This window comes from Mesoplodon mirus (assembly GCF_964341445.2).
Source record: "Mesoplodon mirus genome assembly, chromosome: 4".
Taxonomy (NCBI): Eukaryota; Metazoa; Chordata; class Mammalia; order Artiodactyla; family Ziphiidae; genus Mesoplodon; species Mesoplodon mirus.
This window is the reverse complement of record NC_138979.1, coordinates 56,632,940-56,893,390: the sequence shown is the minus strand read 5'-3', so window position 1 is coordinate 56,893,390 and position 260,451 is coordinate 56,632,940. Positions and strand designations below refer to the sequence as shown.

The window sequence follows — 260,451 nt, the reverse complement described above, 5'->3', positions numbered from 1 at the left end:
AACAGCTAGAAAGTGGTGTGGGTCTGTGTTGCCAGAGCACACCCTTCAGGACAGTGCTTTCCAAAATGTGGTCCATTGGACCTGCTGAATCAAAGTGTTGTGGGGTGAGGCCCCAGACTCCATATAACAACACTTTGGGGGTAGGCATGGTTATTCACCACTACTTTACATTAAAGGACACTGAGGCACAAAGACCTTAAGTAACTTGCACAAGCTTGTAGTTAGTGGCAGAGGTTGGATTTGAACCCAGCCAATTTGGCTGGGGGAAGAGGTATGTGTGTGTGAGGGGAAGCAAAAGGAAAAGGATAGCAGGTGGATGGATTACCTCTCAGGGCTTCCACAAATGCTCAGCACCCCTGGATGCAAATCTGTGAACTGTGACTCCTTCCCCCTCCATTCCCCCATACCTCCCTAAGGTACCAGGGCATCCCTTTCTGCAGGGTTCCTGGTGCAGCACCCTGAGGGATGTCAGGCCTGTGCTTGGGGCCTCAGGCTGAGGAGAGACTGAAGTAGGAACCTTCCTGAGGAGGGCTGCCTTCTTCCCTGGGCAGTAATTTGGACAAAGTTTGCCTTCTGCTCCTGCTCACCCAGAGATGTGGCATTGAGCGTGGGGTGCCATTAGGTGCCAGCTGGATGACACCTGAAGAGCATGGAAACCAGAGTCTAGTACGCCTGAGTTCAGTACTGACCCTACTTAACCTCCCTCGCCTCTATAAGCCTCGGGGTTCTCATCTGTAAAATGGGAATAGGAATCATGCTACAGGTGGTTACCAAAGTTAAATGACATGAGGTCCCGGAGTCATCCCTCATTCCAGGAAGACCAAGTCTCAATGGAGATAGTATCAGGAAGAGAAGGATGGTGACAGTCCCACTCTCCTTGGATTCCAGGGCCCATCCAGCCTAGCGCCTGCCTGTGTTGTGACCACTAGAGGGTGTGTGTGGCAGTGCCCAGAGGGCAGGGCCTCAGAGCTTCAGCCTAGGGCACCCTCCTAAACTGCCCCTCTGGAGAACAAGCTCAAATTCCCTGAGGGTGCAGGAAAGGAGAAAGGTAGGGTCCCAGCTGCTGCTCCTCAGGTCTCTGCAGCCAGGTTATTCACAAAGTAACTCACAAAGAAATAACTCTAACCCCTGAGATTTAAATCTGCCCCCTCCCCATTATTCTAATATTCCCCAAAGTACCTTGTGTTTTCTCACAGTTCATAAACCCATGCAACCCCGTGTCCATTCTCCTCTGCCTCTGGAATGTAAGCCCCACGTGGTTAGAGATGGTGAAACTGTCAGGCACAGGCCACCCACAGACCCACTGAGCGAGTCAGAAACAGGCCATTTGATGCCACTCTGTCTGTACCATCAAAGAAGCTAATTCACACAAGACAGCACCTGCCCCATTTCTTCTCCCCAGTCCCTAGCATAACACCTGTCACATAGCAGGCACTTAATATTTGTGACATGATTGGACTAAAACCCCTCACTTCACCAAGCTCCATGCTCATCATCATCCCATACCAAACACTTATATGCACTATCTCATCAAATCGCCCCAACAGCATAATGAGGAAGTTCTTATTCTTAAAAAATCCCTTTTTTTAGATAAGGAAACAGAGAGGTTAAGTAATTTGTCTTTGGTCACACAGCCAACAAGTGGCAGAGATGGGACTTTAACCCCGGGCTGCTTGAGTTGAATGTTCATCTTCTGAATATCTGGCCCTAGAAAAGAAAACATGGTCTTTTGCCCTTGGGATGTTTCCACATTAGCTGGGAATTCACAAGGCATGAAACAGCAGAAATAATACAAGGCAGAACTTGCTTCTTGGTGGTGGGAAGAGGCAGGCTCTAGGGGCCACTGCTTATGAACAGAGGCTTTACAGAGGGAGTCTGGGCCACCTCTTGCTATGGTGAGATGAACTGGCAGGGAGACTGACTCATCCTAGCCCACTTCACAGAAAACTAATGGATAAACCATTATCACTTATTAACTCTCAGGAGAAAAACTATAGGCCCAACTGGCTAAGTGGTATTGTCTGCCCCTTTAGAAAGTAAATCTAATTGGCCAACATGGTCCCAAATGGGGGAGCTGGGGTACCCTTTGGTGGTAGACAACCCTTCTGAGACTTTGATGAATGCTTTGGACCCTTTCTCTCTTGAAAAATGCACATGTGCACGAATGGAACTTTGAATTCACCCACATGACATGTACTCATCGAGCTCCTACTGGGTGCCAAGCCATGTTCTAGGTGCTAGGGATCCTGCAGTAATCAAAACACAAAAATTCCCGAACTCAAGGAGTCTAGTGGGAGGACAGACAAACCATAAGCAAAATAATCAGGTATCCAGCATCTTGGAAGATAAAGATGCCAAGGTTAGAAATGGAACAGAGAAGAGGAGACAGAAATGCCAGGAGAGGGTAGATGTGGTTCAGAAAAAGTGGTCAGGGAATGCTTCTCTGGGAAGGTGACATTTGAGCAAGGTCTTGATGGTGAAGGGAACCTCTCTGACACTATCTGGGGGAAGAATGTTCCAGGCTCAGAGAACAGCAAGTGCAAGGGTCCTGAGGTGGTAGCGTGCTTGGCATGTCCCAGGACCATCAAAGAGGTGATGAGATGGGAGAAATACTAGGGGGAGGGGGCGTGCAGATTATAGGGTCACACAGGCCATTGGTGGGTCTTTGGCTTGTTCTCTGAGCTGGGAGGCCCTGGAGGTTCTGAGAGCGGGAGGGACATATCCGCCTTCTGTTTTAACTGGCTCCCCCTAGTTGCCATATGGAAAACGGACTGTAGGGGCAGGGCGGGGAGCGGGGTCTGGTGGGAGACTGTTGCAGTGGCCCAGGAGCGGCCATGCTGGCGTGGGGAGAAGAGGTCAGATCCTGGACATATTGAAGATAGAATCAGCATGACTAGCATTACATATTTGAGAGTGCGAAAGAACATCTGAACAGTGTAGACATGTTATTGACGCTTATTTGCTTAATTTTTAAAATCAGTTCACCACTTTTATTTAGCCTTGTCATAACCAGTAATAGCCATGGAGTCACAGATGTGCTAGTTATATTTATCACTTTTAAATAAATACATAAAATAGGAAGTTTTTCTGTGTATCGCCTGAAATTATCCTAATATCCACCTGGATACATGCAATATTGGGAACACCAGTTTAACCAATACCTACCCTCACCCACTTTTAGGCTTTTTTGTTTGTTTGCTTTTTCCTACACTCTCTCAGAGACAAGGATTTTTCCTGGTCCTGTCTATAATTATGGGCCGTATTACCATAGCCCCTATGAATCAAATGCCGATTTTTACTATTGCCACTCCAGGCAGCCTGTGCTTGGGTAGCACAGAGTAATGGTTCTTAACCATCACTTTATTGAACCAAACAGACCTTTGGTGCAAATCCTGTTCAGCTACCTCTTAGCTGTGTGACCTTGGGCAACTTCCTTAATTTCCTACAACAACCCCCAATAGGGGCCTATTATTATTCCCAGGTTATGGGGAGCCTGAGACTTAACTGGTAATAATAATATTGGGAGACTGTTCTGAAGATTCAAATGCTTAGCCCAGTGTCTGGCACCTAATAAGTGCTCAGTAAATGGGAGCTATTATTGGTGAAATAAGCAAGGAGTTAGTTGTTACCAGGTTAAGCCACTCAAACAACAACCAACTATTTAACCTCAGGGAGACTCAGTTTCCTCATCAATAAAATGGACCTGCTTGGGGACTTGCCTGGCGGTCCGGTGGTTAAGACTCTGCGCTTCCAAGGCAGGGGGTGTGAGTTCAATCCCTGGCTTGGGAACTAAGATCCCACATGCTGCACAGCCAAAGTTTTTAAAATAAATAAATAATTTAAAAATTAAAAATAAAAAAGGACCTGCTCGACCCTGGTGGGAGTTAAATGAGTAAGGTCCTGGCACACTGTAGGACTCAGCAGCTCCAGAGAATCGAGAGAAATTTCCCTTCTCAATGCTATTGGTCACACCCCTTGGGCTGCACTTAACCCTCCACTATCTAAATAGCCTAAATAGCTCAAAGCAGAATAGGGCAGGGAGGGGGGCCAGGGCAGATTCTAGAACCAGGAAAGGAGGGTGATTTGCCCAAGATCACAGTGCCGCTTGGAGGGAGCCGGAAGCTGATCTGAGGTTTTCCAGCTCCCAGGGCTCTTTGCCTCTTATCCCAGTGCTTAAGGCTTCTCAGCCCAACTGCGCAGTGTACACAGTACAGGAGGTAAAAGGGCAGCCTTGGGGTCAGACTGCCTAGTCTTAATCCTGGCTCTGCTGCTTCTAGGGTGGCCTCTGTCACTTTACCTTTAACTCCTCTCTGAGTTTCAGTTTCCCCGTCTGTAAAATGGGTTTAATAACAATAGTACGTGCCTCAAAGGGTCATTGTATTGATTTAGATCATATATGCAAAGCATTTAGAGCTGCTACTGTTATTCTGCTCCTTGTGGATGTCATAGGAGAGGGCAACGCCCTGCACATTATCAGGTTTCAGAAATACCAGGTGAATGAATGAACAGAGGCGTGAACGAGTGAAGTGCAGCAAGTCTTCTGGTTGTTAAGAGGGCCGAAGGCAGTTACACAGAGACCAGGGTGAGGACTGTAGCTTTGCTGCAGTGAAACTGGATTGCCTGCATCCATCCTTCTCAAACTGGGCAGACCCCTCGAAATCAAAGGATTTTTCTGGAGGGCTAATTTGACTCAAAGATGTTAGAAAAACTTACTTTAAAAAAAAACATTATTTATTTATTTATTTATTTATTTTTGGCTGCGTTGGGTCTTCGTTGCTGCGTGCGGGCTTTCTCTAGTTGCGGCGAGTGGGGGCTACTCTTCGTTGCGGTGCACGGGCTTCTCATTGCAGTGGCTTCTCTTTGTTGCAGAGCACAGGCCCTAGAGCACATGGGCTTCAGTAGTTGTGGCACACGGGCTCAGTGGCTCCGCAGCGTGTGGGATCTTCCCGTGTCCCCTGCATTGGCGGGCGGATTCTTTTTTTTTTTTTTTTTTGCGGTACGCGGGCCTCTGTTGTGGCTTCTTCCGTTTCGGAGCACAGGATCCGGACGCGCAGACTCAGCAGCCATGGCTCACAGGCCCAGCCACTCCGCAGCATGTGGGATCTTCCCGGACCGGGGCACGAACCCGTGTCCCCTGCATCGGCAGGCGGATTCTTAACCACTGTGCCACCAGGGAAGTCCCGAGAAACTTACTTTATATTATATTTGTAATACATCCCATTTTAATGTTAAAGCTAACCTAGATATATCAGGGAATAGTATGCAAAATGGAGGCTTTTTTTTTTTTTTTTTGCGGTACGGGGCCTCTCACTTTTGTGGCCTCTCCCGTTGCGGAGCACAGCCTCCGGACGCGCAGGCTCAGCGGCCATGGCTCACGGGCCCAGCCACTCCGTGGCATGGGGGATCTTCCCGGACTGGGGCACGAACCCACGTCCCCTGCATCGGCAGGCGGACTCTCAACCACTGCGCCACCAGGGAAGCCCGGAGGCATTTTTTTGAACACAGATGAGAAGCTTCTAAAGAATGTCACAGTCATTGTGAGCAGCATCAGATCATGAGCCCAGACCTGAGCCCCGGCCTGAGCCCAGGCCTCCTGGAGGAAGCTCACAACCCTCAGCCTTCAGGGGAATACAGGAGCCCTCACTTCAGAGACAATGCCAGGGAATATGGCTCAGTTTGGTTCTTGGCTATAATTCAACTGCCTGTTTCTACACTTGCTATGGGCTAAAGGCTTTTAGTGCAGGGAGCCTGTCCTTCAGGGACTGGGAGTTTACTGGAAGAAACATTGGCATTCAATCATTCTTCCACACCACAGCCAGAGAGAGGCTTCTAGCATTTCTCTCACCATGAGGCTACCAGATTGAGAACCCTTCAATGGAGCCCCATGACCAACAGATTAAAGGGTCACTTCCCAGCCCTGTTAGGTGCAGGTTCCATCTCATTTCCCCTCCCACCACATGGACCCTGAACAAGAAAAGTCCTGCTCCCCAGAACACCCCCAAAGTTCCCCTGTGATACCTGGCCTTTGCACATGCTGGTTCACCTACCTTCAGTGCCCTTCCTTCTTTTCTTCCCAGCAAACATTTTTTTCCTCTCTCCTGAGTGACAGGCTCATGGCTGTCTTCCTTGCACTGCCCTGGCATCTTAACAGCACTCCTTCCCAGGGCTGCAAGTGATCCGTCCCAATCTGAGAGCCCCCGAAGAGCAAAGCCTGAGTGCTCCTCACCTCTGTACCCCTAGCCCAGCACCCAGGAGGTGGTCCAGAAATTGTTTGGGGAGGAGGGATTTAATTTAGATAAATATGGCCACATTGGCCTCCCCATGGAGGTTGTACCAACTTCCCCTCCCTGCACAATGCCCACATCTCTTGACGCTGTGATTCCATTCTAAACAGACATACAGATATGCTTGCACATAGTGAAAAAAGTATATATACAGTTACTTAATGCACAACTGGAGGAGTGGGGAGTTATGCTCCATAAGGTTACTTTATAACAGAGATTGGAAACAAACTTATCAATAGAGGATCTAGTTAAATAAATTATGGTATATCATCCAGCTGTTGAAAAAGAATGAGGCAGCCCTCAGTATGAAAAGATCAAAATATTAAGTGACTAAAAACAACTCAGTGAAAAAATGGGCAGAAGACCTAAATACACATTTCTCCAAAGAAGACATCCAGATGGCCAACAGGCACACGAAAAGATGCTCAACGTCGCAAATTATTAGAGAAATGCAAATCAAAACCACAAAGAGGCTATCATCAAATGGCCATCATCAAAAAATCTACAAATAATAAATGCTGGAGAGGGTCTGGAGAAAAGGGAGCCCTCCTACACTGTTGGTGGGAATGTAAATTGGTACAGACACTATGGAGGACAGTATGGAGGTTCCTCAAAAAACTATAAATAGAACTACCATATGATCCAACAATCCCACTCCTGGGCATATATTTGGAAAAGATGAAAACTCTAATTCAAAAAGATACATGCACCCCAATGTTCATAGCAGCACTATTTACGATAGCCAAGACATGGGAACAACCCAAGTGCCCATCAACAGATGACTGGTTTAAGATGTGATGTATGTATACACACACACACACACACACACACACACACACACACACAATGGAATATTACTCAGCCATAAAAAAGAAAGAAATATTGCCATTTATATCAACATGTATAGACCTAGAGAATATCATACTAAGTGCGGTCAGACAGAGAAAGACAAATTTTATATGATATCACTTATATGTGGAGTCTAAAAAATAACACAAATGAATCTATATACAAAACAGAAACAGACTCACAGACATAGAAAACAAACATGGTTACCAAAGGGGAAAGGGAGAGGAGAGGGATAAATTAGGAGTATGGGATTAACAGATACAAACTACTGTACATAAAATAGATAAGCAACAGGATTTACTGTATAGCACAGGGAACTATCAATATATTAAATATCTTATAATAAAGGGAAATAATCTCAAAAACATATATATATGTTATATATATATAAAACTGGAAAAAACGACCTTAAGTGACTAACAACGTGTACAGTGTGCTACAATTTGGGTAAATGTTTTAAAAAACATATATGCTTGTATATGCATAAAATGTCTTTGGAAAGATACATGGTAAGCTGGGAAAGTTGGTTGTCTCTGGGGTGGTGGGAGTGACAGGGAAGCTGGAAACTGGGTAAGAGGGAGATTAACTTTTCAACACATACCTGTTTGGAGTTTTGTTTGCTTGTTTGTTTTCAGCCGTTCTATTAGATAGGTAATGCTTGCACATGGCACAAACTAAACAGGACCAAAGGTTCAGCACAAAAGAAACCTCCCTCTCTCCCCTGCCTTCAGCCTTCTTCAGTACTTTCTGAATTTCTGCACCATGGGCTGAATTACCCATTCAATTAAATTGGACAATTAAATCCAATATTTTAAAATAAGAAATATATTATTAAAATAGTAATTTTTTGTTGAAGAAAGGAAACAAATCCACAAAAGAATAGTTGACTGAAGCATTAAATAGATGAAACAGTTCAATAACCTGCAAAGCAGGACATAACTAAGTGACGGATAAAATGACAAAAATAAGAGATAGAAGGGACTTCCCTGGTGGCGCAGTGGTTGGGAGTCCGCCTGCCAATGTAGGGGACACAGGTTCGAGCCCTGGTCCGAGAGGATCCCACATGCTGCGGAGCAGCTAAGCCCGTGCGCCACAACTACTGAGCCTGCACTCTAGAGCTCGCGAGCCACAACTACTGAGCCCACGTGCTGCAACTACAAAAGCCCACGTGCCTAGAGCCCGTGCTCCGCAACAAGAGAAGCCACCGCAATGAGAAGCCCGAGCACTGCAATGAAGAGGAGCCCCCACTCGCCACGACTAGAGAAAGCCCACGTGCAGCAACCAAGACCCAACGCAGCCAAAAAGAATAAGAAGAAGAGATAGAAGTAAGAACTGGCCACACTGGGAAAAAGCATGCTGTCTTGTCCTGCTTTTGGTTTCCTGTGTGTACATCGTCTCTTCCCAGCCAGACCAGGACACACCTGTTGCTCGTTTACTCCCCAGAGCTCTCAGCATGCAGAGGTGTGTAATAAACAGTTCTTGCCTCAGTCCCCACTAGCACTGGCTGCGCTCTGGGAAGGGCTGGGGGACACAATGGTCAGTGCCTTCCAGGGCCCAGGACTGTGTGCAGGGCTGCATTGCGAATTCCATAGTCCCTAGACACTTTCGTCTTCATGGGTCCCTTCTTCCATTAAAAAAAATATTAAATAATATATTTTACAAGTATATTGGCATAAAGACAAGTGTAATCCAGGCTGGATTCATTGTTGTATGTTTATCATTATTATTTCTTTTCTTCTGATTTCAAACAAAATGAAAATTAAAGCATTTTGTAGGCCCCCTAAAATTACCGTGGGCCCTAGACACTGTGTCTGCTGTGCCTAATGGATAAATGGGCCCCAGGCCTGTGCCCTGGGCATGGCTGGTGCTCAGTAAAAAGGCAGTGCTTCCAGGAGAAGCCTGGCCAGGGAAATGCATGTGAACTTTGGAGCCCTAAAGGCCTGGGTGTGATCCCAGCTCCAGCACTTACCCACTGAGGCTCTGAAGGCAATCACTAAGGCTTCCTGAGTTCTGTTTCCCTCCCTCCTGCTAAAATGCAGTGTTGCCATGAGGATTGGAAATAACATTAGATGCTTAATAAATGCCCAATATTATTAGTTGATTTGTCCCCGGGATGGAGCGGGTGCTGTGAAGGTGGACCAGGGACATGGTTGGCATGGATGCCACCAACCCCAGCCAGGAGTCCTGGCCCCTTCAGAAGAAAAGGCAGAAGGAAGGCAGTGGGACGAGGTGCAGCCACCTGACCTTATATATACTCTTAGTATATATGTACTCTTAGTATAAGTCTGGAGCAGATAAAGAAAGATTAAAATTCAGAGCCAGGCCTCTGCTCAGGTATTCTCGGCCTTGACTGTGCATTAGAATCACCTGGGAGCTTAAAAAAATACTAAATCTCAATCCCTACCCCAGATCAATTAAATCAGAATATCTGATGTGGGGCTGGGTATTTTTTTTTTTAAGCATCCCCAGGTGATTCTAATCCGGAGCAGGGCTGAGCATCCCCGTGGCCATTTCTGCGGAATGAAGGAGTGAGCTGGCGAATGATCTGTCCCGTCCCGCAGACGACTTCTCACCCTGACAACATCTAAGGCCATGAACTCTTAGTGGTTGCCAGAGGTGGATTGAAAGTAGGGTAAAATTCACTTGTAGGAGGTCCTTCCAAGGCCCCTCACCCAACAGAGTGTTCTTTTTCTCTGGGACAGCCTCCCAAATCGCCTAGCTTCAGGCTGCACCAGCCTGGATCCACCCCTGTGGATGCCACTCTCGGCCCAGAACCTTGCTGGGTACTGAGACGAAGGGAGCAGAGTGTGCCCCCATCTGACAGGGGGATAACACAGAAGACAGGGGACCTACCCCAGCAAGCACTGAGTGCATTTCTCCAAGGGTGGGCTGCAGACCTCCTCCACCTGAAGACCTGAGTGCTGTTCATCTGCCATCCTGGGCCACCCAAGACCCACTGAATCAGCATCTCTGGGTTAGGCCAGAGGCTGCATTTTTCACATTCTCCAGAGGGGATTCTCATGCACAGGAACACTTCTGAGTTAAGAGAGGACCTATATTCCATATCTTGATTTGGGAGAGGGTTACACAGTGCACACATAGGTAAAAAATCACCAAGTTTGGGCTTTCCTGGTGGCGCAGTGGTTGAGAGTCCGCCTGCCGATGCAGGGGACACGGGTTCGTGCCCCGGTCCAGGAAGATCCCACATGCCGCGGAGCGGCTGGGCCCGTGAGCCGTGGCAGCTGAGCCTGTGCATCCGGAGCCTGTGCTCCGCAACGAGAGAGGCCACAACAGTGAGAGGCCCGCATACAACAACAACAAATCACCAAGTTTTACACTTAAGATGTGTACTTTATGTGCCCAACTCAAGAACAAAAACAAAAGAGAACTAACCTACCATGTGCCTGGAGCTTTAGGAAGAAAAATCAGGGGAGGCTGCCTGGAAGAGGGCCTCTTTGAGGTAGGCCTAGACAGGGAGAAGAACAGGGAACAGGGCAGAGGGAGTTGGGAGGCCCACTGGGGAAGAGACTCTTGTAGCCACAGCAGTGGGGGAGGCAGGTAGGAATGGGAAAAGGGTTGTTTCTGAGGCCTTTTCAGGCAGCTGCCTCATCCCCACCCAGCAACAGGGTGTCCTTAGAGGCCCACAGGCTGCTGTGGTCAGCATAGGTAGCCCATGTAAACTCCCAACTTGCCTCCAAGTGCATCCAGGTCTTTCTCCCCAACAAGACGGCATTGTTTGGGGTTCCAATGGAGGGCAAGGAAAACAGAGAGCCCAACTGTCCCTGTCATAATGGTATATAATTTATAATAATGTCAGCTATTAAAGGATTTTTAGTAATTAACTGACAGTGGTGTGCTATTTCACTGCATTTTTGCCTGTCATAATGATCTTGAACTTTGCAAGACGGTTTTGAACTTGCTCAAAATAAGTCCTGAATACAAATAAGGGCGAGATCATTCCAAATAAGGGGTAAGAGACATTGGACAAAATGGGGCTGTTCTCTCCCCAGGAAGAGGGGTGAGCTGTACAGAACCAGGAAGATCTCAGGCCCACTGTCTTCCCAGGGAGCTATACAACCAGTAAAACGCCTGCCAGGCCACAGTGGTGAGTAAAGCAAGTCAGCTGTTTCAAAAGAGTGTATTAAGTTGCATTTTTTTCAATATACCTTGTTTGCATGATACACAGCTAAGAATATTTTCCTCTTCCCCAGAGAAATGTGCTTCCACTCTCATTTTTCTTGAAGCGCATGATTCTCTTGGTGTATTTTTTACTCTTTTGATTTTTAACAGAGACATAGTATAGGAAATATTTCTTTCTCCTCTTAATTCCACTAAGAAAAATAAAAAAGTCAACACAAGCCCAGTGATAATTGACATGGAGTGCTGGAGAGGCATCAGGGAGTGGTGGGGTCTGTGGGAAACTCATGAGCTCAGGCCCAGTGTGAGTGAGGCATCTGCTACTCCACTCCAGACAATCAGGACTGCAGGCCCCTGGCAGAGGCTGTTAAGTGCCAATGGCAACCTCGATTCTTCCCCTTTCTCTTTAACAGCAGAAAGATGATTTAATTTTAGCTGGGCAAATTTCATCCTGGGGAAAAAGGCTACTTTGGCTTGAGCATAGTCACATGACTATGTCTATCCTCCCTTGCTCTTGGTATAGCCATGTGACTATCTAGACAATAAGTTGTAAGTAGAAGCTTTGTGCAGGAATTCTGGGAAGGCTGCATAAAGAGAGCTGACTCCCTTTTTGCCTTCAACTTTTCCTTCTCTGGCCTAGAGTGTGAATGTGATGGCTGGAGCCCTGGAAGCCACCATGGGCCACGAAACAACCTTTGCAAATGAGAGCTATACACTGAAAACAACAGAGCCAAGAGAGAAGCCTAAGCCCCTGATGGCTTTTTGAACCTATCTACCCAGTCCTGGGCTGCCTATTTACCTCCTGGCTCCTTTTATATGAGAAAGAAACATGTATCTTATTTAAGCTACTGTTATTTTGACATTTTCTGTTATAATCTGCCCAACTTAATCCTAATTAATACACCTGGGCTCACTGTCACCAGATAGTTCAACCTTTCAAATTTAGCCAGATTATACAGATTTGTATATGGCATAGATTGATGTCATACCTGTTGGAAACCTTATAAAATTATTTAAAATACTGAACAGGCTAAACAAATCATGTCTGAGCTGCATTCAGCCCAAGCCCTGCTCTGGCCTATACCATTGATGGTAGGTACTAACATGGAGCTTCCTACACAGCTGGATGGTTGAGTGACTTTGAAGAACAGACCACCCTGATAACTCACCATGTAGTACCTAAACATGGTTGTTGTAAAGCCACTGGAATTTGGGGGATGTTTGTTACCACAGCATTATTTAGCTTATCCTGACTGATCTGCCATCTGCACCATAGATATTGATCAGTTGAATTTTACGAAGCCCTCCTTCAACTTTTTTTCTCTGTGGCTGAAATTTCCCCATTTTTTTAGCCCTCTTACTCATTCTTTTTCTTTCATTTATTCTTTCATTCATTCATACATTTATACATCAAACACTGGGGGTGGGGTGGGGGGATGCCCTCTATGTGGCAAGTCAAGTCACTGCTATCTGGGAGCTCACATTCTTCCTTTGATTGGGTTGCTCCTCTTGCCAATATCCCTTTGGACCCTTCCCAACCTCCCTCATACACAATCCAGAGGTGGAAAGGGATAGGAAGGGAGAGAGATGAAGTCCTTTGAGGGCAGCCTCTCAGGTCTAGGATATGCATTAGTGTTTTCTGTTTTCCTTTTATCTAATTCAAACCTTAACACATCCAGTGAGAAAACCAAGTCTCAGAGAGGTTAATTAACTTGCCCAAAGTCACACAGTTAGAAAGCAGCAGACCTAGACCTGAAGCCAGTTCTGACAACCTGCAAGGCCTATGCCATCCAGCTACCCTATACCACCTGCCTCCATGGAAGTCTCTCTACTGTGGTCATTGCTACCACCAGGAGCCATCTGTAGCTACAGGGCAGCATAGCAGATAACAGCCCATTCCCCACTTCTGACTCTTTCTTTCATCACAGACTGAAAAGCATTTGAGGGCTTCCCTAGTGGCGCAGTGGTTAAGAATCCGCCTGCCAATGTAGGGGACACAGGTTTGAGCCCTGGTCCGGGAAGATCCCACATGCCACGGAGCAACTAAGCCTGTGCACCACGACTACTGAGCCTGCACTCTAGAGCCTGCAAGCCACAACTACTGAGCCCATGTGCCACAACTACTGAAGCCCACACCTAAAGCCCGTGCTCCACAACAAGAGAAGACACCGCAATGAGAAGCCCGTGCACCACAACAAAGAGTAGCCCCTGCTTGCCACAACTAGAGAAAGCCTGTGCGCAGCAATGAAGACCCAATGCAGCCAAAAATAAATAAATAAATAAGATTTATTTAACAAAAAAAGAAAAGCATTTGAAACTCTACTGAATCTGATGCACACAGTATAAGCCTGTGGTCAGCAGAGGAAAACAGGAGGGTTTGGCCTGCAGTCTGTGGGAGCCAAGAATGCTTGCACACAGGCTTGGAGATAGTAGATGGCAGCTGTGTCTATTAGGAAGCCTTGGGCTGCAAGTAACTGGAAAGCCAACTAAAAGTGGTTCAAACAATAAGAATCCTTATTATTTCATTAAAAAAAAAAACAGAGATAGAACAGATTCTCACAGCAGCTCTGCAATGTCATCAAGGACCCACTTCTTTCCATCTCTTTTCTCTTCTACCCTCTGTAGGTCAGTTTTGCCTTAGACTGGTTTCCCTCACAGTTGCAAGATAGCTGCTGCAGTTCCAGGCATCATGTCAGACACAGTGAGAAACAGCTCTCTTCTTGTCTTCTTCCTAAAAGTAAGGAACCTTTCTCCAGAAATTCCCTAGCAGATTCCCCTCAAATTTCATTTGCCAGAACGGAGTCACTGATTGACTTGAAGTAGAGAAATTTCATTTGCTATACTTCAACAAATTTTTTTTAAAAAGAAAGAAATTTCAACTGATAGGTGGCTGGATATCTTCCATTCATCCTTCCCCTTCTCCACCTGCTCTGTGTCCTGGGAGGTTGATGTGTCTGGGCTGCATCGACAGGCAACCTTGCTCTCTGACTTCAGGTTGGACCCAGCCAATAATGGACACCAGAAAGTGCTCCCAGAACAGGAAGAGGGAGTAGTCAGGGTATTTAATCCCGTGTCCTCCTTTCTCGGTCATCTGCATCTTCTACCAAAGCCCACAGCTCCTGCAATGCAGCCCTCTCCATACCACACACTCTCCTGGTTCTGGTTCCTGCTCCCTCCCTTGGGGTCTTCTCAGTCCTAGGGGGTGATAACAGCTCCCCACCATTGCTAGCCTCAGGCTACTTCACTACTCCTCTCACAATACCAAACCCTTCATGCACCTTTGTAAATAGTCCTTTATCCATCTCTCTTGATTGCCCAGTCTGAATGTGCTATCCTCTACCTTTCCCTAGAGCTGATGATACACTGGGCTGGGGATAAATCTCCCTTTGCAGTATTGAATCACTGTCTCTGGGCCTCTTACCAGAAGGTCTTTTTAGCACTTGACCCTCTGTTCATTCCAAAAAGCATGCATCTCCTTACCCCCCATGCTGACTTCCCCATCTCTGTCAATAGCACCACCAACCATTCAGTCACCCAGGATCAAAACCTGGGTGTTGACTCCCACTTTCCCATTGCCCAGCCCCCAACCTAATCCAGAACAGGTTCCATTGATTCTACCTCTGCTGTCTCCCAATCCTCACCCCTACCCAATTTCAGGCCTATCGCTGCTCATCTGCTCACTGACAGCAGCCTCCTAATGACCCCCTGCCTCCGATTCATGCCATTCCCTGCTGCCACAGGAAACTTCCTTAACCACAGCTCTGATCGTCTTAATCTTCTGCTCAGAAACCTGCTCCTGTTGCCTGCAAATTAACATCAAATCCCTCCTCATTCAGGCCCCTACCCAGCTTCTCAGCCTCAGTTCCTACTACATCCATAACCCACTGGCAATACAGGTTACATCAGTCAGCTATTGCTGGGTAAAAAAAAAAAAAAAAAAAAAAAAATCACCCCAAGACTCAGTAGCTTAAAACAACAATGTCTATTATTGCTAACAAGTCTAAGGTCAGCAGAACTTCTGCTGATCGGGACCAGGGTCGGCTGATCTTGGCTTGGCTCACTCACATGTCTGCAAGCAGCAAACAGGTTGGCTGGGGGCTAGCTGATCTGGGACAGCCTCGCTCACATGCCTGGTGGTTGTATGGCTGTTGGCTGGGTGAAAGGAGGTGACTGGGCCTGATGTCACTCAATCCAGCAGACTAGCCTAGTGGTATATTAGTTATCTGTTGCGGCATAACAAATTACACAGCTAAACCAACAAACCTTTATTTTCTCAGTTTCTGTGGGTCAGGAATCCAAGTGCCACTTAGCTGGGTGTCTTTGACCCAGGGCCTCTCACAAGGCTACAGGCAAGGTATCAACTAGGACTTCAGTCATCTCAAGGCTCAAATAGGGGAGGATCTGCTTCTCAGCTCACTCACGTGACTTTGGCTGGTCTCGGGTCCTCGCTGGCTATTGACCAGAGACATCATATCCATGCCGTGTGGGCTCCTCCACAGGGCACTCACAGCATGGTGACTGGATTCCCTCAAAGCAAGCCAGCAGGAGAGTAAGAAAAGGAGAGCAAGATGGAAGTCACACAGTCTTTTCATAACCTAATAGCAGAAGTGCCAACCCGTCTCTTTTGCTGTATTCTACTCATTAGAAGCAAGGCACTAGGCCCAGCCAACACTGTGGGATTACACAGGGCATTAATCCCGGGAGGTGGAGATTCTTGGGAGCCATTTTAGGGGCTGCCTGTCACACCTGGGCTTGGTCATAAACTGGTGGCAGGGTTCCAAGGACAGCAAGGTGAGTCCAGAAGTGTGCAAGGCTTCTTGAGGCCCAGGCTTGGAACCTGCATATGTTTGATCAAAGCAAGTCATAAGGCCAAGCGCAGACTCAAGGGATGGAGAAGTATACTCCATCTCTTGATGGGGAGAGCTGCCTAGTTACACTTCCAAGGGGATATGGGCTAGGATGGAGAATTGTGTCTGTTTTTGCAAAGAACCACACAGGTTTTCCCACTGAACACAAAAATGCCTTGTGCTTTCTAGCCTAAAGGCCACTGGGTGTACAGTTTCCTCTTCCTGTGTGTCCTAGCCCCACCTCTGCCTATTACATCCTGCCAGTCTTCAAGGACCAACTCACATCCTGTATCAGTTTCCTTTTGCTGCTATAACAAATTACGACAAACTTAGTGGCTTAAAACAACTCAAATTTTATTACCTTATAGTTCAGGACGTCTGAACCAGAACGGGTGTCACTGGGCTAAAATCAGAGCACTGGCAGGGCTGCATACCTTCTGGAAGCTCTAAGGGAGAATCCATTTTCTTGCCTTTTCCAGCTTCTAGAGGCAGCCCACATTCCTTGGTTCATGGCCCCTTCATCCATCTTCAAAGCCAAGAATGGCTGGTGGAGTCTTTGTCACTCACATCACTCTGACAATGACTCTCTCTCCCTCCTTCCTCCACTTATAAGGACTCTTGCGATGACATTGGCCCTACTGTGATAATCCAGGATAATCTCCCCATCTCAAGGTCAGCTGATTAGCAACCTTAATTCCACCAGCAACCTGAATTCCCCTGTGTCACGTAACCTAACACAGTCACAGGTTGCAGGGATTAGGACATGGACATCTTTGGTCCGGGGGAGGGGGAGCATTATTCTGTCTACCACTCCCTCTCCCACCCCCAGGAGCAATAATGGCAGCAGTATTTATTGAGCACTTACCATGTACCTGTCAGTGCACCCACCGCTTCTTTTCCTGAACAATCTCATCCACTCTTTACAACCCTATAAGGAAGGTTCTATTAGTGGTCTCATTTTACAGACTCAAAGAAGTTAAGCAATTCCACAAGTCTACCCAGCAAGTAAGGGCTGGATACTGGAATTTGAACTCAAGTCTGTCCAACTCTGAAGCCAGAGTCCCAACCATATATGCGTCCTATGAAGCCACCCAATCCCCTCCTCTGTGTTCCCATAGCTGAGTGGTCGGGCCTCTCTTTTTAAATTATACTCCGCTAAAGTTTCAACTTTGGGCAGGCCACCTCCCCACCTCAGCTGTTCACAGTAATAAGAGTAGTTATTTAACGAAAATCTACCAGGTCTCAGACCCTTCACATACAACATCTCTGACACCCACTGCTAAGGCCGGTCCTGTTTCCACTTTCCACAGAAGGAAGCTGAGACTCAGAGAACCGAGGGTCAGCCTCAGGGGTCATTAATGTCTGTTCTGGAAGTTGAACACAGGCCTAATTCCAAAGCCAGTTCCTGCCTCAGCCAGGCCACCTTTGCAGTTGTAAACGCCTGCTGCCTTTGTAAGCAGGGTAGAGACATATACATATCATTAGCTGGCTTTAAGCTGGCAGTGTAGTCCAGTGGTTAAATTGGAGATGCTGGAGTCATACTGCTGGGGTTCCCAGCCCTCCCACTTTCTGCCTGTGTGACTTATGCAAGTCACTTAACCTGTGTCTGCCTCAATTTCCTCATCTGTAAAATGTATAATGATAGTACCTACCTCATAAGGGCTGTTGTGAAGATTAAATGAGTTAACATATCTCAAGTGCTTTTGAGAGTCACTGCCACACAGCAAGCGCTATGTAAGTGGTGGCTTTTACTGTGGGGTGATCTGGTCAGCTGAGGGTCATGCAGAGCCCCTGCCCCGATGTCTGGTCATGTCATTGGCCCTCTGCTCCAGTCTTGTTAGGCATCTTTCTTCTGTGAAAGTTTATGACCCCAAACTACCTAAATGGAAGGTTATCTGGAAGACCAAAAAAGATAAATGTTGAGAAAATACTTTATAAACTGTAGAGAGAAATGCCCATGTTGGCTATCATTGACCTTTATGAAGTGCTTAACAATCAGACCAGGAAACCATAGACCCACCGGAAGACCCAGTGTCAGCCTTCTCAGCGTGGGCCCCAGGGGAACAGAGGGCCGGCAGCTGTCATATGTCCTCCTCCCTCCCATCTCCACACCCCATCCCGCCCTCATCCATCCTGGGGCTGTAGGAATGCGATGGTATCTCAGCAAACAGACAGTCTGTTCCCAGAGGAGATGGGGCCGCCCCCAGGAGGCCCCACTCTCCCAGCCACTGTAAACACAAGGGTCTGTCCTCTTTATCAGCTTGGCTCAGCAGCAGCGGAGACAGTCTGCCCGCTGGAGAGTCACTGCGCAGCGATAAGCCGCCGGGCCCCTTGTTGGCTGCCCTCCTGGGGCTGCAGCCGAGCTGTGCCAGAATAGGAATCTTGGGGCTGTCCTGGCTTGGGGCCTAAACACCTCGTCCAGGGCTGGGGGCTAAGGATGGGGGGCTGGATGCCTGTGCTCTGAGGATGTTAGCCACTCAGAGGAAGGAAGCAAAGGCCCAGAGTTGCCAAGGGGCCAGGGCACACAGTCTGCAAAGCCCCCAGGAGCTCCAAGACTGCTGACTCTGTTAATTACATTGCTTTGCAAGATATCTTTATCCTCCTCCTCCCTCATCACTGTCATCTTTACAGACCATACATATTGATGATAGTTTTCCCCATGTTTTCCAATCCACACTCCAGTCAAAGAATTAATGCACATGAAGCACTTAGCACTGGGCTTGGTAAGGGCTCAGAGAAAGTCACCTTGCATAGGCACAGTGTAGTAGCGTTCTTGTGGTTCAGGCAACCCCCGGTCCCTTAAAATAATAACAGCTAATTTTTTTTTTGCAGTACACGGGCCTCTCACTGTCGTGGCCTTTCCCGTTGCGGAGCACAGGCTCCGGACGCGCAGGCTCAGTGGCCATGGCTCACGGGCCCAGCTGCTCCGTGGCATGTGGGATCTTCCCGGACCGGGGCACGAACCCGTGTCCCCTGCATCAGCAGGCAGACTCTCAACCACTGCGCCACCAGGGAAGCCCATAACAGCTAATTTTATCCGGGACAGTCATACCCATTATTACTCAGTTTCTCCACTGACTGGATGTGGGGAATACTGGTATGAACATCATTCCCATATGACAAAGGAGGGAACTGAAGGGCCCAGAGAGGTGAAGTGATTTGCCTAAGCTGCACAGTCAGGACATGGCACAGCTGGGACCAGCCCCAAGCCCAGTCCAAGGAGTCAGGGTAGAATCCTGGGAGCCCCAGGGGCTGGGGGCTGGGGGCTAAGGCCGCTCTCACTGAGTCTACAATCCAGCCACCACCATCACCATCACAGGGACTTCTGCTGCCTTCTCCCTTCTAAAGGCACCCCCTGCACCCCGACAGGTACCCTCTCCTAGCCAAGGGACCTCCAGGTGGCCTTTGATTCTCATGAATGGGTCCACCATCACCTTCCCCACAAACCAGCTGGGCCCTCGAACCTCCCCTCCCCCACATCAACAGGCTCTGATTCTCAGGGTGACAGAGGAAAGGGATGGACACTGAGCTGGAAGTTGGGACATACAGAATGGCCCCCCATGGGCTTCCCTGGTGGCGCAGTGGTTGAGAGTCCTCCTGCCGATGCAGGGGACACGGGTTCGTGCCCTGGTCTGGGAGGATCCCACATGCCGCGTGGAGTGGCTGGGCCCGTGAGCCATGGCCGCTGGGCCTGCGCGTCTGGAGCCGGTGCTCCGCAACAGGAGAGGCCACAGCAGTGAGAGGCCCATGTATGGCAAAAAAAAAAAACCACACACACACAATACCAGAATGGCTCCCCAGATGTCTCAAGTTTCCTCCAGGCCATGTCTTCTCCCTGTGCCCGCCGGAGTGTCCCGCCTCCACCACCGACATGTCCACCAGATCCCACATCACAAGGTGGCCCTTTAGTCCACTGCTGTAGCCTCAGACATCCGGCTACTGCCCCAGGCAAGGCCATGGCCCCTCTGCCACCTCCCCCAAACACCCAGCCTATCACCACCTTACTCACGGATACTTACTGAGTGTCTTCTCTGCACCAAGTACTCTTCCAGGCACTGGGGGGACAGCAGTGAACAAAACAGACAGGGTCCCTTCCCTCACAGAGCTTTCACTCTAATGAAGGAAGCGAGGGAAACAGACAGTTAAACAAAACAAATGAGTAAACTATAGGACATTTTAAGTAAGTTTTATTATAGATAACTTTACTATCATTGAAAATAAGGGCTTTGGTTAAAGAAAAAAAGAGATGGGTTTGGGGAGTGTGGGGTGGAGTTGCTGTTTAAATGGGGTGGTCATGTAGGCCCCCTTGAGAAGGTGACATTTGCTCAAAAAGTTGAAGGAGGTAAGGGGGTCGACCTTAAGGATTCCGAGGAAGAGCATTCCAAGCAAAGGGAACAGCCAGGGTGAAGGCCCCTGTTTGAATTCATGTTGCCTTTTCTGTGCACCCACATTTTTCATCCCTTTATTTAGCCCTGAGCAGAGTTCAGGAGCATCAGAGGAAGTTGTTCACTTGGCCACCTGTCCTGCTGTACCAGGAGCTCCTTGGGGCAGGGACCCTGTAACAGTCAAGTTCACAGTTACCTCAGACCCCACCCTGATATGTCCAGACACACACACACACCCAGACCCAGACCCTCATGCCCAGACATACACACCCGAATTTGTATACAGAGATCCACACACTATGCCAATAGAGAAGGCCTCAGTGATTGTCTATTGAGATGAAATGAGTGAAGAGGAAATCATAATTAAGTACACCCAGCCCCATCTAGTTTACAAAGGTCTCCCTTGTGCCTACTCTTTGAGCTTGAGAACTGGGTGGTTAAATAAAGTGAGGCTCAGAGAGACCAAGGTGAACGGGCTTCTCACTGGTATTTGCAATACTGGAACCCAGCTCTTCTGATTACCATCTAATATATTTTCATTAAAAAAACAAAAAACAGGGCTTCCCTGGTGGCGCAGTGGTTGAGAGTCCGCCTGCCGATGCAGGGGAAACGGGTTCGTGCCCCGGTCCGGGAAGATCCCACATGCCGCGGAGCGGCTGGGCCCGTGAGCCATGGCCGCTGAGCCTGCGCATACGGAGCCTGTGCTCTGCAACGGGAGGGGCCACAACAGTGAGAGGCCCGCATACAGCAAAAAAAAACCCCAAAAAACAAAAAACAAAAAAATAGGTCAGATGTGAACATAGTACAAAATTCAAAATGTCCATAGAGGCAAGTGTCCCTCTTCTCCCTGCCATCCCCACACCCCCGCTTGGCACACAGCTTCCTCCCTATAGAGTCAGAGTGCACTTACCAATTTACTTCCAAGGGAGACTTCGGCTCTCCTCTCTCTGTGAAGAGAATCTGCTTTGCACATACATCTGACATTATGAAAACAGGCCAGGAGTCCCCACTCTGGAAGCATCTCCTCTTTGCTCCTAGAACTTAGGTTGTCTGGAGCCAGGCTTGGCATCCACTTGGTTTCCCCAAACCCACAAGCCTCTTGGATCCATGACATGGTCACTGAATAGTTCACATCTTCGTCCCTGGGGATGATCCACTCATCATGAGGAACGCTTTGTCCGCAGAGAGAGGAAACAGGGACTGAGGGAGAAGAGGGAAGGAGTAGGAAGGGGCTTGGGAGGGGGAAGTTGGGCACTGCAGGAAATCACACTGTGCTGCAGTTTCTTTAAAACCAGGCCCCCATTTAAGGACCTCTGGATTCTTCCCCAGAGGTTTCAAAGCTGATGGACCGTAAGTTCCCCATGAAAAGCATGGGGCTGGAGTCACTGGATGACCACCCCAACCGAACCCTAGCACAGTGCCCCAAACACGCTCAACTACAACTGTGGTGTCCAGTGCATGCCTTGCCTTTACTAGGAGCAGATGAAAATGCATCAGCCGTGGGCCTGCTGCTAGGAGCTTATGGCCTAGGGGAGACACACACGTACATCCCAGTGGGACAGTGCTCAGCGAGCCTTGGGGGACCAAAGGATGCTGCTTCTCCTGGAATGAGTGAAGGAGAGAGAAGAAGGAATACACAGGAACCCCAGCAGAGGGGCCGACATATACAAAGATCAGGGACACTTAAGAAATGCTAAGGGGAATTCTGGTTTTGGGTGGCAGAGTTCAAACAGGAAGGGTCAGTGGGGGCGGGTCAGAAGCAAAGGGCCTGGATGTCAAGCGGATGTGTTTGATTTTATTTTCTTAAGTGGAGGTTTTCAAGCAGGGTTATGACAGGATCTGACTTGTGTATTATCTGGATCTCTCACAAACTGTGAGCAGTGTAGAGGATGGGGTGGAGGCTTCCAGGGCATGGGATATGAAGGTATGATTAAAGTTGAGCAGAGAAAATGTATTTATAATGCTTTATTTCTTAAATAGGGTGATGGAGACACTGTTTCTACTTTTTTATATGTCTAAAATAGTTCATAATGAAAAGGAAATTTTAAATAAAAAAGTGAATTAAAAAAGTCAGTGAGGGCTTCCCTGGTGGCGCAGTGGTTGAGAGTCCGCCTGCCGATGCAGGGGACACGGGTTCGTGCCCCGGTCTGGGAAGAGCCCACATGCCGCGGAGCAGCTAGGCCCGTGAGCCATTGCCGCTGAGCCTGCACGTCCGGAGCCTGTGCTCCGCAACAGGAGAGGCCACAACAGTGAGAGGCCCGCATACTGCAAAAACAAAAACAAAAATGAAAACAAAAACAAACAAACAAAAAAAAAAGTCAGTGAATAAGCTCCAAGAGGGTGCAGATAACAACAGCTAATAATGAAGCTTGTTATGCTCTTAATAAGAGTGCTTAATAGGCACAATTTCCAGGACTTTCTAAGTATACAGTCATTTAACCCTCACAACCCTAGGAGGTGGGTATTTTACTCCCCAGTTACAGATGAGGATAGGGAAATATAAAGAAGCTGAGTATCTTGTCCAAAGTCACCCAGTCAGTAGGATGGAAAGCAGCAATTCAGGGATCCATCACACTCTTCACCAAGGCTTGTATTACCACATGGCTCCTGGTCACTACCACATCCCCAGCACCTGGCACCTGGTCTGTAGTAAATTTTCGTTGAATGCATGCAGCCCAGAGAGGTTCAGCAAGTTGCCTTAGACCACACAGCAGAGCCCTTCAAGATTATGCCCCCATGGGGAGCCCGGTTGTCCGGCTTCCGGTCCGGCGCTCCTTCCCCGACCTGACCTTTCTCCCTCTCGTGTTCCTCCTCGCAGTCTCCAGCCCCAGCCATCCTGGGTCTGTATACCGGCGGCAGCCTAAGCCTGACTCAGCCAGACCAGCGGAGCGGGAGCCGTATAGGACGAAGCTGCGGGGAGGCGGGACCAGAAGTGGGCGGGGCTACGTGGGGGCAGGACCTGGGTGGGCGGGTTAGGAGGGCTGTGCCGACGCCGGGCAGGGGCAGAACAGTCCTGAGCAGACAGGAAAGCGCGGCCTTCTTATTCTGTCGGCAGTGCCTAGCTGTCACTTGCTCGCTCTAAGAGACCCCATTATGTGGAGCCTGTCTTCCAACCCCAAATGGCTGTGCTCTCTCAAGGTTCTAGGCCGGGTGGACCGGGAGGAGGTACCCAAGGAACCTTTAGGTGCAGAGCGCTGGGTGCCATGGAAATGGAGGGCCAACTGGGGAGCCATGTAAGGCTTCTGAGCAGTAAGGGGGTCGACAGACTTGAACCTGGACGATGACCGGCCGTGGAGGGACGGCAGGAAGCTGCCTCAGCCTACCCATACCCCTGCCTTCATAACTCCATCCCTTGCCACACTTCCCTTGTTTACTCCTGACCTTCTTGCTCTTCTTGGAATATTACAAGCCCTTTCCCACCTCACGGCCTTTACCCTTGCTGTTCTCTTTGCTGGAAAAGTAGAAGGAGAAGAAGCAAACACTTGCAGCCCTTACTAACGTGCCAGGCACTTTCTAGGCACTTCACATGTATTAACTCATTTAATCCTCTCCACAACCCTATAGGTAGATACTATTCTTATCCCTATTGTGCAGGTGAGCAAACTGAGGCATAGCGAGAAGTGGCTTGTTCAAGGCCTCATGGTAGTGGCAGAGCTAGGACATGAAACTCTGGGATTCAACTCTTACTCCATTCGAATGGTTTGCCTGTCCCTTCACCATCCAGTATAAAAAAGCTTTCTGTGCAAACCTCCCACCAATGCTTACCCTCTGTGGTTTTCATCATGGCATTTGTGTCCCCTTGACATTCTGCATTTCTTTCTTGGTCTCTGTTATCTGAGTTGTCCATCAGATTGTGAGGTCTGCTGTGTGAAGGCAGGACTTTGTCTCATTCACAGCTGTAACCCTCACTCCCAGCACAGTGCCTGGGACATAGAGGAATTCATTAAAGGTTTGTTGAATGACTGAAGGAACAGGAGTGTGGATGTGAGATGGAGAAACTCAGCTCAAGCCTCCATGGACCTCTATTCTTTCCTGAACCCCCGATCCCAAGAGAAAGGATCCCTCCTTCCTGCTTTGTGTTCCCCATCCCATCCTTGCACTTGTTAGCTCACACAAGTGTGTCTTCCCACTGGATTGTTCACCACCTAAAGACAGCAACTATGTCATAGTCATCTGAACAAAAATAATACTAATAATAACTCGCGTTTTCTTTTTTTTTTTGGTTGCACCGGGTCTTAGTTGTGGCAGGCGGGCTCCTTAGTTGTGGCATGCATGTGGGATCTAGTTCCCTGACCAGGGATCCAACCCAGGCCCCCTGCATTGGGAGGGCAGAGTCCTATCCACTGCGCTACAAGGAAAGTCCCAATAACTCACATTTTTTTGAGCTTTTATTGGGTGTCAGGCACTGTTCTAAGCATTTTACCTGTGTGAACTCATTTAATCTTTCTAATAATCTTATAAGGCATGTACCACTCTCCCCATTTTACAGATAAGGAAACTGAAGCAGCAGAAGGTTACGTGTCTTGCCCACAGTCACACACTTAGTAAAAGGCAAATTCAGGATTTGGATTCAGGTCCTCCAGACTCCAAAGCCAGTGCTCTTTTCCCCATGCAGCAGCTGGCAGGCCTGCTCCCCACTAGGCCCTGAGTAGAACTCTGGCCTCCCCATGGGCTGGCCAGAAATCTCTTCCCAATTACCCACAGGCCTACAGGGCCTCAGAGTGAGCACACGGAGCACTAGTGGACTTGAAGCCTGGCATATGGAGCCCGTGCCTCTGAATCCGCTGGGGTTTCCAGTACAGGGGAGAGAACTGGCAGGGCAGGAGCTTCTGGGATATATTAGTTTCCTGTTGCTGCCATGACAAATTGCTGCAAACTTAGTGGCTTTAAATAACACAAATTATTATCTTACAGTAGGTCAGGAGTCTGACACGGGTCTCTAAAATCAAGGTGTTCCTTCTGGGCACACTGGGGGAGAAGTCACTTCCATACCTTTCCTAGCTTCTAGAGGCCTCCTGTATTCCTTGGCTGATGTCCTCTTCCTCCATCTTCAAAGCCAGCAACAGCAGACCCAGTCCTCCTGGCATTGCACCACCCTGACTCTGCTTCCTTCTTCGCATCTCTTTCTCTGACTCTCTTCTGCCTCCCTCCTCCCCTTGTAAGGACTCTTGTGACGACACTGGGCCCATCCAGATAATTGAGAATAATCTTCCCATCTTAAAGTTAGCTGCTAGTAACCATAATTCCATCTGCAACCTTAATTCCCCATTTCCTTGTAACCCAACAAATTAATAGGTCCTGGGGATCAGGACATGGACATTTTGTGGGAGAGGGGGTTTTATTCTGCCTACCTCACAGGTGTTTCTCAGATTGTTCCTCAAAATTTCTCATCCCTGAAGCCCGTGCACCGCAACGAAGAGCAGCCCCCGCTCGCCGCAACTAGAGAAAAGCCCACCCGCAGCAATGAAGACCCAACGCAGCCAAATAAATAAATAAACAAATAATTAACAAAACAAAACAAAACATGTTGTAAACCGATGTGCTCTCATGGCTTTCTTTTTCCATTTATAAAGCAAAGACAGGGTAGGAAAAAAGAAAAAAACTTCTCATCCCTAAATATCTGTAAAATTATTGGAGCAGCCCCCAAAGTCTGCACAGCGGAACAGCCTGAGCCCCAGTTCCTTCAAAGTCTCCAGTGATGGGGCGGGGGGCGTGGGCCTCCCTCAGAGAAGCCCCTCACAACCCACAAAGAGGAGACACATGGGGGTCAGCTGAGGGCTTGCTAGTGGACCACGTGACAGGAAGAGAGCCGCCCCTCAGAGCATTTCCACCTGTTATCAATCGCTCACTAATCCCCAGTGGGAGGCCATGAAGAGATTCACATCCCCATTTTAAAGTGCAGGAAAGTGAGGCTTGAAAATTAAGGTGGCTGGCCCAGCATCTCACATGCAACCTACATGCACATGCTCTGAGTCTGTGCTCATTCTCCTGCAACCTTGCTTCTCACAGTGGGGTATCTGCCTCATCCAGGTGGCCACAGTTCTGGAAATCAGATAAATATGACCCTTCTCCCCCACTATAATGCTTTGTTGAGCATAAGTTACCTAAAATATGCCTTCTTTATTAAAATAGCACAAATATTATTAGGTAAAATCAATAAAATAAAATAAATAAAATTAAGGAAAAGCCATTTGAATTATTTTTAAAAAGATAGACCAAGAGAGACTGCGGGGTTTGCATGGGTCAAGTCTGCCAAATCTTGGTGTTCGCTTTTCGGCTCCCCAGTCTTGAGGGGTATTTCAGAGCAGCAAGGTGCTACATGTGCCAACACAACACTGCTTGCACATATATGTACACACACACACACACACACACACACACACACACACACACATATTGCCACCCTCCCAAGAGACACGGAAAAGTCTGTGGTCCACTGCAGCCAACTGGATTCTTCCTTTCCAATATGGATGCTTTTTATTTCTTTTTCTTGCGTGACAACACTAGCTAGAACCTCTAGTACAATAGTGAATAGAAGTGGCGACAGCAGACAGCCTCATCCTGACTTAGGGATCTTAGGGAGAAAGCATTCAGTCTTTCACTATTAAGATATTAGCTGTGGATTTTTCATAGATGCCCTTTATCAGGATGAGAAGTTCCCATCTATTCCTAACTTATTTAGAGTTTTTATCAGGAGTGGATGTCGGATTTTGTCCAATGCTTTTTCTGCACTTATTAAAATGATCACATGATTTTTTACTTTTAGTCTGTTAATATGGTGAATTACATTGATTTCTTAATAGTACACCAACGTTGCATTCCTGGGATTAAACTGCCCTTGATATAATGTATTATCATTTCCATATATTGATACATTCAATTGCTAAAATTTTGCTATTAATTTTTACATCTATGTTCATGAGGAATATTGGTCTGTAGTGTTTTTTTTCTTGTAATGTCTTGGGTTTTTGTAAGACAGTAATACTGGCCCAATAGAATGGGTTAGGAAGTAAGCCCTCCTCTTCAGTTTCCTAGGAGACTTTGTGTATAATTATATGCTTTCTTCCTTAAATGTCTGGTAGAATTCATCAGTGAAGCCACCTGGGCCTAGAGTTTTCTTTGTGAGAAGGTTTTTCACTACAAATTCAATGTCTTTAATACATACTGGGCTATTAAGATTATCTATTTTTTCTTGAATGAGTTTTGGAAGTTTGTGTCTCTCAAAAAAATTTGTCCATTTTATCTAAGTTGTCAAGTGTATTGTCACATATTGTACATAACATTCCCTTATTATCCTTTTAATATCTGTAGAATTTGTGATGCTCATTTCTAGTACTGATCATTTTTAATCTATTGTTTTTCTGTTTATTTCATTGGTTTTTGTTCCAATCCTTATTATTTTCCTTCTTCTACTTTGAGTTTCATTTGTTCTTCTCTTCTAGTTCTTTAAGGTAAACACTGAGGTAATAGATTGAGGGCATTTTCTTCCTAATAGAGGCATTTTAGTGCTATAAAATTTCCTCTGTATACTGCCTTAGATACATCCCACAAATTTGGATATGTTGTGTTTTCATTTACGTTCAGTTCAAAATACTTTTTAATTTCCCTTTGCTTTCTTCTTTGACCCATGGTTCATTTAGAAGTATGTTACTTAGTTTCTAATAATTGGATTTTCCAGAGATCTTTCTGTTGTTGATTTCTAATTACAGTTAACCCTTGAACAATGCAGGGGTAAGGGGTGACAATCCTCTACATAGTCAAAAATCTACATGTAACTATACAGTCAGCTCTCTGTATCCACAATTCTGCATCCACAGATTCAACCGACCACAGATCATGTAGTACTTTAGCATTTACAATTGAAAAACATCCATTTATAAGTGGACTTGCACAATTCAAATCCCTGCGGTCCAAGGGTCAACTGTACTTCCACTGTGATCAGAGAACATACTTGGTATGACTTGAGTCATTTTAAATTCATTGAGTCTTGTTTAATGGCTAAGAGTGTGGTGTGTCTGGATAAATGTCCTCTATGTACTTGAAACGAATGTGTATTCTGTAGTTGTTGGATATATTGCTTTAGAAATTTCAATTAGGTCAAGTTAGTTGGTAGTGCTGTTAAAAACTTCTGTATCATTCTATATCACTGATTTTCTGTCAACTTGTTCTATGAATTATTGAAAGAGGAGTGTTGGCATCTGTCTATAACTGTGGATTTGTCTTTATCTTCTTGCAGTTCTACTATTTCTTTCATGTATTTTGAAATGTGGTTATTAGATGCCTAAACATTTAAGACTGTTATGTTACTGTGATGAATTGACCTCTTTATCATTATGAAGTGAACTTCCTTATCCCTGGTATTTGTTTTGCTCTGATATCTACTTTGTTTGATATTAACATAGCCACTTCAGTTTTCTTTGGATTAGAATTAGCATGGTGTGTGTGTGTGTGTGTGTGTGTGTGTGTGTGTGTGTGTGTGTGTGTGTGTGTGTTTTGGCCACACAGCATGTGGGATCTTAGTTCCCCAACCAGGGATCAAACCCATGCTCTTGCAGTGGAAGCGCAGAGTCTTAACCACTGGACCGCAAGGGAAGTTCCAGTATATATTTTTCTATCCTTTTACTTTTTAAAAAAAAAAAATTTATTTATTTATTTGGTTGTGCTGGTCTTAGTTGCAGCAGGCAGGCTCCTTAGTTGCAGCTCACAGGCAGGCTTCTTAGTTGTGGTTTGTCAGCTCCTTAGTTGTGGCATGCAAACTCTTAGTTGCAGCATGCATGTGGGATCTAGTTCCCTGATTAGGGATTGAAACCGGGCCCCCTGCATTGGGAGTGCAGAGTCTTAACCACTGCACCACCAGGGAAGTTTCTACCCTTTTACTTTTAAGCTATTTTTTTCTTTATATTTAAAGTGGGTTTCTTGTAGGCAGCAGATGGTTGGGTCTTGCTCTTTCTTTTCTTATTTTTAAAAAATTTAAACAGTGATATTTTATGTTAAAATTAAATAATAAAAGTAGTTGGGGTAACAAACATAGTTTGGGGGGGTCTTTCTCTTTTATCCAATCTCTAGTTTTATTTGAGGTGTTCACATTTAATCACATTCAATGTGACTATTGATAGGGTTGGGTTTAAACCTGTCATTTTGCTATTTGTTTTCTAATTGTCCCAATTCTTACTTCTTCCCCTTTTTCCCCTTTTCTGTTTGTTTGCTTTTTTTTTTTTTGTATTAACTAAGTAGTTTTTTATGGTTCTATTTTATCTCCTTTGCTAGCTTATTAGATGTAACTCTTTCTGTGCGACGTTTCAGTGGTTTCTTTGGTGTACCTCTTATTTATCACAGTCTACCTTCAAATAATACTGTACCACTTTAGAGTACACAAACCTTATAATAGTATAATTACATTTGTCCAAGCCTTTGTGCTATTGTTGTCAGATATTTTGTTTAAATTTGTTACAAATTCAACAATACGTTGTAATTATTTTTCCTCTTAGTATTCAATTATATTTTAAATATATTAAGCAGTAATAATTGTAGTTACCAGTTACAGTGTTCTTTATCCTTTGTGTAGATCTAGGTATCCGTCAGGCATCATTTTCCGTCTCTTGAAAAATTCTTGTAGGACAGATATAACTGGTGATGAATTCTTTTTACTTTTATATGTCATAAAAAGTCTTTCCTTCATTTTTATTTTTGAAAGATGTTTCTGCTGGGTAGAGTTTTTTTTTTCTTTTTTCTTTTGATACTTTGAGGATGCTCCTCTGTTTTCTATCTTGCACCATTCATAATTTAATATCTGCTGTAATCCTTAGCTTTGTTTCTCTGTATGTAATATGTCTTTTTTTCCTCTGGCTGCTTATAAATTTTTCCCTAATCACTGGTTTTAAGCAATTTGATTCTGATGTGCTTTGGTTCCGTTTTCTCTATGTTTCTTTTGCTGGACTTTCTTGAACTTCTTGGATCTCTAGGTTTAGAGTTTTCATCATATTTGGAAATTTTTCAGACTTTTTTTTTTTTGCGGTACACGAGCCTCTCACTGTTGTGGCCTCTCCCGTTGTGGAGCACAGGCTCCGGACACACAGACTCAGCGGCCATGGCTCACGGGCCCAGCCGCTCCACGACATGTGGGATCTTCCTGGACCGGGGCACGAACCCATGTCCCCTGCATTGGCAGGCGGACTCTCAACCACTGCGCCACCAGGGAGGCCCTCAGACATTACTTTTAAAAATCAGTTATCAGTCTCCTTCTCTATTCTCCTTCAGAAATTTCAGTTGCATGTATATCTGGCTACTTGAAATCACCCCCATGGTTCACTGATGCTCCATTTATTGTTCTTAATTCTTTTTTTGTGTGTGTGTTTTTTTTTTTTTTTTTTTTTGCGGTTATGCAGGCCCCTCACTGTTGCGGCCTCTCCCGTTGTGGAGCACAGGCTCTGGACGCGCAGGCCCAGCGGCCATGGCTCACAGGCCCAGCTGCTCCACGGCATGTGGGATCTTCCCGGACCAGGGCATGAACCCGTGTCCCCTGCATCGGCAGGCGGCCTCTCAACCACTGCGCCACCAGGGAAGCCCGTTCTTAATTCTTTTTCTTGCTGTGTTTCATTTTGGATAGTTTCCTTAACTATGTCTTCAAATTCACTATTCTTCTATAACATCCATCTAATCTATCCTTAATCTTACGCAGTACTTTTCTCATCTCACACATTGTGGTTTTCATCTTTAGAAATTTGATTTGGATTTTTTTTGTCCTATATGTCTCTAATTAACATGTTCAATCGTTAGCTTCTTGAACTTATGGTATACCAGTATAATACCTGTTTTTATATGCTTTCTTCATTATACATTAATGACCCTCTCTTTGTTTTTGTTTTTTTGTGGTTTTGTTTTGTTTGGGGTTTTTTTTTGTTTGTTTCATTGGTTTTTTTGCCACACCGTGCAGCATGCAGGATCTTAGATCATGCATGGATCAAACCCATGCCCCCTGCATTGGGAGTGTGCAGTCTTAACCACTGGACTTCCAGGGAAGTCCCGTGACCCTCCCTTCGTTGTGTGTTGGATTTTCCTTCTTTGTATGCCTGGTAATTTTGATGAGATGCTAAGCATTGTGACTTTTACCTTTTGGGGTAAAATCCTTTTGTATTTCTAAAATTATTCTTGAGATTAGTTCTGGGACATGGTTAAGTTACTTGGAAAGTTACTTGTGGCATGAGGGCTTAGTTGCCCCACGGCATGTGGGATCTTAGTTCCCCGGCCAAGGATCAAACCCATGTCCCCTGCATTGGAAGGTGGATTCTTTACCACTGGACCACCAGGGAAGTCCCTGGTAAAAGTCTGAATAGTTTTTAGGTTTTGATTTTAAGCTTCATTAGGCAGGACAGAAGTAGCATTTAGTCCAGGGTTAAGTGTCCCCACTACTGAGATAACACCTTCCACAGCACTCTAACTGATGTCCGGTTATGGGCATCTCATGATCTTTTATACTCTGGATTTTGGAAACAGGCACTATTCTGAGCCCTGTAGAGCTCCAGGTACTGCTCTCTCTAACCTTTTGGGGTTCTTTTCTGGCCTTGGGTAGCTTTCTCACACTGAATACTACAGGGAACTCTGACTTCTCTCCCTATGTAGCTTTCTCCTCTCTAGTATTTTTCCCTGCGAATTCTAGCTACCTTGGCTTTTTTGGACTCTCAGCTCCATCTTCTCAAGATGACTTCTGGGCTCTACATGAGTCACTCTCCCTTTGCTGTGGATGGAAATGCTCTCCAGGAAGTAAGCTAGGGCAATCATAGCTCATCTCATTTGTTTTCCATCACTGTTCTCTATTGCCTTACATCCAACATCTTGAGAGTCATTGTTTTCTATACTTTGTCTGGTTTTTCGGTTGTTTCAGATGGCAGGGTAAATTCAGTTCCAGGATTTTTTTTTTTTTAAGTGAAAGTGTCAATAATTGGAATTTAAAATTGAAAACAAAAACAGTACTACTTAAAATAGCGTTTAAGGGAATTCCCTGGCAGTCCAGTGGTTAGGACTCTTTGCTCTCACTGCTGAGGGCCCAGGTTCAATCCCTAGTTGGGGAACTAACGATAAAATCCCACAAGCTGCGCAGCGCGGCCAAGAAAGAAAGAAAGAAATATAAATAAAATAAAATAGTGTTTAAACATTCTCTGACATAAATCGTGCCAATGTTTTCTTGGGTCAGTCTCCCAAGGCAACAGAAATAAAAACAAAAATAAACAAATAGGACCTAATCAAACTTACAAGCTTTTGCACAGCAAAGGAAACCATAAAAAAATGAAAAGACAACCTATGGAATGGGAGAAAATATTTGCAAATGATGAGACAGGCAAGGGCTTAATCTCCAAAATATCCAAACAGCTCATACAACTTAACAACAAAAAAAAACAAAAAACCCAATCGAAAAATGGTCAGAAGACCTAAATAGACATTTCTCCAAAGAAGACATACAGATGGACAGTAGGCACATGAAAAGAGGCTCAACATCACTAACTATTAGAGAAATACAAATCAAAACTACAATGAGGTGTCACCTCACGCCAGTCAGAATGGCCATCATTAAAAAGTCTACAAATAACAAATGCTGGAGAGGGTGTGGAGAAAAGGGAACCCTCCTACATTGTTGGTGGGAATGTAAGTTGGTGCAGCCACTGTGGAAAACAGTATGGAGGTTCCTCAGAAAACTAAAAATAGAATTACCATATGATCCAGCAATCCCACTCCTGGGCACACACCTGGACAAAACTATAATTCAAAAAGATACGTGCACCCCAATGTTCATAGCAGCATTATTCACAATAGCCAAGATATGTAAACAACCGAAACGTCCATCAACTGATGAATGGATAAAGAAGTTGTGGTACATATATACAATGGAATACTACTCAGCCATAAAAAACAACAAAATAATGGCATTTGCAGCAACATGGATGCAACTAGAAGCTATCATACTAAGTGAAGTAAGTCAGAAAGAGAAAGACAAATACCATATGACATTACTTATATGTGGAATCTAAAATATGGTACAAATGAACCTATCTACAAAACAGAAACAGACTCACAGACATAGAGAACAGACTTGTGGTTGTCAAGGGGGAAGGGAGTAGGGGAGGGAAGGACTGGGAGTTTGGGATTAGCAGATGTAAACTATTATATACATAGGATGGATAAACAACAAGGTCCTACTGTATAGCACAGGGAACTATATTCAGTATCCTGAGATAAACCATAATGGAAAGAATATAAAAAAAAGAACGTCTGTATGTGTATAACTGAGTTGCTTTGCTGTAGGGCAGAGACTGGCACAACACTATAAATCAGTTAAACTTCAATTAAAAAAATTTTTAATTAAACATAAAACAGCATTTAAAAATATGAAATACAGATAAATCTGACAAAATCTGTGCAAGATCCGTAGAGTGAAAAATGCAAAACATTGCTAAGAGGAAATTAAAGCATATATAAACAAATGGAGAGCTATACCATCTTCATGTATCAGAAGACTCAACATTTCTAAGATGTCAATTCTATCCAAATTGACATATATTCAATGCAATCCCAATCAAAATTCTAGCAGGCATTTTTTTGTTGAAATTGACAAGCTGATTCTAAAATTCATACGGAAATGCAAAGGATCCAAAATAGCCAAGACAATTTTGAAAAAGAAAACAAAGTTGGAGGATTTACACTGCCTTCCCTCAAGACTTATTGCACAGTAATCAATACAGTGTAGCATTGCCCTCGAGAGAGATCAATGAAACAGAATAGAATCCAGAAATAGACCTCATGTAAACAATCAACTGATCTTTTGACAAATGTTCCAAGATAATTCAATGGGGAAACAAGAGTCTTTTCAACAAATGGTACCGGAATAAATGGATATCTATATGCCAAAATAAAAACAGAACTTTAATCCATACCTTGCACCATATATAAAAACTAACTCAAAATGGATCATAGACCTAAATGTAAAACTTAATACTATAAAACTTTAGAAGAAAACATACGAGAAAATCTTTGCGACCTTAGATTAGGCATAGATTTCTTAGATACTCATTAAAAACACAATTGATACAAGAAAAAATAATAAGTGGAACTTCATCAATGTAAGAACTTCCGCCCTTTGAAAGGCACTGGTAAGAGAATGAAAAGATTAGCCACAGTCTGGGAGAAAACACTTGCAAATCAGATATTTGATAAAAGACTTATACCCAGAACATATATAGAACACTCAAAACTCAATAATGAGAACATAAACAACCCAATTTAAAAATTGGCAAATGATCTTAACAGACAGTTCACCAAAGAAGATATGCAGATAGCAAATAAGCAAGTGAAAAGATGCTCAATATCATTAGTCACTAGGGAAATGTAAATTAAAACCACAATGAGATATCACTACACACCTATTAGAAAGTCTAAAACAAAAAAGACCAATCATACCAAGTGTTGGCAAGGATGTGGAACAACTGGGATTCTCTTTAACACTGCTGGTTGGAATGAAAATTGTACAACCTCAGTGGAAAATAGTTTAGCAGTTTCTTTAAAAAGTTGAACATACATCTACTATATGACTTAGCCTTCCATTCCTTGGGTATTTACCCAAGAGTAATGAAAACTTATGTTCATACAAAGACTTGAACACAAATGTTCACAGAAGTTTTATTTATAAGAGTAAAAACGTGGAAACATCCCAAATGCCCATCAGCAGATGGATTAACAAATTGTGGGAATGGAACACTCAACAATAAAAAGGAATGAACGACTGGTATACACACAATATAGATGAGTCTCAAAATACTTGTGCTGAGTGGAAGAAGCCTTACACACAAGAATACATACTGTCTGACTCCATTTATATACAATTCTTGAAAATGCAAACTAATGTAAGTGACTTGAAGCAGATCAGTGGTTGCCTGGGGACTGAGGTAGGGGGTGGGGAGAGAGGGAGAGTGGGAAGGATTACAAAGTGGCAGGAGGAAACATTTGGCAGTGATGGACATGTTCATTTTCTTGATTATGGTGATGGTTTCATGACTGTAAACATATGTCAAAACTTATCACGTTGTACACTGTAAGTACATGCAATTTCTTGCATGTGAACCACATCTCAACAGAGCTGTTTTTAAAACATGAAAGAAAGAAACACAGAGATAAGTCTGACCTGGACTCTGCTTCTAGCACCCTGATGGGGAGGGGGAGGAGGGCTGTGCATTGTAACCTAATCAAAGCCTGAGGCTGGAGGGTGAAGCTGGAAGGGCGGAGTTTAAGCACAGAGCAAGGGCGGGAATCTGAGCTGGAGACACAGAGCCTTCTGAGTTCCTGAAGTCACCCTCCCACGTGAGAGGCTGGCTCTGCCTTATCTCGAATGCCTTCTCCTCCAACATTCTTTCATCCTAAGATGTTTCCAGCCAAAAAAGACTTCCTGAAATTGGGCAGGGCAGCCTGAGGAGGCAAAAACAATAGCAGAGCCCCAACTATGTGGCCAGGCTCTCTTGCACACTTTATCGTGTTTAGCCCTCCCATCACCCCAGTATGAGCTAGTTATCGCAGGCCTATTTTACTAATAAAGAAACTGGGGCGGGGTGGGGATGGGAAGCAGAGGCTGAGAAAGGTGAAATGACTACTGCTCTGAGGATAAGAGCTGACATCATCCCCCTCCCCCGAGGCACAGCACTCTCGCTTGTGGGTGTTACACACACACACATACACACACGAGGACCAGTGGTTGAGGGGCTCTTTGAAGCCTTTTCTCAACCCCAGGCACTCTTATTTTGGAAATCCCACCCCACTCCATATAAGGCATAGTAAATCAATAGACCCTATAGTGATTATGATTTTTAGTGTGCTTATTTATTTTATTTGCAGTGTTTTGTTGCATTTGAGAGCCAAGATATGTTCTTTTCCCCAGTTTCTAACATTTTCTTAAGCTCTAAGTTCTAAGGGTAAAGTGGCCCTATTTGTTGGGGGCGTGATGAGGGTAGTAGCTTTGTGGAGGTGAAGACCCAGGAAGAGGCCCTGGGCTCCAGTACAGGCGTGCCTGGCTCCTGGGGACAGCGGGGGCAGTGGGGGCAGTGCTGCCAGGAAGCCTGGCTTGGCACGCAAGCTCTGGAGTCAGTTGTCTGGTGCACATCCTGGCTCCACTGCCACTCCTGTGTGACCTGGGCAATGTCATCTTACCTCTCTGAGCCTCACTTTCTTCTTCTGTGAAGTTGGGATCCTAATACCTACCCGACAGGGTCAATGACTGTAACATGTCTGGTTGGATGGTATTCAAGGTCCTTTGCTGTGTGGAGACATGTGAGGACTCAAGAACTAATGTCTGAACAGGTGCCAGAAATCTTGTTCTCTCGACCATTTAGGCACCCCCTGGACTCCGGCTGATTTCCTTTGGAGTCATCTTACCTTATCAAGTCACAAGTCCCTGAGTCACCCCCAGCCCTGTGGCCAGCTCCCCGGCTGTCCCTGCCTTGCTTCCTGTGGCCCTCCTCCGCCCGCCCCATATTGTTCCTTGCCCCACCACATTCAGGGACGTTTTGTCTCCCTGGGCCTGGCGACTGTGAGCCGCTGGGAACAGGAACTGCTTAGAGGCCCCTGGTCATTCCCAGGAAGTCCACGTGGAATGCAAGTGGACGTGTCCAGCGGCAGGCCTGTCTGCTCAGCCTGGCCTCCAGCTTCTAGCCACTGCCTCCCCACCCCTGGCCCCCATGCCAGAGGGTGGTAACAAGATCAGAACAAGGGACACCAGCCTGGCCTTGGGCCCCCCTCTGAGCCTTTAGAGTCACAATGTCACCCACCATTCTATCAGGGTCCTGGATGTGCCATTAAGGTTTCTGGATCTGAGAGGTCTAAGGGCTGGGGGAGGGGCCAGGCAGCCTGAGCACTGGAGGGAAGGGGACCATATGTATTTGCAACACATATATAAGTGCATCAATATTTTAACCACTGGTATGGCCATGCCCACACAAGGCAGCTGAAGGTCAGCCCTGCAGGTTCAATCCCCTCTGCCTACTCAAGGTGACACCCCTTCCAGGAAGTCCTCTCTGACTACACCAGCCAGTATTAGGGGCCCTTTCCAGTGGCCGTGCTTACCCCTATTGTGGCACTTGTCACATCATGACCCCCAACACCTATTCCCTTATCTGTCTGTCCCTTGAGATATCCTGGGGAGAGGGGTTCAGTCTGTCTTTCCCATCTTTACCTCAATGAAAAGGGCTGCACTTTTATGTTAAATGAATAAAAGGCATTATATATGTCTAGAACCCGTCAGGGCTGGGTTTACATCCCTGCCGCCCCCTCATAGTTATGTGCTCTTTGGTCTCTGTAAACCACCTTGTGCCTCAGTTTCCCCTCTGACAAATGGGGTTACCAGTGGCTGCCTAAAGCATCAGTTGGAACCATTTGGGTAAAGTGTCCATCTTTCTCTTTTTACTAACCCTTAGATGAAGCTTGAGCGGCCACCTGTCACAGGCCCAGACAGAGAGGTAGCTTTGGCTTTCTGGTTAGAGGTCTCCTGAGAGACCTCACCTGAACTTGGCTGCTGCCCAACCCCCTCTCCCTCTGCTAAATGCAAGACCCATGCCCCCTTTGTGAACTCCCAGGCCTTGAATTGTGCCACTGATGTATGTGCTACACTGTCATCATCATGGGAACAACTTACATTTACAAGAGCTTTGGGAGTCACAAATCCGATGTTTATCTCCACAAGCACCTTGTAACATCAATCATAGGAGTCTCCCATTGTACAGATGAGAAAACTGAGGTTCCAAGAGTCCCACAGCACGAACTACGTGTAGATAACTAAGAGTGCTCAAAGACCCTGCTCACATGCCTTTGCATTTTGACCTGAAGGAAAGCCCAAAGTAAATGGAATGATTCGCTAATGGTGGGATTTCAGGCCAAAAAGGTGGGAGAGGAAATTGAGGGATGGCAAGGGGGTTTTCCCAGGCTTTTGAAACCCTATCCCACAGGTGATCCCACCCCCTCTACCTGTAGTTAGACCTGGAAAAGCAAACAAACATCCCTCCCTTGCTGCCTCCCTGGCCACGGGAGGATGCAGGGAGAAACTTGGCCCTGGGTCTGTACGGAGCTGGCTCTCCACCCTTCGTTTTTATAAGTTCAGGCAGAAGAAGGGGCTGGGAGAAAAATCTGCTACTAATAAGGAAATCAATTAGTTGGTGTGCGTGTCACGAAATGCTTCAATAAAAATCTGCCTTTCGGGGATTTTTTCCTCCCCCTTTAGTTTTTTCCCCCAAAGAGACCTGGCTGGGGCCAGAATGTGTTTCCAGCGCCCTCCCATCAGAGGGCGGTGACGCTGCTGCGTCTGGAGCTGATTACAAGAGGGATATGCTCTGGTGCCATGCTGGCATCATGGGTGCCTATGGGGTCCCCTCCTCTACCTGGCCCAACTACACCCATGGGTGGTCAAGGAGGAGGGGTCGTACCCACCCCGCATGCTGATCAACCAGGCTTAGTAGAGGCTTCATGGCCCTCCAATACACACAATGACACACACACAGTCATTCCAGATCTCTCACACATACACACACACACACACACGTCCACATACACACATAAATCTCTCACAGTAACACACTCACAGACACACAAATTGCACCCAGACCCACGTATCACAACCCACATACATGCACACACACAATTACACACATCCACTCACCCCCGAATACACATATACACATACATAATCCCACACAGACACACACACTCCAATCACACACACCCACAGACACAATCATGCACACATAATCCATCTACTCTCACACATGCAGTTATACCCACATACTCACCATCCCCCACATCCAGTCACACACCTAACCACACACAGCCACTCACATAATCACACACACACACCTAATTGCCTACAGTCATGCACACAATCACATGCATATACTTGACGTGAGAATCCAAGAATATCTGAGCTAGGATGGAACGTCCAAGTCCTCATTTCCAACCTCCCCTCACATTACCAGTGGGGAAACTGAGGCCCAGAGAGAAAGCATGAATTGCACAAATGTGCCTCTCTATGCTTTCCCACCTGGTGAAAGATGTCTTGGGATGAGAAATATTGACCAGGGGATCCAAGGCTGAGAGAAGGCAGGAAAGAGAAACTCATAGGGAGCCCAGCCCCCAAAGAACATCAGCCAAATCTTCTAATAAGGAAATGTAAGAATAATAATCAGGAAGGAATCCACACAGCCCCATCATTCCCCTGAGCCCTGCCCAGCCTGGAGAATAGCAAGTGCTAAGATCGCGGGCTTACTGGGGAGACAGATCAGGCTTCCTGAAACAGTCTCTAAATGGCTGTGCCATTCATTTGCTAGGTGACCTAGGGCAAGATAATTCACCTCTCTGAGCCTCAGTTTTCTCAATTATAAAATGGGAATAAAACTGACCTCAAAGAGTTGGAGGAAGGAATAATAAGTTAATGTCTCCAGAGCATCGAGCACTGTGCCTGGCAGGTAGCAGGTACTCAATCCATCCTACTTCCTTTACTCAGACCACATTACTGCCATGTGATCTGTGTGAGTCCCTTCCCTTTCTAGCCTCCCCATCTAAAGGGATCTCTAAGGCCAAATAGTAATGAGCTTCTTGGCTGAGCAGAGCAGGCCTAGGTGGTAACCCAGGCGATGGTCTGGAACTTGCCCCTGAGACCCCCGGCCTCCAGGTTCGAGGGGAGCAGGACTATTGCCCTTCAGACAGAAGGCTCTGAGGGGAACTCAGCCTTTGTCAGACCCTGCCTGGGGAGGCTGGTATTTGAAATAGGCTGGTATTTGAAATATTCTTCTGAACAGTTGAGAGACGCTGGGAGGTCTCAGGGTAAGCTGGGAGGAGGGATGCAGTTGCCTAGGAAACCATGTGTTTTCACTTTTCTGAGAGAGGGGGCGCCGAAGAGGAAGGGCCTGGGGTGCACACAAGTGGAGGGGAATGGGGGGTAAGCTGAGGGGGAAGGGAGGAAGCCAGTCAACAAGGGGCTCAGTGAGAGGCTTGAGGGAAACATTTATGGGCCCCAAATGCCTGTGGGCAAACGGCAGACCCAGAACCACCAAAATGATCACCAAAAATACAGATTCCTAGGCCCTGCCTAGGACTCACTAAGTAGGAGGGCAGGAAGTTGGACAGGGAGATGAAAGTCTGCCTTATTAACCAGCTCCTAGATTGGGAACATCAGGAGGATATCAGGGGTGTCAAATTAGGAAGAAGGACCACGGGGCTAAGCCTGGCCCCTCTAGGACCTGGGTGTTCTCATTCATAAAAATAGGGCGGGAGGAGGGCAGGACAAACAGAATCAAAGGCCTCTCCATAACTCCAATCCCTGGAGGCTCTGGCAGGAAGGCAGCAGCCTAGGCTTTTGCAACGGATGGTCTGGGTTCAAATTCCGGTTCTCCCAGTTACTGATGCGGTCTTGCCCCAGTCATTTGCCTGAGCTGCTGTTTGCTTGACTATAAGATGGGTATAAACCTACTATTATTATTTATCTTTTTTGTGTGTGGTAATGTAACAGTCATGTAATATGAAACCTGTTCTTCTGTCCTTGCCTTGGGGTGTAAGAACTTCCTCAATCTGGCTCCTTTCATCTCTACCTCCCCCAGCCCCCCTCCATCTTTCCACTGCTGGGCCTCCAGGTCTTTGCCTGTGCTGGGCCCTCTGCCTTCCTCCTCTCTACTGTCTTCCTTTTAACCACCCCAGGTGTTCCCTAGCTTCTCTCCCCACCACCCACCCACCCCCGGACTCCACAATGCCTGCTCCATCCCTGCTCGAATTCTTCACCACTGCCTCTCAGCTCTGCATGCCCCTGGTTGACATATGGCATTGGCAGTGGGCAGGGGGTCCGTTGTTGGCTGCATGGAATCTGTACTCAGACTCTCCTTCAGGTGTCCCCTGCAGGGCTGACCTCACTTACAGCCCCAGAGAGCAGGTTAGACCACCTGCCCCCATCCCAAGTGTCTTTACCTGCAACCTCCTGGGTTACTTCGGATGCCTGCAGCAGGGAGGGGGCAGAGAGGTGCCTTCTTGTTCTGCTTTCATGTGTAAGGTTCCAGTCCCCCCATCACCTAGGGACCAAAGGTGGTCTTGGGTGGCACCTTAGAGAGACAGGAGGATTTCTGTAAGCTAAGATGAAGAGGGCATTCTAAGCAGAGGAAGCAACCGGAGCAAGGGGGTGGGTGTGTTGAGAACAGAAAGACCTGCTAGGAGAGGGGACCCAGCTGTCTCCATCCCCACTGCTGAAAGAACCCAGCCATTTGTGCTATGTCAGGGCCTGGGCCCCCGCAGACGTCACTGGCGGTTGGCACACTGCGGGGCTCAGCTGGCCCTGCCTCTTTGCCATTGGCACCCAGCCACTGGGAGAGGAATGACTTTCTAGACCCGGTATGGGGAAGATCGTGATGGGGGTCGTGGGAGTGGCTTTGGCCAGTTGTGTTCTCTGGGCCCCAAGTATCTCTTCTATAAAATGGGGATGGGGCAATCTCCCAAAAAGCCCCTCCCGGCTCCAAGTTGGCCAGTTCCTCCCACATCCGCTGCCAAGGGGGCGTTTAGGGCCTCCCTGCCCGCTCAGAGGCCCCTCCACCCAGCAGCAGCCCCATCTCCCATACCCTCCCCAGGCCCAAGGGGCTGGGGGCAGGCCGGGCCCCCTGCTCTGCTCTGCGGGACACCGCCACCCCAGCTTTGCCCTCGGGGAGCCCAAAGGGACCGGCCCGCCAGCGTGGAGCCGGGAGAGCGGGAGCCGGTGGGGGGAGAGGCCGGCCAGCCCGGGGCCGACGGCGGGAGACAGCGCGGAGACAGGGCGCGATAAAGCGGCGGCTCCGCGGGCGGCCCCTCCCCGGCCCCGCCGGGTCAAGAAAACCGAACTCCAGCGTCCGGCGGCGGCGGCGGGCAGGCGGGCAGGCGGGCGCGGGGAGGGCCGGCAGGGCGGGAGGCTGGGCGGGTGCGGTGCACAGGACTCCCTCAGTGGTCTCACCCTGTTAGGACCCTGCCCCTGCCTCTGAGGCTGGGGGGTCCACCCTACAGCATCCCACTGGGACAGGCCGGGGACAGGGGTCTCACTCTTGCGGAGGGTGGGGTCCAGGAACTAGGGCGGGCAGGGGTCGCAGGGAACTTTGAATGGAGGGGCCGGAAGCCAGGAGGCCCTAGCACCCCACGGCCAGCAGGCTGTCCTCAACTGGGGGAAGGAGGGACTGGGGTCGAGAGAGCAGTCAGATTGGGGCGGGAGTCGGGAGTGGACTCCTTCTGCCCTGGGGGACTCCCCATCCTGAAATGATGCTCGATGGGACCTCCCCCAACCCAGTAGGGGTGCACTTTAAGACTGTGGAGGTTGGCAAATGTCTGGTTATCAGCACTGACTGACCACACACTGTGGCCAGCAGTTATTATCATCATTATCCTTTGAAACAGACTGAGATACATGGCTTGACGAAGGCCCCTGTCCCCTCCAAGGATCACGCTCCATCCTTGTACAAGTTCTTGATCAATAGGCTGCCCTTGCTTCATATCTTTCTTTTCATCCTTTTGTATGTATTTTCATTCATTAATACACATTCATTCAAATTTACCAGGCACTTACTCCATGCCAGGCACTGTGCCTGGTGTCACAATTTATGGAGGACACAGCAGAACTGGCCTCTGCCCCCCACAGTACTTCACATTCTAAAGAGAAAGACAGATAAAGAGCACAATTAAAAACGTATTTGGAGCTGTGAGGAGTATTTCACAGTGGGGTACAGTGTATACAAAAAAGGAGAACTGCCCTACTTTGGAGCGGGGCGAGGGGGTCAGGGACACTTCCTTTAGAAGGCAGTTTGCCCAGAGATCCGACGACTGGGCAGACCCAGGAGAAGAGGGCAAGGGTGTGGGCCATGGGGGTCTCCCGTGTGGAGGTGCTGAAGCTGGGGTGGGGGACCTCAAAGGTCGGAGAAACTTGAAACATGCCCCCTTTTCAGAGCAGGGGCCCCAAACATGAATGGGAAGGGGGCAGAGGCCAAAAGGCATCAAAGACTGGTGGTCCGTGGTCAGGACGGTGATGGGACGGCAGAGAGCATTAGAAACCTGGGAGCGCCATGACTTGGGTGTGTTTTTAAGAGTGCTTTGGCCACCGTGTGGTGAATGAACTCGAGGGGCGAGGACGGAGTAGGGAGACCAGACAGGAGGCTGCGGTAGGTGCCCATGAAAGAGATGCCAGGGGTTTGGCCTCAGCTGGTCCATCCAGCTTCTGCCTCATCTCTCCACTGAATTGCTTTTGACAGGTTCATAGGTGACCTCCACATAGCCAAACCCTACATGGTCCTCTGTGCTGGCCACTCCCTCCCTGAATGCTTCCCCTGGGCACCCTGACACGCTGGCTTCAGGCTCACCTCCCTCTCCCCGCTCTGTCAGGGTCACCGCACCCATGCTCACGGACTCAACCACCCCCTGGACACAAATGACTTTCATACATTTTCCCCCTCAGCTCCAAATACCTTAGTCTGCTGCACAGTAGACACCCCACCTGGCTTTCCTTGGTCTCCCTGAAGGCATCCTGCCCCCAGAGGACCTGTTTCGACTCTCCTGCATCCGCCCCAGACAGACAGCCAGAAACTTAGAGTCCTCCTTGACCTCTCTCTCTCTCTCTCTCTCACTCACACACACACACACACACACACACACACACACACACACGACCCCACCCATCCCCCTCCTATCTCAAATTCATCCACTCATCTCCTTCTCCGTAGTAACTGCTTTTGTAAAACACAGATCTGTCCCCAGCTCTCCTCTCTGTGCTGGTTCTCTGGTTCCCCATCAGCCTCAGAACAAGCCCATGTTTCCTGGCACAGCTTCCATGGTCTCCAAGGTCCAGAACTTACAGTCCCATCTCCAGCTAGCCCTCCACATCCCTCACACTGACATTCTCTAGACACACATTTGCACAAGCTCTTTCTTCTGCGTGGTGATTGGCAGACTTTGCTCAGAGACCCCCTCCTCCAGGAAGCTTCCCCTGACTCCTGGCTCTGCTTGCTCCCTGTATTTCTCCAACTTGGTGTTGGTGGTGGATGGGAAAGACAGAACTTTGCCCTTCCTATATGGTCAGGACTACCATGAGGAAGAGGGAGTCATGGCCACAGAAAGATGGGACATCAGGGACAGACAGAGAATAAGTAGCATAGCCCTAGGCTAGACCAGCAGGATGATTGCAATGGGAGCCTGTTTAAAGATGGAGACATCCCCATTGGCCCAGACCCCTTCATGCCAGCTGGACTGGCTTACACGGAGGTGCTGTGGGAAACACAAGAAGACATCCTGCATTGCCTGTCCTTCATCCCGAAAATCCCCTTAGATCTCCACTTCTTTCTGATAAGCATTGTCCTCCTATCTTCCCTGATCAACTGCAAACCATCCAAGAAGGGATATATACATGGAACAGCCACTTCATGCTAGATCCCCCTTAGAGATCAACCCCCCAAGACATAGCATAGAAATCCGATAAGCTGGTGAGCAGTCTAGGGCTGTATTGTAGGAGGGTATTCATGTTTCAATCTTCTATGTACACAAAGGAGGACCCTGAGGAACTCTGCATTCACAAACACACATTGAAGGGATTACCTAGTGGGCTGTTACCCAGAGCAAGTGGCCTGCTTTGCTCTGCGTGTAGCTTGGCGGAGAAAGTTATTTGAAATTCCTACTGTTAGAGAGACTGGGAAAACTCAGGGTGCCTGAGTCTCTGCCTTGGCTCTGGGGTTGACAGGACACTCCTCCAACAGGGCTGTAGGGGCGTGAAGGTCCTCAGAGCTCACTTGGCACTTTGACAATTGGAGAAACTGAGGCCCAGAACTGGATAAGGGCTTGCTCAGGGCTACAGAGCAGGGTGATGGACCAGAGCTCAGGATCCCGGGTTCCCAGGCCAGGGTTCTCCCTATTGCCTCGGCACCCGGGTGTGAAAACTTTCAGAATTAAGTGGGAGCTGTGTTTTCAAAAGGCACCAGTGACTTTACAGTTGGTTAAGTTGTGGGGAGGGAAGACTGAAGGGCCTCTCTCTAATAACTTTTGGAGGGGGCTGCTACTTAAAGGATGATACATCTGGCCTGGAGGAGGGTGTACAGAGATGCCCAGAGACACTCAGAACTGCAGAAATTCCCTGTTATTAGTTTAAAATCACTAAAACACACTTAAACACACACACATACACAACTGCTGTTTTCATTTAGCTGATTATTATACAAGTATTTCATAGTCATTAAAGCAAAATTAGAAAATACATATCAACAAAAATCAAGCAATGTAATTCAGCCACAAGTTCACCTTGAGCAACAAAGAGGCAGTATTGCCAAGTGGTCAGGGGTGCAAGCACATGAGTCTACCTAGATCTGAATTCAGTCCTGGTTGTACTGCTTAGCAGCTGTGTGACCTTCAGCAGGTTTCTGAACTTCTCTGAGCCAGTTTCCTCACTTATAAAATAGACTCTATTCTAGAAGTGGGGCACTTAGCCTCATGTCTGACATGTAACAACCACAAGACAAAAGGCAGTTATGGTGATACTCTCCTGATGTGCAGTTTTCCAGACACCATCCTCATTTTTTGAGACAAATGTTGAGAAAAAGAATTCATAGAATTGGACCAAGTAACCTTTGAGATCCTGTGCCTTTCAGCTTCTATGATTCCAACATGTCAATGGGTTCTGGGGCAGGGGCCTTCTTGCCTCCAGGCCTCAGTTTCCATGTCTGTGTTCTAAGCTCAGGGCTGAAGCAGTTGCTCTCAGAGTCATTTTTGTCTGCAGGTGAGGCCTGGTGGCCTCCAGCATCAGCTAGACCATCTCTGTGCCCTGGCCCCCAGAGACATGCTGGATGGCCAGGAGGCCAGCCCAGGTTGCTGGTGACCCGGGCAGCTGAGTGCAGTCAGAATCTCTAGACCATGGTAAGCCTTTCCCATCCCACTTCCCCAGGCCCCCATGAGCTTTTCTAGACTAAGGCAGCATTGTGCACCGCAGCAGGCTAGCCAAGCCAAATAAACGGGTGCACCCAGCCCTCCCAGCTGAGCCACATCAAATACCAACTATAGGCCAATTACACCAAGATGCTGAGACACAGGCAGTGGGGGAGGCTTTCCAGGCCACAGACCCTTAGGGGCTGGGGAAGGAGGTACATAGGGATTCATCCACTTACTGAGTCACTCACTCATTCACTGCTTCACTCATTCAGTAAACTCACAGAGCATTGTCTAAATGTCAGGCATTGTGCTAGTGCTGGAGACTCAGACTGAGCAAAACAGCCCCTGCTTTCAGTTTGCTCCTGGGTTGGCAAGGGCATAAATCCCAGAGGTGCTGTCAAGATTCCAGCACTGCAAGGTGAGATCCAGAATAAAGCATGAACCCTTCTAGCTTGGGAGATCAGGGAAGACTTCCCCAAAGCAGTGGACTTTGAAGAAGGCTATGAAGGGTGGGTAGGAGCCGGTCAGACAGAAAAGACAGGTGGGGCATCCCTGGCAGAGGGTACAGCATGAACAAAAGCTGTGATTGGTGAGTTGACCACTGAAATCACAGAGTGAGCACTGGAAAAAGACAAAGAGATAAATTAGTCCCATCCCCTCATGTTACAGGGGGAGATTGAGGCCTGGGCAGAGCCCAAGTGCAGCTGGCAATGCTTTGCAGGGGGAGGGACCTGAAACCTTTGCTATGGATGATGTGAATCATCAGGCTTAGCTGTCCAGAGGTTTGAGGTTCAGGGGCAACTGAAGATAGGTGTCCCAGGCAAAGCCTGGCTCTTCACAAGGGACCTGCAAGGAATCATTGGTGTGTCTGGTTTTTTTATGCCCCCTTTATTTGGTTAGTTAGTTATCTTTACTAATATAATAAGTACCCAGGAACCTGGAGCTCTATTCTACTTTTAAGTGGCACAGAGGGCAGGAGAAAAATATGCTCGAGCTTCCACAAGAGAGCTTTAGGGCAGATGTGAGGAAGAACTTCCTGAGGGTGGACTAAGTCAGGCAGTGGAACTAAGACCAGAGAAGAGGCCCCCACAGGACCCAATTCTCTCCCCACCCTGAGCTCCCTCTGCAGGCCCACCATGGTGCCCACCCTGCTACCCCTAAGGGAGCTCTGTGTCCGTGTCAATCATGAGAAGGGCTCTGACCTCTGGGGGCTCTTCTGGGGCCCACAGTGGTACAGATTTGGGACATGGACCTGTTTGGGAGTCTAATAAAGGCTGTCGACCCTGTCCCAGAAAAACTCTCCACCTGTCCAGATTTCATCTGCAGTGTCAGCGGTTCCTGGAACCCCGAGACCTGTCTGTGGACCCCCGTGCAGAGGGAGGAAGCTCAGAGGCCTGAGTTCCAACAAGGGGCCCCACCACTCACCAGCTGTGTGACCTTGAGTCACTTGACAGCTCTGGGCCTCAGTTTCCCCGTTGTGAAAAGGGGAAGTAAGACCACCCTCCCCACAGTGTGTGGCAGGAAATTGATTAATGCATGGAAAGCACTGGACACAGAGAGGCAGAGGGTGCCTGTGTGTGTCCTCCCCTCCCTACTGAAGGGCAGGCTCTTCAGAGATAGCAAGAGACATAAAGAAAGAAGAAACACCTGCAAAAATTCCCTCCAAAGTGGAAGACCGGGGCTTCTGTTCACTCTTCAAGGCTTTCCAACCTTTCTAAAAGAACACATGTCACTTGTATATAGAAAGGATATTGCAGGGGAGAAGAAGAACCAAACAGGAATTATGAATAAGGTTGCCGCATGAAGCCACACTAGGTGTGGTGGTTCCCCAACCCCTGACACCTCTTTGTGATGGCTCCTGTCCCACGCACAGCCCTCACTCTCACTTTTGTAACTTTGTTCAGGTTGTTTCCTCTACCTGGCACTTCCTTCTGCTCTTTTCCACTTGAGAAACTCCTACACATCCATCAAAGCCCACCCCAAATGCCCCCTCTTCTCTCAGTTGGACAAGTTTGCCACCCTAGCTAGCCTGCTCACAGGGCTTTGGTCTCCCTTCAGTCTAGGCTATACATTGCCCTGCCATTTGCCCTGTTTGATGAGAGCCGAAACCAGGGTCATTGCCACCTTGCACCCTGCTCTGAGGTGCAGCTTTGTGACCTCGGGCAAATGTCAAATGGATGAATGAATGGGCAAATGAGTGAGTTTTCAGTGTCAAAACTTGGGTGATCCCACTGCTCATTCTCAGGAGTTTTTGAGAAGATGAGCATAACCTGATTCCTTATCTTACTGTAAAGCCTGTGCTGGGCAGCACCAGTGAAAGAAGAGAGGAAGAGGCTGAGCAGAGGGACAAACTAACTAACTCAATTCTAACTGGCAGTGGCAGTGCTTCTGAACCTTTATTTCATTATCGCTCCCACCCTCCAGGATCCTTTATAGACAGTTTTTCCCAATCCCTTCCCAGGAAAACATTGTAATACCCCAGATATACTGTATGTCTGTTTAAGTACTGCACGTATATCCATAATTCAAGATTTTTTCATATGTTCTCCCTGAGCCAGTTTTTACCCCCTGGAGGGCAATATGGCCCCTATGGGAATGCCTGCTCTAGGGTGGGCAGTTATCTGTATTATCGCCTCTAGCCTTTAAAACAGCCTGTGGGGCCGGCACCACTATCCCCATTGTACAGACTTGTAAACTGAGGCACAGGTGTTAGTTGTGAGTGGCGGGGCTGGGATGCCCAGCCAGGACTTTCAGGACACAGATTCCTTGACTTGCCTGTTGCCTTGAGGGAGATGACCTGCAGCTGCATGCTGGTTGGAGCCCTAAGCTGGGAGTCAGATCCTCCAGGCACTTCCTGCTTCTGGGCCTCAGTTTCCTCCTTCTAAAGTAAGGAGGAGGGGCCTCAGTGTATCCTAAGCACCCCTGAGGCTTCAAGCCTCTGAAAGGGAGGCTTTGGAAGCCAGGGACACTGGGTGGCCTCCCCCATGCTGGGAGAGGTCCTATCTGCCAGGTGGGAGCTGCTGGGGTCAGGCAGAGGGAGGGGATGGCTGAGCTGCCGGCCCCAGAGACGGAGCCGTCTGCTGTGCTCCCGGCTGGCGGCTTCCCAGGGGGTGCACGGCTGGGAGCCTGGCTGGCCCCAGCTTTCCCCAGGGCCTGATAAACCAGAAAAAAGAAAGCATGCTGTGAAGGGAAGGAAGCACCAGCAGACAAAGGAGGGAAGGGCACGCTGATTCCATCGGCTCCAAACCCTCAGCCACCCTGGCGGGCTGGGCAGGGCAGGACGTGCAGACAGGGGGCCTGGGGAGCTGGCGGCAGGATGCTGGGAGCCGGCTGCCCGGTGATCACTGTGCCTGCCTCTCCTAGTGTCCAAACTGGCTGGGGTGGGGACTGGGGCCAGGCCAGTGGGGACAGGCCCCAGCACACTGGCCCTTCCGTCTCACTGGAGCCTCCCCACAATTATCCCCTTGCACGAGTGGTATCTTGAAGCCTCTGACAGGGGCCAAAGCCAGTCAGTGGAAAGCCAGGCTGCGATCTGGTTCTCTGGCTCTGAGCTCCAGACCCTCTTCCACCCCATTCCTCACCCAAGTCTGCCAAAACCTGATGCTGTTTTCTGAGGAGGGAGGGAACCACTCAGAACACAGAAATCCAATAGACCCAGCTCACGATGTACCAGGCATTTTCTCTGTTATCTGAGAATCTTCGCAGGGCCCTCTGAGGTTGACTGGGTTATCATTCCTCCTTTACCGATGAGGAAACTGAAACCTAGGGAGGTTAAGTAACAAGTCCATGCTTGTAACAGCTGGGCCTCTGCAAGGTCCTCTAGGGAGCCAGCTGTCCCCTTGTCCATGGGCTCCAGGGCTGAGAGGTGGAGGCCCCTGCCCCTGAGCTAGGCAGCCTTCCCTGACGGTTCAAAGGGGAAGGGCTGAGAGGTGGAGAAGAATAGCTAGCCTTTTTTTTTCTAAAATCAGTAACCAGAAAAGATATCCTAAAACCTGCCAACAGGAGGAGAAAAGGAGTGCAGCCTGGCCTGGCTCTGGCCCTTCCTCAGGGACCCAGGGGGATGAATGACACCTGGATGGACTGGGAATCTGCAGGTAGGGGCACGGCGCCCCCCTCTGCCACTTACATGCAGTTGCTCCATCCACAAGGCAGGGCAACGCACCCAAGCTCGTCTGGCCCGGGAGAGGAGGAGCGGAGAGAATCTGGCCGGAGGCTCTGGGCAGGACTGGTCTCGGGCTGGGTTCAGTGTGAAGTTTCAGCCTGAGGCTATGCCGGCTGCAGCTCACATACCCACCAACCTTGATCCCTGGGGACCTTCCTCAAGGCCTCTGGCCTCTCCCAGATGCCTCCCAAAGTCAGAAACGTTTCACTCACTGGGATGAGTGAAACAGGGGAGGAAGGAGAGTCAACCTAAGGGGCATTAACAAGCTAGTCAAGTTGTTGGCAACTGGGCTCTACCCTGCTGGGGCCCTCAGAGGGAAGAAGGTAGCTCAGGTTGGAAGGGGAATATTATCCATTTATTCTCATCACCTGGGGACAAAGGCAAGTGCTCAGTGGGCTGCAAGGCAAGGGGCCGTCACTTGACACCGGTGCAGAGCTAGTTTCCCTGGCAGGAGCTGGAATACAGAGGTAAGCCGAGGGGATGTGAGGTTGGGCTCGAGAGGTGCCTGACACCATGTACCCTGAGGAACTCCCTTTCTCAGTCAGTGGTCCCTGGGCCAGGGGGACCCAAGGACAGGTCAGATCTGACGCCTCCCCTCTAGGAACTCATAGCTCCTCACCTACATTCTCCTCAGACCCCTCATTCACACAGCATCTCCTGTGTGCTGGGAGCCATCAGCAGCCCAAGAAGACAGACATCATCTCCATTGGACGGAGGGACACACTGAGGCTCAGGGAGGTTACGAACCTTCCCGCAGTCTCACTGCAAGCCTGAAGCCTTCCCGAGGTTTCTGGTGGGGGCAGGAAGTACTGGAGAGCCTTAGAGAAGGGAGGCTGCTTGGAGGTGGTGCTGGGTCTGCTCCTTGGAGGCCATGCACACCTCACCCCCGACTGCCGTCTGTGCCCCGTTTCTTCCCACAGTCATGCCACATGGAGTCCCTAGGAGCATCTCATGAAGCCCTAAAATCACAGCTCATCAGGCTGGAAGACCTTCAGGGGCCAGCTGACTCAAGTCATCAGCCACCTTCCTGTGACAAAGCTGAGGTCCAGAGAAGAACTTGATGTGCCCAAGCTCACACAGCATGAGGTGGAAAGCAAGGGTAGGAACCCAGGGCTCCTGACTCCTGGTTCGGTGCTCCCTCCCATACAGCTAGCACGGGCCAGGTTCCCCAGGGCCCTGTCTCCACTCTCAGGAGTAGAGCTCATCAGGGCACCTCACATCTGTACGTTTTTCTCTTGTTCTATGGCTGAATCTCCTTCCTGGAGTGTGCTGGACTCAAAGCAGAATGTTGCAGGGAGCCCAGAGACCCTCAGCATGGTTTGGGGTACAGGAGGGGCCGTGGGTGAGAAGGGGGCAGCAAGGCAGGGCTGTCGGACCCTGCATATTACAGATGGGGAAAAAGTGACAGGTTCCTCCCTCCTCCCCTGCCAACCAAATGCCCCCAGTCAGGGCACTGAGTAGAAGACCCCCATTCACTGGGACCCTGGGATACTGAAAAAGGGGTTGGTGACCTAAAATGCCAGAGATAGGGGCTGGGGGAGAATCCAAAACACAGAACAAACACACAACCACCCCCAAAGGAAAAGTCCAGGGTCTGAATTTTAAACAGGAAGAACTAGGCGTCAGACTCAGAGGAAGATAACAGGGCCCGGCTGAGCAAAGAAACAACAGAAACAGACTGAGCAAAGCTGGGGGAGGGCATTCCTGCCTGGAGCCTGGGACCTTCCCAGCTCTCCCTTGTCCCCAGGGTGCAGGGATGCTGGGGTCCCAGCTGCCATACAGTGACAGGGGCACAGGCCCACCGAGAGCACTGTGGGAGGCCTTCTTGGAGAAGTGCTAGGGTATGCAGGAAAGATCATGGATTGGGGGCCAGGCAGACCAAGACGGGAATCCTGCGGTAGGTGACTTTCTGAGTCTCGGGGATTCTCCTTTTGGAAAATGTGACTAAGAATACATACCCTGACGACATAGACTAAGGGAGACAGGAATGGCCAGGGCTGGCCACACAGTAGGGCTATTTTTTAATCATTGCAGAGATCCCAGGGCCCACTGGCCCAACAATGAAATACTCTTTCCTCTTTTGGAAGCAACAAAGCTCCCAGGTCCTTGCCCTCTATGAGTCCTGGCAGCCTGGTGAATCAAAGACAGTCCTTATGGGGCCAGACAGACAACCTCTAACCTATTCGTTTGCTAGAACTACCATAATAAAGAACAAAAGACTGGGTGACTTAAACAACAAAAATTTAAACCTCTCACAGTTCTGGAGGCTAGAAGTCCAAGATCAAGGTGTCAACAGGGCTGATTTCTTCTGAGACCTCCCTCCTTGCCTTGGAGGTCGCTGTCTTCTCCCTCTGTTTTCCTGTGGCCTTCAATGTGTGTCTGTCCTACCGAATCTCTTCTCATAAGGACACCAGTCATATTGGATTAGGGCCCACCCTAATGACCTCCTTTTAACCCAATTGCCTCTTTAGAGACCCTCTCCCCAAATACAGTCTCATTCAGAGACACTAGGTGTTAGGACTTCAACATATGAATGGGGGCGGGGGGGACACAATTCAGCCCATAACACCCACCAACTTCCCATCTGCCACGCCACCCCACTCTGCTCCGGGCTCCATCCCAGAGCCCTCCGCGCTGGCACTGGATGGGGCTGTAACCGTCCTGAAGTCCAACTCCTCTTTCTCCAGAGAGGGTAAGTGATTATCCCAGGTGACACAGCAAAGGAAAACATCCAGGTCCCTGGAGGAGGGCACATCCAGAGAGAAGGCGATCGAAAGAGGACAGTCTCCAGTCCCTCAGCTGAGGGCACCCACAGTTGAGGCTGTCACATTGATGTGTTCTGCCGGCTCAGAAAACTGTGGGATGGAAGACTTTGGTGAGGGCAGGGAGGGGACATACGTCAGCCTACCCCTTCTCTGTGGAGCCAGAAATCAAACAGCTTGTGCTGATGTGCGCCTCCTGCATGCGGGCGATTCTCAAAGCGCTTCACGTGGGTTGACTTGTTGAAGTCTCACAGCAGTCCTATGGAGTATGTGACAAGTCTTATAAGCATTTGCAGGAAGAGAAAACTGAGGCCCAGAGAAGTTAAGTAACGGGCCCATTGTCACACAGGCTGACAGTGAGTGTGCGTGGACTCAAGCCCAGGCACTCTGCCTCCAGGGATTGTGATCTCGGTGGCAAAGCTTTACGGCGGGGGAGGTGGCATGGGACAACCCCTAGGCTGGTCATCTGGCCTGGCACTTCCATCATTTGCTGGGGGGCCTTGGGCCTCAGTGTCCCCAACCGTCATAGAACAGGTAAGATCAGATGCCTTGCGTCCAATGCAAACTACCCCCTTCCCTCTTCCCTGCCCCTTTGAGGCCCTCCTCAGATCCAGAAGAGTAGTCTTGAGCCTCACTGCCATGGAACAAAGTTGCCTCTTGGGGACTCGGGGTCTAGAGGGCAGAGCAGGAATGAGGCCAGCCCTAGCCACAGGTGCCTCTGTGCACCCTCCCCCACTGCATGGCCCACACTGAGGTGGCCCCGGCAGGAGGAGCAGCACTCTACAGACGCAGCAAAGTGGTAGTCTTTTTTGGGGAAAGCCATCCCCAGATCACGGGGCAGGAGGCCTCATGAGCTGGCAGAGGAGGGCTTGGATGCAGCTTCTCCCCCAAGGCCCTGCCCCGAGTTTCCCCCTAGCTGGCGTTTTCAGGGGACAGACTTCACCTCCGGAAGGCCTCCTACGCGTCTGGCTCCATTCCCAGCCTCCCACCCGGGGAAGAGGCCTGGAGGTAGGAGCCTCGGGGTGTTACACTGTCACTTAAACTGCTCGGACCTATAGTGGCTGCCTCACTAAACCACAGTATCCTCCAGATTCTCCACAGCCGTGAGGGGTGAAAGGGTGCTGCACATAAACCTTTGGTGACAAGGTGAAATGTTACTGAAATATTGGCAAATGAAGAAAAGAGAAAACTGTATAAAACAATATATAGGGGCTTCCCTGGTGGCGCAGTGGTTAAGAATCCGCCTGCCAATGCAGGGGACATGGGTTCGAACTCTGGTGCAGGAAGACCCCACATGCCACGGAGCAACTAAGCCCGTGCGCTACAACTACTGAGCCTGCGCTCTAGAGCCCACATGCCACAACTACTGAGACCGTGTGCCACAACTACTGAAGCCCACGCGCCTAGAGCCCGTGCTCCGCAGCAAGAGAAGCCACGACAATGAGAAGCCCGTGCACCGCAACGAAGAGTAATCCCCGCTTGCCTCAACTAGAGAAAGCCCATGCGCAGCAACGAAGACCCAACACAGCCAAAACTAAATAAATACAAAACAAACAAAAAACAATATATAAAATATTATTCTATAGTCTTCAGCACACGTGTACATGTAGATATTTTGATACACATGCATAGAAAAAAGGAGCTCCACCAAAATGTTAACTATGAATTCCTTCCCTCCCTCCCTCCCTCCCTCCATCCCTCCCTCCCTTCCTTCCTTCCTTCCTTCTTTCTTCTCTTACTCCTTCTCACTTTCTCTTTCTTTCTTCCTTTTTTTTTTCTGCTTCTATTTCCTTACACTTGTGGTAAAGTCTGCGGGGGGCAATAAAAAGATAAATTAATTTTATAAGAAAATATGAACAATAGAGTGATGTTAAAAATATACAGAGTTTGGACACCTCCCATAATAACTTTTCTCCTTAGATGATTGTAACCACCCTCCACCCTCTAGTTTTTTTGAGTTTTCCTCATGAACCTCACACATGCCCTTCACTTTATAATTTTCAAAGAAAAGTCACACACGTTATGTTGGTCCTCATGTGATGGGTGAGGCCAACGATGACCACTGATACATTGTGCAGATGAGGAAACTGAGGCCCAGAGAAGGGCTGTGGCTTTTTCCAAAGTCACCCTGCAAGTGAGAGGCAGAGTGGGCTTCACCCCCTTCTTCTAGATCCCTCTGGTCTGGGGGTGCCCTAGGGTACCTGGGTGCCTGGGCTGGAGCTTTGGAAGTCAGGGGGCTGAGAGCAGAAGGCACAGCTGTGGACTCTTCTGGACCTGATGAATCTCTATCTTGCTCTGAAGCTCTCTGCCTCAGTTTCCCTGACTGCAAAAGAACAAGGAGTTCTCAACTGCAGAAGCACAAGCCTGGCCTTCTCCACCATCCTCCACCCCTCCATCCTAAGGTGGAAGGAGGGACCCGCTCCTGGAATACGGTCTGGGCCTGAGGCATGTCCTGTTCTCCATCCTTGCTTCAGGCCTGGCCCCTCTTCTTGGTGCCCACACACTCCCCACAGGGCCCTGGCTTCTTTGTGGACATGCTTAGCCAGTGCACTGACTGGACGGAAGAGTGGGGCTGGGAAGAAGGCACAGCACTGGCTCAGGCTCCGGGAGCCTTGAGCTCTGGCGGCCCCCCATCCCGGCTCACTGTGTGATCCAGAGCCGTCAACCAATCTCCCTCTGAGCCTCAGTTTCCTCCTCTGTAGCACAAGAGGGTGAGAGATGCACCTCCACAGTCCTGCAGAGCAAGTATTAGCTGAGCACAGAGCTGCTTTAACAGAGATTCAAGCTAAGTTCAGACAGCGTCATGACTGCCTTGTGGACACAGAGAGGAGTCTGGACAGATTACCACCCAGGGCCTGGAAAAGAGCTCCTAGTCTGCACTTGGAGGCTCGCTCACCACTGAACAGCGGGTGACAGTACTTCACTTCTCTGGGCCTCGGGTTTCCTCTATGTGAAATGGGAGTTCACTGAGAGGGCCCCAGATGGCCAGTTTTTATAAAACAACCACCACAAGAACAACAGTTTCTCTGGCTCTGCTTCTGGCCTAGGGGATGGAAAGTCAGAGGTAGCCAAGAACAACAGTGGGCTTACTTGCGCCCAAATACCCAATGTGATCGCTGCCCCCCCAAACCTTGCTAAAGGCTGGGAGCTCTCAGTGAATGAGATCCAGAGAGGGCAAGTTTCAAGGAGGGAGGGCAGGGCCATTTGGGAGCCTAGAGCAACTGGCCCGAGGCCAGTGTGGCCCCCGGGAGGGCCGGAGCTGCCTGCTGGCTCCACAGACTGAGAAATGTGGCCATAGAATAATAAGGGTGACATTAATAACAACCACCACTTATGAATCATTCACCTGTGCCAGCAATGTTAAGTGCTTTATTTGAATTAACTCATTTAAACTTCAGGCAACCCTATAAGGGAGGTTCTATTATGATCCCCTGGTTTGCAAATGAGGAAACTGAGGCACAGGGAGGTCAAGGAACATGCCCAAGTTCAGGCAGCCAGCAAGGACAAAGCTGGGATGTGAACCCAGGCAGCCTGGTGCCAGTATTAACTTTTTTTTTTTTTTTTTAGATGTTGGGGGTAGGAGTTTATTAATTTATTTATTTTTGCTGTGTTGGGTCTTCGTTTCTGTGTGAGGGCTTTCTCTAGTTGTGGCAAGCGGGGGCCACTCTTCATCACGGTGCGCGGGCCTCTCACTATCGCGGCCTCTCGTTGCGGAGCACAGGCTCCAGATGCGCAGGCTCAGTAGTTGTGGCTCACGGGCCTAGTTGCTCCGTGGCATGTGGGATCCTCCCAGACCAAGGCTCGAACCCGTGTCCCCTGCATTAGCAGGCAGATTCTCAACCACTGCGCCACCAGGGAAGCCCCAGCATTAACTCTTCAACCATTGTGCTGCACTGGATCCCTAGAGAATGGTCCAGGATACATGAGACCCTTGATCCCTGTCCCAGCTGGCAAGCCTTCCTGCTGCTCCTCTCCCTGTACATATGAAGTACTTCCCAGCCCCTGACTGGGACACAACAGATCAAGGAACACATTAAAAATACAAGGTCAGGGAATTCCCTGGAGGTCCAGTGGTGAGGACTCTGTGCTTTCACTGCTGTGGCCTGGGTTCAATCCCTGGTCCGGGAACTAAGATTCCGCAAGCCATGCAGCATGGTCAGAAAAAAAAAAAAAAAAAGGAATACAAGGTCAGCATCCCGTTGTTAAGACCCACATCGGGCCCCATGATGCAGCGGTGCCGTCTGTCTCCTCTCTACCCTTCTACGGGTGGCTGAATTAGGCAGTTGCCACAACACACCGTGCAAACAGCATCCATCATTTGACCCTGCTTATGGGAAATCGAATAAATGCATACAACTATCTATATAGAGACAGGACAGGAAGGATGCTCCCCAGGGAGTTAACTGTGGCTACCTCTGGGTGGTAGAGTTGGTACTTTTCTCCTTAGACTTTTCTATACTTAAAAAAATTTTTTTGACAATCACTTGTACCATTTCTTCAAAATGTTTTTTAAAATAATTTTTATAGGGACTTCCCTGGTGGCGCAGTGGTTAGGACTCTGCACTCCTGATGCAGGGGGCCTGGGTTCGATCACTGGTCAGGGAACTAGATCCCTCCCACATGCCTGCTGCAACTAAGAATTCGCATGCCACAACTAAGGAGCCCACCTGCCACAACTAAGACCCGGTGCAACCAAATAAAAATAAATATATATTAAAAAAAAGAAAGAAAGAAATCTGCAAGCATCTCAACAGAAAGAAAGCTTTAAAAAACTTTTTTTATAAAGCATCTTAGGGCCAAAGCCAGGTTGGAACCCAGGTCTGTGGGGCTCCAAACCCTTAATTCTTTGCCCTTTTCAGTCACACATCACTGACATGCTGCTGGGAGGTGGCCTGGGTAGGCCACTCCTTCAGGCTGAGCCTGGTGTCCTCCCAGGGCAGAGTCAGCTTCCGACATCACCAAAGCAAGGGTCAGCCACCCCCGGCTACCTTCCTTTGGGGGAGGGTGGCAGCTTGTACATTCAGCCTAAGCAGAATAATGTGAGACATGCTGAGATTATTTAGGCCATCAGCCCACCTCTGATACCTTAAATCCCACCATTAACACTTAATAGCAATAAATAACAATTATAAATAATAAGTGGTGAAGGGATTACCAGTGGCTTTTTTTTCTTATCACTATATACTAATATTTTGACAATGATCATATATTGTGCTTTTTCTGTTTGTTTGTTTTTTGCGGTACGCGGGCCTCTCACTGTTGTGGCCTCTCCCGTTGCGGAGCACAGGCTCCGGACACGCAGGCTCAGCGGCCATGGCTCACGGGCCCATCCGCTCCACGACATGTGGGATCCTCCCGGACCGGGGCACAAACCTGTGTCCCCTGCATCAGCAGGCGGCCTCTCAACCACTGAGCCACCAGGGAAGCCCCATATTGTTTTATAGTAAGAAAAATAGTTTTTCAAAATTATAAAATTCACAGAAGTCCAAGCTTTCATTCTTACCCTGGGACATAAAGAGTTTCTTTCTTTACACCTCCCGTGTAAAGGCTCCATGCTAAACACTATACACATTATCTATAGTCTTCATGATATCCTTGCAAGAAAGAGACTATTGTCTCCCTTTTGGAGGTGAGGAGCTGAAACTCTGGGAGGCGACAAACTTAAGTGACTTGCCCAAGGTCACATAGCTGGGAAGTCACCAGCCTAGATTCAAACTCAGGCCTGTCTGCCTCCCAAAGCAGGGCTCTGTCCCCCTTCTCCTCCATATCACGTCACTCCTCACTGCTCTTTGAGAAGGTCTTGCCCCTCCTCCCCGACTTCCCTTTCAATCTGTGAATCCATCTCCCCCACCCCCCGACCAACCACCATGGGAGGAATTGGTTAGCATCCTTTCACTAGGATCCTGTGAAATATTTGGGTCCTGCTGACCACATTCATCCTGTAATTAGAAACACACTTCCGTGGCTCGGTGGTGGCCGCACCAGACCTAGGACTAGCATCACGCTCCCCTGTGCCTGCCAGGAATACCCACCATGTAATTCCTGCCCTATTGACAAAAGGCGTTCTTTGTCCTTCCCAAATCACACAAAAACCCCTTCTAGGGGGCAAGAGTCCAGAGTTCAAGGTCAGCCTCCTGCAAATGGGAGGGATGGGACCGTGGGAAAGAGGCAGAGGCTGGTGACCCAGGACTGGGCTCAGAACCTGGAACAGAGTACATGGGAGCGGAGCTGGCACCCAGACCCTTCCTCAACTGGAAGCCAGAGAGGCCAAGGGAGGCCAGGGTAGGCCAAGGCCACATACCCTTCAGGGCCATGTGGGTCCCCAGCTCCCCTGACCCCAGGACAGGCCCTCTGTCCCAGCCCACCTGATATGATATGGAGTCTTGGAGCCAACTCTGCCACTCCCCTGCCCTGGGTTCGAGGACAAACCTTCACCAGCTGGGCCTCAGTTTGCTCATCTGTAAAATGAGCACGAGGTGCCCACCTCCCCAAAGGCCATGAGGACTGAATGAGGGCGTGGACCTTACAGGTACAGCCCAGACCCGGTACCCAACAGGTCCATTTCCAGAGAGGGGGAACTTGTACTTCATACACTGAAGAACTGTGTGATTATTTTATAAGGAGAATGCATTTTTCTGGATGACCTGTATAATTTTAAGAAAACACCAAAACTTAATTCTTTTTTTTTTTTTTTTTTTTTTTTTTTGCGGTACGCGGGCCTCTCACTGCTGTGGCCTCTCCCGTTGTGGGGCACAGGCTCCAGACGCGCAGGCTCAGCGGCCGTGGATCACGGGCCCAGCGGCTCCGCGGCATGTGGGATCTTACCGGACCGGGGCACGAACCCGTGTCGCCTGCATCGCCAGGCAGACTCTCAACCACTGCACCACCAGGGAAGCCTCAAAACTTAATTCTTTAACACCCCAGAGTGAGTCTCCAGCAGACCGACTCCTGGGCCCCAGGCCTGTCTCTGCACACTCACGAGATAGCCCCACCACAGACCGACCCCTGGGAAAACATCCCTGCTGGCTCCCCACACTGAGCCAGTGCTGTCCCACACTGGGCAGTGCTGTCCCTGGCAAAGGGCTGGGGGCCACTTTCCCAGCAATGAGCCCAGCTCAACTGGGTGGGACACAGTGGCAACAACTGATAAGCTGTCTGTCTGCAGCAGGCCTGGGGGAGGCCCGGGCGGCAGACAGCGTGGCTGCGGCCTCTTCCCCTTCCTGGGCCGGCTTGGTGGCCCTGGGACTGGGACAGCCCTTGTCAGGGGGTCCTGCAGCCCTGGTGGCTGGGATGAGCTGGGCCTGGGGATGGGGTGAGCACAGGCACGCATGTGTTGGTTTAGATTATTTTATCTTTTGGTGTAGGTATTACATTCTCGCAGTTCAAAAAGCTCTAGAGGGCTTCTAACCCTTATCTCCAGCGCCCCCTCCCCCAGTGCTCTCCCTAGATGTGACCACGTATACAAGCAAACGTATGTGCGTATACCCCTGCCACACTGTCCCTCGCAGCCTCCCCCAGCTCCCATGCAGGGTTGTCTTGAGGGCCTGTGCCCGTGTCTCTGGGCACGTCTTGGTCCACACGAGCCACAATCTCACTGGCCTCCAGCTCTGCCCGCACGCATTCCTCTGCCTGGCACACTCTCCTCCACTGCCCACTCCAGCCCACTCCCGCACCCCTCCTTCCTTCTTCACTCAGCTCATTCTTTCTCATCCTCCAGGTCTCAGCTTAAATGTCCTCCCCTTGGAAGCTCTCCCTGATCCCAGGCTTCACTCCTCCCTGGCTCAGTGCTTCCGTGACACCTGAACTTCTCTGCCAGGCCAACCTGGATGGCCTGTTAATTATTTGTGCCCCACTAAACAGTAGGGTGCCCAACCAGTCCAGCTCACCACTGACTTTCCCAGTTTGTGCACTAATAATCCCTTTTGCCAGGAAAGGCCTCAAGCAAACAGGACAGCTGGTCACCCTAGTAGACATTGAGCTCCATGAGGGCCAGGGAGAGCTCAGCCTTGTCCACCCCCGTCTCCCCAACACCCAGAGGCTCCATAGTATTTGTGGCATTATAAGAATGATAGCCCAGGGACTTCCCTGGTGGCACAGTGGTTAATAATCTGACTGCCAGTGCAGGGGACACGGGTTCGAGCCCTGGTCCAGGAAGATCCTGCATGCTGCGGAGCAACTAAGTCTGTGCATCACAACTACTGAGCCTGAGCTCTAGAGCCCACATGCCACAACTACTGAAGCCCACACGCCTAGCGCCCATGCTCCACAACAAGAGAAGCCACCGCAACGAGAAGCCCGTGCACCGCAACAAAGAGTTACCCCTGCTCACCGCAACTACAGAAAGCCCATGCAGCAACGAAGACCCAATGCAGCCAAAAATAAATAAATAAATAAATTTATGTTTAAAAATAAAAATAATAGCCCACTTATGTAGCAATTACTCTGTGCCGGGCGCTGTTCTGAGCACCCTACACGTATAAACTCATTTAATCTCATAACAACCCAGTGAAGCCAACAAAGGTTCCAGGAGGTTAAGACACTTGCCCAAGGTCACATGGCGAGTGAGGGGTGGAGCCAGGGATTCAAGGGTCTTTACCTCGGCTGCTCTGGGTATATGGCTATTCTTGGGTCTCCCGGTCTGACCTGCACAGGCTCCTGCAGAGGGAGAGCTGCAGTGGGCAGCACTGCCAGAGACACACGCTAGCAGGGCCTAAGGGGAGGACTCATTTTAGGCCTGCGCTGCTGGAGTGGGGGTCCTCCTGGGAACAGTACTCCTCATGCCCCAGAGCTTTGCTGCAAAGTTGAGAATTCTCTCTGTTGTCAGAAAAGGGAGAGGCTTGGAAAGGGAAATTAGGGGAGCAATAATCATTGTCCCCGTTTTACAGGAGGGCTTACAGAGGATTAGCAAAGGCCTAAGAGCTCTGCACAGCTGCCCCTTCCACAAAGGACCCGCTCTTTCTTTAAAGAAGAAAAAAAGAAAAGAAAAAAAGCCTTTCCCACACACACAGCCTCTTCTCTAACATGGAGTCCTGGGGCCTCAGCCCTGGCTCAGTGCCCTCCTCACTCTAGCTGTGTATACTTGGTCAGGTTCCTAAGCTGCTCTGAGCCTCCTTCCTTATCTGTAAAGTAAGACTAATAATAGTACCTACCTCATAGAATGGTTTGTGGATTAAATGAATTAATATATACAGAGCACTTAGAATAGTCATGGGTACAGAGTATATACACAGAGTAAATGCTGGGTAGGTGTTGATTGATGGTATTATTTCATGTTCATGTTCTTCTATCTTCCTAAAATGCCCTTGCCCACAACTTGGTAAAACACTCTTCAGGGCTTTCCTGCCCCTGTGACTCACACCTGCCCCTATGTGTCTGAGATTAGGGGATACTCTGCACCTTAGAAGCTGTAGCCTCAACTATCATTCATAGTGAAAGGACAACGAGAACACAATCAACCCTTAACCTAATCAGTTATAATAAAATGGCTGTTGGGAACACAATGACAACGATTGTGGAGACCTGGCTGAGTGGCTTCTGTCAGGAGGTGGGGGGAGGGTGCACCTGAGCGGAGTCCGGAGCAGTGTATGGTGATGAGAAGAATGGGGTCAAGGGTCTGACTCTGGGTTTGTGAACTTTGTGAACTTCCTGGGTGACCCTGGGCTCAGAGCCACCTGTTCCTCATCTGGAAAATAGGGAAACAAGCACCGTCCTCAGAGTGCTGTTAGGAAGACATATTTAGGTGATCCACATGAAGGGCAATGAAACTATAGCTGTGAAACCTCAGGCAGAGTACTAGCCAGCTAAGCATCAGGTTCCTCATCTGCAGATCTACAGATGAAGAAATGGACCCAATAAACCTACCTCACACTGTGCTTTAGAGCAAAGTATCTAGCATGAAGCCCAGACAATGGTAGGTGTTACAGACATGGTACTTCCCTTCCTCTCTTCCCTGAGGAGAGCGACAAAGGTCAGAAGGATTGGGCCTTGTGTACTCCTGAGTTGCTTTAAGCAAGTCACCCAATGCAGCTGGGCTAAGAAAAGGAAGGAAGGAGAGGGAAAGAAATAAGGAAATGAGGAAGAGGAAAGAGAGAAGGAAGGAAGAGGGGAAGGGAGACAGGAAGAACAGGAGGAAATAAAAGAAGAAAAAGAAAGTAACGTTCCCCCCACCAGCCAATCAATGTGGGCTGGCACAGGCTGAGCAGACCAAGAGAGATAGTGGCAGATGGCTGGGTGGGCAAACAATCAGTGGTCATCCACTCTGTGCATACAGGAGTTTCCTCAGATGAGAATCCAATCCCATGTCCTCCCCTGGATCTTCCCAGCCTGCCTCCCAGGGAAAATAGTTCAAAATTTACTTGATGGAAATCTGCCACATTAAAATACAGGGGCAAAGAAGAACAAAGCTGGAGGTCTCATACTTCCTGATTTCAAAACATATTACAAAGCTACAGTAACCAAAACAATATGGTAATGGGGCATACAGACAGACGTATAGACCAATGGAACAGAATAGAGAACCCAGAAATAAACCCTTGTGTACATGGTCAAATGATCTTCGACAAAGATGCCAAGACTACCTAATGGGGAAAGGATAGTCTCCTCAACAACTGGTGTTGGGAAAACTGGGTATCTGGCTGCAAAAGAATGAAGTTAGACCCTTATCTTACACTATATACAAAAGTCAAAATAGATCAAAAACCTAAATGTAAGACCTGAAACTATAAAACTACTAGTAGAAAACAGGGAAGAAACTTTATAACATTGGATTTGGCAACAATTTCTTGGCTATGACACCAAAAGCACAGGCAACCTAAGCAAAAATAGACATGTGGAATGGCACCAAACTTTAAAACTTCCACACAGCAAAGGAAACAGAGTGGAAACAATCAACAGAGTGAAAAGGCAATGTATAGAATGGCAGAAAATATTTGCAAATCATATATCTGATAAGGGGTTAATATCCATAACAAATCAATGGCAAATAAATAAATAAATAACCCAGTTAAAAAATGGGCAAAGGACTTGAATAGACATTTCTCCAAATAAGATATACAAATGGCCGATAAGCATAAGAAAAGATGCTCAGTATCACTAACCATGAGAGAAATGCAAATCAAAACACAATGAATATCATCTCAGACCCATTAGGATGGTCACTATCAAAAAACAAACAAACAGAAAATAACAAGTGCTGGCAAAGATGTGGAGAAATTGGAATTCTGGCACACTGTTGGAGGGAATGTAAAATGGTGCAGCTGCTGTGAAAAACAGTATGGCAATTCCTGAAAAAATTAAAAATAGAATTACCATATGATCCAGCAATTCCACTTCTTAGTATATGTCTTAGTCCACTCAGGCTTCTATAACAAAATATCATAAACTGGGTGGCTCATAAACCACAGAAAATTATTTCTCACACTTCTGGAGGCTGGAGGGTCCAAGATCAAGCTGTCAGCATGGTCAGGTTCTGGTGAGAGCCCTCTTCTGGGTTGCAGATTGCTGATTTCTCATTGTGTCCTCACACGGCAGAGAGCAGGGAGCTAGTTAGCTCCCTGGCCTCTTTTTATAAGGACACTAATCCTATTCATGAGGGCTCCACCCTCATGGCCTAATTACCACCCAAAGGCCCCATCTCCAAATACCATCACATTAGGATTAGAGTTTCAACATACGAATTTGGAAGGACACAAACATTCAGCCCATAAGAGTATGTATCCAAAAGAATTGAAAACAGGATTTTGAAGAGATATTTGCATGTCCATGTTGATTGTAGCATTATTCACAATAGTGAAGAGGTGGAAGCAGCCTAAGTTTCCTTTGAAGGACAAAACAAAATGTAGTTTTATATTTTGGGTTGACCAAAAAGTTCATTCGTTTTTTTCTGTAAGGTGGCTCTAGTAGCGCTTAGTTGCCTTTAACTTCTTTCGAGACAATTTTGTTGGATTGTATAGTAGCAGCTGTCATATCAGGGTGCATTTAAGAAAAAACTTATCGAAATTGGTGAGTTTTTGTGTAGCCATTTTAATATTGAAGATGGAAGAAAAAAGCAACATTTTCAGCATATTATGCTTTATTATTTCAAGAAAGGTAAAAACACAGCTGAAATGCAAAAAAAGATTTGCGCAGAGTATGGAGAAGGTTCTGTGACTGATTGAATGTGTCAAAAGTGGTTTGCAAGTCTCGTGCTAGAGATTTCTCACTGAACGTTGCTCCACGGTCAGGTAGACCAGTTGAAGTTGAAAGTGATCAAATTGAGACATTAGTTGAGAACAATTAACGTTATACCATGTGGGTGATAGCCAACATACTCAAAATATCCAAATCAAGTCTTGAAAATCATTTGCACCAGCTTGGTTATATTAAAGCTTTTGATGTTTGGGTTCCACATAAGTTAAGCCAAAAAAACCTTCTTGACCGTATTTCCGCATGCTATTCTCTACTTAAATGTAATGAAAACGTTTCGTTTTTAAAACAAATTGTGACGGGCGATGAAAAGTGGATACTGTACAACAATGTGGAACGGAAGAGGTCGTGAGGCAAGCGAAATGAACCACCACCAACCACACCAAAGGCTGGTCTTCATCCAAAGAAGGTGATGTTGTGTATATGGTGGGACTGGAAGGGAGTCCTCTATTATGAGCTCCTTCTGGAAAACCAAAAGATTAATTCCAACAAGAACTTCTCCCATTTAGACCAACTGAAAGCAGTACTCAAAGAAAAGCGTCAGGAATGAGTCAACAGAAGACGCATAATCTTCCATCAGGATACTGCAAGACCGCATGTTTCTTTGATGACCAGGCAAAAACTGTTACAGCTTGGCTGGGAAGTTCTGATTCATCCACCATATTCACTAGACATTGCACCTTTGGATTTCCATTTATTTCAGTCTTTACAAAATTCTCTTAATGGAAAGAATTTCAATTCCTTGGAAGACTGTAAAAGACACCTGTAACAGTTCTTTGCTCAAAAAGATAAAAAGTTTTGGGAAGATAGAATTGTGAAGTTGACTGAAAAACGGCAGAAGGTAGTGGAACAAAACGATGAATATGCTGTTCAATAAAGTTCTTGGTGAAAATGAAAAATGTGTCTTTTATTTTTACTTTAAACCCGAAGGAACTTTTTGGCCAACCAAATACACAATGAAGAAAATCTTGTCACACGTTACAACATAGACGAACCCTGAGGACATTATGTTAAGTGAAATAGGTCAGTCACAAAAAGACAAATATTGCATGATTCCACTTATATGAGGTTTCTAAAGTAGTCAAATTCATAGAAACAGAAAGTAGAATGTGGTTTCCAGGGGCCGAGGGCCGGGGGAGATGGGGAGATGTTCAATTGGTATACAGCCTCAGTTATGCAAGATGAAAAAGTTCTGGAGATCTGGAGAAAATAGTTAACACTACTGCACTGTACACTTAAAAATGGTTAAGATGGTAATTTTATATTATAAGTTTCTTACCACAATAAAAAAATAAAAGGTACAAATCTAAAGGAAAAAATTCTGGTGGGGGCGGGGGTGTCCCACCATCCTAACCCAATTTCTGGTGCTTGTCCACATTTCCTCCCTGCAGTCACAGTACACAAATACCACTGTCCAGTTCAGGGGAAAAAATACTCCATTGTTTTATCCTTGCAAAAGCAATAATGCTCATTGTAAAAAATGCAAACAAGAGACGTGCAAAAATAAAACCCCCTTCAGCACAGCCCACTGCTCAGAAGTGACCTCCAACAGTCAGCCAGACCCTCTCTCAGCTCTTCCTCTACATATTTACAAACACAGGCTGTTCCTTCTCACAGAAACTGAACTGGGGGTACATATTGCTTTGCAAACTCTCTTCGTTTGTTGTATGTGATCAAATCTATTTAATTGCCATTTTTCCAGACTACAACAGCATAGGCTGCTGCAGCAGTCCAAAGGTCACAGAGAGATGGGGACCTGAGAACAACGCCCCTCTCTCCTCCCACCACCAGGAAATGCAGAACAGGCTGGCAGGAGCCTCTCCACAGGCTCACATGCAGGGAAGGAAGGATTCATATCCCTCATGTCCAGAATTCCTACAAACGAAAAGGAAAATGTCAGTCTAGACAAATGGGCAAACAGAATGGTGGTTGCCAGAGGCGGAGGATGGGCAGAATGGGTGAGGGTGGTCAAAAGGTACAAACTTACAGTTCTAAGTTCTGGGAATGTACAGCATGGTGACTATAGTTAACAATGCTGTGTTGTATATTTGAAAGTGCTTAGAGAGTAGATCTTAAAAGTTCTCATCACAAGAAAAAAAATTGTCATTATGTGAGGTGATGGATGTTAACTAAATTTATTATGGTGATCATATATATATATGTATATATATGTGTGTATATGTGTATATATAAAGTATATATACATAATCATTATGCTGTGCCCCTTAAATGTGTATAATGTTATATGTCAATTATATCTCAATAAAACTGGAAAAAAAGAAAACTAGTGAAAACCACTTGCCCCTTTCTTTCAATATATACACCTACTTTTCTATAGGTTTATGCAAACAGAACCAACATTTTACCCTGGTGAAGGCTTGAAAGCTTCCCTGTCTCGCTCTCTCTCACACACAGACACACACACTTTTTTTAAACACAAAATGGGATCATACTTTACACACTGCTGCACAATTGCCTTTTTTTGCCTTGACAGAATAACACAGACAACCCTGCAAGTCACTGCATACAGATTCAAGAAGCTCCTTCTTAGCAGTCTACAGTATCCATTAGCATGGCTGTAACCAAATTCATCCACCCATGCCCCAGACGTGGACACTGGAATTGTCACTATGAAGAATGAAGAACACTACAGTAAACAAAATGTATTTTTTATGGATAGTTCTGAAAATGGGATTGGTGGGGCAAAGGGCATGGCTATTTCTATTTTAATCGTTAGTGCTTGGTAGAAAATGGTATTTTGTTTATGCTTTTATTTGCATTTCCCCAGCAAATGGGGAGGTGGTCTGCCTTTCTCATGATTGCATTTCCTCTTCTGTGAAGTGGTTTTGTCCATTTTTCTATTGTTTGACTTTTCCAATTAGATTGTAGGAATTCCATATGAGAGGTCTTGAGGGGTATGTAGGACATGAAGCTTTTATCTATCTGTATGTAACAAATATGTCTCCTCTCTACGATTGTCTCTAGACTTGTTTATGGGGTCTCCTACCATGTAGACATTTAAATATCTGATATGGTCTAATCTGTCTTTTCCTTTATGGTCTGTCTTTTCCTTATGGTTCCTGGCTTGCTTGAGAAGATCCTCATTACCCGCCCCCCCCCAACCAAGATTATATAAGACTTTCCTTAAACTTATATTCTTACTTCTAATTTTTCATATTTAGGTCACTTATTCTGATGGAGGCAACCATCTTTTTTCACTTATCATGTTCATCCTTCCTCATTAGTTTATGTTGACTACCTCACTCTTTTTAAATGCCGCATTCTATTCCACAAAAGATACCCTAACTTATTTAACTTGGAGTACTTTGGGGTATTGAAGTTACTTCCACTTTTAAATGCTATTTAATAATAATATTAACTACCAGTTTTTGAGTGCTTATTACATGCCAGGCACAGACCTAAACACATTCCACATAGTACCTCATTTAACCCTCACCACAGTTACAGGGTAAGTTCTATGATCATTTTTTAATAAGTGAGGAGATACATCTTGTCAAGATTGCACAGCTAGGAAGTAAGTGGTGCTAGGATTCTGACCCAATCCATGTTTGAAGGACTCAAAAGTCCCAAGCTCTTAACCACCACATGCACTTTCTCTAGTATTTACAAATTTAACTTAAAATACTCCATATTTTCATTTCTGTAAGGATGAAGAAAGGGGGGAAATAAACATTTCTTACGTTCTTCCTCTACCCTCAAACACTTTACTAGATGCTTTCACAAGCTGTCTCCTGGAATTCTTACAAAAGTCCTCTGAGTGGTGGGGTTATCCATTTCCCAGAAACAAAAAGGGAAATTCGGCAAGGTTAAGACACTTATTCAAGGTTTGTAGGCGGGTTCATGGTGGGACCATGGTGAGTTCGAACCCAGTACCATGCGACTCCTGTATTCCAACTTTTCACTCAGAAAGATGTGCTCACTAGCTTTACAAATAACACATTGATGAACCCATACTTTTCTGTTTTTGTCTTTTTCTTTCGCTGCTGTTGAACTATTTCCTTGGGATACATTCCCAGAGTGAGATTACTGAGTCAAAGGGTATAAATACTTTTATGGCTTTCCATCTATACTGCCAAATTGTTATTACAAAGGGCTGCACCCATGTTTTCTGCCACCAGCACTGTGGGGAGCTTCATGGCCTACAGATGCCCATACTCAGGTGGGGAAACTTCGTTTCCAAGGGGTGTCACACCTAACACAGTAAGCCCTGAGGAGCATAATGTTAGAGCGATCTGATGGATAAGTACTCTGTCCCACCCCGCCCCCGCCCAGCCCTGATGTATAGTGGGTTTTGCTTTTTGTTTTGTTTTGCATAACTTTGCCTCTCTTATGAAATCCTTTAAAACGTGACTAAAATGGGATTAAGCATAGTTAGGCTTGTCTTTTAAGAAGAGGACAAATCTGACACCCTTTTCTGACGCAGTGCCCTTTGGGGAAAGCGCTCCCTGCAGCTTGGCCCCGGAGGGGGCAGCTCTGAGAGGGGCATCAGGGGAGGGGGCTACCCTGGGAGGAGGCATCTTGGGGAGTGGGCGTGTCGGGGAGGGGGCCGCCCGGGGAGGGGCGGGGGTGAGACGCGGGCCACAGCTAGCCGGCCGGGCAGCCGATGATAAGGCGGGAGCGGCCCGTCGCCACGGCGGCCACGGCCGGGCGGGAAGGCGGGAAGGGGCCCGGCCGGGCGAGAGCAGATAACGCCCGGCGCTCGGGCCGCCGAGACTCGGAGACGCCGCGGCCGCGGGAGATAGAGGCGCCCGGGCTCGGGCGCGGCTCCCGGCTCCCGGCCCCCCGGCGCCCACAGCGGGCAGGTCCGGGGACGGCGGGCGCGCCCACGGCCCAGAGGGTTTAGGGCCGCGCAAGGTCCGGGACCGCCCCGCGACCTCAGCGCTCCCGCAGCGCCGGGCCCACAGCGGGCCCCCATCAGCGCTGGGACCCTGGCTTCGGCCCAGATCGGCCCCGTGACCCCAGACAACAGTCTCCCCTTGGACTTCGGTTCCCTCCTCTGTAAAACGAGGGCACTGGGGAATCGTTAATAACCTCTCAACACAGGGCGTGTGACAGGCTCTTTACAGTGTACAAGGGCCACTCTCTTGTTACCGAGCTTGGCTCTCCAACAGCTCCAGAGGAGAGTTCTGGTGACACTGCCTGCTTCTCACAGATGGGGGTTAAGGAACTGGCCCTGGCCACCTGGCCCCTGAGCATCCCAACAGGGTCCAGGACCCAGAGCTCCACACTTCCTTACCCCACAAAGAGGGGCCTTCCCCCTGCTCCGAGGCTGACAAGGAAATCTCCAACAGTGGCATTTGCATTCTGCCTTTTCAAATTCCTCAGATTCCCCACATAAAATTCAGTTGGCTGCCAGACAGCCAGGGAGGAGGAGGGCTGGGAGAGGCCTCACAGGGGCAGCCAGGAGCCATAAACTGGCCCCAGCTCTCCAGCAGAGAAACAACTTTGGGAGTGGGTGGAAATTCACACACACACACACACAGGGAACCTCCCTTTAATCACCCCACTGCCAAAATTAAACATCTCCTGACAGCAGCAAGCCGGCGCTGACTTCTCCCCCTGGCATTCAAAGCCCTGCCCATCCTGGCACGGACCCTCCTGTACCTGCCAGGCCTCCACGGCACACTTTCCACTGTATGCAGTTTGCCTGCCTCAATGTCTCACTCACCCTCTTGGCTCCTTGGCAATCCTAAAGCCTTCCTCTTTCTCCCCCACTCACCCCCAACAAGGATTTAACTCTTCATGGTGCCTTCCTAAAGGATTTTCAAGGGTTTGGTTTTTATTTTTTGTTTCGTTTTGTGCTTTGCATTAAATAACCTTCAGAACCGTGCCCCGAGTAAGATTTGACTCCTCTGTAATACAGCCGCCGCTGATTGCATGCCGACTGTGTGCCAGGTCGTTTCATACAGTATCAAATGCTGTCAACAACCCCAGGAGATAAGAGATATCGCTCCCATTTTACAGATGAGGAAAACTGAGCTTGGAGTGGTCCAAGAGGTCACAGGGCCAGGAACTGGTTTGGCCTAACTCCAGATTCAGGCAGAACATGAGTAAAAAGCAACTGACTAGGAGACCTTGGTTCTTCTAGGCATTTTGTCACTAACTCAGCGCTTGGGCAAGCCCCTCTCTTTTTCTGGGCCTCAGTCTACTGGGTTACAATGGAGATGGCAGCTCCTGCTTCTCAGGGCAGTTGAGGGGCTCTGCAGAGAGCTGGACATGAGGCTGGACCTGCAGGCCAGCCCCTCCTCCAGAGGAAACTGCAGGTTACAGGTATCCCCCCTTTCTCCCCCAGGAGAAAGCACCGCCTCATGGAAACTGAATTATCTGTGCCCCGCCCCCACCCAGGTGGGCCTCTCCTGAAAGTCAGTGTTCCATTTCCCTCTGGCACGTGGGCAATACTGTCAGTCTCTGGGGCCCGAAGCCTCTCTGCACTTGCCCCCAACCTTCTGCCCCGTTCCTCATCATCCCACTCCCAGGCTCTCATGACCCATCTCTCCTCCCTCATTCAAACTTGCTGAAGAAAAAGCCACTCCATCAGTCTCTTACAGTTGAATATGAATGAGGTCAAGTTGGTAGCATGTTCTTCCCAAAATATGCATGTTATCAGCCTGGGATTCTGGACGGTTACTAATTTGGGGTAATACGTCGCTCCCTCTCCGCAGGCAGGAAGGCTGGTCCTGCCCAGTGCATCTGGAGTTCCATATTTTTATATTTTTATTGGTTTTTTTCCCCCTGCCCTCCACATCCTGAGCTGGGGGAGAGAGTTTATAGGAGCCCACTAATTAACAGAGAACAGAAGCCTTGTTTCATAAATAAAAGCATAGATACACTGTAGGAATAGAAATGCAGAATGCTCCCTGGAGAGTGTTTAAACTTTAAAAAATATCCCCCCCAGGGTCTGGGCAGGTGAACCCTGAGGGCTTTCCCCTGGGGGCCGGGGCACTGGCTGTCCCTCAGAAGGGAGGTTCCTTGGGCTCTGAGCTGGGCTCTTTTGCAGCGTGGCCTCCAGCTCATGGTGGCCCCCTCTGTGCCCATTCCTAACCCAGCTGTACCAGCCCTTCCCAATGTGGGTCTCTGGGCAGAGGGGAGAGAAGAGTTAATGACAGCTGTCCCCAGGGTTAGTGGATCTGGGTTCCAGTGTGGTCAGGTGGGGCTCTGAGACCTTAGGCAAGTCACTGGCCCTCTCTGGACTTTCCTCTGAGGAATGGAAGGTACCGGTGAAATGAGCCCTGAGGTCTCCTCCCACTCTGAAGTCCTGCACTGCACTTTATAAACAAGGCGGTTCTGGGAGCTGTAGGCAGACCCAGAGCTCACATGTAGGTGGCTGGACTTTGGCCTGCAGGCTTAACCCTCAAATCACTTCAGATGTGGGCAGCTCTTCATCCTCATGACAGCACAAAACAGCCTCTACTGTTATACCAATTTCACAGATGTGGAACCGGAGGCTCCGTGTTTGACCTGCCATACAGACCCCGTGAAGAAAGCTAGGCAGAAGGGACTTGCACCTTTCTGCAAATGTGGAAACTGAGGTCTAGAGAAATCCAGCAACTGTCACAGTCCCAGGGCCTTGCTCAACCAGGGTAAGAACCCCTGGGAAGCACAAAGTGCGGGCTGAGCGACCGTGGTGAGTTTCTGCCCTTCCTGGGCTGTTTCCCTGCGACCCGAAACTAAAGGGATGGTGGTGTGGACGCTCTCACTCGGGAGCAGCCACGCTAAAACAGCCCCTGGATGGAGACACACCTCCTCTTCCCTGAGAGCGCAGTGGTCTCTGTGCAGCCATCTGGTGGCCAGGCCTCATCACTGCAGAAGCTCCAGAGGCTGGGAGGCTTAGGGCCTTCTGGTCCAATTTCCCAGTTTCCAGAGACAATCTGCAAGAGAGGTTTGAGCCTGGATCATGAGGCGACCTGAAGAATTCAGGGAAGCTGGTTTGTTTGCTGGAGCAGCTTCCACTCTGGCCCTGACACGAGAAGTGCTTCTTCCAGGGACCTGGGGAGCTGGGCCGCTTGCAGAAGCATCTTGCATTCTCCCCTGCCTCACCCCCACCCCACCCCTGCCGCCATCCCCTGCCCTGAGATCCCTGTGCCCACAGCACAAGGGGAGACCAAGGCCTAGGAAGCCAGCCCTTGATTACAATCATACAGCAAATAAGGATGAGGACAGGCTCCAGGATTATTTCAGTGCTTACTGTGTACATCAAAGCCTAGCTTGCTGTGTGACTTTGGACAAATTACACACCATCTCTGAGCCTGTTTTTTCTATGCAGGTCAAATGTCATAATGTATGCAAGCTGCTTTGCACATAATAATGAGCTGTGCTTATCATTACTGTTCTGGCAGATGTTTCCATTGTTACTTCTCCTGATCCTCTCCGTGGTAAGGGGTCCTCGTAGCCCTGCTTCACGGAGGAGGATGAAGGACCTGAACAACTTGCCCTGGAATACATTTAGTAAGTGGTCAGTCAGGAATCCAAACACTGGCTATTTCAGGAAATGCACAATGAAGGCAAAAGGGGCACAGAGGTGTGATGCTAGAAGCCTACTTTTACTATTTTTATACAATTTTTAAAGGTTACGCTCCATATACAGTTATTACAAAATACTGGCTATATTTGTCATGTTGTACAATACATCCTTGAGCCTATCTTATACCCAATAGCTTGTACCCTCCCCCACCCCTATATTGTCCCCCTCTGCCACTGGTAACCATTAGTTTGTGCTCTATATTTGTGAGTCTGCTTCTTTTTTGTTATATGCACTTATTTGTTATATTTTTTAGTTTCCACATAGAAGTGATATCATATAGTATTTGTCTTTCTCTGTCTGACTTATTTCATTTAGCATAATGCCCTCCAAGTCCATTCATGTTGCTGCAAATGGCAAAATTTCATTCTTTTTTTATGGCTGAGTAGTACTCCACTGTGTTTATATATATACCGCCTCTTCTTTATCCATTCATCTGTTGATGGACAACTTAGGTTGCTTCCATATCTTGGCTATTGTAAGTAATGTTGCTATGAACATTGGGGTGCATGTATCTTTTTGAATTAGTGGTTTTGTTTTTTTCTAATATATACCCAGGAATGAAATTGCTGGGTCATATGGTAGTGCTATTTTTAGTTTTTGAGAAACCTCCATACTGTTTTCCACAATTGGAAGCCTACTTTTAGATGGTTCCGAAAAAAGAAAATATGGGAGACAGAGGATGATGAAGCAAAATGGGACAAAATGTAAACAATTGATGAATCTGGCTACAGGTTATACAGGAGTTCTCTGTTCTATGTTTTTTATTATTAGTTTATTTATGTATTTTTGGCTGCACTGGGTCTTCGTTGCTGCGTGCGGACTTTCTCTAGCTGCGGCGAGTGGGGGCTACTCTTCGTTTTGGTGCACAGGCTTCTCATTGCGGTGGCTTCTCTTGTTGCCGAGCACGGGCTCTAGGCGCACGGGCTTCAGTAGTTGTGGCACACGGGCTCAGTAGTTGTGGCTCACGGGCTCAGTAGTTGTGGCTTGTGGGCTCTAGAGCGCAGGCTCAGTAGTTGTGGTGCACAGACATAGTTGCTCCGTGGCATGTGGGATTTTCCCGAACCAGGGCTCGAACCCATGTTCCCTGCATTGACAGGCGGATTCTTAACCACTGCACTACCAGGGAAGTCCCCTCTGTTCTATATTTTTGCAACTTTTCCATGAATTTGAAATTATATCCAAAAAAATGTTTTAAAGGCCAGCTATTTCAAAATTCTACCTAGTCTCATCTACCACACTCCTGGGGAGCAGATGAAAATCCCAGCCTCTCAGCATTCTTTGCTCCCGACCGGTGGTCCCATGCTTGAGTCCTCAGTGGGATGTGATTGCTGGCAACAGCCCTGCAGTCCCTCCATAGGAAGCCAGAAGTGCCCCTGCCTAGCAGCCAGCATCACCCCGGTCCCCCAAGCCTCCTCAGGGCCTCTCCTCAGCTTCCCTGTTTCCCAACCCCCCACCTCGCTCCCGCCCAGGTCTCAGCCAGGCAGTGGTGCGAGGCCGAGGTGGGGTTTATTTATAAGTTCCCGCTGATTATGAATCACTGGAGGAACTGCCTGCAGACTGGAGACAAAAGTCTGGGGCCGGCTGGCCGGGAGGAAACGCTCTTTACATTTGACTTTCCCCTCTGGCACAGGCCACCCCGAGCCTGGCCAGGCTCTGCCAGCCCCTTCTGTTCTCAGAGGCAGAAGTGCATTGGCCGCCAAATCTCGTCGGCCTGTCCGCCTTGCTGTGTAAACAGGACCTGGAGCTGGCGGCCCGGCCCCGCGCTGGAAACGAGCCTGCCTTCCGCAGCCTGGCCACTTCCTCCTCACATCTGGAGACTCCTCAGAGTTCAGATGAGGGCTGGTGGTCAGGAGCGAGGAGAAGCTGGGGTTTTGCTCTGCTGTGGTCTTCATCAGCCTTGATGGAGGATCAATGGACAAACGGAGGAGCAAAGGACTCTTAGGCAGCCGTCAAAGCCCAATATAAATTACCCCTCCTCAGAGTCTGCCCCCCATTGTAGTTTGTAGTTTTGTTACATTCAATTAACATGTACGCAGCACCTACTATGTACCAGGTTCTGTGCAAGGTGCCTGTGAGACAGGGTGCATGGAGATAGCTTATTCATATCATCATTAATTCTTTTGACTCAACTATAATATTCTTAAGGGCAGACAGAGTTAATGTCTGATTCATGATCCACCTGATCTTACAAAGTGCCTAGCTTGGTTCCTGCACATAGTGGAAGCTCAAAGTTTCTGTTGCATTGACCTGGATTAAACTAGGGCAGGAAAACTACAAGGAGCCCAGGGTTCAGCCCACTCCCCTTTCAGGGCCTCTGTCCCCATCTGCATTGGCATTCTGTGACCTGGGAGTCACGTTCCTTCTTGGAGCAACTTGGTTTTACTTTATGAATATCTGAACCAGGTTTTCTATCCGAGTAACTAATAATGTAGGTGATTTGATTTCAGGAGGTGCTAGAAACCCTCCTCCAAACTTCACCCCGAAACATCTTCCCCACTCCTCTGAGAGGTCACCAACTTTGAGGCATTCTCCTCAGTTAAGCATTGCCCTCTCTACCTCCAGGTGAATGAAAGGAGTTCCCTCTGGAGGGTTGACATTATATCCCCATTTTACAGATGAGAAAACTGCAGCTCAGAGAAGCGACACACTTGATCAGGGCTGGTACAAGGAGAGACAGGTTTTGATTTTTTGTTTTGTTTTGTTTGGCTGCGCCAAGCCACATGGTTTGCGGGATCTTAGTTGCTGCAATGGAAGCACGGAGTCCTAATCACTGGACCACCAGGGAATTCCCGAGAGATGGGTTTTGAACTCAGCCATCTGCAACTAATGCCTAGGATTCTTCACACAGAGTTGTACTAACTCCCCTTTATCTGATGCCATCTCCCAGAAGAAGAAAAAGGGAGGGAAGAATGGAAGTCAACTTCAGAAGCTTGCTGTGCCAGCCGTTCCAGGCCGTGCCCCGTGCAATCTTCCTATCACAACATTCATTAAAATCCCCATTTAACAGATGGCAAAATTGAGGCTTGGAGAGGTTGTGATGGGCTCAAGGTCATCAAGCTAATGGTGGCAGCCAGGACCCTTGTCAGACCCCCAGCACTATCTAGACAGCCTGGGGTTGGTATAGTTCCACAGAACAGCCAGGCTGTCCGCCCAGGCGTGGCTGTGAGAACCGCAGCCAGAGGCCTTTCTTATAATGAAAGGCACAGGAGAGGGACAAACATCTGAAGGCCTTTTTTTTTTTTTTAATATTTGTTTATTTATTTTGGCTGCACCGGGTCTTAGTTGCAGCACACGGGATCTTTCACTGTAGCATGCGGGATCTGTTAGTTGCGACATGCATGCAGGATCTAGTTCCCCGACCAGGGGTCGAACCCAGGCCCTCTGCATTGGGAGTGGGGAGTCTTACCCACTGGACACCAGGGAAGTCCCCTGAAGGGTTTTTTATTCCAGTGGCCCCTATCTCACCTGTCTCAAGGCTTTTGCAAGACTTCTGCACAGCTGTAAAAAGCAAGGCCTTCTCCTTTTCTCTATTGAGAAACTTCCCCTCCACTGCCTGGCTCTGGAAGCCTCAGCAGAGGAGTCAGTGTTACCAGCAGAGGCTAAAATCCCACTGGCCTACTAACTCAGGGGCTCGGGTAAATCTGTCCAAGAGTCAGTTTCCTCGTCTGCTCATCTACAAAAGGGGGATAATATTAGCAATTCACAGAGCCGTCTTCGGGCTGAAATGTCTTAAGACATGAAATATCTTCATAGAGTGAAATGGGAGCGGAGAGATGGTCATTATCGTGGCTTGTACTGGTCTCATTATTTCACAGAACAGTCCTTCCTCACCCCCCAAGATCCTCAAGTCCCTGAGGGAGAAGAGGAAGGGGACGGAGCCACGGCGTCCTGTTCTTCATCTGGACCTTCTTCTCCTCTTATTCCTCTGCATCTGTCCCTGCGCACTACACCTAGCAAATTGGGATGTACTCCGACAATTCTGACTGATGACTCAGAGTGATTAGACCTGGAAGCAGAGGAAGGGGCTTGGGATTTCTCCAAATCCTCCGTGGCTGGAGAATTCTGGGAGACGAAACCCCTGAACGAGGTCTCCCACAGCCTCTTGCCTCAGCCAGCGAGCAGGTTGTTTCACATCCACTGTCCCAATTAAACTTCACAGCCATCCTACAAATTAGACCCCCTGAGCCCCATTTGACAGATAAGAAAACCAAGGCTCAGAGAGGCCAAGTGACTTGCCCAAAGCCACTAGACTAGTGGGTGGTTTCCAAGAGGATCCAAACTGACACCAGGGGCTCAGAGGTACTAGTTTCAGTATCTGAGGGCTTGGTGCCCAGGAAAGACCCAGGTCTGAATCCTGGCTCAAACTCCCATGAACTGTATGACCTGGAGCAAGGTCACTCACCTGAGGCTATGTCTCTATAAATGAGGATAATGACACCTATTTGTTGTTGGGAAACCTAAAGGAGACAATAGATGCATACCCCCCCTCCATGAGGTGCTTGGCATGAGTAGAGCCAAGTCACCGTTCAGGGGTCATCTCCCCGCTGCCCCCAAGGTTCACGCACTCTAGGGAGTCTTCCTCATCAATGATGACCTCAGAGTCCCAACCAGAAGAGCATGCAAGGAGATTGGCGCCCGCTCCAGGTACAGGGGGCCCAGCTGGAAAATGTGAGCCCACTGGCCCTGAGCTCCGAAGTCTCTCTCTGTGTGCTGGTGTCTGGCACGGTGCCTGCCCAAAGTGCATGGTGCCTGCTCGGTAAACATTGTTGAATGAATGGATGTTGTTTGGATGCTGGGAGTTCGGCGCTGCCGCCCGTTTGCTGTTCCAGGGGACAATGAGACAGCCTCTGAGGACTGGGGGGGCTGTCCCGGAATGTCTGAGGGGCGAGGTCCCCAGGCTCGTGTGCACTGCTTACAGGAAGCACGCTAGCTCAAGCGTGCCTGATGCCAGCCAGCAGACACTTCCTGGCTGGCAACAGTCTCCTGCCTCCTCTTCCTCCCCACCTCAGGCCTGCATGCCTGCAAACTGGGCTTCTCTCCTTGCCTTGGTTCCCACCCTGGGATGGTCGGCTGGGATTCTCACCTCCCTCCTCATCTCCTAAGGACCCAGGACCACCTTGTCCAGAGCAGAGTCAGAGGAGCCAAGTGATGCACACACGCTTCAGAAGGAAAACACTCCCAGCAGTTCCCCTGTGTGACCGGCACAGGGGGAAACTGAGGCCCAGAGAGGTTACAGCAGTTTCCCAGGGTTGCACAGCAGTCCAGACTGGGGACTCCCACCAAGAGCTGGGATCAATCCTACTTCTCCAGTCTTTGGGCAAAACCCTCCTCTGGGCCCCTTTTCCTCCTCTGAAAAATGAGCAGCCTTCTGCCCCTTCCAGCCTTCTGACGAGGAGTACATGCCCTCTTGTGCGACTCACCAAAGACCCCCATCCATTCTCTCCTGTGCTTTATTTCAGTGTCAGAGACGGGGGTTTTAGCTCAGGAGTGCTAATAATCCCTCACTTGCATAAACAGTACAGTTTTGAGAATTGCTTTTCACACAATATTTTAATTTTCCCTACACCCCATTTTACAGATGAGGAAACTGAGGCCCAGAGGGGCTGTCCCTCGAGCTGGCCAGTGGCAGAGCTGGGATTTGAACCTGTGCCTCTGAGGGGCTGTGTCTTATACATCCTCCTGGCTCCCTTAGCCAGCCACAGGGCCAGGCATGAATCAGATGCCCAGTAAACCTGTGTGGGGCCTGACATGCGCATTTAAACAGCGGGTGCGGGGGGGTCTTCTGGTGACCAAGCCCCTCTCAGGGAATGGGGTGGACCTTCAGACCCACAGCAAATCAGGGCACATGGGGGTACCCACCCATGCACCCTAGTGGTCACCAGAGCTGGGGAGTAATTCCCTCAGTTTCCCCATCTATAAAATGGATACCCATGTCTTAGGGATGCTGTGAGGACCCACTGGTGTCCAGTAGCCTCCCTCCACCAGCCCCAGGCAGCAGGGCTCTGCCAGGCTCTGGGGTAAAGACTAGGAGCTGGCCCTGAGCCACCAAGGCAGGCTGGGATCCCCACACTCCCATCTCCCAGCTTCAGCGCAGCTCACATCAAAGCCGAGCCACTCACCTTGCCCGCCAACCCAAACCTGGCTGGCCAGAGTGGCAGCGGCCAAGAAAAAGGCTGGGCTGACAGGGGTTATTTGCTCTCCAGCGCTCAGTGATTGTGGTATGGTGACTGCGGTGGCTGGCAGAGTCAAAGGGGACACTGTTCTCTGAAGCCAGGGCTCCCCCAGGGTGGGAGGGAGGTGGCTACCCACAGCCTGAACTCAGGCTGGCTCCAGGCCTGGCACAGGCCTCCACGCTTTAACCCTGCCAAAGTGGTTCAACAGTCTGCACTGAACAAGCAAACTGAGGTGCAGGGAGATGAAATGACCCATCTAAGCTCCTACAACTAGTGAGGGGCAAACCAGGTCTGTCTGACCGCACTAAGGGCAACGCATGACTCCAGCACCAAGATCCGGCCGTTATCTGTTTCATGGTAAGCCCCCACTGAGAGCTGGACTGGATTGACTTGAGTACCTACTATGTGCCAGGCCAGCTGCTTTTTGAATGTCATTTGACCTAAAACTGAATAACTCAGAGAAGGAGGCATCACTAGCCCCATCGTACAGATGAGGAAACTGAGGCTCACCCAAGATCCACTTTAAATACCCATAGGCCCAGGGTACTCTTTAGTAGCTGAGCAGGGCCCTCTCAGGGATGTATTGTACAGCATGGGCAATATAGCCAATATTTTATAATAACTCTAAATGGAGTATAACCTTTAAAAATTGTGAATCACTATATTATACACCCATAACTTATATAATATTGTACAACTATACTTCAATTCAAAAAGAAAAAGAAAGAGAGCAAAAGCACCCGATGGCATCCTCTCGACTCCCAAATAATGCCCCTATGTGTGCTGCCTATACTGCTATCTTACCAATCCACAGCCAGTTGGATTGGAACCTGTCAAAATGTGTACAATAAGTAATTTAGGGTAACTGAGCGTGTTGTGAAAATTTTGGATGTTTTATATTTTAGAACCCACTTTTTATTTTGGTCTGTTGATTTCCACTAGATTAAATTTTGGGGGCTTCCCTGGTGGCACAGTGGTTGAGAGTCTGCCTGCCGATGCAGGGGACACGGGTTCGTGCCCCGGTCCGGGAAGATCCCACAAGATGCCACGGAGCGGCTGGGCCCATGAGCCATGGCCGCTGAGCCTGCGTGTCTGGAGCCTGTGCTCCGCAACAGGAGAGGCCATAGCAGTGAGAGGACCGCGTACCACAAAAAAAAAAAAAAAAAAAAAAAATTGGGATTTGTGTAGTGTATAAGTAATTGCAACTTGAATAATACTTGATTAGACTTTCACTTGCAATAGTGACTCTACTTTTCATTTCATTATGGTAGCAACTGTGTTTTGTTTCATACCTGTACTCCTCTCTCTCCCCAATATTCAGCATATAACTTTGACCAATAAAAATCAAGTAATGAAGAAGATGGCTAGCTGGTTCAAATCTCAAAGGGCTCTGCAAGGGTTCACTGGCCTCATTTGTGCTCTTGATATATTGAAGACATTTATAAGGGTAAACCAAGTATTAGTGAATACTTCAGGTGTTTTATGTTTTTAATGTGGAATGAAGTACACCCACACAAAAGGAGAGAGGTGGGGAAGCCTACATCATGGCCGAAAGGAAAGATCCTGGGTAAGGAGAGAATATGCAGAGTGAGGTGGGACAACAAAAAGTGAGACAAGGGAGTATGCATGATTATTCAGAAGTGGGCATGGAGCAGCTGCGGGTATGTGCAAAAGAGGAGGCCAAATGAATGGATCAGTTGCATCAGGGCTCCTGATCCTTTCTGGGGTCTAGGATGACCTGGTCCTGTCCCTTTCTCCTTGGCGAGATCATAAGTGTATAGTTCGATGAATTACCAAAAAGCACATACAAGAATATAACCTCCAGGGCTTCCCTGGTGGCACAGTGGTTGAGAGTCTGCCTGCCCATGCAGGGGACACAGGTTTGTGCCCCGGTCCGGGAAGATCCCACATGCCGTGGAGCAGCTAGGCCCATGAGCCATGGCCGCTGAGCCTGTGCATCCGGAGCCTGTGCTCCGCAACGGGAGAGGCCACAACAGTGAGAGGCCCGCGTACCGCAAAAAAAAAAAAAAAAAAAAAAAAAAAGAATATAACCTCCAAAACCCTGCTTTTGAAAATAAGTACGTTCACCTAAGCAGCACAGAAGCACTTGGGGAAGCCAGACTGAGGGAATCAGTGTAAGACTCTGCATTTCTAAGCAGCTCCCTGGGGTTGCTGGTGCTGCCAGCCTCCTACTGCAAGTGTGTTCCTGAACCCCCAGCATCCGCATCATCTAGAGCTCAGTGGAAATTCAGAATGTCAGGTCGACCCCAGGCATATGGAGCATCCGTCAGCTGGGCTCTTAAAAGCTATCAAGGGCTTCCCTGGTGGCGCAGTGGTTGAGAGTCCGCCTGCCGATTCAGGGGACACGGGTTCGCGCCCCAGTCTGGGAAGATACCACATGCCGCGGAGCGGCTGGGCCCGTGAGCCATGGCCGCTGAGCCTGCGCGTCCGGAGCCTGTGCTCCACAACAGGAGAGGTCACAACAGTGAGAGGCCCGTGTACCGCAAACAAACAAACAAACAAACAAACAAAAAAACTATCAAGAGCCCACCTCCAGGGGTTCTAGTTTAATTGTCCTGGGGGTGGGGCCTGGGCATCCGTGTTCTTGACTACTGTTGCAGGTGCCTCTGAGGCACAGTGAAGGTTGGAGCTCCACAAGTGAACACCCATGGAGTCATGAGTCCTTAGTGCTGGAAAGACCTGACTCATTACCCTGATCTACTGCCACCGTTTATGGAAGACCAGAAATAATTCCCAAAAGGGACAGCAACCTATCTGAGGGCACATCATGTATGAACAGACCATCAATTATTAAAACAGGAAGTGATCTTTTTTTTTGGCTACGCCATGGGATCTTTGTTCCCCAACCAGGAATTGAACCTGGGCTCTTGGCAGTGATAGTGTGGAGTCCTAACCACTGCACCGCCAGGGAATTCCCAACAGGAAGTGATCTTGGAGTTCAACCAGTTCAACCCCCTCATTTTGCATTGAGAAAAACTGAGGCTGAGGGAGGACAGGACAGCTGGGAGGGGCACTAAAGCCTAGGACTTGTCTCCATCACATCAAGCTGTCTCTCGGCTGCCCTCATCTCCCTCCAAATGTCAGATTCAAACCTAGCAAAGGACAAGACCTCTGCACTGCTCACTTTTCAGCTGCAAATGGCAAAACTCTTTCTCCCCTAAATTTCAGAATGTGGATTGAAGACCTTCTCAGTCACTGGGGTTATAGTATTAAAAATGCAGCTCGGCAAGAAACCAGAACTCCATGAAGAGGATACTGATAACTGTTACTATATAGATGCTGGAAATGAACCCTAAACTGATAAAACATAAATAAATTACGAAAAAATATTTGCCAGTAATTATGACATGCCAAAGATTCATTTGATGATGTCCTTCATATGTAAAGCACTTTTACAATTAGTAGAAACAGACAATTTAGAAGTGGGCAGTGGATATCAGGAAAAGTATAAAAGGCCCATAAATGTAAGAGGAGGTGTTCAACTTCACTTGCGGTTGAAAAAAACGCAAATTTTAAACACTGGGATACAGCACTCACCTATCAGATAAATAAAGATTGAAAAGACGTCCTGGCCATAATGTGGGGAAATAAGCAATTGCCCACACAGTGTATGAACATGTAAATGTACAAAAATTTCACTTTGTATATTCTTTGACTCAGTACATTCCACTTCTAGAAAGTTACCTTGCAGATAAATTCATACAAGTGCACAAAGATTAGGTACAAAGTGTCAAATCAGCACTGTTTGCAATAATGGAAAACTGGAAAGGACCCAAATGTCTATTAATGTGGTCATGCAAACAATGACAAAGCCTCACGTGTTCCCACTTGGAAGGGTCTACGTGTTGCACAACAGTACGTAGATTACAATTTTATTTGTATAAAAACTTACACAAACGCTCATGTGTGTAGCTCATATATGCACAGAAATGTCTGGACTTAAACACTGCTAGGATTAGACAATGAGGTGGAGGGGGACAGATTTCATTTTTTTTAAAATCTCATATAATTCTGCAATATTCACTCAAAAGCACATACTACGTTTGTTACAAGTACTTTTTCATGCAGTTGGGCTGTGCTTCCTATGAATTCAGTGGTTGCTGGAGACCGTGCAGTTCTGGGGGCGGGGGAGCAACACAGTGGAACTTCTTAGAAGGACGCAGGGAAGGCTCATTTTAATAGTCATCAGCCACAAGTACGATAAAATACATGCTCTATTGCCGATGAAATCCATTGTTTAAATTAGACAATAAAACACATCTAATTATATGCGTAGATATGTCTTTCTATCAGGCTATAGGCTAAAAGTAATCATCAGCTCACTCCCAGAAGAAATGCAGGGAGAGAAGACAAAAGGGAAGTGGTAGCACGGAGCGGTATGAAAGCTCTACCGTATCCACCTGCTATCTTCCCAGGGTCCAGGGGCTGTGAAGGGCCCAAGGGGTGGAGGAAGGTCCCAGCTAGAGACAGGACCTCTTCTCCCCAGAGATTCAAGCAGGGCAGCAGGAAGTGTTGGCCTTAATTTGCAAACTGAGAAAGGAGTGTCTGTAGCGCCTCCTTTTGCTGAGCAGGTGAAAGTCCCTTCAGGAGGAAGGGCTAGGGACAGGAGCAGGGACACTTGCTCCTGTGGGTAGCAGCAGAAAGGTTGCCCACAGTCCCCAGCTGCCGAGCCCTGGATCTGGTTTTGCCATAGGATGAGTGCCTGCTGCCATGCCCCCATGACATAGCAGCCCCTCCTGGTCCCTCTCTGCTCTCTAGACACATCCTGTCTTCAAGACACAGTGGGTTATTCTTCCCACCAATGCACAGGGCATCAGAGCTGGATGGAACCTGGAGAACCCCTGGGCCAATCCCCTCATTTTATAGATGGGAAAACAGGTCCAGAGAGGAGAAGGGATTTGCCCAGGGTCACCCAGAAAGTTGGTGGCAGAGTTGAAGCTGGGCCTTTGAGTAAGAAAATGTCACAGCCTCTCCCCACACTTTTCTGGATTATGCCTGGCTGCCCCCTCCCCATGGCCCCGTCTGTCATTCAACAAATACTTACTGAATACTTGCTATTTGCCAGATAATGTTCTAGGCCCTGAGGACACAGCAGTGTGCAAAACAGACAAAACTCCTACTCCCGTGGAGCTGACGTTCTACCTTAATCCCACTACCTACCTGTTATATCTGAGGGGGAGAGACATGCTGTCCTGCTGCAGCCCGGAAGCCCTGGTCAGCAAAAAACGCTCTGCCCAGGTCTGTGCTCTGCATGCCAGAGGGCCTTGCCCCTGGAGGAAAAGGAGCATCAGTCTAGAATGGCCCAAAAGGCTCCTGAGTGCCCAGTTCTGCAGGGGTAACAGCCCCCCACCCATGAGAATCCTCTCCTTTGATTCTCAGAACCACCCCACTGAGCAGATACTCCTGTACCCATTTTACAAGTGAGGAAACTGAGACCCAGAAGGTGAAGACACCAGGCAAGTAAGCATCAGGACTGGGCTTTCTCCTGCCCTCAGGCCAGGGTCCTGGACACCATGCAGGCAGGGACATGCTGGGCGGGGCAACGGGAACAGGGTGCACTTTCTGCAGGCTCCCACATTTGGAGAGGAGAGAGGGGGCTCCCCTGACTTTTTCTCAGGGTGCTCAGAGAAATTCACGTTGCCTGCCCTGTCTGGGGGATGCCAAAAGGACCAGCCCTGGTTCAGGAGGTAGCACCCCTGTCCTGGGACTCTGGTACCCAGAGCAGAGTTCATAACCATGAAGGGGTACCAGGCTTTTTTGCGATCCTGAATGGAAACCATGGACCCTCTAAGAATATAGTAAGACCCCTACATGTGAACCTTCAAGTCGCAAACTTTCAAAGGTGTGAACGTGTGTGCAAGGCCCTGTATGCCAGCTGTTGTACCATACTACTGTATTTTTCAAGGTACTGTACTGCCGGATTTAAAATTTTTTGTTTATTTTTTGTGTTTTTTTTAATGTACTTACTGTTTGTGTGAAAAGTATTATAAACCTATTACAGAACAGTACTATATAGCCAATTGTGTTAGTTGAGTACCTAGGCTAACTCTGTTGGACTTACGAACAAATTGGACTTACAAACGTGCTCTCAGGGCTTCCCTGGTGGCGCAGTGGTTGGGAGTCCGCCTGCCGATGCAGGGGACACGGGTTCGTGCCCCGGTCCGGGAGGATCCCACATGCCGCGGAGCATCTGGGCCCGTGAGCCATGGCCGCTGAGCCTGTGCGTCTGGAGCCTGTGCTCCGCAACAGGAGAGGCCACAGCAGTGAGGGGCCCGCATAAAAGCAAAAAAAAAAAAAAAAAAAAAAGTGCTCTCGGAATAGAACTCGTTCATATATAGGGGACTTACTGTACCCTATTTGTCCCCCTCACATCATTTTGCACACAAATTCCTTGAAGCCCATCCTTCACCATGCTGGGCAGTGGTAGACCCTCCCAAGGAGCCTCCTTTAAAAGGCGAGGAATCACACTATGGAATTGAAAGTTCAGTGCCCCCCCAGGGTACCTCCTGCCCCTCCAGAGAATCTCTAGTTGAGGGGCCTGCAGACCATCCTGGGAGGCATCTCTGGCCAGACCGTGCTGCCCAGATGGCACGTGAGTGCCCCCTGGGGGCAGCTCATCCAAGAGTCCCAGGAAATATAGAGCCATCCCCTTCACCGGCATTTAATTTGATGCCAAAATTTAGTGAAGAAGAGTTGTCATTTAACATACTGTTTTTAAATTTAAATTGTCAAAGATGGGTGTTACAATGTTCTAAAATGGCTGTTACTCTGCCCTAAATTTTAGGACAAAACCTTTCAAGCTACTTCAGTCTCCTGACAATAGGGGTGTGTTTACCCTGACTTCAGGGGGGTGACCATGTAATAGTATTGACCTCCCCCTGCCAGGTTTTCTCGGCTATAAAATGGTCATAATGCTACTTCCTCCCCCTTAGGACTGTTGTTAGGGTTAAATACATGTAAAGCACTCAGAACAGAGTCCAGAACAGAGTCAGCGCCCAACAAATGGAACCTTTTATTACTATTACTACTGTCATTATTATTATTGAAGGCCTTAGGTGTTACCATCTGAGAACCTCTGCTGGTGCCAAGCCTCCACTAAACAAAGGGACCTGGGTTCAAGCCCCACACCCATCAGGAACCCAGGCTCTACACACACACCCAAGTCCCCCAGTCACTCCCCAGCTCCCGCACTCTATGGGGGCACCAGGGCCCACAAGTGCCTCCAGCAGCTCAGAGGTGAGCCACAGCCGAACACTCCCTCTCCGTGTTTGTGGGGTCCTGCCCGATCTGAGGGGCTCAGTGCTGCTGGATCAGAACGCCAAAGGGTGAGAGGTGCTGGGTAAGAGGGGGCGGGGAGGGGGAGACAATCCCCATGAAGAGCACTTAGTCATATGAGTGACCCTGAGAAGGGGCGAGACACCCTGGCGAGGAGCCAGGAGACCAGGCGTCTAATGCCCGCTGGGTCACTACTTGCTGTGTTACCTTGGACAATCTACTTTCCCTCTCTGGGCCTCAGTTTTCCTCTGGTAGTGAGGTGGGTGGGTCTCACAGGCTGAGTCCAAGTCCTCAGGGGCCCTGGCTTTAACTGCTGCCCTCTTGGTACAGGACCAACATATTTCCTTTGTCCAGACCCACAGGAAGTGTCCTTTCCAAAGTCTAACAGCTCAAGACTTTGTCCCCTCCAGACTTTCCAGGGCTCACATGGGCAGCAGCAGGCATTCTCACCCGTGTGGGTGCAAACAGCAGTTTTGAGAGTTGGAAGGAGCTCAACAGACCCTCTAAAGCCAGCCCTCTATTTCACAGCAAGGTGACTGGGGCAAGAGGGAAGGGAAGTGACCTGTCTAAGGCCACAGAGACAGGATGGGCCCAGGGGCTCTGCCTCCTGGCCCTGTTGATCCATAAGCCCCTAGGACCACCTACCACCTTCAACGAAGTCCAGTCTTGGCAGACTCCCAGCTTGGGGGTAGGAGGTGCCAAAAACAAAACTTACTCTTTTACTGGGGGTGGGGAGGGCTGGAGCTGGCCTCACCCAGGAGTCTTATCCCCACAAATCAACTTCCAAGGTCTGGTCTGCCTGGCACCCCATCCCGAATATAGAGCACAGAAATGGAGGGCCTTTGACCCTGTCCCCCCGTCTCACCCGCCAGTAATACCAGGCTGAGGGAGGGGAAGGGAGGGAGGGAGAGAGGGAGGGAAAAAATAGGGTAACAGTTCATCCTGGTTTACCCAGGACTGGCCCAGTTTTAGAATCGAGAGGGCTTCATCCCAGGAAACACCCCTCTCCAGTCTGGGCAAACAAGGGAAGACAGCCAGCCCCACCTCCCTGGGCTTGATCAGGTCTTCCTGAGCAGAGCTGGGCCACCAACCCCCATGGTTCTGGGGACACACAGTTGACTAATGATATCAGAGCAGTATGTGACCTGCTCCCCAAGAAAGAGAATGGAAGGCCACATTGACCCTCGAGGACCCTCAGATCACTGCTGCCTTACCCTGTCAGCAGAGCGGCCCACACTGGTGGTCAGTCCCCAGGATTCCAGAGGACAGCATCCCTTGCTGCCCACCCAGCCCCCAGCCCCTGGGCCACAGGGAAGAAAGACAATGGAAACCAATGATGAAATCCAAGATGTCCCGGGAAAGCTGTTAAGCACGCAGGCACCAAGGGGAGCCCCCCCAACAGGGGAATTTCTGGGGGAGCACATCTAGACAGAGCCGTGAGCACCTCACAGAAGTTTCTGGGCCCCAGCGAGGCCTCAGAATCAGCAAAATGATTCTCAGGCCCCCGACAGAGGCACTGAAGTCAGGAGATTGTTGTTTGATGGAAGTGAGACCACCCCTCGAGGAAAAAGGGAAGAACTCAAACCACCTGAGATCACATTTGTACCACTCCCCTCTCCTGCTTCCCCTCCGCAAGGAGGGCTTCCAACAGAGAGCAAGTGGAATCATAGAAAAACACATTTCTATTTCTTGCCCAACTGAACCACTAGCCTGAGACTTACTCCAGACACATTGCCTGACTCACTCCCTGAAATCCTCCCTTCCGGTCCCCAAATGCCATCAAACAAAGCTCTGAAGGAAGGATAGAGAAGCCAAGAAGACACATCGGCATCACTGTCTTGGGGTTGGAATACCGACTCTGCCACTGACCCGCCAAGAGCCTGCGCCAGGCTCATCAAGCTTCTGAGTTACAAATGTGCTCACTCCCATAGACTGACCCTAATCCGAATCCATTTCCTCCTTCCACCAAGGCCCTCGGTACCTGAGCAGGCTGCACTAGCCGGTCACCCAGGTGACCTCTGGCTCTACGGTCAGGCTGGCTATCTGTACCCACACGGGGCTCATGAAACAGCAACCTCTGATAGAACACAACTCCAGCTTTCAGGAGGGCCCACTCAGCCCTGATTAAATCCTGCTGAAAGCTCTGGCTGGCCCTGGCCAGGCCCCATGCCCTGCACACACCTGTCAGGAATGAATGACCCTTTATACCAGACCCGTCCTGGAGACCCCAGCCGTCAGCCCTGCACCCCAGACAGCCCCCAGTGCCACCCTCAGTCTGGGAGTCCCCCTTCACACACTCACACACATTTTGAGTGACCCTGAGTGTTTGAAGCCACAGAGAGGTGGGCTAGGCCGCCTGCCCAGTCACAAGGCACGGATGGGGGTGGGGCCGCCCTCAGGTGCAGCCAGGCCTCCAGGTGGAGGGAATCTAGCATCTGCCAGCACTTCTTGCGGGATGCTCCTCCAGAGCCAACCAGAGCCTGGGTATTCAGGGAGAAACAGGCTTTTTCACTGGGGCACTCACCTTTGCTCTGGGGCCAGGACAGGGAGGGGACATGAGAGAGAAAAGGGTGGACAGAGGTGCTGACAGGAGCAGGAAAGAGACCCAGCTCAGGCACTCTTCTTGTAGAAACATTCCCTGCTGCCCATCACAGGAAGTTGCTGACCTCAGCTGGCACTCCACAGGGATGCAGAGCTTGGTTCAAAGCTGGGTCCTGCCACGAGCGCACGGCCCTGTCCTCCTGGGTCATGAATAGCCCACAGCAACCCCTCACCCCGTGAAGCCACCTGGTCTCTTCTCGGGACCCACATTGCAGCTTCTCATTTTTATTTATTTATTTATTATTATTATTTTTTTTTGCGGTACGCGGGCCTCTCACTGTTGTGGCCTCTCCCGTTGCAGAGCACAGGCTCCGGACGCGCAGGCTCAGCGGCCATGGCTCACGGGCCCAGCCGCTCCGTGGCACGTGGGATCTTCCCGGACCGGGGCACAAACCCGCGTCCCCTGCATCGGCAGGCGGACTCTCAACCACTGCGCCACCAGGGAAGCCCTCTTTATTTCTTTATGGTTGCGTTGGGTCTTCATTGCTGTGCGCGGGCTTTCTCTAGTTGTGGCAGACGGGAGCTACTCTTCGTTGTGGTGCATGGCTTCTCATTGCAGTGGCTTCTCTTGGTGGAGCACAGGCTCTAGGCACATGGGCTTCAGTAGTTGTGGCACGCGGGCTCAGTAGTTGTGGTTTGCGGGCTCTAGAGCGCAGGCTCAGTAGTTGTGGCGCACAGGCTTAGTTGCTCCATGGCATGTGGGATCTTCCCGGACCAGGGCTTGAACCCACATCCCCTGAATTGGCAGGCAGATTCTTAACCACTGTGCCACCAGGGAATTCCCTACTCATGCAGTTTTTCCGGTTAAGGGTTAGGGGTGAGGATTAGGTTAGGCCTGAGCTATCTAACATGGGGACCACCTGCCATGTGTGGCTTTGGAGAACGTGAAATGTGGCCAGTCTGAACTGAGATGTGCTGTTTGTGTAAAATGCCCATGAGATCTGAAAGATGTGGTAGATAAAAAAGTATATAAGGGGCTTCCCTAGTGGCGCAGTGGTTGAGAGTCCACCTGCTGATGCAGGGGACACGGGTTCGTGCCCCAGCCCAGGAAGAACCCACATGCCGCAGAGTGGCTGGGCCCGTGAGCCATGGCTGCTGAGCCTGCGCGTCCGGAGCCTGTGCTCCACAACGGGAGAGGCCACGACAGTGAGAGGTCCGCGTACCGAAAAAAAAAAAGTATATAAGATATCTCATTAATCATTTTTATATTGATTATATGTTGAAATGATAACATTTTGGATATAATGGGTTAAAGAAAATATATTTTTTAAATTAACTCTACCTATTTCATTTTACTTTTATAATGTGGCTATAAAGCAATTAAAATGACACTTGTAGCTTAAATTATATTTCTATTGGACAGCATTGGGTTCAAGCATTCCCTCCCCTACTAGGTTATAAGCTCTCTGAGAGCAGCAAGGGCAGCTTGGGTGAGAACAAAGCCTGAGACAGATCATGAAAGGTCTTGAACGTCAGGCCGAGGGCTCTGGAGTTGGCCTCTGGGCAGGACTGAATCTGGGAAGCGGTTCTTATAAAGTCAGCTCCATACACGTGCCACCTAGGAAGATGCACTCCCAGAGCCAACCCTGGCCCCACGAGGGAGAGGAGGAGGTGGTATCTGAAAGGAGAGTGTTGTTCAGGTGGGAAAAGGGGGACAGGACATCCAGGTGGAGGCAGCTGTCTGAGCAAAGACTCAGGAGCAGCAGAGTCAGGCCTTGTTTGCAAGGGGACCAGAGAGAAGGCCAAGAGAGGAGGGGAAGGAAAAAGGGTTAGGAAGAGGAGGCCAGCCAGAAACAGAGAACAGTGAGAAGAGTAGCTGTCTTTGAAGGAAGTTTCTTTGGGGGAAGGAGTCCTGCTCATTTCAGCCCCTCACACACACCCACACACCCACACACACATTCTGGAGCTGGTTTTCAGAGAAAATCTCCCAGCCCACTTCCTCCCAGAGGAAGGGAGGCCCCAGGTGACACTGCTGGCCTCCCCCAGCAGCCCAGTCTCCCCCCCAACCCCTCCCTGAGCCTGAGCCCCTGACACCACCTGAGCTGGCCCTGTCTGCACTGGCCCAGAGGCAGGCTTGGAACTGGTGGAGAACAGGGCAGAAGAGGGGCAGCCTTGGGGGCCAACATTTGCCCCTGCTTCCTGCCCCAAGACAGATGCTGGACTTGGTAGGGTCAGGCCCTTGAGAAGGCCTGTTTCTCATTTAAGAAGGAGTTGGGTCTTCAAAGGGCCTGGACTTATCAGGGAACAGGACCCAGGTCCTATCTCTGCCTCCTCTATTCTAGTGACAATCATCCAGACAGAGAGGGGCGGTTCTTAGCATCATGGCTACTGGCCTCCACGAGGCAAGACTCAGACCAAAGAAGGCATTGGGGCCAAGGGGGCTGCTTTTTGGTTATCAGAGGATTTAGAGAGGTGGGGTGGGGGGAGTGTCAGTAAACTACAGCTCAAGGCTCACACCGCTTGTTTGTACAGCCCATGAACTAAGAATAATTTTACGTTTTTAAATGGTTGGGGGAATAAAATCAAAAGATGAATAAGTTTATGACTCATGAGAATTCTATCAAATTCAAATTTCAGTGTCCCTAAATAAAGTTTTATTGAGACACAGCCATGCTCATTCATTTATGGATTGTCTGTGGCTACTTTTAGCACAGAGTTAAGAAGTTAGGACAGATGCTGTGTGGCCCACAAACCCTAAAATATTATTTATAAAAACATTTGCCAACCCCAAAGTTACTGATTTTGAGGAACTACTCTAAATCTGGGTCCCAGGTTCTGGTCAGACAGACCTGGGTGGGAATCCAGCCTACCGTTTCCTAACTGGGTAGCTTTGGAGATAATAATAGGATCAACCTTGAAGGGTGGCTGAGGGTGAGATAATGTATGTACATGCTTGACAAATGTTAGCAATTAACCTTACTACAATTATTATGCCTTGTAAGTGGAAGAGTCTGGAGACCCTCAGATCTCCATCACCAGCCCAGACGTTGAGCGCCTGCAGATATGCCAGTATTTGGCCTGACCAGAACTGGCCTCAGGCTCTGCGCTCCCAAACCTGCTCTTCCTCTTGAGTCCCCCATCTTGACCGGGGACGTTGGCAAGTGCCCCTCACCATAACTTCCAAACACCAGTGAGTCTGGGGTGGCAGCTCATGAATGTAAGCAGGTGAACCAGGCAAGACTTAGCAGCCAGACAGTGAAAGAAGAGATGGGAGCGATGCGTGTGGCATTGCCCTTGTGCCAGGCAACCCTGATGATCCTTATGAGGCCAACGGTGTTATTGCCATTTCACGGAAGAGGAAACTAAGGCTCAGAGAAGCCAAGTAACTTGCCTAAAGTCACACAGCTACAAAATGGCAGAAATGGGAGGTATATATAATACATTTCACATAATTTGAAATTCCAAATGTATAAAAGAGTGCAGTAAAAAGTCAGCCTCTCAACCCTGACTCCCAGCCACCTAGTTCTCTGTCCTGGAAGCAACTGGCCTTGTTTGTCCTTCCAAAGGTATTCTGTGCATATTCAAGCAAATATGAAAAAATACATATACACATATTTAGATAGATATAGGTAGCCATCCTTCCCTCCCTGTTTTTGTTCTTTACCCAAATGGTAGTAAACCATATACACTTATCTGTGTCTTGCTTTTATCACTTACAGTATAGTTTAGAGATCTTTCCATATGAATACATAGAGAGTAACGTCATTCTTTTTCACATGGTACTCCATTGCATAAATATATCATGATTTATTTACCCAAGCCTATATTAATGGACATTTGGGCTGTTTCCAGTCTTTTGCCATTAAAAAAATAATGCTGCATGGAACTTCCCTGGTGGTCCAGCGGCTAGGGCTCTGCGCTTCCAGTGCATGGGGCCCGGGTTCCATCCCTGGTCGGGGAACTAGATCCCACATGCCACAACTAAGAGTTTGCATGCCACAACTAAAGACCCCATGTGCCACAGCTAAGAGCAAGCACAGCTAAATAAATATTAAAAAAAATAATACTGTAATGAATAGCCTTGTATTGATATATTTGTTGTTTCACACATATGTAAGTATATCTGTAGGATAAGTTCCTACAAGTAGAATTGCTGTGTTTATAGTTTTGAAACATAATGACAGTCTACGATAGAGATTGATCCAGGTTACAATTCCACCTGTAACACGTGAGCAGAGAGCCAGGATTTGAATTCAGGTCCATCTGGCTCCAATGCCAGGGCTTGTTCTGCTACACCATGACCATCGTTGCCATCTCGAGAAAGGCCACCTCCGCGTCTTGGGTCCTCCTGCTCACTCACCTGGAAGGCCTGCCTCCTCTTCCAGGAGACCTCAGCGCTGCCCAATGCCCCATGGACAAAGGTGAACTACGCTTCCGTTAAAACCCTGTCCACCCACTGTTGGTCCTACCTTGCTTCCAAGCATCTAACAGCTCTCTCCATGTTTCCTGGGGGTTACTCTTTCCCCTCCAATGTCCCTGTGAGGACAGAGATGGTGCCATCCATCTGCAGGCATGGTACCTGCCATGCGGGATCAACTCAATAAACGTTTGCTGAATACACGTGTCCAGTTTTCAGGGCAGATACATAGATATTGTCCCTGATTTCTCCTTCCCCTTCACCCTCCAGATTGAACTGATAAATACTGTAGGTTCTACCTCCAACAAGATTTGGTATTACCAAATTGGTACTACATTGGTATTTCTTGAATCCTCCCACTTGCCTCATCCCAACTGCCACCTCCTAGTCCAAGCCACTATGATGTCCCACTTGGTTTATTACAATGGCCTCTTACCTGGTGCTCCTGCCTCCACGCTCAGGCCTTCCAATCCACTCTCCATATCTCATGCTTTGTGGACAAAACTGTTAACTGTTCTTCCAATATCCATTCCCAACCTTTGCATTTTGTCTGGGCACCTTTCCCAGCCTGCCCTGTAGCCACGTGGGACCACGGGACTGAGATCTGGCTTCACAGGTGTGAGCACTTGTGATAGGCGTGGCTTCCATCTGCCCTTAACAGCTAAGGGCACAACTTCTACCCCCCTCTACCCTTCCCACTGCTGGGACATGACGAACAGTCAACTTCGAGATGGAGACTGGGCACTGAGAATGGCAGAACCACAAACTAGGAGGAGCCTCAGGAGGCCTCTGGGCAAAGGGCAGGGTACCTGTCAGGGACACTCTAAACAGGAGTCCTGATAGCACTGCCCACCCTGTCCCAATACCTGAGAGCCAGCCAGCCAGAGAGTGGGAATACAGCAGGAAGCAAGACCAAGTGTCTTTGAATTTAAAAATTTCTTGAGAGTTGACTTGGAGCTCAGCCATTGAAATGTCATTCTCCTGGATTCCTACTACTACTACTATACACACACACACACACACACACACGTGTGTGCTCCCTCCTGGCAGCTCTCTGCTAGGAAAGAATGCAACTTTTTCCTTTCTGTCCATCATCACTTGCTTTTCAGACAGCCTGCATTCCTCCTCCCTGAAGTCAGCAGCCTCTTGTCCTGGCCAGTTACAGAGAAACTACACATACTCAATGAGCCATTCTACTGGGTGAGCTCTCTACTATCTGGGCTGAAGGAAAAGCAGCAGAGAAACGGTCCCCCAAAATGTGATCAGCACACACACAAAGTATATATGTACATATATCCCCTTTATCTATAACCATGAGTGTCCACTATGGGCTGAGCACTTAGCTGGGTCTTACAGGACCCACAAACAGGGAGAAGCAGCAGCCCCTGCTCTCAGGAAAGGAGGCCAGTATTGGTGACCTCATGTCATTCAGAGCTCAGATCTGTGTATAATCCATACATGTTTCACAAGCTATCTTCCCCACCTGCCAAGGCCACCTGTCCAATCCCTCGGCAACTTCTCCTATGTCTTAGTTTTTCAAAGCTATTTCATATGCTCTCACAGGAAAGAAAAGCTAATAAACATCAGTTTTTTACCCTCTCTTTTTTTCCTACTGTAGCTTTATAGTAAGTTTTGAAAACAGGTAGTATAAATCTTCCAACTTTGTTCTTTTCCAAATTGTTTTGGCTTTTCTAGTTCTTTGCTTTTCTATATAAATTTTAGAATCAACTTTTTTTTTTTTTTTTTTTTTTTTTTTGCGGTATGCGGGCCTCTCACTGTTGTGGCCTCTCCCGTTGCGGAGCACAGGCTCCGGACACGCGGGCCCAGCGGCCATGGCTCACGGGCCCAGCCGCTCCGCGGCACATGGGATCCTCCCAGACCGGGGCACGAACCCGTATCCCCTGCATCGGCAGGCGGACTCTCAACCACTGCGCCACCAGGGAGGCCCTAGAATCAACTTTTAAATTTCTACTGAAAACATCTTGCTGGAACTTTCATTGGAATTGTATTTAATCTATAGATCAGTTTGGGAATATTTGACACCTTGCCAATCTTGAGTCCTCCAATCCATGAAAATAGTATATCTCTCCATTTGTTTAGGTTCTCTTTGATTTCTTTCATCATATTGTAGTTTTCAGCATGCATATCTGGCACCTAGTATTACATTTCATGGGTTTTGGTGCTGTTGTAGATGGTGCTTTTTAAAAATTTATTTCAATTTCCAATTGTTATTGCTAGTATACAGCAATAGGATAATTTTTTTTTGTACAGTGACCCTGTATCCTGTGATCATGCTAAACTTATTAGTACTAGTAGCTTTTCTGTAGATATGGGGGGAATTTTCTATGTAGACAATCTTATATGTGAATAGTGATTCGATCTGTGAGTCTTTATTTTTTCTTGCCTTGTTGCATTGCCTGAAACAACCACCATAATGTTGAAGAGAACAGCAAGAATGGGTATCTTTGTTTTAGGTCTTCCCTTTGCCCTTCATCTCAGAATGTCTCTCCTCCAGCAATTTACTGCTGACATTGGTTATTTATTGCTTGCTAGCTTGGTGATGAGGAGTGGAGGTGTTCACTTTTTTTTTTTTTTTGTGGTACGTGGGCCTCTCACTGTTGCGGCCTCTCCTGTTGCGGAGCACAGGCTCCGGATGTGCAGGCTCAGTGGCCATGGCTCACGGGTCCAGCCGCTCCGCAGCACGTGGGATCCTCCCAGACCCGGCCACGAACTGGCGTCCCCTGCATCAGCAGGCAGACTCTCAACCACTGCACCACCAGGGAAGCCCCACATTTTTTATTCTCAGTGATCCTGTCCCTCCCTCAGCAGTAAGAAATCTGTAATGATCTGGATCCACTACTTTTTCTGTCTCTCCTCCATGGATTCAGGAGCCTTTTTCTATTCCCTTCCTCCTAGTTGCAATAGATCTTTCCCTGTGCCCTGAACACTGCCCTTTGTTCCCTAAGCACCTTTTGTTTGGTGGTAGAGAAAGGGTGGAAGCATCTGGGGCAGGGCTTTGCTCCTTTCCTGAAGTGGCTACTGGATATCTACCACAGGCCTTCCTTTTAAAAAGGGTTTTCTACCCTTTTAAGAGCGTACCATTCTTCCATGGTTTCCATTGGCCAGAATTAAGAAGCCCTCTGATCCAATGACAATCTAAGGATTCTCGTTGTGCCCAGGTGACCCCTCCTCTCTGAGAGCCAAGCTTTGTCCTGGACTATGTCCCTTGGCCCGACTCCTGTCCAGGAGCCTTCTCTGACCCAGTGCCCATTCCACAGCTCTGCATCCCAACACGTCTGCATCTCAGGGCAGCACCAGCTCACTCTAGGACCCGCACAACAATGAACATAACCTTCCCCCATTTTAACCATGAGGAAACAGGCTCAGAGCAACTGAGTGATGCCCCCACAGTCACACAGCCAGGCAGTGCCAAAGCCAGGATTCAAGCTGGCCCTCTCCCCACAGTGCTCATCAACCACCGTCAGTTATTCAGTCAGATATCTGTGAGGCGGGGTGGAGGCAGGATTTTTTTTAGGACTGAGGAAATGAAAGAGGTCTTTGAGTTTGTGTGATAGCAGGCAGTGGAATAGGACTAAGATTGAAGATTCCTAAGAGAAGGGGATCCAAGGGGAGGGAGGTAGATGTGGATTAAGGAGCCATTTCAATTGGATTAGCAGTGGAGAAAGGGAAGAGTTTAGGGCCTTAGAACTACAACTCCAAAGAGGATGCCTCTCTCTTGGCTTCCATTTTCTCCAGTGCTGGGAGGCACAGGGACCAAGGCTAGAATTTGCAGGACTCCAATCAGTGGCCTCCAAAGGCAACTTTCCCTAGCAGCCCTCCCAGCCAGGGAACAGGAATGGAGATAAGATATGGACCCCCAGTGGGGTGGGGCAGAGGGATTAAAGTGCTGCCAGAAAGAGGCAGGTCAGACTGTGGTTGCCCAGAGGGATCACACCCTGCTGCAGGCAGTCTGGGAAGGCTACCTGAAGGAAGTAGACCCAGTACATAGTAGTCAGTCGATACATATTTTTCGTAATTGCTTTAAATGTCCCAGGAGACATCTGTGGATGAATTCTCTGAATCTCTGGCTGGAGCTGATGGTGGAGACACTGCTACTGCCATCACTTCGTGTGCCTGAGCTCAGGGGAGGCAACTATGTCCTCCCAGTGACAGAGAGATGTCTGCTCCTGGGCTTGGGGGAAGGCACTGGAGGCTATCTGTGCCAGGTGGCAGGAGGAAGAGGGATGGTGAAGGCATGGAGACCAGGGGAGAGAAATGGTCTCAGCATGAGGGCCTTAAATGTCAGTGTAAAGCCAGAGGCTCTGTGACCACTGCCCGAGCACAGACGGGGATGTCAGATATGCTGCTAGGGTCTTTCATGCACATGCCATCTTTGCCTGTCATGTTTGCAGCTGTATTTCCAGTGCGCAGAACTGCACCTGGTACAGAGTAGGTGCTTGACAAATACCTAAGTATATGAATACATTTAATCCCCATAATATCTACTTTGCAAAGGAAGAAGCTAGGATCAAAAGGCATTCAGACCCAGCCCTTGTGGGAAGCAGAATTCTAAGAATGACGCCCAATGACCCTGACCTTGTAGGATTCCCCCAACCTTTGAGTGTGGGTGGTATCTGTGAATATGATGAGATATCATTCCCATGATTATGTTATGTTATATGACAAAATTGAGATTATTAGGTGGATCTAATCTAATCATTCAAGCCTTTTAAAAGCAGAATTTTCGCCAGCTGGTGGCAGAAGGGGAAATCAAACAGGTTTGAAGTACCAGAAGGATTCAATTCACTATCACTGGCTTTGAAGATGGAGGGGTCACACACAAGGACCAAAGAGTGGTTTCTAGGAGCTTAGAGTGGCCCCAGATGACAGACAGCAAGGAAATGGGATCTTAGTCCTATAACGGCAAGGAACTGAAAACTGCCAACAACCTGAATGAGCCTGGAAGTGCATTCTTCCCCAGAGCCACCAGATAAGGGCCCAGCCATGCCTTCATTTTGGCCTTGCAAGACCCTAAGCAGAGAACTCAACCATCCTCACCTGGATTTCTGACTTGCAGAACTGTGAGCTGATCAATACATGTGGATTTAGCTGCTAAGCTTGTGATCATTTGCTACACAGCCACAGAAAACTAATACAGCCCTCATATACAACACACAGAGACCACAAGTGCCAGCCCCCAAGTGCCACATCACCCTTGGAGCATACAGGGCTCATGATCCATGCACACCACAACCCCCCAGTCTATTGCAGGCCCATCCCACCCACAGGTGCCTCAAAGTGCCCTCAACACTCACTGTGTAAAGTGTTCTGAGAAGCCTGCTGGAGACTGAGGGCATTTCCTGCTGCCAGGTCCACTCCCAACTGGGCCAAAGGTGGCTACCTGTCAACCAAACAGTCATGCTCTCTCTCTTCAAGGCACAGTTGTCACTGGGACGTGGCTGCCTTGCCCCGAACTACATTTCCCAGCTCTTCTTTCATCTAGTATGGCCCTGTGATTGGTTCTCACCAGTGGAATGTGAGCAGAAGTGGTGTGCCATGTCCCAGTCAAGGTTGTTAAGAAGATGGTGTATCCCTCTCTTTCCCCATCCATCCACTGGGTGCATGGAACACCAAGGCCCTTAGAGTCTCCTAGAGCCACAAGCTAGAAGGAGCCTTGGTCACCATGGAGAAGAACCACCTGACAATCAGGAACACCTGCATTGGACAGTTATGAGAATGAACACTGTTATTGGGTTAAGCCACTTAAATGGGGTATGGGGTGTTGGAGGGTGTTCCGTGTTATATTAGCGCGTGTTACCTTGTTATACCAGCCCTTGTTCTCCTGGCCCCTCCTCTCAGGTCAACCATAGAGAGAGGCTGGGGGTCTCAGGTCTGATGGGTCTCCTGGACAGGGTAAGTTCCCCTCCTCCCCTGACTAAGGAAAACCATGGAGGTCCCTGTAGCTGTCCACATTTGCCCAGTGGCATCCTCCACATGCTCAGTTCTGGGTTGGGGCCGGGCTTGGGGCCACCTCTGACCCTTGCTTTTCTCTCACCTCCACACCCAGTCATCTCCTGTGTGCATCCCCATGGTCACTGCTCTGGGCAGGCCTCATAGGATCTCACTTGGAAGTCAGGAATAGCCTCACACTTTTCTAACACACCATGCATTTGTACCTCGGAGACCTTTCTGAGATGCCGATCCCGTAACACCTCTCCCTGCTCTACAGCCTTCAGTGGCTCCCCATTGCCTTCCAAATAAAGCCCATTTTCCCACTCAGTCCAGCCTTCTCTTCCATCAGAGCCCCTCAGGGCCTCAGTGGTGCTCCACACCTCACCATTCCCCCACAGGCCTCCCTGCTCAGGTGAAATGTGTAAATAAAGCGCCTACCACAAAGGCACATTATTAGCAATGATGACAATCGTGATCAGCTGAAACAACCTCGCCTCCTAGTCTAAGACTAAGTCCTACCTGTCCTTCCAGATGGCCCAAATCCCACCTCCTCTGGGGGCCTGTGAGGGTTAACTTTATGTGTCAATTTGATTAGGCTAAAGGATGCCCAGATCTCTGGTAAAACATTATTTCAGGGTGTTTCCAGAAGAGGTTAGCCTTTGAATCGGAGGCTGAGTGGAGAAGATGCCCTCACCAATGCAGTGGGCATCATCTAATCTATTAAGGGTCAGAATAGAAAAAAAACGCGGAGGATGGTGAATTTGCTCTCTGCTTAAGCTGGGACAGCCATCTCCTCCTGCCCTTGGATATCGGTGCTCCTGGTTCTCGGGCCTTTGGACTCAAACTGGGACTTACACCACTTGCTCCCCTGGTTCTCAGGCCTCGGGGTTTGGACTGGAACGTCACCACTGGATCTCCTGCGCCTGCAACTTGCAGGCGGCAGATTGTGGGACCTCTCAGCCTCTGTAACTGCATAAGCCAATCCCTCATAATAAACCTTTCTATATATCTACTTGTACATCCTATTGGTTCTGTTTCTCTGGAGAACCCTGACTAATAATACAAGGCCCTCCCAGATGCTCCCAGCAGGCACGAGCCCCCCATTCTTCTGCTCACCTTCTAGGACTTGGGTCACACAATTCATCAACACTGCTCATTACCAGGTGTCACAGGTTGGGTCCTCTGAGAAGACTTTAAGATGGAGCTTTAGGGCTTCCCTGGTGGCGCAGTGGTTTAGGGTCCGACTGCTGATGCGGGGGACACGGGTTCATGCCCCGGTCTGGGAGGATCTCACGTGCCACGGAGTGGCTGGGCCGGTGAGCCATGGCCGCTGAGCCTGCGCGTCCGGAGCCTGTGCTCCGCAACGGGAGAGGCCACAACAGTGAGAGGCCCGCATACTGCAAAAAAAAAAAAGATGGAGCTTTAGGTGCAGAGTGTTTATTAAGGAGGCCCTTGGATCAACACCTGTGGAAGGGAGAGGAAGAACCAGGTGTGGGCAGAGGGAGAAGTTGAGCTGTGGTGCAGATCCAACCCCATGGGCACTCTGGAGAATATGTGCCCTTGAGGGGTGTCCTGAGTGGGGCTGAGATGGGCAGGCCTTTATATTCCTGCCTCAGTGAGTCAGGCGATGTGGGCCACCTGGGAAGGGCTATAACCTTAGTGAAGCAGCTCTTGGCAGCTGGAGCCATCCCAGGTCTGACAGTACTCCCAACCGCTGGGGCAGCAAGTCCTTCCTAGAAGGAGGATCTGGGTGCTGCATCTCCCGGTCCACCACAATTTGACACATGGCTGTCACCTCCCCCACCCACTCCAGGCACAATCCCTGGAGGCAAGTGAACCTAGAGGCTGAGTCAGCCCTGTACCTTTGCCTCCCTTCTCCCACCCCAAACAACCTCCAAAGCCACCATCTTCAGCACAGACCCCAGGGCTAGCTGAGTTCAGAGGGTGTCTGTAAGCTGGGGGTGGGGTAAGCCCAGGCTGGGGTACAGGGGGGTCTAGCTGGAAGCCGGGGCTCTGGGTTCCCTGCGTGGCCTCCTGATGCTGGTCCTCAGAGAGCAAATACTGCCCCCAGGACAGGTTTTATAGAGCTGTAGGTTTGTGTGTTGGTTGTCACACTGATGGGGCATGGGGCACCGTTAGTGGGTAGGGGAATTGTCCTGCAACAAAAAACTGTCCCTGGTCCCCAGCTGGTGAAAAACCTTTCTAAATCTCCAAGTTGAGAACTTAACTCTGTTTTACATACAAACACAAAGTGTTTTGTTGTATGGCTTTAAAAGCATACACCTAATTTTCTAGGAATGCAACTACTACATACATCAAAGGAAGATGTGTACTTTGCTTAGTTTGGAATTTTATCAAGAAATATCCTCTTTCAGAAAATTGTGTCAGGTATTCACCTGCGTTTCACCTGTCACTTTCTTAATGCTTCTATTTATAGCTAAAGCCAGGGGTCATTAAACATGCCAAGGTCTTCCTAGTGTAGTGATGCTTAAACATTACAGACTGAAAAAATCTTTATTTTATTGTCAATGACTTTCTTTTAATTTCTCCCTTACTTTACAATTAAGGCAGTATATTTGTTTTTTAATTATGTGTCTGGATTGGTTGTAGTATCTGTGACTTTCTTTTCAAGATGATAAAAGGGGTTTCCACAATACTTTATGTTAGAAGGAGAGTGATGGGTCTCACAGGTTAAGAACCTCAGACCTGGGTGAGCGTCCTCCTCTTGGGCCTGACCTATCTCCCAAACTCACCCCATCACCCCCGACCACTGCCACCACCGCCACCAGGGAGAGGTGGGCTCTAGGACCTGTGGGGGGACGGTGCCCTCTGCAGGCTGTCAGCCTTTCTTTCTGGAAAACAGGGCCAAAGGAAGCCCTGGATTTGATGATTCAATCTGGGACAGAGCCAACTGGAGTGATCCTTATCTCACCATGTTTGTTTCCAAAACACCCTCCAGATTCACCATCATTGATCCTGAGCCCTCCTACCATACTAGGGACCTAGGTGGAGGTGCAGAGGGGTGACGGGGGGGAGGGGAGAGGTGGAGCTGGCCTCCTCGCCCTTCCATGGGAGCTTAATGGAGTTTGGAGCCCAGAAGCAGGCCTCTCCCAGCCTGACCTGCTTCAGGGGGACAGCTTCCAGGCTTAATTCCCACTCTTCAAGGCCATTTCAAGGCCGAAGATTTTTTCAAGGCCTCCCTGGGTACTTCAGCCAGTGATGCTAGGCTCAGGCCGGGCATCTCCCAGGGCAGAGGCAAAGAGATGTGCCCACCACCTAACTGAGCTTACAGCATCAGTGTGTGTCTACAGGGGGCGTGAGTGTGTCTGAAAAACCAGGAAGGTGCCTCAGGGCTAAGGAGTAGGGCTACGAGTAAAATACAGGATGCCCAGTTCATTTCTATTTCAGATAAACAGCAAATGATATTTTTAGTATAAATATGTCCTATGCAATCCTTGGAACATACTGATGCTAAAAAAGTATAAGTTGCTCATCTGAAATTGAAATTTAACTGGGTGTTCTACATTTTTATTTGCTAATTCTGGCAGTCCTCCTTAGAAAACAAGTCCATGTGTCTGTGTGACATAGCATTGTTAATGTGACTGTGTGAGTGTGTAGGGGCCATGCACATACCCCAAAGTCACCGTGGGAAGGCACACATGGAAAATGCTACCACAATGAAGGCCAGGCATGAGGCGTGTGCCTGTCAGTGAAAGGGGGTGGGTCAGCCCATGTGGACCCAGCCTCGAATCCTGGGCCTGTAACCCAGAGATTCTCAACCTTAGTGGGGCTCCAGGGTCCTCTAGGGTTCAGATTCCCAGAGCTACCCCTCCACACACATACACACCCCACTCCCAGATTCTGGCTCATCCAGCTGGGGCTGGCAGCTGGCTCCTATTTCTCACATACCATTCACTGGGTTGCCAGTTTTGTCATCAATGCCAGTTAAGGCCTGGATCTGGGCCTTGAGGAGTAGGAAGCAGGCAGGGGACTTCCTCAAAGGTGAGTGGTGGGCTCAGACCCCCAGTGGCTGCACTGGCTGGGGCCCAGCTTATCTTCTGAAGTTGACAGTCCAGCCTCCTGGACAAAGGCCATCCTCCATCCTCCTGGTGGTCTCCTGCCTCCCTGTGGAGAGGAAGAGTCTAGCATGAATGACACTGTTCTGATGAAGAAACTGAGGTCACAAGACAGGGCCAGGACTGGAACCCAGCTTACCTGAGTGCAAGCTGATGGAAGGACCAGGCTCCAGCGTGATGTCCACCAGCCCCAGCCTGGGTCTCCTCACCCCCCTCCCCTCCTCACCAAGGAAATGACGGCCATTGGTTCTGTGTCTCCCAGCCTGGCCAGGTCCGATTTCAAACAGCCTGTGTGCTGTCCCTTCTCAGCCCATGTGTTCCAAGCCCCTGACCACCTCCTCCTGCCCCCCTCCTCGGTGCTAGGTAATGTTCTGCACAATGGCTGTCCCTGCTCTGACCGCACCACGTCAGGATGACTGTCTGCGTCTCCCTCTACAGCTGAGTGCTTTAAGGGTCCAGACCCGGTCCCCTGCACCACCGTTTCCCTCGGCACGGTGTTCCGGGAGTGTTTGAGGAATGAATGGGGGGAACTGGTCTCATCAAATGGCCACCAGAACTGACTTCTCACACTGTCCTCAGGTGCCTGAATATCAAGAAGCCCAGTAGCGGCAGACACCATCTTCCAGGAACTTAGGACTATCAGCGGTAGGATGCGAACGCCTTCTGATTAGAAATGAACCAAAATAATCACACGTCAGTACACGCTTACGTGGCCACACTGAACGAGGCAAAGTCCTTAAAGTTCAATGGAATGGATATTTAAACATCTTAGGGTCACATAGAATTCAGAGGCCTTAGGGCTAAATGAAAAATTCTATTTGTATAGAGTTATTAGCTTCCTATTGCTGCTGTAACAAATTATCACAAACTTAGCGGCTTACAACAAAACCAATTTATTAACTTACAGTCCCAGATAACACAAATCCCAAATGGGTCTCACAGGGCTAAAATCAAGGTGTTGCAGAGCTGCATTCCTGCTGGAGGCTCTAGGATAGAATCTGCTTCCTTACCTCCTCCAGCTTCTAGAGCCATGCTGGCTCATGGCTCCCTGCCAGCCAGCAATCACATCACTCCAACCTCTGCTTCTGTTATCACCACTCTCCCTCTGACTCTCCCGCCTCCCTGTTTCTCTTATAAGGACCTGTGATTACATTGGACCCACCTGGATAATGCAGGCTAATCTCCCATCTCAAGATCCTTAATTTAATCATGTCTGTAAAGTCCCTTTTGCCATGTAAGTTATATATTCACAGGTTCTGGGTGAATATGGTTAGGATATGGACAACTTTGGGGCAGTGGTATTATTCCGCCCACCACACCCAGTTTGAGTCAAAATGCAATCAGGTTATCAGCCTGAGAGGGGAGCTGCACCACAACTGGGAAGTGTGTGTAAAATTTGGCACCAAGGATACGGGCTACTTGGGACTTCCCTGGTGGTCCAGCGGTTGGCAGTCCGCCTTCCAGTGCAGGGGCCGCAGGTTCGATCCCTGGTTGGGCAACCCGGATCGCACATGCCGCGGGGCAACTGAGCCTGTGCTCGGCAACTACAGAGCCCGAGCGCCACAGTTAGAGAGAAGCCCGAGTGCCACAATGAAAGATCCTGCATGCAGCAACTAAGACATTATGCAGCCAAAAATAAAATAAATAAATAAATAAATATTTTTAAAAAAGAAAAGGATACGAGCTACTTGACCATGACATTGATATTAAGTAATCTGTATATGTTCGGCATTTATAATGTTTGTAATGTATAAGATAATTTGGTCTTTTAGAGTGACGGCCTTTAACCACTGAAAGTGTAAAACTGAGTAATTTAAACTGAGGGTTTTAAGTTGAAGGCTTAACGAGTTTATATACAATACTAGAACCTATAAGAGAACTTTAAATTCACCATATTTTAACTTTTACTATTATTTAATTTAGATTTTTTTTTAATGAGTTTAACAATTGATTTTGTAAGGATTACTTAGTACTCAGGAAGGAAGCTCTTCTTGGTTAAGTTAGAAATGGAGTACTGAAATAGGAAGTCTCTCTTTTTTTTTTTTTTTGTGGTACGCGGGCCTCTCACTGTTGTGGCCTCTCCCGTTGCGGAGCACAGGCTCCAGACGCGCAGGCTCAGTGGCCATGGCTCACGGGCCCAGCCGCTGCACGGCATGTGGGATCCTCCCGGACCGGGGCACAAACCCATGTCCCCTGCATTGGCAGGTGGACTCTCAACCACTGCGCCACCAGGGAAGCCCGGAAGTCTCATTTTTAAACAAAGTTTAAAATACTTTAAGATATCTGATTGAGTTTATACACTGGACCAAACATTATTGCAAGACCTCTCAAAGGAGGTTGTTAAAATTTGCTGCACATAAAGAGAATATCAAGATTTGCAAGCTGACCCTAAAGTCTAGAAGGAAACCCCTAGTTTCACTTGCCCTTTAGCTAGAGGGGAGAGGTATTGCACTGGGACAGCCACAAGAGCCTGAGGAAAGACTATAGTGAGGTCCCAAAGAACTGCATAGACCCAGGCCATCAGGTCAGGCAATACTGGATGGATGCCTCTGGCTGCATTTTTTTTTTTTTTTTTTTTTTTTGCGGTATGCGGGCCTCTCACTGTTGTGGCCTCTCCCGTTGCGGAGCACAGGCTCCGGATGCGCAGGCCCAGCGGCCATGGCTCACGGGCCCAGCCGCTCCGCGGCATATGGGATCCTCCCAGACCGGGGCACGAACCCGTATCCCCTGCATCGGCAGGCGGACTCTCAACCACTGCGCCACCAGGGAGGCCCTGGCTGCATTTTTTTAAAAATTCATATTGGTAGTGTTGTTTTGAATTTTTTTTTATTTCAGAAAAAGCAAATAAGTACTTTTTTATGTACATTTTTAAAATCTTTTCAGTTAAAAAAAATGGGGTACAGTTATTGGATCAAAAAATTTAGTAGGAACACTATCATGTTAGAATTGAATTGGAGAGGAACTTTACTTTCCGTAAAGGCAGATTTAGGTGACTCAGACCCACCTTCCTAATGAAGGCAACTTAAAAAAACTGGCCATGGCCCTTCCCTCCCTGGTGGCGCAGTGGCTAAGAATCTGCCTGCCAGGGCAGGGGACACAGGTTTGAGACCTGGTCCAGGAATATCCCACATGCCGCAGAGCAGCTCAGCCCGTGTGCCACAACTACTGAGCCCATGAGCCACAGCTCCTGAAGCCTGCATGCCTAGAGCCCGTGCTCCACAACAAGAGAAGCCACCGCAATGAGAAGCCCGTGCACCACAACGAAGAGTAGCCTGCAGGCAGCAACGAAAAACAGCCAAAAATAAATTTAAATAAAAAAGAGTAAGAGTGGGAATTCCCTGGCGGTCCAGTGGTTAGGACTCGGCACCTTCACTGTCAAGGGCCAGGGTTCAATCCCTGGTTGGGGAACTAAGATCCCACAGGCTGTGCGGCGCGAAGAACAAGAAAAAAAAAAAAAAAGGAAGGATAAGGGTGAACCAGAAACTAACTGACCTTCACAAGTTCTACAGAATTCTGGCTTTAATTATCTGGGTAAGTCATGAGCTCTTCAGCCTTGAAACTGGACTAAGGTGATCCTGGATGCCTGGCAGAAGCTCACTAAAATCCTAACTGAAGGACAATGACATCCTTTTAGGCCTCAAGTAATTTTTTTTTTTTTGTCTGAATCGCTGGGGGTTGAGCTCAGGTGATTCTAATATATAACCAAGCTTAAGAACCATCAGACAAGCCCATGGCCTACAGCTGGTGGGAAGCAGAGCCAACACAAGAATTCCATGTCTTAAGGGAGTGCGCTTTCTTTCATCCCAAGAATTGGGGAGTCCCTCGACAACTGGCTCTTTGGGGGTCCCACAAGCTGCAAGGCAGTGCTGGATGCGTGGGCTCCACAGACAGTCTTGGCTTCTGTGAGGCCAACATGCTTCCTCCTTGTCCTTCTTTGACTCCAGAACTCGGGCCCAGACAGCTAAAGCCCAGGGGACAGCGGGTGACTCAGACACTTCCTGTTTTCTTGGCTACAATGACAAGGGGATGGAGACAGCCCGGGCAGGGGTTCATGGCCTAAGAGAGGGGTCCTGGAGAGAGGAGGAGGTGGGAGCGAGCCAGGCAGAGCCACATGGGGTGGAGATGTGGTTGGCTGGGTGGCCAGGTCAGCAAAAGAAGGAGGATTGGGGGCCAGCTTTTCTTAAAATGTGCAGATTTTCTGAGTCCTTAGGGGTTGAAGGAGAGACCTCCGCTTCTGTCTGGATGTTTGGTTCAGGCAAGCTGGGAGACTGAGTAGGTCAGGAGGAGCTCTACACAGGGAGGCAAAGGACCTGGGCTGTCCTGTCCCTGCCCTGCCGTGAATTACCATGGGACCCCGAGCACAGCCCTGGCCATTCTGAGTCCCTGCTTCCTCTTCTATGAAATGGAAAGGGGCTGAGCTCTGAGAGATCCTGAGATTCTAAGAAAAACCCTAACCTCTCTCAACCTTCAGAGCACTGTGCAGGCTCTGGGGGACTTTTCATGTATGTGATTTTGATTTCAAGTTGCCTACCCTGAGAGGTAGGAGGGGAAAGTGCTATCATTACCTGATGGCTATTGGAGACATAGATGACCAGGAAGACCAAGAAAGATGTGGCCAAGGGCGTGTGGGAACAGGGACCTGGATGCTCCTGGTGGCCCAACTTGGTCACTCCCTTCCTTACATGACAGCAATTTGGGGATGCTTATGAAAAACCATACATATTGGAATCTTGGCCTCAACTATCTCCCTGCTGGGGTCATCCTCGGAAGTGATCCTAAATTCAGAAAAGGCATGTTGGACAGGAAGATATTCACTAATGTGGATTTTGTATTAATGAGAAGTTAAACACAGCCCAGACATCCAGCAATAGGAAACTACAGACCGTAGAATGTGTATTAGCTACCTATTTCTGAGTAGCAAGTTACCCTCAAATTTAGTGGCTTAATTAACAAGTTATTATCTCAGAGTCTCTGTGGCTCAGGCATCCAGGCACAGCTTGGCTGGGTGCCTCTGGGTCAGGGTCTCTCAGGAGGCTGCAATCTAGGAGTTGCCTGGGGCTGCAGTCATCCCAAAGCTTGGCTGGGAGAAGATCCACTTCCAAGTTCACTCACATGGCTGTTGGCAATCTCAGGTCCTTGCTGGCTCTTGAGGGAGACATCAGTTCCTTAGCTTGTGGGCCCCCCTGTGGCACATCTCACAACATGGCAGCTGGCTTTCCTCAGAGCAAGTGAGCGACCTGGGAAGCACTCAGTCCTCCTGTGACCTGACCTTGGAAGTGACCTCCCTTCATTTCTGCTGTATTCTCTTCCTTAGAAGTGAGTCACTAGGTCTAGCCCAAGTTCAAGGGGAAACAAAAATTATACAAGTGTGTGAATACCAGGGGACTGTAGGGGAGGGAATAATTCTCCTGACCCTCTTAGGGTCCCTGTATGGATCTGAAAATTAAACTGACAAAAGCAGATTAACAGAGGAAGAGCATGCAAATGTATTTAAGTTTTACGTGACACAGGAGCCTGCATAAGGAAATGAAGACCTGAAAAAAGTCCTGAGTGTTTTTACGTTGGGTTTGATGAAGAGTGGGCACCTTTATAAACTAGGTCTTTTGCTTTTCTACACATGAATTCATTTATGCATCTTTTTCCTCCCAGTTATTTATCCTCTAAACTTAAGTAACTAATTTTCTGCCCCTGAGGGCTGAGGGGGCTGGGTAGGAAGGAGTCCAGGCCTCACATCTGTCCTTGAGCCTCTCTGAGCAATAAGAAGGTATAAATTCTCCCACTGGGACAGCCTCAGGGATGTGTTCCAGGCCAATTGGAACCACTTCTAATCTCATTGCATATTCCTGGGTTTATTGGAACCTGAGGAGTTGCGTTTGGGGGTGATCCTAAGGGCAGCATTGTCTGGGGAGGATTTGGTGTATAGGGGGTGGTAAGGATTGGAGAGGCAGAGGAAGGGACCCAGAGAAAAAGGGGAAAGCTGTTGACACAGTGGAAAAACACCTGAAAGTTGGAGTCTCAGACCCTGGTCATGCCAGTCACTTGAGCGTGACTCTTTCGAGCCTCAGTTTTCTCATCTGTAGAATGGGATGAAAATGAGTAAATGGCCCTACCTCATTCAGTAGGGTTAAGTGAGATTGATTATGCACAGAAATCTACTCTGTAAACTGTAAAGCTCTTGACCAGTGATGGTTTCCTCAGAGATTATCTAGAGCAAACATACACCCCTCTTGCCACTGAGCTCCCAGCAGGAGTCAAGTCCTTCCCCAACCACGGGCAGAAGGCAGTGTTGGCTCCCACATACTGAGCCACGGTTCCATCTCATCTCTAACTGGTTATGTTGGTTAAATGTTGGTGTTGAATATACTTCAGTTAAAAAGAATGAGGTTACCTCTAAAGAAAAACGACTTGGCAACATCCATCGAAAGATCAATTGACTCAGCAATTTCTCATTTAGGAATACACACATGGGTATGAAATTACATGAACAGGCATATTCATTGCAGCATTCTTTGTGAGAGCAAAGCATTGTAAAAAAAAAAAAAATGTCCATCCACAGGCGACTGGTTAGATCAGTTATGGAACATCTATACAATGGAATGCTGTGAAGGCATTAAAATGAATGAGGCAGTGCTGGGTGCACTGATCCAGAAAGATCTCCAACATATATTATAAAATGAAAAAAAAAAAAGCATGTTGCCAAACAATATTACCAATCTAGCTCTGCTAATGTAGAGCATCAAACAAAACCTCTTCTATGTACCCAATTTCCATGAAAATACAGAGAAAATGCAGGGAGGGACAGTGGCCAGTTGTCACAAGTGGCCACCTGAGGGAGGGATGGTGGGAGAAGGGAACAAGAAAAAGGGCCTTACCCTTTTTTACTCCATATATTTCAGAGATGGTTGCCATTTCTTTGCAATGTGAATATATTCATATGTTTTCTGTATGGTTTTTTAAACTTAAAAAATATATATAGGACTTCCCTGGTGGCGCAGTGGTTGAGAGTCCGCCTGCCGATGCAGGGGACATGGGTTTGTGCCCCGGTCCGGGAGGATCCCACATGCCGCGGAGCGGCTGGGCCCTTGAGCCATTGCCGCTGAGCCTGTGCGTCCGGAGCCTGTGCTCCGCAACGGGAGAGGCCACAGCAGTGAGAGGCCCGCGTGCCGAAAAAAAAAAAAAAAAAAGAAAACCAGACAAGATTAGAGTCTAGTGAAGAGACAGACTCCAATCAGTCTCCTAAATAGGAGTGAAATGAGGTCTGCCACAGATGCTCTGGAAGACACACTCAGAGAATGTTCTGAGGAGAGAAAAGCTGCGGAGGCTTCTCCTCCATTTTTACTAAGACTCCTCCCCTCTCCCCACCCCACATCCTCACCCTTGCCACCCTCCATGACCTGGAACTTGAAGGCTTGTCTGGGAGGTCTTCAGCAGCTGGCCCAGGGGCTCCCCACGAGCGAAAATGAGGGGAGAAAATGCAAGGCGGGACCTGCGAAATCACCAGCAGATGAGCCCAGACCAAAGAGCTCCGGTGGGGAAGCGCTGGCTGGCTGGGAAGCTTGGTTCCGGACACGTCACCATCATCACGGCTTGTTCCGGCCCTCCAAGACCACTATTCAGACCGCCATCCCCTCCCCAACTTCCGCCTGCAGGGGTCCTGGGCAGCAAGGCCACTGGTGAGTGGGCTCTTTGGGTTTGGAATTGATGGTTTCACTGACAATGCCAGTGTCTGGACCAAGAAAAGAATTCTTCGTATGTGTGCCCTCCAACACTGTGTCTGTGTGTGTGTGTACACATGCATACTCTACACACAGGTTCATACTCTGTGGATAGGGTATCAATTCATTCCAGATTTACTGGAACAGCCTCAATTTCACATATTTGGTCACCACAAACCATTGAAATATCTTGAAAATTCCACTATGATTATGCAGAACTCCTTCAGTCTTGTTCCAAAAAAAGGATTTGAGAACCAGCTTGTAGAGTTGTATATACCTCAGCAGGATTTAAAAATAACAGACAAGGAAATCGCAGAGACGGGAGAGTAAGATGACACAGAAATGCATAACATGTCCTGTACACATGCTGGAAGCAGGCCACAAACATATCTCAGAATTTCCAAGCAGCCAGAAATCAGAGGGAAAGAAGATGACATGGATTCCTGCTTCTGAGACCCATGGGAATTTCCCCCAAAGTCCTCAGAAAGATACAGCATGACTCAGTTCGAAAGAAACAAATTCATGTTCCATATCTTAACAGTGGTTTGGTTACACGTGACTGCATTTGTCAAAACTCACAGAAGAGTGCATTTAAGATTTGTGAGTTTCACTGCAAGCAAGTTTTACCTCGAAAACAAAAGAACCATAATATAGTTAATGATATGCCTACCGAAGGGTTTAGGGATGAAGTGAACTGACACTCGCAGCTTACTTTTGAAATGCATCCAAAAAGTAAGATGAATTGCTGGGTGGAGAGAGGAAAAGAGGAATGGACGTGTGATAAAGCAAGTATAGTCTCAGTGGTGGGCACAGAGTGTGGGCAGTATAAACTTTCCATTTTTCTGTGCGTTTGCACATTTTTATAATACAGGGGAGGGGCTCAGAGAAATGAAGTGGACCTTGGAAGTTACCATCAACACTCAGAAGGTAAAAGGCCCTGGGTTTTGTTCAGAGAGCCAGAACTAGCAGCAGCCCTCAAAATCTGCTGACACCCTAGGCACCTTGCCCTCAGGCAGTGACTGGGGTTCTGGGGAGCAGAGCTTTGGCCTCCGCGGACAGAGAGGCCTGGCTCCTGCAGAGCCCACAGCACAGAGGGGTTTTGGCATCTCCCAGACAAAGCTCTCCGATCACGGAAACCCCTTGTCAGAACATCAGGGAGCGTCTACCCTCTGAGGCTCTGTGCCTCGCCCAGAGAGCCCTTGTGCGTGGCAGAGCTGAATTTCAGCCTTCACAATATGATGGCATTGATGATGGAGGTAGTTTTTTGTTTTTGTTTTTTGGCCACACCACGTGGCTTGCAGGATCTCAGTCCCGGGACCAGAGATAGAACCTGGGCCATGGCAGTGAAAGCACCGAATCTTAACCACTAGACCACCAGGGAACTCCCACGGAGATAGTTTATTGGGGCTTTTCTCTCTGCCAGGCACTGCATGAAGCATTTACATCTATCATGTCATTTAATGCTTAAATGACCCTATGAAGCAGGTACTATTGTCATCCCCATTTTTTTTTTCCAAGCATGTATTTATTTATTTATTCATTTATTTAGTTTTGGCCGTGTTGGGTCTTCATTGCTGTGCGTGGGCTTTCTCTAGTTGCAGCGAGCGGGGGGCTACTCTTCATTGTGGTGTGTGGGCTTCTCACTGCGGTGGCTTCTCTTGTTGCAGAGCACGGGCTCTGGGCGCGCGGGCTTCAGTAGTTGTAGCACGCAGGCTCAGTAGTCGTAGCTCACGGGCTCTAGAGCACAGGCTCAGTAGTTTTGGCGCACGGGCTTAGTTGCTCCGGGACAGGTGGGATCTTCCTGGACCAGGGATCAAACTCGTGTCCCCTGCGTTGGCAGGTGGATTCTTAACCACTGTACCACCAGGGAAGTCCCTGTCATCCCCTTTTATATATGAAAAATGGCTCAGAGAAATTCAGTAACTTGTATGGAACATTCAGCTGGCAGATGCTGGGCTGGGATTCAAAGATATACTTGACTCCAGAGACTCTGATCCTAACCACCGCCCTCTTCTGCTCCACAGGCCACTCTCCTCATCCCTCCCACCTTTCCCCCCACTCTTCTCCCAGTGGTATGTCACAGAGGACTTGTCTGCTCCATCCTCAGAAGAAAATTCAGGAGAAAGTCTGACTCAGGCCCGTAGTGCTCCTTATAAACCAAGCACCCCACTCCTGCCCCTGTACTCCTGCTTCCCAGGACAGCTCTGTACCCCAGGATGGGCTCCTTTCCCCAAGAGAAAGGAGACACACACACACATAACACCAACCAAATAACACCAACCAACACCCTGATGGGCTCAACTAGCCCCACTCTCATCCCTGCAAATCCCCTGCCTCCAGTCCAGCCCGGCTCCCGCAGAGACAAGACAACCTGAAAACAGCCTGTCACCTCTTTAATGAACCCAGAGCTGAGGAAGACTCCAGACAGCTGGTAGCCAGCCTCCTTAGAGGAGGAAATGAAGGCCCAGAGAGGGGCAGTGGCTGGCCCAATGTCACACGGCACTAAACTTTGTCTCCTGGGACTTGTCCGCTTAGCTCCAGGCTGGGCAGGGCTGAGTGGGGCTGCAGAGCTGGTGGGAAGAAGTGAGGGTTGGATGGGGCCCAGAGCCCCCTTCCTCTCCAGAGAGAGAAAGATTAGCTCCTAGGACCAGGGAATAGAATGGCTGGGCCCTGCAGTGGCAGCAGGGATAGTAGCTCTCATTCTAGATAGGGAGCCTCAGTCCCAGAGAGAGGAAGTGCCTGTCACTGGAGCCCACGGCCAGTTCCTGGCGACGTGGATCCCCAGTGTCCTTCCCACGCCAGCCCCTTGATTCCCTCAGAAGGATCCAGAGGTACAGAGCGGGCTGAGCTAAGCCTCTCCCATACCCACACCCACTGTGCCCCTGTGCCTTGGACCCATCAGTGCTCCCCAGGATGGAAGACCAGACATTTTGCTTTTACCAAGTCCCTTCCTAAAAGTCATAGAGCTTAGACTCTGGCCTGGGCCCTACAGAGGCTGCTGGCAGAGGGCCCCCCACTCTGCAGCCCCTTGCGGGGAGGGAAGAGGGAGAAGATAAAGAGGCCCACCCATCCCCCAACACACCTGCTCTTCAGCCAGGCCTGGCCTCCAGGGACTTTAGAACACCCCACCCACCCAAGGGAAGGGTTCTACCCTGGTTGCTCCAAGCCTCCGGCAGGGCCCAAGCAGCCCTGGAGTGGGATGGGGTTGGGAGGAGTGAGGGTGGGTGGTGGTGGTCACCCAGCGGTGAAGCCCACGTCCTTCCAGCTTGGAGCCTGTGGAGGAGAACGGGTGGAGACTGGGTCTGCAGTCAGACCCCAAGCAGCCCCTGGCCAGGCCGGGCTGACGAGCCCCTCCCTCATCACAAACACTAGGCCCCTGGCTCTGAGAGAAGGGGGCATTTTTCAGAGGTGACATCAGGTCTTAAAGTTTTATGTTTCCTGCCAACCTCAGCCTGGAGAGCAGAGTCCCCAGGGCCCACAGGCCTGGCGGGGCAGGTAGCAGCACCAATGCGAATAGCGCGCCACTGGCCTCGGACTCTCACGGCAGTCCACGCACAGAAGAGACGGCCGCGAGGGTGACGTCCAGTGGCCTGCTCACCTGAGGACACAGCCCTGCGGTCACTGTAGGACAGATGCAAGAGGAGAGAAGATGCCAAGCTGCCGGGTCCCCAGACACACCTCAGAGCCTTTGCTCATACTGTTCCCTCTGTCAGTTCCCATGCCCTACGTGCTCCACGCCATCTAGCGAGTGCTTCCACATCCTTCATTATCTTGTCCAGTGTCCCCTCCCTCTGAAGCCAGCCCTACCTCCCTGCGCCTCTATCGTGTTCTGTCCATTCTTCCATTAGAGCCCTGATCCCTGGCACAGTGTTTATTTTTATTTATTGATTGATTTGATTTGATTTTTTGCACAGCGCTTCAAACCACCTTGCTTTCACACTCCCTCTGGCCTCCCTGTCCCGCAAGATCCCCAAACCCTAGAGGACTCAGACCAGGTCCCACCTCACTCTGGCAGAAAGAAATTAATCCACCACAAACGGGTAATAAGACCTGCCCCGTTAAGGAGTTACGGCGGGCTTAGCTGAAGGCAGGGAGGCTGGAGGTTGAGTGAGATGCAGGGAGCCGCAAGTGGGGGGATAGAGGGGAGGGATATGGAGAGGTGAGGGCACCGTAGTGAAGGAAACACAGCGGGGGGCCTCCTTGGCAGCCTGGGTGGAGAGCAGGAGGCGCTGAGCTTCCAGAGAGGGTGTGATCTAGCTGCCACTTGTGATTTTTTTTTTTAATATAACTTCTTTTTATTTTTTTGGCCATGCGGGGAGGCTTGTGGGTTATTAGCTCCCGGACCAGGGCTCTATCGACCCAGGCCCACAGCAGTGAAAGCGCCGAGTCCTAACCACTGGACCGCCAGGGAATTCCCCAGACAGTCGTGATTCAATGAGTGAGTGAGTAAAGTAATGAATGAGGGATCCAAAGAGAGTAGGGTGATGTGGGAAAACCAAATTTACCTTCTACAGTGAACTTTCTCTGGCAGCAGGAAGGGGTGGACACAGAGACAGATGCCCACACACACTACTCCCCGCCCGGCCACCACCTGGAGTTTCATAGGCTAAGATGGGCTGAAGGTGGCACACTGGGCCCAGATGGGACCAGGGGACTGGGTCACTGCTCCTCTACCCTGGGAGGGGGCTGACTGGATGCCCCGGGCCCAGGGCCAAGCTGCCTGGCTGCTGACTCAGACCCCGCTGGCCAGCTCAGCATTCCTGCCCTCCCCACTGAATTGGGGCTATTGAAGCTCTTTGTAGGGGGGTTAGGCCACTGGTCACGCCCCCAACCAGAGCCTTCGCTGGGCTGAGGGCTCTGCTCTTGGGGGGGGCGCACAGGCCCTGAGGGGGTCAGTCTGACAGTGCTCTGGCCACCAGCTGCTACTCTGGGGGTGTCTGGGACCGAGGACAATCCTGGGTAAGCTGGCTAGGCTGGCATCAGAGAGGGGGGCCCAGGGGAAGGGAATTGCCCTGACCCTTTGGACAGAAGACCCTGGGATGGTGACCCTGCTCATGACCCCCGGCTTGGGGAGGGGTCTGTCTCTTTGCATAGGCCACAGTGTGTAGGTGGGGTGCTGCAGGAGCTCTGTGGGTTGTCCTGCCAGCCCCATCAGACTGGAGCATCCCTAAGGCAGAGTGGATTCCCCATCAGACTGAGGCCATCACAGGGTATAGGCTAGGTCTCCCCCGTAAGACAGGGACAGGGGTGGTTTGAAGCGTTGCCTATCAGACCCAGAGCTCCCCATGCCCGGTCTTTGTCCCCCTTAGTGTTTCACTTGGGAATCGTATCTGGAGCCCAGCCTCAGCCTGTGCTGATGTGTCCCAGCAAAGCCAGGGACCAGCTGACCCCAGAAGAGCCAATGCTTCTCTAGATAAAGCGCCTCCACCTCGTCCCACCTCCTCCCCTCCTTTTTCCCCCAAGCCAGGATCTTCCCCCCAAGTCCTGGCTGTATGGGCCTACACCTGTCAGATGTGCTTCTTCAGGTATGGGGGAGAGCCGGATGCCATGAAGCCAGTGAGGGCTGTCACTCTTTGGTGGATGCTACTGCTGGTGTCCAGGCTGGGGGCCACCAGGAAGGAATCCCTAGAAGAGGCCTCCTTCTACTATGGAACCTTCCCACTTGGTATGTCCACTCCTCCGTTGGTCTGTCCATCTGTCCATTTGTCTGGCAGCTTGCCTACCTTGGCTGACTTGTCAAGGAGTTTGGTGTTTTAGCTTCCCTATAGGTAGGACAGGGAAAATAACTCCATGTAGTTGTTCCGAAGTAAAAGAAGGTCCTAACAGATTTTTTTTTAAGTTACTGTATAGATGGTAAATGCAAATCAGAGCTAAAATGGTGCAGATAAATGCTTTTAACGTATTATGTCTCCCTCCTGCCCCTGCCCTACCACACATGCTCCCACCCCTAGGGAGACAGGGCAGGCTGCTGGGAAGGGGGCTTGCCTTGTGGCCTGGGAGGCACAGCTCAGGCTCCCAGTACTGGGTGGGGAGTGAGAGGGGACTCAGAGCCCAGCTTGGGGTCTCCATTTGCAGGCTTCTCCTGGGGCGTGGGCAGTTCTGCCTTCCAGACTGAGGGCGCCTGGGACCAGGACGGGAAAGGGCCCAGCATCTGGGACACCTTCACACACAGTGGGAAAGGGAATGTGCTTGGGGAGGAGACTGCAGACGTGGCCTGTAACAGCTACTACAAGGTCCAGGTGAGTGATGGGTGTGCATGTGTGTGTATGATGGAGCATCACCTAGGGAGAGTTGGGAGGTGACAGATATATTGGGGGAACCCGAGTGACGATATCAACCAAGTGCTCTGCTAAACATCCCCGATCCCAGTGCAGCCGAGCGGGGAAGGGTCGGTGGTGACTGGGGCTTGGGGAGGGAGTGCCAGGATGTGGGAAGGTGGATGAAGGAGGAAAGGAAAGCTGGGCCCCACCTGAGCCAGTGCCTTAGTCTAAGCGATGGGCAGCTGAAGGGCTGAGGCCATGACGCCAGGGCCTACAGGCCACACTAGCCTGAACCCCTGGTCCCTGCATGGGAATGGGCCCCCTGTGGAGAGAGCGGGACCAGCTCATCCTCTGTCCCTTTGTTCAGCACCCACTTTCCTCTCTGGATTGGGGATCCATCACCCTGATGGATTTCTCAAAGCATCCTCATATCCTGCATTTTACTTGACTCCTGGCATAGCCCCAGGAGGAAGCGGGGGCAGGTGGCGTCACGCCTGTGGCGTAGATGCGCAGTACGTACAGGAGGGACCTCAGTGGGGTCCAGCTGACCCTGCCCTGCACCCACTCCTGTCTGCACAGGAGGACGTCGCTCTGCTGAGGGAGCTGCACGTCAGCCACTACCGGTTCTCCCTGTCCTGGCCCCGGCTCCTGCCCACGGGTGTGCGAGGTGAGCTAAGGCCACACTGCCCCAGCCCAGGAGTGGCCCCTTTTGGCCGTGTTGGCTTTGTGGGGACACCACAGAGTCCTGGGCGGGGAGAACAGCCCACGAGCACAGTTTCCCCAGCAGTAGCTCTCACGGGTTCTGCAGGTAGCTGGGCTCCCAGCAGTAGCTATTCCACCATCTGAAACCCAAGTGCTGGTGGGCTGAGGGTGCCTTCAGGCCTACAGAAAGCTCCAGGGCCCAGGAAGAGTGCACTTCAGAAGGTCAAGGCCAAGGTCCTTTCTCATCAAGTCCCCCCTTTTACTTCGCCTTCAGCTGACGGAGTGAACAAGAAGGGAATCCAATTCTACAGTGACTTCATTGACTCCCTTCTGAAGAGCAACATCACCCCCATCGTGACGCTGCACCACTGGGATCTCCCACAAGTGAGGCTGTGCAGGCTCAGAGGCCCAAGGGGAGCTCAGCTCAGCAGGAGGGAGCCTGATCTGGGCACTTGGGGTTGCCAAGGTGGGGGCAAAGGCTGGGGTCTGGGCTCTGGCTCGGGACAGGAAGATGGCAGGGAGTGAAGAAGAAATCTCCCAACTTACCCATGGCAGGGAGGTCCCACTGGTTTAACTGATGTTTGTAATAAGTGGTAAGTGCAGATTTTGATGTTTTCCAAAACGTTTGGCCTGGAAACGACAACTCAGACTATAAAGAAAGACGCATCTTTTGAGTAAGAGTTGATGGAATAATGAGCAAGTTTGTGTAGCCTTTTCTCCCCCAGGTTGTTAGAACTGTATGTGCTCAAATACGAGCGCCCCCTCCCAGGCGATTTCCATAAAGCCTCACATGCTTAAATCCCTCACAGTTAGACATCACTATTCAAGCAGTTTTTTCATTCGTTCAACAAGGCTCTGTGGTATCACGGCCCAGCTGGCAGAGGATCTGTGACACAGGGTGGTGGGAGGTCAGAGGACAAGACATTGGCTTCAGGGAGGTGATGGGGAGAAGATGGAGTACTATCCATGCTTTAGAGGGTTGGGGCCCCTGCTTCTCTCTCCACGCCTCTGTTTGCAGCTGCTCCAGGTCAAGTATGGCGGGTGGCAGAATGTGAGCATGGCCAACTACTTCAGTGATTATGCCAGCCTATGCTTCGAGGCCTTTGGGGACCGGGTGAAGCACTGGGTCACTTTCAGTGATCCTCGGGTAAGCAAGGCCCCCCTCCAGGTGGGAAAACCCACTTTCCAGGCAGGAGTGTACCCTGTCACTTCTCATGGGTCCTGTGGTTCCCCACTTGCCACCCCTGCAGACAATGGCAGAAAAAGGCTATGAGACGGGCCACCACGCACCTGGCCTGAAGCTCCATGGCACGGGCCTGTACAAGGCGGCACATCACGTCATTAAGGTGAAGTGGGTCCTTCCGGGAGTGAAGGCTGGGTTCAAGGTAGAAGGGTGAGTCCCATTGACAGCTGAGCCCACCCCAGGGCCTGAGTCTGAGCCCAGTCCTCTGACACCTCACCTGAACATGGTCCCCTTCCCTTCCATGAGGATCTATGAGGTAGAGTCCTGCCATCCAGGACTCTGCTGGACACTGCAGCCCAGACGACACCGTGACTGCTCCCTATAGAGCTTGCAATCTAGCCAAGGGGCTGGAGCACATGCATGTGAAAACTTGTCACCTACAGTTCTAAACTCTTGTGAGGAATGGTGACAGGAGGAAGTTGGGGGATGACAGTGAGCTAGGGGCTAAGATCTTCAGTGACTGAGCAGAAGTAACTGGAGGTTGGTGAAGGACAGCAGCAGGAAGGGGTTAGGAGTGCTTGTCTGATAGCATGGACTTCAAAGGACCTGGAGTTTTTGAAGGAGGAAGGAGAAATTGTTTGGAAGCAGCAACAAAGAGCAAGGCAGACACTCTCCTAAGGTATGTGGGGTGTGAGGGGAAAAATGGCGTCTGCTGGAAAGAGCTGCCGTGGCTGCGGTCTTTAGGGGCAGTCAGGCTCGAGGGCAGAGATTGAGGGGGACATTGAGAGGAGATAATGACGGGCGAATTACAACGCTATTGGAAAGGCTTGAGAAGCAGGGGAGGGGATTGGTCACATTCTAGGACATATATGAGGGTCCAGGTGATGATGACTGAGGAACAGGGGTGCGAGGCATGACGGCCCCAACAGACTCTCAATAGAAGGTGGACAATCTGATCAAGCAGGCAGGCAAGGGATCACTGGGGACATACCAGACCCTCAAATTCATGTCAGCAAGAGAACTTTCTCATCTTTCCCTATTTGGCTTAGGATTTCTTAAACTGTGAATATTTAAAGGGCAGGGCTCTGAAGATATCAGTGGGTCCCTGGGAGAGAATATGGAGAGAAGGCAGGTTGGCACATTTTGGATTCTGTTTCTCAAGACTGTTCCAGATGCTTGGTATTATATTTTCCTAACTTCCTGAGCACCTATGCTGAAAGCACTGCCTAGTCACTACAGAGGACAACCAGGAATAAAACAAGACACGTTAGCAAAAATCTTAGAAACAATAAATAACACAGAGTGGTGACTTACATGTTTATGCCAGATTTAGAGCAAGTTTCCTCCAAAGCACCAACAAAATGGAGGTCAGAGGAAGGGAGACTATGGATTAGGCTAATGAAGGCTGGACTCATGGAAAGGATAGGACTTAAAATGATCTCTAGAGTTAGGAAGGAGAGAAAGGCCACCTTGGGTTGAAAGGGAGGAGAGAAATGAATGAGGCAGGCACCTCCAATGGACTCCTTTCTCTTCCAGGCCCATGCCCAAGCCTGGCACTCCTACAACAACATATGGCGCAGCAAGCAGCAAGGTGAGCCCCGCCACCATGTGTGCTGAGAACAGACAGGTGACCAGAGGAACAATGTCACTCTGCCTGCCACCCCCTTTTCTTTCTCTTCTTATAAGGTCTGGTGGGGATTTCATTAAACTGCGACTGGGGGGAACCTGTGGACATTAGTAACCCCAAGGACATAGAGGCTGCCGAGAGATACCTACAGTTCTGCCTGGGCTGGTTTGCCAACCCCATTTACGCCGGTGACTACCCACAAGTCATGAAGGACCATATTGGTGAGCCACATCACGTTTTTAAGACTCCAGATACCACAGCAACAGTATTGAGCTCAAGTGAAATGACCAAAAGGCAGGGGGATAGAAGAACACACTGGGTTGGTTTGGGTGAGGCACTCGATGGATAACCCAGCTCCCAAAGAATTTAGAACTGGTTATTCAAACTGGGAGAGTGGGGGACATCCAAACAAATTCCTAGACCTGGAAATTGAGAATTTCAGAATCCAGGGGAGAAAACTTAGCAATTCTCTAGGCTGCTCTCTTTTGTGTTCTGTTCTCCTGTCTCCTCCCCATTCCACTCCATCCAACTGTAGTGAAGTAGGAGTGAGAAGTCAAAGACACAGATGTGGGTGGAGTCAGTCCTATTGTTGGTTCTTTCTGCCACTTGAGAAATACTTTCCAAGCTCTAGTTTCCACAGTGTCAGAGAAGAGAATAAAGACAGAGCTCACAAGGCTGTATTAATTTCGATGCTTTTAACTGCCACACTAACAGAAAACTCCAAACAGAATGGCTTGAAAAGTAGGGGATTTATCATCTCACCTGAAATCCAGAAAAGGATAATCCACAGCTAATTAATCTAGCCCTCAGGGTTGTCTTTGAGAACCCAGACTCATTCCATCTTTCCACTCTGGCACTTTTAGCTAGCTCATCAGCCACTCCCCAAGGCCACAAGATGGCTGTAGCAGCTCCAGGAATCACCTTTACACATCAACACCCTGAAGCAGAAAAAAAGGGAATAGTACTATTATATCTGTTTTTAAGAACAAGGAAAATCTTCCCAGGAAACAGCGTCTACTCCCAGCTGACTTCCCGCTGTGCCTCAAGGGACAGAATTGTCAAATGCCCCAAGGTGCCCTAGACCACCAGGGATAGAGCCTCAGAGCCTGGGGAGGGGTCAAGACTCCCAGAAAGGATGTGGCCCTTTGGAAGGGGATGAGAAAAGAGGGCATGGAAGAAGACAGGCATGGGTCTATTGGGTAGGCAACCAGCAGTGTCTGGCCATAGGAATCTAAACATATAACTGTGATTTAGAGGTATCAGCTCACACCTCCCTAAAAAAGACAAGGATGACAGTGAAATAGGCTATATCTCACACATCAAGGCTATTTTAGATGTTTGACTAAGAATGTTTCAACATTTCAAAAATTTCCCTTTCTAAAGCACCATTTATCAAGACTTGTCTGGAATAGGAGGCAGCAAGTTCTAATTCCAACCCTGCCACTAACCAGTGAGTGATTCTGGGCAAGGTGCTTCACCTCATCCTGTCTCAGTCTTATCACCTAAAAATGAAGGGATTAGACAAAATAATCTTTGAAAATCTTTTGACAATAACCAGTTCTGTGACATGTTCTGTACACATACACTCAAAGTCTTGAGAATGATTTCCTCAAGATGAGTAAGGAAAAAGCCCTCACGATGGGACAGTGCCCATACGGAACATTCCTGCAGACACACCCCATCATTCACATGCTGTTTGTTCTCTTGGGACCCTCAGAGGCCACTGCAGGTGCTACAAGATTGTACTAAAAAGCCAAATTGATTACCTATCATAGAACAATTCTTGGGCTTAAAGCCAATAATCCCAGACCCCGCCCACTCCAACTCTATGATAATTCAAGTGGGAACAGGGCTCAATTTTTCCCTTATACAATGTGGAAAGAAGGATCCTCTAAGTAGCTTTTTCTTTTTCTTTTTCTTTTTTTTTCTTTTGTTTCAGCATTATTAAGTATAACTGACAAATAAAACAGTTAATATTTTCTTTAGTAGTGAAAGCATTCTGCCTGAAATCTCATTCACAAATTACTTCCAGGCATCTCAGAAGCACCCCTTCATTCACAATAAATATATGAAGAAAGGTAATTCTAGACGAGTGCTGTCCAATAGAACTTTTGGTGATCATGGAAATGTTCTGTATGTCCTATATCTGTGCTGTTCAATATGATAGTCTGTAGCCATTTGTGTCTATTCAAATTCAAATTAAACAAAATTAAAAATTCAATCCTTCAGTGTGACTGAGTTGAAGCTGCAGTCACATTAGCCATATTCCAGTAGCCACATATGGTGAGTGGCTATTGTAGGAGACACTACAGTGACAATTCCTGTGGTTTTTCTCAAGTTACTACATGTAACTGAAATAACATGCTAATAATTTAAAGGAATTTAATAATGCAATCTTTTCACTCATTTAATCTAAGCCAGCAGTCTCTTTGGAAACATTTTTATGACTACATTTTAGATCAACTCATAAAAATGTTACTTTTCTTTATACATTGATTTAAAACTTTTTTTGCATAGATTATACAAGGACATGTTTCACATGTTTTGAAGTACAAAAAAGTGAAAAAAGTTAAGCTTCCTTCCCTCCCCCACCCACTGCTCCTATCCTCCCCAGAAGGAAGTACACTTCCAGAGATGCATTGTGCACGTGTGAGCAAGAACACTGCTGCTCAGTATGTGTATATACTTGCATGTACTGTTTTATGTACGCAACACTCTGCATCTTTGTTTCACTTGAGCATCCTTGGCACTCGTCCTTGTTGTGTATGAAGCACTGCCTCATTCATTCTCATGGCCGCATAGTGTGGTACTGATGGATATCCCATCATGTTTTTAACCAGTCTCTCCTGACAGACCTTCAGGTTGCTTCTAATCTTTTGCTACTCAATCTGTAATGAAGATCCTTGTACATACATCCTTTTACACGAGTAAAGTGTAGGATAAGCAGATTTAGAATTGGTCGGTGAAAGGACACACACTTTTACAATTCTGAAAGATAGGACAACATTGCCCAACACAGAGGTGATGTTAGCTTACACTACAACAAGGCCTGAACGTGACCGTGTCTCTCCCGACGCTACCACTGGCCTCCAGTTCCCTTCCCAGAGGCAAGCAAAATTACCAATTTTTGATGTAAGGAATAACCTAGTTCTTTTTTCCAGATAGCTACACAATTGTCCACACACAAGTTACTGAGTAATCTGTGAAAATATTACTTTTAAGTAATATAAACTTAAAAATTTTTGGCTAGCATTCAAATGTCAAAATTCCAGTTTGAAAGGCTAAGGTCATAATTTCCACACAGATGAATTCCAAAGCCCAGGATCTGGATAACAGCTTTCATGCCATAACATAACATGCCAGTATCATCATGGTACATGACAAGAGAATGATTGTGAGAAAATAAAACTTGGTTAAATTCTATTTTCTTCTCTCATTAGGAAGAAAGAGTGCAGAGCAAGGCCTGGATATGTCGAGGTTACCAGTGTTCTCACTCCAGGAAAAGAGCTACATTAAAGGCACATCTGATTTCTTGGGATTAGGTCATTTTACGACTCGGTACATCACAGAAAGGAACTACCCCTCTCGCCAGGGGCCCAGCTACCAGAATGATCGTGACCTAGTTGAACTGGTTGACCCAAACTGGCCTGATATGGGGTCTAAATGGCTACATTCTGTGCCATGGGGATTTAGGAGGCTTCTCAACTTTGCTCAGGTGATTATTACGTTAAGCTAAAGGACATTTTTTACCTGAATTCATGTTCTTATAGTATAAGCTCAGGTGCCTACATTTTAAAGTTAATTAAAAAACCCAGTTACTTATACTTCAGAAGCTACTCGATATAGGCCTTAAAGAAAGACAACAACAAAAAAGACTAATGTGGACTTCTCTAGTGGTCCAGTGGTTAAGACTTGGTGCTTCCACTGCAAGGGGCACGGGTTTGATCCCTGGTTAGGGAAGTAAGATCCTGCATGCCGCACGGCATGGCCAAAAAACAAAAAAAATGATAAATGTCTACTATGAATAATCATATATATAGATCATATACATGGTTGTTATACATTATATAAATTATATTCATGTAATATAATATGCATATATTTCATATGATTATATATGTATATATATTATATACATATTTATATATAAAACTTTAAAATTCTTATCTCTTATTTAGTTATTTTGCTGCTCTTCTCACCTGTACTGGAATATGTGGGAAAGAACAAGACCTGAAGCATATTTTCTCTAAAATGATGCTTTGTCAATAAATATATTCCTCTATATGAACTTGCCTCCTGCCTACATTCATCTCTAAATAAACATGTTAACTGGCATCTACTAAACGCTAAACATACCCAATTAGAATATGGCAGCCTTCAATATGTGTTCCCATGATTCCTTTCAGACTCAATACGGCAATCCACCCATATATGTGACAGAAAATGGAGCATCTCAAAAATTACACTGTACCCAATTATGTGATGAGTGGAGAATTCAATACCTTAAAGGATACACAAATGAAATGCTAAAAGGTGAGATACAAACTGTCTTCACATATCTTTCTATTTAACTTGGGCAAAATTTGATAATACACGATTGCCTAAAACGTGCTTCTAAATCTCATAGATGAAAACATTTAAGATTATCTTTGCAATACTATTTTTCCAAGAAAGTGAAATATATTAAAAATGGAATGTCTTTGCAGCTATCAAAGATGGTGCTAATATAAAAGGGTATACTTCCTGGTCTCTGTTGGATAAGTTTGAATGGGAGAGAGGATACTCAGATAGATATGGATTCTACTATGTCGATTTCAACAAGAAAAATAGGCCACGCTATCCAAAGGCTTCAGTTGAATATTACAAGAAGATTATCACTGCCAATGGGTTTCCCAATCCTCGAGAGGTAGGAATAATTATCAGTGTTACTCATTCTGGATTTTAGAAGAGCTAGGCAGCTGGGGTGCAGAGTTTGGCAAGTGGGCCCATTGTTTCTTCCCCTTTCACCACCTCTCTGCTTATTTGCTTAGAATGGGGTAAGGACACTGTAAAATGCAGTCCTAGCACACAGAGCATTAAGGGCAGACCAGGGTTATGCAGGAGTCCTGTTTACTTTGGGTTGTGACAGTCAACAGAAACTGTGATTTAAATGTTATCCTAAATGTTGTATCTTAATGCAAACAAATACTACCTATTCTTCAACATACATGAAAAGTTAAGTAAACTGAATATATAATGACCGTATAATCTTCACTTCTTTTCCCACCAAATTGTACAGTGATACAAATGCACTGATTCCAAAATGAGATTAAAGGCAATAATAAAAAAAATCCTTTAAAACCTCCCATTTTCAATAACCTACAAATTTTTCTATCAGCTCTCTATTCTGTATGCTGCTGCACCTAATGGCAGGGAATGTAAGTTGTAATTTAGAGTGTCTTAATTAAAAAGAAAAACTCATTTGTTTATCAACAGTCTTTAGAGTGAGCCTAGTGGGACTATAAATAGAAGCAGTGACTGATAACTATCAGGTATTCACTAGTTTTGCATTACTAGAAAAGACAGTAATTGCATTATTAGAAAAAGATAGCTAGATTATAAGCTCAAGAATAAAAACTGTTCTTTGGCTCCCTCACAATGATGCACATAGGCATTCAATAACTATTAACTGATTTAAACTACGAGCGATTAAAAAAATATTTCTTACCCGATATTATTCCAAACATAATTTCAAACAGCAAAAAACTAGTTTAAGACAACTTATCAAGTGGGTTTTTATTAGGTGGAAAGTTGGTACCTCAAAGCCTTGGAAACTTGCTCTATCAACAACCAGATGCTTGCTGCAGGTGAGTTTAATCTTTGATAATTAAACCATGTAATTACATATGTAATGGTATTACCAAAATCTCAAAATGTGGACCCACCTTAAGTCAATCTTCCAAAACCACATGATTAGAAATAGACTTTCCTTTACTTTGAAGCAATGTCAAATTTCTATCAGCACTTAAAATATGTTTTAAAAATCTACCATGAAAAAGAAATATCTACTCTAGTTTGATTCTGAATCATACTGTAAATTTATAAATCTACTATTTATAAATTTATCTACTCTAGTTTGATTCTGAATCATACTGTAAATTTATAAATCTACTGTGTTATAGTGGGCTTTGTTGGAAGGAGGGAGAAATTCAACCATTATACCAAATGGAATGAAGAAAAATCAAACACTCTAGATATTATATTCACTCATTCAGCAAGTAATTATGAAGCAGTCACTATTGACTCAAGGGTGTTTTAAGCCCTGGGGACATAGCAATAAACAACAAGGTCCCTGCTCTCACAGAAGGCATTTCTAATGCAATGGGATCTAAAAGGATCAGAGATGTAGAATAACCAGGATGTAACCATGCATCAAGAAATGCCAACGCATATCATGTGTTCCTTTGAATTTTGTCTTTCTCTCTATATAAGGGCAACCAGAGAAATACACTTCCTGTTTTAATGAATTCATCTTCCATGTGGTATCAGAGGTGGAAAATGCTAGACCAAATCCTACCAATTCAACTATCTTTACAGGCCAATATAACACTGTCCCCTCCCCCGTCATCTAAATAATCAGGCAAATATTAAAGATGTATATTCCATTAAACTAAAATAAACTTAATGTAGAGACATGATGTAGAATTTACTGTTGAGCCCATGAGCTCCATGAGAATTGGGCCTGTGCCTTATTTATCTCGGTAACCAAGGGTGCCTGGCACAAAACTTAAAAGCAGGTATTTCGTAAATGTCCACTACGATGCTAACGCACATGAAGTATGCTTATCATTTAACTCTTAAAAGACTGTTTAGCTGTGTTAAGAATGACCATAAAGATTTTCAATGCAGAAATTCCTATACCTCTTAAGATATACCATAAACATTTTTGAAAGGATGCAAATGTTTTCCAAGGAATTTTCTTTCCTAAATCCCCCGAAAGAGAATTATAGAAACTGAGGAATATGGCTGCTAATATTCTGAGTAAGCACTAGCATTGACATACATTTAGACTTTATTACAGTACCTATGGAAGAACCAAATTTAAGCATTCTTAATCCATATTTTCTGAAATATCTTACAAAGCCCTCACATAATTTTTTATAACATTTAATTTACCAGGTTCTCTTTTATAACAAATGAGAATAATTAGCAAGTGTGATGATGCCATTTTCCAAGTTTATCCAGACAACTGAAGCTTTCAGGATGAAGCTGCATTCGCCAAAATGACCACATTCTCATCTGCCATGTTGCTCTCTCCCCCTCCGCAGAGCCTTTTCTAAGTTACATGCAGATCATGACGGAGATCATGGTACCTACAATCTGCACCCTCTGTATACTAATCGCTGCAGTTCTCCTGATGCTTCTGCTGCGGAGCCTGAGCTGAGACAGGGCCATCCATTTTGTAGCTGCATCTTTCACAAAGAACCTTCGGGATCTTCTTCAGGATCTTCCTCCTTTTTCTCCTTCAAAGGTTTACATACATCTGTTTTCAGGTTCTGTGATAATTACCTTCCCACCACCTCTCTCTCTCTCTCTCTCTCTCTTTTTTTTTTGGCTTGAGCTGGGATTGAAGAATTAGAAAATAAAAATAAGAGTAAATGAAATAAAAATCACCTGTAATCTCACCCCTCTCAAAGTCAATGTTAATATTTTGCTGTATATTATGCATTGATTTTCATTTTGCAAAAAGGGATCACAGTGCACAAACTGTTTTGTAACTTATCTCGTTTTAAAGTCTGTCTGGAAATATTATTTTAATGTAGAAATGATTGCCACATTAGCACTGCCTTACACATGACGGACAAAGTCAATCCTTTAGATATAACAGTCCTTTCAGACTGTAAATCCTACCAGGCAACCATGAAAAAGCATTAGGTGGGTACCAAGTAAATGAGCATATATATTTTTCTAAAAGAAATTTTCTTATGCTAAATTAATATCCTTTACTCAATGAAATACCTCAAAGAAATATTATATATTGATTATTTAATTTATATATCTTCTCTGTAACTAAATATTCTGTTTTTTCTAAGTCCATTTTATTCTTAACTATGCTAAAATGCTAAAATTAATATCCATCTATTTGGGTACAAAACACAGCTTAAGAGAAAGAATGATGTTAGGCATTTTATTCATTATCTGATTCCACTTAATGTTGTTTGTGAAACACAAAAACAGTAAGATCGTAGAAAAGGCTATTCCATTAATTCTTTTGGTTAATACTACCTCAAGTTAAACATTTTAAAAAGGGTATTTACATCTGGGACTTAGTCCTACAATTGGGCTGGGTTACAACTGTTTTTAACAAAACTTTGCTCTCAATGTCAAATTGGCATGCCTGTTTAGGGTTTTTCTCTTCCATCAATGGTTTTGAGACAAAACTCTCCTTCTACTATATATACAGATTTCAAATGCAAAGACATTACCACTCAAAAAAATTTTTTTCATTTCTTCGGTTTTAGGATTAAACTGTCAGTTGACTACAGAAGGTAGAAAGGAAATTAAAGATTTGCACTGCTCAGTAACACCTGGTAAGCCTTTTATGTGATTACTAATAATCCATATTCCAAATGTATTAAATCAGCATTTATGTTGTAGAAAGAAAAAAGTAAGGTATTTAAGACATTATAAAGTATTTGCAGAGAACAAAAAGTGAACATACTACCTTATAGAGGGCCCCATCAGCACACTTCACTTGAAATGCACCTGGCTGCAGGTAACCATGTTAGTAAAGGATATCCTTTCTTCCAGGCTACCGTTTAATGTTAATTCAGAAAAATCTATAACCAGAGAGAGAGATCAGAATTGAATTCATCAACAATTCATTGAATTGTTTTTCTGCTAAGTTACTGCTGAATTTTACAACAATCAAGAGGTAGTCTGAATGATGTGTCTTCTACTTTAAAAGAACTTGTTAGACAAAAATCAGCAAAGACAATTCCTTTTAATAGTCAACCCTCTTGATGCATTGAAAACATGACTAAACAAACTAAAGTAGATTTTTAAAAATTATATATTCGGGGGGAATTCCCCAGCAGTCTAGTGGTTAGGACTCCACACTTCCACTGCTGGGGGCCCAGGTTGGATCCCTGGTCCAGGGAACTAAAATCCCACAGGCTGCACAGTGCAGCCCCCTGGCCAAAAAATTATATATTTTTAATTTGGTAAGCTACTGCTTTATTTTTTAATGCCTCCTCCACTACAGTTAAATATAACTGTCTTCTTCCAATCGTAATATATATTTCAGAAAACATCTTCTACTTAGGATTTATAGTCTTAGGGCTAGACACATATCCATTTTTTTCTCCTGAAGATTGTTGTATTTCAAAATCAAATGATACAATTAACATTTAGATGAGATCATGTCCACTTCCTTGTGGGTCAACATTTTGGTTTCCATATTCCCACCATTACCAGCAATCATTGGCCGAGCACCCACTGGGTGAGCAGCACTCTACTGGACACTGTTTTTCTCCCCCATTAACTCCAAGTCATTATTCTCTTTTCCCAGGGCAACTAAAAGTACACTTTCCTCTCTTCAGTCTTCCTGCTTTTGATGTCAACTGTTTTACTCAAGAGCATCATACCGTTAGGTATCTTGAAAAGCTAGTATTTTTTTTTTTTTTTTTGCGGTACGCAGGCCTCTCACTGTTGTGCCCTCTCCCGTTGCGGAGCACAGGCTCCGGACGCGCAGGCTCAGCGGCCATGGCTCACGGGCCCAGCTGCTCCGCGGCATGTGGGATCTTCCCGGACCGGGGCACGAGCATGTGTCCCCTGCATCGGCAGGCGGACTCTCAACCACTGTGCCACCAGGGAAGCCCAAAAGCTAGTATTTAACCTAAATGCTCAGTCCAATGAAATAGAAAGTCTAATTTTGTAAATGCCTATGATCTTTGGCCAAAAATAAATGATTATTGGACGTGAATATCTAAAACTGAGGCTTTGTTTGAATAATCTATGACTTTTACAAATGAAGTCCTCCTTTAACAGTGGGTCTTGGTTTGGGCCAAAGGTCACTGAATAATTTCTAGACAAACACATCAAGAATACATAATGGGTAGAAGAGGTTATGAAGTTCAAGTCAAAATGGAGTGTGAGTGTGTTTCCACGCATGTAAATATATGATTTCATAAAAATTCCTTATTTTCATAAAAGGAGTCACTGGACCAATACATTAGCAAATAGTTTTAACTCTAACATTCAAAACAACTTTCATTCTTTTTTGAAGCAACCTGCATTAAAAAGACTCTAGAAGATAGGTTCCGTATACTTCACTTATTCAGCATCATTGGAAAAGGTGTTTAATCTTGTATTAATCTCCTAACAGATTTAATCTTAATGTAATAAAATTTATTTTAAAATGGCATTTTTGAAAAATGTATCACATTTATTCATGTCTTTTAAACTTTTAAAATCATAACACACGTCTTTAAGAAAAAAAACCTGAAACAACAAATATAGATAAAATAAAATGTTTAAACTGGTGGTCTTCAACCTTCGTTGCACAATGAAATCACCTGGAGAACTTTAAAAATTCTGATGTCCAGGCTCTACCTCCAGCGATTCTGATTCACTTGGTCTGGGTATTAAGACTTTAAAGGCTCCCCAGATGCTTCTAATGATCAAAGCTGAGACCCACCCCTGCCCTCATCATTCCACACCTCAGGGTTGAGCTTTAGTTGTCTCCTTTCGGAGGTTTTTCTATGCCCCAGGCCCATGTTTTTGCTACTGTAAACAATACTGCAATTAGTGATCTGGTCCACAGGCCTTTTTGCACATGTCTGGTTATATATGTGGAATAGATTCCTATTAATGGAACTGGTGGTCCAAAGAATGTATTCTTTAAAATTTTGGTGAATATCACCCTCCACAAAAGCCATACAACTTTACACTCCATCCAGCAATGCGTGAGGTTCCCCCAAATCCCGGCCAGCACTGTGACACCAAACATGTTGATCTCTGCTAATCTGACAGGTGAAAGATGGTCTCTACAGAATATAAATTTGCATTTCTCTTATTATAGGTGGGGTTGATCACCTTTTGCTTTTAAGATGACATTTAAATTTCCTTTTTGGTAAACGGTTCATATTACTTGCCCATTTTTTCTACTGAGTTATTAATACTTTTCTTACAGATCTGAAAGTTCTTTATATTCTAGAGAATGTAGCCCCTTTTCTGAACATGAGCTGCAAATTTCTTTTCCTAGTTTATCGTTTGTCTGTTGCTTCGCCTCTGGTATTTTTTGCCACGCAGAAATTTTTTTATTTTTATACAGTTCATTTTCAATCTTTTATAGGCTCCAGCTTTTATATCACACTTAGCAGTTCAGCCATATGAATAGAGAAGTTCCCATTATGCCTGAATCAAAATATACTGGGGGGGGGAAGAATAAACAATTTCTGGAAATAATTTTGCAAAATATCAATCACTACAATAGGACTATTTGTATTCCCAGCTTTCAAATACCCTTGAATTCTGTCTTAAAACTATCAGATTTTATTTTGGATAATCCTTGCAATATTTGAATCAGCCATTTAAGACTTATACAAATAAGAGATGACAGCCGCACACAATCCATGTGCAGTTTTATAGGTACTTACGGAAGGAGGTATGATTAACTGGTGGGTCAGCTAATTATACCAGGGGCAAAAAGACATTCTTTGACACACATAATCTTTGATACAATACTAGAAATCTCAACCCTTATTCCTGCCACAGAGAAGGTATTAGAGCAGAAATATCATCAGTTTTAAACGGTGCACAAAAGTGTGAAGTATGAGCTGGCATTTCCATTTTATAACCTATTTTCACACCTATGTCCCTATTGCTTGGTGTCTTTTAATAAAATTTCCTCTAGCTAGGATAATGAGAAAAAGCACTCTTTCATGCTTTTTCCCCCCCAGAATAAATAGGTTTATACCTAGAGTTCAGGAAAATTATTTAAAACTAGGCGCAAGAGCTCTAATAATAATCTCTACTAGTAAACTTAGTTTATTTTCTATTGGAATAATTTACGTGAATAGACTACAAACCATCTCTACCAGGTTTGTGAAAATTCAGATGATCTACAGGCGGGCTGTCACTCAGTTGCCAAACTGTTTTCACCTTCTTTTGACCACTGTTTATTTCCACTCTCCATTTCTGTGGCTTCTCACTAAGGAAAGAAAAAAAAGCAAAGAAAATAAACCAATCCAATTCCTTCTTTCTATAGTCACATAGTGAAGTCCTTCTGTGGTAAGCACTGAGGAAGAAGAGGTGGAGAGGTCACAATTCCCACCCTCAAGAAGCACAGTCAAAAGAGGGAGAGAAACAAGAATGTAAATGATAACAAATTGGTGCAGCCACTATGGAAAACAATATGGAGATTCCTTAAAAAATACTAAAAATATAACTACCACATGATCCAGCAATCCCACTCCTGGGCATATATACAGAAAAAACGAAAACTCTAATTCAAAAAGATACATGCACCCCAATGTTCACAGCAGCACTATTTACAATAGCCAAGACATGGAAGCAACCTAAATGTCCATCGACAGATAATGGATAAAGATGTGGTGTGCCTATATATATATATATATATATATATATACACATACATATACATACATACATATACATACATACACACATACATACACACACACCCAATGGAATACTACTCAGCTATAACAGTATGTATGTATGTATGTATCACTGATGATAGATGATACTGACATATCTCTCAGATACCCTGGGCCAGGGTTCTGGATTCCTTGACCTAGAGAATAGGATTCAGCGAGGCAGACCTTTAAGCCCATGTGACTACAGAATTTGCTGATGACATAATTTTACACAGTAACAGTAGGAAATTTTATCTCTCTTTTCAGTAGTTTAATATTGTTTCATACTATGTACATAAGTGTTCACTCACCCAGTTAAAAACACTCGGTAAACCAAATTTTTATATAGACTACCCTTGCCATATGTTGCTTTTCTCCCCCTTAAAATATACAGTTTAAATCCTTAAAAATTCATGCATAGTACTTTGACATACCTGGGGTCTGTCTGTCTGTTCTTCTCTCATCCACAAGGGATAAACAAACCTACCAGAGCTTGAATGTGATTTATTTTAGGGATCAGGGAAGGGAAAGCCCTTGGGATTTTTTTCTTTTTAAACTATTCACCAGTTAGGTAAATTAGTTCACTAAGGTAAAAAGCATTCAGAAATACAAAGATAGGAAGCTAAAGGAAATATATCACTGTGCCACTTGGGGCTCTGAAATTGGATTGGGTGAACCGAGTAAAGAAAACAACAGATGACCTAGGCTTGAGCTCCCTCATTTCTCATGCACAGTTCCTGGTCCCCCTTGTGATTCCTTTCCTAAAATAACCAAGTGCTGAAGTCATTGGGTCATTTACTTACAAGTTCACAGCTTTTAGGAAAAAAGAGGGAGTTGGGAAACACCTACTTTTGAATTAGATATAAATCTTGAAAGTTTTTTTTTTTTTTTTTTTTTTTTTTTTCCGTACGCGGGCCTCTCACTGTTGTGGCCTCTCCCGTTGCGGAGCACAGGCTCCGGATGCGCAGGCTCAGCGGCCATGGCTCACGGGCCCAGCCGCTCCGCGGCATATGGGATCCTCCCAGACCGGGGCACGAACCCGTATCCCCTGCATCGGCAGGCGGACTCTCAACCACTGCGCCACCAGGGAGACCCTTGAAAGTTTTGAACTATTGGCAGCTCTTAAATCAGATGGAACCACAAACCATAAGAATTCTCTCTTGTTGAGCAACACCAGTAAGTTAGAATAGAATAATTTAACAATTCCATAGTTTTCTCCCTTTCTTCTCCTCTTCATGAAATCAAGAGTGATGAGAAATGGCTCTTTCAAATACCTCTAAAGGTATTGTATTGTACCTCTTTCCCCTCCAAGCAGCCCTCTTTATGCATTTTTGCTCAGGCAACCAAGGACATAGAGTATTGGCAGAAACATGGAGTGCTTTTGTACAGGCCATCTGTACATAAATGTGTAATTAATTTATTTAATTTTCCCATTTGTGTCACATTAAAGCTTTGGACAGTGTTTTAAGTTCTGTTTTAAAATTATTGTATTTTATTTTTATAATCTAGTAATAAAATATTCATTCCGTGTGCAAAAAAAAAAAAGAATGAAATAATGCCATTTGCAGCAACATGGATGGACCTAGGGATTATCATACTGAGTGAATTAAGTCAGACAGAGAAAGACAAATATTATATGATATCACTTAAATGTGGAATATAAAAAATAATACAAATGAATTTATTCACAAAACAGAGTCATAGACATAGAAAACAAACTTATATGGCTACCAAAGGAAAAAGGGGTGTGGAGGGATAAATTAGGTGTATGGGATTAACAGATACACACCATTATATATAAAAGAGATAAACAACAAGGATTTACTATATAGCACAGGGAACTATATTCAATATCTTGTTAATAACCTATAATGAAAAAGAACCTGAAAAAAAATAGTATATATAACTGAATCACTTTGTTGTATACCTAAAACTAATACAATACGGTAAATCAACTATATTTCAATAAAAATTAAATAAACAGGGCTTCCCTGGTGGCGCAGTGGTTGAGAGTCCGCCTGGTGATGCAGGGGACGCGGGTTCGTACCCCGGTCCGGGAAGATCCCACATGCCATGGAGCAGCTAAGCCCGTGAGCCATGGCCGCTGAGCCTGCGCGTCCGGAGCCTGTGCTCCGCAACGGAAGAGGCCACAAAAGTGAGAGGCCCGCGTGCCGCAAAAAAAAAATAATAAAAAATAAAAATTAAATAAACAATTCAATTTTGAAAAATGTTGTAATAGAGAAATATCAGACATGGGAGGGGACAATACACGAGGGGTAATTTAACTCATATTGGGATTGTAGAGTTGGAAAAGAATCCTCAGATATTGTGGTCTTTGAGCTGAGCTTATAATGAAATTAGAAATAGGAGTTAGTTAAGCGGACAAGATCCAGGATGAAAGAAGGACACGGGCGTAGGCACTGTCAGGTAAGCGTGTGCAGTATCTGAGGAAATGCAATAATATAGGGTCGCTGACTCAAAAGGAGAGTGGGAAGGCGTGGTGGCACGTGAACCAGAAAGGCACAGCAGCTGGGCACAGAAGGTCTCACAGACCACACTGAGGTGATGGAACACAGTCCTAAAGGTAAGGGAGCCATTTAAACAGAAGGAAGTCATGATGGGATCTGAATTTTAGGAAGATCACTTTGGCGGTCACAGAGAAGGAAGTTAATGGAGGCAGATAGAGCAGCTAGGAAAAAGGATTTTACTGCATTCAGCCCAGGTATGAGATGAGCAGATATGAAATAGATGCGAAGATGTAGAGAAAGGAACAGATTCAAGAGCTTCCAAGGAGGTCAGGACTTAGAAACCATTTCAAGGAGGAAGGAAGTGACAGCAATAAGTGGAAGATAAGTCCTAGGTTTCTGTTTTGGGCATTAGGTGGAGATTATCATGGCCACTTGAGAGGTCATATGGGAGGAGGAAACGTGTTAGGAAGGGGAGTGAAGAGTTGGGATTTAGAGTCTGAACTACCTACAGGACGTTAAAGTTGAGAATTCATGTCTAACAGACACCTAGAAACATGGGTGTGAAGCTCAGGAGAAGCTGGAGATATGGGTTATGAATTATCATTAGCCCAGAGGAATTGAAGATTGGGGTGTGAACGAAATCACCCAGGGAAGACAGGAAGTAAGAAAAGAGGGCAGAGGGTAGAGTTCTGGTGGAAACTCACATATGAATGAGGCAGAATTTGAAAAGAGGACCATTCTCAGTCTTGGAGGTGGGCCAGAGAGGTAGAGTTAAAATTAAGACAGAATGTTATGCCATGAAAACAAACGAAGGGGATGGGTTCAAGAAAGCAATAGTATTAAATGCCACAGAGCCTTACAAGTGCTTACGGAAGGAGAAAGAATTAGTGGGCTAGCTAATTACACAAGGGGCCAAAAAACTCTTCTCCTGGAAAGTGTCCTCTGGATTTGCCAATTAGAAGGCCACTGGCAACTTCTGCTAAACAATTTCAGGGGAGTGATGGGGTTTGGCTAAGAGGGAACTATATAGAGGGAGGGTATAAGTGGAGTGGCTTCAGTGTGAGAGAAATTTCAAGTCTATTATATGCTGAGAGAAGAGTCAGTGGAGACCATGATTTGAGGCAACCTCAGTGTCCCGCATGGATGGCCGATCTATCATCTTAGCCTCAGCTCCATACCTCCGCAATCCCCAATCCCACAGCCATACCTCTGACTTCGCTGTCATTACCCCGATCACATTCTTCCCAACTTGTCACTTCCCTTCTGGCTGAAGTTTCTGCCCTATTCTGTGAAGAAATTACAAATTGAGAGAAAAATGAAAGTAGAGGACCGACAGTCTAAAGAGAGGAGACCACAGGTCTGGAAGAAGGAAGAGGGAGGACTCTAACAGACTATGTTCAGGGGATGGGAATCAGATGACTATGGTTTCAGAGGTGAAGCAGCTCTGGGTCATGAGGTCCCCATGGAGCAGACACTGAAATTGCCTAGAATCATGGCTGGACTTGAAGTATAATTTAATTATTAAATTGCTTACTTTTGATATAAGTCTTTTATAGCAGTTGGTCTGACTGGCAGCTGAAAAATGTGTTGCTCATCAAGAGGACTGTGTTCATAAAATTTTATGCAGGATCTAAAAAGAAAAAAAAAAAGAAAAAAAGAATTGCTTTTGGAAAAAAATGCCACTTGGAGATAAAGGCTTTCTGTTAGTCTAAAGCTCATAAAGGAAACATTAAATCCCCATCCCAACAACACTTAGGTTATTATTTTTTTGAAAGAAAATTTCATTCACTTAAAAAAAATTAATAGTGGACATATTTCTCATAAATATAAAATATATTTATGTTGAGCTCAAGTAAAGGTGTAAGTGGGGAGAAAGAGGTATCAGAAAGAGAAAAACAAAAAGGCAAAAGAGAAACAAAGATATAGTCTCCATTGTTTTCCAAGTATGGAGAATTAAACAGTTAACTCACATATACTACTGATCTTTAATGGAAAAAAAAACAAAACCCAAAAAAACCCAGTAACAATTTCAAACTTTTCCCTTTACAAGTAAGTCAAATTCTAATTTTGGAAAAGGAAATGGTACATTTTCTTCCACAGGGAAAAATAAACCCAGTTCTTCCACTGGACGGTTCACTTATTTCCAGTTTGAAGCCTCAAAAACTACATGTAAGACACCAACGATCCATGTGTAAGGATTATTCCAAACTGTTTTTAGTCAAACTGATTGACAAACTCTCTAAAATTTCAGCAACCCTATTGACAGAGGTCTGATAATAAAATTCGATTCCATTCAGTTACCATATAGATAGGTTGGCAATGATTAGCCTGACCCAAATTTATAAGGATATAAAGAAAAGAGAAGGAACTAATATTTATTAAGCACCTCAAGTGTCAACTACTTTATACACATCACACCGTTTTTATAGATGAAAAACAAGGTGCAGTGAAAGGAAACTTCCTTAGAAAGGAAGTGCTAGATCCAAGTGTCCAACCTGATTCCTCCTGAATCCAAAGCCTTTCCTTCTCATGGCAGTAACTTAGAACCTTTCTGTTACTGTGAAGACAGGGTACACAGATTCTATCCTAACTGATAGCAAAAAAAGGCAGTTATTTTGGCTGCAACTATTTCAGAAGAGAGTACATTTTTATGTAAGTAAACAACAGAAACACTTACTGTGTTAAAGAAAAGAGGAGTTCATGTTGAGGTTTAATGAAAAGCATGCAACTGACTACTATTTCAAGAATATGGTGGAGTTTTTGAACACGATGAACCTGCTCTTGTGTATCTACTGATGGAGAAATGAAATATTCCTGGAATGAAAAAAAGGACAAAGAAAATAGGGAGTCAAAGAACAAGTGGAATCTCTGGAAAGAATTAACCGTGCCTACTAAACCTCAGTGTGGATGCCTGACTAATAGGGAGGGAAAAAAGAAGACAGGAGGCAGCTAGATAGCCTTCCTCCTTTCAATACTATTCCTCAAACTAAACTCCAAGTCTTCACTGAGAATGTTCTAAGCAAACCATTATACACATTCTCTGGTAAAGGCAAATCACAGAACTGCTTCACCAAGGAGGTCCAAGTAGGTAACTAGTACCACCCATCAAACTCTCCAGATGGAAAGAATGGCAAATCCACAAGATAATTCTTAACTTCAACAAACTTGCTAGGTTGATGGGAGTACTCATGTCTAAAAATAGATAGTAAACCTGAAGTAACAAGAAATTAAGCAATTGTAGTGATAAGCTTCCACTAACATATATCACTGGTAAACTGGTATGAGGTTTTGGAAAAGAAAGTTGGCAATATTATGTCAAGCCATCATAATATGCTCAGATCTATTTCTGAGACCCAATCCTAAGGAAATAATCCATGGTAAATACAGTGGGTGGAATTCTACAATGACCCCCAAGATTCTCACCCACTGGAATACACATCTTGTATAATTCATTCTCTCTGAGCGAAGCCAGAATCTATAAATATGGTGGGTTGTTACTCCCATGATTAGGTTACTGATTGACTTTGAATTAATCAAAAGGGAGAGCATCGCCTGGTCATTACTATGACCTAGTCAGTGAGCTCTTGAAGCATTAGAGATGCTCTCCTGCTGGCTTTGAAGAAACAAACTGCCACGTTGTGGAGAAGGCCACATGGTAAGAACCCAAAAGTAACCTCTAGGACCTGAGGCCAGTACTGGACCAACAGTTAGCAAGAAAATGGGGACCTTCATCAAAAGGCCACAAGTAAATGAATTCTGCCAACAATAAGCGAGGGAACTTAAAAGTAGATCTTTCCCTCATCAAGCCTCCAGATGATACCTTGATTTCAGCCTTGTGAAACCCTGAGCAGAGGACGCAGGTAAAATGTGCCCAACTCCCAACTCCTGGAAACTGTGAGATAATCCATTTGTGTTCATTTAAGCTTCTAAATTTTGTTAGGTGGCAACTGAAAACTAATACAGTAAGGAAAAAGTTATGGTCATCTTTTAATTGAGTGGAGGTAATGGCAAGGGAGTAGGAGAGATCCATGGGTAATCCTAAATTACAGTTTAAAGGAAGCTACGCAAAATGTGATAAACTAATTTAATGCAAAATCATTTATAATTAAATCCAAAATATAGGGACATATTAATTGTCTTACACAGGTTATTCCAAAATGTGAAAATAACACAAGTAGGAAAATAGGCATGGTCCTAGGCAGAGAGTACCCCAAAGCAGCCCCACTCACCACAGGCTACAGATTACAACATTCCCCACACCTGCCACCCATATTCCCTGTGGTCCTCTGACAGCTCTGGACGTGGCCCACCCAGGTCTTTTTCACAAAGGAACAGACCCAGATTGCCCTTCCCCTTTCTCTCTACCCATGCTACAACCCCGCCTGGTCTACCTCGGTCTGTCCCCAAGACCTTGCACAGAGAAGAGGTGACATAGCCTGATGTTACTGATTACTTGGAGGCAGTACAGCCTAGTGAGGGCTTCTCAAGGTGTGGCCTGCTGTGACAGGCAGAAAACCACCCTCAAAAGATGTTCATGGGGCTTCCCTGGTGGCGCAGTTGTTGAGAGTCCGCCTGCTGATGCAGGGGACGCGGGTTCGTGCCCCAGTCCGGGAAGATCCCACATGCCGCGGAGCGGCTAGGCCCGTGAGCCATGGCCGCTGAGCCTGCGCGTCCAGAGCCTGTGCTCTGCAACGGGAGAGGCCACAGCAGTGAGAGGCCCGCGTACCGCAAAGAAAAAAAAAAAAAAGATGTTCATGTCCTAATCCCAGAACCTGTGAATATGTTACATTTATGGCAAAAGGAATTAAGGTTGCAGATGTATACGGTCATTTGACCTTAAAATTGGGAAAGTATCCTGGATTATGCAGGTGAGCCCAATCTAATCATATGAACCCTTAAAACTGGATGAGGGAGGCAGAGACACAGCATGAGAAGGACTTGACCCACTATAGCTGCCTTTGGAGATGGAAGAAGGGGGCCAGGAGCCAAGGTATGGGTTGGCCCTTGGAAGTTGGGAACAGTCCTCAGTTTATAGCCAGCAAGAAAAAGGTACCTCTGTCCTATAATTATGAGGAATTGAATTCTGCTAATAACTCAAATGAGCAGGAAATGGATCCTCCCCTACAGGCAGGCTCCAGACAGGAACACAGCCTGCCAACACCCTAATTTTAGCCTAGTGAGACCCAGACTAGACTTCCGAACTAGAGAACTACAGAGTAATACATTTGTGTGTGTTGCTTTAAGACACTAAGTGTGTGGTAATTTGTTATGGCAGCAATAGAAATCTAATATATCTGCAAACCACCTGCATCAGAATCATCTGGAGATGGAGATGGTTTGTTTAAAATGACATATTCCAGGGGGTTCCCTGGTGGCCTAGTGATTAGGATTCTGGGCTTTCAGTGCCACGGCCCGGGTTCAATCCCTGGTCAGGGAACTGAGATCCCACAAGCTGTGCAGTGTGGCCAAAAAAAAGACATATTCCAGAGCCCCTAGACCTACTGAGTCACTGGGGCCCAGGAATTAGCATTTTAACAAGGCTTCTAGGAGATTCTCAAAGTTTTAAGAACCACTGTGTCAAAAGTCTGGAGTCGGGGGCTTCCCTGGTGGCGCAGTGGTTAAGAATCCGCCTGCCAATGCAGGGGACACGGGTTCGAGCCCTGGTCCAGGAAGATCCCACATGCTGGGGAGCAACTAAGCCTGTCAGCCACAACTACTGAAGCCCACGCGCCTAGAGCCCGTGCTCTGCAACGAGAGAAGCTGCCACAATGAGAAGCCCGCGCACTGCAACGAACTGTAGCTCCTGCTCACCACAACTAGAGAAAGCCCGCACGCAGCAACAAAGACCCAATGCAGCCAAAAAAGAAAAAAAAAGTCTGGAGTCAAACCATATTTTAAAAAACAGGCATATTAAATGACTTGAGGGGAATTCATAAAAATAAGGGTACTCATATTTGAGTGCTGAGATTAAGGGTGTATTTGCATTATATTCTAATTTTCAAAATGTTATTACTTTCCTAAGTATAAAAAAATGTATCAAAAGTTTCCACTAAAAATATACACCCTTAAAAAATGTTTAAACTCTGAATAGCAAAACTTAACCTCAAAAGAATCCAGCTGAGTCTTACTTTGCATAATAGATAAAGCTAGAGTTTTCCTATCTTGGCATTTTTATAAGAGACCAGATGTCATTTGAAGATCCATTTTCTAAAAGAATCTTACAACAAATGTCAAGGGTCCTCATGGATGCTCTTTAATCTCCTTAACTTTCTAAATCAAGACACTAGGAAAATAAAAAAGTTCATAATCATGACCCTGAAATCCAGAAGCATCTTTTTTTAAAAATTTAATTTATTTTTTATACAGCAGGTTCTTATTAGTCATCCATTTTATACACATCAGTGTATACATGTCAATCTCAATCTCCCAATTCATCACACCACCACCACCCACACCGCTCTTTGTTCTCTACATCTGTGTCTCAATTTCTGCCCTGCAAACTGGTTCATCTGTACCATTTTTCTAGGTTCCACATATATCAGAAGCATCTTTTGAATCAATATGTTAAGGAACATAACAAATTCTTTGGAAGTAATCCTTCACGTGTAAAAGAAATGGGTCAAGAGAATATAAAGCAAATATTCCCTTATAAGGCCTATCAAAGAAAGGCATTCCTTAACCGTTTTAGATAAATGGGAGTTGTGGGAGTACACTGGTTTAATAAGCAGGATACAACTTTATGCAGTATCATACATTTATAAAGAATGAGAAGTGACATTGAATGGGCTACCTTTTTGTCTGTCATATTAGACAGTGTAATTGCTCATCTTAATCTATCTGTTTCCTAGAACAGAGGCTGGCACAGAATAGACACTTAATAACTGTATGCAGAATGACCGAAGAAAGAAAAACCAACTTTAGAATAAAAACTCACCAAATGATTCAAAGATGCAAGTTCTTGGCCTATCAAGAAAAAACACATATATGCAAATAAGCCTTAGGTATTATCTATTACAAATTAAGCAACTTAAGAAAAATATTTCATAGTTCATATATAAAAGAAATGCTCAAGCTAAACAGTTTCTCACAAAAAGCCAAAATTTCTGGTATATTACACCATAAATATAAATTAATACTTATTCTAAAAATGATCAAAGTTTGCCCCTAATAAAAACAACCAAGTAATGGGTATTAAAATAAAAAGCGTTTTTTATTTACTACATTAACCTCAAAGAATCTCAAAACATTTGAATTAAAGACAAACAAAAACTATAGTTATCTTTAATATAATATCTTTATCGAGCAGGAAACTAAGGCTCAAAAAATGGGAGTGCCTGTCTCACAGTGAACCAGGGGCAAAGCCAGGACTACAAACAATTAGGGACAAGTACAAAGATAAAATCTGAGAATACCTATGCAGCTTTTAATTTTTTATGATGCAGCTTTTAATTTTTTGAGCTGGGAAATGGACTTACCTATGAAAAAACAGATATAATCTTTCTTCAGTTTATCCAAACCAATTTCCAAAAGCATCTGAACTGGAACAATACCACTGAGAGAAACCGTGTCCATGGTTCCATGGTAGGACTGATGAATGAGCTTACTTAGTAAACTGTTACTCCCACTATGAAGCTAGAAATTGAGAAAAGTTTATAAAGCCACAAATACAAATATAAAAAGTCCAGTAAGCAAGAGAAACAAACTGCATTAGCTAAAAGCCAAAACTTATAAGCTTACGTTTTTCATCACCTAAAACATTTGACATTTTCTCATTACTGTCCTTCTGTTATCTCTAATTTCCAACACAATCTTCTGCATTTTCTTTTTTTTAATACTATTTTCACTTTGCACTTGTACATGGTAGCGATATACTTGTAAATATCTCACAAACACAGAAACTCGCAAGAGAAAAATTCGATGGGCAAGACTAAAATGCATAGAATCACTAATGCCAAATAGGGGTAGGGTTTGCATGCTTCCGCTCTGCAGTGTATTTCCGTTCACACCTAGGAAAGTTTCTGTCATTGTCATGAATTGGCAGTTGTGTTATTTAAAATAATTCCTATTAGATGAAGAATCTTTTTGTTTCTAGCTTTTACCCTAGATTTTTCTTCATTATAAAACCACAAATTCATTATGGAAAATCCATGAAGTACAGAAATGTATAATGCAGTTGGAGAAACTCATTTATAACCCTACCACCAGAGGTGACGATCATATTTTAGTGTATTTGTTTCTGGGTTTTTCTCTCCAAAATTTATATTTTTTATACAATAGTGTATAATCCTTTCTTTTCACTGAACACTATAAGCATTTCTCACATCATCTGTAGCAAGTATTACATGTGCCATTATGTGGCTATATCATTATTTACTTAGGCATTCCATTAACAGTGAAAATTCAGGTCATTTACAAGTTTTGCTACTGTAAATGAGGCTGTAATGATTATCATGATACATAAAATCTTGATACATATTCCTGTGTATGGCCTTAGGATGGATACATTTCGAGGATCTCAATACATTATCATAATTGCTTTTTAGAGAGTGTTCCAGTTTGTACTCTCATAAGCAGTATATGAGAACAATCATTCATAGCAACAGTAACGACAATACTAGAAGCTTACAAATACTGTGCACTTAACTATGAACTAAGTGCCAAGTGCTTCACATGGATTAAGGAACCTGTCCAAGTTTACACAGCTAGAAAGTGGCAGAGCTAGAATTCAAACTCAGGCAGTCTGCTCCAGAGCTTATGTCCTTAACCGGTTTGCTATGCTGCTGAGAAAAGGTTCTCACACACACTGCTAAACCTACCCATGGCTGTATATCACCGCGCTGTAGACTCTGGATGATCAACGTGAAACACTTCACCAAGTCTTGATAAGAAATCACACCTTGGAAAGCAAGTCAGTCTAACATTACTTTCATGGTTATTTCTGCAGATCAAATATGTCATTCATTTCAAGGATACACAAATGAAGTGGAAGACAAGTATCTGAACTTTATGGATGGGGAAGGGAGAAAGAAATTAAAGCCCCCCTCCCCCCAAAAAAAGCATTTTTAAAGAAAGAAATTAAACCCATTGCCATAAAATAACATACTTAGTAAAATATTATGGAATATCTTTTCCTAATAATTATAATTTCACTAAGGTATATGTTTTGGTTCATATAAATACAGCATAAAAACGACCTAGGTCTTATACTTCCGGCAAGAGAAAAGAACAGATTCTATGAATTGCCTTGTCTTAGGAAAATTCTTGAGTAAAATGTGCCAATGCATTATTAGAAATGAGTTTGATAAAACAGGAACCAGATGTCCACACAAGACTAGCAGTACACACTGTATTATTTTCAAAAGACTTAAAAGTAAACCTAAAAAATAACAGGAAAAATTTTATTTCACAATCCTGATGGACACCTACTACTACTCATTTTGCACCACAGCTGCTCAGCAAAATCGAGATCACCCCGTACTGTGAGAAGACACTCCATGGACCGATCAACTGCAGCAGAGTCATGTTTCACTGTCTGGAAAAGAAGTGAGTGCCAAAGAATACTCAGTTTATTTTTTAAAAAGTATAACAGTTTAAGGCCAATAAGCTTTCTAATGCTACTCTGAGAAAAGGTGGGGTCATGAACACATGCAAAGAGAGACGTGAATGCATCTTCTACAATTTCATCCACTAATGAGGAGATACAAATAAATAGACAGTGAAAAACGGGACCTCTAAAATTGTTTTTAAAATCTGATGCCTAAAAACAAGCATTCAACTTTCCTCCCATGGAAAAATATTTAATTAAATTACCTTTGTCTCCATTTTCCTATTTGTCAAATGACAACATATTAAGTGCAATTTAATAGTACCACCTGTGGCATATTAACATGCCATCTCATAACATATTAATATACTATAATAATATCACCCCACAGTATAGTAACATATTCATTTCCATTTCTCTGCAGTTAAGTGATTAATAATAAATATGTACTAGTTCTCTTTAAAAATATTCATCGGTTCTCAAGGAAAATAATCACTAGTGCTGACATTAAAGACCAACAAAAAACTTCTCTCAAAATGCTACCTTGGGGCCTCCCTGGTGGCGCAGTGGTTGAGAGTCCGCCTGCCGATGCAGGGGATACGGGTTCGTGCCCCGGTCTGGGAGGATCCCATATGCCGCGGAGCGGCTGGGCCCGTGAGCCATGGCCGCTGGGCCTGCGCGTCCGGAGCCTGTGCTCCGCAACGGGAGAGGCCACAACAGTGAGAGGCCCGCATACCGCAAAAAGAAAAAAAAAAAAAAAAAATGCTACCTTGGCTGTAGCAGATCCATTTGAGATTGTATGACGTGAAAGACAACAGTACAACCAAATTTTACAAGCTCTTTCAGTGTGCACTTCTGATAATAATCACTTACCTCTGTGGTTTTTTTCGTAGAATCACCAAATTCATCCAGCTTATTTAAGTCTAGAAAGTGGCAAAAGCTTATTAACTCTGGATTTTATTTATTTTTCTTCATTCCAAATTATTTCCATCCTACTCCTATTTTCAAATGGCAAATGAAGATAGCAGAAGTATAACCAGGTATTTTAGCAAATTACTTAGCTCTCCAGTGGAGGTTAAAATAGATACCTACTAGGTAGGGGTGTAAAGATGAACTAAGATACAATGAAAGACCCTGACACACAATGTCAAGCACATGGTAGGTGCTCAAAGGTTACAATCTCAAATATGATTGCAGTATATAAAATGTAAATTAAATAAGTATTATAATTCTTAAAATCACTGAGACCTTTACAGTTAGCAATTCAGAATGGAAGCTGCCCCTCTCACCATGACAGACCTCATAGCTTTAGATATATCCCAACCAAAAAGAATATCAAGCATAAGAAGACAGTTTACATTTAAATATAGCAAGCATAAATTCCCAATTAAGAAAAATAAACAAAAAACAAGCATGAGTTAGGAAAACAAACACCATTCAGAAATTCCTGCACAAGTTCAACAGCAGATTTTGCTTCCAGAGACTCAGGCCATTCAGTTACACCAGTCCTCAAACCATCAGCTAAAACCTGTGAGAGATTAAAAAAAAAAACAAACCCAAAAAACTTGTTAGCAAAAAACATAGTTTAATCAGTAAAATGTATTTAGTAATAACATTAGTGTGTGTGTGTATATATATATATATATATATATATATATATATATATATATACTTTTTTTTTCTTTTTACTTGGCCATACCACATGGCTTGTGGGATTTTAATTCTCTGACCAGGGATCAAACCCGGGCCCTTGGCAGTGAGAGCGTGGAGTCCTAATCACTGGACTGCCAGGGAATTCCTAGTACCTTGAATTCTTCAATGTTTAATGAGATGCCAGGAACTGTTCTAAATGTTTCATATGCAGTATGTTATTTAATCCTCACAAAAACCCTATGAGGCAGATACTACTAGCACTCCCATTTTACTGAGACTAAGAGGTTAATTAACTTGCTTAAGGTCACACAGTTAGTAACTGACAGTGCCAGGACATATATCCAGCAGTCTTATGCTAAAGATGGTATTCTGAACTCTCATTATGTGTGCATAGGTGTTATAAAGGATTCAAGACCTATGAGCCTGCCTTGAAGACACTTCTAATTTTGGTTAAGAAGGACCGATAATACAGATGAAATAACTGGGGAACAACAAATATGAGACTGAGTGGAAGTTTACATAAAAATACCATGAATGTGTATGCCTATACCTACAATATCTAAACTGAACTAAGGAAAGAGGTCGAGGGCAAGATAGGCTGGAATGGCCAGAGGAACGATGTGAAACATTAGCTCAACTCAAATGCAGGAACCATTGGCTACAGAGCAGGGGATAAGATGAAGAAGGTGGGATGATTCCGCCAAGGGTGGCGAAAACACCCAGGAAACGGCGGCAAATAAGAGTACAAGGAATAGGGATTAGACAGGAATAGTGGTGTTAAAACTTGAAAAGATTTTTTATTTCATTGGGAAGACAACAGCCATTGTTGATTTTTTGACAGGAAAATGACATGGTCAAGCAGCTAAGAATTCTCCCGTCAGAAATACTCAGGATAGAGTCTAAGGAAAAAAGAAAGTACAGTGTTTCTCAATAGGAGTGAGATCATCCTCCATCCCCAGGGAGTCTTTGGAAAAACGTGAAGATAAATTTTGGCGTCACAGTTACTGTGTGTACAGGAGCACTTTGAGCATTTAGTTTGGTGGGGGCCAAGGATGCTACACAGCTTGCAATGTGTACAATGGTCCCAAACCACAAAGAATGATCCTGCCCAAGATGCCCAGAGTGTGTGTCCCTGTTGAGAACAATGAAGGATCATTAGAGTGGTCCAGAAGGGAGGTAATAAGGGCTTTAACTAAGATGGGCACAGTGATATACCTCAAAGCGAAAAAAACAAAAACCAAACAGTACATTCGAGAGAAAGAGAGAGACAGACAGACAGAAATATGTAAGGAATAGAAGAAAAGAAAAAAAATCCTACTTATTTGTAAAAATACAGGGGACTGAACTTGGAGAGATGATGGCCACGTGCACATCTAAGAGTCTGTGAATTTCTAAGGAAGATTATAACATGGACTTCCAAGTCAGACAGACAGACATGTATTCGAATGAGTTTTAAACCAGCTCTTCCACTTACCAGTTGCTGACACCTCAGGCAAAATAACCGAACCATCTAGCACCACATGCTGGGCACACAGTAGAGTGGCAGCTTCTAGCTGTGGCAGTAACTAGAGATAGTTCTTACTAAAGTAAAAGACAGGGTTTCTAGCCTGTGAAACTGAAGGAATGATGAAATCACAGAAATAAATGGGGGGGTTTATTAAGAGGATCTACTCTGGAGATTTCAAGTTTCATTTTGGACATACTGAATTGGAGGGAAGAGCCCTCTACTCAAGTGGGAACTAATTCGATGGAAGTGGGAAAGATCACAAGTGGTAGCAGCTTAAAGGTGGGAGTCTGGAGTTCCCTCGTAAAGGCGTTAGTCAAATCAATAAATGGATAAGCCCTCTGCCGGGTGGAGAAAGTGGGGCAGAGACAGGAAGGTAGAAGTATGACGGAAGCCCACAGGAAGGGTCCTGAAAGAGGAGCTCTCAAGAAAGAAGAAAGGTGAGAAAGGTAGAAAAAGTACCAAGTTTTTACAAATGGGGAAATAATGAGAGGAGGTAAAAGTATGAAAAACACCTGGTACTGTGCTAGAAGCTGAAGGCACAATGGGGTACTTGGCACTCAAACCTAGTAGGGGAGACAGAGAAGTAAACAAGTTACTGTTTGATAAACCGTCTGACAAGGGGGGTGCGTAAGGTTCTACGGCAGCACGAAGCACAGGCAGCATAAGCTATTCTGGGGGATCAGGGCAATCATCTGAGGTGAAGATGTCACAGACAGCTAACCCAGCAAAGAGGTGGAAGAAGGGCACACTAGGCAGAACCTCACACACACACACACACCAGAAAGTGACAGTGTGATGGGACTGGAGCTGCTACAAGCAGGGAGCTCAGTATGGCAAAGTAGGGAGTGAGATTAAGCTAAAGAAATAAGTAGGAGCCAATAAGAACATGAAAAGATGCTCAATGTTATTAGCCATCATGGAAATGCAAATCAAAACCATAATGAGGGACTTCCCTGGCAGTCCAGTAGTTAAAACTCCATGCTTCTACTGCAGGGGGCACCAGTTCAATCCCTAGTTGGGGAACTAAGATCCCACATGCCTAGCGGCACGGCCCCCAAAAAAAACAAAACAAAAAAAACCCCATAAACAAACCATAATGAGATACCACTTCACCCCCTCTAGGATGGCTGTAACAACAATAAAAAAGACAGTATCAAGCATTGGCAAAGATATAGAGAAAATGGAACCCTCATACACTGCTGGTGGGAATGTAAAATGATTCAGCCACTTTGGAAAAGATACAGTTTGGCAGTTCCTCAAAAAGTTAAACATAGGGGCTTCCCGGGTGGTGCAGTGGTTGAGAGTCCGCCTGCCGATGCAGGGGACACGGGTTCGTGCCCCGGTCCGGGAAGATCCCACATGCCGCAGAGTGGCTGGGCCCGTGAGCCATGGCTGCTGAGCCTGCGCGTCTGGAGCCTGTGCTCCGCAACGGGAGAGGCCATGACAGTGAGAGGCCTGCGTACCACAAAAAAAAAAAAAAAAAAAAAAAAGTGAAACATAGAGTTACCGTATGACCCAGCAACTCCACCCAAGAGATGTGTAAACATATGCCACATAAAAACTTATACACGACTATTGGGCCTCCCTGGTGGCGCAGTGGTTGAGAGTCCGCCTGCCGATGCAGGGGATACGGGTTCGTGCCGCGGTCTGGGAGGATCCCATATGCCGCGGAGCGGCTGGGCCCGTGAGCCATGGCGGCTGGGCCCGTGAGCCATGGCCGCTGAGCCTGCGCATCCGGAGCCTGTGCTCCGCAACGGGAGAGGCCACAACAGTGAGAGGCCCGCGTACGGAAAAAAAAAAAAAAAAAACTTATACACGACTATTCATGGCAGCATTATTCATAAATAGCCAAAAAGTAGAAACAACCAAAACATATATCAACTGATGAATGGATAAACAAAAATGTAGTACATATGCACACTGGAATGTTATTTAGTAATAAAAAGGAACAAAGTACTACAGAAAGTAGATCAGGGGCTGGCAGGGGTGGGAGGTTTCTGCTAATGGGTATGGGGTTTCTTTTTGGGGTGATGAAAATACCCTAAAATTAAATATGGTCATGGTTGTACAACTCTGTCAGTATACTAAAGACTATTGAATTATATACTTAAAACGAGTGAATTTTATGGGATGTAATTTCTATCTCAATAAAGCTGTTAAAAAAAAGAAAAGAAAAAAAGAAGTAAGTAGGGCAGTGACTGGATATAACTGGCTTTGTACACCAAGCTAAGACATTTGGAATTTCTACTGCATTAAAATGACTCCCCCCAACGCCCCACCAGGACCTCCCTGGTGATCCAGTGGTTAAGAATCCGCCTTCCAATGAACTAAGATCCCACATGCCGCGGAGCAACTAAGCCCGCCCACCTCAACTAGAGAGGAGCCATAAGGAAAGATCCCTCATGCCACAACTAAGACCCGACGCAGCCAAAAGTAAATAAATAAACACATAAATAAACAAAATGAGCTCCCCCCCACACCCCTGAGATTGAATTTGTAGAGTGGAGCTTAAATTACTGGAACATAAAAACACATGCTCATTAATCTTCAGCATCAATCAAAATCCCAATTAGTAACAAGCAGATTATACACACATTTGGAATTAACTGGCAACTGACTCACCTGGAAAGAGGGGAATCCATCATATGAATAAAACTCAAATACTTCGCAGAAAAGGCAAAAGAACTGTTACCCATTAACTACTAACCGATGAATGTTCCCTTTAACTGCAAGGACAATTACCACACAGTAACGCTGCCCCAATTGCCAAGCACATAACATTTGGAACAAATTTTGAAGAACACAAAACTAAATAACAATGACACTAGTAAACATTTTAATGAAAACATGAGATTTAATACAAGTTACAAATTCCAGAAGGATACTCACAAGGAGAAATTTCAGTTGTCTGTGAAGATGATTCAGAGGACCTCTGGGCTCTCCCAATTCCACCTTAATATTCTAAAAAGTTCCCAGAGTCAGTTTTAACTGGTAATCCCATCTTCTCTGCATCAGGGTCACAGTTATTTGCATTTCAAACTACCCACACATTTAAAAATATATTTCATAAAGCACTAGTGAATTGAAAAAGTAGGTCAATACTGCATTTAGAACACCTTCCCCAGCATTCCACAGACCCCGCCCATCCCAATACAGTACCCTAAATTCAGGCCACCAGAACCCCTCTCTATACCACAACTGCAGCTACATGGAACACATGCTCTCCTACTCCGTCCCACTGAATTTCCAAAAGGACAAGGAGTAGAAATATAAATAAATACATCTCAAGACTCGGTGACAAACTTAGCATTACCACACACCAAAAACAACACCCTCCCTCCCCCAATAAATATGCTCATTAGACTTCTAACTGTTAAATCTACAATGTGCTGTCTTAGCCAGAGGTCAAAGTTTTATAAACCTAAAACCTTAAAAAAAAAAACGCCGGGGGGATGGTTTGAAAGAGAAGAAAATAGTAAATGCCAGTATGTAAATTCCTATTGCAGGAAAAGAAAAGCGCTAAAAATATAATTATCCATGAGCCACCACTCTGAGGAAACCACTTGTAACGCTATCCAGGCCTTTGTGTACACATTTTTAAAAACCATAGTTGAGATCCTACTGTACATATAATTTTGTATTTTTGGGGTCTTTTCTTTTTTCCCTTAATAATAAGCATTTTCTCTCATTATTAAAGATATTTTAAACTATGATTTTAAAAATATATATACACGATTTCATCATGAAAACCTATTTAAATCATTTTCCTACTGACGATTCAGGTTTTGTTTTTTCCTTTTTTTTTTTTTTTTTTTTTTTCTTTTTGCGGTATGCGGGCCTCTCACTGTTGTGGCCTCTCCCGTTGCGGAGCACAGGCTCCGGATGCGCAGGCCCAGCGGCCATGGCTCACGGGCCCAGCCGCTCCGCGGCATATGGGATCCTCCCAGACCGGGGCACGAACCCGTATCCCCTGCATCGGCAGGCGGACTCTCAACCACTGCGCCACCAGGGAGGCCCCAGGTTTTGTTTTTAATGTTTTCTAAACACAGCTATGTGACTGCATTGAATATCTTTGTCCATATATTTTTGTTACCAATTCTGATTAATTTCTTAAGAGAGATTCTAGAAATGTAAATATAGGGTGAAAGGTCTGAATAATGATTCTTGATGTGGTGCCAATATCTGCATTCTTTTAAGAACAGCAGAGATTATAAGTCACTGTGATGATTCTGTTTGAGTCCCCACACAAGAGACTTTATTAATCATAATTGCAGCACTGTGGATAACTGATAGATCAGATCACCTGGCAAAACCTCCACTGGCTGCTCTGGTGAGACTCTTTCAGGGGCAAGCTGAGCCTTTCAGAGCTGCCCAGGGAGAGCTAAGCCTGGGGCTGGGCTGGAAGCATGGAGCACTAGCAACAGGCAAGTTCAAAGTAAATCCACACTGAGTAAACTCAACAGAAAGAAGGGTTTGCTCCTACCAGAGTCGCAGTTGAAGAGAGTGGAGGGATTTGAAGAATCTCATCCACAGGACTCCAGGAAATATCCAAAGTGATCGTAGTCTGTGAGGCAGCAACTGTATCATCCAAGGCAGTGGACTTAAAGAGCTCATACTGGGCAAAGCCGCTGGCTGTTAACTGAAAGAGTGCATCCAGCAGACCATTAGCTGTGCTTTCACAAGGCCAAAGGCCCATTATCAAAATGAGTTTGACTCTTTTCCCAAAAGAAAAAGTGTCGAGGACTTCCCTGGTGGTACAGTGGTTAAGAATCCACCTGCCAATGCAGCGGACACGGGATCAAGCCCTAGTCCGGGAAGATCCCATATGCTGCAGAGCAACTAAGTCCGTGAGCCACAACTACCGAGCCCACATGCCACAACTACTGAGGCCCGCGAGCCCTAGAGCCCATGCTCCACAACACGAGAAGCCACTGCAATGAGAAGGCTGCGCACCGCAACGAAGAGTAACCCCTGCTCGCCACAACTAGAGAAAGCCCGTGCGCAGCAACAAAGACCCAACACAGCCATAAATAAATAAATATATAAATATATAAATATATAAAATAAAAAAATTTGTTTAAAAAAAAAAGTGCCGTGCTTTTATCCCAAATGGAAAAATAAGACAATTCTTTTTCATCACAAAGATTAGCTAAAAGGCAAGGCATATATTTTCAGTTATTAGTTGATATGAAAATAAACATTTTGATACTACAGAAAAATATCTAGTCATATTAGGAGTGAAAAAACCTTTACACTAGGAAGGCAGATTGTTAGCAGTTTGAAGAAAATAATATGAATAGAAGAGAAATACTTACAGTAGACAAGTGATGTCTTTTCTTGTGTGAATTTCTGAGGTCTTCAAGATTTACAGAATAATTTTTATCAGCTATAGGACATGAAAGAAAGAAAAAACTTTACAGGTACAATTCAAAATTACATCATTAGAGCTAGAAAATTATAATCCCTCAAATTCTGAGGGTATCACAACTTAACACTAATAACTGTTGAAATTAAATTTTAAATCACAGATGAAATGTTTTTAAAAGAAGGAAAGTGGAACAGAGGTCAATAATACTACCAAAAGTAGAATTAAAGGCCCACTATGAAATTGGAATTATAGTCAACTTTTTTATCCTCCAATGAAAACTTCCAAAAATACACACATATAAATGAAATGAAACCCAAATAAAACAGCCATAAACTCCTGTTTGGACTTCTGAAAATCTGTTTCTGGACTATCTCCTACATGCTGCAAGTTACACACTGCAGTAGATTCATGGTGGCTAACACAAGTTCCACTGTGTGCACTTCCCTCCTAACAATATCAAGTTTCAGTAAAAACCACAAAGCAATAACTATACAAATAAATATATACACACACCCCCACAAAAGCAAGAGAAGTGAGCTCTCACCTTTACAGGTGACCATGCACAAGACAATTCCTGTGATGCTGTTATTGGTTATGATAAGCTCAGCTCCCAGCCAACAGGTACCTTCAGGATCTGAACCATCACACCTTACCCAAAGCGGAGGAAGGGCAGTAACTGGACGATTAATCTTCAAATGGGTCATATTAGGATTGTGAGCCATGGTGTAAAGTCCAATTAACTGCCTTGGAAACAACAGTAGGAAGAATAAATTAGACATAGAGACTGTCAATCAGTCAAAAGTTTTCTTTTCCAAAGATATCATGAACAGTAGCTACAATTCTGACTCTGATCCCACTTCTGATCACCATCTAAGATTTTATACCCAATTCCAATGTGTGGGGTTTTTCCTTACACCAAGCAATTCTGACACCAGCTGGGTATCCTACAATTCAACTCAATTCTGACACTATCTACCCAAAGATAGCATCAGCTCCCGCAGGTTAAAGCCTCAGTCCTACAAGACTGCCTCCCCGCAACTTCCAATTGCCAAATTCCAAGTCAAGGTTGTCATCTGTGTGTCTATAGATCGCAGGTCCCAACAACCCCCTCCTTGGGTTAAATTAACATGCTAGAGCTGCTCACAGAACTCAGAGAAACATTTTATTTGCTAGATTACCAGTTTATTATAAAAGGGTAGAACTCAGAAACAGCCAGATGGAAGAGATGCAAAGGGAAAAGTATGAGGAAAAGGGCACAGAGCTTCCAGGGCCTCTCCTAGCAAGCCACTCTCCCAGCACCTCCATGTGTTCACCAACCCAGAAGCTCTCCAAACCCTCTCCTTTTGGTTTTTTTTTTTTTTTTTGCGGTACGCGGGCCTCTCACTGTTGCGGCCTCTCCTGTTGCGGAGCACAGGCTCCGGACGCGCAGGCCCAGCGGCCATGGCTCACGGGCCCAGCCGCTCCGCGGCATGTGGGATCTTCCCGGACCGGGGCACGAACCCGCGTCCCCTGCATCGGCAGGCGGACCCCCAACCACTGCACCACCAGGGAAGCCCACCTTTTGGGTTTTTATGGAGGTTTCATTACATAGTCACAATTGATTAAATCACTGGCCACTGGTGACTGAACTTAACCTCCAGCCCCTCTCCCCACCAGAGGTTGGGTGGGACTCAAAGTTCCAACCCTCCAGTCACATGCTTGGTTCCCCTGGCAAGAAGCCCCCATTCTTAGGTTACCTGGGGTGGGGTCCAAAAGTCACCTCATTAACATAACAAAAGACACCTTTATAGTTCGCCACACCTAGGAAATTCCAAAGGTTTCAGGAGCTGGGCACCAGGAACAGCAGAAAAAGACCAAATATGTTTCTTATTATACATCACAATATCACAGAATCCCAGAAACAAAAATCTGGAAAGAAGTGGCAAAATACATAAAAGTTTCACCAAGTGAAGAAGTGGGAGCAAGGCACACGAGGCAGATCGAGAAGTGACCAAAAAAAAAAAAGACAAAGTGGGTTTCCCTAGTGGCGCAGTGGTTTAGAGTCCGCCTGCCGATGCAGGGGACACAGGTTCGTGCCCCGGTCCGGGAGGATCCCACGTGCAGCGGAGCGGCTGGGCCCGTGAGCCATGGCCGCTGAGCCTGCGCGTCCGGAGCCTGTGCTCCGCAACGGGAGAGGCCGCAACAGTGAGAGGCCCGCGTACAGCAAAAAAAAAAAAAAAAAAAAAGACAAAGTGTAGCTACTACAAGCAGGGAGTTCAATATGGCAGGGATAGAGGGTCATTGGGAGTGGAAGTAGGCTGTGAGATTAAGCAAAAGAAATAACAGAATATGTCAATTACATCTCAGTAAACCTGGGGGGTGGGAAAAAGTAGAAGCCAATAAATATATGAAGATGCTTGAGGTCATTAGTCAGGGAACACTTAAGGAAATTTGAATATAGTCTCTGGATTAGATGGTAATATTGTAACAATGTTAAATTTCCAGATTGTGATGACTGTTCTGTGGTTATATAAGAGAATGTACTAGATTCCAGGAAATACATAGTGAAGTATTTAAGGGGGAAGGAGCATGATGTCGCCAACATACTGTTAATATTTCATTTAAAAAACTGTGTGTGTGTGACACGTGTCTGTTATACAGATGGGGGAGTGGGCAGGAGTGGGAGGAGCAGAGGAGGAGGAACAGGCGACAGAATCACAAAGCAAAGACAGCAAAACGTAAACAATGGTCAACCTGGTTAAGGGTACACAGAAGTTCCCGAACTATTCTTTTAATTTTTCTGTAAATTTGAGTGTATCAGAATTAAAAGTTACCAAAAATACGGCTTAAAATTTTTTTTCAAAGAGATGAAAACTAAATTTATTACCAACAGATGTTCAGAAAAGGCATTTCTAAGGGATTGTACTTCAATAAAGAAATATAATAATCCCAGAAGGAAGGTCTGAAATGCAAGAAGAAATGGAGAGCAAAGAAATGATAAGCCTGTGGATAAATCCTAACAAACACTGGCTGGAGAAAACAATGCAAATAAATAATGTTCAAGTTGTGGGACAGAAAAGAAAAAAAAGGCCAAACATGACTTAAAATCAAGAAGCCAAGAAAGAAAAGACTGATTAACTACAAAAGATTTTAAAAGCTTCTACACAGCAAAACAAAACAAAACAAAAAAACCCCACCATGGGGGCTTCCCTGGTGGTGCAGTGGTTAAGAGTCTGCCTGACAATGCAGGGGACACGGGTTCGAGCCCTGGTCCGGGAAGATCCCACATGCCACGGAGCAACTAAGCCCATGAGCCACAACTACTGAGCCCGCGTGCCACAACTACTGAAGCTCTTGTGCCTAGATCCCGTGCTCCACAACAAGGGAAGCCACCACATTGAGAAGCCCGCGCACCACAACTAAGATTAGCCCGCGCTCTCTGCAACTAGAGAAAGCCTGCGCACAGCAACGAAGAACCAACACAGCCAAAAATAAAAAAAATTAAAAAACCCACATGAAGGAAAGTCACTTTGTGAATATTGTTATTATGGTCCTTATTCTCTAATATTGTTATATATATAACCAGATCCTCCAGGACTCCTTGAAAGCAAAGACTTCTTGGTTTTGGAGTTGAGGGAGGCCGGGCAGACAGAAAGTCATATGTTGGGGGGTGGGTAGTGAAACTGGCAAAGCAGACAGAGGCTGTAGGATTTCTAACAGGGGCACTACTGGCATCTGGGTGGGATAATTCCTCGTTGGACAGGAGAGCCCCATGCACTGCAGGACATTTACCATCCATGGCCCAGGCCAAAAGCTCCCCTGAATCACTGTGACGATCAAAAAGTATCCCTGCATATTTCCAATTGCCTGCTGAGTATGGCACCCCTCATGGAGGACCACTGGATTGGATGCTGAAGGCTCCTATGTGTCACTCATAAGGAATTTGGATTTTATCATGAGGAAAAAGGACCACTGAAGGATTTTTAAGCAGGGAAGCAATACAATCAGGCTTTCATTTTATAAAGATCACTCTGGCAGCAGTGAGGAAAAAAGATTGGCGAGGAACCAGATTAGAAATAAGGAAAACAATTAAAAGCAACAACAGTAAACAGTATAGGGGAATGGAGAAAGGGAAGATCACCGCAGTTGTCTTAGTTAGGCTTGGGATACCTATGGTACAGTCAAGAGACAGTCAAGTAGAGCTATCCTTAGAGAATTGAGTATACACATCAAGGGGGAGGCGAAAGGAGAGAGGGAGGGATCTAGCTAGATACATACTTTTTTCCCAATGTTTATAAGAACACTTCTATTTAAATCCTACCCTCGACCCCTACACTAAGAAAAAACTTACCTGGCTCTCCCAACTGGTAAAGCAAGTGGTCCAACATTTTCACCAGTAGAGAAATCAGAAATAGCAGTTTCTTCGGATTGTAGTTCTTCAACATGACTTGTTTCTTCCTTTTCTAAAGGCTTTAAAAATGTTTAATTATTTAACCAGGTAAAAGGACACTTAAGGTAATAGTCAACTCTTCACTATGCTAGAACATAACGTACTGATTTCTAAACGCTTAAGCACAAAATGATTGGGTTATAACAAGAATCATAGCTACAAACCAATTTGGTACCCATAAATCTCACCGTCAGAAGCATTTCCACTGTCCTATAAAGATACTGATCTAAGTTGCTACTGATAAAGGAAGTACCTGATACCATCAGAAAAGGAAGTGCTCTACCATGTACAAAGTGATGTACAAACACCAAGGGAAACCCACGGAAGACTCCCTGATTTTGTCACTCCACAAAACTTGAAGGTTCACAGCCCTTACTCCTTAAGTCTATTCCTCTTAGGGCTATCAGCTCTCACTTGTGTTTCTGATATCCATGTGTTTAAGTAGTTAAATAGCTCAGTTCTGCCAATAGTAACAATAATTTTAAGAATTAACATTTCCTGAGCATGTACTATGTACCAGTACTGTTCCAAGCTTTCTTTCATTTTTCATAAAAACCCTGAGATAGATACTATTATTAACCCTGTTTTATTGACCGGAAAACTGAGTTAGTGAATGGCTGAATAGCTTGCCTAGAATAACACAGCTGCTGAGCAGCAAAACTAACATTTGAATCTAGGTAGTCTGACTTCAAAACTCAAGTTCTTATCCACTAAGCTCTTCTAGCAGTAAATACTTAATAGGTATCTGACCTAGATGTTTCCTCAACTTTGAATTTCTTCTGTCAGATTCCAGATTTTATTCCCTTCCAGGCCTGGGTTTCCAAATAGTTCCTAGAAGTATCCAAGAAATGTCATTTTCCCGTCCGTTCTACTTTTCAATATCCATCTACCTAAAACTCATGCTTTAAGCTCTACTGATCTTTGTAGAAATAAAGCCCATTTTAATTGTTCCCCAACCAAAAATGCCAGGTAACTCCTCACACCTCCAAGCTGCATCCTCACTAGTATCCCAACCAATTTCCACAAATCCCTCTGCTCATCTTTACCTTTTCCCAGATAACTCATCTTCATCCGACCAACTTCATTTTTTCAGCTTTTGCTCAACAAACATTTTCCCGTCTATGGGAAAAGTCTAAATTTAACCACATAATTCACCTATAATTATTTTCCAAGCATCTGTCCACCACTGATAAGCATCATTAATACAAAAGACAAATAAATAAGTCCCCTCCTCAGAAAGAAGTTTCTGTGTGTATTTAAAATAAAGAGCTCTTTGTTCATTCATCTCAATCCCGGTCCAGACAGCATGTGGGCCCTAAAGCCGACAAAGATACTCCTTCTAAAGGAACATCCACTTTCCCCTGTTAGATCCTGTTCCTATCTACTTCGGGAAACAACATACCCAAGAATGAGTCCTGGCCCCAAAGCAACTGTGTAATGTGACAGCATTATCAGTACTCAGTTAACATCACTGTTACTGCTCTGCCAAAACAGTTCCCGAACTTCAAACACAAAGGTGCGGTGTGCAGGGCAGAACTAGAGATGCACATGTAGAGAACAAACATATGGACACCAAGCGGGGAAAGCGGCAGGGGTTGGGGGAGTGGGATGAATTGGGAGATTGGGATTGACATGTATACACTAATATGTATAAAATAGATAACTAATAAGAACAATAAATAAAATAAAATTCAAAAATTCAAGAAAAAAAAAACCCCACGAAGGTGTAAGCCTGTAATTATAAAGTGATGCAAAAAATAAGAAGTCCCCTCTTGTTACATTTAACAAGCAAAAATTCAAGTAGAAATTTACGAGTCATAGCTACTTATGCTGTGCTGTTCAAAACAGTAGCCACCCACCAGCCACATGTGGCTTTTGAGCACCTGAAATATGGCCAGATCAAATTGAGATTTAAGTGTAAAATACATACCAGATTTTGAAGACGTAGTATGGAAAAAAAACCTTAAAATCTCATTAATGATTTTTATATGAATTAGGTATTGAAATAACATTAAATAAATTAGATTAAATAAAAGCATTATTAAACATAATTTCAGACCCAGCAATCCTACTCCTAGCCATTTACAGTAAACTGTGCTCACATAAAATTCTGTATAAAAATGATTATAGTAGCTCTATTAGTGATCGTTGAACACTGAAAACAACCCAAATGTCCTTCAAAGGATGAATGGGTAAAGAAACTGTGGTACATCCATACCACAGAATACTACTCAGTAGTTAAAAGAAATGAACCATTAATACACACACAACTTGAATGAATCTCAAAGGCATTATTACACTGAGTGAAAGAAGCCAGACTCAAAAGGTTACACACTTTTGTATGATTCCATTCATGACATTCTTAAGAAGATAAAGCTACAGTGAGGGAGAAGAGGGAATGATTTTTTTTTGAATTTTACTTTATTTTTTTATACAGCAGGTTCTTATTAGTTATTCATTTTATAGAGGGAATGATTTTAAAGGGATAGCACGAGGGAGTTTTTTTGGGGTGATGGAACTGTTTTGTGTTCTCATTATGATGGTGATTACCAGATTGTAGACATGTGTTAAAATTCACACAACTGAACAACAAAAGAAAAAGGCAATTTTACAGTATGAAAATTAATTACCTTTTTTTGCAATGAGGCTACCAGAAAATTTTTAATTACATATGTGGTTCACATTATCTCTCTGTTGGACAGCACTGTACTTACTACTAAAAGATATTAGAATCCACTGTCACTAACATGCTGATAAGAAAATGTGTACATTTGAGATTATCCACAAGAAACCAAATTTGGCTGTTAAGAATTAACCACAAAGCCCAAGCACTACTTACCACTTTTTCCACGATGAATACTGTGTCATTTTCATTTAGAATATTTTTCAAAGGGTTTGGTTGGCCTTTGCTGATCAACTGCACTTGAACATCAGCCTATTAAAAATGGATTAAGGTCCAGCAATGTTATAGATACACACATATATATGTACAAATATTTAAACACATAAAGACCAGTTCTATGCAAGTAACTGGAAAAGAGAATTTGAACAAGAAGTAATGTTTTCAAAATATAATTTCAGGGCTTCCCTGGTGGCGCAGTGTTTGAGAGTCCGCCTGCCGATGCAGGGGACATGGGTTCGTGCCCCGGTCCGGGAAGATCCCACATGCCGCGGAGCGGCTGGGAGCGTGAGCCATGGCCGCTGAACCTGCACGTCCGGAGCCTGTGCTTGGCAACGGGAGAGGCCACAAACAGTGAGAGGCCCGCATACCGCAAAAAAAAAAAAAAAAAAATATATATATATATATAATTTCATTTATTCTTTGCCCATGTTGTTTTTCATGTTGAGAAAATCTAGCTGGGGAATTCTCTGGTGGTCGAGTGGTTAGGACACTGCACTTTCACTGCCGAGGGTGCGGGTTCAATCCCTGGTCGGAGAACTAAGATCCCTGCAAGCTGTGGCATGGCCAAAAAAAAAAAAAAAAAAAAAAAAAAAAAAAAAAAAAAATTCTAGCCCTTATATCTGTTATCTATGTGTTTCAAGGCCCACCTAAAGAGCACCCTGCCTTGTAAGACCTTTTGATTAGGATCACACTGACATCCTCTTCCCCTAATCATATTGGATTTACTGTTATGAACCGTAAAATTAGCTCTTTACTAAATATTATCTTTTTTCTGATACTATGGAATTTAGAACTTTATCAGTTTATAGGAACTGCCTATTTCTTCATTCCAATTGCAATAAACATTTATTGTAGAAAAGTTTGAAAACAGGTAGCTAAAAGAGATTTTTAAAAACTCATCTATAATTCTACTAGCCAGAGTAGTCACTACTATTATTAGTCTTTTTGGTGTATACTTTCCCTGATCTTTTTCCAGATATATAAATAAATCTATTTAAAGAGAAACATATCAGGACTTCCCTGGTGGTGCAGTGGTTAAGAATCTGCCTGCCAATGTAGGGGACACAGGTTCGATCCCTTGTTGGGGAAGATCCCACAGGCCGCAGAGCACCTAAGCCTGCGCGAGCCACAACTACTGAGCCCGCATGCCACAACTACTGAAGCCTGCGTGCCTAGAGCCCATGCTCCGCAACAAAAGAAGCCACCACAGTGAGAAGCCTGTGCAGAGTAGCCCTGCAGAAGCTACTCTTCTGCAATGAAGAGTAGCCCACGCTCGCCGCAATTAGAGAAAGCCTGCACGCAGCAACAAAGACCCAACTCAGCCAAAATAAATAATAAATAAATAAATAAATAAATAAAATAATAGAAATATATCTGTTATTTTGATAACTCAATAGGATTTTGCTTAAAAAATAAATAGAACATTCTAATGGTTTCATATCATGAACTTCTTTCCATGCCATTAAATGTTCTTAGGCTGTCTAGTACCATGGATCTACCATCACATAATTCCATATTATTCAATATTTGGGTATTTTCAAGTTATATGCTATAACAAACAATTGATAATGGACATCCTTTAAGTACTTTAAGATGAATATCTAAAATCACATTGATATTGTCAAATTGCCTTGAATTCAAATATGTCATACCCACATATTTGCATTCCCATCACTTAGGTCAACACATTATTTTCATTGTTTATTTTTATCTTTATCTTGTTATTGTTTTAATTTTCATTTATTTGATCACTAATGAGAGTGAACAGCCTCTAATATTATTATTATTGACAAATATCTCTCACTATTTGAACCTATTTCTTAGTTTGGATATTGAAGCATTTAGATACCAAGTTCAGAGAGCAAAGGATGCTTTGTTATTCTGATCTACTAAGTTCCTGATCAAGTACTGTTGTGGGTAGAATTACATTCTCCCAAAAGATAAGTTGAAGTCCTAACCTCTGGTTCCTCTGAACGTGACCTTATTTGGAAATAGGATCTTTGCAAATGTAATCAAATTAAGAAGATTAACTAGGTTGGGGGGGGGTGGCCCTAAACCCAATGACTGGTATATTTACAAGGAGAGAGAGATTTAGAGACATAGACACACAGGGAGAATGCCATGTGCTGACAAAGGCAGGTGTTTCAACAAGCCAGGAAACACCAAGGATTGTTGGAAACTACCAGAAGCTAGGAGGAGGCAAGGAAGGATCCTTTCATAGAGGCTTCAGCTGGAACATAGCCCTGCTGACACCTTGATTTCAGACTCCTAGTCCCCAGAACTGTGAGAGAATACATTTCTCATGTTTTAAGAAAACTAATGTGTAGTACATTGTTACAGCAGCCGTAGGAAACTAATATAAGTACCAACTGGTAATAATTCAGATAGGGATGGGCTTCCCTGGTGGCGCAAGTGGTTGGGAGTCCGCCTGCCGATGCAGGGGACGCGGGTTCGTGCCCCGGTCTGGGAGGATCCCGCATGCCGCGGAGCGGCTGCGCCCGTGAGCCATGGCCGCTGAGCCTGCGCGTCCGGAGCCTGTGCGCCGCAACGGGAGAGGCCGCAACAGTGAGAAGCCCGCGTACCGCAAAAAAAAAAACAAAAAAACAAAAAAAAAAACAAAAAAAAAACAGATAGGGAGGGATTAATAATACATTTACTTGGATATATTTGATTTTTGAGTTTGGTTAGTGAGAATTCAGATAGTAAGAGATAACTATACAGTTGGCCATTGAAGAACACAGGTTTTAACTGTATGGTCCACTTATACACAAATTTTTTTCAACAGTAAATGCTATAGTACTACATGACCCACTGTCGGTTGAATCCACAGATGTAGAACCTCGGATATGGAGGAACCACATATAGGGAGAGTCCACTATAAAGTTATACTCAGATTTTTGACTGTAGAGGGCCAGCACCCTTAACCCCTTTGTTGTTCAAGGGTCAACAGTATTTGTATTTTTCTTTCTGTGGTTACTTATTTGTATCCTTTGCCTATTCTTCTATTATGATTGTCTTTTTTTTTCTTATTGATTTTAAGAGCTTTTTATATATTTTACACACATGGATATTAGCCCATTTATGACTATTTCTCCTCAGCTCATCTTTTAGAATATAAATTTTAGTTTGCTAATTGTTTTAAGGGATTAAGTTCTATGGGGAGTTTACCTATGGAACACTTGGAATATATTAGATGCTTAAACTTAATAGGGCTTCCCTGGTGGCACAGTGGTTGAGAGTCCGCCTGCCGATGCAGGGGACACAGGTTCGTGCCCCAGTCCAGGAAGATCTCACATGCCACGGAGCGGCTGGGCCCGTGAGCCATGGCCGCGGAGCCTGCGCGTCCGGAGCCTGTGCTCCACAACGGGAGAGGCCACCGCAGTGTGAGGCCCGCGTACCACAAAAAAAAAAAAAAAAAAAAAAAAAAACTTAATAAATTCATGAATGTTTATAGCAGCTTTATTCGTAATTATCAAAAACTGGAAACAATCCAAGTGTCCATCAACTGGCGAAACAGTGGAATACTACTCAACAATAAAAAGGAATGAACTACTGATACACACAACAACACAGTTGAATCTCAAATGCATTACATACTCATTGAGAGAAGCCTGACCCAAAAGGCTACAAACTGTATGGTTTTATTTATATGACATTCTGGAAAAGGCAATACAGAAGACAGAAAACAGAGATATAAAACAGATTAGTAGTTACCAGGGAACAGGGGAAACGGCTGACTATAAAGGGACATGAGGGAATTTTTTGGAGGCGATAGTAATGTTCTTGATTATGGGGGTAGTTATATGGCCTAATGCATTTGTAAAAATTCATAGAACTGTACTCTAAAAGGGTGAAATTTAGTCTACGTAAATTAACTCCAGTAAACTCAACTTTTAAAAACTCAAAATTTTAGGATGATTGAGTTGTTTAAAAACCAAATAAAATGTTCATACCTCATAGATAAATGGATCTTTACAGATTCCTTTCTTTTCTTCATCAAATTCCCTGAAATGCAGAACCACATGTGAAAAATAGAGCTATAGTAGTCTGTCATTTAAACTCAGGAGTTAGTCATTACTTTCTCCAAGAGAAAAACAAAATGCAAAGTATTCATGGCAGTCCTAAGGCATAGTTGAGAAGGGAGAAAAAAGCAGAAAAAGAGGATTAGGTTAACAAGGGAGAAAAAAGAGATGCGACAGAGATTCAAAGACAGCTGCCCCAAAGTGGGTACCACTGCTTCTCAGAGGCAGCAGGAGATTAGGTTGCCTACCTCCACTCTTGTAACTGTTAAAACACAGCGCCGGGCTTCCCTGGTGGCGCAGTGGTTGAGAGTCCGCCTGCCGATGCAGGGGACACGGGTTCGTGCCCCGATCCCGGAAGATCCCACATGCCGCGGAGCGGCTGGGCCCGCGAGCCATGGCCGCGGAGCCTGTGTGTCCGGAGCCTGTGCTCCGCAACGGGAGAGGCCACAGCAGTGAGAGGCCCGCGTACAGCAAAAAAAAAAAAAAAAAAAAAAAAAAAACACAGCGCCAAGTACTAGTAAAGTGTAAGTGACTACATGACTTTCGGGAAGTAAAAATGACTGGATTCCGACCTGCCACTGAATCAGCGGGTAACCATGGAGAAGTTATTTAAGGGTCCCAGGCCTTGGATTTCTATTGCTAAAATGGAAGCATCTACCCTCCCTGTTTTCATGAGCTGTCACTAAACAATTAGTAAATCTGATAATGCGAAAGTATTTCCTTTTTAAAATGTAAGCACAAAACTCTCAGATACTTCATAATTATCATTTTATTCAAGACAGTTGATCCCAAAGCATGTAAACTATTAACCATTAACATACCAAAATGTACATCAGCCTGATCTACACTCTGAAAGAGAAAAGAATCTTTAGAGTCCTAAAGGAACCCAACAGAATGGTTTCAGGATACCATGTATTGTTTGATCCACTCTATAACTCACTGAAATAAAAACTATGACTTACATTGTGGACAAGATTGTGACTTATTCTTAAAGAAGTTTAACTTCTATGTATGCATAACTCAGGGATGTTATTCAATCAATCATTCAAGAATCATGTCACCAGTATGTGTATTATGGGCAGGCACTCTGTGGACAAAAAAGGTGCCTGCCGTTCTGGTAAACACCGAATGCTGCCTGCCATAAAACCATCAGCCACTGCAGCCACCCTGGTGCACCCTGAGGGGAATTCAGGATGCAGAAAAACAGGATACTGGCCCTAGACAGTTAAGATGCGTATCAAAGGAATAATTTCAATGAGTCCAGACTCTTACATCTTCCCATACATGGAAAAGCACTAAAATCATTAACTTGAGATGTCTGTTCTTGTGATTAGTAGTAAACTTTTGATGTTCAACTACTTTTTTGTTTTGTTTTGCTTTGTTTTTGTTTGTTTATTCCCCCAGCAAAAACTCCTATATACTCTGGCTACTCCCTTACCTCTTTGGAACAGTTCTTCAGAGCTTTCTGAGAAGCTGATTCCCAGGCTATAGTCCTCAGTAAGGTCCCCGAATAACATAACTTTTGGGTTTAGTTTTTTTTTAGTGAACAATTCTTTTTTCACACACACACACACACACACACTGTATTTTATTTTTACAAGAGAGAAACAGACTGACACCAAGCATTGTTAATGGATGACCACAACAAAAGCAACAATGACTGCAATTACCAAACATGAAACACACTAATACTATGTCATAATATTTAGTCAACAATTCTTACTAAATGTCCAAGATATAAAACAAATGCATAGCACCTGGTTCATAGTCTTGACTGCAGTCCAACTAGCAAACCAACAATTGCAATACAGGGTGATGAGTCCCAACAGAGGGGAGTGCGGGGTACTGTTGTGGCACAGAGGAAGAGGTTTTGCTAGAGGGCTTGAACTGTATGCTGAAAGCCAAGAGGAGCGCACTACAAGATTTTAAATGAGAAAGATCTCCCTGACCTCCTGATGTGGAGGCTATAAACTTAGAGGCCAGGAAAATAGCTGTGAATAACTTGTAGTACTTCAAAAAAGTGATGATGGTGAACAAAAGCAGTAGGGACGAAGGGAGAACAAGGGCACCTGATGACTTGACTAGATGGAACAGGGGTGGGTGGCAGTGGAAAAGAGAACCAAGTGACAGTCTTGGACTTGGAACTCTTAACTCATAGACAGAATTCAGGAGAATGTCAGGTTGTGGGGAATAGATGAATTCAGTTTCACAGACGTTGAGTTTGAGGTCTCATTTGGAAATTTCCAGTAGGCAGGTGGCTACAAAGGCATTGTGAGGGATACAGGCGGAGAGAAAGACTAACACCTATGAAATAATTAGGAAATGCAAAACGTCTAAATAAAGTTGTATCAACAAGGGACTGGTTAAATAAACATAAAACAGCCATACAATGAAATACTATATAGCCGTTAAAAACAATGAGATGTATAGGCTCTCATATTGAAAGCTATCCAAGACATTGTTTAAAAAAAAAGAAAGAAAGAAAGAAAGAAAAAGGAAAAGCTAGTGATCTTTCTATAATGTTGAAAAACCTGACAAGCATTACCACTTTTGTAAGCAGGAAATAAAAGCAATGAAGACAAATAATGAAAAAGTATGTCATTTAGAAAAGAAGGGGTTAGATTACAACAGTTATCAAAGTGTCAGGCCCGCAGCATCTGTTTCACCTGAAATTGGTTAGAAAGGGAAATTCTTTAGCCCCACCCCAGACCTACCAAATGAGAAACCCTGGAAGGGGGCCCAGCAATCTGTTTTGGCAACCTGCCAGGTGATAGTGATTCATGCTCAAATTTGAGAACTACTGGATTAGATTTTTATGTAGGAGACAGAACTGGATGGAATCCCCTTTAGTACTAGCATTCATTACACGAATAAAACGAAGTTTTAGAGCACTGTGAAACAAAGGTGCTTTAAAGAGCCGACACACCATCGCGTTATCATTATAACTGTTGCTCATATAACTATCTTGAATAGACTATAACAACACGTTTCACGCCAGCCAGGCTTTAAACAGGTGAAGGATGTTAACATCTAGTTTTCTCTATCCTGGTAGGTACCCCTAACGTATCACAAGTTGTGTGCATTATCAGAGTGAATAATGTGCCTCTTGGAAAACTTGTCACCTTCCACCTCGGGTGACAATGTACACATGTTTTCTCCTAAACGAGACTACAAGCAACAGGGCCGACAGCGCCAACAACCCCACACTGGAGCAGGTAACCGGCGTCTCCCCAGCTCCCAGCTCCAGAGAAAGCGGACTTTGTCTACAACATTCGCGCCGCTGGAAACTGGCAAGGAGCTAATCCCCAAGGCTGTGGAAAGAGGCTTGGGGAGGGGATCGAGATACCCCGAGGGAGAAGAGCTGTCCTCACAGCCAAGACAAAAGCAGGGGCTACTACTCACTGAAGGAGACGAGCGTAAAACTCCTCAGCAGCTCGGTTGGTTCGCGACCACATCCCGGGCCAGTTTGACTGCAGATCCGAAACCGCCAAACTGAAACGCGCGCCAGACGCTGACTTCCGGGGTTATGACCCCCCGCCGGGACTACTTTTACCACCACCACCCCCAACAGGTCCCGTTTGTCCACAAAATTAAACTTTTGTTTTATAGCACACAGCTGTTTTTCCTGTCCCAATAGTTTTCCATTCCCGTAAGAAAAAGTTAAAATAAGTTATAACGGTTGAGGAGGAAGACACTCGTCTCGCGAGAGTTGGCCTCGTCCCCCACCCCCCCCTTATGGATTACTCCGCGAAAAGGAGTCCCTTGTTTCTAAGTGCTCTTTTTGGCTTTGGAAGTCAATAGATACGGTAATTTGACATATATGAAGAAATAATACGCTATTTTTATTTTTGTAGAGTGGTAGATATATATTTTGTATCCCTGTATTGGTTTTGAGACGGGGCAGGGTGGTGGACGAGTTGAAGGTTACATACAGAGTGGGAGTGGTAAGCAGTTCCTTTTCCTGTGGGAGCCGCCGGGTTGAGAGGAGCGTGGCCTTCTCATCTCCCCGCCATGGTGGGTGAACGTTCTCTCGGTTGGACCTTCCTCTGCTCTTGGGGCCTGGCAGGAATGGGCTTGGGGGTTCAGGGCATAAAATCTTCATGAGGGGAAGCGAGGAGAAGGAGATGGGGACCAAAGGGCGTCTGTGGCTGGGATCTGGGAAGGGAGGCTCTCTGGCAGCCATCTTAGAGGCAACGTGTGCGAGCCGGCGCAGGGCGCGTTTGGAAGCGACACAGGGGGACCCCAGTTCGTTCTCGGGCGCAGAAGGACCTTTGGAATTCTGGCTTCCCTTGGATATTGAAAGAATGGGTTCCACTTAAGACTTGGAAATTTGCAGGGTCTAAGACTGAGTCTGGGTGAGAGTCAGTTTGGGGTCTTGTATCTCCGTGCCCGGCTTAGTAAGGAATATTTCTGTCTTTTGAGAGATTTCTTTAAAGAAAAAACTTGTATTTCCACTTTTTTCCTGAATTATTGTGTGTTCATCTTAAGAATTGCCTCTGAAAGCATTCTGGTCCTCTTGCTTTAAAATTTAATTGTTGTATAGGTACTGCATAAATAACGTCTGTATATGTGCCTTGGGGAGTTGAGTGAACAAAGTAGGGAAAAAGCACTATCCTTATGAAGCTTCGATCGTAATTGAGCTGGTCAAAATGCATCATAATGTTCGATGGTAGTAAGTGCTGTAGACATAGCAAGTTGGAGTGGAAGCAGTAATTGGGCTCTATAAACAGTGATCAGAGAAACCCGAAGGAGGTGAGGAAGGGTATCTTTAGGTAGGAGACTCGTTACATCTGAGGCAGGACAGGGATGGCCCTGAGTGTAGGCCTGAGCATCTGGAAGAAAGTATGGGAAGCGAGGTTGTGTAGGTCCTGCTTGGGATGTTTTCCTTTCAGGTGGTAAGTCTTTGGAGAAGATTGAGCAAGAAGTAACAGGGTTGTTGTTTTTACTAGTAATTTTTGGAACCTGTGTTTGGAATGGGATGAAGGGGGCAAGGATGGATGTTTGGAGGAGTGGAGCCCTGGTAGATTTGCTGACATTTGGGATGAAAGAGTTTGGATGATGGCATTAAATTGCATTTTCAAACCTTACAGTATGGTTTTGATTATTTTGCTTTCTAAGGCCTGATTTAAAAGTTTAATCATAAAGCGTTCTCTTTGAAAATGATGAAAATTCTGTGGCAGAACTTGAGAATCATAAGTGTCCTTCAAGTATTTACTGATGTTAATAGACCTGATGGTGTGTTGGTAACTTAATCTTTGTTTTTGGTTTAAGCGTTACCTACCTCATCAAACTCTAGTCTCTTCTGGAACTGAACCGTTAATGCTTTTGTTGGCACGTGAGAAGAGTGCCTCTGACATTGCTTGTCAATATAAATATTTTTTTCCTTTTTCCCAGGCGTGTGCTCGTCCACTGATATCAGTGTACTCTGAAAAGGGGGAGTCATCTGGCAAAAATGTCACTTTGCCTGCTGTGTTCAAGGCTCCCATTCGACCAGATATTGTGAACTTTGTTCACACCAACTTGCGCAAAAACAACAGACAGCCCTATGCTGTCAGTGAATTAGCAGGTATGGATTTAGATCTTTCCTGGGTTGACTTTTTAAGAGGTACTTAACAGCAGTGATGAAATTTCACTCCATTGGTCCGTGTTTCTGAACCACATGATTTTCCTGGATGTTCTGATGCTGTTTGCTACCGTGCATGGTAGTCAGAATGGTGTGGTTGGGTAGCTAAAACTTGGGTTTCTTCGCAATTTCAGGTCATCAAACCAGTGCTGAGTCTTGGGGTACTGGCAGAGCTGTGGCTCGAATTCCCAGGGTTCGAGGTGGCGGCACTCACCGTTCTGGCCAGGGTGCTTTTGGAAATGTATCCTTTTTGTTTCACCACCTAGACTAGTCAGCTGTGGCATTTAGCAGGCTGGACCTGTCTTTTTCATGTTAGTAGTTGCAGAATAATTCATGCTGAAGATGCTAGTGTCCAGGTTAAACATTTCTCTACACAGATTTGAAATCTGGAAGATTTTTCCATCATAATTTTTAAAGTCAACAGGTTTGACAGGAGGTTTTGCTTGCAGTGATGTTGTAATTTGCGCCTTACTCTGTTCTCAGTGACAGTTGCCTGCTGTCAGTAAGCTGGTTCAGAAGGGTGACGAAAATTCTTACTGAGCAAGGCATAACCTGTTTTTAATTCCTAAAATTTGAGAAATGTGATTCTTAACTGGGAAAACAGATGTGTCGTGGGGGCCGCATGTTTGCACCAACCAAGACCTGGCGACGTTGGCACCGCAGAGTGAATACAACGCAGAAGCGATATGCCATCTGCTCTGCGTTGGCTGCCTCGGCTTTACCAGCGCTGGTCATGTCTAAAGGTTTGTGATATTTTATATTCTAGGAGTCGTATAAAATACCCCTTTTTTCTCTACTTGACCCTTTTCATTGGTGTTAGTGGTTAATAGCCTGTGTACATTCACCTCATCCTAGAGTGTCTGGCTAAATTTCCATCTGCTAAATACTAGTTATAATCACTTCGGTCTCAGTCATCAGTAAATACTATGTATTCAACTAAATCATCAGTGAATACTATGTAACTGGGGGAACTAATTCAATAAAGTGATGTAGTATATTGTTAGAAAACTTTTCCACTTTGTCACGTTGCTTCCTCTTTTTATTTAACTGTCAAAATGATGAGATTCCACTTCATTGGTCCGTGTTTCTGAAACACATGATATTTGTGGAAATTCTGATTTGGCAAATTGTATACACCATTTTTATTTTGTGGGTTCGATTCAGTTTTTCAAAGGGTGCAGGGTAACCAGGTCACTGTTAATTGGCTTTGTCAGGTCATCGTATAGAGGAAGTTCCTGAACTTCCTTTGGTGGTTGAAGATAAAGTTGAAGGCTACAAGAAGACCAAGGAGGCTGTTTTGCTCCTGAAGAAACTTAAGGCTTGGAATGATATCAAAAAGGTAGATTTTGTGGTCCTTCACACAAATTTGTTGCCAGATTTTAAATTTCAAAAGATTACTGAAGGGGACAGTATAACTAAACCATAGTGGATGTGAGAGCAAGGACTCTGGAACCATATTACCTGAGTTTGAAACCTGAAATCATTGCTGTGTTAAATTTAGGCAAGTCATTTTTGCCTCTAGTTTGATCATCTGTAAAATGAAGTTTTTTAAACTATGAAGATCTATTGCAGGGATCATATCTCAATCAAAATACCAAACCTCACTTTGTTAGGTCTACGCCTCGCAGCGAATGAGGGCTGGCAAAGGCAAAATGAGAAACCGTCGCCGTATCCAGCGCAGGGGACCCTGCATCATTTATAATGAGGACAATGGTATCATCAAGGCCTTCAGAAACATCCCTGGTAATTCTTGTACTGCTTACATGTTTTAATTACCCATGCTCTGCAAGCTTACTCAGCTTTTATTATGATGAGATTCCACTTTATGGTCTGTGTTTCTGAAACTTCATGATTTTGTGGAACTTCTGATTCTTGGCTGAATGAGTGAGCCATTGATGGTTGAAATTCATGATTAAAATACTTCTTGGGTGCTATAAAGATGATTTGTGTTTCTTCTGTTGAAATACAGGCTCCCTAATTCTTGTTTTCCCTTTAAAAGGAATTACTCTGCTTAATGTAAGCAAACTGAACATTTTGAAACTTGCTCCTGGTGGACATGTGGGACGTTTCTGCATTTGGACTGAAAGTGCTTTCCGCAAGTTAGATGAGCTGTATGGCACTTGGCGTAAAGCTGCCTCCCTCAAGAGTAACTACAAGTGAGTGTAATTCATATACTGAACGTGGTGTTTATGCTGTGGATAGTGTTCAAAATTGGTTTGCCTATTTTCTAAATAACGGATTGTGTTGCCATTTCCTCCTTGCATACAGATGCAATATGTGGAAATGGTGAGATTCTGAGAAATGATAGTATAGTGGAAATTCTGATTGTATTCTGTCGAGCTTAAATGATTAAAAATAATCTTTTGTTGAGGTTCATGTTCTTTAGTCAGTTACATGAAAAATAGGAGTTGAGCCTCTATAGTCAATGTTTTCTTTTTTCATTCAGCCTCCCCATGCACAAGATGCTCAATACAGACCTTAGCAGAATCTTGAAAAGCCCAGAGATCCAAAGAGCCCTCCGAGCACCACGGTAAAGTTGTGATATTCACTGTAATTCTTGCCTAGCCTCATACTATTGAGTATTTCAGAAATATGGGTAATGTAAATAAACTATAAATATAGTCTCTACCTTTTTATAGCAAGAAGATTCATCGCAGAGTCTTGAAGAAGAATCCACTGAAAAACCTGAGAATCATGTTGAAGCTAAACCCATATGCAAAGACCATGCGCCGGAACACCATTCTTCGCCAGGCCAGGAACGTAAGCAATAATTTGGATTTTGCTGATATATGTTGAGTTTTTAGAGAGATTTGATTCTTAGATTTTCTTCCTAATTTGTTGCAGCACAAAATCCGGATGGATAGGGCAGCAGCAGCGCTAGAAGCCAAATCAGATGAGAAGGGGATTCCAGGCAAGAAGCCTGTGGTGGGGAAGAAGAGAAAGGAGGCTGTTCGCATTAAGAAGCTGAAGAAGCCGAAGAAGCCGAAGAAGCCTTTGGTGGGAAAAAAGGCTGCAGTGACCAAGAAACCAGCAGCTGAAAAGAAGCCTGCTGAAAAGAAGCCTGCTGAAAAGCCCACAGAAAAGAAACCCACCACAGAGGAAAAGAAGGCTGCTGCATAAACTTAAATTTGTTTATTCGGTAAAGGTCAAATCATTTTGGACAGCTAATTTTGAATAAAGACCTGATCAAAGAGGCAGTGAGAAACATGACTTGGATGTGTTGTGTGAATCTTGGTTAGAATTTTTTTTACTGACACTTTGTTCTTCATAATTCAAGCCTTTTAGTCTATAATTCAAGCCTTTTAAGTCTGGTATAAAATGGAGCCTTGGATTTAGTATAAAATCCATGAAGCTGAATGAGAAGTGGGATGTTCCATAAATCCAGATACAAAATCCACTTTGTAAGTAACAATGTTTTGAGAAACAGATGGTTAAAAGACTTGTCCCAGAAATACACAGAAACTCTTTAGCTCCCCTCTCGCATAAAAAAACCACCTTGGAAAATGGGTGAAGATCCGTAAAGATCTGACATTTTTAGTAACCACAAGAGGGCAGAATCAATACATTTTTTAAAGTATAGCAGTAAGAAACACGTTTCCTTCAGACGTGTCATAACCTGGTGTTAGAAAACAGTTGATGGAGGGAATGCTTGCCACCTTTTTGATATTTGGACCCTTGGTATGAAAAGTGCTAAGAGCTTTTTTCGCAACCACTTGTGCGTTTTTAGTAGGCATGAATATGTTGACTGAGCATGGTAATGCAGAGAATGTACCCAAACGTTCTCCTTTCCGAACTTTGTCATGTCAGGGTCTTGTTTTGCATCTGGCTTTGTTCCCCCTGGCAGTCTATCCTTGCATCAAGAAGTCTCAGTTCCTTAGCATGAAAAAACACCGTCCAATTTGTTGAAACGCCGCTGTCTTCCCGCGCTTTAATTTGCGCAGGCCTGGGAAATCCCTTTCATGTGACTGGGAATCCTCGCCTGTCCAGACCTTCAACACAGTCAACACAGTAGGGCTCCTGTATCATGCACTATACGCTGGCAATAGTCCCTGCCTTCAAACGCGTCTGCAGGTTTGGGGGAGGGAAAGCAGCCGCCTGACGCAACACCAGTGGAACGGTGCTAACTGCTGTTCAACTGAAGCACTTGACACATGCTATCTGACCATTTTTATCTCTAGGTCCTTTACAGGTCCAACGCACTTTACCTTAGGAATCATCATTGGAGTCTAGGTTTTTGGTTTAAAACCCCACTTCGTCCGTGGGCCGAGCTCCTCCGCGGAGGAGCGGCGACCCCAGCCGCCAGCAGGAAGCGGCCGCCACGCCCCAAAGTGCCGCCAGCCCCGCCCGACCCACTCTTCCGTTTCCGGTAGCGCGGCGCGGAGGTGGCGTCATCGGCGAGTGCCCGGCCGGCCGCCGGCGCGAGGACGCGCGATGTTGAGCCGGCTTCAGGAGCTGCGCAAGGAGGAGGAGACGCTGCTCCGCTTGAAAGCGGCCCTGCACGACCAGCTGAACCGGCTCAAGGTGACCCTGCTCCCCCCACTCCGCTCCTCCGTTCCGTCGCCTCGGCGCCCCGGGCCGCCTGGCTCTCCGCGGAGCCCGCCTGCTGCCGCCGGTTAACCCTTCCTCACCCGGCCGTCGCGGCTGGACCTGGTGGCTTAGCGGCGCCTGGGGGGCTGGATTTGAGATTGTGGGTCCACCCCTCTAAGAATCTTGATCCCGCAGGTCTGGGCTGAGACTCAGCCGTCAGTTTGGCTAGTACACCCTCCCCCCCCCCCCGCACACACCGGACCCCTGTAGCCCCGGAAACGCGGGCGGCCGCACCACGCGCTGAGGAGGGGAGACCTCCCGCAGGCTCGCCTAGGCCGCCCCTGCCCCCCACCGGCCTCCCCTCACGAGCCCCTACTCTCTTTACTACCTAGTATGGTCGCTCGATACAGCTCTCGTCTCGCAAAGCCGACCGGCTGGCGGATGCGCCCACTCTGCGAAGGGAGACGGTGAGGCCCTGCGAGAAGAGACCGGCCACAAAGTAGTTCCCGGTAGCTCTTCTCCCCGGAGCTGTTACCGACTCCACGGCCTTGACGAGGAGTCGAGATTGACACCCATCAGCGCCAGTTCCCAGGCCTCTGCGGAAGTCACCCCCTTCAGCCTCAGTGAGATGCTCCTGCTAATTCCTGCTCGGTACTTCCAGGCTCTCTAAATCCAAGTGAGATGAGGGTTATGAAGGCTCTTTGTAAACTGAGAAGTATTGTCCACCTGCGACCTATGAAAACTGCGCTTTCCCTTAGGGTACATGTAATGGCCTGCACTTCTTTATGTTCCGACATCACCGCAGTGCCTGTACCAGTGCCTAACGTGAGCGTGCTGACGATGGCCGCGGCCAAGCCTAGATTCCTTTGTGCTCCGGGGAACGCTCCCATTTTCCAGTCTTCCTGCCTTCACTTTCTCATTACGGGGTAGACAAGTTTCGGGTGTGTGGAATCAGAAGACACCTGGCTTTTTTAAGCGCATGCTTGTGTTTTCTCCCCTGGGCTGCTAGGTCTCGGGGAGTGGAAGCCTCTGCTCAGCTGGAACACCTGTTCACCTAGGAGAAAGGGGCTGGAAGCTTCCTGTGCTGTTTCCTTAAAAGGCGGGGAAAGCTCGAGGAGCCCACCCTTCCCTCTGGAGCTTCACAGAGCTTACACTGTTTTCCCTTCCTCTCATGATGCCCACCGCTTACAGCGTGCTCAGTACATCTCACCTACATCAGTAGCCCAATGACATAGTAAGGAAAGTGTCCTTGACTCTTCTTTTCTAGGTTGAAGAAATGGCCCTCCAGTCAATGATTAGTTCTAGAAGAGAAGATGAGGTGCTGTCTTCTCAACCTGCACCTGAACAGTCACATGATGTAAGCTTAATCAAGTGTGGGCCTGGGGAGTCCATTCTGCTCTTATTGCTGCTTAGCCATCAAAAATTGTAAATTACATTATCAAGCCTAAAGGACTCTGGGAAGTGCTGTTAAGAACTTTCTAGTTTGATGAACTGGATTGTCTATATGTTTTAAACAGGGAACATCTACCAGCTAGCTACACTGTGGTTGACTGTACTTTTATATTGCCTCGACCTTCCTATTCATCCACTTTCTCTAGTCACTCCAGTGAACCGGGGAGAGTGTGAAGATCTTTGCAGGAAGATGTCAAAACTCTTGCTGTTCTGTGAATAAGCAAGCTTGGGATTTAAAAATAGAGTGTAGCTTCAGCTACAAAGCCTAGTGCTAAAAAATGAGTTCTTGCCCTCATATCCTTCTCTCACCAAATGCCCTCAGGAAAATCATCTTCTAAATATACCATATTTGAACAGTTCTCCCAGATGCGTATTAAGCATGTAAAACTATTGGAAAGCAGCACATCTAAGCCAGCATAATTCTTACGTAAAAACCATGTTTGTATATCAGGTAATATTCTATCAAGTCTAGGGCATTTTCTCTGCTCCCACTTTGGCAATGGGGGTTGGGGGGTCAGGGTAGAATTTGGAGAAATAGGAAACTGGCCACAGTTCTTAGTGATAAATATTGCAGATGAATATGCAATTGAGATTTTATTTGAAAACATTAATTTGTTTTGAGGCCAGTGTTCTTACTAATCCATAATGTGTCCTTGACTAAAGCAGATGTTGGTGCATGTAGACAATGAAGCATCAATCAACCAGACTGCACTGGAGTTGAGCACAAGGAGCCATGTGCCAGAAGAGGAGGAGGAGGAGGAGGAAGAATCAGATTCCTGAAGGGGAGAAGAGCCAGGGTTAGTCATAGGAGTTAAGTTCTAAGCCTCAGGAACTTTCTCTCTTCACAGAATTCTTGCCATGGGCCCTGTGGCCTCCTTTAAAAGGAAGCAAGAACTTTAGGAAGATGAGTAGTTGTAAAAATGGTTCCATCAATAACTCAAGTTTCAGAGTGCTTTAACCAAAATTAGTGACGTACAGAAAAGCAGAGATGCAGTGTTTCAATACTGAGCAATATGGGTGGTGCTGTATTTATATTCTGGTCAGATTCAGTAATTGTGTTCAAAACCAAAAACTTACTCTGAAATGCTATTGAGAAGGTCTGGCATTTGCAAAAAGGGTAGAGTTTAAATACAAGCCAGCCTTTCCAATCGACAACGCCTCTTTTAAGAAAACCAATTATAAAGACTGTTTGCATGCCATTGAACCCTTGTGAGCAGAGCAAGGCCACAGTGTGGGAGAGAAAGGTGACAGAGGAGGACAGAGGGCCACTTGAGAGCACGAGCTGTTGCCACCTCTCAGTGACATCATAAAACTGCCTACCTACATGCTTTGTATAGCTGTCATCACATCTAGGTTGAGACCTCACTATGGTAAAATGTGCTTAGAAATAAAGATAAATAGTCGTCATGCAGCTTGCTGCTTTCCAGACAGAAACAGAGAAAAGGGTCAGTTCCTCTGGGGCGAACAATACAGTAGGATGGTTGAAAACCCATTTCTGGACTTAGGAAACGTGCCATTGAAGGATCACTAGGCTTGGGAGGTTGGGTTTTGTAATAAAGAGATGATAGTTACAGAGTAAGAGTTGTTAAACTTCGTATTTGAAGTTGAGACTCATTTCTGCGTACTGTCCCTTTTCCACTGAATATACAGACAAGTAGTTGCTTAATTTTGTGAAAGTAATTGGCCCTGCCCAGAAAAGCCAAACAAAACACAACCTCCTCAAGCACAGCTCCTTACAAAACTGTTCCAGAAGAGAGCACAGACATATTTGTTAATATTTCATTAAAGTTATTTTGAGCTACTCTTACAGGAAGTAGCCAGAAGTTTAACTGAGCATGTTTCTTGGAAAACACAGTGTGAAAATTATTTTGCAACAAAAAGCATCAAGGTACACATTTTGGGGGCTAACTTAAAATATGAGCATGGGTTTTCAAGAGCTAGAAAAGTTAGGTATGAATTCTAGCTTGACCACCAACTGGTTGCTTGCTTTTCACCTTTGCAGCTCACTTTCCCATGTATAAAATGAGAGTACTCATATCTGCTCTAGTAGTTTCACAGGTCCTTGTGAGACACTCACAAGGCATCCTTTAAAAGTCCAACTATTGGCAATTCCCTGGCGGTCCAGTGGTTAGGACTCCGCGCTTTCACTGCCGAGGGCCCGGGTTCAATCCCTGGTGGGGGAACTAAGATCCTGCAAGCCTTGCGGCGGCTGGGGAAAAAAACAAATCCAACTATTATTGGCGTCTCAGGAAGTTTGAGTAAGGAATTTGGCCTGAGGAACTCAAAAAACACAGCAAGAGTGATGTAGGGAACATTCTTGAGAATTAGATCATTCTTGGTGAAAAGTACTAGGAAGAAATCTTTTTGACTCTCAAAATGAAATACCTTTGGATGTGAATAGAGGATTTAAAACACCCCTCAAAAGACATTGACCTTGGAAGTGTTCAGATCCAGGTTTTAGACACCAGGTTACCCCATTCATTAGTTGGCACACTTTTGAGACATTCTCAGTGGTGGTGACATCCTCTCTGTTAGGAAAAGACCCTGGGTGTGAGTAGGGTGTGGGTCTTAAACCTCGTCTGAATGTTTGTGTATTGAAAACATGTAAGTTAGGCTGTTGACTTAGAACGGATGTTAGCCTCGCAGTGAGAAAAAATAAATGATTGACTGGCTGAGGCAGCTGTGTATATATAGCACTGACCAGTTTTTAAAATCCTGGTTGTATCTCAGGCTCTGGTAGATCTAGAGTGGAACTACCTACTCAGGAGATTTACCTAAGTTCTGTTTTTTAATTTGAAAATGAAATAGGCCTTTTATTGTTAAATACATATTTATTTTGGTTTTCTGTCACCTGCCCTCGAAGAAAATGAGGGAAGGCAGCCTCACATATAACCTAAATCTCAAAAGTTACTGTTCAAAGAAAGAAGGGTGGCCAATTGGCACACAGCTTCATTTTCTGTGGCTTCACTGCCGCCCCACAGTCACGACAAACCCAGTGCCAGGCACTTGTTTCCTCTCCAGGAAAGTGTCTCAGGTGTAACTGGAGAGAGAAGGGAAGCCATTGCTCAGTGGAGCAAAGCAGCACAGCACAGTCCAGGTGGAGGCTCCAGTGCCAGTCAGGCACCGGCCGCCCCCCAATCCTACCCCCATCTACTGTTTTTCCCTTGTATAAAAAGATGGAAGGAATCAGTGGCATCTTTTCACAGGTCCACAGGAAAAGTGGTTGAAAGATAAGGGTGCTTGCTGAGAAGAACTGGACAAAGTCCAAAGATTAGAATTACAGGAAGCCCCATTAGTCCAAAGCACTGAACTTGTCCTCAGTGTGGTATTTCCGCCTTCCAGCCTCCTTCCTGTCTTTGCCTTTCGCTCTCAGTAATGTGTGGCTGCTAAATCTCTTGATTTCTTATGCACTACAGACATTGAAAATCCCTCCACAAAAGCAGAAATATCTTTCACCCTTTGAATTTGATAGTATATTTATTAGAATAAGAGATTAGATTTGTTAAACATCTGGATTAAAATGGTAAAAGGATTTCCATACAGTTTTTAGGCACTATACACACTGTTGTTTACAATAGCATCAGTACTTGAACTTGGGGAAAGATAAATTTCATACATGTTAATGCCTTGATCCATTTGTAACATTCAGAGTAACTCCACCATTTTAGAAACACTAATCCAAACTTAAAGAGACATAGCACTAAATATCCCACAGGGTATATTTAAAAATAAATACAGAAATACAACCAGAAGTCTACAGGTCATCACAGTAGACAGACTGGTGAAGCCCCAGCTATCATGGCAGTGAAGGGCTCTGGCTAGATTGTGATGGAAACTGCTGAATTCTACACCAAAAGCAAAAACATAATGAAATAACATGATATACTCTTTCTGATGCTCATTTTCATAGCAGCAAAGCATGCTTCACATGCACTGCCTGTGAAGGATCTTACAAGGCCCCTTCCTACTCAACTGGAAAGAAGGTAAGCCTGGCAAGAGTGAAGTACCACCAAGTGTCAAAGAATCCCGAAGATACAGGCAGCCAGCCAGTCACGGTGTGGGAGAGCAGTGCAGTTTTCAGTAAGAATGACTACCCACAGTCACCAAAGTTTCACTGTAGTTCAACATTGCACGTTTTGATCATCAGCATACACAAAAATAGCCCCAAGCACAAAGCCAGTCCACTTAGGGGACTAACAATAGTAATAAGAATAAAGATGGTAATATTGAAAATGACACGAGTAGAATTTTGGCACATGCTGTGTTCTTCATCCTTTGTCATAGGTAAAATGCACATCTGAACAGAGACAGGCATGGGAAGGAGGCCCAGAAGCAACATGGCATGCCGCTGGGCAGGGGACTCGGCTGCTTCCCCAGTGCTTAGATGCCCGCCGCGTGGGTGGGTGTGCTGGGCTGGTTAAGGCCGACGGTGGAGCAGAGCCAACCTGCAAAATCCACTTCCTCAGCATCAGACCTCTTGATAAAAGCATGAACCTGTGTGTGAGGAGGCGGACAGAAAGTGTGTGTAAAAACCAAGGAGGAGGATTCAAGAGTCCTGGCTCTGGAGGTTGTGCTGCGTTTGGAAGGTGCTCTGGGAGCCTGCCCTTGGCCAGTTGCAGGCCTAACCCCCTGGCTCTGCTGGTCTTACCCCCTCCTCAAGCCCACTCTCTGAAATGGAGACACCAGCTCTGCCTGCAGTGCCTTGCAGCATTGTTAAAGGAACAAAGGAACTGATGAACTTGAAAGCACATGTTACGCTGACCAGGCTCTACATGGCATGTGAGTTCAGACATTTACAGTATCCCATTCCTACCACCGCCACCATGTAGGAGACAAAGTTACTTGGTGAGGGGACTGAATCTAAGATAAGCCAGTCAGTACTACAAAAAGGCCCTGTCCCCTTGCAGGGGCGGGCTGGCCCTTTCTTTTCCCTGGACTCCCTCTGGCTGCAGGGTCATCCCGCCTTTTCCATTAAACTGATAGGACGACAGGGGAGATATGTTGGGTATCCTGCAGGCCCGATCAGCTGGACTACAGTGGTCAAGGCAGAGCAGGGTGTCGGCTCCGGAAGTGCTGGATAGATGACTGACAGAGGAGAACAAATGAGTAAGCAGGTGGCAGTGTAAGAATCTGAAATAAACGACTTACCATGAGTTGCTTCAAATCTGCTCTCTCTGCAGGGTTTTTTATTAAGCTTAAAGGAAGAAAGACAGTGTGAGAGCTCTTGCTTGGCACTGGTTCTAACTCAGATTACTTACGTGTGCATGCATGCCCGTCCTCCCCACACCCCATAGGCTCTGAGGAAGAGTGCCTAAGCCTTACCCACCTTCCTGTTCTTAGCAGAGTGTCACACCCACAGCAGGTTAATAAACGCTTGTTGAATTAAACTAAGGCCAAAAGGCAATATGCCAGTCCCTTTACACTAAGTGCTGAGCACAGCAGCTGTTTTGCCCGCTGCTACAGTCAGATAGGTCCCCCAAGTCCTAGCACTCTGGACGAAGGGCAGCAGCTAAAGGGTAGAAGGCAAAGCTGTGCTCTCCAAGATGGATGGGGAGCCGGACAAAACCAGAGTACTTTCAGAGAACAGGAGGTGACTTACCATTTATTCACAAAATCTTGAAATTCCAGACTGAATACTCCACTGGGCAACTTTGGAGGAGGCTGCAAGTACATGTGAAGACATAAGAAATGCCCGGTGTCCTGCTCCACCCATCTCTCCCTTCCCCACTCCCACCTCTGGGCAGTGCTGCCCTTATCCAGTCAAGAAAAGGCAGGGGTGAGAGGCCAGTGGCTGCTACCGGGTTACCCTGTTGGAACCATCAATCTCAAACCAGTCAGAACTGGGGCCAGTTCAGTGTTCTGAGCACTCACTTGTCTAGTGACTGAATAAATCACTGTTTCTCTCTGAGCCTCAGATGACCCTTCTGTGAAACGAGGAGGTTGGGCTTAACAATCCCTGGGACCCTTTTTAGCTCGGAGGCTCTACCACTGTACATCTTGGAGTGTGGCAGGGAAACAGAACCATCAATTACCAGGAGCAGCAGCTAGGGGGTGTGCAAACCACTAGGCATAGCCCAGCCCGGACAGCACCTATAAGGCTGGCTAAATAATAAAATGTTTACCCCTCCGGAGCTCTGAAGGAGCACACAAAGGTTAAAAAAACATTAACTGGCAGAGAGCTGGGTCTGGAAGAATGTTACCTACACACTCACTGCAGGAATGAGGGTGTTTGCAGGCATCAGAGCAAGCACACTGGCAGTAGCCCTCGTCTTTCCAGGGTGTATGGTGGAGATCACACAGGGCAAGGCCCTGGGGCACCCTGCTCAGGCACCACACAGCCCCAGGAAATGTCACCCACCCTTCTTGTGACCCGTGCTGGGGTTCTGTGCAGCTTCCTTGTGAGCTGACTCCCAGACACTGCTCTGATGTATAACCCAAGTCAACAGGTGATTGGAGACTAAAAATCAAACCCTAACATTACCAGAGGAGTCCAGCCTAGTCCTCTTCCCCCTGAACGCCTTATCAGAACAGCAGGTGAATAAGCCTGATCCCAGGTCATGGACTAAAGCCCAGCTTTTGGGGCCCACGGTGCTGAGGGGGTATGAAGGGACTATGCAAGGGAGAGGCCAGGCAAGGGAGGGGCTGTGTGCCAGCAGAGTGTGAGGTGCAGGCCACCTGTCACCACCGTGCAGCCCAGCCTCCTGGGAGGTAGGATGGGGGCTGAGAGGAGTAGGTGGGAAGGAAGGAAAAGCGCTAGGTGGGACAGGCCTGAGCTGCTTTTCATCTTGGAGCCTGTTTCCTTAGCTGTATGAAAAGGATAACAAAACCAACCTGGCCCACCTGAGCAGTGCTTGGAGCACTCAGTAGGAAAATGAATGTGAAAATATCTAAGAAATCGGTGCACACTAGGTGACTGGCAACTATTTGACCTCAGCCACCCCTTCTCTTAATGTGGCTCCCACCCAGCACAACCCAGTTTAGGTCCCAGCAGGAGAGGATGGGTTTCCTAACACAAATGCAACACATTCTGCCTTCCTTGAGTCCTTAAGCAGCCTAGATCAGATCCCGAACTTCCTGTGTCCCACAGTGCTTAGCATAAAGCTGTGCAGCCAGGCAGTAAAGAGAGCTGAACTAAGCTCTCCAGTAGACTGTGAACCGGTGACAGTGATTTTTTAACTGCTGGGGTGAGCCAGGATTTTCCCCGCTGAGTTTGTAATGAACAAGGGGACCTATCTGAGCCTTCGGGGGTCTGGTTTTAGAGAGCAGTAAGAAAGCATGAAACTCCACTAGTCTCAAGGAAGAAGAAAATGGGGTGATGCCCTTTACATGCACTTCAGCCGAGTGGGAGGCCTCCAGCTGCCTCCCAAACAGGTCAGAGCTAGACCATTCTCTTCCTCTACCCATGCTGCTCCGGAGGACGCCAAGAGTGCTGGCCTTTCTTAATCATCTGAAATCCTGTCCTGCCCTCAAGCTCCTCCAGCCCTGCCCCACCCTCCTCTGAGCAGCCATGGTGCTAGTCCCTAGCTTCCCGCTCCCCCAAACCCAAACTGATGAATACTTGTCAGTCCCTTCCTTGATCCTTTTTACATTTAAACACACTGGTATATATATTTCACAAATAATATATCTTCTTTGTATTAAAGTTAGCCAACAGCAATTGAATCACCTGTTATTCCATCACTTCAAGATAATCACTATATCATATTACTTTCCAGGCTTTATGTGCACATACATGCGTACATAGATTTCTTTAAAGAACCAATCATAGTATACACACTATTTTATAATCTGCTTTTTTCGCACAACTAATAGTGAATATTTTCCATATCTCTTTCTGCAATGTCACTTTTTATGTTCATTGCTTTATATGGAGAAAACCATATATTGCAGTTACACATGCATTTGCCTTGCCTCCCCTACACAATCTAACAGTCTTTAAGACCTGAGACTGTTTTTCCATTTGTAGATCCCCATCTCACTCCTACCACCACCCCACAGTGCTTAGCACATAGTAAGTGCACAAGAAATGTTAAGTGAAAAAAAGGAAATGCCTGGTGAATGAAGGATGAGAATGTCAATGGGCAGGTGGAGGCTCCTGAATCTGAGAGAGGAGGAGGGACTCAGAGCTGCATGAAGATGTTCCTGGGGAAGGGACTTCTGCAGCCTCTAAACCAGCCACTCAATTCCAGGATCATAACGCACAAACCAGGACACACGAATCTTGGAGCCCAGGCAGCCCATACTGTGGGAATAGTTCAGAGGTTTCCCAGACACATCAACTGTGAGTTTTTTTCTTAAGAGGAGCAAATAAACCCCAAAAGCCATGCAGTACCTTACCTCATTGACTATGTAATCCAACAACTCAAAAATTGCCATGGGAGGTCGGCTGTCCATTCCATAAGCTACAGATTTTATAAAAAGAGAAAAGAAAACACTTCTCAGAAACAGAAGGTTATTTGCCAGTATGAGGCTAGGGGTGGGCACGGACCCTAGTGACTGGAACAGAGTCGTGGACAATAAAGAGAGACAGAAGAGCCACAGGTAAGGCCTGAACACAGAGGGGACCAGCCAAAGCCACGGAGTCAGCTGACCAGGGTCGGAGTCTGGGCTCTGCCGCATCCAAGATTTGTGACCTTAGGTAAATCAGCTGACCACTGAGCCTCGTTTTGAGTTTTGTAGAGATGGGTAAAAATTATGTCCGCCTTTCTCCCCTTCCTTACACTGAAAGAGGAGCAAATGAGATAATAACTAAATCCTTTAGAGTTATTTAGTTTTCATTTTCCCTGAACTTGGGTCTCTTCCTCTTGGCTCTCCAGGGCCACAGCCACCAGCCCCTGCAACAACTCGCCATCGGCTACCCCTGCCCCCTCCTGTTTCTCCTTTCATACATGCCCTCTCCCATGTGGGCCTCATGGAGGTAAAGACCAGGTCTCCCTGGTCAGACAGGAATGTCCTAGCAGGAGCTACATCAGAAGATGATAGCTGGGCCAGGATCTTCCAATACCAGGTTTCCTTCACAGTTCAGAAAGGCAGGCAGTGCTACACAGTGCTTTACCACCTCAGAGTCAGGCTTGGCCACTTACAAATAAATGCATGTGGCGAGTCAAGCACTGTGCCTCAGTTTCCTCACATTTAAAATGGAAATTAGAGTAGTGCTCACACACGACTGCTATTAAAATTAGACAATGCTAGGCAAGTCTATGGAGATAGAAAGTAGACTGGTGATTGCCCGGGGGTCAGGGTGAGGCATCTGGGAGTGATTGCTAATGGAGATGGTTTCTTTCTGGGGTGATGGAAATGTTCTTGAATTACACAGTGGTGATGGTTGTACAACATGGAGGAATATACTAAAATCCACTGAACTGTACATTTTAAAATGTGCGTTTTATGTTAATTTTATCTCAATTTTAAAAAAATCTACCTAAAACAAAGTCATGATTTTTAAAATTAGATAATACATATAAAATACTAGGCGCAGTACCAGGAACACAGTGGGCACTCAACAAATGGTAGGAAGTTGTTGGTAATAATAATTTCCTACACCTGGAGACCCATGCCCCAGCCTGGCTCCAGAGACAGAGAATCAGCCCTCCAGAAACCCCTGACAGCAAAAGACCACCCACAGGCCAAGCTGGGGCCACACCAGGCCACTCACAGCTGAGGGGCCTTCCGGGAGTCCTTGGCCGGGGCGGTGTCTCAGCTGCATCTCCCTCCACCTGGCACCCAAACATCAGCTCCAGCTCCTTGGCATCTGGAGGAGGGATGGGATACCTCCCGACCGCCATCTCAACCAGAGAGAGCCCCATGCTCCAGATGTCCGACTGCACCGAGTAATGAGTCCCCTGGAGTCTTTCTGGCTGCAGGAGAGACAGACACATTTATCACCTGTGAGCTAGCTTGGCCCACGCAGGAGAGGGATGGGTGAGTCCTCATGAATACCTGGGGCTTCCTGCCCCTTTGAGGCTTGCTTGCACTGCAAGAGAGGGCAAGGCTGCCCTGCTTGGTCCCAGCCCTGGGTCTACTGATGCATTTTATCTTCTTCTGCCCCTTCCTCTCCAGAGCTCACATCCTGTTTCAGGACCTCCACTAACCTCTTTAATTTGGCTTCCCACCTGCCCCCAAATACTGTCTCTACTAAATCCTAGCTGGCTCCCGTGGGTCTGACCCCTAACTGCTGTCTCCCCTGTAACCTGCCCTGAACTAACAGCATCCTACCCAGCTGGGCCCCGGCTAAGCTTCAGCTGTGGCTCCAGCTTTGCTCAACCATGTCACTGTCTTGCATGTGCAGGACAGCTTATCCAAAGCCCAGCATGAGAGGTTCATCTTGAGTCCTGAGTCCAAAAACATGAAGCTTCTGGAACATGGGTCATGAATGAGGTATCAGTGGGTAGAAAGAACACTGGCCTTGAGAGTAAGGAAAGCTGAGTTCTAAGACCAGCTTTGCCACTAACTCACTGTTCTTGGGCAACATCGAAGAGTAGAAAAGGCAAAGGATCTGGGTTCAAGTCCCAAGTCTGGGACTTACAAGCTGGGTGATCCTGAGCCTCAGTTTCCTGGGGCTAATGAAATGGGGCTAACAACATAACAAAATGGGGCTAATGATGATAGTAACAACATAACAAAATACCTGCTCTACTAACTAGGGCACTGGAAAGGTCAAATCAAATGAAAATGTATGTTAGATGTTGCAAAATGTCATGCAAATATGAGTTGTTATTGGTGAGAATAGTCAAAGAGAAAGAAATATATATAGTGCTATACAAAGCATTATTTTTATTGAGCATTAATTGAAATAGTACATGTATTTCAAGAACCCTACCAAAAAAAAAATCTTTATTCTGACCATTGTGCACTTATTTAGACATCAAATTCATTTCACCCATAGGATTTTTCACTAACCCCAACACTGAACTATTTTGGAACTGACCATGTAACCACAGAAACCCACACCACTGAACCCTGGATCAATATAAGTTCCAGGGCCTTTTAATTGATTTTGAACTTGATAGTTGGCAGCTGAGTAGCCCAGGGTGCTAGCTGCTCTGTTTTTAGACATTTAGGCAAGAAGCTGAAGAGCTGATGGGCTTCATGCCTTTAGCCACTGGAATGGAGGGGGTGGCGATGTGGGTCAGCGCCAGGTGAGTCATGTTACCCGTGGCTGGAGTCACAGTGTGGGGAGGGGACAGACAAGAAGGAATGAGGGTGTGAGCAGGACCTTCCACACAGGGAGGCCAGGAACAGCTGCCAAATCTTACCTAAGAGGCAAGTGAGAGCCTGCAGTGCAAAGGGGGACTGACCGGCAAGGAAGCCTGGCTTTCAACGCCAGCTCTGCAAGGTGAAGTGGGCAGGTCACTTCACCTCCCTGAGTCTAGATTTCCTCATCTCTAAAATGGGTACACTAATCTTTACTTCATGGGACAACCATATAGATCAAAGAGGATCATCACTCCAGGATGTGAAAGTCCTTGAAGAGTGTACATAAAACACAACGTGCTACGATGCCCTGAGCCCCCGTGCCGGCCCCTCCTTCCACCTCCGCGAAGGCCTCCCACTCCTCCAGCTAACGCTCCTCTACTCTGCCCTGGTCAGCACTCATCCAGAGCCACGTTTCCCCTTTCTGAATCCTTCTCACGAGCGCGTTAGCCATTTACTCACCCATTCAGTCAACCAAACATTCACTCACTTGCCAACAATTCCCTGAACAGCTACAGTGTGCCAGGAGCCAAACCAGACCCTTGGGGCAACAGAGACACCTCCAGCCCTATCCCTGCCCCCCAGGGAGCTGGTTGTATGGGGGAAGCAAGAGAACGTGCCAATGTCACCCCTGGGCGCGGTGGAAGCCAGCAGGGCTGGAAGCAGGAAACACCTCAGTGACCTCAGGCTGTCAGCTGAACTAGACTCCAGCCAGGGGACCAGGTAGGTGTGCTGTGGTGAGAGACGGGCAGGTAACTGGGAGACATGCAGTGAGGAGGGAGAGAAGAGGCTGGAATGGGGAGACAATTCTGAATAGACTCACAGGAGTTGGGGGTTGCTAGATGCTAAAAGGATGGGGAGCTGGGAAGAAAGGTTAAAGGCTGATGCTCAGGTTTCTACCTCGAAAAACTAAGGAAACAGTGATACTACTTACTGCTAATGGAAATGGTGGGGCAATATGGGGTGGGGGCATGTCTGGGCATGTCAGTCAGAGGGTCTGAAGACGATCAGGCAGAGGTCCTGAGGGTAGCTGGAGCTCAATGTCATCAGAATGGAAGCCAAGCTCTGGGAAACATCCAAGTGCCAGTGAGCTGAAGCTGCGATCCTTCTATCTCTTCCACTGAGTCAGGGCCCCAGGGCCCCAACCATGCTCCACGGCCTGTGAAAGGCCAAGACCATCTCCCCATCAGACTTTGATCTCCTCAGGGAGGGGACCACAATGCCTCATCCTTCGTTCTTTCTCACCCACCCCCATCACCCAAGCACAAGGGTCTGGCTCCACCCACTTGGCTCCTATTCCTGATCAGATAAGAAGCTGGAAAAATGGAACGAGCTGCTCATACCGACATGTAGGACCTTGTGCCCACGAAGGAGTTGGCCATGGAGTCGATGAGCTGCCCGCTGACCCCAAAGTCACAGAGCTTGATCTCCCCACGGGAGTTCACTAGGATGTTGGAAGGCTTGACATCTGTAGGGAAAAGAAAACAGAAAAGTAGAGAATTGACACAGGTAGGTTGGGAAGGGGAAGGTCAGCGCTCCCCAGACAGACCAGCCCTGACCACGAATGCCACGACACACCCCAGCCCCCATCACAGAGCCAGCCCTTGGCTTAGGAGCACTGGACACCAAGGCCCCTTATTGCCCTTCGTTCAGGGTTCGAGGAAGGGCTGTCAGCAGAGGAATGACAAGCTGCTGTAGAAGCGGGACAGAAAGCCAGTGTTTTCCACTCTTTGAGAATCCAGACTGAGCCAGATGACCCACAGGAGGAGTCAGTTACCATGAATAATCAAGATTTCAAGGTCTGTTGTTTCAACTGCCCCTGTTGGCAAGACACAATATCTGCCGCCAGATCATAAGGTAGGAAGACCTGGGTGCTTGCTGAGGCTACAGACCAAAGACTAAAGGAAGATGGGATGGAGGCAGGAACTCCTATTATTGACCTCATGCACAGAGCATGTGGGTTTTATAAATGTGTGTGCCAGGAGCTGAGAGCCAACGTTTGATTCTCTTTCACTGAAGTCACATCCCTAACAGCCTGCTCAACTGCATCTACCTGTTAGTCAGGGAGAGTCTCTTGCTACCGGGGCCAGAGAACTAGGGAGGCCTGAAAGCTGCTCTTCAGGGTGAGGCAGTGCCCCCAGCACCAGCCGCATTCCCCTCCCCTGCACTCGGACCATCCCCGCGGCCCGCCCTGGCTCCCATCACCAATATTAGTCCACTGGCTCTTCCCTTTGCCAAGAGGTGAATTTCCAAATGTTTTTCTTCTACCGTCTCCTCTGATTCAAACAACTGCCCCGTGAAGCAGGCAGGGCAGAGCCAAGAATTCTCACTTACTGAGGCTGGGACTTGGTAAAGGTCCCCAGGGCTTTGTGGACAGACATCAGCAAAGCAAACAATGAGACCCGCTCAAGAGCAGGCCAAACCCAGGAGCAAAATCGTAAACCCTGACAGGGAATCTTTGACGGAAGTAATACAGACACTATATAGGACATCTGGAGAACCAGAGGAAAAAAATGAAACCCCCATAATTCCAACCTACCAGAGCCACTATTAACATTTTATTATTTTCCCCTTCAATACTCATATGTGTTTATTTATCCTTAAACAGAATCTAACAGATCCATTTAAGTATCTTTGCAAGGGTAAACTGAAAAAAAAAAAAAATCACCCTCTCATATCCCAGTAAGTCCTTCACCTGCCTACCTCCACCCAGCCCCTCATCATCCCCAGCCTGGGTCAGGTCCTAACCACAGCCCCCAGCCAGCTCTAGCCTCTCTCCACCCACCGCAGGCTCCACCAGGGCAGGGGTGTTGGCTATCTGCCTCGCCCCTGTAACTGCAGAGCCAGGACAATACCTGGCACATAGGAGGTGCTCCAAAATGCCTGTGAGTGAATGGAGATAAACTCCCCACGTACACATGCACACACTCGGCACCATGGGTGCTGTCTTTCTCAGACCCCGCCCTCAACATGTCACCAGACACGACAGCACAGGACACGAGATCTTTCCAAAGCCCTTGGCAACCTCCCGTGTCTCTCACATAGAGACTCTCAGAACACAGGCGTCAGAAACAGCCTTACAGGGCATCTGGTTCCTCCCCTTCATGGTGGAGACGAAAAGCCTACGGCCCAAAGGGATCCAGGGACTTGACTGAGGTCACACAGCAAAAACTGGATAGAGCAGGAACCAGAACTCAGACCTTGTGATGCCTGGACCTGTCTGCTGCCACATCACTCATTCCCGTGTCCACTGAGCTCCTGCTACATGCCGGCACCACGCGTGTACCTGGACACAACAGCCAGCAAACTAACCCAGTTCCCACTGTCACAAAGCTTACACTTTAGTGTGAGGAGACAGACTAAACAAACCAACAAACCAATGTGCAGCATCAGGCGGTCTCAAGTCCATGAAGAAAATAATAACAGAACCTGGTAAGAGCCCAGACAGTGAGGGGGCTGCTGCTGCGACAGGGTGATGAGGGAAGGCTCGTGTGCAGGGACGGCCCTGGAGCACTGACCTGGGTGAAGTCACGCGGTGAACCGTTCGGCCTCCTGGAGAATTATCTCAAACACACGGGGAGGTTATAACCTTCAGGAGCTCAGGAACCAACTTTTCCTTTGTTTCTTCCCAAGCCTGGTGTTAGGACCGGCCCCGACCAACACTTCCCGCCGAGGAGCCCCTGGTCCTCGTCTCCACAGCACCGTGACCCTTCTCCAACAGAGGACAGATGCCTGACCCTGGAGGCCGGTGTTCAGTGTGTGCGAAGTGAGGCTGAGTGACAGGCCGGAGCCGGGAGAGCTGGGCACAGGGAGGCGCCCCAACATGAGTCCCTCCCTCCACCGAAGAACGTCCCGGCCTTTCCTTCCTGCAACCGGACCACGAAGCCCTGAGCTCCCTCACCTTCCAATGTTCCCATGGCCTGTTTAGAAATGACCTGCTAGGCCTTGTTATAAGGCAAAGAGTGGCACTGGCTACAGAGACAGGGGACCTGTGTTCAAATCCTGGCCCTGCCGCCTGCTCTAAGTGCAGCCTTCAGCAAGTCCCTTTGCTTCTGTAGTCTGTGGTCTGCGTATCAGTAAAGCAGTGATAACAATCCCAGCTCTCGCAACCTCACCAGATGGAGACCAGGATCAATCGAATGAACTGTGGGCATTTAAATAGCACACACGTTACAGGATCACAAAAAATGATTCTTTCACGGGTTGCCCTCTAAGACAGGCAGTTCACAGCACCAGACACCCACTCCCTCACCCCGCCCTGCTGCTCAGGCACCACTCTCCAGGCCACAACTGCTGCTCAGGAGCGGCTGCACTGCCTCTGTGACTGTCCTTGTATCTGATTTCTAGTCACATGGCAAGCCAGCCTCCTTTTTTGCAACTTATATAACGCCACTTTCCTCCCTCCCTGGCTGTGGCTCCTGCTTCTGCCACCTACCCAGGGAACTTCGCTGCCTGGGAGGCTGCAGAGATCCATGCGGGTGGGGGCCAGAGTGGAGCAGGGGGAACCCTCAGGGGGGCCTCCCTGCTTGGACCACATCCATCCTGGAAGCCAGATGCACACACAGGGCCCCTCCTGGTGACCCTGAAGGCCTGACAAGAAGTTGCTTGGAGACCTGGGCACTCCACTCCACTCCAGAGCGTGTGGCCGGAGCAGCCAGGCCAGGACATGCTCCTTCCCGGCAGCCCTGGCCAAGTCGGGCTCTTCTCTACAGGCAGAAAAGAGGTCAGATAAGGCCAGAGAGATTGTTTCCTCCAACTGTCAGCCTCCTGCATTTGCTTCCCACAGTCACCGCCTCTCCTTCCTCTGCTCCCGTGCCCAGGAACTCCTCCCCCAGCCTGTCTTGCACGGTGACCGGCACTTCTCCCTCCTCCCTCCTCCCATGGGGCAGCCCCCGCACAGAGCCTGCCTCGCAGTACAATCCAGGCCCCTTGGCCTGCCCTTCCAAGCCCGCTGTCCTGCTCACTTCTGCAACTTCTTGCTGCAGCACGTCTCTGTGTCCACCTTCCCCAGGCTGGGGCTCACCTGCCTCTCTGTGCTGGTCCCCACCCCTAAAACCTCCTCCTTTGCCCCCACCTGTTCACCTCTACATCCAGGTGCCTGGTTCTTTTGAGTGCCCTTCCCAGCATGGAATACTGCCCTGCCTTGGAGCCCTGGGAGGTTTAATCGGGCTTTTCCTCCCACATCTTCCCTAGCAGCAACCTCAAACATTGCTCACATCACAGGCGCAAGCCCTCTCTACTCCCCGAGGCCTCTTCAGGCCTTGGGTTCTCTTTCTGACCCTCCAATGTTAGAAGAGTGAGGCTGGGAGGAGCCTCAGCGTGTGGTGGGACACTCTATTCCGCAGCAAGCATCCACCGCTCTCCAAGCTCCCAGGCTGACAAGCTTCCCTAGGAAACCTACAAGATGCTAAGGTCCGATACCCAGATCCTGCCCTGGCTCTGCAACAGTGAAGATGGATAAACCCTCCTTCTTCAAAAATGATTAAGGAGGTGTTATGAAAAAACTAAGTGGAAGAAAGTATTTTCTTCTCTGATATTTTCTGCACCAGAAATAACCACTGTTCAAAGCCTCCTGATATTTCCCCCATGAGCACATGATATTAACTTGACTTCTGAGCATTTTCTTTCTTTTTTAAATTAATTAATTTATTTATTTTTGGCTGTGTTGGGTCTTTGTTGCTGCACGCGGGCTTTCTCTAGTTGCAGCGAGCGGGGGCTGCTCTTCGTCGCGGTGCACGGTCTTCTCATTGCGGTGGCTTCTTGTTGCAGAGCACGGGCTCTAGGCGCGTGGGCTTCAGTAGTTGTGGCTCACAGGCTCTAGAGCGCAGGCTCAGTAGTGGCCACAGGCTTAGTTGCTCCGCGGCATGTGGGATCTTCCCGGACCAGGGCTCGAACCCGTGTCCCCTGCACTGGCAGGCGGATTCTTAACCACTGAGCCACTAGGGAAGCCCCGACTTCTAAGCATTTTCTACTCCTCTTTGGATTAAAGAATTCAGCGGGGTCACTTGTTTATTCTATAAACACTAATAAAGTGCCTGCACTGAGCTATGAGTAAAAAGGACAGGTCCCTGTCCCCGTCCAGGCTGTCACCACCAGGGGAGACAGAATTCAACAAATTAGAAGCCAGCCAACCTCGGAAGACACAACAGCTCTGGTTCATTGAGCACCTACTATGCCAGGCCTTTTAAATATATTGTCTTCTTTAATCCTCACGACAATGGTGTGAAGTAAGCATTATTAACCCCTGTGCACAGATGAGAAACACTGAGGTCCAGAGTCTGGGAGTTATCTATAAAAGTTACAAAGTGAGGTAATGGCAGAGGCTAGAGTAGAAGCCATAGATTGTTTATCCAGAGGCTAGCTAATCTGGGTCTAAACAACAGAGCAAATGGCGAACCATAGTGGGTTGTACTCCAAAGTTTCAGAAAAGCCATTACTAAGTTGTGGGTGAAGGTGGTCAAAAGGCACAAACCTCCAGTTATAAGATGAATAAGTCCTAGAGATGCAACGCACAGCATGGTGACTACAGTTAACAATACTGTATTGTATACTTGGAAGTTGCTAAGAGTGTATATCTTAAAAGTTCTCATCACAAGAAAAAAATTGTAACTATGTAAGGTGATGGATGTTAACTAGACTTATTGTGGCCAATCACTTCACAATATACACGTATATCAAACCATTATGTTCTATATCTGAAACTAATACAATGTTATATGTCAACTGTATCTCAATTTTTTTAAAAAGTTGTGGTTGGGAAGCAGGGGGGGGTCACTCACATTACCAATGAAACAAGCTTTATCTGGGAATAGGAGCTGACTTGGGGTAGGTTGAAATCCTTAAAATCTGGTTGTGAGAGAAAATAATTCTGAGCTCCAGTTTAGTGAGCAAAGTGCTTCCTTCTCAGCTCCAGCTCATTATCCTCCTCCTTGACAAGTATAACTGCAAGAGACGTGCTGACAGCAGGAACTAGAGGCTGTTTCCCACCTCCTGATTAACAAGTGAGTTCAAACAGTGAGCCTTCGGAGCACGTGTGCCAGGTCCTAACAAGCAGCTATTTTTATCTCTCCACTTTCAAGAGTTTTGCAACCACGTCCAGCAACTGCATTTCAATTTCTGCTTCCCTCCCGAGATTCAGTAGGTTTTTTTTTTTGTTTTTTCTTTTTAATTTTTAATTTTTGGCTGCGTTGGGTCTTTGTTGCCGCATGCGGGCTTTCTCTAGATGCGGCAAGTGGGGACTAGTCTGTGTTGCGGTGCACGGGCTTCTCATTGCGGTGGTTTCTCTTGTTGCGGTGCATGGGCTCAAGGGTGCGCAGGCTTCAGTAGTTGTGGCATGTGGGCTCAGTAGTCGTGGCTCACGGGCTCTAGAGCACAGGCTCAGTAGTTGTGGCGCACAGGCTTAGCTGCTCCGAGACATGTGGGATCTTCCCGGACCAGGGATCGAACCCGTGTCCCCTGCATTGGCAGGCAGATTCTTAACCACTGCGCCACCAGGGAAGTCCCTGATTCATTAGCTTTGAAATGCTTTCATTTTCTACCTTAGTGCACCCCTCTCTGCAAATGCAGTGCTCATCCCTGACCCAAAAGGCACACAAATGCTGACCATTAAACAAGAGATGATGTTGCAAGAGTTCAGGATTTGGCTTTCATCAGCACAAATTTGAAATCAGGTAGTAACAACAGCTACAGCAAAAGGTATAGGGGTTACAGTAAAGGGAGAGGGAGAGAAGGGAGAGAGAAAAAGAAAAGGGAAAAGGGGGCAGTAAAGGCAAGAGTTTATGGATCCTGGATTCCCTGATCTCTCATTTCTAATGAACCCATACTAATGCATGGCACAGCAGCCCCATATTATAGATATGGAAATTAAGGCTCAAGTAGAAGCCACTTGCCAAAGACCACAGAGTAACCTTCCCATTAAAAGAGCATGCCTTATAGCAGTACACTTCCCCTTCCAGACTATCTGGGCGACTTCAGAAGACAAACAGATATTCAATCTATCACAAAGCCAATCAACCACCTGTGGGCAGAAAAACAACACTGGCTAACTTGGATGCTTATCATCTGTACTTCAAGAAAGAGAAATTAGCTAAAAACCTGTTTTGACCTGCTGAGAGCTAATTTTGCTCAGCAGGAGGAGAGGAAATTTTTTTAAAAAGATGGAAAAAGGAAAGGTAGAGGTAGGTCAGAGATCTGTTCATTTTTAAATGGAAAGTGGGAGAGAATTTCTAATAATATCACCATAGTTATGGTGACCCAAGCTGCACCAAAGTAAGGCATTGCCATTTGTGCCTGGGTCACGGTCAGCATGATTCACCCGTGAAGTCAAGGTCACTCACCAGTCGTTCCTAGCTTAGCTTGAGACAGGCCCTAAAGGAAATGCCTAGGAAGTCATTCGCTCTTGCCAGGTAAGGACAAACGTAAGCTAAGTGGAGCGGGAACATCCTGTGTAACCTACTGAGAAGGACCCTCCCCACCACATACACTTACTGGGAGAAGTGCTCCTCCCTGACTCCAACCGACTGCTCCAGGTGGAGACTGACAATCGGAACCCTGTCCCCTGACGCAGGCTGGGCCGCTCCCAGTTCCCCCATCCCCTGGCATGGTGATCTGGCGGGTCTGGGTATGTGACCAGTATTAGTCCAATTAGAGCCCTTCCTTGGGATTTTCTATCAGAAGCTGGGAAAAGCTCTTGCCTCCCTGATAATGAGACTAAAGCCAGAGGCAGTGTTTCCCATGTGGTAGCAACGGCTGGCCTGAGAGAATAAAGCCAACATCAGAAGAGAAACAAATGAGAGAGAATTAGCAGGTTCCAGGACATGCCCCCCGCCACCGCCCACCCCTGCCCACCCCCGGGGATACCGAAATCTGCAGATGCTCAAGTCCCTTATATAAAATGATGCAGTATTTGCACAGAACGTATGCACGTCCTCTTGAATGCTTTAAATCATCTCTAGATTACTTACAATACCCAATACAAGGTAAATAGTTATAAATACAATGTAAATGCTGTGTAAATGAAGTTTTGCCTTTTGGAACTTTCTGGAATTATTTTTTCCCAAATATTTTCGATCTGCAGGTTGGTTGAACCCAAGGATGCAGGTATAGAGAACCGACTCCACACCATAATTGAAGTATAACAGCTAATGGCATTTGAGTGCTTGGACACAATTTCCCCTAAGGCCAGGCTGCTTATTCTTCCTGAGGTTTAATGAGCTAAGCCAAAAAACAAAAACAAAAACCAAAAACCTCTTTTATTGTTTGAGCTAATTCGTGTTCACCAACAACCAAGAATCCTAACATCCACTGATTCTTATCATCAATTGGCACCAAAAGTTACATTAAGTAGGCATACAGTGTGGTGTGGAAATGGTAGCACCAACTTTGGAGTTCGGCAGATCTGGATTTGAATCCTAGCTCTACCAGCACAAGCTGTGTGACCCTGCAGGGGCCAAATCACAGAGCCTCCCGAAGCCTGTTTCCTTGGCTGTCAGGTGGGAACAGTAATTCCTACTTGATGGTAGGTACCAAGGGCTCATAAAGAAGAGGAACTACACAGGAGATACACAGAATGTAGAGTTCAATGTCTCTGAAGCTTGGGGGGAAAATAAGAGCTAACATTTGTTTGAGAAAAAACACAAGCAACAGAGACAATCAGGTCCTGCTGGGTGGGGTTCCTACCTATGTGGGCCCTCCCCAACCCCCCACCCCACCCCACCCCATCAGTGCCAAGAGGATCCATGCTGTTCCCCAATAGTCTCTGAATCATTCACTCTTGTAGTCTCTAATCCAGATGGCTTCTGTATTCATATTCATTCTACCATCCTTCTAGTCTTTTTTGTTTGTTGGAGGGGAGTGGGAAAAAAGGGTTACCTCAAAAGTAACCCCTTAATTACCTCCCTTCACCTACAGGACGGAGCTCCACCAACTATTTGCTCCAGATAGGTTTTGCTAGAATACTCAGGGACTTGGGCCTGGGCTCTGTCTGGGATGGACTTGATGCTCGCTGGGAGCTGGGGTTGGGGTGGGAGCCCTTCCTCCTGACCCTGGACAAAGCAGAGAAAGCCAAGCTTCAGAGCATGCAGGACAAGGCGGCCCAACATGGAGACAGGTGGCCTGGGATCCCAGTGGTCTTCCATCCCTGCCCTGTCCCTTCCTGAGCACTGGCAACATCTGGCCCTTGGGCTGCCCAAGGGCCCCCAGATCCTTATAAGGAAGTCCTCTGTTCTGTTTACACTGACTCAAGTTGGTTTCTGTTACCTGTAACAAAGAATCCTCACCGAGAGGCTCCCACCTCCTCCGGGAAGCCTCGCCTGACCCCTCTCCACCCACAAGGCTCCCTTCTCCCTGGAGCTCTTACCATGTATGTCACTTGTCATGTCAGTAGGTTTGCCCCTTCTTTTAGTCACATTTTTTCCTCTTAAAAAATCCAAACATTCACAGAAGTAGAGAGTGTGTAACCATGTATCCAACATCAGCTTCAACAATTATCTACGCATTGCCAGTCTTGTTTCAACCAAAACCCTCAGTTTTTCCTTTGTGGGGTGGGAGGGAACAAATATTTTAAGCCAAATTCCAGACCTTATGTCAATTCATTCATAAATCTTTTATCCAATTTTTAAGGTACAGTCTTGCTTTTTTGATTAGGACTACAAGCTTCTTAGGAGCCCAGCATTATATGTTCAATGTGCTTTTTTTTTCTTTTTTTTTTTTTGCGGTATGTGGGCCTCTCACTGTTGTGGCCTCTCCCGTTGCGGAGCACAGGCTCCAGACGTGCAGGCTCAGCGGCCATGGCTCAAGGGCCCAGCCGCTCCGTGGCATGTGGGATCTTCCCGGACCGGGGCACGAACCCGCGTCCCCTGCACTGGCAGGCGGACTCTCAACCACTGCGCCACCAGGGAAGCCCCTCAATATGCTTTTAAATGCCACAAACTTGACTCTGTTACACACACATGGTCCACGAGTTTCCTCTTCATCTGGTCCTGAGGACAGTTCCAGGAGATGGAGAAGCAAGCAAGATTACCACTAAATGAATGAAGGTAAAGCTCAGAAGTGATGAGGGACTCTGACAGGATCACTCAGGGAGCCAATGGCTGAGCCTGAGGGAACCTTCCATGAGGTTCTGTCCACAGCCAGGACACTAAAGGGAAAGGGAAGCAGTGGCTCTGAGGCCACTTGGCAGGTAGCAGCTTTCTGAGGACTCACTGCCTGCCACTACCAGCCAATGACAGCACCGCACACACTTCATAAGGCGGCAGGCACTTACCTCCAACAATAAATTCTGAAACATGTTGTTTCCAAATGGAAAAAGCAAATCCCACCATGTTTGTTTCTAATTAACTCGGTGCCGTTAAGCCTAATGCTGGTTCCCACCCTCAAGCTGAGATGCTCCGCTAGACTACGTTGTCACTCTGTAGCGCTGGGCATGGTGAGCTGGGCTAGGGTAGTGGTTAACAAAATCTGCCCCTTCTTTGGTCACCAGGTCACCAGACTTCCAAGTCAAACCGGCTCTCCTGGGCCCACAGTCCTCCTCAGGAAGTTATCTGTAACTGAGGAGAGCGGCAGTACCCCCAGCCCCGAGTTTCCCTTAGAAATGAGGCTTTGTGATGTGAGAAGGAACAGGACACAGCTCTGCCAGCCTAGGGTAACAGGTCTTTCCTAGAGGGAGGAGGCACAGCCTTAGGCCTTGGGTCCCTTCCACCACCTGCCTTGGGGAGGGCCACGGGGCAAACCTTGTGGCTTCCTTCCCTTGACTTCCCCATCCGTCCACACCAGCACCTGGCCTCTGCTCTCAGGGGCTTTGTAGGATAATCTCTCCCAACCTGTGTCCTCTTCACCCCTCCACTCGGTGACTAACCCTGACTCAGACCCACGTTCTTTCTTCCGGAACCATGGCAACAGCCTCCTAACTGACCTCTCTCCCCTCTCACCTCACCTTAGCTGCAGCAGCCAGAGGCCTCGTCCTCCAAGGACAGCTTGCCTCCCTTCCCTGTGCAGGAGTGCCCCTCAGCTCCACACTGTCCAGGCTAAAATACAGTCCCTGCGCGTGGCGGGGAAGACCCTCCTCAATCGCTTCAACTAATTCTCACTTAACTCCCACCAATTACCACCAGGAATCCTTTGTTCTAAACACCCCAAACGACCTGCTATTTCCTGCGAGGACATATATCTATGTTTCCCTGCCTGTGTGTCATCATGACTCATGTGTTTCCCTCTACCTGGAATTCCTTTCACTGACACTATCACTTGCGTAACTTCTCCCTATGCTTCAGAGCTCAGCCCAAATACCACCTCCTCCACGATGCTTCCAGAAAGGGATCTGAGGAAGCGCTTTCCCTCCTCCAGCGTCCCATCTGCCTCACTTGAGATGCTAAGAAACAAACTTGTCTGGAGGCATAATCCATCGCTGTGGGTCTAGCACTGAGGTAATTCTAGAGAACATGACTCACATTTCTTTTTTTTTTTTTTTGGCGGTACGCGGGCCTCTCACTGCTGTGGCCTCTGCTGTTGCGGAGCACAGGCTCCGGACGCGCAGGCTCAGCAGCCATGGCTCACGGGCCCAGCCGCTCCGTGGCATGTGGGATCTTCCCGAACCAGGGCATGAACTCATGTCCCCTGCATCGGTAGGCGGGCTCTCAACCACTGCACCACCAGGGAAGCCCCATGACTCACATTTCTAACCAGAGACCACATACTGGATTCCAGCTACCAATCAGCCACTCTCTGTTTCTCTCCATCTGTAAGGTGGGGCAGTCTAGACAGAGTCCAAAGAAATCTATTCTCCCTATAAATTCACTGCCCCCTTGAGGCTGTCACCACACGGCTGGGGGATGAGAGTAGCAGGCAAAGGAAGCAGAGGTGTAGCCAAGGCCACCCCCCGGACACCACGGGCAACCTATGGGTTGAGGCTCAGATGACACTCCCCTGCCACACACGGACAGGGACTGTGCTCAGGACAGAGCCCTGTGCGCAGCCTCAGGGGCCACCCTGACTCTCCTCAGGGAAGCCTGGCTGGCAGGATGCCAGGAAAGCTCTGGCAGGGAGACAGTGACTTGCAAGGGTCACTGAAGCAGCCACTCAGAAACTCATTACATGCGTATCTGCCACCAACAGCTTGTAAAACAACAAAACAAAAACAAACTTGGGCCACTTCAAATGCCTATCAGCGCCAATGGCAAGTCTGACTGAAGGGAGAGGAAGACTTTAGAGGTTGAAATCCTGACTGTTGTGAGGACCCTGTTCCTCTGGAGGCTGTTGCTGGGGTCCCTCGAAGTGCCTTGGAGATGCCCAGCTGTCCCCAGGACTAGGATCCAAAAACACTCTCACAGTCTCTGCAGAGGGTTTAAATCTCATCCTGACCTGAGAGCTCCCTGTTTTCACAAAACTCTTCATCCCGGGCAATTAGGAACTCTTCTGGGGGGGTCCTCTGAGCCGGAAGGTCCCAAGGTACAAACGACTCTAGCTCTGCAGAGAACCATCGCAGCTTGCTCCAATCACAGTCTGGCTGGGTGTCCCCTCAGGCCAGCTTTCTCAGTACACTGCAGCCCAGGCCACTAATTCAGTGCTGGGCATAAAGATCAGGGAGATTACACACTGCTTCATCTGACAAAAGTTAGAGAAAAATAAGCTGAGACTTAATTTAACATGGTTCTCAGCATTTATTGACGTTCATCTGCCAGCAACTCCAAGGCAGAAATTATTCACCAGCTAAGTTGTATGAACTCTGCATTGATCTAAATCACGTAATCCTTCTTCAGGGTCTTAATCAAAACAAGATTTTTTGTTTGTTTGTTTATTTTGGCTGCACCGGGTCTTAGTTGCGGCACCTGGGATCTTTCAGTTGCGGCATGAGGGAACCTTTTTTAGTTGCGGCACGTGGACTCTTAATTGTGGCACGTGGACTTCTTAGTTGCAGTATGCGGGCTTCTTAGTTGGGGCATGAGGACTGTTAGTTGCAGCATGCAAACGTTAGTTGCAGCATGCATGCGGGATCTAGTTCCCTGACCAGGGATCAAACCTAGCCCCCTGCATTGGGAGCATGGAGTCTTACCCACTGGACCACCAGGGAAGTCCCAAAACAAGATCTTGATAATGACAGGGGGCTAAGAAGCATGGTGGGCTGGCAGTGCAAATCACAGCTTTAAATGGCATGAAGCACAGCTGCATCTGAGCCCCCCCATACACACCTTAACTCATAGCCTAACTACTTAGGTCAGCTTTGGTTGAACTAGACCTCTGACCTCCTGCCACAGTAAGTGGCAAGACTACCCAGAAACCTTTGGAGCTAAGCCCTCTCAGAGCTCCGGGATCGGGGAAATACCCTTTTCTCCTACCCATGTCATACACTGTTTTCATGAAGCACCTCAAGTGAATCAACTTACAGCTGACCTTTGTGCTTAAATTCTAAAGCTTTCTCAGTTGGGGGATACTTCTTCCCCTTAACTCAGTGGTCAGGAAGATTTTTCTGTAAAAGGACCAGAGAGCAAATATTTTAAGGCTTTGAGGGCCACACAATCTCTTTCACAAGCAACTATTCAACTCTGCCATTACAGCACAAAAGCAGCCACAGACAGCACTTAAATAAGCCTGGCTGTGTTCCAATAAAACGTCTTTATGGACACCGAAATTTGAATTTCACATAATTATCATGTGTCACAAAATTCTGAAAAACAAATCTTAGCTTGCAGGCCATACAAAAATAGCCAGCAGGCTGTGAGCTGCCAATTTTGCCCACCCCTGCCTTAAATGCTTAATTATTGTTTTGATCCTGTGTTAGCAGTTTTCTGTCTTTCAGACCCAATGCTTAATATTATCTATAGTGGAACAACTTTTTTCACCGTAATTTGCTTGCTTTCAGAACCTGTTCCTCCCATCTTCTACTTACAGAACTCCTCTTTTTCATTTGGGATATGCTCCTCCACAATAGCGAGTGTTCCTGCTAGGGTGCCAATGAAGGGACCCCATCAATCTGCCCCAGAGGTGGTTTCATAACTCAGGATGGCCCACCGCACTACTCTAGTCCCCTGGACACAACAAATGGTCCAGGACTGGGCAGGGTCTCCAAGCAGAGCCAACTAGTGATTCAAGCGCTGACCTAGATGCTGAGGAGGCTGGGCGGAGCTTTCTCTGGGATACGGAGCACTAAGGACTAGAAGTATCGGGCTAGTGAGGTCCGTGCTGCCCCCAGTGAAGAGAATCTGACTGAAAAGGAAGCCCACATAAGGAGGAGTAAAGCCAAGAGGTGACCAGAGTCCTGAGGCTATCATTTCAACCCCATATTCATCCCTGCCTTTGGACCTCCTGGTAACTCTAGCCAATGCACTCCCTCTTTTGATTAAGTAATCTTGAGTTAGGTGTCTGACACAGCCAAAGAATCCTGACTAATTATATCACATCAGATTCTATTTGACAGTTGGCAGCATGGCGATTCATGCACAAAACAATGACGCTGGTTGTGCTCCACCACATATTAGAATCACTTATAGATATGTCTCTTTTCCCCTGTTAGACTCTAAGCCCCCAGAGGACACAAGTCATTTATGAGCCATCTTTATGCCCTCTGCAGTGATTCACCCAGTACCTTGCACTTGGTAGGTATTCAGTGAATATTTTACAATACGAATTAACTTTTCTTTGATGGGGGAAACGTCTACGAGAAGGGCAAGTAAACAGAGAGGAACATGTGTGTGTACCTACCCACGACTATCCACCAGCATGTCACCCAGAGATTTCAGAGAAAACGTACACTCCCAGAAGGACCACAGATCGAATCCCCACCTCCCAACCAACAGCCCATGAACCACACACACCAGACTGAGCCGCACAGACCGCTGCTCCCTTTGTACACCCGGAGGAAACAGAATACGATGTCCGCACGACACCAAGGCAGATCACAGTGCACCGCTTCACCGTGGATGAAATCCAGAATAGCTGGCCACAACTTCAGACACGGGGAATACTGCCTCTACTTGTCCTGCCCAAGAAGTCCTGTTCCGCAGTAGCAGAGACCAAGCACTTCAGGAACCACAGTGAGAACCTGCTGATCTCCGGGTTCCCATACAGCATGGACACATCAGAAACATAGGAAAGGCAGCCACAGGCACACCCACAGCAGTGCAGCTCACTAGCACCAGGACATGCTCACCCGGTCGGAGAAAGGAAACTGCAAAACTTTCAAGAGGCTACTACCTAGCTGGAAAAACAGGACCTAAACGGTACCTGAAAACAATTGTTTACCCCCCAAATACCATTATTGTACTTCCTCTCACTTAAAAAGTAATCTGTAAGTGCAGGTATGCCTAAGTTTGTATCACCGACATATTCCCACCCCCTAAAAAAAAGTTTGAATCAAACTGATATAATTTGCTTGCCTTCTTGAAGAGTCTGTGAGAAACTGGATTTGAAAAATCCTCTAGTGAACGTTTTGAGAAAGCAAAGAAGTGCTCCTAGGGCAACTTGTGCTATAAATTACTTTTGTACATTAGTTTTACTTAAAGCAGGGCACACCTAGACGTCACTTTCAACCTAATAATTTAAAATCCTGTCACCTTTGCCCACAGATGTGCCAACCACACTCAGTAGGAAGGGATGGTCGCTTGATACTTGCGTGACTGTCGCGGGAGCGTACGCTTAGAGGCAGTCACGGCGGCCCCCCTGTGGGAGGTGACTGAGCCTGCAGCCCCCCCACCCACCCAGTGAGGCGAAGAAGGGCCCGCTGGCCCAGCAGCAGCATCCCGGTGGGAGCCGTGGACTCAGGCAGCTGCTTTTCTGCCTGAGTGACTCAGCCACCCAAACCAGAGCAGCCCTCCCTGGTCCCTATCCCAACACAGTCTGAGGGTTCAGCTTTTCAAAGGCTTCTCTATACTTTTCCAGGCTCCTTCCAGTAAATATGTTTTGAGAAGCTTAAACCAAGTTAGGCTGGTTTCTGTTGTTGGCAATCATAAAAACCTACTAATTCATCTGCTAAGCAGCAGCTAACATATATTAAGTGTCTACCATGTGTCAAGCAATATTCTAAGTGCTTTGCAGGCATTATCTCAATCCTCACAACCTTTAAGTAGGCTCTGTTTTCTCCACTTTTCTGAGGTTTGGAGAAGTTAAATTACTTGCCCAAGGTTACACAGTAAGTAGCACAGTCAGCATTAGAACCCTGTGCTTCTATCACTGTGACAGAGTGAAAAAACTGGCCATAATATTTTGTAGCTCCTCCCAACAAGAGATAAAGTGCATCCCTCTACTTTCTGAATCTTGGCTTGGCCACGTGTCATGCTTTAGCCAATAAGACATTATAAGAAAACCTGACACAAGCACATGCTTAAATGGTGCTTGAGTACTGGGGTTACCCCCTCTTGCTACTGAAACCCTAAGACCATCATGGGAAGAAGCCAAGGGTTTAGCCTCCCAGAGGATGACTGAAAACGTGGGGAAGAAGGCCCTGCCATCCCACAGAACTGTACAAGGTAATAAGCTGTTGCTGTTTTAAAACTACTAAGTGTTGGTGTGGTTTATTACACAGCAAAAACTAACTGAAATAATCACTGAGCTATCCCCACCAAGCCAGTATCAACAAGTAAAGAATTTTAAAAAACATAAGGCAGAGAAAAAGCCTTTTTATTTTTCCCCTTTTTTCCTCAAGGACAGAATGAGAAGAAATGGAGTTTAAATTTCATCAGGAAAGAATATATTTAGAGCAGAGGAGGAACTTACTGGCAGTGAGAAAGCCTAAAGACAGAGGCAGAGAGTCTCTCTCTCTCATTCTCACCCTAACTCAGCTTCCAGGAATCGTTCACTCATTGTGCTTCTGGTGAAGGAATCGAGTTGTTTAAGAGTACCATTTCCAGGCCAGGCCTTCCAGTGAATTCTTTCAGGATTCTTTCTGGAGAAGACCCACAAACAGCAGGAGGCTGAAAAGCTGAGCGGCCAGGCCAGGGCTGCCTGCACACACACTGCTCACTGGAGCAGAAGTCCTTCTAGTGACTCCCCCTTCTCGGCTGGGCAGGAAGTGAACCCTCCACCAAGACATCTGTCCAGAGACGCGTCTGGCGCACAAAGCAGCTCTGCATGCCAAACAGCAATAAATAGTGGAGCCAGAAAAGAAATTCCTGGGAGAGTGGGGGAAGCAGCACCAGGCAGAAGGGGAAAGCAAGCTGGTTATTCCAGGAATGAGCTGAAACCTTCCTCTCTTTGGAACGAAAATAAAGTGAGCCCTCCATCAGCAAAGCAGAGCATGGCACATACTAGGCACATGGTAGAGAAAAAAACCAGGACTAGATTCATGACTGGGTTAAAAGCAGAAGACATGGGTTCTTAGCCCAGCTTCACTGTTGATTCCTGTGTGTTCTGGCACAAGTCAGTCACACACCCACCCATTTAACAGATCTTTCAGGAGGAGCTAGTCTGCTATCATGTTGGGAACTAGGGATACAAAGATGAATTCGACGTGTTCCCTGATTTGAAGAAATTCACAGACTCGCGAGAGAGACATATAAACTCTCTGAGCTTTGGTTTCTACATCTATAAAACAGGGAAAACACCTATTTCAGAAGGTTTTTTGGAATAATAAGTGAGATAAGTTGCATAAAGCACCTAATACAGCACTTGGCACATAACAGGTCCTCAGTAAACAATGATCATTATTTATTACAAGAAAGGGACAGACACTGTGTCAAAGGAATACAGAGGCAGAACACTTAATCCACTTTGGGAAGGGGCTGGTTCATGGGAAAGCCTCTTGTAAGAAGAGATGTTTGAGCTAAACAGTAACATTATTACAATTAGCTATCATTCATTAACGACTTTGACTAATTTTCACGACTATATGAAATAAGTATATAATTTGCAATTATTGCTCTTTGGCATGAATTATCCTCATTTTACAGATGCATAAATAACTCAGAGAGTTTATACACCCTATCTGTAAGAGAGTTAGGATTTCAACTTTAACTGGCTAACTCCCAAGCCTCCGTGCCATAGTACTTAAAAAAGGATTAGCATATAGAATGGATAAACAACAAAGTCCTACTGTATAGCACAGGGAACTACATTCAATATCCTGTGATAAACCATAATGGAAAAGAATTTAAAAAAAGAATGCATATGTACGTATAACTGAATCACTTTGTTATGTAGCAGAAATTAACACGACATTGTAAATCAACTATATTTCAATAAAAAAAACATAGACATGATATATTGATATATTAAAAAAAAAAAAAAAAGGATGAGCAGACTTAGTCTAACAAAGGTATGAGTGTGAGGGGGTGGGGTGGGAATTAGAAAGTCAGCATTGCCAGGAAAGGCAATAATAGGAGCAAAGGGGCAGCTCAAAAAAGGAATTCAATCTCACTGGATCTCAGTTTCTTCACAATTTATATAAAGGAATAAGAAGGGCAATTAGCATTTGTGAGGCCCTTCTATATGCAAAACACCTTGCCAGATGCTTTCCATATGTAATTTCATTAATCCTCACAGCAACCTAGGAGCAGGCAAGAGGATTCCATTTTATAGATGGAATGGAATGGAACACCTTTACTCCACCAGATCCTTCTACAACACTGACCTCATGGGTCCCTCTAAGTGAGATTACACATATTATTCGCAGCCCCAGAACACAGCCCCATACTCAAGAAATGTTGATTCCTCCTCTCCTCTCAGCTACTCCTATAGCCTAGAAATTAACACACTAAAATATTCTAACATAAAACACAGAGGTCTTTAAAAAAACACAGATTAAGGTCCACAAACTGCTGGAAAACTGTTCCCCGCCTCAAGCCATACCATACCTCCTACTGACACTTTCTTAATTTTCAGTGGAAAGAAGACAAAATGTAGCCAGTGCAGTTAGAAAGCAGAAGGCTTTCTACAGTTTTGCATTTTAAGTGTATAGTTTGATGCATTTTGAAGAAACGTATACACCTGTGAACCCAACACCAAATCAAAATTTAATATTTTGATTACTCCAGAGGGTTCTGTCATGACACTTTGAAGTTCACCCTCACTCCAGCCCCTCAGATCCCCAGGCAACCACTGATCTACTTTATTACTGTGTTACTGTGGATTAAATCTGACAGTTCTAGCAGAATCATGCAGTGTGGACTATTTTCTATAAGGCTTCTTTCACTCAGCATAATGTTTTTGAGATTTGTCCAAGTTGTGTGTATCAACAATTTGTTCATTTTTATTGTTGAGCTGTATTCCGCTGTTTGAATATATTAAATTTTGTTTACTTGCTCAGCTGGTGAAATATTTTGGTTGTTTCTAGTTTGGGGCTATCATGAATAAAGATGCTTATGACATCTGTGCACAAGTCTTTGTGCGGACAAATGTTTTCATTTTTCTTAGGTCAATACTGAGAAATGGAGTTGGTGGGTTGTACGGTTTAATTTTAAAAGAAACTACCAAACTGTTTTCCAAAGTGACTGTCCCTTTCCCTGGCTGTATTTAAGAATCTCTCTTTATCACTGATTTTCAACAACTTGACTTCTCTTTTTTTTTTTTTTTTTTGCTTCTTGCTTTTTTACAGCTTTATTGGTGTATAATTTTCATACAATAAACTCCATATACTTAAAGTGTATCACTTGATGAGTACATATATGACCATGCCCACAATCAAGATTATAAACACATCTATCACCCCCCAAAGTTTCCTCATGCTCCTTTGCAATTCTTCCCTTCCTCCCCTTCCTTCATTCTCCAGGCAACCACTGATTTGTATTTTGTCATTACAGATTACTCTGCAATTTCTAGAATTATGTAAATAGATTCACACAGTATGTGACACAGCTCTTTGTCTCTTTCATGCAGCATCACTCTTTTAAGATTCATCCATACTGCTGCAAGTTATCAATGGTTTATTCTTTTTATTGCTAAGCAATATACTATTGTATGGATATACCACAATTTGTTTATGCATTCAACTGTTGATGGACATTTGGGTTGTGTCTAGTTTTCGGCTATTACAAATAAAACTACTATGAACATTCAGGTACAAGGGCCTGATTGGACCTATGCTTTCTTTTTTTCTTTAGGGAAAATCCTAGGAGTGAAATGGTTGAATGTATCATAGATACATGCTTAACATTTTATGAAACTGATAAGCTGTTTTCCGGCACAACTGCACTGTTTCACATTCCTGTCAGCAGTGACTGAGAGTTCCTGTGGCTCCACGTCCTCAATAACATAGAGTTACTCTCTACAGACATTCTAGTGGGTGTGTGGCAGTAACTTATTGTGGCTTTAACTTACATTTCCCTAATGATGTTGAATATCTTCTCATGTGCTTATTTGCCATTCGCTTATCTTTTTTAGTAAAGTGTCTGTTCAAATCTTTTACCCATTTTTTTTTCAGAAGTCACAACTAGTTCTGATATTTTATTGTTCCAAGGATATCACAGTTGTTTTTTTTTCAGGTATTGTTGACATATAACATTATGGTAGTTTGAACTGTACAACATAAGGATTCGTTATTTGTATATATTGTGAAATAATCACTACAATAAGTCTAAATGAGATCTGTCACCATATATAAGTACATTTTTTTTCTTTCATGAGAATTTTTAAGGTCGACTCTCTTACCAACTTTCACGTATTCAATATAATATTATTATCTATGATCAGCATGCTGTTTCTGACATCTCATGACTTATTTATAGCTGAAAGTTTGTACCTTTTCACCTTCAGGCATTTCACCCCAAACACCTCCTGCCTCTGGCATCCGCCAGTCTGTTCTATCTATGAGCTGGGATTTTTCTTTTTTTTAAAAAAGATTCCACGTGTAAGGGAGATCATGCAGTATTTGTCTTTCTCTGTCTGAATTATTTCACTTAGCATAATGCCCTCAAGGTCCTTTCATGTTATCACATGGCAAGATTTCATTTTTTATTTGGTTGAATAATATTCCATTGTATATCTGTACCACAGTTTCTTTATCCAGTCATCTGTCATTGGACAATGGGCTGTTTCCCTATCTTGGCTATTGTAAATAGTGCTGCCGTGAGTATAGGGGTGCATATATCTTTTCAAATTAGTGTTTTCCTTTTCTTCAGAAGTGGGATATACCCCAATACCAGAAGTGGGATTGCTGGGCCATATGGTAGTTCCCCTCTTAATTTTCTGAGGAAATGCTATACTCTTTTCCATAGTGACTGCACCAATTTCCATTCCCACCAACACTTCACAAGGGTTCCCTTTTCTCAACATCCTCTCCAAAATTTGTTATTTCTCGTCTTTTTTTTTGAATTTTTGAATTTTATTTATTTTTTATACAGCAGGCTCTTATTAGTTATCTGTTTTATACATATTAGTGTATACATGTCAATCCCACAATTCATCACACCACCACCCCCGCCACTTTCCCCCCTTGGTGTCTCTATTTCTGTGTCTCTACATCTGTGTCTCTATTTCTGCCCTGCAAACCAGTTCATCTGTACCATTTTTCTAGGTTCCACATATATGCGTTAATATACGATATTTGTTTTTCTCTTTCTGACTTACTTCACTCTGTATGACAGTCTCTAGATCCATCCACGTCTCTACAAATGACCCAATTTTGTTCCTTTTTATGGCTGAGTAATATTCCATTCTATATATGTACCACATCTTCTTTATCCATTCCTCTGTCGATGGACATTTAGGTTGCTTCCGTGACCTGGCTATTGTAATAGTGCTGCAGTGAACATTGGGGTGCATGTATCCTTTTGAATTATGGTTTTCTCTGGGTATATGCCCAGTAGTGGGATTGCTGGGTCATATGGTAATTCTATTTTTAGTTTTTTAAGGAACCTCCATACTGTTCTCCAGCTTTCTTTTGATTTCCATTTGCATGAAATATCTATTTCCATCCTGTCACTTTCCGTCTGTATGTGTCCCTTGGTCTGAAGTGGGTCTCTTGTAGACAGCATATATATTTTTACCCATTTTTTTAAAATTGCATTGTTTATCTTTTTATTATTAGGTTGTCAGAGGTCTTTATATATTCTAGATAAAGTCCTTTGATGGATATATGTTTTGCCTATATTTTCTCTTAGTCCATGGCTTGCCTTTTCATCTTTGTCACAGCGTCTTTGGAAAAGCAAATGTTATTAATTTAGATGAAGCTCAATTTATTGGTTTTTCCTTTATAGTTTGTGCTTCTTTTTTTTAAACTTCATTTTTTTTTAAAATTAATTTATTTTATTTTTATTTATTTTTGGCTGCGTTGGGTCTTTGTTGCTGAAGGCGGGCTTTCTCTAGTTGCGGCAAGCGGGGGCTACTCTTCATTGCGGTGGCTTCTCTTGTTGCAGAGCACGGGCTCCAGAGCGCAGGCTCAGTAGTTGTGGCGCACGGGCTTAGTTGCTCCGCGGCATGTGGGACCTTCGCGACCAGGGCTCGAACCCTTGTCTCCTGCACTGGCAGGCGGATTCTTAACCGCTGCGCCACCAGGGAAGCCCTATAGTTTGTGCTTTTTATGTCCCATTTTAAAACTCTTTGCTAAAACACAGTCACTAAGATAGTCTCCTATGTTTTCTTTTAGAAGTTTTATGATCCACTGAGAGTTAATTTTTGTATATAGAGTGAGGTAATGGTAGAGGTTCATTTTTGTGCATATGGATATCCAATTGTTCAGCATCATTTGTTGAATAGATTCTTCTTCCCCTATTGAACTACTTTGGAATCTTTGCCAAAACTCAATTGACTCTAAATGTATGTGTCTGTTTCTGAACTCTTCATTATGTTCTATTTGATCTATTATGCTTAGCTTCATACCAATGCAACACTCTATTGATTACTGTAGCTTTCTAATAAACCTTGAAGTCAGGTAGTCTAAGTCCCCCAACTTCGTTTTTCCTTTTTAAAGTTGTTTGGTCTATTCTAGGTTCTTTGCATTTCCCTATAAATTTTAGACAAAATTTGTCAACTCTACAAAGGCTACTGGGATTTTCAGTGGGATGGCTTTGAATCTATAGATCAAATACAGCAAAACTGACATCTTAAGAATACTGATGGTGGTTGTGGTTGCATAACAACGTGAATGTACTTAATGCCACTGAACTGTATATTTTATTTCTTTTTTAAAAATTCTACTTGAACTGTACATTTTTAAATGGTTAAAATGATAAATTTTATGTTATGTATATTTTACAAGTTTAAAATTTTAATTTAAAAAATACCTATTCTAAAATTTAGAATGTATTACCTAATATATAGTGGCTCATAAGCTGGACAGTCAGTTTCACCAGTCCACTCCTCTCTTCCTCCACCATCCCTCCCTAGACCTGTCATTATTAGCACACTGTAGCTAAAGGGACATGGCCAAGAGCACTGTGTTTTTCCATTTGTCTTTCCTCTGGCTTCTTCATCTTTTTTTAAAAAATAAACTTTATTGAGGTATAACTTATATACTGTAAAATGCAACCACTTTAGCGGAAAGTTTGACTTTTGATAAACGCATATACCCACGTATCTACCACCACAATCTAGATATAACATTTCAACACCCCAGAAAGTTCCATCATGCCTCATTGATGTTAATCTCTCCCTAAACCCTCAGGTAACCACTGATCTACTTTCTGTCCCTATAGATCTGTGTTGTTTTCTCTATAATTTTATATACATAGAAACAGTTTGTACTGTTTTGGGTCAGGCTTCTTTCATCCAGCAGAAGTGTTTTTGATATTCATCAAAACTACATGTGTCGGGCTTCCCTGGTGGCGCAGTGGTTGAGAGTCCGCCTGCCGATGCAGGGGACACGGGTTCGTGCCCCGATCCCGGAGGATCCCACGTGCCGCGGAGCGGCTGGGCCCACGAGCCATGGCCGCGGAGCCTGTGTGTCCGGAGCCTGTGCTCCGCAACGGGAGAGGCCACAGCAGTGAGAGGCCCGCGTACAGCAAAAAAAAAAAAAAAAAAAAAAAACTACATGTGTCAATAGCCTGTTATTTTTATTACTGAATAATACTCTCTTGTATGGATATATTGTAATTTGTTTATCTCTTTGCCTGTTGAAGAACATTTTAGTTATTTCTACTATGAATATAGCTGCTTTAAGCATGTGTATACGAGTTTGTATGGACATATGTTTTCATTTATCTTGAATAAATATCTAAGAGTGGTATGGTTATATGATAAGTGTATGTGTACCTTTATTAAAAGGACCCAGAGTTTCTTTTAGAGTCAAACTCACATCCAGTTAGTCATGGTTTGGGCCTACGCACAGTCTAGTGCAGTGGGCAGCCAGGGGCACTGGGGGTTGGGTAACTAAGTTCTAGCTGGGCATCTGGTCTGTGCATACTGGGTGACCATGTGTGTCACAGCCTCAGGTAACAGGTGTACCACATACTAAAAAGAGGATGGTTCTTGCTGCTCTAGATATCAAACTAAATAGTCAAAGAGTGGTAGTAAAAATCAAAAATACTAGCAAATGGCTTTTATACCAAAACAAAACACAAAAGAGGCTGCAACAACTTTTAGACTTCAGCAAAAATCCAAAACATAACAACTAGCAAATAAATTCTTACCTCTGTGCATAATCTTGTGCTTCTCCCTCAGGTATGTCAGGCCTTTTATTACCTAGGGGAAAGGAAACGTAAAAAGATGGAAACTGAAATAGTGGTGTTTAGAAAATACTCAACCTTTCTATTTTAAAATGATCTAGGAAATATTTCATCTAACATCACAAATTTGCCTTCTTCCCTTATTTTTCTTCTCTCTTTTGATTTTTTAACCTGTCTTATCAAGAAACCATCTTTTTACATGGTATATAGAGTATGATTTTTAAGCAAAATTGATTTTTGCAAGTTTAGACAACTGTAAAAAAAACCACTTTGCTTGAATTCATTTATTTCCAAATCTGCAATCTAAAAACGAGGCTTTCTGATTCCACAAATGGGAATTCTTTTGGATACCCTGTCCTATTTTTCAAGACATTTTAATATACAGAAATCTACTTTGCTAGTTTTAGCAAGAAAGAGCAGGGGGTTGGGGGGGAGATATTGTATCTAGAATCTAGATAGAGAAAATTCTGGTGAAAAACCTAACTTTTCTTACAAACCTTCCCTTTGTTGACTTCCTACCTTCCTCCTTGTCCCTTTCCTACCAACTCAACTTATCAGTGAGGGAACCTGGAAGAAAAACTTCTCAATATACTCACAGCAATGCTAACTTTTCCTAAAATTTGTTCAGGAATTCTTCCAGCTTTCTTCAGGACTTGATCCAAGGAACCCCCATCCTAAGAACAAGAATACCAGCCCATTTAGTGACAATGTTTCTAACTATTCTTTCAAGTGTTAAACTTCAGCAGGAAAGTAAATCTCACACATGACAAATCTTCCTAGAAGGGCACCCTTCAGTTTGTTCAGATATCAAGTAAGACATGAATGCAAAACATTGTGGGAGCTGCCAAACAACTAATAACTCAAATCCTATGAATAATCATTAAATAAATTACTAATTTAGTGGTCAAAAATTACTAATTCAGTGGTCAAATTACTAATTCTACTGAACTGACAGAATAGAGTAGCAGTTAGGAGTGCAGGCTCTAGTGGCAAACCGTCTAAATTTGCATCCCAACTCTTACTATCTAGTGGACATTGAACAAGTTACTCCACTTGTAAAATGTGGATGATAATAATTATAAGGCTATTATGATATTCATAGGGCTATTATAAGTATTAAACAAGCTCATATATATATAAAGCCCTTAGAACAATGTCTAGCCCATAGTAAGTGTTCAATAAATGTTTGCCATTTTGTCATTGTGTAAGTCACAACTTGCATTTGGCATTATCTTAACAAATTATATTTAATAAAATCCAAAGAAAAATGTCATAGAAAGCAATCATTCATTCCACAAATCCTACAAAATGCCATGCACTGTGTTAGGTTCTATGGGGAATAAAGATACAAAAAAGACCTAGCTCTTGTCCTCAATAAATTTACAAACTAGTAGGAGAAATATAAGACTCAATAAAATATAACAAAACAGAATAAATGTATAGTAAAAGCGCTACACACACACACACACACAGAAGGAGGGAGAATTCTACCTTCACTTAGAAGATAGCATTTGAGCTGAAATCTTACTCAAAGAATGAGCATGATTTCCATACCTGGAAAAGGAGAGGGGCAAGGGGACAACAGAACAGAGCGGAAGCACGCTCCTAACCACTGGAGTGCCAGGGAATTCCCAAGAACAGGGTATCTCAACAAGATCAAAAGCAGAGAAGCATTAAATTGCTTAGTACTCCTGGGATGACATGCAGTTCACTCACTGTAGGCGTATGAAGAAATGCAGCGATGGATCAGGCTGGAAATGGCCATCTGTGGCCATATCATGGAGCCCCACCAAGGAACTAAGACCTGAGTTTACGGAGGCAGAAGGAAAGGTACCCAAACCATAGCAGCTGAGAGAAAGAGACAGGGCAATTAGCAAGCAGCTGATCAGGCGGAGATGACATGAGCAGGACCCAGGGCAGAGGCAGTGGAAAGGGAGTACGCAAGAGGGGATAGACATGTGGAGTGAAGCTGGCTTCTGTAGGGCTCACATACAAGGGCCTTCCCATCCGTGGAGGCTACATTTTAACCTAAGATCTTGAAAAAATGCTCACTCAAGGAACCCTCACGTGTTGAGACAGAAATATGTTCCTGCCTCTATGGCTTCGGGTGTAGACAATTATCAGTCACAACATAAAATTACCCTAGAAGTAGAGATAATTCCTACAAACTCAGATTGATTTTCTAAAGTATACTGTCTACACTGGGCAGGTACCATCGTCAACTATCATCTCTTAATCACCTCTGTGTAAGGCAGAGGGATACATGAGGAACTAGGAATGGGAAAAACTGTAAGTACAGGAAAAAATACCCTCTGCCTGTGGAGACAAAACATATTCATAAAGAGGCAAGGCACCTTAAATCCTCCTCTGAACAAGGCAGGGAACAAACAATTGAATGAAGAGAACACACACGACTACAGGTGCCCAGAGGAGGAAGCGATTCCTGGACAAAGCGGCCAAGGGAAGGGCTCAAGAGTGACACACGGAAGCTGAGCCTTGGAGGTGGGCGAGATCTGGGTAGGAGAAGCAGAGAGGTGTTCCCACTGACATCCTGCCTCCAAAACCACCCAGCCTTTAAGATGCAGCCATGCAATGTAAGGTCACAGAACACTGCATAACATAATAAAGAAAAGAAGGACAGAGAATAATCCCATTTTTATAAAAATAAAAAAGTGTGCATATACTCACACAAAACCAGAATATCAAAAATGTTACCAAAATGTTCCAGTCTAGATAGTAAGATTACCAGGGGTCTTTGTTGTGCGATAGTTTCTTCTTTGTGCTTTTCTATGGTTTATACATTTTCTACAATAAATAAATGTCTTACCTTTTAAAATTACTGACCTCATTTATGAAAGTGGAGAATTAAATCTATAAATCAATTAACAGATACTCACTGAGCGCCCATTTTGTACAAAGGCATCATTAGGTAGCTACAACACTACCTAAAGGAGGTGAGAAAATAGGTAAAACTCATTCAGGGATACAGAGCTCTCAGGAAGTGTTACCTAAAACAATGCTAAAAATAGATTATCAACTTAAAAATTCTATGCTTATAAAAAGGATAGCTTGGACCAATGACTTTCTATCACAGATCAACTCTGGATCATGGATGCTGATAGAAAAAGAAAACAGTACAGGTGTATACTCAAATGCACACTAACACCCCTGAATACGTTAAACTTCTCATCATCATAAACTCCCTAGCACAACTACCTAATGGTGGGTCAGACAACCAAGGAGCACAGGGGAGGATTTCAAACTTCAACCTAAAATTCAAATGGGCCATAATCTCCACACGGATATGAGCATGGAATTATCAATCTAGAGTCAAAGAGAACTCCTCTGTAAACACACATTTTCCAAGAGCCCTTGGAAGAGCCCTACCCAGGTGGTGAGCCAGGGTGGGGTTTGAGTCATCCTTTGAGCCTGGCTGCCTTCACAATGCCACAGGCCCCTGTTGGCCAAATCAGGACAGCGCCACAGCCCAGGTAAACACACCCAAGTCAGCAGGCTCCTAGAAATGCCACAGCGCCTCTCAATTTCCCTTACTGACAGGAACAGGGACTCCAGTGCAGAAAGTTTCCAGCCATTTCTGTTTTGCTTTCAGTTGAATGTGGTTTCAGACTCTTTGTTTGAACGACTTTGCCTAATTATCAGGGAGGACTATACACTTAAAACTAGGTAACAGAGCAATTCTGTCCAAATCAGATGCAAACGAGGCAGAAGAGCTAGCCTGTGGTTCTCAGGTTCCACAGCCAGGACAGGGCGGCCCAGCTAACTGTCTTGGTTTACACTTTCCCTGGGGGTTGTGGTAAACATTTCTGTCAAAAAGGAGGAAACGCTGGCTCTCCTCCCTTTAACCTCCTCTGCGCTACAAGCCGAGTTACAGAGTGAACAATGGGATTAGCAGGATTTAAGAAGCATGAACCACATCAGGATCAGCCAGTGTTGCCTGCGACTCACCTCACAACCTTTCAATTCTACTGCACTGTTGCCAAGGACTTGCCTTCGCTGACTAAAGCTGCTGAAACGCTTATTTTTAGAAACCAATTATTAACTAAGTCAGTGGTGCTTTTGTGAAGGTTTTCTACAGAAGAGACAAATGCTTTATGGAAAAAGAAAGAGCTCAAAAGCTTTTACTCCTGCATGAGAAACATCAATCCTGAGTCCCCAGTTCTCTGTTTGCTCAGCTACCACCTGAGTAGGAATCTACTTCCCCAAAGACAAGAACATTCCTGTTCTGATCAGGCAGCATCCATGTACCCCTTGGGTCTCAAAACTCAGACTGGGCAGTGCAAACACAGCTTATGTCTAGGAAAGGTCAGCCCCTAGCCAGGTGCATTCAGAAGATGGGGCTCCATGCACAATGATGACAAATTTACTTTAAACTGCATCCAAAAAACAATCTGAGCAGTGCGTAAGTAGACAGTACGTGGTAAAGCAAATATGGCAAAATGTTAACGGTAGAATCTAGGTGGTGGCTTTAGAGTGTACATTACTCAATTCCTTCAACTTTCTGTACTTTTGAAATTTTTCATAGTAAAATGTTGGGGGAAAATGCCAATGACAAGGAACATCACGCAAAGACTGTGACACGGAGAGAACCAAAGAATCTTAGAAGCTGGGATATGGCTAATGAACAGAGCTCTATATGACACCACCTTTGAAATGTGGAAGCTGAGACAAAGGAGAAATCCCTAAAGAGAAGTGGCAGCCAGTGGTCAGAGAATTTTCCTATCACAACAGCCAGTGCAGGAGTTCTCCTGCAGGAGGGCTTGCTCAGGGACCAAGGAAGGGGTGAGAGGGCCCAGCCTAGAGCAAAAAGCTACTCTGGGGCATGGCTACTTGAACTTCAGGCCACAACTGCTTCCTTACAGGGTCCCGTACCTGGCAACTCTGAGCCTCTCCACTAGTGTTAACAGACAGTTCCAGCTGCCCTCTGAGCCTATGTATACCCAGGAACAGAAGGCCCTAACTCTCTCTTGAGCCCTAACTCTCTCTTGAGCTCTGACCATGCGCTCTCCCATCCTGCTTCCCTTATCCAGTCATTCAACACATACCACCTAATAGGTGCCCTACACTCTGCTTGGCCCTCAGAAAGGTTTTGACCCTCTCAGTCTCTGACAGCCAGTTTTCCACACTCAGGCCTCCCACAGTAATTCCAGAGATATCTTCTGCTTCAGGGACTTACGTGGGAGGATCTCAATATCCCCAGAGAGCTAAATCCATGGGGGAAAACAACTGACCTGCAGGTACTAGAAATGGGCCAAGAGAATGGGAAACCAACCCTTGTGACGTCCTGTGTCATCTCCTCCGCCAGGAGGGAAAGGCTACACGAGGGAAAGGCTGGACAAGGACAAGGAGCACGAGGCTGTGATCAATGTCTATGAATACAGAGTGAAGAAAGGATTCCAGAATGAGGAAGCCTCAACACAGGTCAATTTAAGACAGACAGAAAGACTGAACTCCACATGGCAAGAGGTCACATAAGGCCAGTAAAAGAGGTTCCAGCAGGATCTGAATAAATGAATAGAGCACTGACTATCAACGTTTAGGGCCTGATCTTAACCTCTGAAGCAAGCACCCTGGAGTTCAACCATGCTCAAACCTACAGATAGCCTCCTGGTTCCTCTATTAAAGGGAGAGGAACAGAACCTGGAGGTTACTTAAGAAAGAATTTCTGATAGTTCAGAAGACAGCAGGCATGAGGTGATGCATACCTGGTGCTCAGAAGCCCTCACGTCCACACTGATACTCCTCACTTGAGAAGGCCCTAGAACACAGCCATGCGGCCTGTGAACAGCTCTGGGGGCAGAGACGCTGCTCTCAATGGTTCCATCCCCTCAGCAGCTCATGTGGTACTTTGCCCTAACAGGCACTAAAATAAGTGTTTGTGAAGCTGAACCCATGTTGATTAACTAATGTAATCAAGTGACTGGCTACAAGTGCCAAAAACCATAGAAACACAGAATGTTAGCATGGGGAGGGGTCCCTAGAGAACATCCAGTCCAAACATTTCTCTGCAGAAATGAGAAAATCTTGATAGAGTATATGACTTACATTACGTAATGGAGAGACTATGGAATTTAAAGAAAGCGGACCTGGTTAGAGACACTGGTTACAGCTCAGCTCTGACACTTACTGGTTATACAACTTAGACTAATTACTAAACCTCTCAAGGCCTTGTTCTCTCCATCTACCAGCTGGGGGTGGGGGTGGGGGTCAATCCATGTCATATGACAGGGCTGATGTGATTAAGAAGTCACATAACATGAAAAGGACCCAACAAGTGGTAGAAGATGGAAAAGCTAGTTACTATTATGTCCAGCCATGCCACCACCCATCTTCCGTTATTTTGGCAAGACCCAAGAGGAAAAAAGGCTACTCTGGCCTCTCTTGTTTTATCACTGGTTGACCACCATCACCTCTACCCTCTTCCCCTTCTAGTTTCCAAGGACCTCCAGTGCCATTTACACATCTTCATCCAACTCTTGGGCTAAAGCTGGAAAACCAACCATCATCAGCACAAAGAGCACAAGAAACCTGAAGGATAAGGAGCAGCCCCCTCCCCCTGCCCTACCCCGCCCCACCAAAGGGAGGTTAAAACCCAAGTGGACAATAATCAGCACCCCAGGCCTGGGCTAGGACCAAGCCAGAAACATTCACATGCTTCCCACAGAGACTGTTTCACTCTCCTTGAAGCAAGAAGGAACGAGAGCTTTCTCAGTGACCTTCAGACGCACAGAAGACATTTTCAGAATCTACGTGCCATATGGCGCCACAGAAGTCAGCACATGACTGCAACACTGTGTATGGCACTTCTTGATCATTGAAATGAAGAGATGTTCAAAATAATGGGGGCACCAGCAAGGGACAAACTTCTCAGGAGGGTTCTCCTGGAGTTCATTAAGACCAGGCCCTGGGGCTCTCATTCCAGAGGTGAAGGCAGGTCTACAGAGTCAGGAAGGAAGTGGAGAAGTTGCTGAGGGACACTAGGCTGGACTGAAAGCAGAGCAACCACGAAGCATGTAGACTCAATCATGTCAGCCCTTGTCTCTGAACTGTCAGCCCCAGTGAGAATAAAGCAAAAGCTAAAGTTGGCAGAAGGCATGCTCTGAGTCACACAGTGTGCTGGAAGACTTACAACTCTTATTTTAATCAATCCTCACTACAACGAGGCAGGTATAATGATGGCCATTTTATAGATGAGGAAACTGAGAATCAGAAAGATAAAGAAACTTGCCCAAGGTCATGACAAGAAGGTGACAATCTGCAAACAAATAATTACTGAGCACCTGCTGTGGCTTTGGAGACACAATGGCAAACAAGACAAGGTGTCCACTAGGATTTTTGTGGAGAAGGGAGATATGAATAAACATCTTAGATTCCAAAGTTCCCTGTGCCATGCTGCCTATTGGGGACAGAAAAGCATTAGCAACCATGAAGCCAGCCTCTTTGAAATTCTGGCCATCAAGGATGGAAACAGAGCCCCAGTCACTATCCGGTAGATTCAACAAAGTACACTGGGGTCAGACAGCCTTGGTTTAAATTCTACCAATTCCACTTACCAGCTGTATGACCTTGGGTAAGTTATTCCATTTCTCTGTGCCTCAGTTTCCTCATTTGTAAAATGTAGATAATGTACCCAACTCAATAGGTGTTATAAAAATGTAATAAAATATTAATTTGCTTAGGATAGTGCTTGATATGATATACACCCAATAAATACTAGCTTATCAGTAATAGTTTTGCTAACCCTGCTCTTAAAGCCAGTTATAAACTCTCTGAAAACAGGGACTGTTTCACTTATCTTCATAACCCCAGAACATGTACCTAGCACACAGCATGGCATGTAATAAATGGATTTAAACTATATTAAGCAGATTTTACCCATATCAAAATCTTGGGGTCAAGAAAACTGGGAGATGTGCTCTTGGTACAACCACCAGGGACACCTGATTGCTGCCACCTCTCTCTGAAGAGACAGGGACCTAGGAAGGAGGCCTGTCATCTTCTTGGCTATTCCAACTTCTACAGCCAGGCTTCCCACATGCCCAAGACAGTGATCTGGATCCAGGGAGGAACAAGGAAGCAGCCAGTCACATCTCAGACCAAAGATTAGACCAGAGCCACCCACTTTCCAGGCTGCTGCTTCAGAGGCTGACAGGTTGCCACATACCATGTGCTCCATGCAGATACTGATCTCGCCATCACTGTAGAATGCACCATAGAAGCCCACAATGTAAGGGGAGTTGCACTCATGTAGAACCTGCAGCTCCCGTATGATCTGGTTCCGGATTGCAGGTTTGATCTCCAGATGAATTAGCTGGGAAAAGAAAGGTAGAAGGAAGAGAAGCTTTAAAAATATATGGATGGGGCTCCCCTGGTGGCGCAGTGGTGGGGAGTCCGCCTGCCGGTGCAGGGGACACGGGTTTGTGCCCCGATCCGGGAAAATCCCACATGCCATGGAGTGGCTGGGCCCGTGAGCCATGGCCGATGGGCCTGCGCGTCCGGAGCCTGTGCTCCGCAGCGGGAGAGGCCACAGCAGTGGGAGGCCTGCATACCGCAAAAAAAAAAAAAAAAAAAAAATATATATATATATATATATATATATATATATATATATGGATGGATGATGGATGGGTGGATGGATGGATAGGAGCTTTCTTAAATGCTTAAACTCTTAAAGGTAGGAAGAGAGGAAACAGGCAAGTTTTAACAAACAAGTTTCTGCCCAACCAGAGCACTGAGTGCCAACACACCAAGGCAGGTGTTGGCACTGGAGGAGTGGCCAGCTGTGCCTCTACTCCTGGGAGGCAAGACTGAGGAAGAGGGGGCTCACCCCTCCCAAGAACAAAAGGACCTGTGAAACTGGGAGATACGGGGAAAGTGGCCTTAAGGACTTGGTTGATACTCAAGGGTTGTAGGACCAGAAAGGTATGAGGAACTGGGTCTGCCAATCTAAGCTGCCCTAGAGATTTACCCTTGACTTTAGGGGTCTGATGTGGTTGAGATTTAGCCAAGGCCTTAGAGGCCACCTTATGTTTCCCGCCCCCCCACCCCCAATGTTGTCCCTTGTTTCAGCTGGGGAGACAGGTGATAGATACATGAAATGGTTACCGGATAAGGCTGAGCTTCTAAAAAGAGCCATTGACAATGAGTGTCAGAGGACATGGAAGCAGTGGTTACCAGCATGGGTGGGAGCAGCTAGTGAAGGCTAGACAGGAGGTGGGCCTTGAAGATGGGCAGTGTTTGAAAAGATGGAAGGAGTAGCATGAGCAAAAATATGTGGACAGAAATGAACATGGTGTGCTGTGAAACACGGAAGAGTCCAACCTCGCTGTCCAGAAAGAGGAGGACCCAGGGTCACCAGGAAGGGAAGTTCAGCTCAAAGACCACATGCCATGTTGAGGAGCCAAGACATTATACTGCAGGGAGATGACGGGGAACCGCTGGCAGGGGTGGAACTCGAAGAAACAACATGAAATCAGTGTTTTTTCTGTGTCCCTGGGGCTGGGTAAATGAAAGCAGCTTCTGCTCTTGACAAATGGCAAACGAGCATCTCAGATTTCTTTCCAGGGCACACAGAAAACTAACAAATGGTCACTTGCTGTTATTTTCCAGTCTGGGCAGCAGGATAAATACCCTAACACATCATGAGTGTGTTTATCTATAATCTAATAGATAACGAGTTCAAAATTCAAACAGCACAAAAGGGTACTGAATGAAGTCAGTTTTCCTTCCACCCTTGTCTCCAGGCCCCCAGGTCTTCTAAAAGGTAATCCAATTACCTGTTCACCAAGGCAAGCTTGATTCGGTCCTTTTTTTTTTTTTTTTTTTTTTAAAGTGGCCTCACCTTTCTGGCCATAACCAGACCGGATGGCTTGTGGGAGACCTTGAACACCAAGGCAAGCTTGATTCAGTCCTTTTTTTTTTTTTTTTTTTAAAGTGGCCTCACCTTTCTGGCCATAACCAGACCGGACGGCTTGTGGGAGACCTTGAACACCACACCTCCATTGCCAGCACCCAGCTCACTGATCTTCTCAAAGTCATCATCCTTCAGTTCTCCCACCTTCTGTTTCTGGGTTAGGAACGCCTCAAGGCGCTTCCGCTGCTGTTCATCGAGCTCCAGCTCCTCCAGCTTCTTTTGCAAGGCCTCCAGGTTGGTCCTGTCCCAAAGTAGGAAGCACGGGTCAACACTGTCATCAGAGAAGTCCACCCAGAGGAGCACCCTTGCTGTGGAGAGCTCCAGCTCTGGGGCCAGAGGGAGAACTGATCGAGGCAGCTCGGGGGAAGGTCCCATCTGCTGTGGCTCTATCCCCTGCACTCCGCCACCCCACACAACTCACCACAGACACACTTCCCCTCTCAAGGCCTGCTCTCTTCATTTCTAAAATAGGGGAATTAGTTCTCTCTCAGTATGCTATGAGCCTACGAGACGAACTGCAGAATCTACTAAAATCCAGAGTAAGCCACCTTAATTTGTTTTAAAACCCCAGTATCAAAAGACCCACTAGGGACTTCCCTGGTGGCGCAGTGGTTGAGAGTCCGCCTGCCGATGCAGGGGACACGGGTTCGTGTCCCGGTCCGGGAAGATCCCACATGCCACGGAGTGGCTAGGCCCGTGAGCCATGGCCGCTGAGCCTGCGCGTCCAGAGCCTGTGCTCCGCAACAGGAGAGGCCACAACAGTGAGAGGCCCACGTATGGGAAAAAAAAAAAAAAAAAAAGACCCACTAGTGTTGGTTTTAACAACACCATATACAAAATAAAATCTATTTCCTAAAACCACTAAATTGAAACCAAAGCACATTATCAAAACAGGCTCTAAACTGAATCACAATAGAAACCCTCCCTTCCAATGTGATCAGATCAGGAACAAGGTCAATCAAAATAGAGCAAAAAGGATACACCTAAATTTTTATTTTTGCAAAACATATGAAAGTGCATTCATTCACCCACGGGCTAACACAAGGCGAGGCCCTCTCTTTAAGAGCACCACATCATCTTTCTTACATGAACCAGAAGAGAATACAATGTCTATAATTTCCAAATACTGATTCTTTAGCATAAAAATGTAGACACAGTAATCTCAGAATAAAACTTTAAGAGGGGTTTCCCTGGTGGCGCAGTGGTTGAGAGTCTGCCTGCCGATGCAGGGGGCACGGGTTCGTGCCCCGATCTGGGAGGATCCCACGTGCTGTGGAGCGGCTGGGCCCATGAGCCATTGCCGCTGGGCCTGCATGTCCAGGGTGTGTGCTCCGCAATGGGAGAGGCCACAACAGTGAGAGGCCCGCATACCGCAAAAAAACAAAACAAACAAAAAAAAACTTTAATTTTAAGAGTTTGATGACTTCCCCCAATTTTAATGCTCACTTAATTTAACAGTATTTTTTAAAATTATCATTTCTTATTTATTTATTTGTGGCTGCGTTGGGTCTTTGTTGCTGTGCGTGGGCTTCTCTAGTTGCAGTGAGAGGGGGCTACCCTTCATTGCAGTGCACGGCTTCTCATTGCGGTGGCTTCTCTCATTGCGGAGCACGGGCTCTAGGTGCGCAGGCTCCAGTAGTTGTGGCACGCGGGCTCAGTAGTTGTGGCTCAGGGGCTCTAGAGCACAGGCTCAGTAGTTGTGGCGCATGGGCTTAGCTGCTCCACGGCATGTGGGATCTTCCTGGACCAGGGATCGAGCCCGTGTCCCCTGCATTGGCAGGCGGATTCTTAACCACTGCGCCACCAGGGAAGTTCCTGACAGTAAGTTTTTTAGTGACCTGGACTCACTGAGTATTTCCACAGCTTTTAACTAGTATTCATAGGTGGGGGGCGGGGGGGAAGAAAGAAAACCAGTTCGTTTGCAGTCATATTTCATCAGTTTCTCTGATATTTAAATACATACATTACTTAATTACAATACCAGCTACAACTGTACAAATGACTTTCGGAACAAACCGGCTCTTGGTAAAAAGCACATAATTCAACCAGTGGGTGCCGGAGCGAGTGGGTATGGCAGACAGCAGCCTACTAGTGTGTTTTACATAAAGAACTGAAGTGTTCATTATTCCTGGGAGCTTGTTAAGAGAAGGGTGGTAAAGAGAGATTCCACCGTGTTTCATTTGACTTTTGTCCCTAGTCTAAACAAATAACACAGGTGACAAGACAGGCAGTCATTACACATCAGAATGTTGGTGACCCCCTTCCCTCAATATACCCACCACTTCTGAGCTTGGGGGTAGGAGCAAGCATAATCTTCCACTCTTCATTCACACTCGAGACCTTAAGAAGGCAAGGAGATGGAGACCCAATGCCTCCCCGGGATATGGGAGGATCCAATACTGCCTTACAAATAACACAGTACGTGGGGCCAAAGAGGACACAAGGCTGACTTTCCCAATCTTCCTCACTGGGTAACTCTGGGGGGAAGAAGCCTGGTGCCTGGTCCCCCCCAAGATTTGTAAGTTGAAACCCTAACCCCCAATGTAACTACGTTTAGAGATAGGATTTTTAGAAGGTAATTAAGGTTAAATAAGGTCATATGGGTAGAGTCCTAATCAGATAGGATTGATAGCCTTTTAAGAGAGGTGGCCTTCCCCTTACACACGCCAAGGAAAGGCCATGTGAGGACACAGCAAGAAGGCAGCTGCCTGCAAGCCAGGAAGAGAGGCCTCACCAAAACCCAACCATGCTGGCAACCCAACCAGTCCTCATCTTGGACTTCAAGCCTCCAGAGCTATGAGAAAATTAATTTCTGTTGTTTAAGCCACCCAGTCTATGGCATTTTGTTATGTAGCCTGAGCAGACTAAGACAGCTGGTCAATATTCTCATCCTGCTAAAAGGTTCAACTCAGTCTCACTGCTACCCACAGTCCCTCAGGTGTGGGGACTGGAACCGGTGTGGCTGGGAGTGCACAGTGCACACCCTCTGGTTTCCTTTCTCTAAGGTCTCTCCACAAAGGAGCCCATTGATGACAACATTTAGAAACACATGTCAAATACAGACAGACCCTACAGCTAAAACTTGGATGAGGTTACAGCCGCCGGGAGGGCTCAGCAGTCTGACTGGAAATGCAGACTCCAAAAGCTGCTGTCAAGAACACACACACACACACACATCACACATCACACTGAATGTGTACGAGAGAGAGAGGGAAGGAGGGCTAGATGAAAGGACAATCACTCTCCTTATAACACTGTACTTTTTAAAGTGTTTTACGTGCATTAATGCATTTAATCCACAACCTTACGATTACAACACATAGCAAACTCAAGCACAGACAGGTGAAGTAACTCATCCAAGGTTGCACATCTAAGTGGCAGAGCCAGGATTCAAACCTGGGCAGAGAGAATCTCTAACCTTAATCATGATGCTATATTACCTCTTCAAAAAGTTCAGTACATCCAAGGGAGGCAACTTGCAAACATGGGTAGGATCCTAGTGTGGAGCACGTAACACACCAGGGCTCAATCAGACATGAAAATGGTGTACCCACAGGAAGAGTCCTTTGCCCCAGATGCAATCCTGTCTCCCCTGTACATCAATCTGAACAACTGCCTGCAAGTAACACTGGCCGCAAGAAACCACACCCATTTGGGGGTGGTGGGGGGGTTGGGATGGTGGGAGGGATGCTGACTCTGCTCATTTTCCTGACTCTGCAGAAATAAGGAATTCTCCCACCTTCGGGGGAAAAAAACCCTAAGTCTGGGCTTTGGCCACCTTCCTCCCCACCCCTCTCCTATGCTCCATGGTCCAACCGCCTACCCCATCAGCTAAGGAACTGGCTTCTAATTTGTGCTTTCAGAGGGTGGAGCCAGGGAGAGAAGAGACACTTATGGTGGCAAGACTTTCCTAATGGGGGGGGGGGTCAGACTTGCCAAATTAACAAGTCATTAGTAATCAGGAATCCCGGATTCTTTTTTTTTTTTTTTTTTTTTTTTTGCTGTACACGGGCCTCTCACTGTTGTGGCCTCTCCCGTTGCGGAGCACAGGCTCCGGACGCACAGGCTCAGCGGCCATGGCTCACGGGCCCAGCCGCTCCGCGGCATATGGGATCCTCCCAGACCGGGGCACGAACCCGTATCCCCTGCATCGGCAGGCGGACTCTCAACCACTGCGCCACCAGGGAGGCCCGGGAATCCCGGATTCTTATCCCAAATTGGAAAACAACTAGCTGTGTGACCATGAACAAGTCATTTAACTCGACACATCTGTTTTCTCTTCTGTAAAATGGGGTAACAAGATGCTTACTTCACCAGGAGAGGATCAAAATAAAAAACTAATGGGACGAAACACTGGAATTTTGACACATTTCTACACAAATGTTAAGGCAGGTGGGAGTGGGTTGGAAGATGAGGAGGAGCCACAGCAGCAACAGAAGGATTCAAAAATTACTGTTTTTCCTGTAATTTAATAATTATTAAAAGCCCCTAAAAGTTTTTCAGAGAATGAAAGACAAAAGATTTTATCTGAAGGTGAAAGGAAAATTCTGGCATCAAAATGACTTTCATGACTCATTAAAAAGAAATCCATCAATGAGGTATCAGTATTCAGTACTGCTTCCTCTCACCCAGGGAGTGGATGGTGTTCAACAAGACTCACTTGTACCCTCCCAAGGTGAAAACCTTCAAGCAAAGGAAACAGGAAGAGTGGCCCTTCACCCCTCAACCACACCACAAATCTCCAACACTCAGAGGACAAGAACCGGCCTCCTTCACAATCTTTGGTTTTAACTGAAATCAGCAAAATCAGAAGTAGGGATTGAGAAAAGAAACTGCAGCCCAGCACAATACATCTCTGACACACACAGCCCTCTCCAGGGACCAGCTGTGATGGCTCCGACCCCCATCACAGTCCCCACAGCAGAAAGGAAACGACACGCTGTAACATGAATTCTGCACCAGGGCTGTCTTACAGTAAACACAAGTTCATCCAGATACAAGATTATAGGCTTGAAATGGGAACGCAGAGGAAAAACAAGGAACTTGGAGAAAAACACAGGTTGTCATTTGCGTTCTGAAAACACCAGGAAGGCACAATGAAATGGGTGGGGAAAGGATGATCCTGGGCAAGAACTTCTCCTTCCCTCTCATCTCACCCATCTGCTCAGCCTAATTACACTACCACAGCAGGAATCTTTCATTCGTGGCTCAATGGCTCAAATCAAGAAGCAGTATAAAATGTAGCACAGAGAGGGACCTTAAAGACCACCCCATCCAACCTATTTTACAAGTGAGGAAACGGAGGTCCAGAAAGGACAAAGTCACACAGCTTATTGGTGGCCGGTCTCCCGACTCCTGAAATAGAGCTCCTTTCAAGGTGCCACACTGCCACCTCCAACTCTGATGGTCACCGCAACGGGAAGCTGACCTAAAGGAATGACTGAAGGGGAAGAGAGGCAATGTCCAGACCAAGGAATGGGGTCTTCAAACTGCCACACACCAAACAGAAATGGGCCACAAATGCATGCCAAACACCAGCCAGCTGTCTGTCACCAACCTGAGCAAGGCTGCTACAGGTGGCAGGCCCCACCTCCACCGGGAGGAAGCACAGAGGGAAGAGCAGGGGATGACAACAAATCACTGTGCTGGAAGGAGAGAAAGGGTCCCAGTGCAGCTGGGTCTCCTCACCAGAGAGCCCAAGGAGTTGTGAAGTTCTCCCTTCCCTGTGGCATTTGGCAAGAGGGCAGGGAAGAAAGAGGGAAGGAAAGGCAGAAAGACCCAAGCTAAGAGGGAACAGCACCCAGAGACTAAGGCTGCAACCCTCTGATCTACACCCTATACCATTCCCATCTGAGATATCTTGGGAGTTACCTCCTTTTCTGGTCCTTAGTTTCCATACCCATAAAAAAAAAGTATATGGGGAGTAGGGTGGGGAGTTTGTCTAGATGTCTCTAAGGAAGTCTGTTAATGTGACAGCCAGCTGAGGAAGTGCAGAATAAGGCTGAGGATGTAATCAGGTTGAGGAGCTTCAACCGGGTAGGTGAGGGGAGGGGAGGAGAATGTGAGGAAAAGAGAAGAACTGGCATCAGGGGTCTCTATACAGTCAAACCACGGACAGCAGGAGATGGGAGGGGTTACAAAGAGTAATAAGAAAGGAAAGGAGAATGGGCCTGAATGAGGAAGGCAAGGGGGCCAAAGGTGTAGCTTACCAACTTCCAGACTCCAACTAAACTAGCCCATCTGTGTTAGAGAGTGTAGGTGTGCCAACCAGGAACAGCCCCAGACAACATGGTGGAGAGCGGCTTATACCCTCACACACCTCAATCCTGTAGGTCACTCGGCGAAGGGCTGGTTAACTAACTAGGCAATAAAATTCTAGGATTATGTATACAGGCTCTGTGAAAGAGGCCAGATGCAAAAGAATACATATGGTGTCATTCCATCTGTATAAAATGTAAAACTAATCTAGGCTATTATAAAGTAAAAAAGTAATGCAAACTATCACATACAGAATGGATAAACAACAAGGTCCTACTGTATAGCACAGGGAACTATATTCAATATGCTGTGATAAACCATAATGGAAAAGAATATGAAAAACAATGTATATAACTGAATCACTTTGCTGTATAGCAGAAATTAACACAACATTGTAAATCAACTATACTTCAATATTTTAAAAAATCCAAGAACAAAAAAACAAAAACAAATAAAAATAAAGTAAAAAAGAGATCACACTTTGGTGGGGGAGGGTAGTAACTAGAAGGGGGCATACGATGCTTAATTTTATGTGTCAACACTGCTGGGCCACAGTGCCTAAGATATTTCGTCAAACATTTTTCTGGATGTCTCTATGAAAATGGTTTTTGGGTTTTTTTTTTTTCGGGGGCGGGGAATGAGATTAAAATTTAAATTGGTAGACTTTGAGTAAAGCAGATTACCCTCCATAATATGAGTGGGCCTCATCCAGTCAGTTGAAGGCCTTAATGGAACAAAGACTGACCTCCCGGGTTTCCCTGGTGGCGCAGTGGTTGAGAGTCCGCCTGCCGATGCAGGGGACACGGGTTCGTGCCCCGGTCTGGGAAGATCCCACATGCCGCGGAGCGGCTGGGCCCGTGAGCCATGGCCGTTGAGCCTGCGTGTCCGGAGCCTGTGCTCCGCAACGGGAGAGGCCACAACAGTGAGAGGCCCACATACCGCAAAAAAAAAAAAGACTGACCTCCCTGAAGAAGGAATTCTTCCAGCAGATTGCCTTTGGACTCAAGGTGCAACTCTTCCAGGGGTCTCTAGCATGCCAACCTAAACTGACTTAACAGGCTTCCACAATCGCATAAGCCAATTCCTTTAAAAGTTCCAGTCAGTGTCTGTCTGTCTCCTCTCTCTCTCTCAATCTCAGTATCTCTCGATAAGTCAGATCAATCTATCAGTCTTGGAAGCTGTGCTCTGATCTCCTTTTATTCTTTTTTCTCCTCTAGGTGTTTCAGCTTGGATAGTCTTTACTGACCCATCTTCAAGGTCACTGATTCTTTCCTCCGTTCTGTCCCGTCTGCTGCTGAGCCTGTTGACCTTTGATGTCATATTCTTTGAAATTTCTATTTGAATCTATTTTTAGTTTCCACCTCCTCTGAAATTCCTCATTTGTTCATTCATGTATGCTGTGTAACTTTAAGATATTGATCATGGTTATTTTAAAGCCCCTGACTGATAAACCCAACATCTGGGTCATCTCTAAGTCTGGTTCTGCTGATTACCTTCTCTCTTGATAATAGGTTGGTTTTTTTCTCTCGTGATTTTTGATTAAACACTGGACATTGTGATGGAACAGAGACTGAGGTAATCTTTATACTTGGTAATGGACATACTCTTCTGTCATACTGTTAGTGTGCGTTAGGTTATTAGTCAAAGTTGAGCTGAGTTGGGGTTTTCTTGTTAATGTTAACACCACAGGCTACAAATTTCTCCAGTGATGGGTCGTATCTTGTGCTTAGAGTGAAGCCTGAGCTGCATAGGTTTTTTTCTCAGTGTTCCTACTCCTCCCTCAGCTTTGAATTGTCCTTAATGCCTGGCCACAGAATGGGGTCTTTCTCCATGCTCTTGGCCCCCTTCCAGGGGTAGACTGCAATTACTTTAATTTAGTGCTAGGCTTATGGTAGGGGTAAAGAAATTCTCTCTTGTCCAGCGTTAGTCTTAAGCAAGCCCTGTGAGCATATACTTCCCCTCCTCTCCATGGCAGCCAAACTCTATCACATGTCTGTGGCAGTTCTTGGGTAGAACAAAGTTTTCTATACCTACCTCTTCCAGCAATAGTAGACCTTTGTAGATCTCTGCTTGTTGGTGCTGAGCCTGGCTTTGGGCTTATATTCTAAAGCAGCTATGGGAGGCAATGCTTCAGTGCAGCCATTCGCTTGTATCGTTTATAATGTGCTTCACTGAATTTAGCAGAGGTATTTTTTTCTTTTTCCTTGATGCTGGCTGCTCACATCTTGGGCACCTACTCTTCTAAGCTTACTGGCAGATGTGTAGATGAGAAAAACTTCAAAGTCATTGTTCTTGAAAGTAGCCCCCAGACCCACTTCTAGGACCAGAAACATATACAGGAAATCTGCTGCTTCTGGGTCAGTAAAGACCTGGTCTTTCACAATGGCACATGAAACTACTTGAAAGGAAAAAAACATGCATGTGGTTGCCAGACACTCTATGCTTGGGAAATAGGTGTGAAGGCTTTGGGAGTCAGAAGACCTGGGTTCAACCCTGATGGTAACTTGGTCTGTGAACTTGTGCAAGTCACTTTCCCTCAAGTTTTCTCATAGGTAAAATAGGGGAGTTAAGCTAAATGGTGTTTAAAGTCCATTTCAGGGTTAAAATTCTCCAATCCTAATATCAGATTCTTCCTGTAGTATTCCAAGGATAGAACTCTGCAGCTAAGTACCAAGGCCATAGACATCTGCAAGCACAGCGGTTGGCTTCCTGTGTTGTATGGTTAGAAACCCTAGTCATTACTTCTTGTCTACATATAAACCCCACTGACAGCTATCCCATCCTCGTTGCTTTTTCCTTTGATACTAAATCAATTGTTTCGTCTTGCCAGGTCTTCTGTGAGAATGCATGCATTTTGACACTACAAGGCCCTTAGTGAAATAGTGAAAGGAATACAGACAGCTAAGGGCAGTTTAAGACAATGGTGTGATGGTAAATAAAAGTGACTGCAGAGATTAAGTGAGAGTGCAATGTAAAAAAAAAAATGCTGGAATCACCAAAAATGATATTTAATATTTTATGTTGTTGTCAAGTAATTATTGGTGAATAAGATTTGATTTGATAGTACCTACTACTGATTTATTGTATACCTGCTGTATGCCACGTATTCTGCTAAATATGGATGAGCTCCTAAATGCCTAATACCACCATGACGTAATTCCCACTGTTAGCCCCATTTTACTGATGAGATTCCTGCATTTTCATGCAATAATTAAGTAATCTAGAAAAAATGCACAATGTAATTAAATACTACCTTTATTGTCTTTAATTGGTTTCACCACCACTCCCAAAAAAGACTGGAGTGATGACCGTCCCACAGTTCCCCTAATTCTCACAAAGGGCTTCGGACACAGATGGCTCTGTAGTTCAGGATATACTGAGCAATCAGGGTAAATTTTATAGGATTTTGAGACCTAAATTGGTCTAGAACAACATATAAAATTTAGATAGCAAAAAAGGAGAAAGGGCATTCCAATAGGGTCTACAATGTAGACAGTGGTATAGACCTGGGAGTAAGAATATTATAAGTAAAGAGTATTGGGGGAATAAAACTTAAAAGTAAAAAAATCAGGAAATTCCCTGGCGGTCCAGTGGTTAGGACACCACGCTTTCACTGCCAGGGGTCCTGGTCCAATCCCTGGTCAGGGAACTAAGATCCCACAAGCCAGCGCGGCCAAATTAAAAAAAAAAAAAAAAAAAAGTCAGAAAATGAGAGTTGGGACAGATGTTTATCTTTAATTTCATTTTAAATCAACTAGCTTCCAAGCCAATAAACAAATGAAAAGTGGAGAGGATGAGTTCAATTAAAAAGAGATAAGAATCCCGTATTCCTATCCTTTAAGAAAACAAACAAAAAAAACTCCACTTAGCCCTTGGAATCAAACTGCCTTCTGGAATCATATAAATTACCTTCCCACGGCACGTTTCCGCAGACAGACACGCTGAAAAACACACACATACACAAACACACACACAGACACACACAAAGGAACCTCTGGAGTGACAGGACCACCCACTCACATAGACTCTTCTTAAATACTGAACAACATCCTGAATCAGAGAGGGGGTGTCATACTGTTGCTTGAAAGAACTGACAGCCTATGTTCCTTCCACCCCAATGGGCAAAATTTGTTTCATATTAGCCACATGTGAATTAATTCCTGAAGGACCAGTCTTCCGCAGAAGCACAAAAAGGAAAGGAAAAAGTGATGGAGTTTGGAGAGAGAGAAAAAAAGATAAGACAGAGGACAAAAAGTGATGCATCACCTTTACTTAATAGGGACAAAAGAGGGATATAACAGTCTGATAAAGAATGAAAATTTAGATGCAGTTAAAAGATGAGCTTCCTAAATGCTAGCCATGGTACACTCATTAACTCATTTATTCCTCACAACATTTAAAAATAGATATGTTGGGACTTCCCTGGTGGTCCAGTGGTTAAGAATCTGCCTTCCAATGCAGGGGACGTGGGTTCAATCCCTGGTCGGGGAACTAAGATCCCACATGCCACAGGGCAACTAAAGCCCTCGTGTGCCACAACTAGAGAGCCCACACACTGCAACTACTGAGCCCACGCCACACGCCACAACTAGAGAGAAGCTGGCACACCACAAGTAAAGATCCTGCATGCCGCAACTAAGATCCCATGTGCTGCAACTAAGACCCAATGCAGCCAAATAAATAAATAAATAGTTTAAAAAACAACAACAGCAAAAAATAGACATGTTGTTCCCATTTTACAGATATGGAAATGGAGGCCAGGTGTAGTTAAGTAACTTACCCAAGGCTAGAGTTGGAATTCCAAAGTTTGATCTTTTCTCCACATCAGCTTAAGAGCTCATGTCCTTCAAACAAATCTCCCACTTAGCTCATCCCTAACACCAGGTAATTACCCATTAGTGACCTATTCCTTTGAGGTAAGAACTGTGTTCTGCTAAAAGGTAAAATCCCTGAAAGGACAACAAATTAAATCTACCCCAAAAGGAAATTCTTTCAGCAGAACATCCAAGGCTGATACTTTTTTTAAAAATAAATTTATTTATTTTCTTTATTTATTTTTGGCTGTGTTGGGTCTTTGTTGCTGCGCTCGGGCTTTATCTAGTTGCAGCGAGCGGGGGCTACTCTTCGTTGTAGTGCATGGGTTTCTCATTGCAGTGGCTTCTCTTGTTGCAGAGCACGGACTCCAGGTGCGCGGGCTTCAGCAGTTGTGGCTCGCGAGCTCTAGAGCGCAGGCTCAGTAGTTGTGGCGCACGGGCTCAGTTGCTCCGCAGCATGTGGGATCTTCCCGGACCAGGGCTCGAACCCGCGTCCCCTGCACTGGCAGGCAGATTCTTAACCACTGCACGACCAGGGAAGCCCGGCTGATACATTTTGATTGGGGAGGGAAGGGAAGCAATAGGACACTGCCCAGGTGAAGCACACGGGACAAGCAGTAAACAGTCTGGTGGCATAAGAGAGCTGGCAGGGATGGGGCAGGAAGTGCTGAAAGGAAGAAAGCACCAAGGATAACCCAGGTAGAAAATTCAATAAACGTGTGGTCACCAGCAGAAAAACAAAGGCAGTGCTGGGTCTGGTGGTAGCCACAGAATGGGAGTGGCTGACTGTTCCTGAAAGGACAAGGTGATGTACTGTGGCCTTATTAAGATGATGTATTTGACCCTACCCATTACCTGCTCTAGAGAAAGACCTTTTAGAAACTCCCTGTGTAGTAATGGTCCATGCTGCTCTGTGAATGAGAGGTGCAGCTTGCTCTTCAGGAAGAAAGGACCCAATGTGACCACAGTCTTACCCAGACCATGAGGACAGCTGAGTCCCCAGGGCAAAAAGACCAACAGCTAGTGCCCAGAAGCACAACTAAGAGCAGTAAGATGCAGTCAGAAGAAACACAGCACTCAAAACACGTCTCCAGTGCTAGTCCATGTTGAGAAATTTTCAATTCTCCAGAGCTGTTTCCCTCCTTAAATACACGACCAACATGTTTGTTACAGCTAGGCCCTTCTCCTTGTCCAAAGTACACACAAGAGAGGTCAGCAAACCTCTCCTCTGAGCACCCATCACCTCTGGGGAAAATCCCACTCCCTAGGTGACTTTCTAGCAACTCTCAGGGAATCCTGAGATCAGGATCAGGGCTAGAAGTCCAACCAAGTGCTCAGTTAGGCGCTCAACTTCTTAAACTAGAGTGTGGAAAACTACTAGTCAGGCTCTCCAATTAAGAGCAGTTGGCCTCGTGGGGTCAAAACGTAGCTGGTAGAAGTAACATCATGCACCAGAGAGAATGAAATTTAATTAAAACTAAAACTGATAGTGCTTGCTTCCGTCTTATAAAAGAAGGTGGAGGGCAGGGAAATAAGTGTTTGTGCGAACAAACACCCTCAGAGCAGAGGATACCAGAGGACCAGAAGGCTGGCCCATAGTTTAAAAGGGCCTGCTCCTGAGCCTTGGCAAAGGCAGAAGCAGGCCTGAACAGCACACAGGGGTGGAGGGGAGAGCTGAATCACGTTGCAGAATAAAATGGGAGAGACTTCTTTTGGGAGTGGCTGTGAAGCAGCAAGAAAGGAAGAAAAGGCTGCACCATGGCAGAGTGGCAAAGGTCATTTAAGCCCAAAGATACCTAATACCACTAGATTTTAAGTTGTCTTTATTGCTATAATACATCCTCCCCACCCCACACCTTCAGTCCAATCTGCCATGCACACAAATAGCTTTGTGTATATTTTGTTCTTACTGTTGTTGATGGAAACCAGAGAAAGGGGGCCAAATTCCAAGTTTGTTCAACACAGAGCAAAAAGAAGAGAAAAATCACAGGAAGGGAAATGTGAGTCCCAAAGAAGCAGAAGTGACCATGAGAATGTAAGTCTCCAAGACTGCTCTAATCTAGAGGAGTGCAGGGGATAAGGAACTGGAGTAGACATCTAGCTTATAGCTGTGATGTCTACAGATGTGAAAATGCAATGCACATTCATTATGGAGTAGCCACAGTGTGACAGGCACCATCTACGCTAGAGGCTAAGGAGGTACAGATGAGGAAGACAAGGTCCCTGCCCTCACCAGGCAGTGTGTGGTGTGTGTGTGTAAGAGACAGGGAGACAGAGATGTAGAGATGATAGAGAGAGAGAGACAGAGAGAGATATCACAGTGCAAGCCAAAAACAGGGAATGGTACTAACAAGTACAGCAACAGCTACGGGGTAAGGGAGACCATAATGCTGAAAGTGAGGTGGGCACAGTGGGGTATGGGAACAGAAAAAAGACAACTCCATCTAAGACGAGGAAGGGAAAGTGAAGGTCAGAAAATGTAATGTCCACGTTTAGACCTGAAAGATATCAGTTGTTGCAACAGAGGGAAAAGCACTCCATCCAGGCTCCATCCCACTGTTGGTGGGACTGTAAATTGGTGCAGCCACTAAGGAAAACAGTATGGAGGTTCCTTAAAAAAATGAAAATTGGAGCTACCATATGATCCAGCAATTACACTCCTGGGTATATATCCAGAAAAAAGAAAACTCTAATTTGAAAATATACATGCACCCCAATGTTCACAGCAGCACTCTTTACAATAGCCAAGACATGGAAACAACCCAATTGCCCACCAACAGACAACTGGCTTAAGAAGATGTGGTACGTGTATACAGTAGCATATTAGCCATAAAAAACAATGAAATATTGCCATTTGCAGCAACGTGGATGGAGAATATAGAGAATATAAAGCTTAGTGAAATAAGTCAGACAGAGAAAGACAAATACTATATGATATCACTTATGTGTGAAATCTAAAAAATAATACAAATGAATCTATATACAAAACAGAAACAAATTCACAGACATAGAAAACAAATTTATGGTGACCAAAGGGAAGGGAGGGGACAAATCAGGAATAAGGGATTAACAGATACAAACTACGAAACCTAAAACAGATAAGCAACAAGGATTTACTGTATAGCACTGGGAATTATACTCAATATCTTGTAATAACCTATAATGGAATATAATTGTCAAAAAACCAAATCACAACACTATACACCTGAAATTAACACTATTGTAAATTGACTATATTTCAATTAAAAAAAAATTCTAGGGCTCCCCTGGTGGCGCACAATGGTTGACAGTCCGCCTGCCGATGCAGGGGACGTGGGTTCGTGTCCGGGTCCAGGAAGATCCCACATGCCGCGGAGCGGCTGGGCCCGTGAGCCATGGCCGCTGAGCCTATGCGTCCAGAGTCTGTGCTCCGCAATGGGAGAGGCCACAACAGTGAGAGGCCCGTGTACCGCAAAAAAAAAAAAAAAAAAAAAAATTCTAGTTTGGAACCTTCATAGAAATAGAGTCAAGAGCTGCACAACTCAGGAGATATTGGCTTCCTTGAGAGAAAGAGTGTGTAGAAACCTGAAGTCTAACAACTGCTGAGTTCAGCTTTCCAGGTCCTTGAAAGTCCACCGGGGAGTTCTCTTTTAGATAATTAACCTCTCATTACCTGGTCCAAAGACCGGCTCATAGAAGCCTTTGACAGTAAAGCCAAATCCAGTCCATCATGCATACCAACTCATTGTAAGGACAGAAGTGTTTCTCTCATAACAAACCACAGTCCTGGAGCCAATTCCTGAACCCAACACTGATTTACATTATTGCTATCTATGCAGTACATTTATAAATGATGGTTGCTTTTCCAGTGATGCTTGAAACTCAACAAATTCAGTTCACCTATTTCATTTCATATATGCATTACTGAATTCCTGAGGGCTATTTTTATTTGCAAAACTGTACCCTCTGTCAATAATTTGTCTCCAACCTATAACCATGCTCTTTAACAAAAGACACCAAGATTGTGGAACTAACCCGGGTCTGGAGCCCTCCATCCTTGAATGAGATCTCTCACCTGCATTAAATGGAAGTATCCTCTTGTCCTGTGTTACAAAAGACTGTTACGCACTCAGTGAGAGTGTGTTCTGAAACAAATAGCTGAACACATTAACAAGACACTTTTCTAAAACAAACAAACAAAAATACCTTTCTTCTAACTTATTCTTGGTTAAAAAAGAGTGTGACTGTGGATGACACCTCACATTAACTGTGAATCCTCAAAGAGCATTAAAGAATACGCCAATGACTAAGATTAGAAAACAAAATCTACTAAGATGGTACTCCACTGCACATTAAACTTGAGTTATTAGCTGTGGAGAAAAACAAGACAACTGCAAAAACAGCCTTGTCAAGCATTCTTTGGACCTTGGTCACTTTAGGTTAAAATTCTGCAGGCTCTGCCTGGCATTCAAAAGAGAAGCATGTTCTTACAGCAGAAGATAAAAAAGATTTGTCCACCAGGCTCTTCCTCTTCACTTCTTCCCACCCACTTCCTTTTCTTCCAAAGGAGAATGGCTCTCATTTACTCACTGGTTTGCCACATCCTGCCTCAGAAGCTACTTCCTAGGAGCTGCCTGGGCTATTCTGAGAGGAGTTTTAACTCCTTCAGGCCCCCAGACCCTAGGACATTTATGACATCCCTGCCCACCATCATCATTTACAGTCTAGTAACTAGACTCTATTTGATCAGATAATTAATACTCCCAACTTTCTTTGTGCTGGCTTGGAATTAAGCACTTTACCTACAACAGAGTCAGGCAGAGGCCACATCTCTTGGTCCTATCTGGGGGCTCCAACTAGCCCAGCTTTGCTTAATCAGTTAAAAAGGACAAAAAGTAGAAATGATTCAAGCACAGGTATCAAGAAACTCAATGCACATAACACTGCATTTGATATCAGTGAAAGCCCAGTGGAGCCAATCTCCTGTCGCACATGAGCTCTGTAAGCTAACCCCAATGTTCATTCATTCCATGTTTAGAGACTACCTACTACGCACCAGGCCTGGGCTAAAGATGGGGCATCAAGACTGAACTCCTGATCTCCAGAAGCTCACGGTGCAAGTGGTAAAACACAACAGACATGTGCGAAGATCACCACACATACACACACCCCCAAGTGGTCTGTCTCCAGAGTAGTTCATGGACAGTCCCACTGGAGCTTTTCCAAGGGAGACCATGCAAACTTTCACGGTCGGAATAATATCTGACTTCAGCCTTCAAGGAAGGGTAGCCTCCCAAACATTGGCAATAAAATTGGGCGAGAGAGGTTAAGTAATGAGCCCAACCGACACAACAATTTAGGGGTGGAGCCAGGACTCCAACCCCAGCTGTCTGCCTCTGCAGATCACACTCCTGCAGAGCAAGGAGCACCCACTAAGAGCCAGAACAGAGTTTATATCTGTGGGGGAGCGCGTCATGGTATCAAAAGAGGAGCAGGGCATCATTAGCTCCTTTTTTCCCCTAAATTAAAGAGACTTGAGATATTCGTAGTAAAGAAAATAGAGGAAGATATAGATATATTTTAAAATCAAGAAATCAGTAGGGCTTCCCTGGTGGCGTAGTGGTTGAGAGTCCGCCTGGTGATGCAGGGGTACACGGGTTCGTGCCCCAGTCCGGGAGGATCCCACGTGCCGCGGAGTGGCTAGGCCTGTGAGCCATGGCCGCTAGGCCTGCGCGTCCGGAGCCTGTGCTCCGCAGCAGGAGAGGCCACAGCAGTGAGAGGCCCACGTACCACAAAAAAAAAAAAAAGAAAGAAATCAATAAACACTGACCACCTACTACAAGTGACTCCTATGCAGAGAACTGTTCTCTTCTGCTGTCACAGCTGGGCTTCCTGCTAGACACATCATTCAGTGCAGGTCAACTGGCCCCTCTGGCTGGCCAGGCATGTGTGCCCCTCCCAAAAATACCCACTCAGACAATAGGCCCACCCCTAACAAGGGAGGACCAGGGACCAGTTGACGGCACACCAATTGCTGAGCTCCCAAGCATCCCTGAGTCCGCTGGCAGGAGATGCAGAACACTGAAGCTTCTAAGATAAATGAGGAGTATTATTTTTTCACGATCCAGACTTGGACCTACTGTTACATTTTACTTATCTTCAGCAGTCTGAACACCTGACTTTGGATGATGTATCTATTCACCATATTTGAAACATCAAAATCAGATGATTTCTAGAGCCAAAGAGCCAAAAGGTATACCATGAAGAGAAAAATTAACAATAGTTTTTTCTCTCCCTCCACATATACTTACCATCCTTCCCTCTTTTTCTTTCTTTCCTGAAAGTTAAATCCTATTAGTCAAAACCACACAGGGTTACCCCTAGGCTGCACTGACTCTACAGAAATCTGTCAAGACTTTAGCTGCCATTATCAAAGATATGTCAAGAGAGGCTGTGAGGGTCAACAGGAAATGAACTCACTCTGTGCTGGGGGCCTTTAACAATGAGCAACTGATCACCTTTATTCATTTTAAACTGAACATACAGACTCTGCCCTACTTGTAAGACAGATCAAAGCACAGGCATTGGGACAGGGCAGAAAACAGCCCCACTCTCAAGAGTAGTCAGGGGCCTCGGACCTCAATTCAGGTCTTCGCCAGCTGTACAACACCAAGTAAGCTTCCCAGCCTCTCTGGACCTCAATCTCTTCACAACACATCCAGGAGACTGAACTATCAAAATCTTTTCCACGTTTAACATATAAGTACAGACAGGTGGCTGTGCTTGGGGGAGAAGGAATGAAAGGTGTTGATGGTGAAAAGGATGATTAATGTAACATAATGCTATCCTGGGTCTGGAAATAGCCTGGCCTAGTGCTGCGTTCACCTTATCAGCCTAGATTTATTAGGGGGGCGCAGGAGGGCTGGTGGGTGGGGATCACAGCCACCTACAGTGAAATTAAACTCTTTTCCCAAATGAGTTCTGCTGAAGTGTGATTTATCCAGAGTGTTAAAGTACTTACCAGCCGTATGAAACCATGTTACTGAAATTGTATTACTGCACAAACTTAACTTTTCCCCAAATGTGATTTGCAGAGAGGATGCAGAGCTGAGAATCTTGCGTCTGTGGCCATCTGTCCTATCCCAATCCCTGGAGAGGCGTGGGGGGAGAGTGTGAAAAGCCACAGGTGCCGTGTATATTCAGTCACCGATGTCACATATCCATCAAAGAGCCCAGCAGTTGCTGGGGATAAGTGTTCAGCTCAGCATGCAAAAGAGGCTTGCCAATCCATCCGGCCCCATACATTCCCTGAGCCTTCCTCTGTGCCAGGCATGGGGCTGAGGAAACACCACAGAATGTCACCGCCAGTTTCCCCACTGGGCTAGGAAGGGACTACTGACTGAAAAGGCAGTACAAAGAACTACAGGCACTTAACTGCCCGTGTGACATACACGGCCCTTAACCAGGATCAGTTTCCTCATCTACTGGGTAGAGATAACACACATCCCGCCTGCCTCATGTGGTTGAATGAGGAAATAAATAGATGTAAAAACAATAAAGAGTACACAGAGCCTCGCAGAACAAATGCTATGATTACCACCAACACTGCGACCCTCTTGTGCCAAGATATTATAAAGTGAAAATAGTCAACCACTCATTAAGTCAAAGTCAGACTTCGCAGGGATCAGCAGAATCTCAACCTTGGGAGAGGAGCATCTTCTGCCCTCTGCCATCTCAAGGCTTAAGTCGTTCAACACAAGTTTACCAAACCAGATGCTAGGGAACATGATGTGCACTGGAGATAATGATGAACAGGACCCGGTCCCAGGCTTCCTCAAGTCCAGTCCAACTGGACAGAGTTATGCAAACAACTAACATGTGACAGGATATGTACAGAGTGCTCTGGAAGGCGGAGTAGATGACTGCCACCTGGCGTGGGGTGGGAGACAGGTCTGTGGTGGATTTACAGAAGAGCTGACCTATAAATTGAACAAGATTAGGATTTCAACAGGCACTGAAGGTGGAGAAGGGAATCCCCAGTATAAGACGCAGTCTGAGCAGAGGCCAGGGCCCACTGAGGAAGGTGTTTGGAAGAAATATGAAGAAGTTGAACCTTAGATCTACCTGGAACTGACCCTCAACATCTGGTTTGTGCCACAGGAAGGGAGTGTTACCTTCCCTTTATATCAGTGACTATCCCTCCCTATTCCTACACACACACACACACACACACACACAGCCCAGGAAATCCTCTTTAAACTCTTGGAGAAGAAAGCTGAGCTTCCTGGGTGGTGCCTGCCAGGCAGATGGCGGCCTAGAGAAGCTGGGAGGAGTCTATATTAGGCTGTACTGCGGCAGTTGTTTCCTAGGCACCTTTTGCAGCCTCCTGTTTCACTGAAAATAATTCTTTTGCTTCCTGCACATCCCCAGAAATTGCAAGTATGCCCGGCGTTGTCTCTATTCTAAGTCTGTGTGGATAAAGAACAGCTGAAGAGCCTCATCACTGGAAGTTCTCTGGGAGGTGGGAATTTTCTCTCCTTCTCGCCTGATAGAAAATAAGGCACCCTGGGCTGGGAATCTAGTCCCGCCCTTATCATGAGTCCAGTTAATCATCAAAAGCAGTTTACACACACATATGAATCCTTTCTGCTGGGTAGGGGTTGTTGTGCCCATTTTACAGATGTGGAGACAGACTCAAGGATATGAAAACTTTCCAGAAACTAGGCCCTACTCTGAAAAACAATACAGGAAGACCTCTGGGTGCTCTGCCTCCCCCGCCAATCTGCCCCTATGATCTCAGACAGAAAGACCAGATGTCAAAGCCCCCTGGGATCCCTTCCAGCTGTCCCCACCATCTTTAAAGTCCTCGCTGCCCCTACCTTTGCACTCTCAGGGAAGACAGGCACTCTCCTGGACACCTTGCCAACATTCAGATTTGCTTTTAATCTGAGCATACTCATGCACGTGACTTTAACACTTCTATAGGAAAAAGCCCAAAACTTTCATTTCTCAGTTTCTGAAAGACAACTTTCTAAGCCATGAGTCAGACTGAAGTCAAACATCACATTTAGGCTTCCTAAAAATATTACCCCAGCACAATGCCTTGGTTTTGTTCCCATATGCCCACCCCCCAAGCACACACACATATACTTTAGACTATCATTTAAACAGTGGAGTGTATAATTTAAATGTCTTTAATAGCATCTACTAAAAGGACATTCCCATGTGATTCTTCACTTTACTTCAAAGCTATGATCCAAACTGGAGCTTTTTACTGAATTTTAGGACGAAATAGTAGATATGTGGATAGCAAATACTGACAATAAAACTCAGAAAATTTAAAATGCATTCAACTGAGTCATAATAACATTGGCATCTTTTCCAATTTTCAGCAAAACTTCTTTTTGTCCATCTCTCAGCCCAGTGCCTGGTATATATTAGATATGTACTAAGTATCAGTTAAATGAATGTTAATACATCTTAATCTTCTAAACATACAAGTTAGAAATCTATGGTTGTAATTCTGGTCATAATCTAAATCTATCTGACCCTAACACAAATGTCATTGGAATAAACAGCAAATAACAAGCAGCTGCTGGCATTCAAAGTATATATACCTCTGTCATTTGAACTGTTTTGAAGTTGGCCTTGTTTGGAAGACAAATGGTTGGCAGCTGCAAGTTCAATTACAAAGTTCTTGGTAGGAAGGCAGAGAAAGAACCAGGGGAATCAAAGTGCTATTTCATACATTAAGCATGGAATTCCTTTCCAACAAACATCCTTCATTTCCCTGGGGGAAATTAATCATAACATGCCCTTTGAACTTGGGAAAACTCAAGACTGTACTTTGGGAGGAAGAATTAAGTTTGAAGGCCAGGCAAAGCTCAGAGAGTAAGAGTCACTCCTTTTGCACATCTCTATTCTGCTAATTTTGTTTAAGGAAGAGGGTGGAACATAGGAAAAGCCACCAGGCAACAAGTCCAAAGGCCTGGATTAATTAAATATATGACACTGAACAAGTTACTTCCTTCCTTTGTCCTTCATATTCTCCTTTGCAAAATAAAGGGGCAAAAATAATACAAGAGTAAAACTGGATGACTTCTAGATGCTAATAGAATTTTCTGCAATGATGAAAATGCTGTAATCTGCTCTGTCCAATACAGTAAACACTAGCCACACATGGCCACTGAGTCCTCAAAGTGTGGCTAGTGTAAATGAGGAACTGATTCTTAACTTTATTTAATTTTAATTCATTAAAATTTAAATAGCTACATGTGGCTAGTGGCTATAGTTCTGGTGAGTGTAGCTCTAAGAAGACCTTCAGCATTTGATGCAATCTTTGGAGGGCTATGTGGGAAAAGCATGGGTGTTAGAGAAGGACAGACCTGGGTTCTAAACTTAGTTCCACCACTTACTAGTTATGCAACCTTGTGCAAATTACTTAACTTCCCTAAACTTCATTTTCTTTATCTGTACAATAGAATATTATGAACTTTCTCACAGATTTTTAGTGCAAATTCAAGACAATGGATGAAAATAGATCAGATACGCCCTCAATAAACAGTAATTTTTCCAGTTATGATGTCCTTCAGGGATAAGTTTCATGTCTTTTGCCTTCATCCTACTGTTCCTTCCTGATCTAGGACCCATACTTTATTACCCCACGCCTGGGTCCTACAGATGAAGCGCTTATCTTTCAAGAAAGCCACTTGCTCAGGAATTGTTCCAGATCCTCAGCTAGGGGCATGCCTCCAGTACCCAAGTCCTCTGTGCCTCCGGAACTGCTGACTTACCCTGTGTCCCCTCCACCTCACATTTCAGGAATTCACAAAACCCTTCCCCCTCATTGCCTATCAAGCTGAAACTTTGTTCAGTGCAGCCAAAACACCTGTTAGTGGTTTCTGGTACTTTCCTCGCTAACTCTCCCCTTGACTTCCCCTAATCAATATTTTATAGCTTTTTATTTGTAAATGCTTTAAGACTTTTTTTAAATAATTGCTCAGTGATTTAGAATACTCAGAAATAAAAATGCAGCAAGCTACATTTATGGCTAACCCAGCGTTAGTTTAGTTACCAAAATAAAACAAGGCAAAAGACTATATTTTAGAAGGAGTGTTTTAGTAAAATAATAAAAGTGTTGCACTGTCTATCTAAACTAATATAATGTGCTATGAACCTGGTCCAAATGTTCCACTGGTCCTTCCTTTGGTGAACAGAACTTTTCGGTGGCTCCAATGTCCAAGTTTTATCAGTGGACACAAATGGATGCCTAAGATAAGCAGGATATATTTTCTATTGTTAATAATTATTGGGATGTTAAACTACCCTCTTCTTCTTGTTTTTCTAGCATTCCACAGACTCAGAGAGAGAGAGAGAGAGAGAAGAGCTGAAATACAGGCTAGCATTTTGGTAGGATTTCGATCTGGATTTGAGTAAGCCATTAGACAAAAGGTTTACAGTTAGCTTGGAATTCCTGCTAACTTCTGAGGCCTCCCCCAACAAGGACATTCTTGAAGGATTATTTACTGAAGGATGATATGAAATCAAACAGGGCAAATAATTTCGACTCTGAACTCTCAAATGTGGTGAGGGTCTAATCTAATTTTTAAAAAATAACCTGGATATGTAAGTTATAACTCAATAAAGAAACATAATGAACCTGGATCCAGACAACCTGTAAGTAGGACAATGTGGCTGATTAGTCTTGTCTTCTCCTCACAACTCCCCAAATTTCAAGATTTGACTGGAATCCGGAACTCATGTAGATCATTCACTCAACTCAATTGTTCCATTTTTTCTGAAAAGTAAATGCACTTAATAGCATTTGAAATTCTGAACCTTTCTTGGTAACAGGTCAAGTCTAGAAAGGTGATCATTTCACAGGGACTTTTGTCTGTGGTTATTTTGAAAACCACTGCTTTAAAAACTGACATTATGAAGCTTAAAAATAGGCCTTCCTACTAAGGATCCTGGACTAAAATAAAATACCCTTTCCTTCTCCCATTTCCTCATTCCCTTTTCCCTCAAACACCTTAGGAGAGTGGTGATATAGAGGGATAGCCTTTTCCAGTGTTTCAGATTATTACTTGAAAAGAGGTTTTAAAAAATTTTTAAGAGTACTAGGTAAAGTTACCAAAATTCAGTGTCGGGTAAACGTGGAAAATTTTCAAACCAAGTAAGCGTCCCAAGTGAAAATATGTCTGAGTTGGGATAAAAGTTCAAGCACCTTCTTCCACTCCAGCTGTGTGAACTCCCAGCAAGTTCTCCCCGCTGCTCCTCCCACCCCCCCCCCCCCGTCTGGTTTCCTCATCTTGCAAAAGGAGTCAGAGGGCTGGAGGACCTGTAAGGTCCCATCCAGCCCTAATAGGCTCTGCTTCTATAAAGCTGGGCGGCTGCTTCCTATTTTCATGACTCCTTGGAGAGAGCAGAAAAGCCCCTGGCCCAGAACGTCCCTGGGAAGCCTCATTATACTTAAAAGTGGTCCCCTGGGACATGAGAACTGCTATTGAGAGCAATGCAAGCTGAGATGGCTATAAAATAGAAATGGTATTGAGAGGGAAGAATTAAGTTATGTTTTGCAGATGACACTAGTAAATCTAGAAATACTGATATTCAATCAAAAAATTACTAGATATATGGGACTTCCCTGGCGGTCCAGTGGTTAAGACTCTGTGTTTCCACTGCAGGGGGCATGGGTTCCATCCCTGGTCGGGGAACTAAGATCCCGCGTGCCGCGCAGTGCAGCCAAAAAAAAAAAAAATTACTAGATGTAATAGGTGAATTTTAAAAAGCTGCAGGATATAAACAATTCATACAAATCAAACCACAGTCAAGATGGAAAACACAAATTTTAAAATGTTCAATCACAACAGCATCAAAACGTTAGGTATTTGAAATATTAACTTAGGGCACAAGAGAGTTATTCAAAAGAAACTATAAAACCATAACAGGAAAAGAGGAGGAGACATTAATAAATGGAAAGATAAACCATGACAATTCTTAAAGTTTTCTTTAACCCTACCCAATTTAAGAAAAGGGAAGGGCTTCCCTGGTGGCACAGTGGTTGAGAGTCCGCCTGCCGATGCAGGGGACACAGGTTCGGGCCCCGGTCCGGGAAGATCCCACATGCCGCGGAGCGGCTGGGCCTGTGAGCCATGGCCGCTGAGCCTGCGCGTCTGGAGCCTGTGCTCCACAACGGGAGAGGCCACAACAGTGAGAGGCCCGCGTACCGCAAAAAAAAAAGAAAAGGGAAAAAAAAAGACTATCAAAACTACATAAGAGTTAAAAAGAAATTTTGGAAAGAGATAAAAATACCATAAAGACCAAATAAAAGTAAACCTGAAAATACAACAGATAAAAATCCTATTTAATAAACTGCATGAAGATATTAGAACTCACTATGTAGAAAAATTAACATAGACCCATACCTCACACCAAGAACATTAATTAATCCTAGATGGGACCATATAAGGGGCAGAAAAGTCTAGAAGAAAATGAAGCCCCATATTCCTATTAGTTATGAAGTGATGATAGATGTCTTAATACTAAAGAAAAGTAGCCTACACCATACAAAAGGCATGCTTTGCAAAATAAAAAAATATTTTTTCCTAGGTAATACAATATAAAAGGAAAACATTGCAGTGGGACAATGTAGTAGCCACATAATTTATAAAACTTTAAAATACAAAGCACACTGATCTATTGCTTCAACAAACCAGAAGACAAGTAACTGTGTACTGGCTAATAAAAGACATGAACTAACAAAAAATAAATAAAATACAAAGCACATCAAAGCTATATAGACATATCTATTAAAGAACGGTCAGAGGAGAAGAAAAGTTTGCACGAAACTTTTCAAAATGTTCAGCTGATACCACAAAACCATCCCACCTACCTCTCCAGCTTCATCTCCTGCTACCCGCAGCGATGCACCGAGCACACTAAACTACTTGCCGGCTCCTCCACACATCCCAAGCTTTCCCACTTGTGTGAAGTTGCTCATCCTGAGCTCTCTTCCTGCCATGCCCCCCCTCCCCCATTCCCATGGAAATCCTAGCCATCCTTCAAGACCCAGCTCAAATGTCATCTCCTCTGTGAAGGCTCTCCTAATCTTCCCCACTGGATGTGCGTTCTTCCTCCTCTCAATGATCTCTGACAGTATTTTCTTTGTACCTCTTCTCCTGGGGCACTTTTCTTACTCTGCAGCCATCTGTTTCCTTCTTCTTGTGTCCTTGCAACCTCTCCCTCCCCTCCCATACGAGATTTTAAGATCCTTGGAGGCAAAGACAATCTTACCACCTACAGCATCCAGCATAGCAAATTACATTTGGTAAGCATTCATTAAATGTTAGTTTAGATTGAATCGATGAAATACAGAAAATAATCCCATTTCAAAAATACAGACTGGCAAACAATTAAAGTAAAGCAGACTGAGGAGGAGTCCTATTAAACTATCAAAAAAATATCACTAAGGCTTCCCTGGTGGCACAGTGGTTAAGAATATGCCTGCCAATGCAGGGCACATGGGTTCAAGCCCTGGCCCAGGAAGATCCCACATGCCGCGGAGCAACTAAGCCGGTGTGTCACAACTACTGAGCCTGAGCTCTAGAGCCCACGAGCCACAACAACCGAGTCCACGTGCCACAATTACTGAAGCCCGCACGCCTAGAGCCCGTGCTCCACAACAAGAGAAGCCACAATGGGAAGCCCGCGCACCACAACAGAGTAGCCCCCGCTCACCACAACTAGAGAAAGCCCACGCACAGCAACAAAGACCCAACACAGCCAAAAATAAATAAATAAATTTATTTAGGGAAAAAAAGAAAGAAAAAGAAGGAACTGAAATGAGGATCAGTTGCTTGTAATATGTCCTCCCCCTCTTAAAAAAAAAAATCACTAAACTTCAAAAAAACAAAAAGCCAACTTCCTGAAGCTTGAGGAACCAATTCAAACATACATTGTAAATTGGTTCTGTCTCTTTATGGAACATGTTCAGTTAATATGTAACAAAAGCCGTAACATGGTTCATTGCCTCTGATTCTGTGTATGAATTAATCTCAAAGAACAAAACAAATGGGTTTAAAACATTCATAAGAGTAACAATAAATAATAAAATTTTGAAAGCCACCTAAATAATCAACAAAGTGTCATTTGTGAAGCCAAATCCTATTCTTTAGCCAAAAATAAATGATAAGCATTAGAATTATGTCTATGTGTAAAAATGAGGGGGAGGAGAGACCCATCAACTGATCACAGCTATCTATATATGCATATAATGGAATAACCAAAAGTTAAACTGGAAAATTTAATGTCTGAGGTTCTTTCTTTAAAGAGGTATTGATACATTCAATTTTCTTTTAAAGTTGTACTTGAGCAGGCGAATATGCAAAAAGGAGTTGGGGGGAAAAGAAATCACTCTACCTTTGTCCGATTTTTCTTCAACCCCCATGTAACCTCTTCTAAATCTGACTCAAAGCAGGATACCCCTGGGAGCTTCACCAAGAAATGAGAGGCAGAGATCAGCATTTTTAGCAGTAGGCCCTGCACCAGGATTCAGAAAACACCTGTTCTTTTAAAAACAAAAATGCAATTCATTCTGGGAGGTGTTAACTTAGCAAACAGGTATGTGAGCCTTCAAACAGCTCTCATGGGCTTTCAGGCAAAGAACAGGACATGAAGAAAAAACACAATCAAGTGGCCAAAAGAGACCAAGATGATTTTTTCAAAACTGGCAACTTCTGGAAGGGAATAAAAGAAACAAAACCGGGACGCTAAGCTTTCTTCTCAGGCTCACCTCATCTTCTTCCCAGTCTGTGGGTTCTCCAGGTTTTCTCAACATGTCAGAAAGATTCACCATTGCTTGACCTGTGCTTCCTATGGATGTGGTAGAAATAACTACCAATTCAGACTGCGGGAAGCTCGCAAGGAAGGGTTTTTTGTTGGTGGTGGTTTGTTTTGTTTAAACATTATTTTGTTTTTTTCCAATCTACCAATAATGATTTACTATGTTAAGAGTGTAGTGATGTAGACCCAGGGGTTCAAAAAGGTATGGTCCCACAAAAGCAAATTAATGAAAAAAAGACACATAAGGAACATTTAGAGAATAAGAAAGCATATGACTTCAAAATGATATTGCATTTCATGTGATGTTTGTTACACAATATAGGCCAGAATACAAAAGGGGAGAGAGAAAATGTGAGTTAACATTAAAAGGGGCATAAGGCTTAGGCTGAATTTTAATCCTTGGGTACTTTTAAAAAATGTATTATGAATTTTTTCAAACACAGAAATATGGAAAGAATAGAACAGTGAAACTCATACACTAGCCAACTAAACGACTGTGAACAATTTTGCCCTGTTTGCTTTATCTACCATGTGGGTGTGTGTATTTTTTTCCTGAACCATTTCAAAGTAAGTTTCACATATCAACTATGAACAACAACATTCTCCTACATAATCATACCATTATTACATCTAAAAAATTAACCATAATTCTCTACTCAAAGTTCCCTAATTGTCCCAAGAATTCATTTTACAGCTATCGCATTTTTTGATTCAGTACCCAACCAAGGTTCATGCATTACATTTGGTTGACATGTCTCCTTAGTCTCTTAGTTCTCAAACAGCACCACTCCCCTACTTTTCCCCCATGGCATTGACTTTTTAAAGAGACTGGGTCAGTTGTCTTAGAGAATGTTCCACATCCTGAATTTGTATGCTTGTTTCCTCCTGGTATCATTTAATTTGTTTCTCCGTCCCTGTATTTGCTGTAAACAGGAAGTTAGATCTCAAGGCTTGATTAGATGCAGGTTTGGGCTAAACTTTAAATAACAGGCAGCATATAAAATGTCCAAATCAACATGATTTATCAACATTTGCAATTTGGTATTAAGAACAAAAGGCAATAGCTGAGAAGGAAGAAACCAAAGCGGTCACCACTAACTACACTTCCCATTTGGACAGCATTCCAACAATCATAAAGTGCTTTCATACACATTATTTTGGATGATGCTCACCTGCCCGCCTTCCCACACAGGTTTGTTGTGTTATCATCCTTCCTTTACTAATGAGGAAAACCAAGGCTCAGTGAAGTTAAATGACATGCCAAAGGTCAACAATTAAGAAGTGGCATAACTAAGTCTCGAACTCAGGTCCTAGAATAGCATGGAGTTACTCAGAAAAGGCTACATGGGAGATGAACTCTATGCTAAGTCTTGAAAGATGGGCAGCATTCATTCATTCCAGGCACTGGGCTAGACGCTGGGGAAATATCAGTATACAAGATAGTCATGGTCCCTCCCCTCACCGAAAGTGTGGTGGCAAATACAAGACAAAAATAAAATCACACAGGAAAGTGGAGGAGGGCATTCCAGACAAAGGAAACCACGTGAGCAAGACCGGACAGAGGTAAGAAGCAGTATGCTGGGGCAATGGGAGGACAATAAAGGGATCAGGCAGAGAAAAATCGAGCTGGATGGGTAGCTCTACTGAAGTACTCTCTCCCTTTCTTTCAAAGATGCCTAAGTAAGTGAAAGTAAAATGTTGTACGTGTTTATGTTCAAACAAGCACCCCACACATCTCCTTGCCCTAGGCTAAGCCATCTTTATGAAACTTTTTGCCATTTCTGTATCTGCTGCAACAACAGCAGAGACATTCTTCCCAAGGACACGGGCTTCAGCTGGCCCTACTTTTCACCTGAAGTTGTTCTCAAAAGACTGTGCCAGTATTAGTTATTGCAGCAACAAACCAGAAGCATCCAAGTTCAGAACTACAAAATCAGTTAAAACCACTTCAAAAGCTTCTAGTTATCACGGTGTACATCCCAGGTAAGGCCATAAGAGATCCCCCAAAAGCACAACAACCTGTCTCAATGTTTCTGTCCCCTTCCTTAAGGACCTTCACACTAACAGATGTGTGTCCCTACAAACCTGGCAGAAACTGCTGATGCTATGAACGATGCTCTGAATGCGATAATTAAGTCCGAGGGTTTCAGCCCCAAATCCAAAAGCTGTAGATGCTGCCAAGGCCAAGCAATGCACCTTCTTGTTTATTCAGCACCATATGGCCTTCAAAGCACTTCTGTATGTGTTATCTTATTTAATCTTCATGATACTCCTTCAAGGTAGGAATGGTTCAATCATTTAATCAACAGATATCTACTGAGTACCTTCTATGGGCCAGATACTGATCTACTCACTGAGCAAGGAACAAATCAAGCCCTCACCTTCAGGAAGCATACATTTTAGTGGGGGCGGGGTGAGTGCAGATAAATATTTATGGACAATGCAACATTAATTAGTGGTAAGTGCTATGAAGAAAAATAGGGCAAGATAAAGGAGTTGAGCATGACAGAGAGTGACCAGGGATGGTCTCTGCGAAGAGACATTTGAGCAGAGGTCCGAAGGAAGTGAGGGAGCAAGTTACATGGGTATTTGGCAGAAGAGAATTCTAGGCAGAGGGAATAGCAAAAGCTCTGAGATAGGAATGTGCCCAACCGACTGCGGAACAGCACAGAGAACAGCATGGCTGGAGCACATAAGTGAAGGGGACAGTGGAGGAAAACTAAGAACCTGATCAGGCAGGGCCTCGTAGGCCACTAAGGCAAAGATTTGGTAGACCATTCTCATCCTCACTCTACAGATAAGGAAACTAAGAGAGAAAGTACAAAGGACTTGCCTAAGGTCAAAGAAAAAGTGAGGACTCAGGAAGTACCCTGCATTGCCACCACGAATTCTACTCAGGGCTCACACTTCTCCTTGTGGAGATTAAAAGCGTTCTTTAAAACACAAAGAAAGAGATTAAGTATGTGCCTTATCATGGAAGGAGAGGCAAGGTACCCTAAGACTCAGCAATCCCATTTCTGAGTACATTCCACAGGGAACTCTTACAAGAGTCCAAAAGGAGTCGCGTACAAGGATGGCGATGGCTGCACTGTTTGAGGCAGCAAGGGGTTGGAAACAACACAATTGTCTAAGTAAAATGTGGTACATGCACAAGACTGACTGCTCTGCAACCAAGAGAAATAATGAACGAGATACACGTATAACAGCATGAACAGAGCACAGAAACATGGTGTTTGGTTAAAAAAAAAGAAACTGAAATAAAAGTTTAGGGTGGTCATTGCTTCTGTTCAAATATTGTTGATTATCCTCCTTCCAAGAAGGCCCCTGCCCCCTTTGAAGGTCAACATGGCCATGTGACTTGCTTTACAAAAATGGGAGCAAAAGTGACATGTATCACTCCTGGGCAGAAACTTTAAAAGCCAGAAAGTGGTTCACAAGATTCCCTTTTCATTAAGCATATTTCAGACATGGTGTGTCCGTCAGCCTGAGTCCCTGATGGAATCCAATCAACAGAGCCTCCCACTGACCTGCAAGCATGTCAAACTACTGAGATTTTCTAGTCTATCCCAACTGATATAGATTTATAGCACAATAGGATTTTTAATAAAAAATGAATATAATTAAGGTGCACAACATGATGATTCAATACACACACAGTGAAATGATTATTTCAGACACGCTAATTAACATACACACCTCCTCACAAAGTTACTATTTTGTGTGTGTGTGACAAGAGCACCTGAAATCTACTCTCTTAGCGAATGTCCAGTATTCAATACAGTATTATTAACTGTAGTAATCATGCTAAGCATTAGATCTCTAGACTTATTCTTCCTATTAACTGCAACTTTGTATCCTCTGACAAACATCTCCCCATTTCCCCCACCTCCCCACCCCTGGTTAACCACCTATCTACTCTCTGCTTCTATGTATTCCACTTTTTTAGGTTCCACATATAAATTGAGATCATGCAGTATTTTTCTTTCTGTGTCTGGCTTATTTCATTTAGCATACTGTCCTCCAGGTCCATCCATGGTGTCACAAATGGCAGGATTCCCTTCTCTTTTAAGGCTGAATAATAGTACAATATCATTCAGCACTCTAAGCACACAAAACGATACTATCTATTGAATACCTCCCAAAGGCACACATATAGCCAACAAACGGGTGGAAATATAAGACCATATATTAAATAACCTAGAGTGGGTGAGATGGTGCCTGTGAAAAAAAGGGAAATGGGGAAGGGGGAATGAGAGTAAAGGGGAAAGTAAGAGAAAAAAATGAAAAGGTATTAAAAGGTTTGTTAAACACGTGAAAATATTAGAAATTTCATTCACTCACTGATTCACTCCACAAACATTTGTGCACTTATTATGTGCCAGGTACTATTCTAGGTACTACTTACAGAACAGTGAATCCAAAAAGGGCAGTCCTATGCTTATAGTTTATGGTGTACAGAAGAGAGAAATATTTAAAATACCCTAAAAAAGATTATGGACAGTGAAGAAATATCATTAAAAAATCAGGTGACATGAGAAAGAGAGACCTACTTTAGATTAGGTGGTCTGTGAACAACTCGGAGGAAATGACATTTATGCAGAGAGGTGAAGATTGCTTCTTTCCTAGCTTGGGAACAGGAAGAGATGATTCATTCCAGGCAACGGGAACAGCATGTGCAAGGGTCTGGAGGGAGTATGGACCATCCCGTGGAGGAAGTGAAAGAGGACCAGTGTAACGGAGGAAAGGAGCAGCAGGAAATGTGGTTAAAGAGATGGAGTGGGGGGCAGGCAGGAGGGGGATAGCAGCAGGCTCATAGCCCAATATAAGGAGTTTGGATTTTATTCTAACTGCAATGAAACCATGAGAACATTTTAAACAGGGAAATGATATGATCTTATTTCCAATTTATTTCATTCTAACTTGGCACCCTTGCAATATGCTCATATATTTTTACAAACTTGCAGAAGAAATATTTTTGCATTCTTTTTCTTCAAGGACCCCCAGAACTTGCATAGACATCAGGTCCCACATAACCCAGCACTATCTGAAAGGGGTAAGTGCTATGTTAGAGACCAGTCTCAAGGTGCCAGAAAGCCACAGAGAAGCAACCTTGCCAATTTAGTACCAAGAGTTCTTTAATGTCAATGGATTTTTATCTTTCGTTTACACTGTATGATAATGTTCAAAATTGTGCCCTGGTCTAATCACAGAAATCATGAGTACATCAGCTTTGCCTGAAAAAGGTGAAAGATGTAGATGTATACAGCTTTCCCCCCATTAGTGGCAGGAAACGTAGGGGAACAGTCCCTGTTTGTCTCAGGCAGCCTACACAGAGATGCCTCCTATTGTAACACAGCAATGAGTCACGGAGGTAGGTGCACATGGCACAGAAAACTGAGCAAGGGAGAGTCGTTTATCCAGAAGCTAAGGCACCTTAACACACATATCCACCCCCACGCCTGGAAACTACCTTCTAGCTTCCTTCAGGCTTCTCTACCCAGTAGCAAAGGTACCAGCAGCAAACATTCATGGAAGGTTTCCTACTATGAGCTCATTTAATCTTCACAACTACTCTCAATAGGTTCTATCATTAGACCCATTTTCACAGATGAAAAAACTAAACCTAAGCCTGAGAGAGATTTGTCCCAGGTCACAAAACCACAAACTTAGCCTGACTCTAGAATCCAACCTCTTGCGGTACGCGGGCCCCTCACTGTTGTGGCCTACCCCGTTGCAGAGCACAGGCTCCGGACCCGCAGGCTCAGCGGCCATGGCTCACGGGCCCAGCCGCTCCGCGGCATGTGGGATCTTCCCGGACCGGGGCACGAACCCGTGTTCCCTGCATCGGCAGGCGGACTCTCGACAGGCGTACTCTCAACCACTGCGCCACCAGGGAAGCCATAGAATCCAACCTCTTAACCACTGTTTAGAATCTCCCAGTCCCACCCAAGCATATCTGCCACCAACTCCAGGAGAGTTTCTTCTTTTCCTCCCTGTATTGTTTTCTTATAACGAAACTCCTCCCCTTTGCAAGAACACAGCAGTGGGGTCACAATTAACAACAGAAGGTACTTCCACTCAGTACCCTCCTCCAAATCAAACGGGAGCACGATGATCAGGCCACAACATTAAAAATTTGTCCTGTCCTTCCCTGCCCTGGGGGGCTTTCATACTATTTTAAGGGGATAAAATTCTGTACACTAAAACTGAACCAATCTTTGCAAAGTAATCCACTAACCTGTACAAGTTAATATCATGCAAAACAGACACTACAGTATTGAAAGGAGTTCGGGGACTTCCCTGGTGGCAGTGGTTAAGAATCCGCCTGCCAATGCAGGAGACAAGGGTTCAAGCCCTGGTCTGGGAAGATCCCACATGCAGCGGAGCAAATAAGCCGGAGCGCCTAGAGCCCGTGCTCTGCAATGAAGAGTAGCCCCCGCTCACCGCAACTAGAGAAAGCCTGTGCGCAGCAACAAAGACCCAATGCAGCCAAAAATTAATTAATTAAATTTTTTTTAAAAAAGAAAGGCGTTTGTCTGAGGAATGTGGTTGAGCTCACATCACAGGTCTGTCCACCACTGGCCTTGTGATCATTACAGGGATGGACAGAGCCACCAAGCCAACAGGTCACCAGGCTATTAAAATTGAAAGAGTCAAAGGAAGGTTACAGAAATCACCAAAGGGCAGAAGATGAAGCCTAATCTATTCATTTCATCAGCTGGCTTCCTAAAGTCTCCAGTGTGCAGGTAAGAGATTAAGAACTAAATCTTTTCTGGTTATTTCTCCAGCTCGCCGGGTCTTTCTCCCTCAGGTAGTCTTGTCCCTTACCCAGGACGCAAAAGAGTTGTGGGAACTCAGAAACATCCATGAAACAGCCGCATCATTGTTTAATGAAACAAAGTACTGGTTTGTGAGCAACACTGTAAGCTGCAGAGATGGAGCACCTTGTGTGTGATTTCCAAGACCATGGTGTCACGTCTCAGATCGAAAGTCAGGGCTTATGGTCAAGTAAGGAACAGCCAGGAGAGACAATGATGAGATTTAACGAATGAATGAATAAAAAGTCAGATGAAGAAAAGAAAAACCGCTCCCTTCGAGACAAGAGAGTTTCCAGCAAGGCCAAGGAATGAGAGCCCCCAAAGTCGACAAGCGAAAATCCACTGTGGTGTCGGTGTACACATGCCCCCGCTGCCGCAACTAGGCACTCCCAGCCCACAGGTGTCAGGTACGAAGGTGAGGACTGCTCACAGGTCCCAACTCCACACTCTATATCGAGTTGGTCTCAAAGACGCAGATGCGATCTTAATTTTTCCAAGACATCTGCTCCCTTCTCCTGGTTACAGGCCAGAATTGCAGAGGATCTGGGGGGAAAGAGCTGGGTAGGGGGCGGGCGATGAACCGGTTTTTACTTTTTAGGGAGAAGGAAGATGACCAGAGATCAGGGATGGCTGAAAGGGTCGGGAAAGGGGTGGGGATGGGGGCATCGCGACTCGTTGGGTCCACTGACTGGTCTTGAGTTAGGCGCACTATCAGTGCTTAGTCACCGATACCTCTGCGGCCGGGAGTTCCTCGCGCCTGGCAGCCCAAGACGTACGTGACGACCCGAGCGGAGCCCCGCGCGCCGCGCACACCCGACTCGGCTCCTGTGCCAGGACCCCGGCCTCCCCAGCTCGGCCCGGTGCTCGCCTCCCCCCAGACTTACTCCGCTGAGCTGGTCCCGTTAACCGCGGAGCCGTCGGGGGCCGGGTTCAGCTGGATGGGCGTCGGCTTCTTCTTGGGCATTTTGGACCCGGGGAAGGCGCTCGCAACTCCGAGGGGAGGGCGGCCCCTCTTGCTTCCTCCCTCTGAGCTGCCCCGCGCCCGCCGCGCGGGGCCAAGTCAGGGCCGCGGGCCCGGGGGCTGCCTTCGGGGGGCGCGCTCTGCGCGGTCCCGTCAGGGCCGAGGGGCCAGTGGCGGTCTCGGGAGACCCCCCCCCCCACTTGCTCGGCTCACAGGGAACCGAAGGGCTTCCCCGCCGGCGCAGCACCGCAGCCCCGGGATTCCCTCCCGCTCTCCCTCAGTCCACCGGTCCCCGGGGCTCGAGGGGCCCCGCCGCGCGCGCACCACAGCGCTGCTCCAGCCACAGCCCGGGAAAGTGCGCCGCCGCCACTGCCGCGTTCCAAGCCACTCGGCGAAGTAGTCCCAGAGGGACTGGAGGGCGGGGGAGGGGTGGGGAGGGATAGGGAAGGTGGAAGCCTTGCCCCCCCCCGCCCCACCCCCGGGCAGCTACGTTTTCCACACTCCCACTCGGCTCCGCCCCTTTTGCCTCGGCGGCAGCCAATGAGAACACGCCTCGGCGGCAGATGACGCGGAAATACGTCACGGGGCGCGGCGTGCTACCCTGGGGGTGGGGTCCGGCGCTGGCTCCACCGCGCCCTCTGCCGCACAGACGCACCCAGGTGGACCCACCGGGAAGGGAGGTGACCTGGACTCAGTTGGTCGCCACGCGGTCTCCTCCGCTGGGGTGACTGTAGCCCACGGGCCGAGTCACGTTGATGGAGATGAAGTAATAAAACGAATAAAGAAAAGGACCCCTTTTTATTTCTAGAGGCAGCGTCGAGGAATAGACAACTTGTCAAGAGACTCCTTGCGCCTGAGGAACAGGCAAATAGAAAGGTACATATAAAACGGTAATACACAGTACTAGTCTACTGACGAGGGTACAGGGAGATGGGTGTTCAGTGCTGATGAGACTTTAAGTTGGGCAACCTTTTCTGAGAGC

At 46.0% G+C, this 260,451-nt stretch overlaps 5 protein-coding genes and 1 long non-coding RNA gene across 22 annotated transcripts; 3 read left to right on the top strand and 3 right to left on the bottom strand.

Annotated features, from left to right (window-relative positions):
- Window positions 1-55,624: 55,624 nt before the first annotated feature.
- On the bottom strand, window positions 55,625-100,056 carry LOC309803105. The gene is made up of 3 exons (XR_014293902.1): window positions 100,026-100,056; window positions 99,814-99,899; window positions 55,625-55,669 (listed from the first exon to the last, which is right to left on the bottom strand). It is a non-coding gene; the product is annotated as an uncharacterized lncRNA (long non-coding RNA).
- Window positions 100,057-111,617: 11,561 nt separating this feature from the next.
- LCTL (lactase like) lies at window positions 111,618-129,436 on the top strand (the record flags this gene model as incomplete). 5 transcript variants are annotated; one of them, XM_082617511.1, is made up of 13 exons in its annotated part: window positions 111,618-112,199; window positions 117,767-117,906; window positions 118,317-118,480; window positions 119,081-119,168; window positions 119,478-119,587; window positions 120,222-120,350; window positions 120,454-120,549; window positions 121,923-121,977; window positions 122,073-122,234; window positions 125,454-125,728; window positions 126,420-126,546; window positions 126,720-126,919; window positions 127,796-129,099. In XM_082617511.1, 13 exons carry the CDS (start codon window positions 111,778-111,780, stop codon window positions 127,874-127,876), a joined length of 2,049 nt encoding a protein of 682 aa, XP_082473637.1. The 5 variants fall into 5 exon arrangements, with proteins under 5 accessions (XP_082473637.1, XP_082473638.1, XP_082473639.1 ...); XM_082617514.1 differs by lacking the exon at window positions 111,618-112,199 and adding an exon at window positions 117,149-117,200; XM_082617515.1 differs by lacking the exon at window positions 111,618-112,199 and adding an exon at window positions 129,321-129,436 and having other exon boundaries at window positions 117,753-117,906; window positions 127,796-127,859.
- A 5-nt stretch (window positions 129,437-129,441) lies between these two features.
- ZWILCH (zwilch kinetochore protein) lies at window positions 129,442-170,252 on the bottom strand. Of its 5 annotated transcripts, none has more exons than XM_082617516.1 (19): window positions 169,950-170,252; window positions 166,479-166,530; window positions 162,463-162,558; window positions 159,525-159,643; window positions 155,739-155,938; window positions 155,142-155,212; window positions 154,310-154,465; window positions 152,716-152,787; window positions 148,101-148,194; window positions 147,540-147,589; window positions 146,549-146,654; window positions 145,939-146,018; window positions 144,598-144,754; window positions 144,057-144,085; window positions 139,800-139,936; window positions 138,657-138,752; window positions 134,085-134,206; window positions 130,715-130,832; window positions 129,442-129,607 (listed from the first exon to the last, which is right to left on the bottom strand). In XM_082617516.1, exons 1-18 carry the CDS (start codon window positions 170,000-170,002, stop codon window positions 130,744-130,746), a joined length of 1,779 nt encoding a protein of 592 aa, XP_082473642.1. In that variant the 5' UTR covers window positions 170,003-170,252; the 3' UTR covers window positions 129,442-129,607; window positions 130,715-130,743. The 5 variants fall into 5 exon arrangements, with proteins under 5 accessions (XP_082473642.1, XP_082473643.1, XP_082473645.1 ...); XM_082617517.1 differs by having other exon boundaries at window positions 129,442-129,613; window positions 130,718-130,832; XM_082617519.1 differs by having other exon boundaries at window positions 129,443-129,607; window positions 134,094-134,206; window positions 169,950-170,251.
- A 291-nt stretch (window positions 170,253-170,543) lies between these two features.
- Window positions 170,544-175,380, top strand: RPL4 (ribosomal protein L4). 2 transcript variants are annotated; one of them, XM_082617522.1, is made up of 10 exons: window positions 170,544-170,561; window positions 171,942-172,113; window positions 172,305-172,411; window positions 172,775-172,913; window positions 173,385-173,509; window positions 173,784-173,913; window positions 174,170-174,326; window positions 174,617-174,700; window positions 174,810-174,930; window positions 175,015-175,380. In XM_082617522.1, exons 1-10 carry the CDS (start codon window positions 170,559-170,561, stop codon window positions 175,288-175,290), a joined length of 1,314 nt encoding a protein of 437 aa, XP_082473648.1. In that variant the 5' UTR covers window positions 170,544-170,558; the 3' UTR covers window positions 175,291-175,380. The 2 variants fall into 2 exon arrangements, with proteins under 2 accessions (XP_082473648.1, XP_082473647.1); XM_082617521.1 differs by lacking the exon at window positions 170,544-170,561 and adding an exon at window positions 171,410-171,442.
- A 1,177-nt stretch (window positions 175,381-176,557) lies between these two features.
- On the top strand, window positions 176,558-180,891 carry SNAPC5 (small nuclear RNA activating complex polypeptide 5). Of its 7 annotated transcripts, none has more exons than XM_082617538.1 (4): window positions 176,558-176,691; window positions 177,108-177,164; window positions 177,965-178,054; window positions 178,813-180,891. In XM_082617538.1, the coding sequence occupies exons 1-4, from the start codon at window positions 176,602-176,604 to the stop codon at window positions 178,927-178,929; spliced, it is 354 nt and encodes a 117-aa protein (XP_082473664.1). In that variant the 5' UTR covers window positions 176,558-176,601; the 3' UTR covers window positions 178,930-180,891. The 7 variants fall into 7 exon arrangements, with proteins under 7 accessions (XP_082473664.1, XP_082473663.1, XP_082473662.1 ...); XM_082617537.1 differs by having other exon boundaries at window positions 177,090-177,164; window positions 178,816-180,891; XM_082617536.1 differs by having other exon boundaries at window positions 177,090-177,164.
- Window positions 180,892-180,960: 69 nt separating this feature from the next.
- MAP2K1 (mitogen-activated protein kinase kinase 1) lies at window positions 180,961-259,896 on the bottom strand. Of its 2 annotated transcripts, none has more exons than XM_082617534.1 (11): window positions 259,393-259,896; window positions 224,827-225,037; window positions 223,048-223,194; window positions 215,462-215,539; window positions 214,830-214,881; window positions 190,686-190,810; window positions 187,805-188,006; window positions 186,487-186,551; window positions 183,749-183,810; window positions 183,298-183,343; window positions 180,961-181,189 (listed from the first exon to the last, which is right to left on the bottom strand). In XM_082617534.1, the coding sequence occupies exons 1-11, from the start codon at window positions 259,470-259,472 to the stop codon at window positions 181,064-181,066; spliced, it is 1,194 nt and encodes a 397-aa protein (XP_082473660.1). In that variant the 5' UTR covers window positions 259,473-259,896; the 3' UTR covers window positions 180,961-181,063. The 2 variants fall into 2 exon arrangements, with proteins under 2 accessions (XP_082473660.1, XP_082473661.1); XM_082617535.1 differs by lacking the exon at window positions 180,961-181,189 and adding an exon at window positions 181,608-182,643.
- Between the last annotated feature and the right edge of the window lie 555 nt (window positions 259,897-260,451).

Excerpts from the sequence above, each read along its gene's own strand:
- ZWILCH (XM_082617516.1), bottom strand. The coding sequence starts at position 170,002 with ATGTGGTCGCGAACCAACCGAGCTGCTGAGGAGTTTTACGCTCGTCTC. Across the intron at positions 144,755-145,938 it reads GCGGTGATATACAGCCATGG|CTTCATAGTGGGAGTAACAG; the intron begins GTAGGTTTAGCA and ends CTCAATTTCTAG. Across the intron at positions 134,207-138,656 it reads ATAAAAGACTTATATCAAAA|TGAGAAGCCACAGAAATGGA; the intron begins GTAAGCAATTTA and ends TTCTTTCCTTAG.
- RPL4 (XM_082617521.1), top strand. Across the intron at positions 172,114-172,304 it reads TGCTGTCAGTGAATTAGCAG|GTCATCAAACCAGTGCTGAG; the intron begins GTATGGATTTAG and ends TCGCAATTTCAG. Across the intron at positions 173,510-173,783 it reads CTTGGAATGATATCAAAAAG|GTCTACGCCTCGCAGCGAAT; the intron begins GTAGATTTTGTG and ends TCACTTTGTTAG.
- SNAPC5 (XM_082617536.1), top strand. The coding sequence starts at position 176,602 with ATGTTGAGCCGGCTTCAGGAGCTGCGCAAGGAGGAGGAGACGCTGCTC. Across the intron at positions 176,692-177,089 it reads ACCAGCTGAACCGGCTCAAG|TATGGTCGCTCGATACAGCT; the intron begins GTGACCCTGCTC and ends TTTACTACCTAG. Across the intron at positions 177,165-177,964 it reads CCACTCTGCGAAGGGAGACG|GTTGAAGAAATGGCCCTCCA; the intron begins GTGAGGCCCTGC and ends CTTCTTTTCTAG.
- MAP2K1 (XM_082617534.1), bottom strand. The coding sequence starts at position 259,472 with ATGCCCAAGAAGAAGCCGACGCCCATCCAGCTGAACCCGGCCCCCGAC. Across the intron at positions 190,811-214,829 it reads GCACAAGATTATGCACAGAG|ATGTCAAGCCTTCCAACATC; the intron begins GTAAGAATTTAT and ends TTTTCCCTACAG. Across the intron at positions 183,344-183,748 it reads CAAGATTTTGTGAATAAATG|CTTAATAAAAAACCCTGCAG; the intron begins GTAAGTCACCTC and ends TCTTCCTTTAAG.